The sequence below is a fragment of the Corythoichthys intestinalis genome, chromosome 1 (genome assembly GCF_030265065.1).
Source record: "Corythoichthys intestinalis isolate RoL2023-P3 chromosome 1, ASM3026506v1, whole genome shotgun sequence".
Classification (NCBI taxonomy): Eukaryota; Metazoa; Chordata; class Actinopteri; order Syngnathiformes; family Syngnathidae; genus Corythoichthys; species Corythoichthys intestinalis.
Window position 1 is genome coordinate 30,106,710 of NC_080395.1, and position 288,358 is coordinate 30,395,067.

The 288,358-nt window shown below is 38.8% G+C and overlaps 1 protein-coding gene across 3 annotated transcripts; it reads right to left on the reverse strand.

Moving 5' to 3' along the window:
- Positions 1-24,701: 24,701 nt before the first annotated feature.
- On the reverse strand, positions 24,702-167,900 carry insyn1 (inhibitory synaptic factor 1). Of its 3 annotated transcripts, XM_057819296.1 has the most exons (4): positions 167,435-167,900; positions 166,528-167,092; positions 165,659-166,106; positions 24,702-27,350 (listed from the first exon to the last, which is right to left on the reverse strand). In XM_057819296.1, exons 3-4 carry the CDS (start codon positions 165,800-165,802, stop codon positions 26,544-26,546), a joined length of 951 nt encoding a protein of 316 aa, XP_057675279.1. In that variant the 5' UTR covers positions 165,803-166,106; positions 166,528-167,092; positions 167,435-167,900; the 3' UTR covers positions 24,702-26,543. The 3 variants fall into 3 exon arrangements, with proteins under 3 accessions (XP_057675279.1, XP_057675142.1, XP_057675215.1); XM_057819159.1 differs by having other exon boundaries at positions 165,659-167,092; positions 167,435-167,898; XM_057819232.1 differs by lacking the exon at positions 167,435-167,900 and adding an exon at positions 167,254-167,415 and having other exon boundaries at positions 165,659-167,092.
- Between the last annotated feature and the right edge of the window lie 120,458 nt (positions 167,901-288,358).

Below are 288,358 nucleotides of genomic sequence, written 5' to 3' on the forward strand. Positions count from 1 at the left end.
TTATGATGGCTTTTTCACCACAACCTGTCTTCTGGGCTTGAAAGTGACAACAGGCCTGCTAGAATAACACCAGTTTACCCTTCCCCCATCAGCCAAGGCACCCCTGCCCTGCAAACACTCAAGATGCTAATTGGAGCAATCCAACCCAGTGGTTTTGCGAGTGTGAATGGGAATGACTGATGAGGACCATAGTGCTCACAAAAAATATGCTGATTAGGGTCAGATGATCCTTCTCTGGTTACAAAAGTTATTTGTATCAACAGATCCACCCTTGGTAGTTTTAGTGTTAAACCAAGAACCGGGACTGTTTTACTTCCATATATAACAAGAATTCAGTGATTTAAGCACTTATTCACATGAATTTTCAACGTAAAAATCTCTTTGTCTGTGTTTCCATTCGATCAGCTTTGACGGCCACGCCAACAATGCTGGCTACTACACCAGCCTTCAGCTCCCCAAGGGCACCTTGTCCAACCCCTACGCGGACAGCAATAAGCAGATCTTTGTCTACTTTGACCCCGTGAAACTTTTGGAAGAACATCTACAGCAGCTTCCACAACAACGGCTGTATGGTGCTGCCCAGGTGTACTGGGGCTGAAGTAAGTGGCCAGCATTATTCACTTTATAAAAAAGTCCTTGAATCAAAACACCTATCTTTCTCAAACAAACATGTTTTTTAGGAGCCTGAGAGGATGAGGCAGGTCCGATTCTCTAGCCTGAAGGTGCTGGCCAGGTGGGAGAACTACAAAGTCAGAAAGGAGACGGCGAGGGTACATGTAGGAAGCTGACCAGAAAACGCAAGGAATAGAATGAGGCTACGTGATTGTTGAAAGACGAGAATTGCATCGAGAGGTGACGAGATGAGATGCTCCACAATTTCATTCTAAAGCTGCATAATGACAATAAAGGGCTATTATATTCTATAATAAGTTGTGATAGTATATACAATTTATTAATAATCTATTCATATATTATTTATAATTGATTCTGCATGTTTTCCTCAAGTATTTTCTGATGTGAAAATTGAGGGATTTATTAGCTGCTCAAAACTTGCAGTAAATAAAAAAAATTAAGTTGCTATTTAGTGCAAAAACTTATATGATATATATATATGATATGTTAAATATTGCTATTAATCCTGAAAATATACGTGATTATCTGTGCATTTGGTGATTTTTGTGCATCTAGTGTAAAATCTGAGAATTTTACAGCTATTTTAAGTTTTGTCATACTTATATAAAAAATAATTAATCGGGATTTTATAGGGAACGACTTTGAATTTTTTGATGCCGCATGCTCATATATGGCTAAGGTAGGTGACTGTTTTGGTTTTAGGTCAGTAGCAGCTTTGGTTTTGAAAATATTTTAATTTCATATTTTTGAAAATAGACCTCCTACGGATCGCCCTGCGCTCCGTGTCATGCCAATTATTATTAAGTCTATACATTACCATTAAAATGAATTGTGTTAATGTTATGGCACGCGATAATCTCTAAAGTTGATTATTTATTTATAATTATATATTATTTAATAACACTAGATTCAAGTCATTGCATGCGTTTGATAGGTAGAGACATCCAATTAATTTAAACTTGGAAGACTGAATGTGACTTCTCATTTTTCAGTGCGAATGATGGCTGCCAGCCTCTCCCAGTCAAAAAGGATTGGACGACTAGCGCTGTCAATGGGAGCCAATGACTTAAATGAGTGCCCTATGAAGGGTTAAACATTGAGGACATATCAAAGATGGAAAAGAGACACGGCTTTTTGTTGTTCCTCCAAATCTTTTGAGTGAAATAAAACCAAATCTAACATTGAACTGGACCTTGTTTTTCATACACGTATACAGTATATTATTTTTTTCCTGAAGGGGAATGTTTTAAATGACAAAGGATAGAAGCCAGAAGAGAAATTAATTGTGTTAATGGTCCGAGGGTCCAACTGACATAAGAAAGCCATCCTCTTTGATCGGCCCGCTCACTTGTGAAACGCCTGAAAGTGACAGTGGTCCTCATTAGGTTGAATTACAGCTTGCCAAGTGCTTCGTACCAGGTAGTGTTTTTGTTCTAGGAAGAAAGAACCAACCCCCACAGTCACAGACGCACTGAGCCCGTCCTTCATCACCTAGTGAAGGTCTCATCTTATCTGCGGCTGCTGCTTGCCTCTTCATTAATCACTCCCGGGCCCAATCCAATGGTGACTGATGGCTGACGCGGCCTTGTCCGGGCCATCCCTCAGCTACTGGGAGTTGTGGGGGACGCGGGGTACAACAAAAAGAAGGAGGAATGGATCGTGAAGGTGACGGTTTGTGTGCGTGTATGTGTGCTGGTAGAAAAGAAGGTGTGGCATGTACGGGTTCTTTTAAGGCAGCAGCATTAACAAATTCCGACAACTAGATGTATTGTTACCGTTTGGAAAAACAGTGGACCCTGGGTACAAAACAAGGGATGGTAGGGACAAAACGCTACCAACTTTTCAGAAAGGCCAAATTGTCCCCACCAACCTTTAAACAATCTTATTTGCAATATATAATGACATCAGTTATATTGGTCATTTAGATTGTCTTTCAATATGTTGTATGGATAGAATTGACCTTACCATTGTTAAGTGATTTATTCTCATTATTTTCAGACTTACATTTACCCCTTTTTCTTCCTGAATGTGTCAGTCCATTTTTTCCACCCCCAAACGCATGTTTGATTGGCAAATGACTAGACCCCCCCCCCCCCCCCCCCCAACAAAAACGCACACACACAACCTCGACAGAAATACATGCCGCCACTTCCATCCCCATCGAAGAGGAGGGATATTAGAAGTCCTTTTTCGGGCACCACCAGCAGCGGCAGCCACTGTAAGTAATGTAAAAAGACGTAAGTCAATGTTGTGGACGGTGGTGAACATGCCATTAATTTTTCTCCTGACAATCCGACCTGCATCCGAGGTAGCATAGCATTGAATTGTGTGAACTTGTTAACCTGCAAAACTCAAGTACACTGCAAAAATACACCTCCTTAAAATAAGTTGAATTCCCTTGTTTTCAGTGTAAATCTACTAGAAATAAATGAAATTATCTGCCATAGCTTCAAGTTCATAAAATAAGAAAAATAGCTGAAAGTACGATTGACAGACTTATTTATGGTCTAATTATAAATTTGCAGTGTGTTTTCTACTGGTATCGTTAATTGAACTGTAAGAAATGTCGTGAACTCTGCTGGAAACTATAGAACAAGCAAAATGTGAGCAAGAAACTGCTTATTGAGAGAGGTCCCAGGAAACAGTCTGTGTTTCACAGGAAAGTGTTGACAGTCAAAAAAAACACATGCTGCTTCTTTTCTTCTTGTAAACGGTCTGGTTTAGAAGAAAAGTAGGCGAGAGCATGTTGTGATTTTGCACTTTTGAAACCATACAGCATGCCTAATAGTGCATTAATTCATTAATTAAAATGAATTCATTTATTTTCTACACTATTTATTCAAAAATATTCTTATTTGCAGTTTATGCAGACATTATTTTCAGATAATCACACATTAATCATAATCTAGATTTAAGTTTAATACTGATTGACAATTTTTTTTCCCATAATTGCTTAACCCACTGATGCACTTTAGAGATGAATATAAGGGAAAAGAATATGAAAGAGACAACCAATTGAAGCAAAGTATTACTATTGTGGTGGTGGACAATGTAGGCTAACATGTAGTTCCATGTATAGGTTAAGTTGTATCTCCCCCCGCAGCACCCGCATCCCAACAACCAAAAAACAACAAGTGTAAATTTCCTTTATATGAAGCAAGGGAGAATTTCTCTATTTTGAAAAATGACTTTCTCCCATGAAAATAATAATTTTAACTTTTTTTTCATTTTTACGTAGGAAACACATCAGTATATTCGTGGGAAATGTAGCCCTGACCCCTGTTCACCTAATCTGTCTGGTCCTTGGTTCAAAAGCTTTAATTATTCCGAACTAAAGCTCGAGCTAAAGTTGAAAATACAGTACAATAGGTTTTGATCACTTGATCCGTATTTGTTCGTCAAACATGCTGGAGGTTGATATGAGATGGATAAGATAGACATGAAACTAAAAGACTAGAAATTCACTTTGTTTACACTAATAAATATACCTATTAAAAAATATGAGCACATGATGTCACAACAAATCTATAGAAACACGTGTGAGTAAAAACAACAACATGGTGTGTTCGCCATCAAATCACGTCTTCGTTTTCAAAACAGAGGCTATATAGTTAGCTATTGCGTTAAAATAACACAATAACTACTTAGTTTTTTTGCTAATTCATCAACACCAACAGCAACTTTTCCCATGCTTTATATAGCTTGTAATAAGAAAAAAATATATGTATAAATACGTGAAAAAATGGTGTGTTCGCTATCAAATCACGTTTCAGCTTTCAAAATAAAAAGGGTGTACAGTATGCTAGTTAGCTATGTGTGCAAACACATTGAGCACTTTTTTTATTTATCAACACCAACAATCACTTTCCTATCCTTTTTTTTGCAAAGTTGTCAGATAATCACTTTTTTATTTTTAACCGATATCCAAATCCAACAATACGATACCAAACCGAGACCGTTATATGCGGTCATGGACTTGAAATATTATGGCTAATTGTATTGTGATGCCCCACTGGATGTTTTAATGATTATAATGCTCACATAAAAAATCCTAAGCGTCTTAGTTTGAAGACATCTAATGGACAATAAGCATAACTGCTATGCTAAGCTGTGACCAGCCCTTGTATAAAGGCAGAAGGATTCTACATTCAATTTGATGGCAAAATGCATATTGGCTCAAAACCGATAATGAAAAACCGATGTTGAAAACGTCTGATATTATAAAATGCTTCTATTGGCCGATTTTATCGGCTACCCAAAAATATTGGACGACTCTACTTTTTATAGTTGAAGCTCTTTGCTTTGTTAGAACAGCACCATCGACTGGTTTTACTGCCTAATGAATGATATAATTAGAGACAACTGTTTTTGCAATGAAATGGGAAAAACAACCACTATTACCATGATCTATGTTTGGTCCTTTTATGTCAATAGTAATTCATTACATCTAACACTAGCAATCAGGTTTGATATTCTTTAGAGTCATAATGAGTGCTTCACACAACAAGCAAGTGACGTTTACAAGAAAAAAAGCAATGTTTCCCTGAACGTTTTGTGTGAATTAAGGCTCTCTTTTTTTATAATTCAATATGAGAATCTAATAATGAATGCAAATCAGTAGCAGCGGGAGGTAGTAAATGGAATTGTTTTGTCTCATAGAAGTAGGATATAAACGGCCCCCCAAAAAGATGAAACAAATCAAGCTGAGGGAGCAAGCCGATCCATAGTAATCACTGGAACTGCGCTGAGCTCACCGCTTCATGGAGCTTCACCAATCAGCAGTGCAGAAACACATTTGTTCTACTAACACCACGACACACACACCCACACGCACAAAAAGTAATGGAGGCAATGTGAGTGAAGTGTGGTAATTACATATAAAGGGTTAGCAAGGAGCTATTTTTGTGTCACTCACCTTTTGATATCGGCGCTTCCGAGTGATTGGCCATGAACATCGCAATTATTTCACAAATCAAGCAGGTCAAAGTCCTTCCTTATGGATGTGTGTACACCTGCACAAGATAATGAGTTCCAGTGCAAGAGCAATATCAAAATTTTACATGATCGCTTGCTCATGGTTAACGCTCTCAGCTCAAGTGACTATTTTTGGTAATCAAAGTTAAAAAGATAAATAAAATAACCCCATAAATACTTAGCTCCTGCATACATGGATGGCCAACACATGACCCAAAATGTTATCTGGTCTGAAATTTTCATCGTGGGTGCATATCCACTGTGATAAACTTAAAAGAAAAATCCAGAAATCACAATATATGATTTTTTTTACGATTTATTTGTGTGATACAGCTGCAAACAAGTATTTGAACACCTGAGAAAACAAATGTTAATATTTGGTACAGTAGCCTTTTTCTTTTTGCAATTACAGAGGTCAAACGTTTCCTGTAGTTTTTCACCAGGTCTGCACACACTGCAGTAGGGATCTTGGCCCACCCATCAGTCAGGTTCCTGGGCTGTCGCTAGGAAACATGGAGTTTGAGCTCCCACCAAAGGTTTTCGATTGGGTTTAGGTCTGGAGACTGGCTAGGCCATGCTAAAACCTTGGTATGCTTCTTATGGAGCCACTTCTTGGTTTTCCTGGCTGTGTTCTTCGGGTCATTGTCATGCTGGAAGACCATGGCACGACCCATCTTCAACGTTTTGACTGAAGGAAGGAGGTTGTTCCCCAAAATGTCATAATATAGGGCCCCAGTCATCTTCTCTTTAATACAGTGCACTTGTCCCGTCCCATGAGCAGAAAAATACCCTCAAAGCATGATGCTACCACCCCCATGCTTCATAGTAGGGATGGTGTTTTTGAGATAGTACTCATCATTGTTCTTCCTCCAAACACGGTGATGCGGGAAAATATTACATTATGCTTTTGTGATGTATGATTGCTTCTGTGACATAGATTGTAACAACTTCTATTGTTTTTCACCGTGTTCCCATAGTTAGGAGACGCGCTTGAGAATCTCACAAGATAATTTGTTTTGCACCATAGTATTGTTTTACTACACGCCTGGGTCCCATAGAGATAACTTGTTTGGCACCCATAATATTTACCATTTTTGGCATCTGTTGCAGCACAACTCATTTTTCCCATGTGAAGAGCCCTTTTTCAAGGGGGCTGAACCAAAAGTAGCATAAATGTTTGTGATTGGACGGGGCCGCGCCGCTCGGGGGCGGACGTTGGCCTCTCCGCCTCCGAGGGGTGCGTCCTTACAAAACCGGACATTTCCGGGCGACCCGTGAGTGGAATTATGACCAAAAAGTTCTATTTTTCTCTCATCTGACCACATAACTTGCTCCCATGATTACTCTGCATCATCCAGATGGTCAAAGGCAAACTTAAGACTGGGGCATGACATGTGCTGGTTTAAGCAGGGGAACCTTCCGTGCTATGCATGATGATTTCAAACCATGACATCTAGTGTATTACCAACAGTAAGGAACAGTGTTCACAGCTCTTTTCAGGTCATTGACCAACTCTTGTCGTGTAGTTCTGGGCTTATTCCTCACCTTTCTTAGGATTATTAAGACCCCACAAGATGATATCTTACATGGGGCTCCACTCCGATTGAGATCGACCGTCATGCTTAGCTTCTTCCATTTTCTAATGATTGCTCCAACAGTGGACCTTTTTTCACCAAGCTGCTTGGCAATTGCTACGTGGCCCTTTCCAGCTTTGTGCAGGTGAACGTCTCTGGTGTCTTTGGACAGCTCTATGGTCTTGACCATCATACAAGTTTGAGTCTTACGGATTGTATGGGGTGGACAGGTGTCTTCATGTTGCCATTAACCTCAAACAGGTGCATCTCATTCAAGATAATAGATGGAGTGGAGCTGGACTTTTAATAGGCGAACTAACATGTCTTTTAGGGTCAGAATTCTAGCTGATAGACAGGTGTTCAAATACTTATTTGCAGCTGCATCACACAAATAAATTGTTAAAAAAATAATGCATTGTGATTTCTAGTTTTTACTTTTTAGATTATCTTTCTCACAGTGGACATGCACCTACGATGAAAATTTCAGACTCCTCCATGATTTCTACGAGGGAGAACTTGCAAAATAGCAGTGTGTTCAAATACTTATTTTCTTCACTGTATGTGGACACATGGTCTGAAATTATAATTTTAGTATCACATTATTAATATTACATATTATTTATATATATATATTTTATAAATGAATACATGAGTAAATTAATAAAATGCTTGTGAAACAAAATTATACGATTTAAAAAAAATGCTAACAAAATTTAAATGAATAAAAATAGAATAGCACCCTAATTATAGCCCCCCTAATAACACTCAAAAGCAGATTTTTTTTTCTCCATTGTATTTACTCACTAGCCGCCATTGACAATGGTGGATGTCATTTACTAAAAATGGATGGACAGGCTGTGAATACTCATCTTTCAGTGCCATTGACAGCGCTAGATGTCCAATGCATTTTGGGAGGGCTAGTAGCGCTTCTTGTTGGTTACAAAAAATGTAAACATTCATGACTACAAAATATTTGGAGGTCTCCTTTTCACCAGAGATGGATAGCAACGCGTTACATGTACTCCGTTAAATTTACTCGAGTAACTTTTTGAGAAAAATGTAGTTCTAAGAGTAGTTTTACCAAGCCATACTTTTTGAGTAGATTTGTGAATAAAAAACGCCACTCTAACTCCGCTACTTTGGGCAACACAAGAGTCGTTACATTTTTCCGCTTTATTCTACTATTAGATTTATAAATTTTTTGCCAGTGATGCCAAAAGTAGCTCTACCAATTTCACCAATGAGATGACACAATCACATGACTCCATTACACCAATCAGACGCGAACTTGCCGTTCTATGATCGCGTGGCGTCTTTAAAGCACCGTAATGAATGAAGTATTTCACATAGAGCGCTGCCCTCAACATGACCCGAAAGCACGGATTTAAACTCCTCTCTGTTTTTATTTTGCACCAATTGACCACGGAAAACGATTGTTTTAATTTCATAAAAGTAAATATGAAGGAACTATTCACTATTCAAACTCAGAACTATTTTCTCCACTAGAGGGCACTTCTGCTCTTTGGACGAATAATGCTTCATTTTTGTCTTTTTTGTTTCTCTCGCTGGAATTCTATATACTAGTATATATATATATATTTTTTTTTTTGTATTTCTGTATTGGATTATTGTACAGTATAATTATAACAACAGTTCAAATAAATACGTTTGTGCAGAGAGAAACAAATACCATTGTTTAAAAACAAAAATAAGAAATTACTCAAAATGTTACTCATTACTTTAGTATTCTTTTCACTGGATAGTTTTTTACTTGTACTTGAGTACATTTTTTGGACGACTACTTTTACTTGAGTAATATTATTTTGAAGTAGCGCTACTCTTACTTGGGTAAATTTTTTTGGCTTCTCTACCCACCTCTGCTTTTCACTAAGATTAAAATGTGGTGATTTGTGTTTTTAATGATTAAACCATTTAAAGATACAGCATTTAAGTCGCAAACATTAATGTTAAGGTTCCGTGGGTTCTTTTTATCCTGGCCCCTGTCTATTTTATTCTGTCTTGTTTTGTCTGATTGCCCAATAATTTTACTTTGTATGTGGATGCTCCTTGTGTGTCTACCAATCAGTTTCCCTCTTCTTGTATAATCAAGTCAGTCTCGTCAAAAGTCTTGAAATAAATTATTTTCGTTGTTGTTTTGAGATATGTTTTGAGCAATATGTGTTTTTCTCTGGTCTCAACTTTTATGATATACTTTTAATTTGCCACAAATTTAGAGCTTTGCTATTCAACGGTCATGAATTTTGTAAACACGTGTTTCATTGCTCACAAAACATCACCATGTATATCGCCGTTATAAGGACAGATGTTTCCACTGCATGTCGTTTGATTGTGGTGTTCAGGTGTATCTAATTGGGCACCCAGAGAGTGTACTTAAGCTTTTCAGTATAAAAAAATATAGTCAGAAAACAAACATGAGGCATCTGCTTTACAGTATGTGCATTGCAGTATTGCTGATGGCAGGCTGTCGATGCAGATTGACTGCATTGAGATGTGAAGTGAGGACAGCGCTCCTTTCGTAATGGAAATGAATAATGAGCCATTTGGCGAAAGAGACAGTGCTTTGCCCAAACATTTCAAATCTGCCGGTTATATTTGTGATTCATAGCCCAGATGACTTTTAAAATCTTAAAAAGAAAAAAAAATGCAGACAGGCCTCTGGCAGAGTGGCGTCTGGAGGCTGTTTGGGCATCACAATGAGAGCTTAGTTTGTTTTTGCAGTAATTGATGCTTTGCTCGTGTGGAGGCCCGGCATTGTTTGTTTATGCTAATGACTGCGATGACCTCTTTGCTCCACAATCTGGCTGCAAAATGGCAGCCGCTGCTGTGGTGAGGAAGCAGCCATTGCCTTCAATTCAGTGTGTACTTGCTTGATGTCTTCACAGGTCAAGAAGAACCGATCAACAGCTTAACAAGATAAAAGATAATCGTAATCGCTGTAAAGAAGGCTAAGCAGGAACAGTTAAAAATAGAGTGAGGCATTTATAAATCATTGGCTGCTGTTGACGGTGAAACACGGCCAATCATGAGGATCTTTTATTCTTTCCGCTGTGAATTTCCGAGTTTATCACTCGTAGACGTCCAATCCATTTCCAATGGGAGGACTAGCAGCGAATGAACGAATATTGGATGTCGATCCCTGTCCAGGTTAAGCTCCTTGCCAGATTCGGATGTAATCTTACTTCTGATCTATGCCACGCCCGAGCACGAGATGCTAAACAAGCCAATTACTAGTGTTGCACCGATACCATTTTTTGGCCCCGATACCGATACCTGGCTGTGCAGTATCGGCCGATACCGATACCATACCGATACCACCCCGATTATATATATATACATTTTTTTTTCTTTTTTTTTTTTCTCAAAGAGCTACATAATTGGATGTGAAATCATTGCTGTCAAGGCTTTGTCAGGCTGTTGCTTACCTTTGCAAAATAGGAAAAAGACAAGTACAAAGTATAATACTAGCCCAACATTAAGAAAGTAAAAATAAGTTCATAATAATAAACTCTAAATGAACTGAGTAAACATTTTTTTAAACCTCTCAAAGGCCAAACAGTGCAACTTTCATGAAATTATTGTCACATTCTGCTGCTGGTTAGATTGTGTTTTGTTGCTGGGCTGTTAGTGGGGGCATTCCTGACGTCGCACCTGAATCCAATGCGGGCTCATCAACGCAGCATTTAAGCACGGGTGAGCTCAGAGAAGGCAGCCGAGATATTTGCTTTGCTGATCGCCATTTGACATCTCGCACTATAGTCTCGCTACATTTGCTTGTTACGCCCCTGCATTGGGTTTTTTCTGTTAGTGTGCTGCACTCGTTTGTAACCTCTACCCTGTGCAGGTATTTGAGTGTTTTTATTTTGGCTTTTTGGCTCGCTGCCTATCGTCTTAGTTAATCTTCGAGTTTTTAGTATTGAGCTCCATCAACCTGCTGTCACGGACTCCTTTTGTTATTTCTACTATCCCGCGATCGCGTGTTATTTTTTGTTTGCAATCATTAAACCCTTGTACTTATCCCCCGCTTGTTGTCCGCTTCGAGGTCCAACCTTGTTTGTTGCATTTGCGGACGCTCACAATTATAAGTAATAATAATTGACCACAGCATCCAGTCTCTCTATTAGCCTCGTTTTTTCGGGAGGGGATGGGTCCCTTATTTCTATTTCTGAAAGGTGGCAACCCTACTTTGGAAACACTTCCCAAATTACTGTGGCATTTCTTTCATTAAAAGACAGTAAAAGTAAAGTAGACGAAGTGAACTGACCAGAGATAGTTGCTCCGGTCCAGCGCCCTGCTTCCTCTGGATAGCAGTCCTGCTCTTGCAGGCTCAAACTCGTTGTGTTCGTTCGCATTTCGTCTTCAAATGTTTTATCAGGTTCGAGGTATTGAAACTGGCCGATTTAACTCCACATCTCGAAACTTTCAGGCCACAAATCTTGCATGCAGCCATTGATTTTAATTGACGGGATTTCTATTTTGAAATATTTCCCGACCGCCGCCATGCCGCCATGTCGGCCATGTCGCCATGTCGGCCATGTCATTGGTCAGAAGTGGCTATTGGCCCGTTCTCATTGGTCTGGAGCAGGCCAATAGCGATAGCTGTTTGGTGTTCACGTGTCATCACACAACACAGAGACAAAGTGTAGTGAGCGCCAGGAGAAAAAAAAAAAGGCTGCGGTCAAATGTTATAATAATGGACCGGTAAATGGTATCGGCGCCGTCTTTGTTGGTACTCGCCGATACCGATACCACCATTTTGGGCCGGATCGGCGCCCCCTGCCGATACTACTATCGGTACCGGTGCATCTTTACCAATTACATCTTCTTCTTTTTATATTTTAAATTTCTTTTTATTATAATAATAATAATAATAATAATAATAATAATTATTATTATTATTATTATTTTTATTCTATTCGTGATTAAAATAATAAATAAAATACATTTTTATGTATAAATTTATTTTCTATTTTGATTGTATTTGTTTTTACGTTCTATTTATTTTAATGTGATTTTTATGATCTTCATGTGATGTAAATCACTTTGAATTGCCTTGTGTTGAATTGTGCTATATAAATAAATTTGCCTTAACTTGCCTAGCCTTACATTCACATTTTATTGTCGCATCCTTGAATCATATATTATTTTCATGGCATAAAATGACACTTTTTTTTTTTTTTTTTTTTTAAATTAACTGCGCAGTTCATGCCGTCTGAAGGTCTGTTATACTTCCTCTTAACAAGTGCCAGTCAACCTTCCACTGAGCAAACCGATTTCTCCTAATGGATAGAGGGCTAGCATTTGAAGGAAATGGAATAAAGCCTGTAAATTACGGGCAAACCAGTCAATAACCTGGTCTAAAACGCTACTTTGCCAAGATTTAGTCAGCATACAAAATAGGGCTCTACATTTCTAAACCTTCAGGCTTACTCATTAGTGTTGTTTTTGGTAGCCATTTTAATTTTCATCTTAGTCTTTTGGACAAAAAAGTTTTAGTCCACGAATAAATAAATAAATAAAAGATTTTCAACAATTTCACATGAACATGACAGACGAGCACATAAATGTAGAGCCCACAAGGATATCACCACTTTCATGATGATAACACACACTCAGCAGGAAAACAGCACATTATTTCATTGATTTAACTCACTTGGACACCACGAACCGTATGTAATTTTTTTCCAAGAGTTTAATAAGACATTGAGTCACCGCGCTAAATGCTAATGCTAACACGAACACTATGCTAATGTGAATGCTATGCTAATGGTACAAGTTAGTTTAGTGCAGTGCTTCTCAATTATTTTCTGTTACACCCCCCCCATAGGAAGACGTAAACGTTCCGCGCCCCCCCAACTCTCTGCCGCCACTGTAAATATACCGTAGTATCATATGTCTACAAAATTCTTATTATTATAAGTACACTTTGTAACATTGTGTCCTTTTTAAAGAAAAAAAAATAAAGTGTTAAAAAAAACCACATCCATACTGTAAAAATACACTCAAGATACACTTTTTTGACCGTTTGATGCTGAAAAAAAAAAGAAAAAAAATAATAATCATAAAGTCAAATTGATTAGCAACATTAACTCAAGAGGACAATATGCCAAACCATTAGACTGAAAAAACAAAAATTAATAGAACAAAAACAACAGTGTCATTGGACAGAGAGTTTTTATTTTTGCTGGAGGACGTATCAGCTCCTTTGCTGTGGTGTTGGGTTATTTTGCATTATGTGATGCTGACAGTGCTTGCTGGTTTTCTGATGTAACAATGACAAAGCGGGATGATTGTTGGAAATATTCGGCACCTTTTAGCTGAAAAAAAAATTCCTGCTGTCCGCTGCAAACATTTTTAGACAAAGTAAACAGACTGGTCTTTCCTTGTCTCCCACTGCACTAAAAGTCAAAAGCCAAATGCTACATACGCTTTATCATATTTCTTTGTCTAAGCTTTTCATATCTCCAGTGCTCTTTGCTGTGTGCTCTTGTTTGGTTCAAAAATACTGAGCACATGCTAAAAATGAGAGCGCCACTGCCACCCACTCAGCAGATGTGCAATTACACTTTATTCTAGTTCAGCAAAAACAGTATGTTCCCCCAGGTCACATGCGCCACCTCCAGCATCACTCTGCGGCCCCCTGGGGGGGCCCGCCCCACTATTTGAGAAGTACTGGTTTAGTGTGTGATGATCACTCAGCACAGACCTTTAAAGGCTAAAGCAACATGGCATATCGAGCCAAGATAAGAAAGCAAAACTTAAAAAAAAATCAAGCAGCACCTGACACATATGTTTCAGTGGTGGAGTGGTCGGGCGGGATGCGTATGGTGTTAAATCAAGGCCAAAAGTTTTGAAACTGAAAAAAAAAAAAGATCTGAAAGCGAAAAAAATATTTGAAAGTGAAAAAAAGATTTGAATATGAAAAAAAAAAGTTTGAAACTGAAAAAAATCAATCTGAAAGTGAAAAACAAAATTGAAACTGAGAAAATAAGATCTGAAAGTGAAAAAAAAAATCTTTGAACCTGAAAATATCAAATTTGTAACTGGAAAAAATAAAACGTTTTTTTTTCGCTTTTGAAAGATTATAGAAGAAAACTTAAACATTCAGTTTCAAAATGTTTTTTTCAATCGTTTCTTTTTTTCAGATTACAAAACTTTTGGCCTTGATTTAACACCATAGATGCGCTGCACGTCATATGAGTGACATGACCAAAAGCTGCTAAATGCGTGCTAACTACACATACAATAAAAAAATATCACACATTGTGAATTTATGACGGAAACTATGACACATTTTCATCTCGTTCTCGTGTCGTCAGACGACAACTGGCATCCATCTCGTTATGTTTTAGTCTCCCAAGACACGTTTTCAGCATGTCATCGTGAAAAAAAGTTTTTTTTGATGAAATATTTTCATTATCGTCATCGTTGACGAAATCAACACTTTTACTCACCGAACCCTTTGGGTTTGATCAAACCCCAGTTAAAAACCACTGTTCTAGAATATTTCAAAATGCCAAACAATTGCGATGAACAAGTGAAACATTGAAAAGAAACACGTTTCTAGTTACATGATATCATAAAGGACAGCAAAAGTAAATCGTAACAACACAATAAAGTGACCCAAGAGAACATTCCCTGATGCTGATTGCTGAATATTCCTGTGACGAAAAAAAAAAAAAAAATCCAAAGCATAATCAACATGGCTGATTTGGCATGATTACGATAATAACTGCAAATCGTAATGGTTAAAAAACAAACACTGGCGGCATGGTGCCTGTTCTGCTCTTCATTCATGCAAATGACAGCGGGCGCATTAATGACTATTGAACAACTGTCTCCTACTGCTGACACGCATTTGATTTACTTCATCGAAACCATCCGATTAAATGTCACATTTGGACGACATCATTCGCATCTAAATAAACACGACAGTACAGTGCGGCAAATAAGTATTTAGTCAACCACTAATTGTGCAAGTTCTCCCACTTGAAAATATTAGAGAGGCCTGTAATTGTCAACATGGGTAAACCTCAACCATGAGAGACAGACTGTGGAAAAAATAAACCAGAAAATCGCATTGTTTGATTTTTAAAGAATTTATTTGCAAATTACAGTGTTAAATAAGTATTTGGTCAATACCAAAAGTACATCTCAATACTTTGTTATGTACCCTTTGAGGCCAAACGTTTTCTGTAACTCTTCACAAGCTTTTCACACACTGTTGCTGGTATTTTGGCCCATTCCTCCATGCAGATCTCCTCTAGAGAAGTGATGTTTTGGGGCTGTCGTTGGGCAACACGGACTTTCTACTCCCGCCACAGATTTTCTATGGGGTTGAGATCTGGAGACTGGCTAGGCCACTCCAGGACCTTGAAATGCTTCTTACGAAGCCACTCCTTTGTTGTCCTGGCTGTGTGTTTGGGATCATTTTCATGCTGAAAGACCCAGCCATGTCTCATCTTCAATGCCCTTGCTGATGGAAGGAGATTTTCACTCAAAATCTCTCAATACATGGCCCAATTCATTCTTTCCTTTACACAGATCAGTCGTCCTGGTCCCTTTGCAGAAAAACAGCCCCAAAGCATGATGTTTCCACCCCCATGCCTCACAGTGGGTATGGTGTTCTTCGGATGCAATTCAGTATTCTTTCTCCTCCAAACACGAGAACCTGTGTTTCGACCAAAATATTCTATTTTGGTTTCATCTGACCATAGCACATTCTCCCAGTCCTGTTCTGGATCATCCAAATGCTCTCTAGCGAACTGCAGACGGGCCTGGACGTGTACTTTCTTCAGTAGAGGGACATGTCTGGCAGTGCAGGATTTGAGTCCCTGGCGGCACATTGTGTTACTGTAGCCTTTGTTACTGTTACTTATTTGCCCCATTGTATGTATATAATTTTCAAATAAAAGTCCAGGGCTTCTAAAACTGATCACTTGCTAAGTTCAAACCCCAGCAATAGCGCTAAATGTAATTAAATATTATTTAATCTTAGCCTTACTATTCATGTCAGGAATATGTAGGGTTAAAACATTTGACATATATATAATTCGCATGACATTTAGGGGTACACATGGTAATTGTGTTTATTTGGGGTTAGGAATTTACGGCTGGGCCCGAGGGAAAAATCTCTCCACAGTAGTCAGGAGTACTGATTTTTGCTCTTAAAAAGTACAAACACCACAGTGTAAGGCACAAAAAGGTCAGCTTAGCAGGTGTTGGCGAACTTTTCCACAATCCACAATATTTTTCACATGGTCTTTTTAAACTCAACAGGAAATTGGGACGACGCTACCGTGTTGCCGAGCGTGTAGCAGGTGAACAAAGCCGATCCACAGGGTGGATTATTGCCTGCGGACAGAAAAAAAAAAAAAATCTTTCAACAGTAACATTCTCTCTTCAACGTCAACTCTTGAAAGATTACTTTTTGCAAATGTCACTTCTATATAGGCCTTTAGTGCTTTTTAGAATCAGTAAATGTGTCCGACTGTGAGTTTTTGTCCGCTTTTCCTCCGGCACCACCCTCCCTTGAAGATATTGATCCAGAATGGCTATTGGCATTAGGACTCTGAATAAACACTCTCCTACCGACTGCTATTCTCCACTGGGCCACTCAATAGAGACAAAATCCTTAGTGGCTTTTTTCTTCACCATTTAACTCTAAGATGACAGGTTTAATGACACCGCCGGTAAGTGCACAGGAGAGGGAAAAATGGAAATGTCATGTGTTGTTTAAGGGTATTACATCTGCTTCTGTTGACGGCAGACTGTAAAGTGTAATAGCTTCATCGTTGTTGAACTGGGAATATCATGCTGTGTTAAAATGCACAAGTCAGAAGGAGACATGCAAACTGACAAAAATGAAGCTTTTGGCAAAAAAAGAAAAACACTAGTTCAGAGCTAAGGCACAGCAACAAGGTACAATGGTTTTGACATGCATTTATCTTTGTCATTAATATTATTTAAAAAAAAAAAAAAAAAAAAGAGATGGCACGCTTTTCATGAGCGACTAACCATTATTCATTTTCATATATATATATGTATATATTAGGGCTGTCAAAATATCGCGTTAACGCGCGGTAATTATTTTTTTAAATTAATCACGTTAAAATATTTGACGCAATTAACGCAAATGTCCTGCTCAGACAGTATTCTGCCTTTTGGTATGTTTTACAGCAAGGTTTTTTGTGCTGTCTAACAGCGAACTCTTGTGGTCGCTTTGCGACATGGTTTATTGCTTTCTTGCCAGTTCAACATGGCTGCACGACGTCTCGGGCTGACGCCTACGTTGTAATGTTGTGCTTATATGATCCTTGGACAAGATTTGTCCGTAAGTATGGTTGTTGTAAAGAATGTCCATATTATGTTAGTAAGCGAAATGTTATATTTTTTGTATGAGACACTTTTTGTTTATGTTTAGTGAACCCGTATAGCATGCTAAGGTAACGTTGTTGCTAATGCAATGCTTGTGTACTTTTTTTTGTAGTTTTACTACGGTCTAAAGAGGACAACGTTTTGAGGCCATTTTATTAATAAATCAGATGAAAAAGGAAGAAGTCTGATTATTACTAGCTGTCTAGCTTTGGAAAAAGTAGACGCTTCGGAGTGAGGACAGCATAGACAGATTTAAATGACAGTAGAGTGAAATGCCCACTACAGTCCTTATGTACCGTATGTTGAATGTATATATCCATCTTGTGTCTTATCTTTCCATTCCAACAATTTATTTTACACAATATATATATATAATTTACAGAAAAAATATGGCATATTTTATAGATGGTTTGAATTGCGATTAATTGCGATTAATTAATTTTTAATCTGTAATTAACTCGATTAAAAATTTTAATCGTTTGACAGCCCAAATATATATATATATATGTATATATATATATATATACCCTAATTTTCGGAATAAAAGCCGCTACTTTTTTCCCTCATTTTGAATCCTGCGGCTTATAGTCAAGTGCGGCTTATTTGATAATTTATTTGGGTTAATAGGTAAAACTTTATTTGACAGCAGCAGCATCATAAGACTGTCATAAGAACGTCATAATTATGACATGACACTATCATGGGCATTACTGAATGCTTATGACAGATGTCAATATGTGTCATGTGGCATTTTATGTCACTAACTCCATTTATGTCCAGCTCAGATCTTTTACGTCCATTCAAAAGTAAGATAATTTGCTGGATGACACTAACCGACATCTATTATAAGCATTCAATAATGCTTATGACAGTATTATGGCACCACTATCCAAGAAAATGTTACCAAATACAATAGCTTGCAATTAATGAAACAACTGGAACAGTAACTGAATAAATAATTAGCACAGAACATGAATTTTGATTGTTATTTACATTTGTAGTGCCGCAATGCATGCTAGGAGGAATGTTGGATGACAACAATGTTGACAGCAGGTGGCAGCAGCAGAGGTTGACTGTCTCCCCCAAGGGAGCAGTGATGGCCAAATGAAAATTTTTGAAACAATAAGGCTTTGCAGCCAATTGGTTCAAAGCTTCATGGTGGTTCATTTGGTTTCATGACAGTCTTATAATGCCTTTGTCAAATAAAGTGTTACCAGTTAATATCTTTTGGTGTAAATATCCCACAATACAATGAGGACAACTGCGGCTTATAGTCCAGTGCGGCTTATAGTCCAGAAATTACAGTATATTTTATATATATATATACATATATATATATATATATATATATATATATATATATATATATATATATATATAAATGATACATAAATGATATATAAATGATATATAAATGATATACAGTGCCTTGCAAAAGTATTCGGCCCCCTTGAATCTTGCAACCTTTCGCCACATTTCAGGCTACAAACATAAAGATATGAAATTTAATTTTTTGTCAAGAATCAACAAGTGGGACACAATCGTGATTTTTTAACAAATAAAAAACTGAAAAGTGGGGCGTGCAATATTATTCGCCCCCTTTACTTTCAGTGCATTAAACTCACTCCAGAAGTTCAGTGAGGATCTCTGAATGATCCAATGTTGTCCTAAATGACCGATGATGATAAATAGAATCCACCTGTGCGTAATCAAGTCTTCGTATAAATGCACCTGCTCTGTGATAGTCTCAGGGTTCTGTTTAAAGTGCAGAGAGCATTATGAAAACCAAGGAACACACCAGGCAGGTCCGAGATACTGTTGTGGAGAAGTTTAAAGCCGGATTTGGATACAAAAAGATTTCCCAAGCTTTAAACATCTCAAGGAGCACTGTGCAAGCCATCACATTGAAATGGAAGGAGCATCAGACCACTGCAAATCTACCAAGACCCGGCCGTCCTTCCAAACTTTCTTCTCAAACAAGGAGAAAACTGATCAGAGATGCAGCCAAGAGGCCCATGATCACTCTGGATGAACTGCAGAGATCTACAGCTGAGGTGGGAGAGTCTGTCCATAGGACAACAATCAGTCGTATACTGCACAAATCTGGCCTTTATGGAAGAGTGGCAAGAAGAAAGCCATTTCTCAAAGATATCCATAAAAAGTCTCGTTTAAAGTTTGCCACAAGCCACCTGGGAGACACACCAAACATGTGGAAGAAGGTGCTCTGGTCAGATGAAACTAAAATTGAACTTTTTGGCCACAAAACGATATGTTTGGCGTAAAAGCAACACAGCTCATCACCCTGAACACACCATCCCTACTGTCAAACATGGTGGTGGCAGCATCATGGTTTGGGCCTGCTTTTTTTCAGCAGGGACAGGGAAGATGGTTAAAATTGACGGGAAGATGGATGCAGCCAAATACAGGAACATTCTGGAAGAAAACCTGTTGGTATCTGCACAAGACCTGAGACTGGGACGGAGATTTATCTTCCAACAGGACAATGATCCAAAACATAAAGCCAAATCTACAATAGAATGGTTAAAAAATAAATGTATCCAGGTGTTAGAATGGCCAAGTCAAAGTCCAGACCTGAATCTAATCGAGAATCTGTGGAAAGAGCTGAAGACTGCTGTTCACAAACACTCTCCATCCAACCTCACTGAGCTCGAGCTGTTTTTCAAGGAAGAATGGGCAAGAATGTCAGTCTCTCGATGTGCAAAACTGATAGAAACATACCCCAAGCGACTTGCAGCTGTAATTGGAGCAAAAGGTGGCGCTACAATGGTCCAAGGAGCTATGTTGACTGGGGCTTTAAGCCCCTGGCAGGGTCACCCATGACAAATAGGTCCGAGGTGAGGTTCCACACAAAGCATGACTCACAAGACCCCTTATGATGAATAATATTAATGGACTCAGGTTTCCCTTTCCCGGATGCGGGTTACCGGGGCCCCCCTCTGGAGCCAGGCCTCGGGGTGGGGCTCAAAGGCGAGCGTCTGGTGGCCGGGCCTGTTCCCATGTGGCCTGGCCGAGCAAAGCCTGAAAAGGCAACGTGGGTCCACCTTCCCATGGGGCTCACCACCTGTGGAAAGGGCCAAAGGGGTCGGGTGCGTAGTGATTTGGGCGGCAGCCAAAGGCAGGGGCCTTGGCGGTCCGATCCCCCGCTACAGAAGCAAACATTTGGGACATGGAATATCAACTCTTTGGCGGGGAAAGAGCATGAGCTAGAGTGTGAGGCAGAGAAGTTCCGACTAGATTTAGTCGGAGTCGCCTCCACACACCGTTTGGGTTCTGGTACTAGTCCTCCCGAGAGGGGTTGGACTCTTCCACTTTGGAGTTGTCCATGGTGAGAGGCGCCAAGCAGGTGTGCGCCTGTACGTTGGGGTTTACTCCAGTAGACGAGAGGGTAGCCTCCCTCCGCCTTTGGGTGGGGGGACTCCTGTTTGTGCTTACGCACCAAACAGCAGCTCAGTTTGTTGGAGAGCGCGCCCTCTGGAGACTCCCTCATTCTGCTGGGGGACTTCAAAGCTCACGTGGGCAATGACAGTGAGACCTGGAGGGGTGTGATTGTGTTCTGTTATTGGACTTCTGTGCTCGTCACGGATTGTCCATAACAAACACCATGTTCAAACATAGGGGTGTCCGAATGTGCACCTGGCATCAGGACACCCTCGGCCGCAGTTCGATGATCTACTTTTTAGTCGTGTCATCGGACTTGTAGCCGCATGTTTTGGACACTTGGGGGAAGAGAGGGGAAGAGCTGTCAACTGATCACCACCTGGTGGTGTTTTGGCTCATATGGTGGGGGAAGATGCTGGCCAGACCTGGCAGGCCTAAATGAATTGTGAGGGTCTGCTGGGAACGCCGGAAGAATCCCCTGTCAGAAAAGGCTTCAGCACCCACCTCCGGCAGAACTTCTCCCTTATCCCCGGGGCATGTGGCGGACATTGAGTCCGAGTGGGCCATGTTCCGCACCTCTATTTTTGAGGCGGCCGATCGGAGATGTGGTAGTTGGTGCCTGTTGTTTATTTCACAACTTGTGCAACACAACATGCCGACTGTCCGCCGCAACTGGACAAAGTGAAAGTAACATGTCCTCTCTCACTCTGTCAAGTCAGCCATGCGGTTCATTCAGGTACACCACACAAAACCCAACCGCCACATTAGAACCCGATTCGTTACATTATTTCAGGTATTATTATTATTATTACTATTATTATATCATCATTCCAATTTTTATTCATAATTTATTTGTTTTGCTCTGTGAAATTGCTATTTGCAAAAGTACCAGCAGCATTTATTAAGGATTTAGTGAAGGTTTTCGGGCTGTGGAATGAATTAATGGAATTATAATGAATTCTTATGAGTAAATCCTGCTCGACATACAACCATTTCGACTTACAAACAAGGTCCCGGAATGAATTAACTTCGTATGTAGAGGTACCTCTGTGTATATATATATATATATATATATATATATATATATATTTACATTTAAAAAGAAAAAGATTTTTGTGCCTTTGAACGGATAGTTTCTGTTGGTGAAATTTCAGTGAATGACTATTGCTAACAGCCTTACTATCTCTTTCCTTCACTTAGGCTAGGTTCATACCATAGGTCTTAATGTACGAATCCAATTTTTTCATGTTTTTCTGACTCGAGTGAGGCATTAACTTGAATTCATTCGGAATTCATTGTGTGTGCGCGTCATGTCATAGTCATTTGTTTTGACGCTCCTGCGCATGCAGGTCAGTTTGCTTAGCGCGTCTCGGACTGCGAATTATTGCGCATGTCTGATACTTGAACGGGCTCAATGCAAAAAGGCAGTCTTAACGGGCACGCCAAAACATCTATTATGACAAAAAAATCGGGAATTGTGCATTGTGAGCTGCTGTATGAACCTAGCCTTAGTGTCCATTAATCTCTCTCTCTCTTTATTCGTTAAATCCAAGATGTGGAGGCTCAAATCTCTAATGCAAGATCAGTTTTCCTGTTTTATCGGGTTTGGTGCTAAATTGCTTAGGTTACATTCACACTTCTGGTCATTTTACGTCCATATCTAACACATTTCCGATTTCTTTCATGCAATGTGAACAGTCCTATTCAGATTTTTTTTCAAATCTAACCTGGGCTAATTTGTATGTGGATAAAAATAGAATGGCTATCCAACACCTATGAAGTTTGAATGCATATCTGTATGAATCTGACCCATACCACAACGTGAACGAGCAATGGTCGACAAGGATGCAGAAAATACTTGTTCCATCTTGATACCGCATGTGAAGCTATAAGACTGAAGAAAATGTTGGCTCCGTTAGGGTTATGCCGTGTTGTTCGTTGGCCAAAAGAGAATAAACTGCAGTGTCCGGAGCCAAACTTAGCAAAACAGGACAAGACCAGACTTTGTCCTATAATAACAAAATCCCTTTGAAAGGTGACCATTAGAAAGACATCCTGAAATGACTTAAAGGTTATTGTGCCAGACATTGACAACTGTTATCATCACCAAATGCAAAGTAGATAAAGAACACTCATTTTGAATCAAAAAGTGGTACATTATGTCATGACCAATCTAGCTGGCTAATGTTTATTGTGTGTGAAAACTTGCATCAATACTGTGACTCACCTCCAGCTCATTTTTTTCTCAGCTTTTTTTCTCCTTCAGAACCCTACCAGTAGAGGCAGATGACAACCTCTCACTGTGTCTTGGTCTGGTTCCAACTCTTTCCGTGCAGTAGGGCTTTTTCACAAGGGATTCAGTTAGTTTTTCGTAATTTGTAAGGAGCGTTGTCCTCGACCTCAAGTACCAAGAGATGCCTTCTATTGTGAATTAGAGCTTCAGTACATAAATAAATTTGACTTGCACCACAATGGCAAGTGTGGAATTTTGTTCTCACTGTTGCCATGACAACACTCTGAAGTAGAAAAACACTGTTAATGCAATGATGCTGTTAGGATAAGTGGTTAATATAAGATCTTGAGGTAATAAGAATTAGTGATTAGATTGTGAGCTAGGGATTGTAGGTTTGACAGATTTATTTTAATATTAAAGCCCAAACATAGTATTAGGGATCAGGGATAGGATAAGAATGTATGGTTTTTGTGTAGAGCTAAGCTTTTGAGATAAGGGTTAAATTGCAGTGTATCACAAAACTGAGTACACACCCCGCATTTCTGCAGATATTTAAGTATATCTTTTCATTGTACAACACTGACAAAATGACACTTTGACACAATGAAAAATAGTCTGTGTGTGGCTTATATAATAGTTTTATTTATTTTCCCCTCAAAATAACTCAAAATATAGCCATTAATATCTAAAACCCTGGCAACAAATGTGAGTACACTGCATGGGAACTACATACATCCCTAAATGTCCAAATTGAGTACTGCTTGTCATTTTCCCTCCAAAATGTCATGTGACTCATTACAGGAGTGCTGTCAGCATTGCTGCACAGAAGAGGTGGTGGTGGTGGGGGGTCATTCCCACAACCATGCTTGACTGTAGGCATGACACACTTATCTTTGTACTCCTCACCTGGTCGCCGCCACACATGCTTGAGACCATCGGAGCCAAACAAATTAATCTTCGTCTCATCAGACCATAGGACATTGTTCCAGTAATACATGTGCTTTGTTGACATGTCTTCAGCAAACTGTTTGCGAGCTGTCTTCTGTACCGTCTTCAGAAGAGGCTTCCCCCGGGGTGACAGCCATGCACACCAATTTGATGTAGAGTACGGCGTATGGTCTGAGCACTAACAGGTTGACCTCCCACCGCTTCAATCTCTGCAGCAATGCTGACAGCACTCCTGTAACGAGTCACGTGAAATTTTGGAGGGAAAATGACAAGCAGTACTCTATTTGGACATTTAGGGATGTACGTAGTTCCCATGTGGTGTACTCACTTTTGTTGAAGGGGTTTAGATATTAATGCCTATAATTTGAGTTATTTTGAGGGGAAAATAAATTAACTCTATTATATAAGCTGCACACAGACTATTTTTCATTATGCCAAAGTGTCATTTTGTCAGTGTTGTCCCATGAAAAGATATACTTAAATATCTGCAGAAATGCGAGGGGTGTACTCACTTTTGTGATGCACTGTGTATTTTTTATGTCAGGGTTGATGTTAAGTCTTTTTCACACCACAACTCACAATGGGCGGTATGGCAAACACATTCAGTGTATATGTGGTGAGGAGGCAGTGTCTGCATAGCTGGGCGTCGTATTGATGGCACGGCACAGCTAGAGTAAGTTTGCACTAAGAGAAGAGTCCACACATTGAACTTTGTTCTATTTGAGAGCGGTGCTGTTGCGACGTCAGACCATGCCTCAAATAAAAAGGGGGCTGGCGGAGGGTTTGGTAGCTGTATTTACAAATAATGTCATTTGGACAATGAAAACAAGCTTTATGAATATGCTTTGACTTTTTTAAGCTCCGGGACAATAGAGAGAGTCTTTCAAACTACTCTCTCCCTGCTCAACCTGAATTATATTGATCTCAAAGTGATTGGGTGGAACTGTAACTCACAAGATTAATCTTTCCACGTTTCCACTGGAACTACTTGAGGCCTTTTCCCTGGTCTATAATCCCTCCTTCCTCCTTAAAATGAGCCAAGCCGTGGCTTTCTTTAGCAAAACAATGAAAAATACTTTCCGTTGCTGACTACTTCTCATTTGTTTACCTAGTACAGTGGTACCTGGACATACGATCGCATCGACATACTGTTTTGACATCTAGTGACTCGTCATTAGTCTCGACATATGACGAGAGGCTGGAAATACGACGATTTATGAGAGTGTTGCAATTTTATTGTTTTCATGTAAGACGGGCGCACGGTGGATTTTCTTGTGAGAGAAATCAACATCGGTCCCAAGAAGTTTAGTGCAGGTGGTGAAAAAAAAGGATAAAGGTGATGCTTCCCATTGAAATTAAGAAGGAAAGTATAGCAAAATAAGAATGTACTGTAGTGTGCGTGTGAGTGAAATGGCTCGATAATTTGGCCAGAATATGTCTACGATCCCGACACTCCTCAAGCAGATGTATCCTCCTCCGTCTCATCTGACTTTTGCTCGCCAGTCTTTCTAAATTAAAGGCATAATAAAACATTTTTTTAAATCTTCGATTTATTATTATCATTATTGTAACATCGGTAAGGAAGTCGCCAGCATCGTCTTTTTTAAAATCATTTATTTCAGAACTTGTGCAGCACAACACGTCTGCTGTCCGCCGCAGTCGACGTCAACAACAAGAGAACATGAAAAGAGGAAGTACAAACTTCCCACTCTTCCGCACCGCTCTTACTCTTTCGTCAGTCGCACGGTATGTTCAGGAACAGCATGGAAAACACAACCGGCACATTAGAACCCGATTCGTTATATTTATTATTATAATTATTCCGATTTGTATTTATAATTTATTTGTCTTGCTATGTGCAATTGCTTTTTGCAATTGTACCTGCAGTATCTGGGCTGAGGAACAAATTAATCGAATTATAATGTATTCTTATGGGACAGTCCCGCTCGAGGTTCGACCGTTTCGACTTACAAACCAGGTCCTGGAACGAATTAAATTCGCATGTAGAGGTACCACTGTATGCTGCTACATCAGCACTTCTAAATGTGGGTACGCTGGCACCTGTCGTCATTTTCATGCACCGTGACTGCTGGATCTTTGCCACTACAATGCAAAAGTGTGAAAAGGCCTTCAAGAGCTAGGGTTTTGGTTTAATATGATGATTAACAAGGAGGTTTGAATCAGGGTTATGTTCAGAGTACGAGTTAAGCCTAAAGTAGCAGTTTTGGAATGAATTTAGGGAGCCCAGTGATTTTTTGTTCCATATATCATTTCTTTATTTAGTAATTGATTTATTTGTGTATTAATCTATTAGCTATGTATTTATTATTAAATAATGCACAGTCTTTGTGGTGAGCTGTATGATAAACAGAGATGTTCCAGCTGGCTCAGTGCTCCTTTGTTTTCTGTTTGCTTGGAATATAGGGCAGTACAGTTTGGGTGCTCTTATCCGACACAGTTTGCGTGCTGCTGTTTCGGAGCAGTTTTTTGCGGCAACCGGGGTTCAGGAGGCCTTTCCTCGGTAACGTGTGCGCTCCCGTCATGCTTCTTGCAGACGGGGGTATGTAAGAAGGGTCGAGGCAGTTGTGGAGGAGCGAGTGCTCGGAGGAAGAACGCTTGGGAGCGAGTGGCTCAGCCAGAAGGCTTGGCTCGCTGTCACTGTCTGGTGTGCCGCGGTTGCTCTTGTCGTCTGGTAGGTCCTCCTGTTCTTCTTCATCGTCGTCGTCGCAGCACAAGGCGTGGTATAGGATCTTGTCACTGAATCGGACCCTCTCTCTCGTTTTGTGGCTGTGCGTAGAGCTGCTGGCCTCCTCGCTGGATGAATCTGGAGTGATGATACGTGGCCCGTTGGGGATGGGCAGACCACCGTTCATCTGCGAGTAAACAGAGGCGGTGGCGGCAGGAGGCAGAGTGGGAGTCTGAGTGGGTATGGTCCCCCGACCTGGGGGTGCTCGGGGGAAGAACCCCATTGGCGTATCGCTAGGCGTGCGGGCGCAAGCCCCGCTGGCTGACTCCAGGTAGCCGCAGAACTCCCAGCTGTCGGACAGCACATCAGCGTTGAGGAAATCAAGACGGAAGGCTTCTCCGAGACCACGCTCGCTGCTGGACGTGCTGCTTGCTGTCGCTACCGTCCAGTCATCTGGATCCAGGTCAAAGTCAAAGTCTGACGTTAGTTTATCAATCTGGCCCACCACCTGAAAGGAAAAAGAACAGAGATCGTTGTAAGTCAATTGCAAGTCTTAGTAAATTTGATTCTCAACGGTCAAGCAAGTTCCATGTTATTATTGCAAAAATGAACACAGCCAAGTCCCTACCAGAAGACTGAAAGCCATTACTTAAGTAATGCAAATCATCATCAAGTTATACAATCTTGCTAAATCACAACACATATTTGACCATTAGCCACTTAGCACTCTGTATTCATAATGTGCATGTATTAGCTTTATTAAAACCCACTGAAGCAGAGCGAGTAAATGCGAACTCAGCAAACCAAGGCCTGAGCCAACATTTGAACCCCATACCATGAGGGTCAATGTGTTGCCTGAAATATCGGTTGGATATCATCCCAGCTTACTTCAAGTGGCAGATGGGTCACACCTTGGACTAAAGTCCCATAAGTTATAGGGCTCATACAGTACACAGAAATAAAACAATGCACTGAGTAGAAACTGAACCTCCATTGCCTCCACAGAAGTAAAGCAAAAATAAAAATCCATGACACTGTCAAAGATCATACAGCAAATTAACATTATGTCGTGCTCTTGTTCCACTAGGGTTGTTCCGATCATGTTTTTTCGCTCCCGATCCGATCCCGATCGTTTTAGTTTGAGTATCTGCCGATCCCGATATTTCCCGATCTGACTGCTTTTTTTTTTGTTTTTTTTGCTCCCGATTCAATTCCACTCATTCCTGATAATTTTTCCCAATCATATACATTTTGGCAATGCATTAAGAAAAAAAATGAATAAAACTCGGACAAATATACACATTCAACAAACAGTACATAAGTACTGTATTTGTTTATTATGACAATAAATCCTCAAGATGGCATTTACATTATTAACATTCTTTCTGTGAGAGGGATCCACGGATAGAAAGACTTGTAATTCTTAAAGGATAACTGTGACTTTGTATATCGTGACTAAATATTGCCATCTAGTGTATTTGTTGAGCTTTCAGTAAATGATACTGCAGCCATTCAACCCAAATGCATGATGGGAAGTGCAACCATGACTGTGCGTAGGGGCACCAAATGATATATCTGCTCTGCGTTGGGAAAGAACATAGGGTGTTAAAAAAATGATCAACTATCACCTTTCTTCCTCACATTGCCTCCCACGTTAATTTTAATTGCTGAGAGAGGGAATGTAAAGCTTTAGCCAAAGAGAAAAAGGCTCCAAATGCTGTCAAAGTTCTCTCAACTCGTTATACGCTGCGTTTAGCTCTATATATTGGTGAAACGGCGCCTTCATAGATCGAATGCGACAATGCGTGAGTGAGTCGTGCAGTGCATGCATTAATTATTTAACGTGTTGAATTAAGAAAAAATAATTACCGCCGTTAACGCAATAAATTTGATAGCCCTACTTTAAGCCAAAACTACTCTGGACGAGTGTAAGACATTTTGTCTGTAACGTTATGTACAATTAGAAAACGATAAAAAAAAAAAAAAAAATATATATATATATATGTATAAAGGCATGTCCGATATTTTTTTGCCGATTCCGATACTTTGAAAATGACGTGATCGGCATCCCGATCGATCGACATCCCGATCGATCGACATCTTTAGTTACCACGATACCTGCCGTACTGTACATGGCGGTTTACCCTGGGTACAAAAATGATGACACTTTTTTGTAATGGCTTAGCTGACATGCATGGCCGATTCTAGTTGCCTCTTTTACATTTTCTATTCCGCTTATTCTGTTTAGGGACACTGTAAACTGTACAGAAAGTGAACTATGATAGAGTCATTCATATACATAGACAGGGAGAATACCATTTACACTTACACCATCAGTGACTATACTACCACACTGCACTTGGATTCAAAACACTTGCTATTTATAGATTGGAAGATAAACATACATTAGCAGGACCTGCAGAAAAAAAAAATTGTCTTGTATTTTATGGTACCACAGAGTAGCTTTCCAATTTCGTTGTTTCGTTGTGAGGAATTGAATTTGAATTGAACATATATATATATTATATACTGTACATCTCTAAAATATGCCATATTTTTCTGTAAATTATTGTTGGAATGGAAAGATAAGACAAGACGGATATATACATTCAACATACTGTACATAAGTACTGTATTTGTTTATTATAACAATAAATCCACAAGATGGCATTAACATTATTAACATTCTTTCTGTGAAAGGGATCCATGGATAGAAAGACTTGTAATTCTTAAAAGATAAATGTGAGTTTGTATATTGTGACTAAATATTGCCATCTAGTGTATTTGTTGAGCTAAACGAAATGTTTGAATAGAGTTTGACCAAAGTCTGAGTTTTATTTTACATAGCTATTTTGATTGGGAATGCCAGTTCTCTTTGTATTGAGCGATGTTCTTTTTGTGAACATTACTTTTTTTGAGAGAAAGGAATATTATTTTTCTTGTGCTTTCAGTAAATGATACAGTAGCAACTTAATTGTTCTGCTCAAATGCATGAAGGGAAGTTGACCAACCATGACTGTCAGTGGTGGCTGCAAATGGTATATCTTCTCTGTGTTGTGTTAAATACAGGGTGTTAAGAAAAAGATCATTGCCTATCGTCCTTCCCCACGTCACTCGCCAAAATAGATGTAATTGTTGTGGAAGAGATGCCAAAGCTTTTGCCAATAAATAGTGCGGCCCCAATGAATGCCTGTGTCCACTGCACTCGCTTGTCTCTGCCTCTTAGCTCTCAATATACATTAAACGGCGCCATTGTAGTCCGTTTGCGGCAATGCGTGAGTGGGTCATTCCGCGCATGCTTTAAATGCGTTTAATATTTTAACGTGATTAATTAAAAAACTTAATTACTGCCCGTTAACGCGATAAATTTGATGGCCCTAATATACTGTATATATACAGTATGAACATATATTCTTCTCATTCACTTAAATTACTGTTTCAGTAGTCATTGACACATACAAGACTCATTGAGCACATCAGTTAGAAGGCACACTAACAAAAAATAAGTGACCATAATAATCATACCACAGAAGTCAAGTGGACTGTGGTGTATATTTCAGCAAAACCAGGGCTAATGCACAGAAGATATGTTTTTGCTAACCAATTCAGAATGAAATTTCATATAGACAACAAATAATTAGGACATTTATTTTGCTTAAGTATTTTAAGTAGGGTCAATTTTTTTTTTTATTGTCTGTGTTGATGTAGCCGCCATGCTCGAGCCCATGCTGTGGTCAGTCTGTGTTTCCCCCCACACGACTTCACAGCTTGGCCCACCAGAAATCTGGTGTGCTAAAAGTATGCTACTTACGTAAATCTACAATGATTTATTCCCACTCTAATGTCCTAGCACATTTTCAAATAGCATGAATAGAGGACTCAATTGGAGTGGTGGTGAACAGAAACAGATCCCTACTCGTGATAAATAAATCATGATAGCAGGTGGAGCCGAATATTAGAGAGAAGCACTCTTGTAATGACGGCCCGTGTGGAATCCATTTCCTAAATCACCGCTTGGACTGGGCTGGAGAAGCTCTCTGGAGACTTTTTACATTACTGACCATCGCTCCACGTCATGCCGTCATGTCAGAGACGAGGCAGTTGCGAGTGGCCTCTTTCATTCTGACCCTCAATTACACAGCCCAATCATCTCTGACAGGTGTCGAGGTACAGTAATAAACCCTTGGCTGACGCTGCCTGGCCTGCCTCTCCATTAAAGCGACTCTGTCGTGGCGGAGTGACCTGACTTTCAGTTGATCAGGTACTGTGACCACAGTTGATACTTGACTGCTTGCAGTGGATGGAAAAAAAACAAACTGGGGAAATCACAGTGTTTTTCTTTACATTGGATGTATTTGATGCTATGGCAGCTCTTCCATCTTTAAAGAATTCTGGTGATAATTACGGTTATTATCATCATTCTCTGCAACTTCCGCAAAGATGTCATTTACAGCAAAAAGAAAGCCATAAAAGATTATTGACTACCATCCTTTTGCGATATTGCTTAACTGTGTTGCAAATGAAGTCTCTTCAGTCACCAGGAAATGCTGTCAATGGTTCATAAACTTTATAGAGTGACAGCTTCATAAAGTCGACAGGGAATATACACCAATCGCTAACCTCCAGCTGCATGTCACGGATTTAGCATTGGGAGGTAAACAAAACGAATGACAGTCTACTTGGCTGTAGGAGACATTTTAACCACTCACCACTCCTTCGGTAGTCTCTTGTTTGACTAGAGATTTGATTAAGAATGCTGCACAGGATGTGCTTGCTTTATCAGCTATGGATAGGGTGACCACCTGTCCGTTTTTAGGACGGAGTGTCCTTTTCAGTGATGTGTCCGGCATCCAGCACAACTAATTAGACGGACATCTACCAATGGTGGATTTGACACCCTAAGTACTACCGTGCACGTTCAGCTTAGTTTTTTTTTAAATGCATACAAAAAAAATGCCTTAAGGAAATACTTAAATGTAATAATATTAAATAAGGGTGGTTTAAATATACTACGTGACTGAAGTGGTCAACAGATAAACACAGCTTTAAAGCTACCACAAGAAAACACAATGTTTAAAAGCTATTAGACAAAAACACGCCAAAAAAGACTCAATAAAAACTAAAATAATAAGTACTCGCTGCTTTTAACTGATCAGCGCATGAGTGCGCAAGCGCACCAGACATTGGTGGGACGTTTCACCGTGAAAACATATAAATTGTCATAAAAAGTATGACCTTTAATTGGTTTATTTTTTTACTATTCGGTTACACAAATATGATCTATAATCCGTGCAAATGAATATACACCGCAAGTCTGAAATATTATATATTTTTAAAAAATATGTCAACGTATTTGGCCTTTTGGAAGTGGTCATCCCATACACTCAAAAAATGAAACATGCAAGAACCTTATTTCAAGTGGTTTCACACAACTGCTTTAAGTTACTATCAAGCTGTGTAGTTAAATGAAAAATGCCTAAATAAGACTAAGACTAAGACTTAATAAAGTACTTGAACAAGTTAAGCAATTCCTATTCAAACCTTTTACATGCAAAATGTGTAACCACGTTTTGTTTTCTTACAATAGGAGTATTAATTTTAAATATTAATTGTGATGTTGTTAATATTCTGGATGAGTGGGGGACCCTAATGCAGAACATTAGCCTAACTGGCAATTGTACCCTACTGTTGTACTTGCGAGAAGTAACAGAGGGACTTTGGATCCCCTTGGGCGTTATTGTATTTTGACTAAAATCTTGTAATTTTGTCTAATGTATGGCTTTTCCTTTAAGTGTGATAACTAAGTCATTTCTGAATATTTTTTCCCTTTCAACCACTCAAAATGTTTTTAAAAAAATTTTTTTTATGCCCCCTATGGACAATAGTAGCAGTATTATTCTACTAGCAAAACAAAATATGCTGTATACATATATAATATAAAAGTCTAATTTGAATATTTCATATGACTTGAGGCTTGAATAAGTCCTTAAGTCATCACAAACTAAATTCTTGTGATTTTGTCCAAAGTATAGCTTTTCCTTTGAAGTGTGATAACTAAGTCATTTCTGAATATTTTTGTTTCCCTTTCAAACACTCAAAAATATTCAGTGGCATCAGATCTATCTACATGTATATAGTTTTTGTTTTTTTAAATGCCCCCTATGGACATTAATAGCAGTATTATTCTAATAGCAAAACTAACTAACTATATATATATATATATGTATATATATATATATATATATATATATATATATATATGTATATAAAATAAACGTCTAATTTGAATATTTCGTATGACATAGTTAGAGGCCCAAATAAGTCCATAAGTCATAACAACAGAATTTCTTCGCAAGCAAATTCATGTATTGGCCTATGGCGCCCCCTAGTGACTTTTGGGTGTTAAGACTCTCAACACACAAATTCCTCTATTTCCATGTTTTTGACTCGCCAAAGAAGCGATTGCATCAGTAGTCACGGAAAATGCATAATAACACATCAGGTTTGCAGCATATCAAAAATTATGATTTATAATGGGAGTCAATGAGCCAGAACATGGCACTATTACAAGAATTTCGTTTGAATCTCCCCAACCCGTTTGCAATAAGTTAGAAATTGCAGCATGGTGCCAATTTGATCTTTACATGTTTTTACTATCCTGGGGAAATATTAGCTCCTTAGTGTAATTTTCCAATGTTTTTCTTTAATTCAACACACAAATAAAAACTTAAAAAAAAAAAAAAAAAAAAAAAAAAAGCCAGAGTATGGACAACTAACACTGACGGGTTGTAAGCACAGAAGTCTGGCTCACCGTAATGTGTTGTTTCAACCGAACACACTCCATCTATTTACAGACAGCACGACTTACAGTAGTGGTGTCACTTTACCCACAAGTCTTTGCACCTGCTTTGTTTTCCGACACGTGCACTTAAACTGGGTGTGGCTGATTAACTCTACTAGTGCATGTAAATCTGTCAGGGGTGTCTGTGTTCAACACACTTATTTTGCACTGCGCCAATAGCGATCTTAACACTGCTAGTGTGAAAACAACATCCAAATCAACACCAATCAACTCAAAAATAATTTACACCAAAAAATTATCCCCACAGATTTTACTTTGTACGGCAACCTCAGAGGGACAAAAGTCATATAATTTGTGCAATCACGTTACCATATTAAGCAATGCTTTTTCCATCAGTGTGTTAATTGACTTTCTTGATAAATACAACAATGGTTCGGTAATTTTTAAAAACACAAAACTATTGTGTATATACAATAAAATGCACCTAATTAAAAGTTAAAATAGTGCATGTGCATTATTTTGAGTGTAGCTACAGATGTCATATGCAGGTATGCTCTGGACATGCTCTGGTTGTGACCACCGATCATCAATGTCATATTATTATTCTGCTGTTTTGGATGGCATTGACATTTGGCTCACCACGTGTAAATGGTAGACTTTGTTTGTCTATTTAATATTAAACTTATTTTGCTAGTTTAGGGCAAAAAATGAAAAATGTTTTTTGCCCCCAAAAATGAAATATGTTACATGTCATGCCAGAAAACCTTTTTCTGTTTGATTCCATTCCCATTAGAAAGTAGACACGCTGTGCAACACTTTATTGTTCACGGACCTTGCACTTTAAGTGCTTTAATTGTTATTTAGAGATGACAACTATATGGGTGCTGAGCTTTCATTTACCAATGGATTTTCATCGAGGGTGGAAGATGCTGCTTGAAGGTGCCAAAATGTCAAGTGGGTGTTGTGGCAAAGCGGTGTGATTCCAGCGGAAGTGCTCTATCGCGCTTAAATATCCAACTGATACTGATGACAAAGGCAGAGGGTAAATCTTATGTGAAATGCTTTGCTATTATACGCTTCCCACAGAGCAGTCAAGCTATGGACCTGCGACACTACAAGGGGGAACGGTCTAATACAGTTTTTGTTCTGTGGTAGAAGTTGTCTATTTGTTTAATTAACTACTAACTATACGAATAGAACATTTATCAGCTGGGGTCTGTTTCTTTCCCTTTCAAGAGCTTACATTTTCTCAAATCCTTTTAAACAACTCCTCATGTGACATATTAAAGAGTTCCCACAAAAAAAAAAGACATTTAGGATTCGTGGATTCAAAGTGGTGTGATAGAAAAGCAAACGAAGATCTATTAGCAGCTGTGAAAAAGCAAATCTTTGCTTTTGTTAAAGCCTGCCTTAGGTGTAAGAAGCACCAGATAATAAGCATATGGAAATGTGATCATTTATAAAACTGCATATTTCTTTGAACACCATCGAGGGGAAAAGGTTTATTATTGTGTATTGGTGAATCTGAAAGTGTTCTACCAGTGGTCTTAGTGATAATAGTGTAACAATATGTTTTACTAGTAAAATATTTGCCTTGTTTTTTATGAAGATTTGGGGCTACAATACAGCTGTGTTATAATATTGGTTAAAATGCTTCTAGTTTAAGAACCACCTATAGTGTGGGTTTGGTTTTTTGTTTTTTTTGGGGAATTTCTGTTATATATTCAGTTTATGCCTGAAAAAAAGATGCAGTATGCGGGAAACACTGGATACAGTAGTTTTCGGACTATAAGTCGCAGTTTTTTTTCATAGTTTGGCTGGGGGTGCGACTTATACTCTAGAGTGACTTATGTGTGGAATTATGAACACATTATTATATCATTTCATATGTTATTTTGGTGTTTTGGAGAGACACTGATGGTTTGGTAAACTTGTTAGCTTGTTCTTTATGCTACAGTTATTTGAATAACTCTTAAAAGCTATATTACGTTAACGTACCGGCAGTCTTGTTAATAACGGTGTTACAATATAACAGCGTTACTAATGGCGTTATTCTTTTCAGTAGTGAGTAATCTAATTAATTACTTTTCTCATCTTGGCAACGCCGTTACCGTTACTGAGGATGGGACGGCGTGCTGTTACTATGCGTGACTATATTGTTTGAATGACGTGAGAAAAGTCTGAGGGAGACGGACTCACCGAGATGACAGAGCAGAGCAGGAGTGGGGAGGAGGCAAGAAAGGTGTGATGCCGAGGAAAGCGATGCTAGGTGGCTCCAATCCAGAGGTTGCGCTAGACTTTTTTGTTGTCTGTCATTTTGACTGACAGGGTCATAAAAATCCGGTCATAATCTATTTTTACCCGTCACTTAAATTTTTAAAAATGATAAAAATGACATATTAATTAGCAGTGTTGGTCAAAAGTGGTGCGTTACTTACTCAACTCTGAATAAATTGAAGAAACTACCAGCCATGTTGTGTCTACTCTCTGCTCTGTTGATTTGTCATCCAAGACTCGGGGTGCGTTCAGGTTTGAGAATACCGCACGTACTTCTGACACCAAGCTGTTTGTCCCTGCTCATTCAATTAGGCTACGTTCATACTACAGCTCTTAATGCACAAATCCGATTTTTTTGTCGTATCCGTTTTTTTGGCGTGCCCGTTCAGACTGCCTTTGTCCATTGAGACCATTCAAGTATTACGCATGCGCTCTAATTCGCAGTCCGACACGCGCCGGTGCGCAGAAGCATCAAAACAAATGACAAGTCATCCGTCATTCCAGGGCTATCATATTTTGCTTTTCAAAAGGAGCACACAAATAACAGACATAAATAATCCCCGTTGTTTAGGCTTATATTCACAGTTTATATGGATCGATAGCATGCACGCACTGTCCGTGCATGTCACACACACATACGGGCAGACACACACATACCTGACTCTCCAAGACGGGCTGCAGCCAGACCCCTCTCCCGACTCTCGGCCGTGTAGGAAATGTTGAAATATAGCTCACATAGAGCAGAGAGAAAACCGATCATTCTCATGCTTATCCTCAACCCATTTTAATTTTTTTATGACTGTTGTCAAGCCCGGCCCTTCCCCAAAAGCCGTGTTCACTGCAAGCTAGGCGCTAATAACGCACAACTGAAATCGGATTTGGGACACTGGACGGTACAGACCGCCGCGACAGTCTGGAAAAATGTGGCCCAGATCGGATTTGAACCACATAAAAAAGGCTACGTTCATACTACAGGTCTTAATGCACAAATCCGATTTTTTGTCATATCTGTTTTTTTGGCATGCCTGTTCAGACTGCCTTTGTCCATTGAGACCATTCAAGTATTACGCATGCATTACACGTGCTTAAAAGCAGAGTTCAAGCTAGGCGCTAATGCCTGCATCGCTGCCGTCCTTCGTGCCTCTTGCTGTTTGCTGACGTAATTAGTGCATGAATTCCGATTCCGGAGACTGGACAGTACAGACCGCTGCGACAGTCTGGAAAAATGTGGCCCAGATCGGATTTGAACCACATACGAAAGTGACCCAGATCGGATTTGAAATGGTCCAGTTCTATGCAACTTGTCACGTTCAGACCGTCAAGTTAATGCCTCACTCGAGTTGGAAAAACACGAAAAAATCGGATTCGTGCATTAAGACCTGTAGTATGAACGTAGCCAAAATGACCCAGATCGGATTTGAAATGGTCCACCTCTATGCGACTTGTCTCGTTCAGACCGTCAAGTTAATGCCTGACTCGAGTCGGAAAAACACGAAAAAATTGGATTCGTGCATTAAGACCTGTAGAATGAACGTAGCCTTAGACAATGCTCTCCAAAGCTTCCTAACGTTTCCGTGTTTGCTACACCTGAATGCTAGTTCGGACATTTTTCCGAGCAAGGCCAGCGACGTCATGCATCAAGAGAGACAATAGCTTATTAATATTGTAGCGTTTGCTAAGCGGAAGTTTGGCCGCGAAAACAACACACGAGCCTTTTTCCTCTTTTCCTTTATTAACTTCCCGCCACCTCACCAAGGCAAAAACAACAACAACTATATACACTGACGCAATCTAGTCCACCAATCGGAGCGTCACGCTGGTGCACCAGCACACCAATGACAGCCCCGCGTTGGTGCATAAATTAACCCATTGATGACAGCCCCGGCGACGCTATAATATGCTCACTCGCCATCCTGTGGTCTGGGGTGTGAATTGCAACCTGTCAAAATGACGGATGGACTTCAGTTTTTTCCGTCACCGTTTTAAAAAACCAGTCAACGACGGAAAATATTCGGTTAACGCGACCCCTGCTCCAATCATACCTGACTGTAGCCGATAGCCTACAAACTACGCTCACATGATATGGTGGCTATGGTGGACATGGTAGGTATCACATAACTAGATGCGAAATGACAGACACGGCGGCGTTAGCAACATGTTTAGGAACTAGATGCGTTAGTAAACAGCCGCCATCTTAAAGCAGTAGACTTCTTAGGGAGGCTTTGTTGTACAGAACCTTCCTAGCGAACCTAAGTAACTTTTTATCTAAAATTATTTTTTAAAGTATGATTAACAACACTTCGTACCGGCCACGTTCGCATTTCGTTGTTCATGCATCATGCAACATTATCAAACTGTGCGTATTCAGCATGTTGTTCTCTATTGTATTTTTATTTTAAATCGCCATTCAAGATGACATATCTGTTCTATGTCTTGGATTTTATCAAGTACAAAAATGCGACTTATACTCCGGTGCGACTTATATATGTTTTTTTTCCTCTTGGTTGGGCATTTTATGGCTGGTGCCACTTATACTCAGGTGCGACTTATAGTCCGAAAAATACGGTACGTTTAAAATCCAGCCCGTATTTGGGTTAAGGTCAATATCTTAATAGCCTGTTTACAAGGTAAAATATTTGGTTTAGAAAAAGATATCCCCATGGGGAGCATTTGGGTTTTTTAAGAAGTAGAATATGAGCATACTGATAGTTTTTGAACATGTTAGCATGGCCTGCATAACCGGGTTTGTGCCTAAAACCTGATTTTGGGAGTTACTTTCGTTGCTTGTAAACATAGTCTCCGGGTGGCATATATATTTCGCAGGTTTTCATTGGCCACAAAAAGCGGTTTAGGCTCTTGGGGTTGAGACCCTTACACCAGTGGGGAAAGCCTTGATAAATGAATGAAAACTCAGTTAGAGCCCACAGGCTAACCCCAAGCAAGGCAAATTTCCACTAAAACACATGCACATTGATTTCTTTTGCCTTTTAAACAGGCACAGCATGTTTAGTTTGAATATTAATGTTTTGTTTCCCTGGTCACCTTATTGCTTGTATCCCCGCTATGAAAAAAAAAAAGAAAAGAAAATAAATAGAAATAAACATGCTGTTGACTATCCTAGTGTGGAGAATATTACATTTTCCAAGCTAGGTCTTAGTGTTTACTTGAGTATTTATCAGTGAATTAAGTAGACTCTAACAAAGTGTGGTTGTACATGCGTACATAAATCAAGTGTGAGTTGCGGAATAAATGAAACGTAAACACCTTCAGTGAATGCCTCTTTAAAAAAAAAAAAAAAAAAAAAAAACACCATAGGAATGAACTTCATTATTGCATTCAAGTGGCCCCGCGCCATCTGTTCGAGCACCACACGTCGTTTTCACAGAATTCTGCAGCGTTTGCTTGTTAATTATAAAGCATCCCGTGTCTAGTGCCTCCTTTGTTTGGTTCCTGGGGAAGAAAATACGGGGAAAATCATGTTTTGCTGGTGGCCATTCGAAAGCATCTCATTTTCTTTCTGCACCTGTATTGGTTGCAGCTTATCTTCACTCTGATGGCATACACTTGTAAAAATAGATTATTTGCCAATACATTAATCCAATGCCACAAAATATGTTTCCTGGGTGAAAACAAGAAATTGTGGAGTATGGTGAAACCATCCTGGGCTGTAATAGTATGGAGCCAGCACATACCTGTTAAAGTTTTGGCCTAGAATAGTCAGTTGGCCAGCCATCAGTCAGCCATTTTCACCGGAGCAACCCCCTTCACTCTCGGCCGTTTTACTAAATTTTGACTGATTTTGCAAGGCCCACAGAAAATTCTGTTCTATTGCTATATAAACATGGAACCCACCAAAAGAAAGATTAGACTCTCTTCTTTCAGGAGGAAAAAAAGTAAGTTCATATCGTTTTCATTCTTTAGATATCAGCATTGGAAAATAGCTTAGTTTGAGCAATTTTCCAATTTCTGATGAACAAACAGAAATTGAGCTTTTGTAAAAGCATACATTTCAAACATAGCTTTGACTTTAACACATCTATTTTTTCTTTTGTGACATCCCAAACATCTGAATAATGTTTTCCTTCTACAAAATTACATAAACAACAAGACCAAAAGAGCTTTTGATAGCAAAGTAACAATTTATTTACACATAACTAAACTATTGAACTGAGAGATGACGCTTGTGGCCGCGGCTGTATCAGCACACAGGGTAATTTTTTCCCTGTCTGTTTCATCAAGATAGATTTTTTTTAATCTTTCTTTTGTAGTGACCACTACCTCATAACAGAATTCACCTAAGGAACTTGTGTGGGGCATGCGCCTTGTGTTTACATCGTTCTCCACATTTTTCTCACGCTTCTTACTTCTTCCAACTACCGTTTCCTATTTCTCTTTATTCATTTCCTTTCATGGTCCGATATGAGTTCTTACCAAATGTGCAACTGCCCTCCAGTGGCCAGTTTTATTGCTTTAAAATGGATTTTGAGCGTTGTGCTTTGGAGCGAACTCACATCAGAACCTAGAGATGTCTCTTGTGAAAAAAAACTTAAAAGACATATAAATACGTTTTTGGGACACTGAAACAATTAAAAATAGAACTTATTTATACGTTTATGGGAGCAAATGACTTATTTGCATTAAGAATTTAGCTTCTTTTGATTTTTTTATTTTCCATTTGAGTGCTTTTAGTTATTTATTTTATTAGGATTGTTGTTGAGAGGGCAGTGCAATCTTGCCCAACCTACAATATGTTTTCATGTATATACGGTATGCCCCCCAAGCCCCTCCTCTGTAATGGAATAAGAGTCCAATGTTCAGATTCGTAAAACAATGCAGTGTTAGCTATTCAAAGGATTTAGTCACTTTTTAAAAACACACAGCTGTATTCTTAACACAACCCTAGGTCTTGGCTATCCTCATTCACATTCTTAACATGTGAATAGAGCACTCACATAGTGCTGTTGTGATTTATCTCATTCCTCTGCAGCTCATTTATCATCCCCGACTTGTTCACCACAAAAAACAAAACACAAAAGTCCACTCTCTTGAACACCTTTCCTTCCATTTTGTAAGCATTTTGAGTGACAGATGATGTCGTTGGATCTTATTAAAGTTTCTTCTTTTAAACAAAACAAAATAGAAACGCACTGAAGGAAAAGATACATTAGTCTGTCCCTGTTTTTCAATTGCTAACCAAAACACAGAAAATACCGAGTGTCACTTTATTTCTGCTCAATGCAGTATGTCTACAATACTTTATATTGTAAATTAACTTCTGTTAAATGATCACCATTTAATATAAAAACCAGAGAAAGCTGTTCTTTTTTATTCTGGACTTAACTCCCTACTGTATAGAAACTGATCTTTTATCAGAAATCGAAAAGAGGTCTTAAAAATTATGTATTATTGTGTTGATTTAAATTTTATGTCTCCAAGGCAGGGGTGAAAGTGGCCGAAAAGGTCCGGTACGCCGTTACGATAAAAGATTCAGGGCCGGAACGGTGATTTGATCCTGAAAATCTGATGGAAATTGTCAAAAACCCATGCTGAAAAACCTGCCCAGCTGCCAGACATGCATCTCCAAGAAGAAAACAACCAACTAACATCAGATTTACATACATATATTTGAGCTCGCTAACACTGTTCTTCAGTGGTCTTATTTACATGATAGGGATTTCTTTGTGTCCTTGTGCCATCAGTCAGAATGAAACCAAATTCACATGTGGGGTTCCTCAAGGGTCCATTCTTCGACCACTTTTATTTAATATCTATATGCTTGCCCTAGCTCAGATCATGGAACAGTAGGACATCTCCTATCACACATATGCCGATGATACACTATAAATTTCAGTGTCCCCACATGATTACAGTTCCTTGGTCTCCCTGAGTAAATGCATTCATCAAATCAATGAATGGATGTGCCAGAATTTTTCCAGATAAATGTGGGGAAGACAGAAGTGATTATTTTTAGGCCAAAGAAGGAAAGGTCAAAGATAGCACGCACCTTGGCACAATGTCTCTTACAGCTACAAACCAAGTCAGGAATCTTGACTCAGACCTAAAATTTTATAGCCATCTAAATTTCGTCACTAAATTTATAAATAAAAATGCTTTTGTTTATCACAGCATATTTAGAACTGTCTATATATTTCAAATTTCAAGCTATTTGCTTTTTATTCATTTCCAATTTCTGATTTCAATTATAAATATAATTTAATTCTATTTGTGATTTAATGTGATTTTTATGTATAATTTTATTTCCTGTTTCAAATGTCTTTGTTTCACTGTAAATTTCTTTGATTTAATGTGATCTTTACGAATCCTTTTATCTCTGCTCGTGCATAGACTTCATAACCATTGACAGGGCGCGGGGCCGATTAATAGGGGGCCTGCATTGTTGGCGTGGCTGTCAAAGCTGACCGAGTGGAATCACAGACAAAGAGCTTTTTCCTTTGAAAATTCTTGTGAATAAATGCTTTTATCCCCGAATTCTTTATAGATGTAAACGTAAAACAGTCTCGATTCTTTGTTAAAAGAGAAAAAAAAAAACGGGTAGTTTGCATTTATTTTATGTAACTATTTTGAAGAATGATGCTAGTCTGTTAGTCAATGTGGCGGCCGCCATTTGTAAACAGAGCTTTTCCGGTGAAAATTCTTGTGAATAAATGCTTAAATCCCCAAATTCTTTATAGATTTGAACGTAAAACAGTCTCAATTTTTGGTAAAAGAGCATAAAACCTGGCAGTTACTCATTTATTTTACGGAAATATGTCGAAGTATGAGGGTAGTCTTTTAGTCAAAGCGGCGGCCGCCATTTGTAAACAGAGCTTATTCGGTTAAAATTCTTGTGAATAAATGCTTAAATCCCCGAATTCTTTATAGCTATGAATGTAAAACAGTCTCGATTCTTTGTTAAAAGAGCAAAACAAACGGGCAGTTACGCATTTATTTTACGTAAATATGTCAAAGTATGAGGCTAGTCTGTTAGTCGATGCGGCGGCCATCATTTGTAAACAGAGCTTTTCCGGTGAAAATTCTTGTGACTAAATGCTTAAATCCCTGAATTCTTAATAGATATGAACCTAAAACGGTCTCGATTCTTTGTTAAAAGTGCAAAAAAACCGGGCAGTTACGTATTTATTTTACGTAAATATGTCAAAGTACGAGGCTAGTCTGTTAGTCAATTCGGCGGCCGCCATTTTTTAAACAGAGCCTTTTCTGTTGAAAATTCATGTAAATAAATACTTTAAATCCCCAAATTCTTAATAGATATGAACGTAAAACAGTCTCGATTCTTTGTTTAAAGAGCAAAAAACAGTGCAGTTATGCATCTATTTTATGTAAATATGTCGAATAATGACGCCAATGCCGTATCGGTTCCCATTCTCTCATTGATTTTTTTCCACAACGTTTCAAAATGCATGCATGGTACGAAAACTATAATAATTACCTTGAACTCTCCAACAAATCACTCCTGACACAATCCTTCCTGTTTGTATGCAGTACAGCTTTTATACTTTTTAAATCCGGCGTGTTAAAATCCTGCACGTTTTTACTCAGTGACCAACTGGGAATATCTGAAGCGGAATTCAGGGCAGCCCCCTCCTTAAAGGCGTTGCACGGTGAAGGATGATTCTGACCTGTCAATAATGAAGTCTATGACTCATGGATCGTCATGTGATGTAAAGCACTTTGAATTGCCCGGTGTTAAATTGTGCTATACTAATACATTTGCCTTGCCTTCCTTTGCCCTGCCTATTTGAAACATTTTTATTATGTCTAAATTTGAGTCAAATATCTATTTGGCAATAGCAGAATTACTTAAGGTGACATTTTAGAGGCTCCTTTTCTTTTCATCTTCCACCTATGCAATGATAACATTGATAAACTTTGACAATTTTCACCCATACATACAGCACACATGGTTGAAATTTGGTCTTACAGCCAATTATTTGTAATTTCCTTATTTACTTCAAGAAACACAACTGGTGGAAGTCAGGAATCAAATCTCTTGCTACCTTTAGCTATAAAGCCTGTAGCGTGATTTCGGTCACATGGATGGGTGCGATGCAGACGAAGGGTGATGGCACGCGGACGAGGTGTCCCTTTGAAGTACTGAAGGCCATAATGATCCTGTCATGAGTGTCTTTTATAAGCCTTAAACTTCATTAAGACATGCACTTGCTGCCCTTTTCATCTCTAAAAAGCTTGTCTTGGGCTCAAAGTGTTAAACTGCGCTGTGTTGCCCGTGAGGACAAGTCACTGATCAAAAGCATCATTAGGGAATCTCACCCGCTTAATGGGACTCGTATATCCCTCTGGGGGCTTTATAGGAATGGAAGGTGGGCTTCTGGAGTCATTAAAGTTGCAACTTTTTAATAGCTTTTTTTGCTGAGAGGTTACATGTTACAGCAATCATAGAGGGAATAGACTTGGGTCTTTCGAATGCAAGCTGATCATTTATTGAGGTTCAGCTTTATTGCTTCTATCTGAGAATGACAAGAAAGGGAAAAAAAATGATGATAATGTCACGCTAGAGGGACGCTTTCTCCACATAGGCATTAGATTACATCTGACTCTTGTAAGGTCACATGCCGGGAGAAAAAGCACTGATCTTATTGGCCTCGCTGAAGCTCCTTTAACAACAGGGTGTTGTCCTATATAGCCGGCTGAGCCTGAAATCATGGCGGAGAATGTGCCGGTGATTATGTGCATTGGATGAAGACTGCTGACCTGCATGGGGAAGAATATTTCAGAAAGGACAACAATGAATGTACAAAATGTCCTCAATTTACAATGGAGTTGTGTTTCGTAGTATTCTAATCTAACCAAAAATATTTATTTGAAAAATATTCCCTGGATGAAAACATACCCAGACCTTTCCAAAAGAAGGTGCCGCACCAATTCTGTAACCCATTAACATCATCCAACTTGTGAATCCAAGTACATCTGGAAACTTAACTCCTGTAATTTTCAAGCAAAAGATGAGACCCACCCAATCAAAAAAAAAAAAAAAATAGCTACTGGAAGATGCAGTGTTAAAACCATTGCAAAATAAGTCCCATAAATTCTATGTTTGATCAGAAAAAAACTGTGAAAGTCTAAGCCCCTAGACAGCACAAATAAATGAAACAGAAATTGGGACACAGGTTGGAATAGGGCATACACCGTAATTAACTCAAACTAACAGAGTAGTACGGTCATAAATACACAAAATAACGGCATGAAAAACACTTCTAGGCCTGATACTTTATGAAAAACAATCAAATAAGCATGCTTTCTAGACCTTCTTAGACCCCACAACTTTTGCACAGTTCATAACCCTTGAAACAGTGCATCTCAAAACAAAAACTAAAGATCTTCTGTACCAGCATTACTGCGTAATACATATATTACACCGTAGGTAATGTACAAAAACAAGAAAAATGCCCAGAAAATTAAAGCCCCCAGGTAGACAATAACAAAAACAAGGATGAAGTGAACACTGAAAAGGGAGCTACATTTAGTTTCATGTGAAGAATCTCCTTCCAGGCAAAAACAGTTTTTCTTTTTTAATGTTTGTCGTCCCATCCGTCTGTCCATGTTCTCTATCTCTTCAGGGTTGGGAGGAGCTGAAACCTATTTCAGTTGACTACAGCGTGGACTGGTTGCCAAAGATTGAGTGTTATCCATAACTCTGCAAAAAAATCCCTAAAACATTGCTGGATTTGTTGTGTTTTGGAACCCGTTTTCCTATTAGCTTAACCAGCAAATGCTAGATGTCTGAGCAGGGTAGCAACTACTGTAGCATAAACTTCACTATCAGTTGACGGGATATGGGGCTCAGGGCCGATCCGTTAGGGGCCTATTTTAAAAACTTAAAATTAAAATATTTTCAAATCCAAAGCCGCTAGTGACCTAAAACCAAAACCAAAACAGGCCCTTAGGCATATATGAGTCTCCATGAGAAGTGATATTAAAAATTCAAAGCTATTCCCTAATAAAATCCAAATTAAATTATTTCATACAAGTATAACAAAACTTAAAATGGCTATAAAATTCTAAAATTTTACGCTAGGTACCCAAATATCGCCAAATGCAAAAATAATCAACTATATTTTCAGTATCATTAGCAATATCTCACAAATCATATCATTTTTTGCCCAAAATAGCTATGGATTTTTTAAAATTTAGTGTTAAGCTTTCAACAGCTAAGAAATCACTCAATTTTCACGTCAGTAACTTTAATACTTGATGAAAGCATGCAGAATCATCTTAATTTACTCAACAAATGAAACATTTGCATTTTTCTATTTACAATCACAACTTATTTAGGTTGAATTCTGATGTTACTATTGGCTCAGCACGGTGGCACGTCTTGACAGCTATCTGGCCCTTGTCATTTTTAGATTGATATCAAATAAAACACCTAAAAGGCAAATATGTTTTTGTATGGACGCAGAAATATCTAAATTACTAAATTTGCCAAAAAATGGGCAGTTGGACGAAGATTACCTCATCATTTCAATGTAAATTTACGCTACTGTGTATGGATGCAACATGGCAGCCATCACAAAACAAAGAGTTTTTTTAAGTTGAAAATTCTTGTAAATAAATGCAGACATACCGCAATTTCTATAGATTTGAACATAGAAAAGCCTAGGTTCTTGGTAAAAAGCAAAAAAAAAAAAAAAAAAAAAAACTGGCAGTTATCGTTCATTTTACATATATATTTTGAGTTAACATTATGCTATTATGTAAAACCAACGTGGCGGCCATAAAAAAAAACTGAGCTTTTTAAGTTAAAAAATTCTTGTAAATAAATGTGTGCATCCCTGAATTTCTATAGATATGAACACAGAATAGTCTAGATTCTTGGTTTAAAACAAAAAAACAGGCAGTTATCAATCATTTTGCAGAAATATTTCAAGCTAAAGTTACTCTAATTTTTTTCCTTGCATTCTTTTGCCACATTTTAAACTGCATTCATGGGGCTTTTTTGCAGAATAATTACCTTGAATCTGAATCCTCGACTAAATCACTCTTGAGACACTACTGCCTTTTTGTATTTAGTAAAACTTTCGTCCTCTCTCGACCTAAATCCGGGCTTTGAGTTTATCACAGTGAAAGGCAAATGCTCGGCCTGGGTCGGCCCCCAACAGGAACACGCGGCGCACCATTTGTGGGAGCTGTCTTGTCAACAGATGGTGAAGTCTATGACTGTAGGTAGGCAACTACTAACGAGCCTACTATTTTAATGTTAGTGGTGAGCACCTCGTGACAGAAAGTGGAAAAAGAAAAGTTACTGGTCATATGGAGTTTATGGCTAACATTGACAGATGAGTTCAATTGCCATTACTTTCCTGTTGAATCGGAAGTCCTTTGACGCAGTGCAATGAAGGGTTTCACTGAGCCGGGAAAACCATTTTGTTTATCAGCAGCATGAGCTATTTAGTCAGTTTGGGAAAGCCCGCAGTAAGTGAAACATTAGTGCGAGTTGGCTAGCTGACTCGACAGAGACCAGATAACGTGTGTGCGCTTCCAGGTCGTCACTAAAGGTCGAGTGATTTAGTGGCATAGTAAAGCTGCTTTCATTACACCCAGGTCTGCTGAGGGTGACTGATTGTTTGCCACGCAGCCCGAAAGACACCGATAACACTAGCAACATTCATTCTGTCTTTTGTGTCTATGTGTGTGTTTGTGTGTGCAATGACCCACAATAGGAAAGAAAAACATTTTGTTTATTTCTACTTTTTTGGGAAGGGGCTGCCATTTAATCCCAATATCACACACACGTGCATGCTTGGTCCTCATTAATGTCCCAGCCGTGATGCACGACTGGCATGAAAGTAAGGCGGGAAAAGGAAGGACATCCTTGAGGGATTGTGCTAGTCCCACACTTATAACCATATAAATTAAAAAAGAATAACGATTACTTTTTAATACAGTCAAATGTTCAGCCTGCTTAGTAAAAAACAACAGCAACACTATTTTACACAGTTGCTTGGGGTACAGCTACAAATTTGCCTCAATAACTCATACCTGAAAAAGATATAGGACGTCTGCCATTTTGGCCTGAAGGAGCCAAAAACAACAGTAGATAATTTTGTCAGAACACGGGACATGTATATTAGATTGGTGATGGACCTTAAATTATAAAAATTCTAAGTTATAACTATCGTGAGTGTTTCGAAAGGTATTGTGTAATAAAAACAAACAAGTACCGGTAGATAAAAATAAATTAATCTGGCTTTGTAAAAATGCTGATGTCAAATGATGTTTGTTCACTATTGTCATAACCAAATATTTACCTCATAATGGAATTATACACTGAACAGTAAACTGATTCAACAGCACCCTCTATTACACTTTGAAAAGTATTCCATAACATCAATAGGCACTTCTTTAGTGAAAAGAGCCTCAAAAGTCTTAAAAGCCTGTGCTAAATTGCTAAAAGTTCATTTTTATTATTGTGTGTGATGAACATGAAAATGATTACATTTGAGTGTCACCTCAGCCCTCTCGGTCAAAATGAACTGGATGTCTAGCACCGTCACTGGCACTCAATGAGCCCTTCAAAGGGTTAAGACTGGACAATCAAATCAATAGATTAAAATATTAGTGTAATTATCATAATACAGTAATACCTCTACTTACAAAATTAATTGGTTCGGGAAGTAGTCTCGTAACCAGAAAACTCTGTAAGTTGAGACGCGTTTTCCATGTAAATGCTCTAATCCGTTCCAAGTAGTACTACTGAAACGTCACTTTAAATTTTATATTCAGGGTATAACCAGAATAAAAAAAACGGCCAAAACACATTTGAATCATTCTATATACCAAAAAAAAAAAAAAACACTTTGTGAGACAAAAACGCGAGGAGACTTGTGCTCTTTTGGTGAAGACGTCGAGCCTGCCAAAACAACAAAAACATCGCCGCACCAGTAGACGTCATCATACTGCGTCACCCTAATTGAAAGGTCATCAAAAATAGGCCAATAGAAGAGCAAAATAGAATTACTGAAGCATGATAAGAATGCTTTTCTACAATAGAGCAGAAGGACCCTATGGCGCAACATTTGAAAGCAGGAAGTGCATCATATCTTTTACAGTACTGTACTATATTTTTGCCTCTCATATCCTGAAATTTCTTCGTAAGAAGATGCAATATTTTCCCGTTGAGGCGTGTCATAACTTGAAAATTCAGTTTGTATAGACCAGTGTTGTCAATCTTTAAAAAAGTAATTAATTACAGTTACAGTAACTGTAATTAATTACTTTTTTAAAGATTGACAACACTTACAGTTACAGTAACTGTAATTAATTACTTTTTTAAAGATTGACAACACTGGTCTATACAAACTGAATTTTCAAGTTATGACACGCCTCAACGGGAAAATATTGCATCTTCTTACAAAGAAATTTCAGGATATTAGAGGCAAAAATATCTCCCAAAAAGTAATTGAGTTAGCAACTCAGTTACCTGAATTGAAGAGTAATTAGTCACTTGGCAGAGTAACTGGTGTTACCTTTCATGTTTGTTTTTTCTCAAGATGAGAAGTGTAATTAATTAGATTACTCACTACTGAAAAAAATAATGCCGTTAGTAATGCCGTTATACTCTAACGCCATTATTACCAACACTGGTAGGGACGTTCGAAAGTACAGGTACAACTGTACGACTCAGAGGCCGTTTACATTGTGACGATCTGACAAAAACAACAGAACACGACTCATTTCATATCAGCATTTACATGGTCCTGTCGCGGTTCCTTTGGAGGACCAGGAGTGCAAAAATTAAATAGATAAATACACAATTAAATAAATTATTAAATATGTCATTAAAATGCTTCAATGTCAATATTATTTATTTTATTTCAATATTTATTTATTTCAATTTTTATTTAATTATTTCAACATTTTTTCCATTTTTATTTATTTATTTCAACGTTTATTTTGTAATCTATTTATTTTAGGGCTGTCAAAATTATCTCGTTAACGGGCGGTAATTATTTTTTGTAATTAATCACGTTAAAATATTTGACGCAATTAACGCACTTGCCCAGCTCAAACAGATTAAAATGACAGCACAGTGCAATGCCAACTGGTTACTTGTGTTTTTTGGAGTTTTGTCGCCCTCTGCTGGTGCTTGGGTGCGACTGAGTTTATGGGCTTAAGCACCCATGAGCATTGTGTAATGTTATTAAAACGAAAACATTAAGAGGGGTTTTAATATAAAATTTCTATGACTTGTACTAACATTTCTCTTTTAAGAACTACAAGTCTTTCTATCCATGGATCGCTTTAACAGAATGTTAATAATGTTAATGCCATCTTGTTGATTTATTCTTATAATAAACAAATACAGTACTTATGTACCGTATGTTGAATGTATATATCCATCTTGTGTCTTATCTTTCCATTCCAACAATAATTTGCAGAAAAATATGACATATTTTATAGATGGTTTGGATTGAGATTAATTACGATTAATTTTTAAGCTGTAATTAACTCGATTAAAAATTTTAATCGTTTGACAGCCCTAATTTATTTATTTCAACATTTCTATATTTATTTCAATTTTTATGTATTTATTTCATTATTTATTTATTCATTTATTTCACATTATTTATTTCATTCTTGCACTCTTGTTCCCTTTGTACCACATGAATTAATTTTACCTGTCATTGGCTCATCAAACTCGGTGGGCGGGTGTGAACTAGGCGGGGTTTGAGTTAAGCTACATGGCTCGGGAGTGAAGCTAGTGCATCTTCTATCTCCGTTAAAACGATGTCACCATTCCACGTGAAGACGATATAGCATTCATGCCAGGCCCTAGGGGCCAGTGTAGTTTTACAAGGTGACATTCAATGACGCACTTCCTTGACAACAACCTCCTCAGACTGGAAGAAAACATAGCCACCCACTCAAAGCAATGGCATCCACACGTTTTTTTCTTCTGCTTCAAAAGACGCAAACATTATCGAAAATGTTATAAATACAGTCAATTAAAGCTGACGTTCCACCATGTTTGCTGTTTTGAATGTTTAGTACCAGCGATTGCGCATGCCCAAAGTGATGTGTGCAAATGCTGACGTCATTGGAGCGAGAGCGTTCCATTCATTTGGTTGCGGAGCAAGGCGCGCAATCGAATCGTTCCACTCTCGAGGCTGCAATCAAAAGTTTACGTCTTTGACTTACATTTTCGCAATCAAAGGCAAGGCCTTTCCGCAACACAATCGTTGTGTCTTGGTGTTGTCACTAGGAGTAGGAACCTCTTGGTACCTCACGATACGATACGATTTGCGATACAAAGCTCACGATAACGATGATCTGACGATATGACGATACTACGATTATCGATACACGGGTCAGGATATCATTCTAGGATATTCTACAAACAACTAATAAACAGAAAAACAAGCTTCTGCTGTTAATTGGACTATCCCTAGTAGACGTCCAATCCATTTGAACTGGGAGGGTGGCAGCGAATGAACATTCAGAACATTCGTTCATTCGCTGCCATCCCTCCCACTTCAAACGGATTGAATGTTTATGGCCGTCAGTGGCAGCCAATGCCAGGCAATGGGGTAATTTTGGGACATCTGAGGTCATTTACCTGTTGATTTTCAGTTACCTCTGGTTGATTTTGGGGTAATTTATGGGTCACTTCCTGTTTATTTTGCATTACAGAACAGGAAGTGACCTGGGAAATCACCCAAATGAATAGGCAATGACTCAAACTATACAGGAAATGACCTGTCAATGCCCTAAAATGAAGCACAAGTGACCTGTAAATGCCCTGAAAATCAGACAGAATGACTGTGAATGCTCTGGTTTCAAACAAACAAACGTTCCCAGTCTAAATGGATTGGGCGTCGTGCGCCGTCAATGCAGCCTTAGAGTTAACCGAGACACAATTATGGTGGAAGATTTTGGTAGCAACTTGTTGGTTTCTTTTGGTTTATTTATTTTTTTAGACATTGACACCTTTTTAAAATGATATTTTGATTCTTGGCAGGGCCATATCGATAACCTTTTGGGATACAAAGTATCACGATACATCACTTTTTCGATATTTTGTCACACCCCTCGGTGTCACCATGGAAACAACCATTCACATTGAAGGGAGAATACCATGTTGGTTTGAAGGGGCTAGTTTTAGGGTCTTGTCCTCAAACTTTCTCGACTGTGATTCTCATCTCGCATCACGTGTAGATAGCCACAACATGGCAGGTAAGTTTGATGATGCAATAATTCGGTCCCAACTTGGCATACACGCATCGACTCCTCTGTCCGGCCTGTACGTCGCTGCTTGCAGCTTTAATTTGAATTTTTTTTTCCCCAGAGGGGAGGATTATGTGCAGATAGCGAGAAGGAGGTAGACAGCCCGGGCAGAGGGCGAGATTGGCGGCAACTTTTATGACTGAGGAAGGAACTGCAAAACTCAGCAAAATATTTCCATTAGCCCGCCCCTCTCCAGCCAAAAGCCAAAAAGAGTTCTATTTATAGACATTATCCGTGGCTACAGTTACCATAGAGAAGCTTTCTTTTTTACCCTTTTTTGAATCATTAATCCAGATTTGAGCCATGACTTATATTAGCGTCCATCCTCGGCTGAAGTCATGCTACTTCCATGCCGCACCCTGTCATTCCAAACTGTTTTTCGGAAGATAAATGACAGAATGAGGCATGAATGTGGCCATTTACTCTCATGGGACAGATGCCCTGAAGCTGATGGGGTAATAATGAGAAAAAGGGGAGGACCAGAGGAGGTCAAATTCCAAATAGTTTTGAATCTAATTTGGTAATTTAACCATGACTAAATGTTATGACTATGGAGGCTATCAATAAAAATTGTCTGCAAAGATGCACAAGTTTAGACATTGAACCACCATGAATGAAATTAACCCTCGCACTCATTAAACTCGCTGTCTTGATGCCGCTAGATGTCCCATATATTTCAACTGGGAAAGGTTGGCACCGAATTATTGCTGTCAAACCTTCCAGTCAAAATGAATTGGATGCCTAGCGCTTTAAATGGGACTGACTGGTGAACATTCAGTTTAAAGCAATAATAAACACTAAGCAGAGGTGGGTAGAGTAGCCAAAGTTTTTACTCAAATAAGACTAGCGTTACTTCAAAATAATATTACTTAACTCTTTCACTCCCAGCCATTTTCACTGGTGTAACCACCTACAGTCCCGGCCGTTTTACTAGATTTTGACTGATTTTTCAAGGCTCACAGAAAATTTTGTTCTATTGCTATATAAACCCACCAAAAAACAGATTAGACTCTCTTCTTTCAGCTGGAAAAAAAATAGTTCACATCTTTTTCCGTTCTTTAGAAATAAGCATTAGATAATAGCTTATTTTGAGCAATTTTCCCATTTCTGATGAAAAAACAGTGAAATTGAGCTTTTTGTAAATGCATACATTTCAAACATAACTATGACTTTAACACAGCTATTTTTGCTTTTGTGACGTCCCAAACATCTGAATAATTTTTTCCTTCTACAAAATAACATAAACAACAAGACAAATAGAGCTTTTGTTGGCAAAGTAAACATTTATTTACACATAACTAAAGTATTGAACTGAGGGATGACGCTGTTGTGGCCGCGACAGCCGGGACCAACTTTTCCTTCATCGCTATAATATATTGATAGGATGATCTATGTCATCCTAGATTGATTGTTTTCGCGTGCGGCGCAGATAAAAAAACATGCTACACGGTGTTCACCCACAACGGCCTGGTCATTCTAATATTTATAAGTGTAACAAATACACAACAATCGTTGCCTGTCTCATCAAGATGGAGTCTTTCTTTTGAGTCTTTCTTTTGTGGTGACCACTGCCTTGTGGCGGAGTTCGCCTGGTGAACTTGTGTGGGGCATGTTGTGTTTCTGGGGGGGAACTGGTTTGGCCGTGCGCGTTTCCGTGGAAGTCGTGGGACACTGGAGGGTAGCGGGAGACGTGAGCGGCCGAGCACGGCGGCGCGGGCTCTGCTCGGCGAGCAGCACGGACTCAGTGGCATCGTCCCCTGCACTGGTGGTCCCGGTCCTCCTGCTCCGGCGTCCTGGTCGTCCATTCGGTCGTCTTCCGCTGGCGTCCCGGCCATGCGGCCTGGCCATTCGTTCCTTTGAATTGGGTTGCGGGTCTTACAAAATGCGCTACTGCGGTTCAGTGGCCAGTTTTAGTGCTTTAAAATGGATTTTCAGCATTGCGCTTTGGAGCTAAGTTGCATCAGAACCTAGAGATGTCTCTTGTGGAAAAAAAAAAAAAAAAAAAGACTTATAAATACGTCTTTGGGACACTAAAACAACTAAAAATAGAATGTACTTATATGTTTTTGGGAGCAAATGAGTTAAGTAAAAATAGCCATCCAAAAACAGTACTCAAGTACATGTAAAAAAGTATTTGGCAAAAAGAATTCCCAAGTAATGAGTAACATTGTGAGTAACTGCTTACGATGTTTGTTGTTTTTATTCTCAGCACTTTATCAAGTTATCTATATGAACTGTTATTATCATACTGTACGATAGCCTATTATACAACCAAATTAAATCAAACAAATAGAAAAAGAAATGATTGAACTCCGGCGAAAAAAAATACAGAAATGAAGCATCCTTCGTCCAACTAGCACGAGTGCCCTCTCGTGGAGAAAACACTTTTAATTATGATATTAAAAAGATCATATTTCCAGTTTTCCGTGGTCAAACGGTACTAAATAAAAACCAGGAGAGAGTTTGAAATCCGCGCTTTCGAGTCATGTTGACGGCATCACTGTATGTGAAATACTTATTTTTTTACAGTGCTTTAAAGACACCGCGTGGTTAAATAGGCTGGCGTGATCATAGAACGGCAAGTTTGAGTCTGATTGGTGTAATGGAGTCATGTGAGTGTTTTTGCGATGTCTCATTGGTGAAACTGGTATAGCCATTGTTGGCATCATCTCTGGCAAAAAAAGTAAAATCTAATATGTCGAATTAAAAGGAAAAATGTAATGACTAGTGAAGCCCAAAGTAGCGGAGTAAGAGTAGCGTTTTTTCTTCACAGATCTACTCAAGTAAAAGTAAAAAGTATGTCTTGGTAAACTACTCTTAGAAGTACATTTTTCTCACAAAGTTAGCAGTAGATATAATGTGTTACTACCCACCTCTGACACAAAGGCCAGGTTCATATTGCATATCTTAATGTATAATTCCGATTTTTTGTCATATGTTTTTTTTTTACGTGCCTGTCCAGACGGCCTCTGTCCATTGAGCCCATTTAAGTATTATGCATGCGCACTAATTCGCAATCCGACACGCGCTGAGCAAACTGACGCGCATGCGCAGAAGCATCAAAACAAATAATTATGATCTACAGACTTATATTTGTGTGTCAGTTTGCCCTGACTCGGCCATGTAGGCAATACTGAAATATTGCTCATTTGGCGCACAAAAGGAAACCAAGCATTATTAGGATTATCCTTCTTTTCATTTTATTTTCTTTGACTGTGGTCAAGCCCATCTCCTGCGTAGTAAAAGCCTGGTTCAAGCTAGGCGCTAATGCTAATGAACAGCTACATCACTGCCGTATTGCCTGCTGCCCTTGCTCTTTGCTGACGTCATTGCTGCAGGTACAGATCAGATTTAAACCACATACGAAAGTGACCCAGATCGGATTTGAAATGGTCCACTTCAAGGCAAGGCAAGGCAAGGCAAATTCATTTATATAGCACAATTCAACACAAGGCAATTCAAAGTGCTTTACATCACATGAAGACCATAAAAATCACATTTAAATCAACACAACGTAAAAACCAAGACAAAAGATTGCATTTAATCAGAGATTAAAAATAAATAAATAAAAATAAAACAAAAATAAAAATAAAGCAAAAACTACTACTACTAATAATCATTGAAATCAGCAATAGAGATAAGCACAAGAGGAATAGAAGGCAGGTAGATTGAAATATATAGACAGTTATGGATATGCAGTGCTAAACAAAAGCGTTTTTAGCCCTGATTTAAAGGAGCTAACAGTTTGAGCATACTTCAGACGTTCGGGTAACTTGTTCCAGAGGTGAGGAGCATAATAACTAAATGCTGCCTCACCCTGCTTGGTTCTTGTTCTTGGAACATGCAGAAGACCCGTTCCAGACGACCTTAGGGGTCTAGATGTCTCATAGGAATCTAACAAGTCAAACATGTATTTTGGTCCAAGGCCATTAAGTGTTTTGTAGACGAGCAGTAGTATTTTTCAGACTTTCATTCTTCAGACTGTTAAGTTCATGCCTCACTCAATTCGTGCCTAATTTATTTAAAAGCTGATAGCACTCGAAAGATGTATAAAGTAACCAAGAAAATAGGCACGCATTCTTTATAGTTTATGTACCCTTTCAATATGTTGCTCTTTTTCCCCTTTATCTGTCTGAGACTTAGACAGTTGCTTCACTTACTGGTTCCATAATGTTGTTTCTCTAATAGCTGCATATACTACAATGGGCAGCCAATCAGTGACGAATTGGCAGGACAATATACTCACATTTGATTGGCTAAAATAGTCCCAAGATTTAAATAATGCTGACATCACACCTGTCATGAATATGAATAAGGGCTTAAGACTGATGTCATTATGTGTTATTTAGTTAATTATGTCACTTTTGATGCAATATTGAGATTTTTTTTCAAATGGGTAGGAATTAAGAGTTCAAATGTCCTAACACAGTACCTAATGAGATCTGTCATAAGCATTCGTTAACGTCCATGACAGTTTCATGCAAGGGCGTAGGTCTGGTCTCAACATTGGTCGGGATGTTATAACAGCATAACCTGCATGTAGACTTTTTGCCGGGCACGGAACATAATGAGACCAAACAGCTTGGGTGAACCGGGGTTAGGGCTACATTTCTCACGAATATGAACTTAATAAATTGATAGGTTAAATGATCAATGCAAAATACTGTAAATCTGCATTGACTTATACTAACTTTCACATGTATTGTAGGAGTGGGAACCTCTTGGTACCTCATGGTACGATATGATTTGCGATACAAAGCTCACGATAACGATGATATGGCGATACAATGACTATCGATACATTGGTGGGGAAATCATTCTAGGATATTTCACAAAAAACTAATACACAGATAATCAAGCTTCTGCTCTGAATTGCAATGAGTTCATTCGCTGCCATCCCTCCCACTTCAAACGGATTGAACGTCTATGGTTGTCAGTGGCAGTCAATGAGGTAACTTTGGGCCAATTAAGGTCATTTACCTGTTTATAGATCGGTTGCTTCCTGTTAATTTGGGGTATTTTATGGGTCATTTCCTGTTTATTTTGAGTTAAAGAACAGGAAGTGACCTGGAAATCACCCAAATGAATAGGCAGTAACTCCAACCCAACAGGAAATGGCCCGTAAATGAACAACAAGTGACTTGTAAATGCCCCGAAAATCGGACAGAATGACTGCGAATACTCTGGTTTCGAATGAACAAACATTCCCAGTCTAAATAGATTGGGCGTCGAGCACCGTCAATGGCAGCCTTAGAGTTAATTGAGACACTATTACGGTGGAAGAATTTGGTAGTTTTTTTAAACATTGACACCTTTTTAAAGCGATATCTCGATTCTTGGCAGGAGCAAATCGATAACCTTTGGGGATACAAAGTATCACGATATATCACCATTTCTATATTTTGTCACACCCCTAATGTATTGCTTCAGGTGATACACCGTTCGATTCAAACCTTTGTTTTCAAAAACTACTAAAGATACATTTTGAAAACTTCCAGAATAAAAACTGTTTTTGTCCACAAGCACAGCCATACTCAACAAAAAAATGAAAACTTTTTACCTCGATTATGATTAATGTATGATTATCTGAAAAAGCTGCAAAGGCTGCAAATAACAGTTTTGAAATAATGTAGAACATAAATTATTACATTTTAAATAAACGCAAGTCATCAGCCAATCAACCTGCATTTGAGGGGAAAAAATGGACTGGCACATTCAGCAAGTGAAAAGGGTTCAAAAGTCTAAACATAATCAAAGTACTGTAATTCACTTAACAACGGTCTGGTCTATTGTATCCTTACAACATATGGAAAGACAATCTAAATTACCTATATAACTGAACTCATTATATAATGCATCTAAGATCGCTTAAAAGTTGGTAGGGACAATTTCAGCATCCTGAAAGTTGGTAGTGTTATGTCCCTACCGTCCCAATGCAAACCCACGCCCTTGGTTTCATGTCATAATTGTTAGGGTCTTATGACACAGAGTTCAAATAAAGTGCTACCCAATGCTTGGCCCCAACAACCCAGTACAAGTTGTGTGCCCGGCAACGCAGCATTACTACCATAATTTTCTCACTATAAGGCGCACCTGACTATAAGCCGCCACCCACCAAATTTGACACGAAAACAACATTTGTTCATATATAAGCCGCACTGGACTATAAGCCGCAGCTGTCCTAACTATATTATGGGATATTTACACCAAAAGATATTAACCGGTAACACTTTATTTGACAGCGGCATCATAAGACTGTCGTAAGACCAAATGAACCACCATGAAGCTTTGAACCAGTTGGATGCAAACCTTCATTGCTTCAAGAAGCTTAATTTGGTCATTATTGGTCCCTTGGGGAAGACAGTCAACCTCTGCTGCCACCTGCTGTCAACACTGATGTTGTCCAACATGCCTCCTAGCATGCATTGCAGCACTACAGATGTAAATAACAACCAAATTCATGTTCTGTGCTAATTATTCCTTCAGTTACTGTTCAAGTTGTTTCATTGATTACTAGTTATGGTATTTGGTACCACTTTATTTGAGAGTGGAACCATAAGACAGTCATTAGACAATCATAATTATGACATGACACTGTCATGAGCATTAATGAATGCCTATAACAGATGTCATTTATTGTTATCCGGCAAATTAGCTCACTTTTGAATGGATGTAAAATAACCGAACTGGACATAAAATGAGTTAGTGACATAATTTGCCGAGTGACACCTAATGACATCTGTCATAAGCATTCAGTAAGGCCAAGGATAGTGTCATGTCACAACGATGACGGTCTTATGATGTCGCTGTCAAATTAAGTGTGACCTATTAACCCAAATAAATCAACAAATATGCCGCATAGGACTATATGCCGCAGGATTCAAAGTGAAGGAAAAAAGTAGCGGCTTATAGTCTGAAAATTACGGGTATTTGAAATAGCATTAACGCCATTAGAAGAGTAGGAACATTATTGATCTATTTCCTTAGTTCCAGTGTTGTAAATTGTAAGTAGCCAGTTACTGTGCAGTCAATGTAAAATCAGCTCATTTTTAGAGCAATACTCATTCGTCTATCACTATCTGTGGCAGCAAATTAGTTCATTAAAATAATAATAAATAATAATTAGAATTGAGCTGATGTTCACATATGTGGACGTCAGGTCTTTATGTGGTTATGTATTTATTATTACTATTTTTTTTAAAGAAAACAAATAATGATTTGCCCTTTAAATGTTTTTTTAATCTGACTATTTGTGAGAATGGCTGGTGAAATAGTTTAAATTTCTTTAACATTTGTTCCTTTTTCTAAAGAGCTTCTTTTCTCAACATAAACCAATTCACGAAACAACTGGTGCAGACATCTGGCGTGTCCGATTCAGATGTGAAAAAAGGTCTTAAACTCCAGGATGCAATTGGAAGAGCAACTTGGCCAAAGTAGTTATCGCTCCCTCCCTTGCAGTAACTCATAGTTGATGATGCTAATTAACCAATATTGATGGCACGGTGTGATGACTGAGCAGTAGTTAAAGTTAATAAATAATCACTGCACCTGCTCCTGTGGTGTGCAGATTGGGAGGGCTTCTCGTGCTACCTGGCAACGTTCACTTACAATTTCACAGCAATCCACTGAAAATTGACTCTAACTTTCTTTTAATTTTTCTTCACTCAGGGCTTAGTTTTCATTAGGATCGGTGCTGGGCCGTGACTTTGGGATAAGAAGTCCAGGTTGGGAGAGCAGCGGCTGGCCCCTTTCTATTAATACAGGCCACGCAATCAATATGCCACTGGCATTTCTGGGCTTCCTCTGGGCTGTGGTGCTTATCTTAATGGTAGTGTGCTCCAATTTTCTTTTCTTGTGTGGACCCATATATCATTGCTTACAAAAAATATATAACCTGTTTTTAAATGAATCGGTGATATTGTGGTGGCAGTCTGAAAGATAAACATTTTTTCTTTTACCACTGAGTAGGACTGCAACTCTAGCTTATCTCAGGACCATCTTTTTTCAAGGTATCTGAACCATTATAGGGTACTTTTCATTGCTTGTACACATATTTGGGTTTTGGAGTGCCTGTCCACCTATCAAGTGTGAAGTAATGCAAAACAACATTTTTTACAAGCTGTTGTGTTAGGATTTGTTTATTCAAGCACAATGTTCAACTTTGAGCTTTTTGTTTCATCAAAAATGGTCTAATGTAACCCTATAGAGGGAACTAATTCAACTATTGATGAATAATCAATGCAAGCCCTCCCATTCAAAATGGATTGGACATCCAGTGGCGGCAATATAACTTACAGACGGGCATTCATAGCTAGTCATTCCAGTTTAAATTAACTAGACGTCTATTGTTGTTAATGGCAGCAATGAGGCAAACACTATGAAATTTAGAAAGAAAAACAACTTAGTGTGTTATTGCGGGCATAACCAGTGTTATTAATCATCTTAACTTTATCAATTTTGTTTTTAAAACCCATTTAGTACATTTCATCTAATTCATTTATTTTCCAAGCCGCTTATCGCCACGAAGGTTACAGGGGTGCTGGAGCAAATACCAGCTAACTATGGGCAGTAGGCAGGGTACACCCTGAATCGGTTGCCAGCCAATCGCAGGGCACAAGGAGACGAACAACAATTAGCGCACACACTCATATCTAGGGACAATTTACAGTGTTCAATCAGCCTACCATTGTCATTTTTTGTATTTATAAATAAATAATAGAAAAATACAATAATGATTATTAATTGAAATATTATATCATTGAGATCTGCGTCTTTCTTTGTGAACACATTTTGAGTCATGTAGGCCACACTTGCACACCTCATGTTACGCATCTTTCGCGTTTGCTGAAAAGCACCTCATACCTACTGTGAAGTATGGGGGTGGGTCTCATCTGACCAAAGCACATGGTCCCAGGCTTCAACTGCGACCGTGTGCTTTGGTCAGATGAGACCAAGATTGAGGTTTTTGGAACCAAACACTCTAAGTGGGTCTGGCGTGCCACGAAAGATGCGCATGCTGAAAAGCACCTCATACCCACTGTGAAGTATGGGGGTGGGTTAGTGATGCTGTGGGGCTGTTTCGCTTCCAAAAGCCCTGGGAACCTTGTCAGGGTGCATGGCATCATGAATGCTTTGAAATACCAGGACATTTTAAATCAAAATCTGTTGCCCTCTGCCTGAAAGCTAAAGATGGGTCGTCACTGGGTCTTTCAGCAAGACAATGACCCAAACATATGGCCAAATCTACACATAAATGGTTCACCAGACACAAAAGCAAGCTCCTCCCATGGCCATCTCAGTCCCCAGACCTTGTTTTGTTGGCAAAAGGGGTTTTTCCAAAGTATTAACACCAGGGGTGCTAATAATTTTGACACACATTATTTGATGTCAAATAATTATTTCTTTATGTGGGATTTTTTTCCCCACTGAATAAATGCACTTGTATTGAAGGTTGGATTTTTCTTTTTTTTTTTCCATTAAGGTCCCATATTATTTTAATTAAAAAAAATATTAGAAGCTAAAAAACACATCTTAACCAGGGGTGCCAATAATTATGGAGGGCACTGTATTTTGGTTTCATCTGACCATAACACATTCTCTCAGTCCTCTTCTGATTCATCAAAATGCTCTCTAGCGAACCGCAGACGGGCCTGGACGTGTACTGGCTTCAGCAGGGGGACACGTCTGGCAGTGCAGGATTTGAGTCCCCGGCGGCGCATTGTGTTACTGATAGTAGCCTTTGTAATTGTGGTCCCAGCTCTCTGTAGGTCATTCAGTAGCCCTCCCCCCGTGTGCTTCTGGGATTTTTGCTTATCGTTCTTGTTATTATTTTGATGCCACAGAGTGAGGTCTTGCATGGACCCCCAGATCGAGGGAGATTAACAGTGGTCTTGTATGTCTTCCATTTTCTAATAATTGCTCCCACAGTTGATTTCTTTACACCAAGCGTTTTACCTATTCCAGATTCAGTCTTCCCAGTCTGGTGCAGGTCTACAATTTTGTCTCTGGTATCCTTCGACTGCTCTTTGGTCTTGGCCATAGTGGAGTTTGGAGTGTGACTGATTGAGATTGTGGACAGGTGTCTTTTATACCGATAAAGAGTTAAAACAGGTGCCATTAATACAGGTAACGAGTGAAGCCTTGTTAGACCTCGTTAGAAGACGTTAGACCTCTAATAAATTCTTTAAAAATCAAACAATGTGATTTCCTGTTCAACATTCTGTCTCTCATGGTTGAGGTTTACCCATGTTGACAATTACAGGCCTTGCACAATTCATGGTTGACTAAATACTTATTTGCCCCACTGTAGTTTTGTTTGCATTTGCAGTAAAATGTGGTTACATTATTTCATTGCTGCTTGTAAGCTGTACTACCATTTGCCTTTCAAATTGACACCTAGTTTATACTTTGATTTATTTGTGACTTTATTTAATATTTTTTACACAATGTTTTAATGTTTTTAGTTTTACAAAAAAGTATCAGTGCTCTTGTCAAGAGAAAAATGACAACAGTAAAGGAAATTCAATTTTACTCCAGCATCTGACTTCTCTTTAGAGCCTGATTTGTTCGCCATCTGTTGATTTGTGTACCCAAACACACACTGAGGACAGAATAAGTGCCTAATTGGCAATTTGCACTTACACTTGAGCAAAAAAAAAAAAAAACAATAAACTTATGTTTGCATTGTTTTGATTTCAACAATAAATATATCGGTACAATATAGGGACCTTTTCCATACTGTAAGTTGAGTTTAAGTTGTTCTCTTATTTTTCACAGAATTTTTATTTTATTGGGAAAATATAGTTGTTACATTATTAAAGCATCCGGTGGGGCATCGCAATACGATTAGTCATAATATGTTAAGTCCACGACCGCATATATCGCTATCGGTTTGATATCGGTATTTTTTGAGTTGGACAGTATCGGGATATCGGTTATCGGGTGAAAAGTTATTATGGGATAACGCTAGTTAATACTCAGTGCCATATTTTTTGTGTCCACATCTATTCTATACCAGCGTAAGTCTCCGCAATGCAAAGTTCCGTTTTAGATGAGGTTTTAATAATTTCTTGGACGGATGCATGCATGAGATTTGAAAACACAGATAATTTTATAGGTTGTAGGGTTGACCACTGCCAACTATCATACACAAATAAGCAATGTTCTTTACGTTCCCTATAACAGTGGAACATTATTTTGGTTCCTCCTCTATATAATACATGCTTAGTCCAATCAAGGACAAAGAGACCTACTGTACAAATTATATAAATTTGGCCAGGGTGATCTGCATAGTGAGATGAGCACTTGTATAATAATAATAAAAAAAAAAATTAAAAACAAAATATATATATATATATATATATTAATGTAATCGATTCTACATTGATTCAGGTTTGGTAAAAGCCTTTCATGTATTTATGCCATCACAACAGCGCAGCTGCATATTTGTCTGCCAACATCTCATGCGTAAGACAAGCTGTCTACCTTTTGCAAAAACTAAGACCTCAGCTTCAGAAGGGTTGTAAAAGCAAGGGCGTAGGTTTGGTCTCAAAATTGGTAGGGACGATATAACAGCATAACCTGCATGGACACTTTTTTGCTGAGGACAGGACATTAATAAGACCAAACAGATGTTGTGAAAGGGGGTCAGGCCTACATCTGACATGAATATCAACCTAATTTATAAGCTATATGATCAATGCAAAATAAATCTGTGTTGATTGAAATCACTTTCAGAATGCAAATTTATAACATCTTAATCTGATAATTTTTCTTAAATCTAGTCGAATAATTTTCTCCTTCTTGTTTTGAGTCTTCAAGTCTAGTTAACAGATTAATGGGTGAGATTATTCCATTTACTTTAAATAAATATTACCAATTGTTCTTATTAAGCCCATACATCTGAAAGTCGGTCATTTTTCACCTAGATCAAGAAAAAAATGCTTTCAAATATTGTTTTGAACAATATTTATTCTTGAATTAAGAACATTCCTGATTTTTTAAAAATGAAATATGCTAACTTTTTGCTAAAATAAGTGTGTTAAGATTATTTTCAGCTAGCCATTTTTCTTATTTCAAGAAGTCTGAGTAAAATTTACTTGAAGCACTGGCAGATCATTTCACTTATTTCTAGTAGATTTACAGTGAAAACAAGGGAATTTAACTAGTTTTAAGGAGGTGTGTTTTTTAAGTGTATTGGTTCAGGTGATATACCATTTGATTCAAACATTTTTTTTTTTTTTTTAAAGCTTTTTCCTCGAGTTCGAGAAACACAAATTAATATTATGCTGACTCTGATGCAGGTCGGACTTTCAGTAGCAAAATTAGTGGCGTGTTCACCACCTCCATAGCACTGACATCTTTTTAAAGGACTTGCAGTGGCTGCTGCTGGCAGAAAATAATTTCTAAAATTCCCTCTCATTCGAAGGGAGCGGAGGAGACTGTATGCAGTTTTTCTGTTACGGCTGTGACTCCGTCTGTGTGCGTGTGTGTGTGTGTGTGTGGGGGGGGGGTTCAAGTCATCAGTCAAGCAAACGTGATTTTGAGGGAAAAAATCGGACTGCCACTTTCAGCAACTGAAAAGGGGTCAGGGTAAGTATGAAGCTAATGGAAGCAATTCACTTTAAAATGGTAGGGTCAATTCTATCCTTACAACATATGGGAAGACAATCTAAATGACTTATTTAACTGAAATCATTATTTAATGAAAATAAGGTTGCTTAAAAGTTGGTGGGGACAATTTGAGCATCCTGAAAAGTTGGTAGTGTTATGTCCCTACCGTCCCTGTGCAAACCTACGCCCTTGCTTACAACATATGGGACGACAATCTTAAATGACCTATACGACTGAAGTCATTATATAATGCAAATAAGGTTGCGTAAAATTGGTGGGGACAATTTGAGCATCCTGAGAGTTGGTAGTGTCATGTCCCTACCGTCCCTATGCAAACCTAAGCCCACGAGTAAAAGTATGCCTTCCAGCCACACTTGTATACACTGCAGCACACGGACACAATCTTCTAAGACTGGGCATTTATGTTAAAGTTTGACATTTAACTTAAACACAGCAATGGCCTTTAACAACAGCACAATTCAGCAACACAAACAAGAGATTGGCAAATGACAGGCATAATAATAGGCCTTTCTTTTGAATGTAACATAATTTCAAATATTCTAACAAGTATTAGCTTAAGGATGGCAAAAAAAATCACAATAAAAGTCATCTGCCTTTTACTTTCTCTCCTCCTTATACCTCAATTTACAAAAAATGCCAAATTATTCGTATTCAATCTTGGTCCTAAACTTAAAAAAAAAATCAAAAAAAAAAAAAAAAACAAAGCGATACAAACAAACAAACAAAAAAAAAAAAACCTAAAATGATACTAAAACGGAGAAGAGATGTTTTTGTTGTTGCTAATATTAGTATACTACGCATGCTGCATTGCATGCAGTGATTTAGTGCAGTGATTGCATGTTTGTGTGAATGTCATTTTTCCTCTAAATAATTAAAACGAATCTATTGCATTTTGGAAAAGTGTTCTTGCTGTTTTTCATGTTGTCACATAGGCAAGTTCAAACAAATTATCCTAGCTGCATTTGATGCGCTAACTAAATGCTATCATGTCACATTACATCATGTGTTGCATTCGGAAAAACATATTTTACATAAGCAGAAACACACTAACCATCATTACCACAGAGGTAGAGTCATATTTATAGCAAATACTTTTGGGAAAAACACATAGGTCCTAAATATTTTCCAACACAGTCCAATGAAAAATTCCAAGCAAGGCAGTAACCAAGCATGCTTTCCAATTTAGTTACATAAACTAGCTCACTAAAACCTTAATTTCTGGGAACCCCCCATAACTGAAGACACGATCGCTCTATAGTTACCGTATATTTCAGACTATAAATTGCAGTTTTTTTTCATAGTTTTACTCTGGCGCGACTTATGTGTGAAATTATAAACAAATTAGTTTATCATTTCACATGTTATTTTCACACTGAACCCCAAGAGGACGCATGTGTTTTAGCAATGGCGGTAACAGAACTTATTAGCATGTTCTTTATGCGATAGTTATCTGAATAACTCAATAACTTAATAGCTATGTTACGTTAACATATTGAGCACGTTCTCAGTTCGTTTTTTATACTTCATGTAATGTTAGCATACCATACACACATTTAGCCTGTTCTCTATTCAATTTTTTTATTTTAAATTGCTTTTCAAGATGAAAAGTCTGTTTTGGTGTTGGATTTCATCAAATAAATGAACACCCAAAATATGACTAATACTCCGGTGTGAATTATATATATATTTTTCACCTTCATTCCTCTTTCTTGGCTGGTGTGACTTATACTCAGGTGCGACTTGTTGTCCGAAAAATCGGTACATCACAGAAAACCTAAGTTATTTCTTTCATTAGTGCTTAATTTAAGTCCTTAAACTACGAGAAAGAGTAAAATGTCAGCGTTTTTTGCCATCATGGACACCCTGTTGCTCTTTCACATCTTCTGTGACTGGTGGCTGAAATTATGTTTTCAGCAGTGTTAATCTTCATGAAGCATAGCATAGGCAGGAGATGACGGGACGCATTTTAAGGTGAGGCCTGGCGATGTGGGCAGCGACACAGATTCATGTGGACAGATTTCTTAAAATGATATGCGGCGCACGGCGGGCTCAAAGACAAAAGCAGCGGTGCGTCCGCTCGGCTACGGTGATTCCGTGATGCCTTTTGGCATTTCAAATAAAAGTACGCCTAGCGCTGGCCCGCAGTGTTTGCAGAATAACAACGCTCACTGTCATGGCATTAGACACACTTGCAGGATCTGCGGAGATCAAATATAAAGGAGAATTGGATTCTGACAAGTAAACCCGAAGCCAGCATGGTTTACTGCTGTTGTCAAGACTTGCAAAGTTGCTGCACCAAGCACGTACTTGTGACTTTGTTCTCCTACATCTTGTCATCAAGACCATTTTAAACTCGACGCAAAAGAGATGTGCTGTTTATGATGATTTCACAAAAAAACTGAAGTGTTTATCACTAAAGCCTGTAGAGGGGTTAAACACAGGCTAAATATAAGAACCCTTTCACCAATTATTGATACCACCTCTCACAAGCTGCTATCACAGAGTCTCGACGCAGCTAAATTACTATTAAAGGAAGCTATTATTATGATCACCTACGCATGATAAACCAGGTAAACCATTTGCTTACTGCAAGAGATTTGCAGTATTCAAGAAACAACATAGCTTGCTGCAAAGTTCTTAAAGCTGAATCAGTACTTTTTTAAAAAAATAAACGGACAGACCAGTACATTGCAACATATATCCTGCGAGACTGCAGATTTAATAACAAAAACTCATTGGTCTGTACAGCAGAGCTTTATGACTGAGACCCAACAAAGAGAAAATGAATGTTTGTTCCTGATAGCATAATTATTTAGTGATGTTTAGGTTGTAAAGGAATGTGTCAATGCAGTTATACTGTGAAGTTAATCGAAAATAAACACAATCTTTTTTTTTTTACTTGTGAGTTAAGCTTAATTAGCATTTCCAGTCTTACTTGAATTTTGGCCTAAGGCGGTTGTGCTGCTTGACTTCAAATTGGTTGCCAGCCCTTTATTTTCTGAGTTGTAGGAATCAAAAGTGAGGAGAATTTATCCTGAAATGTATGCCTGACGTGTTTGTGATAGAGCACTGGGTATTTTAAGTTAGTGGTGTTCTTTGTATCCACCAAAATGTGAGTTATTTTATGGGTTTTGGTATGCATTTAAAAACACTTTGCATCTATATGTTTTTGGACATTTATCATTATTTATTTATGTGCCTGAATTCAAGGGCGTAGGTTTGCATGGGGACGTTAAGGACACGACACTACCAACTTTTCAGGATGTTCAAATTGTCCCCATCAACTTTTAAGCAACCTTATTTGCATTTTATAATGAGTTCAGTTATATAGGTCATTTAGATTGCCTTCCCATATGTTGTAAGGATACAACTGACCCTACCATTATTAAATGAATTATTTTCATTATGTTCAGACTTATATTTACCCCTTTTTCACTTGCTGAATGTGCTAGTCCATTTTCCCCCCTCAAACTCACGTTTGATTGGCAGATGACTTGACCCTCCCACCCCCTCCCAACACGCACACACACATGCACTGACCCGACGAAAATACAAGTCGCCAACATGCCGCCTCATCCGCCCCCTTCAAAGAGGAAGGATATTAGATGTTTTTTTTTTCAACCAGCAGCAGCCACTGTAAGTAATGTAAAAAACGTCAATGTTATAGAGGTGGGGAACACACAACTAATTTTGCTACTGAAATTTTACTAGAACCTGCATCAGAGTTTGCATAACATTAAACTGTGTGAATTTGCTAACCTGCAAAACTCGAGTAGGAAGCTGCTTAGAGAGATGTGTCCTCCACTTTTGTATGTATTTTCTGCTGTTAACCTTAATTAAACTGTGAGAAATACAGTGACCCGAGGTTTACCCCCTTCTACCCAATTTTCATTTTTGTTTTGTTTATGGGGTCTTAAAGTAACACTTGGAAACTTTTCCGTTTTGGTTGATTTTAGAGACGCTGGTGGACTAAAGCGGTAGTTTTTTTAAGACTGCGTGTCCCACAAGGACCAGCGCATGAGCGCATAGTGTCTTCCTATGAGGGGTGTAACAGAAAATAATTGAGAAGCACTGGTATAACTCAATACAGATTTATTTTGCAATGATCAGTTAGCCTATCAATTAATTAGGTTCATATTCGTGAAGAATGTAGCCTTGACCCCCGTTTACCCAATCTGTTTGGTCTTATAAATGTCCCGTGCCCAGCAAAAAGTGTACATGCATGTTATGCTGTTATATCGTCCCCACCAATGAGCCCAAACCTACACCCTTGCCTGTTTCGTTTCCCTTTAGTGCAGGGGTGTCCAAACTTTTTGCAAAGGGGGCCAGATTTGGTTTGGTAAAAGTTTGGGGGGGCCGACCTTGGCTGACGTCCTTTATGTCGAACAATATATTTAAGCAAATTTTAGCAATCCATTCTGTGTGTCACATTTGCTTTATTATTTTTTAAATTAATAATTTCAACAATCTCGCAACTAACTTTTGTGGCATTCTCTTTCGACTCTCGGGCTCTTGCAAAATACTGCTGCTGTGAAATTAAACTAGCTTAAAGTTGCTTCTATTTTTTGCCACGGATCTTCCCTGTAATCTTGTCGTACATGTCAGCGTATCTTGTTTGATAATATCGCCTCACATTGAACTCTTTAAAAACAGCAACTCTCTTTTTGCAAATGAGGCAGACAGTTGTTGCATATTTTAGTGACGAAACAGTCCAATTTCCACCTATCTTTCAAGTGTCGGCCGTCGCAGTCAACGTTCTTTTTTTTGTTGTTGATTGTCGCCATTTTAGAAAATTGGGAGTAAAGGCCACATGGGGTAATGTTGCTTAGAGTGCTGCTGCCTTTTCGTGGGTAAATGAGGAGCAGCATTTAGTGTGTAAGATACTTCATATGCTGGTAGCTGTACTGCTGACCAATTTATTAAGTCTGTGTGTGGGCCAGACGTTATTAATTGTATGACAGATGCTGGGGGCCGGATGAAATTTGTCCACGGGCCGCATTTGGCCCCTGGGCCGGACTTTGGACATGTCTGCTTTAGTGGGATCAACATACGTAGAATCAGTAATTGTACAGACAGGTATTAGTTTGAAGCAGAACATTGCATTTAAAAGACACACAAACAAATATTTTGTTAATAAGAAGGTTTCAGAGGTACTTCCACTCTACCTCCACGTTTCTGCTCGCGACTTCCGTTTTCCACGATCTCTAACCAAAACAACAACGGAGCCTGAGTGGAATCACTCATCAAAATCCCTAAAAAAAGACAATTTATAAGTACCAAATTTTAAACAAAATGTTGCCAAATTCCATAACTATCAAGTAATCAAACAACTAGAACTGTAACCGAGGAAATGATTAGCACAAAACATGAATTTTGGTGGTTATTTACACCTGTAGCGCTACAATGCATGCTATGATGCATGTTGGACAACAAGTGTTGACAGCAGGTGCCAGCAGAGGTTGATTGTCTCCCCCAAGGGAGCAGTGATGGCCAAATGAAGCTTCTTGAAGCAATGAAGCTTTTCAGCCAATTGGTTCAAATCTTTATGGTGGTTGATTTGGTCTTTTGATGCCACTGTCAAATAAAGTGTTACTGCTTAATATCTTTTTGTGTAAATATTCCATAATACAGTGAGGAAAGCTGCGGCTTGTAGTGCAGTGTGGCTTATCTATGGGGTTGCCACCTTTCCAAATAGAAATACTGGACGCCCCCCCTCGCGGCCAAAGCTCTGCAGGCAGATAAAAAGGGACATCCACAAAACTCCTAAAATGCATAGAAATGTATCTATTCATATATATTCGGTATTGGTTCAATACGGAACGCAACATTTAATTCCCAATTACCGATTGTTCCTTATTTCAAGGGACGGGGGGCAACCCTAATTATCTATGAAGAAATGCCGTTTTCATGTTTTCAAGTTTAATGGGTGGCGGCTTATAGTCAGCGGCGCCTTAAAGAGCGAAAATTACAGTACAACTACTGTACTGCTGTGGCTGCAACACATGCCATCTGCTTCTAGCCTGTTGCTGCTAATCAGTACGTGTAGGATGGCACAATTATTTTCAATTTGACTACAATTCTGTGTTTTGCGTCACAGCTGAGGCATCATTAGCTTGGCTAAATCAAGTTATACAACGATATAGAAATGGAAAACAAACACTCATCTACTACAAGTTATACATGGTTTTCTTACCCTAAATGCATAAATGCAAGTGTTACAAGTTTTTGATTGATTTTTTAAAGGTAGAAAACACTGTTAGGCAAGGGAAGACAACTTGATGTGCCTCACAGCAACACTTACTATATGTTGATGGACATAAATCGAGACTACGTACATTGTACTTTGAGGATGGAAGACTCAGCTTATGCTCCACCTTCGTTATAATAATATAATAACTTTATAAATTGTGGTGTATTGACCTGTTTTGCACATGCACCAATCATTTTAAATAAAACAACAAATGGAATCATGTTGTCCAAAGGTTTTATTGTGATCAATAAACAATAAAAATGAATGACACACAATTTGTTTATATGTACATGTGTGATGAGCTCATAATACTAAAACTATAATCTAACCAGCTGAAAAATACCTTGTCGTATTTTCTTGTAACAACAAAATCCGTGTCAGACCATCTGCATTCAGCAAATTGTACATACTTTTCAATCCATTATATGTGTAAATGTGTGTGCACGCTATGGTTACACGCTTTGAATCTCATGACACTTTGTGTAATGACAATGAAGGCGTTCTATTCTATTCTATTCTATTCTATTCTATTCTATTCTATTCTATTCTAAAGTGGCCGAGTATCAACCTACACCTCATGTCAACACAGGCTGCACAGATTGTTAGAATTTTGTCCACGAACAAGCCATGAAGTATTACGAACAAACGCACAGCACAGAAAGTCCCGATGTCTCATCTACGTCGTGCTGAATCCATTTTTGGAGATTCCGTGGGTTCCTCTGGTTTGATTTTGCAGTTTTAACTTTGTCTATACACTGCTTGCTTCTACCGCACTTCATGTTGTTCTGTCTAAACCGGAAGTCCGTAGCAGAAAATGTCAAAGATGGTGCCGCCCATGTTTCACTCATGAAACTTGTTTATGGGCCAAGTTGCATATTGTCACCGATGCTACAACACGTGTACCAGCATAGCCACAACATGGGCCTATAGTATACAAATGGCTGGCCAAGTAACTCATCCAAATCAGTGTCATGCATATCAAAAACTCCTTGTTTTGGGGAAATTGACCAGGTGGCTAGAAAGTACAATATTACATCCTCTGCAGAGCTCGAGCAGAGATATTGGCAAGTCTCTCTCCTCCCGCTTTCTCCTTCCCCAAACAATTTGTCATTGCTTCTGCTGTTTCTATCTGTGACAACCTGTAGGCCGCTTGCCTCAGTGAGTGACAAAACCTGTCACCCTGTGTCAGTTTCACTCTCTTCCCAGCTGGCGTTTGGACATCCCAGCGCCGTCTCCCCATAAGTCAACACTAGGACAGCAGGCGAGTCGGACGGAGACATGCCGGGCTGCATTTTTCTTAACGGAGAGACCTATTTGCAAACAAAATCACCAGGAGACATTCCCCCACAAGGCACCATCTGGCTGCCGCATGCATGTACCTGCCTCCATCACCAGCGTTTCTATTTATAGACACTCTCTTGTCCACCACCCCCAAGCTGCATCTTGTAAAAAACAGAAACCAAAATTTACCTGAAGAATTCACTGATGGGCGATCCATCAACGCATCATCTGATAATATTCTTATAAAGTAGTTGAAACCTTGTTTGTAGCTGTGATAGACTGGGGACTGCCTGTAACTGGAAGACAACGCTGACAACAAACCTAATTGGTTTTGACAGCCTGATTCACTTTTTTTCTCCTTCTCCATTTTCTTTTAAATATAACTTATCCTCTTGACCATTAGTTTACACTGGTGGGAAACATCTACTGCATTTTGACAATGCAACCGAAGGGAACAAAGCCCCACCCCTTCACATTTGGTACCGTATAATGCTAGAATGACAGCGCTAATTTTTCTCTATAGACCACAAAAATAGTTGATTTAGTTGTACTTAGTGGGTGTGAGATATTCAGGTTTGTGATTTTGGTAACACTTTACAATAAGCGTCCCTTGATTAACATTAGTTAATGCATTTTTAGACAATAACTCATGTTTAAGTAACAACAATAATTCATTTAATCCCTTATCTAACATTTATTAATATATTAATCAACATGAGTTAATGCATTAGTTAATGCATTTTAAGACAATAACTAATGTTTAAGTAACATTACAATAATTAATATAATTGCTTATCTAACATTAATTAATATATTTATTAACATGAGTTAATGCATTAGTTAATGCATAAGTATTTATAATTTCTTCTTTAGGGGCCCCTGTGCTACACTTTACAATAAGGGTCCAAAACACATTCAGTAATGGTTAATAAAGGTTAAGGAGGGGGTAACTTACGCATTTATAATTTTTTAGTTAAGGGACACATGTGCTACACTTTACAATAAGGGTCTAAAAAGCATTCAGTAATGGTTAATATAGGTTAAGAGGGGGGAACTTAAGCATTTATAATTTCTTAGTTAAGGGATACGTGTGCTACACTTTACAATAAGGGTCCAAAAAACATTCAGTAATGGTTAATTATGGTTAAGTAATACTTATGAGGTACATTCACGGGAAATAATACAACACTTAAGGTTAGGTTATAATATATAATATATATAATACATTACTTAACATTAATTCATACATACGTTAGTGCATTAATAAATAGTTATTAATGTATACTGGTAAAATGAGAAACATTGCTCTGTGAGTCCTTGGGTGCCGCTAACCTAACCTGAGGTATGGTATTATTTCACGTGAACGTACCTCCTAAGTATTACTTAACCTTAATTACCCATTACTGAATGATTTTTGGACACATATTGTAAAGTGTAGCACGTGTCCCTTAACTAAGAAATTATAAATGCTAAGTTAACAAACCCTAACCCTAAACCCTAACCCTATATGGCCTATATATATTTTTAATTTTACCAAGCCATTAGTTACTGTCTGGTTATGCATTAACTAATGCATTACCTAATGCATTAGCTAATGCATTAACTCATGTTAAATAATGTATTAATAAATGTTAGAGAAGTAATTATATTAATTATTGTAATGTTACTTAAACATTAGTTATGGTCTAAAAAATGCATTAACTAATGTTAATTAAGGGACCCTTATTGTAAAGTGTTACCGTGATTTTTTCCCCCTCACATTCACATCTTTTGCCACAATTAATGAATAGCTTGCGTCTGATCGCTGCCAGCCCACAGTCAGATTGGATTGGAAATCCGTTGCCATCAATAGCAGTGGAACATCATCACTCTCAATGTTCTGTCAATGACATTAAATGAGTTATCAGTGTATTATTAATTCGTTCCATATCTGTTTTAGGATTCAAAATCAGAAAATGGATAACGATTTGTTATTTCATTTCTTGTTTTTAAATAAAAGAAATCAGAAAACAAATAAAGTTAGTCCCCGGGTAATGAAAGAGTTCTGTTCCGACGCTGGTGACATAACTCAAATGTCCAAATAAATTCGAATTAACCCTTTATTACCCCTTCAATGTCAAAATAACGATCTAAAAACATGTATTATACGTCATATTAATAAAATAAAGTAAAAAATAAGATACTGCACTTACCATCAATGCTGTTACGTGACTAAAAAACAAAAACAAAAAAAAATGATTGAAGACTAAAGCCCCTTTCAGACTTATATCCCGCTAAATTCCCATGTAATGTGATGTGGGATTTACCCATCTCATGGCTTTTAGACACAGGGATACTGGCAATTACCCAGTTTGGACACTTTCGAACTTCTCTGATAGGATTTTATAACCCGGACATTGTGTCATTTTTTTTGTCGGCATCGGTAACAAAACAAACCACACTATTCCAAAGATGGACAATGAAATGTCTCTTCCACGGCTCTAAGACCCAGTAGCAATTTAATTTTGTTAGTTTTCAGTTTAATTTAGCCATCTTTTCAGTACCATGTTGATAATTGCGGTGTTTGTTTACCGCTTCTTGTCTTACTGCGAAGAAAGAGGAAATGACGCCATGATAATTATTTCATCAGCCTTCGCGCTGTGACCCGGGAATTAATCGGCTGCTTTCATACATGCGGCGTCCCCGTTAGGTCCCGGATATTATAACAGGATGGGACCTGGATAAAGTCTGTGTCATCTCCGTGTCAGTCGACCCGGGCTAAAATGGCGGACGAGACTTCGTTGTCGTAAAGTCAAAATCACGTAGGTCGGGTACGTCGTAACCTGGGGACTACCTGTATCGCCTATTTTTTTGCTATTTTGAGTTTGTTTTGAAATTAAAAATAGAATATGATAGAATGGAATTATCATGGTATATATATTTTTTGTTTATATCATTTTCGATGTGGTGTGAAACGGAAGTTGTTGACTTTTTATTTTCTCCGGAAGGGCAGTCAGTCTCTACCGGGTGACTCAGTTGATAAGTGAATCGAGCAGCATGACAGTTGACGTTTTACATTTAATATTACTTCACGTTTTTGTCAAGGATGGCGGACATGCACGTGCTCTAGAGGGGAAGCGTGTGCCTCCTGTGCCTCCAAAAATTAAATACAATATCATAATAAAGACGTGAGGTTAGATGATGGAAGTCAGAAATATACTGTACATGCTCCTAGTTGGCTTAAGGACAAAGTAAAAAAACAAAACACAAATAGTGTTGGAAATAAATACAGTAAACAAAAACTGACAACTTAAATCATTGGATTGCTGGTTTGAGCAAAAAAAAAACGTCATGTATAAAACCATTTCGTTGAGTCTAGTTGGGTTTTGCATTAATTGACATCAATCCTTCATTTGGATATTCATCGCAGTATGTTTCATAGTGTATATTGTAAAAACAAAATCAATCAATATCCAAATCTACCTGAACAATCCACTGAGTGATGAGCAACTCATTTTTGGACAACCAGAATGGGGAAGAATATCACCAAAAATAGCCCAGCAATGACGTTATTTGTCATCATTTTGAGCTTGGCCATAAAACACACACGCAAAAAAAAAAACCTGACTTGTTGGCTCATGAGCACGGCATTATTTTTGCACATTTCACCTCGATCCCCCACAGAATGTGAGCTGATGTCAGCCGTGAACTGCGACTACCGGGGTTATCAATAAAGTGATTAGAGTCTCATCTCAGAGAGGTGCCGACTGAATACTCATCACTCGTATTATGCTATTGAACGAGCATTCCCCAGCCGGGGGGAATGATATTGAGAGGCCCTAATGGAGACGTGCACTTGCAAGCTTGTTAGGCATTTGTTGAATTTTGATAAGGTCCACAGCGGCTCTATACGCCTTGCTTCTGAAACAACTCTTGACATCCAACTTGTACATAAAATTAAGTTAGATTTAATCTGTAAAAATAAATGAATATAGTATAATGGAAAATCATTAGTAATAATTGATTTTCACAATGAATAGGTCATTTAGCATCAGGGGTCTATTAATGTCTCATGAAAGTAGTTGACAACAAGTCTAGTCTTAGAATGTTGCTTGAAAATTTGCCTGCACTGTTAATGAAGGCTGTAAGATTTCAAGGAATATTCAATTTATAATTAATCTACCGGGAAATTTTGTCTAGAACTATTCCAATTGTTTTTGAAAGCCCCATTTCATTTCTTTCCTCATTTTTGTCTTACTCTTTTACAAAATAATTTTGCGCCAAGTTACTATAGTGAAATATCTCGACACAAATTTCCATGGAGACCATTTACACCAGTCTTGGTGCTGTGGTATTCTTAATTGACATTTGAAGTTAGTTTTCTTCATCTCAGTGGAGTCAATGTACATCTATGTGCAGTGAGCTTGTGAATGTTGACTTTGAGGGGTCTTCCAATGCACTTTTCTTAATTAGATGTCAGACATGCCTTCTGAGTTGTCTGGAATGCACCATAACTGTTGGCCCACTGCCCTAAAGAGCAAAACACTGTCTGAGATCAGAAATTCCCAACTTCCCAATTATCTGGAAAGCACCATTGGTGTCAATCCTCTAAAATGCCAAAGAAAAAGATAAATGTCCTTAGCAGGCAGAGGTTTGTGACTTCTCAGTTGTCTGCAATGCACTATAACTGTACTTTACCTCACCATCACTACTAAAGTCAAAACACTGCAGGAGGTCGGTAATGACCAACTATCCAGTTGTCTAAGATGCGCAGTAAATGTTTAATGTTAAGAAAACAAAGTCACAAAAACACCGGAATTCGACTTCATAATTGTTTGAATGTAAAATATTGTAAGTTGAAGGAGATAGTACATTTTCTCGTAGGCACCGTCAAACTGTTTGTGGATGTAGTATGACAGTCCGTCCAAATGAAGTGATGACCTCCATGGCCCTGATGCTTGTGTGTGGACGAGCATTGTCATGCTAGAGGAGCACATTTGCCATGTCCAAGTTGGGCCGAACACGTCAAATTCTTGCTTTGAGCTTCCTAAGAGTGTCATTGTATACCTCAGGGTTAATGGTTTCCCCCTTCGGCAAAAAATCCACAAGGACTACACCTTGAGAATCCCAAAAAACGGTGGCCATAATTTTGCCAGCTGACTTTTGGGCCTTGAGCTTTTTGACGAGCTTCAAGAAGGGCAGCCATTTTGGAAGCTCGTTTTAGCTTTAAAAATCTGAAAATAAGAAAACTCATATAAAAATTGCAAAAAGGTGTGTCCTACCATATTTGTGCCAAATATAAACAAGATTGGTAAAATCCTGTACGAGCAATGGACTTGAGTGCATTACTTTTTGAATGCCCCTCGTAATCAATAAGGGAATAGTATCGTTTCTCGTATTTATTGTTTGACTGTTTGTATTACTCTAACACACCCAATATAAAATAAATAAGACTTAGGCCCTATACCATAGTTTAAGGAAAACAAGCAGAATATTGGGCATAAGAGATAGACAACGTCTTCTTATCACAGAAGCCCAGTGTGTGTGTCATACTAACCAAGCAAGATTGACGCTGACAAGCCCACGGCTGCATCACCAAGTCTCGCAATCAGTTCTCCCAGACAGTGCAGGACAAATGGCCGGATGGTCTGTCTTAACACAAGGAACACAGGAGAACGCCCGATATCCAACCGCTAACACGACTGACAAGACTCCAAGAGCCCCTTTGACCTTGAGGTGGCAAAATCCACAACTCTCGTTGCCCTGAAAACAGTAACTCCCGAATCCTCCTGTCCAATCCACAAACAGACAATAATTCCAAACACACCTTTCTTCCTGCCCACGGCCCGCCCCGCAAGAGCCTTCAAAAGACTGAATGTTTAACTAATTATTATCATTTTTCTAGGGAACCTTTTGTTGACTTCTGATAAAGTGACCTTGGAACGAGCTTGCCCCCCCGCCAGATTGTTTCTGTATCGCCTTGCCGTTTTGATCTCTGTCGACCTGAATAAATTGTCAACTTGTTTTCAGTGAGCCTTCTTTAAACCTTTCCAAATGGAATCAATACAAAGGGTTAAGATCAGTGTTGTTAATCTTACTTTTAAAAAAGTAATTAATTACAGTTACAAATTACTTCTCCCAAAAAGTAATTGCGTTAGTAACTCAGTTACCTGAATGTAAGAGTAATTAGTTACTTGGCAAAGTAACGTGATAATTTTCATGTTTTTTTTTTTTTCCCCTCGGAAAAAAAAAAAAAAAAAAAAAAAAAAAAAAAACAGGTCACACAGTGTGAAGTTTAAAGGGTTTTTAGGACAATTGGCTTTTGCCCAATTATTTACCCTAAACTTAACTAGACACAACGGTTGTGAATCACCCGTTAAAGTTGTTAAAATTGCTCCCGTTATTGCATTAGTTCTCTTCTGTCTTCTTTTGACATGTGTAAGTTTTAAAACTATTTAATCATTTAAAGATAGATTTTCCGTAATTTCCCGAATATAAGGCGCACCCGTATATAACGCGCACCCTAATTTTAGCACCAATAAATATGAGTCTCGTGTCTCGAACTTTTATAAAGTGCACGGTTGCAGCATTTTTTAATCCTTTTGTCAAAAAAAAAAAAAAAAAAAAAATAAAAATAAAATAAAATATATATATATATATATATATATATATATATATATATTTTTTTTTAAATAGAATATTAATTTTCTGTGGTAAAATTGCTCACAGTATACGATAATAAGTTTCACAAAGTAAGGAGTTGTAGCGAGTTTTAACAGAATTCACCAGCGGAACTAATGTTGGCAAGTTGTGTAGTTCCCGGGGGGAACAGCCGGAAGTAAACAAATGTCCCGCGATTTGCGTGCAAGACGTACGTTGTTACTTTGTGAGTTTCAATGTAAATAAAACAACGCGGCTTGGCTCAGTGGTTCGACACTCTTCCTCAGACTCCTGTCCTAGCTCGCCACACGGTCAACATTTATACGAAATGGATCGCCGTACACGTTCTCTTCAAGACAACATCGCCGTGTGCCGGCCGGCATGTTGCAATGCAAAGGTTAGAAAAATGTACTGGTAAATAATAAACGAATAGTACAAAAAAACATTTTAATTTTATTAGATGTGAAAAATATCATGAAAACAATTATTTACCACATGAAACTTGATTATTACGTATATCACTGTCGTTCGGATTAGGTAATATTGTGCTGGTCCATGCTTACAATGGAACATGAATAGTGATGAATTTTTTCTGTCTCCGTCCCTGTACCCGTGAATTACGCGCACCCATGATTTCACGAGTAAATTTGGGGGAAAAAAAGTGCGCGTTATATTCGGGAAATTGCGGTAAGTCAAGATTTTGCCGATTTAGGGGCATTTTACATAAAAAGTTAGTTAAGTTCGCTAGGAAGGTTCTCCACAACAGCGCCTTCCTGAGAAATATACTGCTTTAAGATGGCGGCTGTTTACTAACGCATCTAGTTCTTTATTATACATGTTTCTAATGCAGCCGTGTCTGTCATTTATATCTAGTTCTGTATATATGAGATATCTACCGAAGCGTCATGTGGGCGTACTTTGTAGGCTATCAGCTACAGTCAGGTATTATTGGAGCCACCTAGCATAGTAGCATGGCGTTTGCAACGGCGTCACCCTCCCTTGCCTCATCCCCACTCCTGCTTTGCTCTTTCATCTCCGTGAGTCCGTCTTTCTCAGACTTTCTCGCATCAGTATACCAACATAGTAACGCACGCTTTTCCCGCCTCAGTAACCGTAATGGCGTTGCCAAGATGAGAAAGTAATTAATTAGATTACTCACTATGAAGTAAGTAACGCCGTTATATTCTAACGCCATTATTAACAACACTGGTTAAGACTAAGGTGAACGTGCGGAGTTTGGCCTTCTGGACGGATTTCTGTGTCCTGCTGGCCCTGGCCGTTGGAGCTGCGGCAGGGCGGGTTCGGCAGTTCAGCTGGCGCGATTCCGGCGGTCTGGCTAGAAGGTCAGGTTCCTTCAAAGTATAACGTGCCCAAAAGTTGAATAAAAAAATAAAATTGTTTAAGATTAGAAACCAATGAAACATTAAAACGCAAATCCTTCTAGAATCAAATTCAAAATAAATATGTAATAATGTTGTGCAACTGTACAGCTTTATTTTAATATTTTGTTCCTTCCCAAATTAGGAATTTCATAGCTTCAGTGATTTTAGTTTTCACCATTAAGTGAATTAGTTCAAGATAACGGGTACAATTGGGATCTATCATTGTCTTTGTTGGTTGAAGAATAAACTATAGTTCGTCATGAATGTGAGCATTTTAGAAGAGGCCCGTTTTACACTCAAATGAAAAAAATTTACCTTGGAAATGACAGTCAGACATGTGATCTCAAAAGGGCCGTTTTATCTTGACACGACAGAATTATCACTTCCCAACAAAGTACATAACCAGCACAACAAACCACATCTTGAAGCAGGTCCTTTTAAAAACAAATCCTCCAACACAGTGGCCATGGCTGATGTCACTGATTCCTTAAAGAATAATAGTTTTGAAAATGCAACCAAGTATTTGATTCCTTTTATAAGCATGCCAAGGTTTTATCATATTCAAAAATACAGCTTTTGATGAAATGAAATCATCAGCAAGCAGATGTGCTGGCACACTTCTCTATTGAGGCAGTATGAAAGCCTCTCTCTCTTTTAGGATGGATTTCACCAGTCATACCAACAGAGGAACGATTAGTCAATGTGCATGGATCAGCATCTAAATAATTACATATTGAGTTATTACTCAAAAGCTCAAAGATATTGATTGTTTGCATATTCCCTGAAATATGCAGAATATACATATTCCCTTTTGAAATAAGCAGAGCGTTTTCGTTCATGACAAATCTCGCCAAAGGGATCAACATTTTATCTAAAAGCAAGTTAGTTCCCCACACTGCTACACCAGAACCGAAGACATCTATTAGCATGCCAAAATGGTGGGCAGGTGTGTTATTAACATGCTGTTTCTATGCCTGGTTAACAGTTATATAGACGTACAGACTGTATATACACACCACCCACTTGTCCAGAATTATCAGCAGTTTTAGTTGAGTAGGATAAAGAGTTTCCCTTATGGGCTTAGAGCAAAAATACATTCAAAATGTAAAATCTCACTGGCAAAAGCAGAAATGGTTTCTTATCTCTTGTTGTTTTTACATTTTTACAGACTGTAAGATTGTCAAGTCGCCACTCAAGTTGTTGTTGTTCTTCTTGTGGACACTAATATTGAAGTCCCACTCTTCCGTCATCCGTCAACTGATCGTCTGAAACTTGGTTGCTATGTAGCATGGGCCAGTATCTATAGACAATTGTGGAAGAACAATGGGCTATAAAAGATGGGCTTGCCACTCCAGTCAGCATCGATGAAAACTTAAAATTATCATTTATTGCCATCAATTAAGGTGTGATGTCAGTGAGTATCCTTATGATAATGAAATTAAAAAGTATAACATATGGTATACAGTGGGGCAAGTAAGTATTTAGTCAACCACTAATTGTGCATGTTCTCCCACTTGAAAATATTAGAGAGGCCTGTAATTGTCAACATGGTTATACCTTAACCATGAGAGATGAAAAAAAAAAAAGGAAAATTGTTTGATTTTTAAATAATTTATTTGCAAATCAGGGTGGAAAATAAGTATTTGGTCAATACCAAAAGTTTATCTCAATACTTTGTTATGTACCCTTTGTTGGCAATAACGGAGGCCAAACATTTTCTGTAACTCTTCACAAACTTTTCACACAGTTACTGGTATTTTGGCCCATTTTTCCATGCAAATCTCCTGTAGAGCAATGATGTTTTCGGGCTGTCGTTGGGCAAAACAGACTTTCAATTCCCTCCGCAAATTTTCTATGGGGTTGAGACCTGGAGACTGGCTAGGCCACTCCAGGACCTTGAATTGCTTCTTATGAAGCCACTCCTTTGTTGCCCTGGCTGTGTGTTTGGGATCATTGTCATGCTGAAAGACCCAGCCACGTCTCATCTTCAATGCCTTGCTGATGGAAGGAGATTTTCACTCAAAATCTCTCGATACATGGCCCCATTCATTCTTTCCTTTACACAGATTAGTCATCCTGGTCCCTTTGCAAAAAAACAGCCCCAAAGCATGATAATCCCACCCCCATGCTTCACAGTGGGTATGGTTCAATTCAGTATTCTTTTTCCTCAAAACAAGAGAACCTGTGTTTCTACCAAAAAGTTCTATTTTGGGTTCATCTGACCATAACACATTCTCCCAGTCCTCTTCTGTATTATCCAAATGCTCTCTAGCGAGCCACAGACGAGCCTAGATGTGTACTTCCTTAAGCAGGGGGACACGTCTGGTAGTGCAGGATTTGAGTCCCTGGCGGCGCATTGTGTTACTGATAGCCTTTGTTACTGTGGTTCCAGCTCTCTGCAGGTCATTCACTAGGTCACCCCGTGTGGTTCTGGGATTTTTGCTCCCCGTTCTTGTTATTATTTTGACGCCACGGGGTGAGGAGGGAGTTGAAAGACTGTGTTGTCCAACGACAGCCCCAAAACATCACTGCTCTAGAGGAGATCTGCATGGAAGAATGGGCCAAAATACCACCAACAGTGTGTGAAAAGCTTGTGAAGAGTTACAGAAAACGTTTGGCCTCCGTTATTGGCCACAAAGGGTACATAACAAAGTACTGAGATGAACTTTTGGTATAGACCAAATACTTATTTTCCACCATGATTTGCAAACAAATTCTTTAAAAATCAAACAATGTGATTTTCTGTTTTTTTTTCCACATCCTGTCTCTCATGGTTGAGGTTTACTTATGTTGACAATTACAGGCCTCTCTAATATTTTCAAGTGGGAGAACATGCTCAATTAGTGGTTGACTAAATACTTATTTGCCCCACTGTATATATATATATATATATTTTTTTTTTAATAAGTATAGTATAATAGTATGAATATATGGCGGAAAACACAGTCAAGGCTGAAAAAGCAGTTTTTTCTCTTGCACCCCACTTTAAAAGAAACTGCTGTATTTTAAGCCAAAACAACTGTTGTGTTTGATAGAACAATATGTCTATATGCTGCCATAGCAGATTCATGCCGCAATAAGCCCCCGAACAATTTTTAATTTGTCCGTTTTACCCTGGAAATCCCTGTGTACAGACATCGTGCAACCGCTTTTGTTTCAACCTAGCCGTAAAAAGAAGGTAAGTAATCGTATTTATTATTCAAAATGTCTGTCATTTTTAGCTTAGAATCATGAATTGATGTTTAAAAAAAACGATTTAAAAAAATTATTCTTTCGCATATTCTAAACTTTTAAACAAATTACGTCACAATGAAAAAATTGGCATCCGTAAAAATGTCACGGATATCTACCTCATAACTATCGCTTGATTGTATTTTTTTTTACTGTCGCATTTTCCCCGATATGTTAGGTGATAAATATTCGATCCAAACAAAGAAAAATTGAAAAATAACGTTTAAAAGGGAAAAGAAAATCTCGACCACCCCTTGTTGTCTGCGATTTCTGCATTGCGACCCTTGTTATATCACCATGTTTCATCCATAAAATCCCCCAAAATCCGGCTGTGGCCATTCACAGCTGTGTCTTGACACTCACTAAATGGATGCTGATGATGATTATGGATCATAAAAATATGCAGACTGTTTAAACATTGAGAAAACTTGCAGTTTTCTTTTTGCCAACTCGAGGAGATTAAAATAAATGTCAAATCCACTAATCGCCTGTTAGAGCAGACACGCAAATATAAAAGATATAGATGTTTATTGAATAGCCATCTTACAGTCTTGTTTAACTGGGAGAATTCGTTACAAAAGTCAGGCTTTAATTTGTCATCATTATGCGTATATGCAGCGGCATCGTCACAAACATGATCACACAAAACGCAACCACACATCGCATCCCCGCATTTCCTCCTTCCCCGAGTCCTCACAAATAAAACATAAAATTTAGTCTTTTTCAGGCTCGTGCCTACAAAATAAAACTAGGGCTGTCAAACGATTAAAAATTTTAATCGAGTTAATTACAGCTTAAAAATTAATTAATCGTAATTAATCGCAATTCAAACCATCTATAAATATGCCATATTTTTCTGTAAATATTGTTGGAATGAAAAGATAAGACACAAGACGGATATATACATTCAACATACTGTACATAAGTACTGTATTTGTTTATTATAACAATAAATAAACAAGATGACATTAACATTATTAACATTCTGTTAAAGCAGGGGCGGGCAAACTATTCCACAAAGGGCCGCAGTGGGTGCGGGTTTTTGTTCATACCCATCATGAGGACAGCCTTTCACCAATCCGGTTTCTTACAAGTCCAATCAGTAGATTTCAGTCAGGTGCTTCTTGTTTCCACTGATACCTCATTGGCCAAACTGTCTGTGCTGAATATGTTTGAACAAAGACCAGGACCCACTGCGGCCCTCGAGGACCGGTTTGCTCACCCCTGCGTTAAAGCGATCCATGCATAGAAAGACTTGTAGTTCTTAAAAGATAAATGTTAGTACAAGTTATAGAAATTTTATATTAAAACCCCTCTTAATGTTTTCGTTTTAGTACAATTTGTAAAATTTTCAATCAAAAATAAACTAGTAGCCCGCCATTGTTGATGTCAATAATTACACAATGCTCATGGGTGCTGAAGCCCATAAAATCAGTCGCAGCCAAGCGCCAGCAGAGGGCAACAAAACTCCAAAAAACACAAGTAACAAGTGGACATTGCACTGTGCTGTCATTTTAATCTGTTTGAGCAGGGCATGTGCGTTAATCATGTTAAAATATGAGACGCAATTAATTTAAGAAATTAATTACCGCCCGTTAACACGATAATTTTAACAGCCCTAAAATAAAAAACAAAATTTCGGCAAGCATTCAAGTTAATTGATCGGGCTCAGGCCGGTTGGGTTGGATTTTTAGGCCCGATCTAACGCCTAGTGTCATGGAATGTTAGCATATTGTACACTTATTCAGCCTGTTGTTCTGTATCGTCTTTTAAATTGCCTTTCAAGATGACATATCTATTCTTTGTGCTGGATTCTACCAAATAAATTTCCCCCAAAAAATATGACTCATACTCCGGTGCAACTTATACATGTTTTTTTTCTCCTTTTCATTGCACATTTTTTGGCTTGTGCGACTTATACTCAGGTGCGACATATAGTCCGAAAAATACAGTAATAAACCTTTACTAAGATCACGGTTCAAAAACCTCCCATTATCAACATTCTGCTCAACTGCCTTGTTCCACACTAAACAATGAGGTTCTCAACCTACTTCCTCTATGAGAATTAAAAGGTCCAATTACTGCAGACAAATGAGCACTCCATAGTGAACGCCAGCAACAAGACATTTTTTCTGGTTATATCTACGCTAGCTCCATCCACATACTCCCTGGCTCCTAAATCATCGGTGGTTAAACTGGGGGCAAAATGAATGGTGTCGTTGATACAATAGAAGCGGCTGATCAATGAGGACGTATGGTTCTATGTAAAGCATATTTATCTTTGAGATAAAATGTAACATTAGGAGATGAAGTACTGTGGGTATGAGTTTGAAAGCTTTCCATCAGAGATATAAGGATTCTCTGTCAACTAACAACAGCAGTGTTTTCAGTCCTTACACTGAAGATTTCCCTTGGGAATACAAGAGGTTTTCGTTCTGCAATGGTATTTACAAGGTTTTGAGGATACAAGCTGAATGGAACTAAGCCTTAAATTCCCTGTGCCATAAATTTGCGTATCAGTTTTCTATAGTGCTTGTCCTCATTAGGCTCCCAGGTGAGCTGGAGCAAGTCATCATTTTCGTGAATTTGCCTTTTCTTCATTTGCAGGTCAGAGAGGAGTTAAGTTTAGCCAAGGTTATTAATGGAAGTAAGAAAAGCCACATGTGCACTTTGGGGGGCATGCCACTGAATCGATAATGTTGTGCAATGTTAAAAAATAAGTGCAAAACAATATTAAGGTGGTTTGGAATCATAGTTATTTTTTCTTTCTCTATATGCGCCGTACATTTTCCACCCCTACACCAATATTCTTAACAATGTTAATGCAAAAAAGTGCATCCAATACCAGATTTTGTTGCTCGTCGGATATTAGTCTTCATGTGCTCAGCCTGCCAACAAATCACTTCCTCTGTCCTGATGATGCAATGTTTACAGAGGGAGCCGCTGCACTTTTCCTGGAAACATTTGAACAGGCACCGCATTAATAATCCATGCGATCCGTGTTCACGCGTAAATGTGGTGCCGAGCCGTAAGTGCGTGTCCTCAGCCGGTCACTGTTTTTTCTTTTTCCCCAAGATCTTTTTTCGCGGTGCTAAGCTGTGATTGATGACAGAAGGGAGATAACGGGCCAGAGCCGAGAGAGTTCTGCTGTGAGCCTGGAGGAAGAAAGCGAGGAAGGACAGTGTTGGGTAATATAACAGTCAGTATATTTATATGGTGTGAGAGAAGATTGAATTACTGGGCTAGTCCTACTGAAACGGGTCTGTTATGATTCTTATAAACATGTTGTGCAACTAAACTTGTTTCACTGTTGGTCATTTAGAGCAATGTGTGTTATGGTTGATTGTTTACAACTGCGTTCGAGGATTGTCTTTGGAGAACATCCAATAACTTCAGAACATTCTTATTGCTCGAAAGAGTGACAACTTCTTTTGTCCATTGAAATGAAAGACTTTTGGGCAAGATCTACTTTTCCTGAATTTTAAATTAACTACTGCTCGAGCGTAGGTATTCTCTGGTAGGTGGTTCGAGTATATAACGGCGATAAGGAAGCCTTGTAGTTGGCTAGGGTACACATCCCCATCTTCATGTATAGAAGACAAACACATCACAGCGGGCTAATGTCGTTTCATTTTAGACAAGCGACACTGCCAACAGTCAGGAGCAATGTGAGCGAAAACCCGTGGCAGGGCCTCGCCGTTGGCGCTCCATCAAATCAATCCGATGTGGGAGGCTCGTGCAAACAAACCGCGCGCTCCGTGCATACACCCACAGCAATCACCCATGGACGCACACACGCTCTGTCTCTGCAATCTCATATCATCTGGCTACTACTCACTTAGCCCACGCATGCATCAATCACTTGCTCTTTTTTTTTTTTTTTTTTTTTTTTTTTTTACTCCTCCCCCCACTCAAATATAAACAAAGTATACACACAACACTGGAATATCCTCAAGATAGTCACATCTAAGCTTTTCCTCAGACAGCACATCTGTTAGTTTCCGGTCAGCGGGAAGAAACGTCATTCTGTCACAACAGAGGAGGCGCATGGTGGACCCAAATGCAGGGAAAATAAAGGCAAGTCAGGGTGTCGAGGAAATTAACAAAAATTCAAAGTCCAAAAAGACCAGGGGATCAAACAAAAGGTATCAAAACTTATTTATAAACTCAGGAACATGAACATGAGGGCTTTGACGCAGGAATAGACAACAAATCAACAATGATGCTACAAGGACTGAACAGAAACTGGGAGCTTTAAATACACAGATAGGGTTGTTCTGATCATGCTTTTATGCTCCCGATCCGATCCTGATCGTTTTAGTTTGAGTATCTGCCGATCCTGATATTTCCCGATTCGATTGTTTTTTTTTTTTTTTGCTCGCAATTCAATTCCAATCATTCCCGATAATTTTTCCGGATCATATACATTTTGGCAATGCATTAAGAAAAAAATGAATAAAACTCAGACGAAAATATACATTCAACATACAGTACATAAGTACTGTTTTTGTTTATTATGACAATAAATCCTCAAGATGGCATTTACATTATTAACAATCTTTATGTTTGAGGGATCCACAGATAGGAAGACTTGTGACTTTGTATATTGTGACAAAATATTGCCATCTAGTGTATTTGTTGAGCTTTCAGTAAATGATACTGCACCCATGCCCCATTGCATGATGGGAAGTGGAACCATGATGGGAAGTGGAACCATGACTGTGTGTCTTGCTACCAATGGATATACCTTCTCTGCTTTGGGAAATAACTTAAGGTGCTAAGACAAAGATCAAATTGCCACCTTGCTTCCCCCACATTGCTTCCCATGATATTTCTAGTCATAGGGAAAGGGATTGCGAGGCTTTAGCCAATTGAAGAAAGGCTCCAAAGGCTGCCAAAATTCACTCTTTTCACTCATTTACCGATGCCTTTTATCTCTCTATATAGGTAAAACGGCGTCTTTACAGCTTGAGCGTGACAATGAGTGAGAGGGTCGTGCAGCGAATACATTAATTGCATTAATTATTTTAACGTGACACATTTTTTAATAAATTAATTGCCGCCGTTATCGGGATATTTTTGATAACCCTACCTTAAACCTAAACTAAAGACTCTGGATGAGTGTAACATATTATGTCTGTAACTTTAAATACAATTAGAAAACGATTTAATTAAAATATATACAATATATATATTTAAAAAAAGCCATGGCCAATATTTGTTTGCCGATTCCGATACTTTGAAAATGACGTATCGATCGGGACATCTCTATACACAGACAAGGGGGTAACGAGACAATGAGGCACAGGTGGGTGACACAAGAGGCAGCGGATTGGTCAACACACAAAGAGCAGGCACAAAAGGTGAAATCAATGGGTAATCACGGGGACAAGCCACATTAGGGATACATCTACACTAGGACAGATAATTTTTTTACAGAGTATTTTGCCGACTATTTTTATACACGTCCACACTTACGTTTAAGGTGCATTGAAGTCCCCCCTGCTACTGCAAGGTACGCCTACATTTGCGCAAAATATGCATGCTTAGAAAGGAGCAGCCTCATATGTTACATCATTGCCTGCGCGGTTTATTTCTGAACCGGAAACTCATTACTCGCCTGCAACAAATTTCAAAATTACTACACCTTCTAGACTGTCATTATTTTGTGATCAGTGTTTTTTTCGTGCTCACAATTGAACGCATCACGCAGCAACGAGAGTGAAGGGAGTGCACGCTCGGCTTTTACGGGCAGTCGCCGAGTTGGGATTGAAATAAGCCTGACATCGTTACTTGGGATGTTACAATCCATGCTCAGTTGCGCTCTCACCACTTGTAAAATAACAAATAGAAGCATATGGTGTGGCGCTGCGTATATGTCCCGGAAGCCGCAACCAGGAGTGCTTGTGCATAACAGTGGCAATCTTGGAAGTGGAGGCAGTTTTGACAGGCAGAAATATCATAGAAAAAAACTAATTGCGCGCCTCTTTGACCGGGGGTACCAGGCAGGTCACTTTTCGGGGTTTAATTTTCCTCTACTCATGCTCGGTCGGCATTGAGTTGGGAGGGGCCTCCATTGTATACGATGCCATCATGCCGCACTAAATATGGCGACGGCATGACGTCACTTCCGTAGTATCCAATTGTTGTACGGAGACAGCAGTCCATATTAAGCGGCGTGTAATATTACCCGCTTACATTATCCGTCTAACAACTTATCCGGATAACAGGCGTACGAGTGTAGTTGTAGAGAACCAACATACACATGGACGCTGGTGTTTCAACTTAGGTGAAAATTCAATTTAATAAAAGTCACAAAAGAAACAGTTTAACAAAATATCTTGGGCTCAACATAAAAGACACCAACATAACAAAAGGCTTCAACCAAACTGACCTCCAGGCACATCTCTGTGGCCGTTTAAATCAGAGTGGACTCTACTAACGACCACCTGAAGGAGGGATGAACAATTAACCAAACACTGACAACTTAAGAAAACAACAACATGTGGAAAATACACATATATTCAAACAATAATTAACTAATGTGCATTTAAACAAACAGTGAAAACCTTACTCCAAATAGTCATAATTAAATCAACTTAAATATCCCCCCTTCAGAATGGTAGGTGCCAGATCTTACACAGCTGTGGTCGTTACCTCATATTGGCAAATAAAATCCAGTAAGTATTCAGACAAATATTATCTAAAGTGTGCACCCATTACAAAATACATGTCCAAAAAAATATCACATAGATAATTAACTAAATCTTGAAACACTACATTGTGGTGGTAGTGGTAGCCACCACATTAGCCGACATGCCAAGTTGAACTAATTACACGTTTAAGGCCATTATCCATCCTAGTGTAGACGTACCCTAGGAGGAAGCAAATCCTAAAAGATATCTTTATAAATGTGGGCAGTATACACAGACATACAATTAACTATGGACAATTCTGGTTACATTGGATTTGATGCGAAGTACAGTCGTCGTGTCATCCAAAGAATCAGTATATTTGACATACATGCTTGGAGTTGGGCTTTGAGTTTTTTCTTGAAAATGGAGATGGAATGTGACATTTTAAGCGTTTCATCATGTTTGTTTAATCTGTGGTCCTATGCACACAATGCTGAAGCTTTAGCCTTCTTTTTTTCCCCAGTGATTTGATTTTGTTTCCCCAATTGGTAGTATAGGTGTGCCGAGGAGTACAGATTGGTACGAGGTCACCTAATTTATGGCTTAGTTTATGGATCATCGGATACATTACGCAAGCATTGGGAAATTGTGCTCTTTAAGCCTCAAAAAGTGGCGGCTGTAAAAAATCAGTATTAGGAGGAGCATTAAACTCAGACCATATTAGGGTGCATATAACTTTTTTCTGGGTATTTAAAGCTTTTTTTAGATAAATTGGAAATGTGTTACAACATACCACCAGCTACCATCAGCTTGACACCCCTTGCTCTACATTGACATCCCGCCTCCGACCGTGACCTGGATGACTAAACATATGAGAAAATTGAGTTTTAAGCTTGGTCGTGGAACACTTAAGCTCCAAAGTCAAGATACAATTGCATTCGGCCATATATTACATTTAACACAAAACATTATCAGCAAAGCTTCCATCTCATGATCTTTAACACTATGTACAGTATGTGACTGTATTGGACACTCATAATGGGGGTAGGGTGTTTGGTGCACTCTCTCTATCTCAGTTCTGACAGATCCGACCTGGCTGGCTCCTACCGCTAGGTGACACATTCTTTATTTATTTCTGTTCTCCTCCGCTTTGCTATTTACTCCATAGCGCTCTTGACCCTCCAGCTATTGTCAGTTCTACTCGCCTCCCATGTTCGAAAAAGAAGAAAAAAGAAAAATCTCAAATGGATTTATACAAGGTTTACCATCAAGCGAACCTCGTTTTTCATTCCAACGTGAGCCATTCGTCTATGCTGACCCGGTGACTTTTCCAATGGCTTCTCTCTGTCAAGTCCTTCGCAGAGGATACTGCAACGCATTTTGAGTGTGTTCGTTATCATTCCACTGAAGTCATAGAACTTTTAGCGAGTTTGTACATGAGGTACAAAATGCTCCTTTTAAACTTTTGGTCTACAGTTCTTTAAGGCATTACAGTTATATCTGTTTGAGTCAGGAACAAGTGAATGCATTTGACATTATTTCCTTTGTGAAGTTGGATGTCAACTAACCCACCAGAACGGATGGTTCTCCTTGTCAGAGGTTCTGAAGTAAAACGATTCTATTAGGTTGGATAGTATGCAATTGATAATCATACACATAACCTAATGCTCAAACCTCAGAGCACAATCGTAAGGTGGCAGTCCCGCTCTTGTGCCTGAAAGTAAAATTGGTGTTCTTTGACAAGCTCTAAAATTAGCTTTGTGTAACACTGCTCAACATCACTGCGCTCAATTCTGCATTCAGCAGACTTCATGCAACTGCGTGATTGACACGTTGGTATCCATTCCGATGAGATACCTTCTCGCTCCATGCACAATTAATTTGATACAAGTGCTCGATCTCCCGCCCAACATAAATCCTGGATGATTATGCTGTGTTCAGGACAAAAGGCTTTCTGTTACTATTTCCATCTTTCCCGGATTGGAGGGTAAAAAAAAAAAAAAAAAAAGAAGGGGAAATTAGTTTTGTTGTATTATGCAGATGTGACGCATTCTGCAGCATATACAGTGAATGGGTCATGGTTATCACAATAAAAGAAAAATCCTTGTCCTCCTCTGTTTCCTTCATAAAACCTCTATAAATACGGACAAGACTGAATGACATTTGTATCAGTCAACCTGTTTTTGTCAGACTTTCACCAATTTAAACTTTTATAAGGCACTCATTTAACTCTTGGACTGCCACTGTTGGTGCTATAGATGTCTAAGCCATTTTGATTTGAAAGGGATCCAAGGATAGAAAGACTAGTAGTTCTTAAAAGATAAACGTGATTATGAGTTAAAATAATTTGATACTGAAATCTCTTTTGATGTTTTTGTTTTTATACAATTTGAAAAATTAACTAGTAAGTTGCCATTGTTGTTGACGTCGCAGGGCGGTGACGTTACATAATGATCTTAAAAAGTATATTAACCCTTTATTACCAAATGTATTACATTTGATACACCTAAAATTTTATGATTTTGAGACTAATTCAGAATTTTGACATTTATTTTTGAAAAATAAAATGATGGATGCAAGTCAACACATGCATCTGCAGGTTCCATGAGGAAAAAAAAAAACAGGATTTAGCAAAGGTTATAGATATTAAAGCACATTAAAACACAGCTTATTACACATATTCATTTTGACTTTTCGTTTTACAAATTTGAAAGAAAGGTTTCATTAGGACCGTATTTTTCAAATTTTAGGATTCTCTGATAATTGCTTCATGTTGCAGGTATTCAAGGGTTAAAAATAAATAAATAAAAAAAATAATTAGAGATGTCCCGATCGGGTCCGATCACGTCATTTTCAAAGTATCGGAATCGGCAAAAAAATATGGGACATGCCTTTTTTTAATATATATATATATATATTTTTAATTAATTTCGTTTTCTAATTGTATTTAACGTTACAGACATAATATGTTATACTCATCCAGAGTCTTTAGCTTAGGCTTAAGGTAGGGTTATCAAATTTATCCCGTTAATGGCGGTAATTAATTTTTATTAAAATCTATCATGTTAAAATATTTAAAGCAATTATCGCATGCGCTGCACGACCCACTCACGCATTGTCGCGTTCAACCTGTAATTGTGCTGTTTTACCTATATATAGAGCTAGAAGGCAGCGTAAAACGAGTAGAGTGAATTCTGGCAGCCTTTGGAGCATTTGTTTAATTGCCTAAAGCCTTACATTCCCTTTCCCTACGATTAGAAATATCGTGGGAAGCAATGTGGGGAAGAAAGGTAGTAATTGATCTTTTTCTTAACACCCTATGTTATTTCTGAACGCAGAGAAGATATATCAATTGGTACCACTACGCACAGTCATGGGTGCACTTCCCATCATGCATTTGGGCAGAACAGTTAAATGGCTACAGTATCATTTACTGAAAGCTCAACAAATACACTAGATGGCAATATTTAGTCACAATATACAAAGTCACATTTATTCTTTAAGAATTACAAGTCTTTCTATCCGTGGATCCCTCTCACAGAAAGAATGTTAATAATGTAAATGCCATCTTGAGGATTTATTGTCATAATAAACAAATACAGTACTAATGTACTGTATGTTGAATGTATATATTCGTCCGAGTTTTATTCATTTTTTTCTTAATGCATTGCCAAAATGTATATGATCGGGAAAAATTATCGGGAATGATTGGAATTGAATCGGGAGCAAAAAAAAAAGCAATCGGATCGGGAAATATCGGGATTGGCAGATACTCAAACTAAAATGATCGGGATCGGATCGGGAGCAAAAAAACATGATCGGAACAACCCTGATAATAATTATGTTGGCCATACTTGACCTACATGACCCAAAATGTGATGTCCACCTTTGTAGATGCCAGGTCTATATAAGGTCAAGTGGTTTTTTTTTTGTTTATTTTTCAAAACAAAAATAGTCACTTGCCCTATAAAGTGTTGAAAAATAACACACATTTGAAAACCACTAATATCAACAACTACCTACAGCAACTGTCCTCATTAAAATTTTCGAGTGAGCTGGAGCCTTTCCCAGGTGACTTTGGCCAAGAGGCAGTTTACACACTGTCAATCCTCTCTGACTATGCTGACACTATATAACTTTACAAACATTGGGAATTAAGTACTTGGTCACCACTTGGGTCTTTACTAATTTGATGCATTCATCAACAAATGGGTGACACACAACAAACACAGAGTGAACTATTCAATGGTGCTGACGTGACACATTTATAAGGCAATTAAGACAGGTTTTAAAAACATTTGATGTCAGGATTTCTACATTATTACCATCTTTATGATTATAAGTTGTCATCTGGGGGTCTCACGAGGAATGATTTAATGCATAAATAATCAAAATGTAAATGTAATTGTGGAAAATCTCCTCCCTTCCTGTTCCCCCATCCTCGTAAGAAGAACACAATTAAAAGCCCGGTAGAAGGGTCTGGAAAGCAGCCAGATGCTGCGGGTTAATAGATGGGGTTTGGCCAGACGTCTGCGAGGTGACCGCTAGGCTGGCAGCCGGCTGGGATAAGGTTGCACATCGTAAGTGGACATGCACTTCGCTTTCGCGGGTTGTGTAGTTGTCACGGGAGATGATAAAGCACCTTGACTCTCCCCTCCCTTCTTCTTTATCCTAACCTTCCCCGCCATCGACCAAGGCCAAAACAAGTACAGTGCTGACACGAGGTGGTGGTGGGGGGAAGACTTGGCAGACTCGAGAGCCCCCGAGTTGAAGCGTCTCTATTGACTCAGGGGGAATCCGGCTATCGTGGACAGGAGCTCCATCTCTGGCAAAAAGATGAGGCTGTGTCTACCATGAAGCTTGACTTCTATTTGAATCACTGCAGGCACAGATATGACCCCGACCTGGAATGACTTAGCACACTAAAACACATACACAGCACGTTGCTCTAAATATTCGCGGAGAGTGGCCCACTTGCAGCTTCTTATTTTAGACTTGGCCTTCAATTGGTGTCTGTCCCGCTTTTTAGAAAAGACAGTGACCCCCAGTCATAGAAATGAAAAAAAGAAGGAATATGATGGACTCTCAATTTAAATTGGCCACCAAAAAGCCAACCAGTCAGATTTGTATGCTAGACACAAAATTTTATACTAAGAAAGTGGAAGCCGTGTATGTCGGCATTGTTGTAAACGAGGACCCATCCTTAGCTCAGACCGAGATGTAAAATATACACTGCAAATTTATAATGTCTTAATCAAATTATTTGTCTTAAATCTAGTCAAAAAATTTTGTCCATCTTGTGTGTGCATCTTGAGTGCTAAAGACTAGTTAACAGATTATTGCATCAGATTATTCCACTTTAAATCAATATTACCATTTCTTCTTATTTAGCCCATACAGTATATCTAAAAGTTGGTAATTTTTCACCTAAATAAAGAAAAAATAGCTTTCAAAAAATGTTTTCAACAATAACTATTTTTGAAATAAGAACATTTCTGACAAAGAAAATTTTTTAAGAATAAATAAAATAATTTATTGTTTAAAATACCGTGATTTCTGGACTATAAGAAGCGCCTGACTATAAGCCGCCACCCACCAAATTTGACACGAAAACAGCATTTGTTCATAGATAAGCCGCACTGGACAATAAGCCACAGCTGTCCTCACTGTATTATGGAATATTTACACCAAAATATATTAACCGGTAACACTTTATTTGACAGCGCCATCATAAGACTGTCATAAGACCAAATGAGCCACCATAGCTTTGAACCAATTGGCTGCAAAGCTTCATTGCTTCTAGAAGCTTCATTTGGCCATCACTGCTCCCTTGGTGGAGACAGTCAACCTCTGGTACCACCTGCTGTCAACACTGTTGTCGTCCAACGTGCCTCCTAGCATGCATTGTAGCGCTACAAATATTAAATAATAATAAAAATTCATGTTCTGTGCCAATTATTTCTTCAGTTACTTTTCCAGTTGTTTCAAAAATTGCTAGCTCTGGTATTTGGCAAAACTTTATTTGACAGTGGCACCATAAAACTGTCATAAGACCATCATAATTATGACATGACACTGCCATGAGCATTAATGACATCATGACAGATGTCATTTTGTGTCATCCGGCAAATTATCTCACTTTTGAATAGATGCAAAAGATTCGAGCTCGACATACTGTATATGGAGTGTTGGTGACATAATTTGCCAGATGATACTTAATGACATCTGTCATAAGCATTCATTAACGGCCATGATAGTGTCATAATCATGTCATGATTATGACGGTCTTATGGCAGTCTTATGACACCATTGTGAAAGTGTTACCTATTAACCCAAATAAATCAACAAATAAGCCGCACTGGACTATAAGCCGCAGGAGTCAAAATGAGGGGAAAATGTAGCGTCTTATAGTCTGGAAATTACGGTAAGTTTCTCTGCTAGCTATTTTTCTTATTTCAAGAAATCTTCATGGAAAAAATTTACTTAAAGCAATGGCAGATAATTATTTTCATTATGTTCAGACTTAAATTTACCCATTTTCAGTGGCTGAATGTGCCGGTGCCTTTTTCCCCCTCAAACGCACATTTGATTGGCTGATGACGTGAAACCCTGCCCCTTCCTGCCACAGACACACACTCATACAGCCCCAACAGATTCATGTCAACAACATGCCGCCTCCTCCACCCACTCCGAAGAGGAGGGATTTTAGAAGATTTTTTTCGGCCAGCAGCAGCCACTGTAAGTAATGTAAAAAAAAAAAAAGTCAATGTTGTGGTGGTGGGGGAAACAACACTAATTTTGCTACTGAAAGTCTGACCTACATCAGAGTTAGTATAACATTAAACTGTGTGAACTCGCTAACCTGCAAAACTACTGTGGTCAGGCCAGCCTCCTCAAGGAACAACAAAGTCAAGCTAGCCGTCCCTCATTTGGATCATTGTTTGCTTTATGTGCATTACATTAATGCAACGTGGTGGCTTCAGAGTGCAAGTCTCTTTATTAAAAAAAAAAAAAAAAATGGGTCCACTTCAGGGGACACTGATATGAACATGAACATGACATGACTTGAAAAAAAATAATCTGTGAAATGAAATCACACATCAGAATTTCTTGAGAGTATTTTGGTTCAAATCTATGGGTAGTCTCGTATGCCTCAGATGTAGATCGGTCCTTGGATATCTCAGATTTTTTTTCATTATTTCTTTCCCCAAATCACTATTATATTAAAATACTTTAATTTTGAATCTAGAGGTGCTCTAGTGTCCCCCCAGAAGTGGACCCATTCTAGGATAGCTCTTCATTTTTTTTTTTTTTTTTAATAAACAGAGTTGCAGAGTTTCAATATGTTTAAGTATTTCTACTTTTTTTTTTTTAAACATATCACATGAACCAATACACATGAAAGTTAGTATAAGTCAATACAGATGTATTTTGCATTGATCATTTAGCCTATCAAATAATTAGTTTCATATTTGTAGAAATGTAGCCCTGACTCCCGTTCAATAATCTGTTTGCTAAAAAAATGTGTATGTGCAGGTTATGCTGTTTTATCGTCCCTACCTATGTTTCTCGCTGCGTATCATTCCTGTAATCTTGTCGTACATGTCAGCGTTTCTTGTTTGGTAATATCGCCTCACATTGAACTCTTTAAAAACAGCAACTCTCTCTTTGAGACAGACACAGTTGTTGCCTATTTTAATGAAGAAATAGTCCAGTTTCCACCTATCCTTGAAGCGTCGGTCGTCGCAGTCATCTTTCTTTGTTGATAGTCGCCATTTTAAAAAATTGGAAGTAAGGGGTCACATGGGGTAATGTTGCTTAGAGTGCTGCTGCATTTTAATTGGTAAATGAGGAGCAGCATTTAGTGTGTAAGCTACTTCATATGCTGGTAGCAGTACAGCCGATCAATTTCTTAAGTCTGTGTGCGGGCCAGACGTTACTGATTTTGTTACAGAGAATGGGGGCCGGATGAAATTTGACCATGGGCCGCATTTGGCCCCCGGGCCGGACTTTGGACGTGTCTGGCCTAGGTAGCAGCCCAGGTTCAATTCACACTTGGACTATCTAATTACAATATATATGGCGGAAAACACTGAGGTGACTTGAAGTTCCACTCTGAGACCCCCAATTTGTCCAAACTTCAAAACTGTCCGATTTGAACGTGTGATACATCATTGGAAAGCTTAAAAGGTCAATTTTCTGGGGGAAGAAAAAATTTGAACAGGAGGGTATTTAAAAAAAAACAAAAACATTTTTCAACAGCAAAACCCTAACTGGAGGTAAGAGCAGGCAAGAGCAGAATTAAAGACGCCATGATTTTATCGGGATATTATCACATACTTACTCTGTTTCGATCCAAAAACTCCATATAGCATGTATCATCGAGTGTTAAGACACAGATGTGAATGGCCACAGCTGGATTTTTTTTAGATTTTATGGGTCAAACATGTTAATATAACAAGGGTCACAATGCAGAAATCGTAGACGTCAAGGAGTAATCGAGATTTTCCTTTTCATATACTTACCCTTTTAAACTTTTTTTTTTCAATTTTTCTTTGTTTGGATCGATTATTTATCATCTAAAATATTGGGGAAAATGTGACAGTAACGAAAAAAAAATACAAAAAGTTATGAGGTAGATATCGGTGACTTTTTAATTTTTTCATTGTGACGTAATTTGTTTAAAACTTTAAAATATGAGAGTAAATAATTTTTTTAAGTCTTTTTTTTTCCAACTACATATTAGACAGTAATTAATGATTCCAAGCTAAAAATGACAGACATTTCGAATAATAAATATGCTTACTTTTCTTCTTTTTACGGCCAGGTTGAAAAAAAAGCGGTCGCGCGACGTCTGTCAACGGGGCTTTTCAGGGTAAAACGGACAAATTAAAAATAGTTCGGGGGCTTAATGCATCATGAATCTGCTATGGCAGCATATAGACAGATTGTTCTATCAAACACAACAATTATTTTGGCTTAAAATATAGCAGTTTCTTTTAAAGAGGAGTGCAAGAGCAGAAACTGCTTTTTTAGTCTTGTCTGTGTTTTCTGCCATATATATTTTTCAAACTGAAGTACAGTTTCCTTAAAAATGTTGAGTTTTGAGGTAGGCAGGTATGAAAATATTAACGAGGTTTGGTAATTGTACTTGATGGATCGGCAGGTACTCCAGAGACCCAAATAGTAATGAACTCAATTTACCATAATGTTTCCATTAACACCAGAGTCGATGAACTGATATGAAGCAATTGCAATGCAAGCTATTTTCTTCCTGGGGGGACTACCATTATATTAAAGGGAAAATATCATTTTGCCATAAAAGCAAAGAAAGACTCCTGTAACAGCGTTGTTCTACTTTACTGAAATATTTACTAATATGCTGCTTACTCATTCCGTAAGGTTCTTCTACATGAGCAATCTTTATAAATAATGACTCAAAATGTTCCCGAATGTGATTGATTGAGAGACACAAAATGCTGATTTTCCATCTGAAAGGCAAAAAGTGCTTAATTATGTATGTGAACAGTGCCTCCGCTCAATAATTTACTGTATGTAGCCAAACAAATGATGGATTGGGCCTCAAATGTATTCCCCCTTTACAATGTAGAATGTAGGGAAGTGTGAGAAGGTAAAGCAGAGCAATGAATTATAATACTTGCAGAGCCTAAAGTTAAAAGGCAATGCATGCTGTATTAATTTACTGGTCACGCTCGGTGAAAACCTGCATGGCATTAACGGACTTCAATCTGTCACAAAATGCCTTGGGTGTGTAAAACGTGGCTTAGAATGGCAGGAGAAGTTCCGGACGCTGTAATGTGGTAGAATGAGGAGGGGGGCAGGAGAAAGTCTCTTGCAAAACAAGCTTCGCACTGGCCTGATTAATATTCTATTTACAGCTCAGAGAGGACGCTGGTTTAAATTTATCCAGCAGATGGGGGAGAGAAAAGAGGGTCACCCTTCCAACTCAGAAACAGAGTGGACCGGACCCAAACTGCTCTTTTCTTGTCGGGGGACTGAAATATGCAGCTTTTCATTTTCGCCGTAGGCCTTGATTCTGGCACTTGAGTCTAAGTCTTGCGTACTGGCTTCTAATGACGTGCCACGGAGCGGCTGGCAAAGACGCAGTTCTTGGATGCCACATGAGTGATACTTTTAACGCGTGCGTGGTGTTGCAGCGGCACTTTAATCAGGCGTATGAATAAACATGGAAACAAACACAGATCTCAAGAGCCCTTGTACGGAGAGTTGAAAATGTCTCTGTCGTTAGCTGTGCAATTAGTTGTCCACTTATGTCCGGATGAATAGATCAGTGGTCAACGAGTGTAGTAACAAGTTTTTTTTTTCCATTTACAAACAAAGTTGGACAAATTAATTATACTCTGCTCAGTGGGAGGGTATGTTTGTTGATGTGTTTATTGCATGCGCCACATGTACAGTTCGCTGCACAATATAGATAATTTAACGTTGTCGTCCCAATGCTGAGACATCCATTTAATTACTGCATATTTCCATACACATACAATGACACCCCGCAATTTGCAGCTCAGCATTTACAGCTTTATAAAGTCATTAATATATACAGCATATTTTTATCAGATACAGTGGCACCTTGAGATAAAAAAGTTTCAGTATATTAAAAACTAATTTTATGAAAATTTTTCCAAAGCCTTTTTCAGTTCATATTACGAAAAATGATCCAGCATACAAAAGATAATATGTACTGTGATAGCAAGGGCATAAGTTTGCATAGGGACGGTAGGGACATAACACTAGCAACTTTTCAGGATGCACAAATTGTTCCCACCAACTTTTAAGCAACCTTATTTGAATTATATAATGACTTCAGTTATATCAGTAATTTAGATTGTCTCCCCATTGTTGTAAGTATATAATTGACCCTACTATTATTAATAATTTTCATTATGTTCAGACATTTACCCCTTTTCACTGCTGAGTGTGCCAGTCCATTCATTTCCCCTCAAATGCACGTTTGATTGGCTGATGACTTGGACCCCCATGCCCCTACACACGCACTCACAGCCCCAGCCCCATGCCGCCTCTTCCGCCCCCTTTTGAAGTGAATGGATATTAGAAGGTTGTTGTTTTCGACCAGCTGCAGCCACTGTGTGTAATGTAAAAAGACGTCAATGTTGTGAAGGTGGGGAACACACCACTATTTTCGCGACTGAAAATCCGACCTGTATCGGCGTTAGCATAACATTAGAATGTGTGAATTTGCTAACCTGCAAAAGGAAGGAGGAAGCTGCTTGGAAAGAAGTGTCCTCCTGTATGTATTTTCTACTGTTAACGTTAAACTGTGAGAAATGTAGTGAACCGAGGTTTATCCCTTTTACCCCAATTTTCATTTTTATTTTATTTATGTGGTTTTAAAGCAGCCCAAAGAAGCTTTCATTTTTTTTTGTTGAGTTTGGCTGTGCTTGTGGACAAAAGTAGTAGTGTCTTACCTGAAGGAAGGCTGAATTTTTATTTATTTTAGTTTATCCCTGACTAAGAGGTTAATTCTTAAGTGATTTTTTATATATCATATATATGTTATATTAATTTCTCAAAAATGTTGAATGGTCTTAAGACAAAGGTTTATTTTTTGCATTCCTGGATTGTTAAGAGATTATTAACAAGTTTGTTTTTATTGTGTATTTTAATATATTTTGAGTTATGTTAAATATTGAAATATAACTTTGCTAATTAAATGAAGACATTCATCCTGGAAGTTTTCAAACTGTTTCTTTAGTAGTTTTTGAAAACAGAGGTTTGAATGGAACAGTGTATCACCTGAACCAACACATATGAAAGTATAAGTCAATACAGATGTATTTTGCATTGATTATTTAGCCTATCAATAAATTAGGTTTATATTTGTGAGTAATGTAGTCCTGACCCCCATTCACCCCATCTGTTTGGTCTTATTAATGTCCTGTCCGCAGCAAAAAGTGCACATGCAGGTTATGCTGTTATATCGTCCCTACCAATGTTGAGACCAAACCTACGTCCTTGTGTGATAGATAAATCATGCACACAGAAAAGTTTAAAAGTCACTTCATAAGATCATGCTGCCCTATTGGTCAGAATCTTTCTTATTATGCTCAATACCATTTTCCTGCTTTCCTATTGGCATATGGTTGGTGTTGCATTCAATTTGGGTGTTGCAGTGCGAGGGAAAAGTGTTAAATGTTCTTGTTGTGGTGGCAACAAAAGAGGGTTGAAGTCTTGGTCAAAAGGAGCACAAGTCTTCTCTCATTTTTGTCTCATGAAGAGTGTTTTCACGCCTACACATTGTCAGCTACACATCAGTTTTGCTTCCAGATATCGCCTCACTTAAATGTAATGTTCCACTTTTTTTTTTGTTTTTTTTTGTTTTGTTTTTTTGCATTATGCTCCATTGGCTATTTACAAGTTAAGCATATTGAATGATTCAAATATATTTTGCTCTTATTTCAATCTTGTTTTACCCTTATAAAATTTCATGTGGCATTTTTGTAGAGCTCGGAACGAATTAAAAGATTGACATGTAAAACGTGATTCATTATAGGACAAACATCATGCTACGAAAGCCACTCCGACACATATGAATTTCATACCTTGAGGTATCACTGTAGTTAATGTCTTTATTCCCAGCCCAAACCAACAAAAATATTTCTTTGGCACCAGTTTGCTGTAGGCTTTTATTCTCTGTGTATTCAAACAAAAGCTTATCACATACAATTTTTGTTAAGATCCCTGGGAACTGTTTAAAACCAAAAGAAATCCCTGAATACCTTTATACACAGGTGCAGTCCTGTATCTGTTTAGGATGCTCTGTGGATATTGCCTGTGAAGCCAAAACATGGCAAAAATTGAATTCTTGCTCAAATTCTGTGTGTTTATTCAGAACAGCGACAATCCTTTTACAGGCAGTGATAAAGGGGCTGAGGAGAAACGATCACTCAATAGTAGGGAGAAAAATGAGTTCTCTCTTTCACGATGACAAAATATCTTGCAAAGTTTGGCGGAAACATTGTGATGAGGAATGACAACATGAACATGATATGCCATCTTCCGAATTCATCATGTATTGGATCATCCGGGAAAATGGTATCCGTGCTTCAATATTGATAGAAAAATTCCAAAATGTGAAGCTTTGTGACCTTAAGGAATTTAGCCATCAGGGGGCAAGATTGTTGTCATGATATGAAACATTAATCCCTGGAATTCTGGGGAAGATTGGTTGAAAATTGTGACCGGGGAAGGGTTGAAGCAAGAGCAATTTTCTCATGTGACCCTTGGTCTCAGCTATCAAGGTGTCAGATAAAGTTACAAATGTATAAAGCCCTGCACCCATCAAGCTGTAGACTTGTTTGACTCGTTCTCTCAAAAGCTGTAAACCGTACTAAAATAACTGAATCATGCAATGTGTATCACCATAGCACATATACACACAGGGTCATTGAAAGCGTTGCTATCACCACACCTTTTGATTGAAAATAACCGCTAGTCATCGGCTGGCTGGTTATCAGTGAGAACAAGGAACAAATTTAGCAGTCTACATCTTCACTGAATGCTTATTTTTGTCGTGCAGCGCAAATAGAATGACTCATACGGACAACACAAGTCTCAGAAGATCCAAATGTTCACAAAAAGCAGATCAATACTGGTTCAGAATTACGTGAAAGCTACGTCACATTGAAACCATGTTTTTACAACCCTTTTCGAGGTAGACTTGTCGTTAGCCAATCGCAGAGCCCATAGGCTATAGACAAACAACCATTGATTGATTTTCAAAACAATTTAGAATTTGACAGTATGTTTCTTGTATGTGAGTGAACCTACTTGGGAAAAAAACATGCAAAGAGTGAGTACATTCAGACGACAAACGGTTAGGCTGATTTACTAATATGGCACGTACAGTGTATTTTAGAATTAAAAAGGAACACTAACAAATGCAAAATGTCACCAAACACCATAACACAAACTTTTGAAGGTGTTCATGTGTAAAAATTTCCATATAACCGTTGGTTGAGGCAAGCTTGGTCACAAAACAAATTGAACTAGACCTGCAAGCAGGACTGAACGGTCTGTCGATTTTGGCACAACTCGGATGTCACGTAACTAGGACGGCACGCAGCTCAGGGTGGTGGCAGTGTGCTCGAAACTCGCGTCTTTTTTGTGTTGAACATCTTTTGAGTTGATGTAAGATGAGACATACATTCACACACCTAAGTGAAAAAAACGCTACTAAAGAGGGTCCTACAAAATGGAGGCGCTACTGAGCTGTGCAGCCAGGCCCTTATTCAAAACCAGAATTAATCTTCTAATTTAGCCAATTCGACCAAGTGTGCCAAATTTTGTGGCTCTACAAACTGCCCAAATCCCTGAAGAAATCTACTTCCTTTTAATGGTGAACAAAGGGTCGTCATAGCAACAGACAGAGACATGTGCACAATGGCGTTAAAATGTAGCATACAAAAGGCCTTGTAACTACACTCACCAACCTGAAAGGAAGTGGACATGTATAAGTAAAATGTGTGACTTTCTGTTGCCACTAGTTGGTGCTGTAGGGTTGATGTAAATAACTCCTACACCTACAGGACACTTCAGTGTACTACTCTCAACAAACACGTGAAGATTGGCGCAAATATGTTGTATATCTGCCAAGTTATGACTCTTCAAAATTTGTGCACATGTCTTAAGGCTCAGGTTTGAGGTCAATTTTTATTTTTTTTTCCCTTGGAGGAGGAGCCTGTCCACTAAGAAAGTGTGTTTCCTTTTCCGAGCAGGGGGCGCCAGGCCTAATGGGTAATTTTTAATGCAGCTGTGTTCAAGCTGAAATACCTCTCATACATGCTAGATATGAAAAAGATTGGATCAGGGAGTTATTAATCATTTGCTTGATTTGTCCTGTTGCCGAAAAAAAAAGCCGACTTTGGCACACTGCCTAAGTCAGGCCCGTAAATGAAAACTCACCATTTTGATAACTTTAGATCACATATGTGTCATTAACAGTCTCACCAATTTTGAGAAAGCTCCAACCAACTCCCTAGGCACCCATGTCTCAAATGTGCACCGTGTAAATCGACTAAAATTGTACATTTAATCCAAAATACCTGATTTCCTGTTGAGTTTACCATATGGGTCCAAGATACTTTTTGGAGCAGTTTTGCACAAGGTATCGACTCCCCAATTTATATCGCTCTATGTTGAAAAAAAAAAAAAAAAACTAATACAGTAGGAGAGGCCTTTTTGAAAAATTCAAGGGGATGACGTTGAGCCATTTTGTTACAGTTTTTCACAAGATTGCAAAATTATCGAAATTTATGCCAAGCCTCATATCTGCAAATTTTAGTATCCACACTTGGATACTAAATGTTGTTATTTCGGCCTACATGTCTCAAAATGCGATGTCAACGAATGTGGATGCTAGATATTTATGGGTTAACACTTGACTTATTTTTTATTCAATATAATTTAATTCATTACATGCTATTTAAAATAATGGATACCCAATTCCTTAGAAGTGAAAGGACTGACTGTGAATGATAAAGTTTCAGGCCCATTGACGTCCAGTCCATTCTGACTGGGAGGGCAATCAGTGATCATTTGCTGTCAGCCCCCCCAATCAAAATGGATTGGACGACTAGCATCATTAATGGCAGCCAATAAGGTAAATAAGTGCCCTAGAATTGGTTTTCAAGATTATCATCCTCCTGTCACAATATTATAATTCACTGGCATAGATAAGAGTAAATGAAGAAAGATTTATTATTTTTAGTTAAAAAAATAACTTGTCCTCTATGCTGCCCAATTTAAACAGACTCCAAACTTTAAGGGAGATGGAAAAACTTCCAAATGTCATTGCAATGACACTAGAGGCATGTGTGGTTTATTAACAGAATCCGAGAGTGTATTTCTCCTCTGTTGCCGCAAATCATCACTAAATATGACAATAGTAGATGAAGGAAAGAGAAATCCAATGACGTTTCGAATGAATGAAAAATACTGCCAGTGGCTGTCACCAAAAGTTCACAGCAAGTTTATTATGAGAACATTTTCTCTCCTGCTCCAAAATGGAGTCGCACTATCAAGGGCAGTTTAGGCTCACTGTGGAGCAGCGCACTCGGCGGGCGGCTCGCCGGAGTGCTTTTCCGTCAAGTAAATGAGATTTCTAAATTAAACGGCTATGCCAAATTGTTTCTTTCTGTGGTTCCCTAATACTGTGAGCACACGCCACCTCACACAAAGTCCGTCAATTATTTCGCCAGTTTCCAAGGCGTGCAGTAGCAGGCCACTTATTTTGACAATGTACCGTGAAAGGGAAGTCTACAGTATGTGAGCCGCTCAATATAATATCTTACTTTCCCATACTTAAAGAGACTTTTTGGTTATAATTGTCGAACCAAAATGTATGCTCAAAACATGTATGGATGTAGATCTACTTCTACTTCCTATCGACCATTCTCTGCAGTTATTTAGACAGAAAAATATTGAACAAGTCTCTCAATCAGGCTACACATTCATTTCAAGTGACAACTTTTAACAATCAAGTTTCCTCCAACCACAACACTTTCATGCACGAATTATATATATATATATATATATAAATAACCCGACCCGTGCGACCCCTCTCTGTACACTGCGATGCTCTGCGTTGTGTATTTTTATTGGATCGGTGATGACTGGGTGTATGGCAGAAAGGACGAGTGGGCACGGGCATTCTGATTTGCAGATTGGACCACGCCGTTTATTGGCACAAGCAACTCGGCAACTTCTTCTTCACCAACCTTCATGAAATACAATGGGGCATCATTGTCATATACAGTATTGCAAATAAAACAAAAATAATATTCACATGTTCGAAAAATAATGTTAGGAAAAGAAAAGTGCTTCAGTCTGCATAATATAAGACAATATATTCACAGCTGAACAACCGTGTAAAGTAAACTGGCATTCACAAATTCACAGTCAAAATAAACATTCAAAATGCACATTAAACTCGACTAAACTTTGCTCAAACTCTTTGTAAACATGTTAGCAGCCCGTTTAGCTTAACAAAAAGACTGGATGGCAATATTTCGTCACTATAGACCCTACCCACGTGACGTCACAACTCCTTCCTCCTGACTGGTGCCGCCCAATTGTCCGTCAACACATCATGTTTACCTGTTACGGCTTTTACATTCCTCCTATTTACGACGTGTTTTTCTGCTCGTTAACATTAATAATCAAAATGGTGAAGGCGTGTGTGGCGGTCGGTTGCAATAACAGAGAAGATAGACGGAGAAGACGGAGAGACTTGAAGTTCTACCGGATTCCGAGAGACCCGGAGAGAAGAGAGCGAGATGGGCTGCTGCAATTCGACGAGAAAACTGGGCTCCAAACGATTACCACAGATTATGTAGTAGTCATTTTATATCTGGTAAGATGCATTTAATATATATTTAGAGGGTTTTGGGCTGACAACCACAATTAAGATCATTGCTAGGCTAATCGCCGACAACATACACGTATGTATGTAGTGAGAGTGCTATCGCTAAACCATATAAACATTAAAAGCCCTAACTCCATTGACAAACGACATGAAATACATTAGACTTGACAGTGGATGTTAGCAATAACAAAAGATTTTGAATTGAAAATTTCGTAACTCACCTTTCCAAGCACACGTTTTCGTGGACGAGGACCTGTTTCACCCAACCAGCAACGACGTATTTATAAGCCTCCAAGCTCTTAAAGTTTTTCAAACTTTCGTGAGAATAGGCTGATTTTGTGTGGACAAGATAGTTGTACATATCAGGCTAGCTAGCAGATGTCAGGCAAATACGGCGGAGACAGCGGGTCGAAAAACATCGATTTAGGCATCAAATATGGATCTGGCGAATGGATAAACTGAAGCTTTTCCACATAACGTCTTTTATGCAACACATCAAGTGAGTTTACGGCATCCGAAAGCACCGGGTCTTCCATGAAATGCATTATAAATTGCTCGCTCAATTGAGACCATTGATAATACAGACACAAAATGACGGACACGGGGGCAGAACCATACAGCGAGCACGTGATTTTGTGACGTCGGTGGGTAGGGTCTATATACCAACTTTGATGCTGGGAGCCATTAACAAACGTCTTACCTTCATGAAATACAATGGGGCATAAGGCCCAATGACGCCAGCACTGGAAGGCAGAGGAAGCTACGGCGTCAGTGAAGGGTCAAAATACACAAATTGTCTTTATCTCCCAGTTAATCAAAAACTCGCCAATGACATCTGGTGGCGCATTTAAATCACTAGCCTACATCTATATACATATACATATATATATATATATATACATATATATATATATATATATATATATATATATATATATATATATATATATATATATATATATACACGTAAGGGCTGTCAAAATTATCGCGTTAACGGGCAGTAATTAAGTTTTTTAATTAATCTCGTTAAAATATTCGACGCAATTAACGCACAAGGCCCGCTCAGACAGATTTAAATGACAGTACAGTCAAATGCCCACTTGTTAATTGTGTTTTATGGAGTTTTACCGCCCTCTGCTGGCGCTTGGGTGCGACTGATTTTATAGGCCTCAGCACCCATGAGCATTGTGTAAGTAATTATTGACACCAACAATGGCAGGCTACTAGTTTATTTTTTGATTGAAAATTTTACAAATTTTATTAAAACGAATACATTAAGAGGGGTTTTAATATAAAATTTCTATAACTTGTACTAACATTTATCTTTTAAGAACTACAAGTCTTTCTATCCATGGATCACTTTAACAGAATGTTAATGTTACTGCCATCTTGTTGATTTATTGTTATAATAAACAAATACAGTCCTTATGTACCGCATGTTGAATGTATATATCCATCTTGTGTCTTATCTTTCCATTCCAACAATAATTTACAGAAACATATGGCATCTTTTCTAGATGGTTTGAATTGCGATTAATTACGATTAATTAATTTTTAAGCTGTAATTACCTCGGTTAAAAATTTTAAACGTTTGACAGCCCTATATATATATAATATATATATATATACATATATATATATATATATATATATATATATATGTGTGTGTGTGTATATATATATATTTTTTAATTAAATGTGCGAGAAATGAATGGATGGCTGGATGGATCTTCTTATTACATTTATATAGGACAGAGGTCTCAAACTTGTGGCCCAGGGGCCAATTGCAGAGTACGTCCCAATATTTTGTGGCCCCCATTTGGCATCCAATTGTAGTATTAGTGTTGCCCACACTGTGAATTAAAAAATATACGAAAATATACAGTATTTTTCAGATTATAAATGGCACTTAAAAATAAGTCGCACCAGCCAAAACATGCGCAATGAAGAGGAAACAAACATGTATAAGTCGCACCAAAGTATAAGTCACATTTTGGGGGGAAATTCATTTGATAAAATCCAACACTAAGAACAGACATTTATCTAGAAAGGCTTAAATAAAAGTAGAATAAACAACAACAGGTTGAATAAGTGTACGGTATGCTAACGTTACATGACGTATAAACAATGAACTGAAAACATGCCTGGTATGTTAGTGTAACATAGCTATTAAGAGTTATTCAGATGACTATAGCATAAAGAACATGCTAACAAATTTATCAAACCATCAGTGTCACTCCAAATGACTAAATCCTATTAAAGGGCAGGTGAAGACTTCAATTCATGAGCGTTTTATTCGGTTGAATTGCATTGAATGCATCATTCGCTGTCTCAAAACTCAAATTACCATTTTTTTTTTTTAATTGACCGCGTAGTTTTTGAGTTACTGCCATAGCAACACCATAGCAACGAGGGACGCGCCTTGCTGCTACCTGATGATGCAATTTCCCGAAGACCTCGCCAGCACTCCAATATGACAGTATAGCACCACGCTATCCTGCCATATATTACATTTTCTGGGTTTTACTCGCGAGATTCATCATGCCATCTCGATGTGTAGTGATGAATTGCTCACACCAAGGCTCGAGACTCTATGAGGGCCCAAAAAAACTTCTTCTGCAAGGATTCGGACATCTTTTATAGGAGTCAAGCAGAAGAACTTCTCCCCGGCTCCTTATCGCGTCTTTGTTTTCAATATTTCAGTGATGACAGTTTTGAAAGCCTAGGAGAAGACAACCTTGGTTTTTCAAAGACGTAAATAGACCCTTACTGGCTTTTCTAATTCTAAAATTTGATGCCGCTCTGTTAATATAGGAGGGCAAAACCAACTGCCTGTTCATTGAAGTGCGGTCTGTTTTATTTTTTTGTTTTGTTGTGGTTGCTTGCCTATCATAAGACAGCTGAAAGGTTGTCTATTCATGTCAATTTGAAAAATGTATTACTAGATCTATAAACCGTATTTTTTGGACTATAAGTCGCAGTTTTTTTTTTCATAGTTTGGCTGGGAGTGCGACTTATACTCAGGAGCGACTTATGTGTAAAATTATTAACATATTATAATATGAAGTCACATGTTATTTTGGTGTTTTGGAGTGACAATGACGCTTGGTAAACTTGTTAGCATGTTCTTTATGCTATAGTTTTTTGAATAACTCTTAATAGCTATGGCCACGTTCGCGTTCTGCCTTTGGCAATGTGTGTTCAATTGAATTATTGACTTTTTTAAATTGAAATGCATGCTTTTAGTTTGTGGCGCTCTCACACCCATGTGGGGGCGCACTCGCACTTGTGTACGCGAAGAAGAGCGCTCACACGCCAGAAGAAGACGGACAGCTACGCAGCCTCTGAGCGAGTGGGCGAGAGAGGGAGAGAGAAACGCGGCTGCGAACCTACGCTCGTTGTTTATGCTTGTAAAATATCTCTACAGAGGCAACGCCTGTGTGTATCATCTTTTCTGTTGTTGTTGAGCATTTTCCACCCGCGATTGGACACTTAGAGCCAGTTGTGTGGTTGTTTGAACGATGTGCTAATGCTAGTGAACACATGCTAACCGTTTGTGTCATTGCTGTAATAGCACCTAATTATCATTCATTTACATTGATGCGAACCTGTTTGGTATCGAGGACGAAATTGATTCCGCAAATTACACAGACGTCCAGCATCGTCATTTGGGAGTTTAGCTCGCTGTATAGTCAGGACCGAGCCGTATCGTCCAGGTGAGGACAGTACATTCGCATTTCGTTGTTCATGCATCATGTAACATCATACTGTACACTTATTCAGCATGTTGTTCTCTATTGTATTTTTATTAGGGGTGTCAAACAATTAAAATTTTTAATCGAGTTAATTACAGCTTAGAAATTAATTAATCACAATTAATCGCAATTCAAACCATCTATAAAATATGCCATATTTTTCTGTAAATTATTGTTGGAATAGAAAGATAAGACACAAGACGGACATAAACATTCAACATATGGTACATAGTACTGTATTTCTTTATTATAACAATAAATCAACAAGATGGCATTACCATTATTAACATTCTGTTAAAGCAATCCATGGATAGAAAGACTTGTAGTTCTTAAAAGATAAATGTTAGTACAAGTTATAGAAATTTTATATTAAAACTCATCTTCATGTTTTCGTTTTAACAAAATTTGTAAAATTTTCAATCAAAAATAAACTAGTAGCCCGCCATTGTTGATGTCAATAATTACTTACACAGTGCTCATAGGTGCTGAAGCCTATAAAATCAGTCACAACCAAGCGCCAGCAGAGGGCGCCAAAACTCCAAAAAACGCAAGTACACATTTCACTGTGCTGTCATTTTAATCTGTTTGAGCGGGGCATTTGTGCGTTAATTGCGTCAAATATTTTAACGTGATTAATTTTAAAAAATTATTTACTGCCCGTTAACGCAATAATTTTGACAGCCCTAATTTTTATATCAAATTGGCTTTTAAGATCACATATCTGTTCTATGTGTTGGATTTTATCAAGTAAATTTCCCCCCAAAATGTGACATTCTCTTGTACGACTTCTATATGTTTTTTTTCCCGTCTTCGTTGGGCATATTATGGCTGGTGCGACTTACACTCAGGTGCGACATATAGTCCCAAAAATACGGTAACTACTCGTCTGTTTTTGCAATTACTGATAATTATATCACACAATGACGAAGGAAAGAAATGTTCAGAGAGATATCACAATGCTTGTCATAGGCCATGCCACTCTTCCTTTCGTGAAGTGTCGAGCTGCCAGCCGACGTCATGACTAACGTCTGCTGTGCTGAGTAAATCGTCGTCATCTGACGCCTAAATTTCAAACGTGTCAGGATTAATTGTGAATAATCTTTCCTGGGAGCCGATTCTATCGTTAACTTCCCGAAAGAGCGATCCTGAATGGTTACTTTCAGTGGAAATATCACTGATATCGTTGCTACTGCTATGCTTGCTGTGGATAGTCTTATGTTGCGTTCGGGAAATTACGTGGGTTTAGGAATGCGGTTTTTCTAAAAAACTTTAAAAATGCTAATCATCCTCGCAGTTACCCGTAACTAAACCATCTAACTAACCAAAGTTTATACCCGTAAAATTACACCAAAATCCGGAAAGCTCTTCACCTGTTCTTTAAATCTTCCTCCTCGGTGTCCCTTTTAAACAACTCAGCCAACTCCAACATGTGAAATGATATACTAATAATGTGTTCATAATTTCACACATAAGTCGCTCCAGAGTGTAAGTCGGACCATTACCAAATGATGAAAAAAAATGCGGCTTATAATCAGAAAAATACGCAAAATAATTTTCAATAACAATAAAATAAATCCAATTGAAAGATCTAATTTTGGATAGAAAAACAATATTCAAAAAAATAATTTAGAAAGTAATAAAATTAAAAAGAGCCATGAACAATGAAAACTACAATTGTAATTAAAATTAATTTAATTAAAACAAAAAATACAAACTTAAAAAAAATGAAATAAATGTGACTAAATCAAAAATTTAAAAAAAGAAGACGGACATTAATTCAAATAAGTGTGGCCCTTGTGTATTTTGCACTGGGAATTTTAATATTCTGGGTGACTCAAAAAGAATGTGCCAAAATCATCACGCATTTATTCATTTTAAAATAATTGAAATAGACTGAATTAGTGGTCATTTGACATAGGAATTATCCTTGTTTAACTGGACAAAGACAAAGTTTTTGTTCCACGTTGCCAAATATCAATGACTTGAAAGATTGAATAACAGCTGCAATCAACACAGTGGACGAGGATATCCTGAAGCACGTTTGGAAGGAATTTTCATATTGGCTTGATGTTGTCTGTGTTGCTGGTGTTGGTCACATTGAGCACTTGCAAAGCATGAAATAAAAACTTAGTCATATACGATACTTGTATCCAGCTAGTTATTAATTAATTATTATTATTTCTTTTTAAATGTACCGCAGGGGTTTTGGGAAGTTCTTTTTAATCATCCTATTTTTTTGTTTGTTTTATAACTCTTGTGACCCCACATAGTGTCACTATTTGACTGCCATTGAAAACAATTGACGTCCAATCCATTTCAACTGGGAGGGGCTGGAAGCGATCTTCAAGATTCATTTCCCTCTTTTACGAACTACCGCATTACATAATGTGTGACCCTGACTGTCAGTGAATGAGTAAGCTAATGATAATGGTAACACTTTATTTGACAGTGTCATGTCATCATTATGACTGTCTTAAGACAGTCTTATGACACCACTGTCATATAAAGTGTTACCATTATAATTTTTCAATAGTTGTCCAGTGTAGTTACCACTTACCCTGAGAGGGCTAAAAAAAATTCTAAAACTATTTTAAATATACTGTACACTGTATACATGCACACAAAAACATATATAGCAAATACATATGTATACATATACATACAATACATACATAAATATATACATATACACTCTATAAATATATGCGTATATACAGTTCATATACTGTTATACTATTTTATCATTGTACTTTTTTCAAAAAGTTTACATACAAACAAAATTCATGTTTTTTTAATTTTTTTTATTTTTTATAAGGCCTAAGATGGGACAATAATTGGCAGTAACATTGATTTGATCATATTATTTGAAAAAGAAAGACCTACCGTATGTCTTAGATTAATAAGAAAAACTGGTCCAAATGATATATATATATATATATATATATATATATATATATATATATATATATATATATATATATATATATATATATATATATATATATATATATATATATATATATATATATATATATATATATATATATATATATTAGGGCTGTCAAAATTATCGCGTTAACGGCCGTTAATTAATTTTTTAAATTAATCACGTTAAAATATTTGACGCAATTAACGCACTAGGCCCGCTCAGACAGATTTAAATGTCAGTACAGTGAAAGGCCAACTTGTTAATTGTGTTTTATGGAGTTTTTCCGCCCTCTGCTGGCGCTTGGGTGTGACTTGCATATGATATGTGGCGTAATGTCGCCCTCTGCTGGCGATTCAGTGCAGCTGATTATTTGGGTTTCGGCGCGCTTTTCTGACGTGATTATATGTCGACGCGAAGTCACACTAATAGACAGTGCTATTCAGACCAGCTAACGTCCGCATCCAGTATTCAGTGCCAGTTCTCATAGCCCCATCACACTGTTTGTGTCTAATACATGCATCGCGTGTGAGTTATATTCCTGAGCATTAGATAGTTATTGATGATGTGTATTTGAATTTGTTCACATATATGGTGAAATGCAGTTACATTGTTAGATGCTTGTGAGCTAATTGGCTAGTGCTACTGCTCAAATGGACACGTGTGGGTACATTTTATGTTATTTTGTGATTTATGCAAGTTATTGACACATTGCCTTGTTATTTTCAGTTTTACAAAAATACAAGAAACGTGCTCCTGTCAAAAAGAGATGACTTCAGTAAAGCCCATGCAACTTTGCCACACCGTCTGATTTCTTTTTGGAACTTATGTTCGCTATCTGTCAATTTGTGTACTCACACACATTGAGGACAGAATAGGGCTACTAGTTTATTTTTTGATTGAAAATTTTACAAATTTTATTAAAGCGAAAACATTAAGAGGCATTTTAATATAACATTTCTATAACTTGTACTAATATTCATCTTTTAAGAACTACAAGTCTTTCTATCCATGGATCACTTTAACAGAATGTTAATAATGTTAATGCCATTTTGTTGATATATTGTTATAATAAACAAATACAGTCCTTATGTACCGTATGTTGAATGTATATATCCATCTTGTCTTATCTTTCCATTCCAACAATAATTTACAGAAAAATATGGCATATTTTATAGATGGTTTGAATTGCGATTAATTGAGATTAATTACGATTAATTAATTTTTAAGCTGTAATTAACTCGATTAAAAATTTTAATCGTTTGACAGCCCTAATACATACATATATATATATATATATATATATATATATAAATATAAATATATATATATATATATATATATATATATATATATATATATATATATATATATATATATATATATATATATATATATATATATATATAGTTCTATATAAACCTAAATGAACAATGTGCACCTATAATATAGTTTTCTGGTTATTTTTGGCACAATTATTGCCTACATACCTGCCTACCACATGCACCAAGGGTGTAGATTTGGTCTCAAATTGTTAGGGACAGTATAACAGCATAACCTGCATGTACACTTTTTGCTGGGGATTGGACATGAATAAGACCTAACAGATTATTGAACGGCGTCATGGCTACATTTATCATCAATATGAACCTAATTAATTGATAGGTTGAATGATCAATGCAAAATACATCTGCATTGACTTATACTAACTTGTGTGCTGGTTCAGGTGATATATCGTTTTCAAAATCTACTAAAGAAACATTTTGAAGTGCAAGTTCCTATATCAAAAAAATAAATAAAATAAAATAAAAAATGGGGAGCTATCCAAGAATGGGTCCACTTCTGGAGGACACTATACTCAAACTAAAGTATGGTAACATAAAAAGTAATTTGGGAAAAAAAATAATGAAGACAAAATATGAGATATCCAAGGACCGATCTACATCTGAGGCATACTAGCCAAAGTACTTTCATTAAATTCTGATGTGTGATTTTTTTTCACGTCAGTTCATGTTCATGTTCATATCAGTGTCCCCTTGAAGTGGACCCATTCTTGGATAGCTACCCGCTTTTTTTAAAGGGACTTGCACTCTTAAGCCACCGCGTTGCATTACCGTAATGCACATGATAAAAAAAATGCTCCAAATGAGGAACAATTAGCTTGACTCTGTGTTCCTTGTGGAGGCTGGCCTGACCGCAGTAGTTTTGCAGGTTAGCAAAGTTTACACATTTTAACGTTAGTCTAACTCTGATGCTCCAAATGAGGGACGATTAGCTTGACTTTGTTGTTCCTTGTGGAGTCTGGCCTGACCGCAGTAGTTTTGCAGGTTAGCAAAGTTTACACAGTTTAATGTCATGCTAACTCTGATGCAGGTCGGACTTTCAGTAGCAAAATTAGTGGCATTTCCCCCACCTCCACAACGTTGCTGTTTTTTTTTTTTTTTCCCCACCTCCACAATGTTGCTGTTTTTTGCATTACTTACAGTGGCTGCTGCTGGCCGGAAAAACAAAACAAAAAAAAAAAAAAAAAAAAAACAACGTTCTAATATCACTCCTCTTTGAAGGGGGCGGAGGAGGCGACATTAATTTGTCTGGGCTGTGTAAGTGTGTAAGTATCTTGTTGCAGGGGCGGGGTCAACCAAGCGTGCCTTTCAGGGAAAAATTGGACGTTCTGCAAGTGAATAGGGATAAATCTATGTCTGAACATAATTAAAATAATTCACTTATAGGGTCTATTCTATCCTGACAACATATGGGAAGACAATCTAAATTACCCATACAGCTGGACTTATTATATAATGCAAATAAGGTTGCTTAAAAGTTGGTTGGGCCAATTTGAGCATCCTGAAAAGTTGGTAGTGTTATGTCCCTACCGTCCCTATGCAAACCTACGCTCTTAATTACAGGTTTGTGTGCACACGACAATGATCTCCGTTCAAATGATGCCACAATTCCGCACGGAAACAATGTTGTATTTATGCCGTTCAGTAGAGGGCAACCCTTGACATACACGAAAAAGCATTAAATACTGTTTAAAATGAACTGCAACTTAGGGACATACAGCTATGGTAACCTGTCCCCCAGTCGAACAAACCCCCTGAGGGCAACAGGCTGTGCTACCAAGCCAATAAACTTGAGAACTAATGAGGGCAATTAATACAGTATGTGACGTGTTAGTTTAAGGGCACATTAGCTGGCAAATCATGTAAAATGGCCTGTATCCATTGTAATTCATTACAATACCCAAAAAGAAAAATAGCTTCTGCAGGCTTTCGGCTGTTTGTGCTTCAGCAGCCCTAAACAGCATGACACTGCATTTGTACTGCGTATGAGGCCAGACCACCAGCAGTCACACTGAAGTTAGACTTTCTGAAAACTCAGTTATTTTGGACATTTTCTAAATGTTAAAAATGATATCAAACTTTTCCCCCCTCCCTGTTTGTATGCAGTATGTTTACAGGCAAGATTGACGCTTTACTGAATTTATGTGTACAATCTCGCCATGGGGCCGTTAATTATCTCACTACTTATACCATTACTATGTTTGAACTTAACCAGAGTTTGACAGCTTTGACAGTCTTTTTGGCCACTGAAGAAAATAGCAGTTGCGAGATGATAATTTGCCGGTTTACTTATGAAAAATGTGTCCTCCCACTTCTGAAATAAGGGCTAGGACCCCGGAGGAAGGCCAGACTTGATATGAATATCTAAGCAACACAAGTTCGGATTTCATGTAGTTCAGCTGGAAACTAAACATCATATTGACCGCATCAGGTTTAAAGTGTAGTGCTAACAAACAACAACAATGGAGGAGATGGAAGGTCTCCTTTCTTCACCTTTCTAAGATGACAAATTGTATCCAAGAGGAAACTGAGCACCGCCGCTGAAAGTGGAGACTGTTGTGGTTCAATACTGCAGTCATTCTTCAAACTTGTAATGGTCTGAAGCTAAGGTTTTGCTGATTATGTTAAAGTCAAGAACAGAAAACAGAGTTTTTAATCCAAGTGTCACCATGTTGATTAATGACAATCCCCATATGAAAACATCAATTTAGCAGACTTCTGGAAAGAGTAACAAACGCAAAGAGTTAATTCATATTATTACACTCCCATTGACACTTGTATGGATTTCAAAACATTTGATGAGCAAATTTAGGCTTGGATTGGATTATTCTTTTTTTCTTTAATTTTTCTCTGGAATCAAACTGCTCCATTATAATGGACACTCACAGGTGCATACAACGCACTGTGGGACTTGAGCTACAAAGAGGGAGGGCATCCTCATCAGGGGAAAAAGCTTTTAATAGGTTTTCACTTATGTGACACATGTCCAGAAATATATTCACAGGCTCTGAGATTTTACCATGTCGCAACATTTGAATAATGGGCATAAGAGGCGTAAATGTCAGCCCCATAGACGTCTGTTCGTATTCACAGTGCATGTTCTTTTATAACTAGTCAGAGCCTTATTGAGGCGGTGCAATAATGTAAAAGTTTAAATGAATATGAAAGAAAATGCATTATGGTGGATGGTGCTTTTTGCTGACGGGCTGCATTAAATTTATGATAGTGTATTGACAACGTGGAAAATAAAATCCCATTTGTGTGTTTATCAAGATTGTTTTTACGTAGGGAAATATGCTTCATTTAAAAAAAATACATTAAGTATTAAAAATATTTTACAATACGTTCCCTTCCAAAATTAATTCATCAAATATATTCAAGAATGTAATGTAAGGTATACATGAAAACAAAATTATAGTTGGAAAGGGCTAAACATATGATGTATCTTATAAATCCAGTGGTAGATCGACATACGATTTTTTTCAACATTGTCATTTGTCTCAACATATGACGACATGCTCAAAATACGATGAAGTATGACAGTCACAATTTCATTGTTTTCCTGCAAGACAGACAAACGGCGGATTTTCTTGTAAGAAAAATCAGCATGGGTCCAAATAAAGAAAATGTGATGCTGACCATTGAAATTAAAAAAGAAATGATAGAAAAATATGAGCATGGTGAACTGGCTCAACAATACGGCCGGAATACGTCTACAACCTCGAGGACCACTCTCATTATTATTATTCAAGGAAGTCGCCAGCTTGGTCAAGTTTTTAATCATTTATTTCAGAACTTGTGCAACAAAACACGGCTACTGTCCGCCGTAGCCGATGCCAACAACAACAGAATATGAAAAGAAAAAGTAAAAACTTAGATAATAAAAACATTGTTCCGCACCTCTCTTACTCTTGTCAGTCACAAAGTGCGTTCAGAAACAGCATGCAAAACACAACCCCCACATTAGAACCCGCTTTGTTACATTATTATTATTATATTATTATGATTCCAATTTGTATTTATAATTTATTTGTTTTGCTATGTGTAATTGCTATTTGTAATTGTGCCAGCAGTATCAATTAAGGATTTAGAGTAAGTTTTTGGGCTGTGGAATGTATTATCGAATTATAATGTATTCTTATGGGAAAATTGCGCTCAACATACGACCATTTCGACTTACAATCCAAGTCCTAGAACGAATTAAATTCCGATGTAGAGGTACCACTGTACTGTCCAAAATGTTTAAAAATGCAAAATAACAATATAACAAATAAACAAGTCTTATTATTGGTTATTATTACGGTTGTTCCGATCATGTTTTTTTGCTCCCGATCCGATCGTTTTAGTTTGAGTATCTGCCGATCCCGATATTTCCCGATCCGATTGCTTTTTTTTTTTTTTTGGTCCCGATTCAATTCTAATCATTCCCGATAATTTTTCCCGACCATATGCATTTTGGCAATGCATTAAGAAAAAAATGAATAAATCTCGGACGAATATATACATTCAACATACAGTACATAAGTACTGTATTTGTTTATTATGACAATAAATCCCCAAGATGGCATTTACATTATTAACATTCTTTCTGTGAGAGGGATCCACGGATAGAAAGACTTGTGACTTTTTATATCGTGACTAAATATTGCCATCGAGTGTATTTGTTGAGCTTTCAGTAAATGATACTGTAGCCATGCCCAAATGCATGATGGGAAGTGGAACCATAACTGTGCGTAGTGCTACCAATTGATATATCTTCTCTGCGTTGGGAAATAACATAAGGTGTTAAGAAAAAAATCAATTGCGACCTTGCTTCCCCACATTGCTTCTCATGATATTTCTAATCGTAGGGAGAGGGATTGCAATGCTTTAGCCAATTATAAAAAGGCCCCAAAGGATGCCAAAATTCACTCTACTCATTTAACGCTGCCTTTTATCTCTCTACAGTATATAGGTAAAACGGCGCCATTACAGATTGAGCGCGACAATAAGTGAGTGGGTCGTGCAGCGCATGCATTAATTGCATTAAATGTTTTAATGTGATACATTTTTTAAAAAATTAATTACCGCCATTATCGGGATAAATTTGACAACCCAACCTTAAGCCTAAACTAAAGACTGGATGAGTGTAACATGTTATGTCTGTAACGTTAAATACAATTAGAAAATGATTGGCATGGCTGATATTTTTTGCCGATTCCGATACTTTGAAAATTACGTGATCGGACCCGATCGATTGGCATCCCGAGCGATCGGGACATCTGTAGTTATTATACTGTTTTAAGTCCATGGAATGAATTAGAGATTTACATTCATGTAAATTAATTAATGATATAAGAAACTACTCTAATATATGTTATGTCTATGTTATGTTAAAACATTCTAATGTAAAAAATCTGAATACTGTTTCAGTACCAGGAATTCTGTACCTAATTTCTTTCACCTTCTGTTTATAATACAATATATTATTGCACGTCTTTTAGGCATTCAGTATACATATAATAAAAATATTTGGTGGTCAAGTTCTGCAATTGGGCTCTTCCCATTACATAAGACACTCCAGCCTTGTGCTTAGTATTTGCCATCAACGAAAACCATTACATTACTTAAAGTGACAGCCCAGTTAACGAGGCTTCAGATGAGGCTGTACTGAGTGTCATCTGCGACAATCTGAGCAAAACTCTTTCTTTTTACTGATATAAATGACTCTGCAAAGCAACATTGACACAGGACAGATGAACATGCCCCTTCAGGGCAAAGGATGCAGATTGTAAAATAAATAAAAACACATGAACAAGTGCGCGCAGATGGACGAAAGGGGCCTGGACCCTAACCCTCATGTACGGTCTGGCGAGCGGGACCGCTCTCATCAGCCTCCCCTACACAAATGCCGAAGTGACAGGTGGTAAATAGCTGGACGCGCTTCTGGACCGCCGTACATCTGCGGCCGAGTCACAGCGACGAAGAATGACAGGGATGAACTGTTGACCCCATGGCTCACTCACCCCGAAAAGAAGCGTGCTTCCCTCGGGCACTGTGCACTCAGGGGGCCCCAGACCCTGAAAAACAACGTTGTCTGCAAGCCAGCTGATAAGTACTCTTTTTCCTTCTGTTGTTTATGTTCTATTTCCTTCCCTGCAGAGGAGCACGTAGTCCAGTCCAAATGAGCGTAAAAGTCGTCTGTTCCGACCCTCAGAGACGATATCAAGCATTGCCGTTATGAACAAGTATTGCGAAAATAATTTGATTATACGCCTTGGACATTCTGGGGTAAAGGTAGAGTTTCTTAGAGGAAGAAAAACTCTAAAATAATTCAGTATAGGATAATCCCAACATGGAAAAAACATGTCATATGCCTCATGAAAGTATGCAGTTATCATTTTCCAGTCTGTTTTTCCCTGAGCATTCAACGAAGCTTCTCAACCCACGTCATCTTATTTACTTGAAAGACAGTGCTGAAGAAGTAGTGATATATGTTACAACACTGCTCTTGCCTGAGCACAAACGCGTAGATTTTCCAGGCAATTACAGGGGATAGTTTAAAAACTACCTGCAGCAAGGGCATTCATACAGGGGAATACATATAGAATGGCATTTCAACGGTACGGAAAGAGTGCATTATTATTGGAAAAGGATTCAGTTCAAAACACGTCACTGCCACACTTCACTTTTTTATGAATTCATATATTACATTTTTCTTCTCTGCAACCTATCGTCCGTATTCAATAAAACCCAACCAGGATGTGACAAGATGGTGCCAAAAACCTGTCTAAAATTGGAACTGGGCATCATGCCCTGTGGTGAGAACGTAACCTAAAAGACAATATAAGGCTAAGTTAATAGTTAATTTATGTTTATAGGTCATTTTCAGGAAGGATAAAACTTTACTGTGGACGCCAAAATTGACCATGGCTATGAAAAACAAATTCTAAAAGATGCATACAGTGGTACCTCGACATACGACCACTTCTACACACGATCTTTTCGACATCCGACGTAAAATTTGTCTCGCCATTTGTTTCTACATCCGACAACATTCTTGAAATACGATGATTTATGACTGTGTCACAATTTTATTGTTTTGGTGGTGCGTCCCCTTTTGCCATCCCTGAAGGCCGGTTGATGGGTGCGCGGGGGGCCTGGGGGACCACCCTGGATCACGGGGGGGGGACGATGGCTCCTTTGCTGGGCTGCGAGAAGAGGGATGGGCTGCGCTTAAACCCCCCGCCTGCCCTCCCTCCCCGCGCTGACTGGGTGGGAGCCGTGGCCCTGGGTTGGTGCCCGCGTGGCGTCTGCGTGGCTGTTGCGCGCCTGTTGGGGCTTGCGTGCGGCTGGATGTAATAGGGTGCGCTCGGGTGGGGGGTCCCGGTGCTGGAATTGGCGATGGGGCGGCGTAGGGTCGGTCGTCAACAGGCTTACAATCACAAAGGATTCACCCGATTACTGGGTTCTAGATCACAGAGCTGATTTGTGTACACTCTACCCCTTTCAATCACTTAGCTTATAGACTCCCCCACCCCCATTCCCCTCTTTCCCTGGTCAACAGGCCCCCCCCACATGGTGTCAACCGGAAATACGTCTAGCTGACGATAGCACCAACATATTAGTAGTTAGTGTAGACGTTCAATGTATTTCTTGTTGTAGTTTGTGTTTGTTTCTTCTCTTGTGTTTCATTTTTCTGTTCCCACATAACCCCTTCCTGTTCGCTGCTTTGTCATAATAAACGAGGTATGTTGAATGATCACAATGGGAGTATGTCAGACTCTCAATGTGAAACATTAAAATTGTTCAGACCATCCGGGGACTTAGACTTCCATTCTCTGTGTCAAACAGATGAACAGGACAGGTTAAAAAAAATAAAAATAAAATAAATAAAAAAAAGAGTTAGTGTAGGTTTTCAGGCTGTGGAACGAATTAATGGAATTATAATGTATTCTTATGGGAAAATCCTGCTCGACATACGACCATTTCAACTTACAAACAAGCTCCTGGAACGAATTAACTTCGGATGTAGCGGTACCACGGTATTTCCTTTTATAGCTCATATGAGAGCTGCAGCATTTTTCATTTGACTTTTGAGCAAGAAACCTTGGACTGATTTCCAGTGGTCCAATGATGTGCCCTTTACAACATTAAGGCCTACTGGACTGATCACACATGTTCACTCTTGCAAAAGTGAGTTATAAGTTGATGTTCAGGACAACGCTCTATACTGTAGAAAATGGATGGATGGATAATCAGATTTGTATTTACTGCCTCCCAAAAGCCATTTGTGAATGTCGTCGCTGAACTGAGTCGGTACCCAACCTTCTATCCTATTTGCTTTTATGCTGACTAAAGCAGCCCCCTTGCAAACCTGACAGTGAATGACCGGGCAAGCTTCATCCTTGCCTGCCTCTCAAAGTCATGACAGTGTGCAGAGCATTCCATCACGCTGGCCCCCGTGCCTCCGCCAAGAAGAAGAGCTGATTCAAGGACTCGTGATTGTGATAACTTTAAAAAGCAATCAGGGGGTCAACAGTGCAGCTACAAACAGCCTGGTTCTTCCCTTTTTCTAATCCATGTCAGTGGCAACAAAGCCAAACAAGGACACAGCAGATAAATGGCAATGTATTGTAGTTGGCCTCATGGCAAACCGCAGATGTACTCAGAATTGGTAATAAAGTCCAAAGTGCATCCTGGCCCGCTATGATTTATGCTGCCGGGCCACACAACAGAGTCAAGTTCAGTTTTGGTCATTACAGTCATGATAAACTTGTGAGTCTCAGTTCCTAACACAGTCTAGCACTTATTTCCTTTTTAAAATATTGATCTGCACATTACTCATTGAACTCTGGGACTGAAATTTTCTCTAAGATTTCTTGTATGCATAAGTTAGATTTGTTAAAAATGTTCCCTTGCCACTATTTAGCCATAACTTTACGTACTACACAGTTTCAGTGTCAACTTAAAACACATCACATGGTCAAGATGAGCACATAAATATATCACACAATTAATCAACAATTAACAGCTGATATGAGAAGTGGTGTACATGTTTTAGCGTTATTTTGTGATGGTATATGTCCTTTGTACTTCCAGGCAGCCCTAAAAACAAACAAACAAAACCCAGCTAAAATGCAATTTTCACCGGATTAATTGCATGCTAAATGCATGAATAAGTTCTTCAATTACAAAAATGCATAGATTGAGATGTGGCTGCATCATCCCCTGAATGCCTGTCGTTCTCTCGGTTTTTAATATAGTGTACTTCTCACAGTTATTGTCGGCACCTTAATGTTGTATGCGTGGAGGTTGAAATAGAGGCACATAAAACGAGCTGCTAAGAGGCCGGCGGTTATTCGTCAGCCGCGAGCAATTTTAGGCCCTCCATCAAATCCATTTTTTAATACCTGTACATTCATCTGGCGAGAGGAACAACTTGACGCAGACCTCCCACATGCATTCGCTTTGGTCCGTGCTCAACCCTAAACTTGTAGCCATTAATCGTGGACATGATTTGCCCGCAGACACTATTACTGTATATATGGAACACAGTATTTATGCAAATAGTAGCCAGGGGTGTTTGGAGAAGTCCGATTAAAGCGGGGTTGGGCAGGGGGGTGGTGGTGGGGTTTATTCATAAAGTTTTGTAAAGGATGTAGGGAACAATATTAGATAGTGTTAAAATTAATGACAAGAGAAAGTGAAGTTTAAAAAGAAATATAAGATAAAAATGCAGCAAAATGGCAAGACTAGGATGAAGAAAAACACCGCTTCATGTATAAAGAAAGGGTACTCGAACGCAAATCAAAAGAATCAAGTTATGATTCCACACTCTTGCATTAACACCTCTAACCAGGGATGCCATGTATATATATATATATATATATATATATATATATATATATATATATATATATATATATATATATATGTATATATTAGAAACAAAATAATCCAGGAATACAACGGGATTGCCAAAAATATATAAGTTTTATACTCCGCAACAGTCCCTCGGAAAAGAGGAAGTAGTGTAAACAGCCCCAATGGGAGAACGTTCTGGAAGCTAATGCAGAAACTTAATGGGTAGCTGCTAGAGTGGCAATGTCTGCTGTGTGGCTATATTTTACCATCGAACGGGATGATAGTGCGACTTACAATGTGTGCAAAGTGGGCATTTTGCGTGGTGGAAAGGATAGAAATCCTTTCAGGGCATTGTATATATACAGTGGGGCAAATAAGTATTTAGTCAACCACCAAGTTCTCCTGCTTGAAAAGATTAGAGAGGCCTGTAATTGTCAACATGGGTAAACCTCAACCATGGGACAAAGAATGTGGAAAAAAAAAACAGAACATCACATTGTTTGATTTTTAAAGAATTTATTTCCAAATTAGAGTGGAAAATAAGTATCTGTTCACCTACAAACAAGTTTTCTGGCTGTCAAAGAGGTCTAACTTCTCTTAACGAGGTCTAACGAGGCTTCACTCGTTACCTGTATTAATGGTACCTGTTTTAACTCATTATCGGTATAAAAGACACCTGTCCACAACTCAGTCAGTCACACGACAAACTCCACTATGGCCAAGACCAAAGAGCTTTTGAAGGACACCAGAGACAAAATTGTAGACCTGCACCAGGCTGGGAAGATTGAATCTGCAATAGGTAAAACGCTTGGTGTAAAGAAATCAACTGTGGGAGCAATTATTAGAAAATGGAAGACGTACAAGACCACTGATAATCTCCCTCGATCTGGGTTAGATCTCACTCCGTGGCGTCAAGATGATAACAAGAACGATGAGCGTCCGTGTTGCCCAACGACAGCCCCAAAACATCACCGCTCTGGAGGAGATCTGCATGGAGGGTTGGGCCAAAATACCAACAGTGTGTGAAAAGCCTGTGAAGAGTTACAGAAAACGTTTGGCCTCTGTTATTGCCAACAAAGGGTACATAACAAAGTATTGAGATGAACTTTTGATATTTACCAAATACTTATTTTCTACCATGATTTGCAAATAAATTCTTTAAAAATCAAACAATGGGATTTTCTGTTTTTTTCTCCACATTCTGTCTCTCGTGGTTGAGGTTTACCCATGTTGACAATTACAGGCCTCTCTAATATTTTCAAGTGGGAGAACTTGCACAATTAGTGGTTGACTAAATACTTATTTGCCCCACTGTATGCAATTTGGACATCCCGGCTTCTAACTTCGTATCATTGAGAATTTTGAAACTAGTTAGAAATGTCCATGTCCTCACTGTTACGATCCGCGAACGCGGAAAACAAGATTGGACCAAAGAGCAGACAAGAAACAGAGGGAATAGTAAAAGGGGGTTTTAATACAACTAAAAAACTCGCGATCGCGGAAAAGGGGAGAATAACAAAAGGAGTCCGTGACAAGAGGTCGACGGGGATCAAATAACACTAAACTAAGCGGTGGGCAGCGAGCCAACAAGATAACACAAATAATCACACTCAATACCTGCACAAGGTAGAGGAATCACCGAACGAAAAAACAGCTGACGCATAAACTAGCAAATCCAACGAGCCTCGAAAGTACTGGTGTCAAATGGCGAACAGCAAGCAAATATCTCGGCAACGTATGCTTGGATCGCCGGCATTATATACAAATGTTGAGTGCTGGAATTAGCCGCAGGTGTGATGATGGGAACGCCCACACCGCCGGCTCTGTAATGGAAAACAAAATCTAACCAACAACAGAATGTGACACTCACAATGGTGTCTAATTAAGGGGGCACAACAACCATGACCACTGAAAATGCCTTCTATATTCAAAATATTTCATTACAAATTTATTAAAACCCATAAAATCATGTATTGATATTTTGCTAGAAATCCCAGGAAAACATTGGTATACGTTATAATGTATTATAATGTATTATATTGTGTGTGGCTATGTTTCCACACAATGTTATTATGTCTTCATTCATAAACTTTACACATTCACACAGTCACCTTCATTTATGAAGCCCTTAATCACCAAAAAAAAATGTCTTACTTTGCTCAAAAAGAATGGTTCAATATTTTCTTCTCAAATGAGGCACATTTATGAGACATTATTGGTTGTCATGGCAACAGCAAATAATATTTATTTCCATAACAAAATGTTTTGTTTCTTTGAGGTGTATGTACCTACAGAATATCAACAAAAACTACTGTACTTTACATCAGGAGTAAGCAATTTTCATGGTAACCATCACATGCTTGCATCTGCTTGCCATGGTAACCACATACAAAAGAATACATTAAAATAGATACAGTTATATTGCTGATGTCTCGAGCAATATGTTCACGGATGGTTTATATAGTTGAAATAATTTATTTATGCATAAAAATGAAATAAATGTGGTATTGTTATCATTTTTAATGTTCCTCGGTGCTGTGCCCACTCAAGGCAGGTATGTTATTTTTCAAAAATGGAACAAAAAATTACTAAAAGGTTAACCATCAAAGCAACTGAAGTAAAATGCACAAAATTATTGGCAGAACACGAGTCAAGATAGTCCATGAGAATTAATAATTTTGCAAATGCGCTAATGCATGCTGATAAGTAAAGCATTTTTTTCAGTCTCCTCTTTGCATAATCATCTACTGAATTCATTTTCTCCACACTAATCAGAACTTGCTGAATATACCATGAATTGCTGCAACCCACATCAACCTTGAATGCCATTCACTGTTAATATCCTTGAGAAAAACCCACAAAAATAGTCTACTTACATTTTCAATTGTTTGGATCTTGTACTAGAATCTATTTTGCAGGCACATCTTGACCATTATTTTTATGACCATAAAGTGCAAAGGTGATGACGGGGGGATATGTTAATCACCAAATATTTGGGTGACACAGAGTCTCCTTATCTGCTTTCAGCCTGAGAGTAGTAATAACAATTATCCTGCTATTCATCGCTCTGAACCAGCCTTCCATTAGATGCTGTGCTTTTTAGTGACTGGTGCAAAGTGCACATGCACACTGGATAAATACCCAAAAAAGGGTAAAAATCAGGCAGAGGAACCTTTATGATTATTTTATTGTAAAGACACGGAGTGGATGCATTAACAGTGAAATCGGCTTAGTAAAAAAAAAAAAAAACATCAAGAATGTAGATATTTTTCAGTTTAACCTTGTAAGGCCTTGGCATGCATCTCAAAAGAGCTAGCATCTTTTAAAATATACACGACTTTCTTCTGAATACAAAAAGCCAACTCTGATTTTAACTGTCAAGTGTGAAGTGATGATGACAGCTGTACTGCTGTCATTGCAACAGTTATATTGTATTGTGGTGACATTTGTTCATTAAAAGACAAATATAGAATGACAGGTAACGCTTTCACTCTTGAGTCCTGACTATCTTCAAAATGACACGTTTGTCAGGCAAAGGCTGTGAAGCTTACTCGTTGATCTGTTTGGCCCCTAACAGATGAGACATTTAAAGCCTTTATCCAATCACGGAGCGACATTTCTTTCAAGTTTTTATTGGTTCTTTTCGCTATAAATTAATGAAACAATTCATAAGGTGTCAAAGCGTGGAAAAATCAACTGAATCAATCGTCATAAACACTATTTAATCACATGCTTTCACCAACATGAAAAGAAAGTGTTTGGACTATATAATATATGGTTATTAAACTTTATCTGTAAAACATAAGTATTGATTTTGTCTGGCATTCTCAAACCCATTTAAGAACAATAACAATATCGAATGCAATTTCCTTAGAATTTGCTTGTGAATACTGATCGATTGCTGAACTGAAATGTCGTAGAATGAAGTATGAAGTAGAAAGAAGATGTAGAATGCTGGCTTTGACACGTTATTCTTTTTTTTACTTCTTACTGTATTGAGCTGGAACGGTGGCTGAGTGGTTAGCACGTCTGCCTCACAGTTCTGAGATCAAGGGTTCTATCCCGGGCTTCGGCCTTCCTGTGTGGAGTTTGCATGTTCTCCCCGTGCCTGCGTGGGTTTCCTCCGGGAACTCCGGTTTCCTCCCCAAAAGCATGCATGGTAGGCTGATTGAACACTCTAAAGTGTCCGTAGGTATGAGTGTGCACGTGAGTGGCTGTATGTCTCCTTGTGCCCTGTGATTGGCTGGCAACCAGTTCAGGGTGTCCCCTGCTTACTGCCCGAAGTTAGCTGGGATAGGCTCCAGCACCTCCGCGACCCTCGTGAGGAAAAGCGGCATGGAAAATGAATGATTGAATGTATTGAGCTTAAAAGCTAACATGCTAACAGCAGACCAACATGGCTTTATTGTTTTCAATTTGATGAGAAATGGGGAGCTTCTAATTTGTCTGTTATAATTTTAGTATTTTGTTTTTGAAATTGTTGATTGCATAAAAAAAAAAAAAAAAAAAAAAACCTCTTTGGGGGGCCTTTTCTAGTAGGAGGTGTTTAAATGGGTAAATAAATGTTGGAATTTTGTAAATATAAAAAGCACTGTCCAATGTCATGAAGAGCTCAAAATGGGCATATGTGCTTCCCAAGTTCTAAGCGGTATATCCTAGCTTGTTTGGTGACATTGACAAATAAAACAGTTTTGTTTCCCAAAAGGTGTGTGTGTGTGACTACTTTGAAACTCTATTTTCCATTTTCTTTACTGTTGTACTTTCTAATAATATATACTGTGTATATAAAAATATGGCGGAAAACACTCAGGTGACCTGAAGTTCCGCTCTGAGACCCCCAATTTGGCCAAATTTTAAAATTGTCCGATATGCACGTGTGATACATCACTAAAAAGCTTAAAATTTCAATTTTATGGGGGAGGAAAAATTTTAAACAGGAAGGCATTTAAAAAAATAAACTGGAGGTGAGAGCACGCGAGAGCAGAATTAAAGACGCCATGATTTCAATGAGATATTATCGCGTACTTACCTCGTTTCGATCAAAAAACTCCATGTAGCATGTATCATCGAGTGTCAAGACACAGATGTGAATGGCCACAGCCGGATTTTTGGGGGATTTTATGGGTGAAACATGGTAATATAACAAGGGTCGCGATGCAGAAATCGCAGACATCAAAGAGTGGTCGAGATGTTCTTTTTCATATATTCACCCTTTAAAACATTTTTTTTTTTTCAATTTTTGTTTGTTTGGATCGATTAGGCCTATTTGTCTTCGAACATATCGGGGAAAATGCGACAGTAACAAACAAATAAATAAAATTAAGCGATAGTTATGAGGTAGATATCCGTGACCTATTTACAGACACCAGTTTGTCCTATATGCATGTGTGATACATCATTAGAAAGCTTAAAATCCCAATTTTCTGGGCAAAAAAAAAAAAATTAATGGGAGTGCATTTAAAAAAATAAATAGATAAAATTAAATCCCTAAACCCTAACTCGAGGTGAGAGCATGAGAGAGCATAATTAAAGACACCATGATTTGAATGAGCTATGGCAGACTTAGCTTATTTCGATCTAAAAACTCCGTGTATCATGTATCACCGAGTGTCAAGACACAGCTATGAATGGCCACACTTTTTGGGGATTTAATGGGTGAAACACGGTAAAATATAAGGGTCGCGATGAAGAAATCGTAGACATCAGTGAGTGGTCGAGATTTTCTTTTTCAAATATTTACACTTTTTTTTTTTCTTTGTTTGGATCAATTATTTATCATCTAAAATATCGGGGAAAATGCGACAGTAACAAAAAAAAAAAAAATGCTGTGATAGTTATGAGGTAGATATCCGTGACCTATTTGCAGACACTATTTCATTGTGACGTAATTTGTTTAAAAGTTTCAAATACATGAGTGAGTAGTTTTTTTAATATCTTTTTTTTTTTTTTTTTTTTTTTTTAAACTACCGGTAAATATTAGACATCAATTAATGATTCTAAACTAAAAATGATAGACATTTAGAATGGTAAATATAATTTCTTACCTTCTTTTTATGGCTGGGTTGAAACAAAAGCCATTGCACGGTGTCTGTATACGGGGGTCTCCAAGGTAAAACGGACAAATTAAAAATACTTTGGGGGATTAATGCGTCCTTTATAACACAACAGTTCTTTTGGCTTAAAATACAGCAGTTTATATTAAAGAGGGGTGCAAGAGCAGAATCTGCTTTTTCAGCCTTGTCTGTGTTTTCCACAATAAATTTAAAAAAAAAAAAAAAAATAATAATAATAATAATAATATGAATGTACATTTTCCTCCTTATTTTATAGACTTAGACATGAAGAATTGACATTTAACATAAATATTTTTCTACATAACTGGGATGCAAAACTGAAAATGTATAATAGAGCCTATAATTTTAGCAAAACCACATTTTTACCTTTTTAGTGGAACTTTTTCATTTAGTTTGAACCCAAGCAAAATGATACATGATTATTAGCCAGGAAAATAATTTTTCTCTGTAACATTGTGTAATTGACAAATTTGAAAAGGTTGAGTTCATTTTTTATATAACAATAATAGGAATTTATTAATTTAACCCATTCTTGCACTACTTTTTTTTTTTAAACCCTCACTCATTCAACTCATTGACTGCCATTGACGGCGCTATACGTCCAGTACTTTTTGACTGGGGGGGGTCAATGATCGTTCGTTCGTTCATTCGCGCCTCCCAGTCAAAATGAGATTGGACATCTAGCGCCGTGATTGTCGCTGAAACATGAGCATTCTCAGTTTTTCCAGTTTTAATAAATTGGATGTCTACTGCCATCCAAAGAGTTGAATACCACGAAAAAAAAAAATCAACTATAGAGTTCTTTAACCAGTCTTTATTCTTTAAATCAAATTTTGTTAATTCGTCTGTTATCAATATTATATTAATACAAGCATTAATTTATAATAAAAAGTAATCAAAAATATAATAATATTAATTAAAAATAATAATTTCTATTTTTTAAGTTTTTTTTTTTTTTTTTAATAGCCAAAAATAGTCACTTCATTGGAGAAAAAGACCCTCTATTCAGGATGTAACATTTTTTTATTCAGCAGATGGCAAGTTATATACTAATATTTTCCTTCCGTTGTCACTTTGAGTTGTAGCTTTCATTCAGGGAAGTTACTGTAATGTCACACACTTCTTTATTTCTGAAATTAAAAATGAACGCTTTTAATTTAAGGTGAAGCAATAATTTATTCAAGTGGGGAAACACATTTTCGCTTTTGTTATTGAATAGAAAAATTAAGGGATACTCAGCCGGGCTCAGAGTTTTTGTATTCTATCAGATGTGAAGAATCCAATCAATGAAAGCATGTCCAATCATTTTCCACAATAATTGTGTGTCCTCGCTTTTGAGGATTTAATCCACAGTTATGGCAAACATCCCATCATGGAAAATTCAAACTATTGTTGTGACCGACATGGCGCCCAACCTTGAAAGAGGAAAAAAAGGGTGGAATCAATCATCGCATTTGTGTTACTATTTTCATTGTAAAATGCTCACATATAAACACACGCAAAGCCAAATTTCATATTATTACAAAAAAACAAATCACCTTTGCTTATATTTAAAACAACAAGTGAAAGCAAAACTTAAATATCAATTCAATAATACAGGAGCATGATGATTAGCCTTGAACCATCACAAACACCCAGCTCAGATATTCAGCCTTAAAGGCTCCTCATAGAGGAAAGTAATGAATGACATTTAAATGTTAAATAAATCTCTGTCTTATTGGCATTAATTAGGCGGATTAGAGGCAAATATCAGGAGGAGAATCCAATGTTTTTGGCATTTCTAGAGGTCTCGCAAATCATAGCGAGGTGCATTAGTCCTGCATTAGCCCATTACTCTTGACACACAAGCGTAATCTCTTCAGTCACAATAATGGGATAATTGCAAATTTGACACCCCGAATAACTGTCCCCGTGTTTGCCAGGGCGCATAAATGCTGCCGCTTGCACTATTTGATGCATTTTGTGAGCCGCTGCCACCATAATGCTGGCCTAAATGCCTTTAAAAAAATCTATTGGGCTATTTCGAGCCAGTTTATTTAGTCGTTCCTAAAGCTCGATCCATTCAAAGTAGAAAAGTGCTCTCCACGCTAGTTTAGCGTATACACTTGGAGGCTTGTATTCGATACAACTGCAGGCCCCTTTATGGCCCACTTATTTTTCAAGTAATGTCGAACAATGTTACAACTGCTTATTATTTCATGAAAGTGAAGCTTAAAACAAAATAAAAGGGCTTTTTACAGAAAAACTAGACATATCAAATTTTAGACAAACACTTAGAAACCTATTTTTGTACGATGTCTAAATCTACACCAGTGAGACTTTGTGTCAAGCAAAGGGACATTTTACTACACAAGGTTTTGATAAGTTGGTGGACAGGAGCAAGCTTGCACTATGAAAAATAGGAAGGATGTACCGTATTTTTTGGACTATAAGGCACCTTTTTTTTTCATTGTTTGGCTGGGGGTGCGACTTATACTCAGGAGTGACTTATGTGTGAAATTATTAACACATTATGATATCATTTCACATGTTATTTTGGTGTTTTGGAGTGACACTGATGGTTTGGTAAACTTGTTAGCATCTTCTTTATGCTATAGCTATCTGAATAACTCTTAATAACTATGGCCACGTTCGCGTTTTGCCTTTGGCAATGTGTGTTCAATTGTATTATTGACTTTTTTATATTGAAATGCATGGTTTTAGTTTGTGGCGCTTTCGCGCCCAAGTGGGGGCGCACTCGCACTTGTTTACGCGAACAAGAGCACTCACACGCCAGAAGAAGACGGACAGCTACGCAGCGTCTCTGAGCGAGTGGGCGAGAGAGAGAGAGAGAGAGAGAGAGAGAGAGAGAGAGAGAGAGAGAGAGAGAGAGAGACGGCTGCGAACCTACGTTCATTGTTTACGCTTGTAAAATATCTCTAAACAGGCAACACCTTTGTGTGGTTGTTTGAACGATGTGCTAATGCTAGCGAATGTATGCTAACCGTTTGTGTCATTGCTGTAATAGCACTTAATTATCATTTATTTACTTTGATGCGAACCTGTTTGGTGTCGTGGATGAAATTGATTCATCAAATTATACGGACGTCCAGCATCGTCATTTGGGAGTTTAGCTCGCTGTATAGCCAGGACGGAGTCGTCGCGTCCTCGTGAGGACAGTATATTTGCATTTCGTTGTTCATGCATCATGTAACATCATATTGTACACCTATTCAGCATGTTGTTCTCTATTGTATTTTTATATTAAATTGCCTTTCAAGATGACATATCTGTTGTATGTGTTGGATTTTATCAAGTAAATTTCCCCAAAAAACGCAACTTATACTCCGGTGCGACTTATATGTTTTTTTTCCTTTTTCGTTGTGCATTTTATGGCTGGTGCGACTTATACTCAGGTGCGACTTATAGTCCGAAAAATACGGTACACGGGCGACTCTTTCACAACACTCAGCATGCTTCTTTTAATTCCCTTTAAGGACAAGTGTTTGTTGGTGCAGCTCATCCTTGACCAGATAGAAGAATAGACTGATGATGCACTCTTGGAATAAAAAAGTACAAGCAGACCATATGAGCAGATTAGAATTTGCAATTGGCATGGGAAATCTAGGCTACAAAATGCACACTTTTAGACCTTCTTCCACTTTACTGTAGTCCAACTGATTGTTGACCCTCCATTTGCTTGAAACATGGCCACTGTTTGAATAAAAACAATTTTGTACATGCAGAATTTGAAATGACTGGCTTTCCTTGGGGAACTTTTCTAAATACTTTTGAGATACAAGAAGAGGCGCATTTATCCTGACAGCTGAACGCGTGGATGCAGAGCACAAGCACATTTAATGAGTTGATTCAATCCTCTTGTTTGAATTAAGAAGTAAATTCTTTTGCAGAGAGCATCTGTCACAAATTGATACTATACAGAGACTTCAATAACATTGCAGCTGTTCTGATGTTTGATCTCAAAATACATCATTTATAAGCTTTTAAACATCGCTAGCCTTCGCTGGTATGCCCAACTTTCCAGCCCTGTTGTTGAAAATAAAACAAAGCCCTGATAGCCATTTAAAGTACTGAAATGATTCATAGAGCAGACCTTGCATCACTTGAATTTCAATGACTGCTCAGTTTTAATTGCCACGTTTTTTTCTGCCGGATCACCAACACAATCAATAACCTGAGACTTAATGAAGACCTGAGCAGATGTGCCAAAATTGATTATGCTCTTAAAAAAATGACTTTTCTGTGGCAATTCGTCTTTTTTGTGTGTTGATTTGCAACTAAAGTATACTCGGAAAGACGGGGAGGGTGGTAGACTCATTACCAGACGGAGAGCTAATCTATACTCCTGACAACTTCTTTAAAGAATCATTGTGTATTTACCTTTACCGAGATAAGATCAGCGTAAATCATCAAACATCAGGCAATAGTCTTACTTCATTATGAAAATGGCCAAATGCTCAGTGACTTAGAAAACACAATTACTGCCATTTTTGTTGTTTATCTGGCTCCCCTCACACTCTTTAACATTAGTATGCTCCAGGCGTATACTCCAAAGTAAACCTAAACCTTGTTTTTATGGGAGTTTAACTTCATTAAAAACAATTATATCCAATGTCAGTCACTAAAAGTATAGCTTAGAAGGTTTACATGTATTTTTTGATTTCATTGAACCTTTTCCACGTAGGGCAGAAACTATCTGTGTCGTGGTAGAGACACTTACACATAACACATGTTGGTGTCACTCAACGTTAAGGTAATTACAGCCCCCTTAGGGGCATCACCTGTATTTGAGGTGTGCCGTTTATTTATTCTGGTGGATGCGAGATTTTTCTTTTTTTCCTGAGAGGAAGAAAGAGGTATCTTTGAGGAATGAAACAATGGGAAAAAAGGACACGTCTATTTGAGGTGTGGAAATTATTCCAAGTGAATGACACACTTTTATTGTGGTTTCTGAAGGGAGAAGGGAGACATAGATTTCAGGTTTGGCATTTATTTTGACTAGTGGATGAAACACTATTGCTTATTCCCTGAGAAGAAAAGGGAGGTGTCATTTTAAAGTGCAGCTTTTAATTCAAGTGGATGAAACCCACTATGCTATTGTTTTATTCGTTTGTTTGTTTTAGGTGTGGCACTGTCAATTCATTCTGTTTTAAAGGGGAAATTTTGAGCTATCTATTCAAAGTGTGGTATGCTTGAGTTCAAATGTTCTGGCTTGTATGCAAATGCAAAATTACTAACGCCTAATCAGAAAGTCTATTGATAGTGTGTGGAATTTTCCTCCGAGTTTTTGGTTTCGGGAAACGTATGAAGAAAAAATCCTTCACATGTCGTGATGTCTAGAGTCGTTTCTACAAGTTCCATAGCAGCACTGTTTGACTGGCATGTTCTTTTTTGAAAGATGACTGGAGAAAATAAGCAGAAATAACATGGATTATATGCGAAGGCGTGTCTTTAATGACCCTCTTCCACGTTAAGATGGCAACGTCGCGGTCTGAAAATAGCATTCATGCGGTACGCTATTGGTTAAGCCTTCTTTTCTGAAGTGAGGGAGAATTAGATAATGTTGTTTCTAGAGTAGTCCTGAACGATATACCGCTTGAACATTTTTTTTCAACACTTAAACTTGTTTTTCTGCTTCATGATCGTTCAGCGCCACAACCTCTCACCCTCCCTCCTGCTATGCAGTGCGACCATACTGTTTTTCTTGGTCACCAGTACAGCTGGCGGTTGGTACTTAAAGTTAACGATGATTGACATGTTTGTGCTTTGATCTGGCCAGAGACGATTCGGTAGCTCTAAGATTCAAGGCACAAGTGTGATAATTATCATCTTGTTATACACTAGTGGTAGCCCAGTCTGAAGTGTTCTGTAGCAACTCATTCATTGTGTAAGTGAGAGGCTGTTCTTGGCAGCGTGCGCGTCAAAGCATGAGTGAATTTGAGTGGACTCACTCATATGGATGTTATGGAGGCGCACCAGTGCAGCCACTGCAAAAAGTAAGTGTGGAGCCCTGGTAACATTTACTCCAATATTCTTTTTTCCAATATCGTACAAGTCTATTCCAAACAGAACTATTCAGGTTACAGGTGAAAATTCTTCTAGTTAAAATATCACAATATCGCAAACCCCTAAAAAAATCGCAATGATAGTGTTTTTTCCAATATTGTTCAGGCCTATTCTAGAGTATGTTAAATAGTAATGCTGATTGATTGAATGATTTTCGTGTTAAACATTTTTCTTCAACAAAGTGATTAAAATTATTTTTCCATAATTGTATCCTTACTTGCACACAGTATGATTAAATGCGAAATGTTAGAAACTTTACTTGCAAATATGTTTTTACCGCCACAAGCAGGATAAGCTACATATTGTCTTGTTGACCAAAACAAACACATACAAAGGCAGCAGCGACACTTGCCCCTGAGGGTTACATGTGGCCTCTTCTCGGCGCCTGTATGGATAAATCCTAGAACCACCACTGTGGAAAATACATCCTAGTATACTGACTCAATAATGACGTTTTAAATGGAGACTATTTTGAACTAAGTCAGTGCTTACCAGTTATTTTCAGCTATGCCACCATGCTGAAGAGGAAAGTATTTTACTCCTACCCAAGGCCTTGCCACTACTTTGAATGGCTTCATTTGTATATAAAATTGTCTATGAGATTTTTAGCATTATTTGACGTTTTCGGTTTAAAAAAAAAAAAAAAAAAAAAAAAATCAAGTGTGATCTTGGTGTAATATAAGTGACCAGAGTTATGCGAAATATCCGATTCTTAGATTATTCGCGATTCGGCTGTGGAAAATTCGAGAACGATTCAAAAACATCCAAATTCAGATTATTGAAATATGTCAAGTAAAGCGGAACTAAAACAAAGTTAGCGCGGTCTTCGGGACGCAATGAGGAATGGACCGAGAGTAAACATCATGCTTGTCATTAGCCGGGTAATGACAATACTCAACTCACGGCTCTGGCTCAACTAATGCCGCTAGATAAAAAAACAATAATACCTGACTGCTGCTGACAGCCGCTACAAACTACATCCACATGATGCTACGGTAGATATCACATGTATAAAGAACTAGATGCGAAATGACAGACTCGGCAGCGTTAGCAACATATGTATAGAAAATTAGATGCAAAATGACAGACTTGCCGGTGTTGGTAAACAGCCGTCATCTTAAAGCAGTAGACTTCCCTGGAAGACTGTTGTAGCGAACTTTCCTAGCGATCCTAATGAACTTTTCATCTAAAATACTTCTAAATCGGGAAATCTTGACTTAAAGCTATCTTTAAACAGTTTTAAAACTTTCACATGTCAAAAGTGGACAGAAGGGAAATTATGGAACAACGGGAGCAATTTTAACAACTTTAAAGGGTACCTTGGACAGAAAGACATGTAGTTCTTAAAAGACAAATGTTAGTACGAGTTACAATAGTTTGATATTAAAACCCCTCTTAATGTTTTCGTTTTAATAAAATTTGTAAAATTTTAAATAAAAAAATTAACTAGTAGCTCGCCATTGTTGTTGACGTCGCATGGCGGTGACGTCACAGGGTCACGCTGCCGTACATTACAGTGTCACTCTAAAAGAAAACCGTGTCACTCTTTAATTATGTAAGGTAGTGATTTAGTGAACCCTAACCCTAACACCACAAGGTGTCAATGGCGAGTTTTAAATTAATAACAGCTCAAAACAATGATTGCGTTTTGTCCCTCGACTGATGCCGTAGTAGTCAGTCACAACAAACAGGACTTCTGATAATGGCTCCCAGCATCATAGTCTGTATATTGTGACTAAATATTGCCATCCAGTGTATTTGTTGAGCTAAACCAGTTGTTAAAATGTTTAAATAGAAGCTGACCGAACTCTGAGTAAGTTTTATGTGTATTAAGCATATATTTTTGATTGTGAATTTGTGAATGCCACTTCTCTTTGCATTGTTGTTTAACTGTATGAGAATAGGGCCTCCTTAATACAGATTGAAGCACTTTTCTTTTTGTGAACATTATTTTTTTTTAGATATGAATATTATTTTTGTTGTATTTTCACTAAATAATACTTATGTTTTTTGTAAAGGAGTTGCTAAAGCTTATGTCAGTAAACGGGGCGGTCCAAGCTACGAATCTGAATGCGTGTCCACTCTCTTTCTGCCTTATACCCGTCATTGTGCATTAAAGGAAAAACAAAACGCAGTCAATGGCTTAATACCTAATTAATTTAAAACTCGCCATTGACACCCTGTGGCGTATCTAAATCACTACCTTACATAATTAAAGAGTGACACGTTTTTTTTTTTTTTAGAGTGACACTAAGGTACGGCAGCGTGGCCGAGCGACGTCAACAACAATGGCGACCTACCAGTTAAAATAATTTTACATCTATTATTGAAACGAAAATATTAAGAGGGGTTTTAATATCAAATTATTATAACTTGTGCTAACATTTGTCTTTTAAGAACTACATGTCTTTCTATCCAAGGTACCCTTTAACGGTTGATTCACAACATTAAATTAATTGAATGTAGTTTAAAGCTGCTGATGCAGAATCCATGCAGAATGGGGACTGGAGTATTTTATTTACTGTTTTGAACTGTTAACTTGATACTGAAATAGTCATTTATTTATTTTTGTACAATTTTTATAACTAAGGTACGAAACATTACAAGTAGCTAATAGCTTTGCATCAATAACCGATTCATAATCGAATTGTAGCCTCTGAATCATAATCGTAATCAAATCGTTATGTGCCCAAATATTCCCACATCTATAAGTGACACCGTCATTTATTCATGTCTGATGCAAAATTTTTAGACGGTGAAAACATAGTTCTTGTATCATAGACCACCATAGTCACACTGAAGCCAAGTTCTAAATTTTCCATCATATTTTATAGTCTTAGCTTTTGGGAAACTTCATCTAATTATCTTGCTGTCTTCCTTTTTATCCCTGTTGCACATTTTTCAATGTTATCTCTTGAGAATTTGTTTACTATTTAAGATGGACTGCATGAAGTAGACAGCCCTACGAGTCGTGGATTATAATGCAAACTGCTTAATGTTACTTTTCCTCTTTTCCTACGTGTGCTCATCTGCATTCTGTACTTGTGCAAGTAAAATGTCTCTAACCCTTTTCCATAATGGGGTTGATTTATGAGGCATTGAAGACTGAGGCTAAAAATAAAAGAAAGGACAGGGGAAAAAGCCCGAAGATGATCCTTCAGAATGAGTCAGATGAAGATTGTTACATGATTAAGCTTCCCCACTAGAGAGCCATTGTGCCCCGTGTTGCTCTGAGCGCTGCTCTGTGCTTAGGAAACATCACAAATCAGATCACATTTGTATTTGTAATTGCACAAGCGACCATCCTGCACCTGCTTATAGTGTTTGACAGCAGTTAATGGAGAGCCCACCATTCTTCCACGTATATTATGTTTTGACACAATGAAAATGATGTAACTATTCTCAGAAGCTTTCTTGTGCACTTTGACAGGTGTCATTTTTCACACCATTAACTACTGCCTACTAGTTTTATTCACAGCACAGAGATAGACCCAAACACAATCTGCAGAACGCCCACAAACCAACCCAATTGCAACAATTGATCTTGCCCAGCCTGGGAAAAGCTTCTATTTCTTTCATTCTCACAGAAAGTAACAAAACATGCATACGATGATAGGGAAATTCATTCGTGAGGTTAGCCTTATGACAGGTTTGTCACAGCCATCTTTTCAAAACATCTTTAGAGTCTCTTTCAAATTGAGAAAACATGTTTTGCTCAAAGCCCCAATAAGCGTGACAGTGGTTTACACTAAGCTAATGTAAATGAACACAACATGTTGAAAATCGTAGTCAGCCATCAATAATTGTTTACTAGGCATTTATGTGCATATAAAACCCTTACATGTATACAAGTACCCTTATTGGTGCAGAACATCTTATCTATAACAAGCCCAATAATCAAGACAAGCACTATGGAGTTTTTTTTTTTTTTTTTCGGAGAAGGGAGTGTTTACCTCAGCAGAGGTCGAAAGCAGAAGCCTCATTACAGTCTATGCTGAGTGCACGGTTCCTGGAGGGAGGCCCACTGGGTCTTACAAGCATGATGGGCTGGTCAATATGCTGGGGCCACATCCCAAAAGAAGCTTGGAGCAAGAGTCTCAGGGGATTGCATCACACTTTTACTTTCTGCACAGTTCTCAAGGTTAGCCAACCCTATATTGTAGTTTCTGTTTGAACTGATTATTTAGTTTTCAAACTATTAAGGTCGAGTTATGCTTCCGCGTCAGACCCGCACCATCAAGGAAGACCCGATTTAGGACCCTCTGCAGTAGCCCGACGTGCACCTCCAGAATTGTGTGACTTCTCGTCATGTCGACGCATATGACGTGGCAGAAATGGACTGTGATTGGTCCGCTCAGACTGTTGTTTACGGTTCAGCGCGAAATCACCGCCATTGTCAAACATGATTTTGCTACACACACAAAGCCAACGAGAGTATCAACAAAGATCAAGTACGGCAACTTTTACAATGTCTCGTCAAGACATTATGAAGATTGCCAAATGGCAAGCAATTCGTGGGAGGAGATTGATGAAAATACAGGGCTGGAGGTCAGCCAGTTGAATAAAAAAAGATGGAAGAACCACCGAGACAAGTATGTGTGTGTTCAGAATCGAATGGTCACATGAAGCGGCGACCCAGTCGGCCAAAAACTGCCAGCTTTTTATCACTTCATATCATATTTTTGATTGGTGTACTTCATCATTTATTATGTACTAATGTTTGCTGTGAATCTGTGACTTATTTACGTGTCACAGTTCAGGTATATGAAAAATAAAGCACAGGTTTGGTTTCAACAACAGAGTTCACACTCAATAAATACATCATCACTGATTGAGATTGCCTCGGTGCTTTTATGATAACGTTAACATCAAGGCTTCCAACGCAGTTTGGGAAGTTCCATAGCAGCCAGACATCTGCTATGGCCTCCCATTGGCTGGTTGTAGGACACGGCAAACAAATCGGGCTTTGCAGACCTCGGATAAAATGCTGGACGCAGTGCTCGACTCCAGTTTGAAGCTAGCCACCACAGCTTGCTGGTTTCCACCCGAAGCTAGAACTCTGTGCGGCATCAAAAGTCGGACAGATCGCCTGGAAACCGTCTTCTGTGTTGTCTGTGCCTCAACATTTGTATGATGAACATTTATTCAATGTTGATGAGTTGAAGATCCACATTCAATTGTTCTATCTTGCATTGTTTATTTTTTTCTACCCTAACCCTAAACTATAGGAAGTCGATAAGTGTGCCCCAAAACCATACAAACAAAACACCACACCCCTCTAGAGGCTTGGTGGTGAATTACAGAGCAACGTGTTCCCTCACTGCAGAACTATCGAATGCTCATTGACGCTGTAGTCACTTCACCTCACCGCAACGCAGGAGCATAACTCAGGCTTTAGAGATGATACTGCACGAATTTGTATCAAATGTCTGCACACTGAGGGCGAAGTGTATATGTATACATTCATTTATGGTGGCGGGAAGTGTCAAAAAATTTGTAAATTCCAAACGCTTTGCAAAAGAAAACAGTCAGAATGCCAAAAGATGAGACATGGACTCAAATAGCCACAACATGAACACAAAATCACCCTGATGGAAGTAGTAAACTTACAACAGAAGCAGAGTTACGTACTTCAGTAGAGCGACATTAGTAGCTGGATTTGTGACCATCTTTGCTCAAACTGTCAACCAATTTTTGTATGGCATCAGCTGCTAACTACATAGCTACAATGATCTCTACTGGAAGATGACATAAGCAGCTAACGTCATGCAACATTGTTTACTGGATGAAGGTGTATCTAACATTGTAAGTCTGCTTCTGTTGTAAGTCTATTTGTCATGAAATTTGAAAATTGCCTGACACTTTTTGGCCACAATATTATCTACTCATCTAGCTCTTCGCCATAATGTATTTGCACTGGAAAAGAAGCTGTGTCCATCAATTGGCAATAAGCGGGAAACATTAAGCATAGATAATGGCTTTAAATGTATTGTTAGATAACAGTGATTCCCCATAAAATTGTGTTAAGCACTTATTAACTCCGTCAGACCTGAGCATGCTGCTGAAGGACATGACGCGTTCGCATCTCTAAACAAATAAATACATTGAATTTAGTTGCTATTGCCACTTCTGGGAGATGATTGGATGAAATTTTACCCATCGAAATCAAACCATGAGGTTTGGCACGCCCTCTTTGCAATTCTTGGCTCTTCGAAAATGGCTGACCAAACGCAACTTCAAAAAGGATAACGTAAAGTGCTCATTTCTCATTAAAAATACATTAACATAAACACTAAAAGTAAAGCCATGAAATATCCCCGACCAAAAAATTGGACTTTGTTCTAGTGTTTGAGTAGAGTAAAAATCAACGCAGATTTTTTTTTGCCGAGCAGAAAAAACGCGAGTCTGAAGGGGTTTTCAGCCTCACAACAAATGTTATAATTATTGTACGTTTCAAATATATATTGTCATGGCTTGAGTTAAGTTCTGCTCAGTTTGTGCCCTAGTGTTTCTTGTCCATGTGATTACCCATTGATTTCACCTGTTGTGGCCTGCTCTTTATGTCTTGACCAATCCGCTGCTGCCTCTTGTATCAACCACCTGTGTCTCATTGTCTCGTTACCCATGTCTGTATTTAAGTTCCCCATGTGCTCCATGTTCTTGCTCAGTCAATGTTACTCCAAGTGTCTACCCTACTGTATGTCAATATCCTGTCCAAGCCCTCTGCTATGATTAAGTAAGTTTTGATCCACAGTTTTCGTTAGTGCCGTATTTTTCAGACTATAAGTCGAACCTGAGTATAAGTCGCACCAGCCCAAAAATGTGCAATGAAGAGGGAAAAAAAAAAAACATATAAGTCACACCGGAGTATAAGTCGCATTTTTGGGGAAATTTACTTGATAAAATCCAACACATGGAACAGATATGTCATCTTGAAAGGAAAATTAAAATACAAATACAATAGAGAACAACATGCTGAATAAGTGTACAGTATGATAATGTTACATGATGCATGAACAACGAAATGCGAACGTGGCCGGTATGTTTAACATTACATAGCTATTAAGAGTTATTCAGATAACTATAGACCCCAATCACCAACGTCACACAATCACGTGATCGCTGTATTGTGCCGCCATATTGTCCGTCATTGTGTGTCCGTATTGTCATTGATCGTAGTTTCTAAAGGTGGATTCACTTGCAAATTATCGAAGCCCCGGTGCTTTCAGACGCTGTAAACTCATTGGATGAGTTGCATAAAAGCCGTTACAGTGATACCTCAGCTCACGAACATAATCGGTTCCCAGAAAGTGTGTGTAAGGCGAAAAGTTCGTCTTCCAAACATTTATTTCCCATAAGAAACCATTAAAATGAGAATAATCCGTTCCCAGGTCCCCATAAAACATAATTTTCTACTAAATAAGCCTTAAAACTACACAAAAATATACCTTAATTTATGTATAATGAATGTGCTATTGTATTATAATTAAAGAAATAAACTGTACTGTATAATAAAGTCGTTTTATTTACCTTTGTGATGGTAGTTGATGGCTTGATGGAATGGAGTGGGAGGAGGAGGGAGGGAGTTACTGTTTGGAAGGAGAGTGTTACCGGCAAAGTGCGCAGTTAGCGTAGACTCCACTGCTGTGCCCCCCACATGCTTTTGGTTGTTAATAAAAGTGCCCACAAAAAGCCATCCGACGCCTCTGGGTGTTTGTATGCACGCCGCCTCCTTTCTGGAGAGGAAATCGGGCGAACCGAAGACAACCGACGACAACGAGCCAACGTGACTCGCCGGTCCACTTCTCACTGCGGTGGGAAGCTGAAAGCACCGCCAATTACCAGTCGAGGGCGAATTGGTAACACGAGTCACCTTCCATAAGGACTGTAGGTAACTCTTTTTCGGTCCCATAATAGCAAAAGTACACTCAATATGGTCCAAAATGTCTATCAAACACAAACCACGTCCGCACTCAACGAAAGTGAGGGGACGAACTGGGACGCCGTGAGCGTGCGTCAGCTTCTCGTGGCGCTTTTCGACCGCGTGAATTGGTTCGTCCGCCGAAAACTAGTTCGTCAGCAGAGACTATATATATATGCTCGCGAATTTAATGTTCTTGAGGCGAAAAGTTCGTGAGCTTAAGCGTTCGTGAGCTGAGGTATCACTGTATTTGGAAAAGCTTCGGTCGATCCAGTCGCCAGATCCATATTTGATGCCCAAACCGATGTTTCCTCCCGTCCGGTCTCGTCCCGTGCGTCAGAGCTCGTCCTGAGACCACAAAATTTCCAATCATACTCCAGTTTATGTCACGACGAGGAGTCGGTTACCCAAAATCGTCACCGGCCCGAATATAAACCAACATTTACGATTGTAAAATGAAACTTGATCGACAACGGGCCGGTGTGTGCCGAAAAATAGCTGCCCTGCGTGAAATGTCCCCCCTGACGGGAGCGCTTATTTATAATGCTTTATTGACGTGAAAACATCAAATGTTTTCATGGATGCATTACAGTAATGGATTTACCACTGTAAGATCGGTTTTAAATAATTACACAAAATACTAGTACTGTATTTTAGTGGACTGGGCCACATAACCATCTTTGAAAAGACAACGTATTAGTCTACAGGTTTTCACGACCATATCCCAATGACAATCACACAGGTATGACATTTATTAGTTCAAGCAGAGTAAAATAATACATATTCACGGTACAAGAAAGTCGTTTCCGTGTGGGCGCTCCCGTCAGGGGGGACATTTCACGCAGGGCGGCTATTTATCGGCACAACACCTGTTGTTGTGCTCACCTTCTTGCTGCGTGACCGTGGCAACGAGCTTCGTAGTCTCCGCCTGATGATGTCTGCGATAGTGTTGGCATCATATTGATGTTTTCGCCGCTGTCTAACGGCTGTCGACACAAACGCATCATGGACCGAGATAAATAAACTGTGCTGCTTTCGAGATTTGCCCTTTTAACAATGGGCACACAGCAACTACTAAAATGACCGTTTATCTTCTCTGTTACTGCAACCAACCGCCACACATGCCTTCACCATTTTGATTAATCAATGCTAACGATTGTCAGGAAGGTTTTTGGGTTCGTTTACAAGGCGGTGATTCCTTCAACAAGCAGAAAAACACGCAGTAATAGGAGGAATGTACGTAGCGGTAATATGTAAACACGATGAGCTGACGGACAATATGGCGGCACCAGTCAGGGGGGCGGAGTTGTGACGTCACGTGATTGGGGTCTATAGCATAAAGAAAATGCTAACAAGTTTACCAAACCATCAGTGTCACTCCAAAACACCAAAATAACATGTGATATGATACAATAATGTGTTAATAATTTCACACATAAGTCGCTCCTGAGTATAAGTTGCACCCCCAGCCAAAATATGAAAAAACAGCGACTTATAGTCCGAAAACTTCGGTACTCCTGATTTTTGTTTGAACTTTGACTTTTGATTCCCATTCTTTTTGTTTGTATTTGGTGTTTTTGTTTGTTGCGATTATAAAAAAACATTTTTTGAGTTGATCAGCACCTTGCCTCACCTCCCAGTTTCCCATCATCTGGGTCCTCCATGCCATGCCGCCTCCAAGTGACATATATTTATGAGTAAATAAATTATACATTAATGAATTGTTAATAAAAAGTGTAATAGGATGAGAAAAAGAGATAGACTCTAATTACGGCCACCAATAACACTGAAAAAAAATCTTAGTATTTAACTCATTGCCTGCTATTGACAAAGATAGACATTCAAATCATTGACTGTAAATGCTTAATTTAACTCATCGGCTGTCATTGACTGTTGGACGTCCAATCCATTTTGATTGGAAGGGCTAGCAGCTATCTCAAGAGTTCAAACGTGTGTAGTTGTTGGGACGATAAAGGATTTTTTAATTTTTTTTTTCCAAATTTGGGGGCAGTTCTGACTTTGATGAACTCGGGGACATTCAACTATGGTTATTTCTAATAATTCTGTTGGCACAAAAACAGGAAAAAATGAAGCAAAAATAACTTTCTTTCAGGTAATGACTTCAACCACTAGGTAGTTTGAATTAAATCTTAAACAGAGTATGTGATTCAGTGCTGACGAGATGGCACGATTGTTTCGTATTCATCTCAAAGCATTTAAGGCTTAAGGTGCCTTGTTCTTGTTGTCTTTTTTTCTGTGTAGAAAAGACAACTGAGCTGGAGGCGCGACACCGAGCTTTAATTTAGGGATTTAATTTCCATACGCAAAATGGGGTCACACGACAAGGAGCAAATTGACAAGACACAGCACGCAGGTACTTGTCATTTCTTCTGAAATTGTTTTTTAATGAGAAGCACCCCTTTGGCCTAGTTTTTGTGTTTTGGCGAAGAAGGCTCTTTGATCAGTGCGTTTCCGCATTCCAGTGTCGACCCTCTCTCGAAGTCCTTGGAGGCCTATGCGATCTAAACACCACGGCAAAAAAACGTAGCACAACTCATAAAAGATGGTAGCAAATTAGAAAGTAGGCAAAATAACACAGCCATGGGAAGCATTAATGTTTCTCATCAAATGTGTGAGAGCACTGGTTTACTCTGAACGAACTAACAAACAATCCTCCAGATAGTCATTGTAGTGAAAAGTGTTTATGCAGTGGATCCTCCATAAAGCCTTAAGGCTGATAAAATGTGCTTCTCAACCTAAAAATATGAATTGATGCTCTCTGATGAGCTGACGATTGACCAACCCAAATGTCCCAGAAAATGAATGAATGTACACATTTTGAATTTCTGTCACCACCCATTATTAGGCCTCATTTCAGATAGACTAGAAGTTTTTATGTAGTGTTTTAGAAGAACTTTTTTTTGAACAAGGACAGTTGTAAGAAGAACATGTGAATAATATCTGCCAATCTGCCTAACAAAACATTCCAGATTGGAATATCTGGTATGGAGTTGAAGATTATGGTGGCAAGGATAAATTAGATTAAAAATAGGGCTGCAGCTATTGATTATTTTAGTAGTCAATCTATTAAGTAGTTGGTTCGAATATTAAAGTAATCGCGTTAGGAATATTTACTGCGTTGCAGAATCGGTTTTAGCACATGTAAAACCAAGGCCTGCTAAGATTGCACTTTCAAAAGAGCATTAAATGCGAATACAAAATAAAAATTCTCGAGTGTTTTTTCAAAGTATGCAGAATTGCACTTTCATTCAAAAATAAATGAAAATACCTGAGCTTAAAATAAATAAATGAGGATATACTGTAAGTACAACAAAATAACAATTGGCAAACTTGCAGAGCAAAAGTCCGCTATCTTAAATACTATAAAATGCTTGCCTGGCACGGCCAGACAGTTTTCACTGTGTTTTTCAAACACTGAGAGTATAGTCTGGGACCCAGCCCATTAACGGCCTCTCGAGCAAGTACAAAATCAATCGACAAATCAGATTCGTTTATTCGCGTGACGTGTTCTTAACGAGCAACATCACTCTTCCGCGTCTGAAGTCGTCTGTCTCCACAAAGACACAGATGGCGAACAGGAGAGCCGAGAATATGTTCCAATCCACGGTAAAATCAGTTTTAAATTACCAAAACAAATCGACACAAGGCATTGACAACAGTCTGTCTCGCGCTAGCCATGTTGAATAAACTCCGCTCTCCTCGTATGTTTACTTCCGCGCGCAAGTCCCTCGTCCCGCCCGTCGCTGATTGGTCCACCCGCTGTCTGTTTGCAGTGGCTTGCTCTGCCCTGGAAATTTTATCCCCTTAATAGTGGCCAGACTCAATAGCTGGAACAGCGGTAAGTCTAGAGTACCAGGCTAATAAAATGCTACCGTTTTTTGACAATGCTATTGACAAATCACTCAAACACATAATCCCCCTAAGAAACAGATAAATATACGTATAAACTACCGTATTTTTCGGACTATAAGTCTCACCTGAGTATAAGTCGCACCAGCCATAATATGCCCAACGAAGAGGAAAAAAACATAAGTTGCACCGGAGTATAAGTCTCATTTTAGGGGGAAATTTACTTGATCAAATCCAACACATAGAACAGATATGTCATCTTGAAAGGCAATTTAAAATAAAAATACAATAGAGAAGAATATGCTGAATAAGTGTACAGTATGACAATGTTACATGATCCCGGAACAACCAAATGCAAACGTGGCTGGTATGTTAACGTAACATAGCTAGTAAGAGTTATTCTGATAACCTTAGCATAATGAACATGCTTACAAGTTTACCAAACCATCAGTGTCACTCCAAAACACCAAAATAACATGTGAACTGATATAATAACACATAAGTCGCTCCTGAGTATAAGTCGCACCCCCAGCCAAACTATGAAAAAAATTGCGACTTATAGTCTGAAAAATACGGTAAATTACGGATGCATAAAAGAACATTAGCTCAAACAAAAACTTACCTTACGTTAGTCTTAACAAGGAGCAGCTGGATTCAGACATGTTAAATAAGTTATGTAATATTCACTGTTCCCACTAAAGGGCAGTGTATCCACCCAAATCAATAAAACTAAATGCAAATAGCTTCAAAACAAACCATTACGTCACTAATTAAACGAATTTCTCGAAGCAGCAATATTTGACTCGAAGCTTTTTTTAAATGTAATTACTTGAGTTAATCGATTAATAATTACAGCACGAATTTAAAAATAATGATAAAAAAAATCTAATCCATATCCACCATATTGGGGTGCATGTAAGAATTGGTGTCCTAGTGGTTAGCACATCTGCCACACATTTATGTCTTTGAATCTCTGTGTTAACACTGTGTCTAGATTGCTTGTTCACCATCTTTGCGTGATTGATTTAAGGTTCCACCAAAACGTAAACATTTTAGATTCACTGAATACTTTATGTGAAGGGTCTTGAAACTATTCCACATCGAGCCGTAATGGGTACACGATTTCATTTAAACCAAACAAGGCGACTCATTTTCAGCAATCGGGTGTCTTCCTAGTGTAATCATTTTATTGTAGTCAGGTGCTGCTTGTTTTAGCTGAAACCTCATTGGTTAAAGTGTCTATGCTGGATCGGGTGGAGCAAAGACCAGGATCCACAGCGGCCCTTCGGGAGCGGTTTGGGAACCCCTGCTCTCGTTTATCTATCGGCGTGAGAAACTTGTTTGTATGTGATTGGCTGGTAAGCAATATTGGTAAGTGCTAACAAATAACATGCTAATGCCAGATTTTGGTTCCTGTCATAATAAAACAACAGATGAAGAAGAAGATGGTGGCGACTGTTGGCATATAGTTTTGAGTGGCAAAACGCGATTCCAAGTGCTTACCATTTTTGATGTAACCAGTAGTAATAGATGTGAAATAAATGGTAAATGGAGAGTACTTATATAGCATATTTATCTACAGTACGTTTACCATGCCCAAAGTGCTTTACATATACATACTCTATATAGTATCTGCCTGATCTCAGAGTCTTTTTACCACCAGGTTGTTTTGTTGTAAACATGCCTGACGTCAGTGATGTCTAGTTTATCTGATGGAGAATCAAGTGAGGCAAAGCTATCAGGAGTTTAGCTTACATATGTGGACGATGAGAATAGTCTTTCTTTCTTCAATAAAAATCATTTCAATCCTTCAGTTACATAATTTGATGTACACTACAAAAAAATAGCTATTTTGTTTATTTGTTCAAACTTCGTGGCATCGGTACCTAATGCCCTTGGAAAATGCTACACAGTCGTGTATCGGAATCTGTATTGGAATGCCACAAAATGTTATCGGGACAACACTATAAAACAATCAGGACTGTACGCTATAAAGTAAGGGAACTGACCCATTGGTTTAGAAACCTGTCTTTCAGGAGCATAATACCCTTTAAAATTGTACTGTTTATGGTATTGATTGTTTAATATTACATAATGATATTCAGTAGAATTATGACTGTACTACTGCATAAGCGTAGGTTAGTGAATGACAGTGTTTTCCAACTTTGAGTTGCCATAGAAATGAAACTCTGAAGCTGTGGCCTTCCTTGTACAGCCCTTAGCTACATTCCCAAAAGCCGTGCTCAAGTGTACCGCCCCAAGCAGCTGCCTTAAACAAACTTGCAAGGCTATGTTTGACTGTGAGTGCATATGGCATCTAAGCATTTATATGCGTGCAGTTAATGATCTCTGACCTATATTCTCTTGAGTTTTAATGGGGGGGAAATGGAACAGTACTCAAGTCATGGTACGTTCTACACTCGCGAGAGATTGATTCTCCAGAAAAAATTTCAGCTGTGACAGTCTCAGTTTCCCAGTCGCATGTTGTGAGTGCTGAATGTAAATAGACTGTAAATTGATTTGGGTTTATCCTTCATTTTGCGCTAAGGACGTTAAGGTTCGTTACTTTTTCATAATGGTTGTGGACACCATAACAATTTCATTTTACTCTGATGTGTTGCCAACAGTACAGTATATAGCAGGGGTTCCCAACCTATTCCACTAAGGCACACTGTGGGTGCAGGATTTCATTCTTACCAAACAAGATGACAACACTTTTTCCCCAATCTGGTGTTTTACAAGTGCAATCAGTTGATTGCAGTCAGGTGTGGCTTGTTTTAGCAGAAGCCTCATTGGTTCAACTGTCTCTGCTGGATCGGCTGGAACAAAAACCAGGACCCACAGTGTGCCTTGAGGACTGGGTTGAAAACCCCTGGACTATATAGTATTGTCTCTATTCTAACTATGAAGAAAATTGCACAAACCAAGATCCTGATTAGATCCCAGTATTTTTGTAAATGAATTTGTTAGCATTAATATGTAAAAACTAATGCATAGGACCAGAGAGAAACTGTACTACATGGACCTGGCAAATTAACTGGCATACTAGAATATAAAATATGCTAAACAAATACTGTGATTTGCGTTGCTGCATTTTATATTTTATATTATTGAAGAATGGTCTTTTAATAGTATGATCTAGCATTAGGCAGATCACAAATATCATTCAAATATCCTGTCAAAATGTGAAAGTGGGATATCATTACATGACTAGTGTTGTATCGGTCGTGAACGATTTGTTCTTTTTGAACGAATTGTTTGGGTGAACGAGACCGAACTAATCATCCTCTGCACTGATTAGTTCTAGGAAGCTTGCGCTTGCTTGCTGCGTGGGAGGGCGTTGAGCAAGCGGCAGAGTCTTGACATCGCAAACGACCAATCAGACGCCAGCCTCATCGCGGGCAGGGGAAGGAGCGGAAACGGGATCAGAGCGTCTGTCACTTACTTTCACGTGTGGCCAATAAGCAGCCAACGTGCAGGCAGGGGGCATGACTGAGTTATGTCACTTCCCGTTCACTTACTCGGTCCTCCGGGTCCTGACCGAGCTTGCTGCTAACTTGACTTTCCAGTCACGCGGTGAACGAGTCGAAAAATGAAAGGAAAAGACTTTGTCACATATTTGTTAATGTGGAGCCTATCATATGCTGCTCAAACAGACAAAAACACCACACAAACCTAGCGAGCATGGCTTAGTGTATTACTTTTCTCAACAGACTCGGGACTACATATGACGACATACTATCAAATTTACAGTAGTTTAAAACACTTTCGCAGGTAGCTACGAGGGAAGCAAAAGCTGAGCTGAGGTCACGTGACGGCAGTGCAGGGGGGGAGAGAACTGTCACTGATTGGAGGCTTCATGGCAGCGATATTTACCTCATACAGTGCCCTCCATAATTATTGGCACCCCTGAAAAAGATATGTTTTTTAGCTTTTAATATATATATTTTTTATTCAAATAATATGGGACCTTAATGGAAAAAATCTGACACACGGTCCCAGTTGAAGGCTGGGACCGTGTGTATTTTTGTGTGAGACCAAGATTGAGCTTTTTGGCAACAAACACTCCAAGTGGGTCTGCCGTGCCACGAAAGATACGCATGCTGAAAAGCACCTCATACCCACTGTGAAGTATGGAGGTGGGTCAGTGATGCTGTGGGGCTGTTTCGCTTCCAAAGGCCCTGGGAACCTTGTTAGGCTGCATAGCATCATGAATGCTTTGAAATACCAGGACATTTTAAATCAAAATCTGTTGCCCTCTGCCCGAAAGCTGAAGATGGGTCGTCACTGGGTCTTTCAGCAAGACAATGACCCTAAACATACGGCCAAATCTACACAGAAATGGTTCACCAGACACAAAATCAAGCTCCTCCCATGGCCATCTCAGTCCCCAGACCTTGTTTTGTTGCAAAAGGGGGTTGTACAAAGTATTAACACCAGGGGTGCTAATATTTGTGACACACATTATTTGATGTCAAATAATTTTTTTCTTTATGTGGGATTTTTCCCCACTGAATGAATGCACTTGTATTGAAGGTTGGACTCTTTTTTTCCATTAAGGTCCCATATTATTTGAATAAAAAAAAAATATTAGAAGCTAAAAAACACATCTTTTTCAGGGGTGCCAATAATTATGGAGGGCACTGAATGTGCACAGGAAAATTAATATTTAGTATGATCACCATAATATTGATTTGCAATGAAACGGTATACACAGTACATGTCAATTTTTTCCGAGTGTTTTATTTACTTTTTTCGTGTCAGAGCGTGTCGGGTGTTGGTTGGTTTGACAAATTAATGTCCACCCGTCCATCATATGCTACTCAAGTGCCCAAAAACAACACACGTGGGCACGGAAGATGTAGCAATATGTCTTTATTTTTCTAAACAGACTAATGAGAGTGGAAAGGCGACATTGTAAAGAGCATACTGTAGCGGATGATGTTGTTGAGTTTCGTAGCTCGCTGAGTAGACGTGTTGCAATTATTAAACAATTATTTCTTGTCAGCATTTGACAATCTGAGATAGGGGATAACGAAGGAGCTGACTCGATTATTTATTAATACCAGTGCAAAAATGGTATTTCAATACAATCATCTTAATAATGAATGCAATGAAACTGTTTTGTATCAAAATGTAGTACTGTTTTCATTTCAGAGCAATCCATTTGACAACCAGCTATTTACGCTTTAGTTTTAACGATAGTTACCAAAAATAATAGTGAGGAGCATAAAAACCAAAACACAACAGAGCGTTAGGTAAATATAATGTGTTGGTCGTTCCATATTTAGAAATTAAACTTTCGATTTCTCTTTTTATTTGCGTGACAGCAAGCGTCTCATGTAGGCTGGTAGCGGCAGTATTGTATATGTGATCAAGATCATGCTAGAGAAAGTCCGTTCGCCCCCGAGCCCAAATCCACAAAAGGAAAATGTTTAACAGTATTCTAAATCAAAATGCAACCACGAGCCATGACTTTGAGCCCATAGAAAAACGACAGACGACGCGGAAGTTCTCCTTCAATGGCGGGGTAGAGACGAGGCTGTTAAAACATAATGATATTGTCTGTCACTCACTTTTGAATCTACGAAGAGCGGCTAATGAGGAGCCTGTGTGCAAGAGGAGGAGGGACCAAGCAATGTCACTTCCCGTTCAGTTATATTGCTAAGCCTTCTTTGAAGTTTCGTTCGGCAACGTCACTTCCCGTTCACTAACCGAACGATTCATTTGGGTGGGTGGGGGGATGATGTCAGCGAACGATTCGGTGAACGATTTGTTTGAACGAGTATTTTTACTGAACGAACTGGAATGGATCATTTCCTCAAGTGAACGACATATCCCGTCACTATACATTACTTAGTAACATTTTTATGTGTAATCCCAATAAATGCGTTTTTCATATAGCAGTACCAATCTCAAGCCACTGTGTCCTTTTGCCAAGTTGGTAAGCATAGCCAGAAAACTTCCAGATATGACAAATTACATGACGGGGCATTTTTTTCATTGTCCTTATTAATAACGTTGAATATAGCCACAAGAATGGCCCTTACAGTGAGTCAGTGTTCAGCTCTGCCCTGCTCATCAGGGAAGGAGCAGGAGTGGGGGCTGACTGAGTAGGATGAGGGGTTAGGAAGAAGAAGAAGGGATCCCTGAAGAAAGAAAATGGCTCTTTGATTTTGGTCTTCCTTGGGCTATTTCTGAGTTTGGAACAAATTTGGTTTAGGGCCCAGCGTGTTTGTTACAGCAAGGCTCTGATAAACATGGAAACGTCTGGTAAACGGTGTCAGTCTCAAACAGGAGGTGCGAGCTGGGTGGGAAAGATTACAACTGATCCTGGGCCAGAGGATTGAAACAGTGTAAAAGCCGGGCTTCAAACAGTACTGGCATTTAACGTACCGTACGCTCGTACCGCAGATCAGTTCATGGAATAAGTAACCTTTTTTTTTTTTTTTTTCAGGAAAAATCTATTGTGTTACACTAACAGTCTGTTGACGTTAGCAATATATTTATTTTGCTAAAATAAGACCAGTCTCAGCAAGGGGTTGAAAGAAATATTTTAGTGCATACTGGAGATGATGTAGAGCATTTACTGAATAGCTGCTTTGGTGAGCTAGGATATATATACGTTGACGGTGTAGTGTTACATTTGCCTGACTTCAGCGTAGGCCGTGTGTGATCGATTCCCACTCAGTGGTGTAATTGTGAGTGCGAATGGTTGTCTGTCTCTGTGTTTGCCCTACGACTGACTGGTGACCAGTTTAGGGTGTAGTCCACCTATCGCCCGAAGTGCGCTTGCAGACTGTAGCTACCATCAAGTCAGAATAAATAAATAAATAATTGATTATAAATATTCAGCCAAAATATTGAGTTCATTAATAACACTTCTCTTAATAGTTCAATCATTTAAACTTTAAAGTAATGTGTAATATATTGAAAGTATTTCTTTGTTTGATTTGAGGTTGGAACAAAAGTTAGTTACAGTGAGTTGACAGTGGCCGCTATTAAGAGTTGCCTTTGATTTTTGGATGATGAACACTACTAGCTTGCAGACAACTCGTCAATACCTCTGATTAAGATCAACAAGAAAAAAAGGTTAACATCTAAGATGCATCGTGCATCGGAGAATTGAAGCTGAACTAATTACCTCTGGAGTAAAAGCAGCCAATGAGGAGTTTAGTTTTATTTGACTTACTAAATCTGTTAGTGAGTTTGTGTTAGTGTAGCGATGTAGTCATGTTGTCTTATGTCTCTGTGTGAAAAAATTTTGACTTGATGTATATTTTATCTGTGTTGTTCAGTTCTCACGGCAAACCAAAGTCAATCATGTTCTGTGATTAAAGCCTGTAAAATACAAACGACTTGGTTCGTGATTTCGACTCGAGAGGAAATTACGCAGATGTTATAAAGATACCGATTCCATTCACTACCAATTAAAACAGATTATCTTATCCACTTGTAATGGCGTTCCCTCACATGTCACATGAAGACCTCTCTTCGTGACAGAGAATATACCGTATTGGCCCTAATATAAAACGGTGTTTTTTGCATTGAAATAAGACTGAAAAAGAGTGGGTCGTCTTATATTCGCGGTCCAGACATTATCCCCATTCACAACGCTAGATGGCGCCAGATGTCATTGAAGCGATGTTCTGTCATGACAGATCTCAGCTACTCTCCCCATTCACAACGCTACATGGCGCCAGATATCATTAGTTATTGCAATTTTGTTGTTTTATCACAATAGATTTGGTTTATTTACATTTCAAAAACCGGAAGCCATTCATTAACGAATGTGATTGCACTTTAGTTTACATATTTAAATGTTCAGATATTAAACTTTGAATGAGGCAAAATAACATGCTTTTTCTCTCAAATATATTGTTATAATCATTTGTTTCCGGATGTACTGTAATTATTTTCTGTATAAAAATGAATTTGGTGTTCAAAACGTCTTTTTTCAAACTTGAGTCTTGAAAAAGAGGGGGTCATCTTCTAATCAGGGCGGTAATCAAGAATTCTAAAGAAGCTGGTGATAAAATGAAAACTTAGACATGTTCACGGCCCTAAGAGTATAAATTATATCCTAACGCTATATCTGCCTGTCGCTCAAAAGTTAGTTTGGATTAGCTCAAGAACAATCACAACTCAAAAAAACCTCTACAAAATACAAGACTAATAGAAAATAGATCAATGAAAAACATGATTTGGATGCACACCTATTCAAATGTCTACCAGAGTCTTAAATGAATTCTGTTGAAACTTTTCAGCTCCATTGTAAAATGAACGGATTATAATTCTAGAATACGGGGGGTGGGTGAAATGACTGCAATGACTGCCACTCGTAAATGAATAATGATGGCTAGTTTTTGATTCACGACACACTACCAAAGATTAATTAAATAATCCCCACCCTCCACGGTGGCCACTCTCATTAATAAAGCAGCAGGGTCTAGCGTAATGACGACTATTGAGAAAACTAGCCTCAATCTATCCTGAGGCCTCCTGTCAGGGGGCAATGTCCTCCAATGTGCCGCATTCAGCCAGTGATAATTGCTCTTTCTTTATCGTCTTTTGACCTCATCTCATTCGGAGCTTTATTGTATTTGAGGAGTCCTGATTGCCTGCCCCGTGTTCATTTGTCTTGCGCCGAACACAGATGTGCTTCTGCATAATGGCCGTCATAACACTCCATCATCCCTGCTTCCTTGCCTACATTTTTTATTCTTTTTAAAAAAAGATTCATCTTGCTATCTTGACTTTCTCACCCCCACTTGGTGCTTTATTGCATTATTTCAATTTGCCAAGTCTGGGAGTGTCTGATAAAGAGTATTGTCTTCCATCAGATGCCATGTATTCTGCCAAAGTTAGTTGGAGCAAACAATTGAATGTCACATAACGTTCCTTGTTTATCCTCTGTCCAAGGTTGATGGCGCAACTCAATGAATGATTTTTCCGGAAGAGTCGCCACTCCTGCCAGTGTGATTATTACAAATGGAGTGCTTTATCAGCGGGTATTACTGTCCAATGTCCTTCCCTTATGTCCTTCTCATTGGACTCGTCACAAAGAGTGTCATGCGATTCACGAGTACAAGGGAGTCATATGTCACCCTAATCGACTTTAAATGACAGTAACGTCGAAAAAAACCTTTCACGGGGCGTGAGATTTCCTTATGCAGTGGAAGGGATATTACAGCGCATAATAGTGAATGTTAATGCAGGCATACAGTTACAAGAGACATAACCATTTCTGTGTTTTACCCCCTCTTACTCCATAGACAATGATGATCACTTCAAAAAATTTCATAAATCGCAAATAGTGAAAATCCAGAACGAAGTGATGCCATAGATTTGTATGTGATTAAAGCTATATTTTGATAACCTTAAACCCACTTTTAACCACCCTACAGCGGAACCTCCAATTTCACCTATCCATCCATTTCCTCTACCGCTAATCCTTTTCAGGGTCACGGTGAGCTGGAGTGTATCCCAGCTGACTTCAGGCAAAAGGACAAATTACTTTCTAGACTGGTCACCACCAGTTACAGGTTGTATGGAGGAACTGACAACTAATCACACCGTTACTGTACGAGAACTAAAGGAAAGGAACTGGTCCTTTATACCATGTGTGTGTGAAACTACAAATTCAGCGGCCTGATTTGTTTTTTAATATTGCCTTTCGTAGAGATGGCTTTTTATAATGTTACATTTCACTCAGGAAATCTTTGGTTGCCAAGAGCTTGGGTTGTAGATTTCAACAGCCACCTAATTCAATAGGGAAGACAGAATTGTACTGCCAGTCACTGTTTTTTGGTCTTTGTGAGCCCTGCATTCTGTTGGATTCTATTCAACAAGAGGCTATTGTGTTATTTATTGGTTTGTATATGCTGTCTTTTCGCAGAAAAGATTCAGCTGTCAAGCCCCAGACATACATTGCAGTTGCACTATCATATTAGGATTCAAATGAATGCTTGTAAGTGTTCTGCAATGAAATGCATTCACATTTTGTTGTTGAAAACCCTTGTTGCATGTGTAGAAATTCAACAGAGGCCCATTAAAGGAAGTGAGCCAAGGATGTTGTGGATACGTGGCACACTTCCCATCGACGGGCTTCTGGGGCGCACAAATGATTAATGGTTCATAGCAGATATTTCCGTAGGGTCGTTACAGAGTGCCACTCGTAAGAGAATTAAGCTCCAAGGTTTGAACTTTGGAGGAATTTAGGGAGCATGCGTTTGGCATGGGTTGTTTATTAATGAGGTCGATGAATTCTGGCAAACAAGAAAGCAAGACACTCTCCCTGACCTCCTTTCAGACTATGAGGAGAGCAACCCCTAAAGGGAGAAGAACGGGGTGAGGTCAAGGTCCGGCTAAAAGGAAAATGATGGAATTAAAATGGCATCGTTTTTTCCTCATGTGAAAGACAGCCAGAAGTTAGTTTTCAAGCAAAAATCGACTCCGATTGGCTGTTGAACAATCCAGGTTGTGTCTTGCCCAAGTCAATTGGGATAGGTTCAAGCTCTCCTGTGACCATAATGGATTTTTTATACCATGCTATAGAAATTGGATGGATGGTAACGTTACTGTTAGTGCAAACTCGCAATTTCAATGCGCCAAAATTTCAAATAATAACCTCATCATCAAAATGATTTACTTTACGTTTCATTTTTGGGGAGCTTTTGGTGACGGAAACAGAAAATGATTATTGTTTGAATGATTCATCTTAAGTAAAAATCAGCTCAACTCAGTAAGCAAATGATAGCAAATTAACACATTTCCTCAATACCAATCAGGCACACAATGCGGATGGTACATGGTGTTGTTATCATATATCCATTTTATATAGTGCATGTCCAGAAATCGCAAGACAAATTGTCAAGTCAAGGTTATTTCTGTAGCCATAATCATCAGAAAGGATGTTTCTGAGTCCTCTTTGCATGTGTATGTCCTGTATGTGTCCTAAATACAGTGTATCACAAAAGTGAGTACGCCCCTCGCATTTCTGCAGATATTTAAGTACATCTTTTCATGGGACAACACTGACAAAACGACACTGTGACACAATGAAAAGTAGTCTGTGTGCAGTTTTTATAGTAGAGTTAATTTATTTTCCCCTCAAAATGTCTCACTATAGCCATTAATATATAAACCCCTGGCAACAAAAGTGAGGACACCCCTATGAAAAAACATACATCCCTAAATGTCCAAATTGAGTACTGCTTGTCATTTTTACTCCAACATGTCACGTGACTCTTTACAGGAGTGCTGTCAGCATTGCTGCAGAGATTGAAGAGGTAGGGGGTCAGCCTGTTGGTGCTCAGACCATACGCTGCACTCTACATCAAATTGGTGTGCATGGCTGTCACCCCAGGAGGAAGCCTCTTCTGAAGACGTTACACAAGAAAGCCCGTCCTTCTCATCAGACCATAGGACATGGTTCCAGTAATCCATGTGGTTTGTTGACCTGTCATCAGCAAACTGTTTGCGTGATTTCTTGTGTACCGTATTCAGAAGAGGCTTCCTCCTGGGGTGACAGCCATGCACACCAATTTGATGTAGAGTGCAGCGTATGGTCTGAGCACTAACAGGCTGACCCCCACCTCTTCGATCTCTGCAGCAATGCTGACAGCACTCCTGCAACGAGTCAAATGACATTTTGGAGGGAAAATGACAAGCAGTACTCAATTTGGACATTTAGGGATGTAGGTTTTTTCATAGGAGTGTACTCACTTTTGTTGCCAGGGGTTTAGATATTAATGGCTTTATTTTGAGTTATTTTGAGGGGAAAATAAATTAACTCTGTCATATAAGCTGCACACAGACTACTTTTCATTGTGTCAAAGTGTCATTTTGTCATTGTTGTCCAATTAAAAGACATACTTAAATAGCTGCAGAAATGTGAGGGGTGTACTCACTTTTGTAATACACTGTATATAAAAACCGATTACATCAACAATGCCCCTCAAAGTAGTCAAATTATTTTTTGAACAACGCAGAAGTACACCAGCATCAAGAAAAGGTTGTTGCTAAGAGTTTCTTGAAACTAAAAATACGGGCAGGATTATTATATTTTAATTAGAAACTTTACAAAGGATTTCTTTGTCTATTGTATATGAGCCTTTACCTCCACCTAAAGTTACAAGGTACTGTCCCTGTTCACATGTCATGTGGTGACCTTTCTGGTAGAGCCAAGTTCCTGGCATTTTCATATTGCGCTACCTTTGTTTTTCTTTGAATAGTGTTTGATTAATTCATGACACACATTGAGACATGGCAGAGTGCCATCATATGATTTGTTTGCCTCCAGAAATGCTTGTGTTCATTCGTGAACCACCGTTTTTCCTCTTTAGAAGGCTACAGCAGACATTTTCTCTGTGAAGTTCTGTGATGGCCCATGTTATGTTAAAAAGTGAAATAAAAATGGTCTGAACTTTGCTAAACCTTGAAATCCAATAAAAGCAATGTACATCTGGAATTGCCTCTTAAATAGCTGAAGAACATTTTGATTTCTCAGTCGATGGGCAAGGCTATTACAGGTACAAGTTGTAAAAAAATAAAAAATCGAAACCTCATATTTTTTCACATTGAGACTCTGTCTAAATGGTTTGATTGAAGGCTGGAAAAAGAAATGAGTGCACACTGATAAAACTAGAAACAATCAAACTATGTTATGCAAGCAGATTGCTTTGCTGGACGGAATATTAATGTTGCTAGAATGAAGAGGGGTTTTTTTTTTGGGGGGGGGGGGGGGGGGGGGGATCTGCTTTACTTCTCATCAAATTTCGCGAGCCAGGAAGGCAAAAAAGAAAAATAGAAAAGTCCACATTTCCGTCGCACAGGTATATGACCAGGAAAGCCATGTTTTGCCTCCCGACATTACTGCAGTTCCACTAGGTCTCTAAAGACCTTGTGTGTGATAATCATTCATTACTGATGCTCGTCGAGGTATTTATTTTGTCGCATTCACATGGCAATTAATCATTTATTTATGTGACAGTTATCTATTTTGGTTCTTGGTATTTTGTTCTTCTCACATGGACGAAAATGGGAGATTTTATGCAACATTAGCCATCTACACATCTGACTGTGACTTTTGAGTTTCCTTGGACAATCGCACGGTCGGTTAATTGCAAGATATTGATTTGATAACAGCTTGTCATGGTAAGATATGCACATTTTTCATTTTACTAATGAAGCCAATATTAGCAATATACAGCAATTTGCGATAGCTGATAATGAAAAAAAAAATACCATCAGCTATGCATTTAGGCATCTACTGTAAGCAACTAAAAAACGTAAGAATTTTCTTCAAGCGCGTAACACGTTCAACTGGTGTACTGTCAAGCTAATGTACCAAATGTGTGTCAATACTAGAAATGTCACTCTCATCACTGTACGTTGTACCATGAATGATAAGTACTGACGAGGATTTCATAGAGGAAAAAACGATAAGTGAATGCAGGATGCCCTCAGTTTGTATTTATGTTTTCAAGATGGGGAATCGATGAATGTGGTTTTTTTTACGCAGTCGTGTAATAGTACATCGAATGCAGCAATATAGTTTTATGTTTCAATGAGGATTGTGTTTTCATTGGCCTTTAATACTATAATGGAAGGTTTGTGATATATTACATTTTTCCAACTTGCATTCAAATTCAGGTTATGTTGGTGCATCAGTAATAGAACTTTGTTGGAAACTTACACTCTCTTCACAAGTTTAAAATAATCATTAACTCATTTGCTCCCAAAAACGTATAAATACGTTCTATTTTAATTGTTTCACTGTCCCAAAGACGTATTTATACGTTTTTTTTGTTTGTTTGTTTTTTGGGTTTTTTTTTTCAAAAGAGACATCACTGGGTTGTGATTCAATTTAGCTCCAAAGCACAAAACTGAAAATCCATTTTAAAGCAATAAAACTGGCCACTGGAAGGCAGTAGCGCATTTGATAAGACCCGCAACCCTATTCAACGGCAACGAACGGCCAAGCCACAAAGCCGGGGCGCAGGCGGAAGACGATCGAATGGATTACAGGCGGCGGACAACCGAGCAGAACAACCGGTAGGACGCCCGGGATGCCAGGCGCTGGACGACCGAGCAGAACGACCGGACCACTAGATGCCATTGAGTCCGTGTTGCTCGCGAGCAGAGCCCACAGAGACTAAAAAAAAGTTTATCTTTTTGAAACGGGTGGTGATGAGGGAAAAGTTTAACCGGCTGTCACAGCCACAATAGCGTCATCTTTCAGTTAGTTATGTGTAAATAAATTGTTACTTTGCTATCAAAAACTCCATCTGTCTTGTTGTTTCTGTTATTTTGTAAAAGGAGAACATTATTCAGATGTTTGGGATGTAACTAAACCAAAAAATAGCTGTGTTAAATTCAAAGTTATGTTTGAAATTTATGCTTTCACAAAAAGCTCAATTTCTCCGTTTTTTCATCAGAAATTGGAAAAATTCTCAAACTAAGCTATTTTCTAATGCCGATTTTTAAAGAATGGAAAAGATATGAACTTATTTTTTTCTGCTGAAAGAAGAGAGTCAAATCTTTCTTTTGGTGGGTTCCATGTTTATGTAGCAATAGAACCGAATTTTCTGTGGGCCTTGCAAAATCAGTCAAAATCCAGTAAAACGGTCAGGAGCGAAGGGCCTTGCTCCAGTGAAAATGGCTGGGAGTGAATGAGTAAAGTGTGCGTACTTTGACATTGGTCAGTATTAAAATCAATCTTGGAGACATTGGGCAGGAAAGTATGAAAACAATACTTCACTCTGAAGTAAAAACATTCACCAAATAGAACAAGAGTCAAACAACAAATATAGATAGCGTATTAATATTTTTTAAGCAATGCAGCAATGGTCTTTTAGGAAATTCAATACCTGAATTGACTGTAATTTGTGGAAATGATTTACATAGAACGGACAGTGCCCCTCACACTTTCCATTTGTGCTACTAAGTTAGCTTTGGGGAGATTGACGAAAAGTAGAGCATAAATGAGGCTTCAGAGAAAATGATAAAATACATTGGGAAATTCTTCCCTACCACAAGAGGCGAATATGAAGCCCAGCTGTCTACGTGAGATTGAGACATTCCTCCAAACTTATGTGAGAGTCATCGTGCTCCCTTAATGGTAATAGGCGTCCGGGGCTGGCAACGGCACAAGGCGCGTGTTTGTTCATAAATATCTCGGGGCCGGCATTACTCCACTTGCTGTAGCACCATAATCGTCAATCATGGTCTCTCCGTCCCACTTTAGAGGAGGCTTGCTGTGAGCCATGCCCTTGCCCCTCTGAGTACATAAGAGGTGGGAGTCTAAAAGAATATGTGCAAAGGAATTGTGATGTGATGGCCTGGCAGCTTCGAAACGTCTATTTAAAACCTCCCCTTCCTGTCTTTTGGACATTACATGCACCAACATAGACCTTTACAGCATGTTCAAAGCATGTTTCTCTTTCTCTGCCTTTGCCTCTTTGGAAAGAGGTGGGAGGTTAATAACTGGAAGGACACGGGATGGGTTTAGCGACGCTCCCATTCGTCTCTGTCTCCCAGGCTGCTGTTATCTCACTCTTTAGGAGGAGCTGAGCAAGACAAGCTCATAGCTGGGGAAAGATCCCAAAGAGATGACGGGGGCAATTGTGTACTCTCGGACTCAGATTATCAGTGAAAAACACATTTTTTTTTTCGTATTTCAAGTCAAATACGCAATAAATGCTACACAATCTCTCTTTTGCCGAGTCCCTTTCAAACATCCTTGACACGCTGCGGTTGCAAAACTACAGGAATCTCGTTGATCCTGAACAAAATGCTTACATAACTGTTGCGGTGCGAAGTGCTGGATCTTATCTAAACCCTTTCCTCTTACAGCGAAGCTTTACTGCGTCTCATTGGGTCTTTGCACCAAGTTTACCGCCCCCCTTAAGTTGAAGACATGAGCAGTGTTAGCAATTGTCTCATCTTTGATGGAGGGGTAAAAAAGCACTCTCACTGAGGTACTAATCAACAATATCCTCATGCCGCACAACAGAAAAACTCGGCTCTCACATTCAAATCTTAATCACAATCTCCACACTGTGAGGAGAATGTTACGCTTAATTAAATGAACTCTTCCTTGGTAGCACACCCACTTAGAAACCACTTTTCCCTCCCGCAACCCTTCAAAGCCCTGCAGCGGAATGTACTGTTTGTAATTTTCAAGCTCACCTCCCGAAGTTCCTTGGCCACGTCTTTGAGCTCTCTGAGAATTCCTTCCAGCTGGTCAATCACCATCTTCATGTGACTGCGGATGCGTTCTCTCGGGCTGGGGGTCTCAGAGGTGTCCCGGGCCGGAGCTCTGCTGAGGGACATCCTTCACAAGGTGACGTGGGGCCAGTGGCCAACAGGCTGAGGGCGTGGGGGAGCCGAGTCGGGGTCCATGTCTTTGGCTACCAGGAGCCTCAGTGCTACTGATCCGAACAGGGGCTCCGGCCACGTACGGAGACCTCAACATCTTAAAAGCACCTGGGCGACCAAAACACCTTTCCTCGCCCGCACACTTGGCACAGGGTCACTCTCTGGCAGCCATGGCGTCCGTCCAAAAATGGGGAGAAAGTGAGCGCAGGAAAAGTCGAACACAATAAATCCATGGAAAAAAAGAAGAGGCAAAAAAAGGCTGGAATAAAAAAAAAAAAATCTTACATAATCTCACTAAACCAACTCATCTCATGTGTCAGTGTGTACAGCTGTAAAGGTTCTAGAGGAGATGCTATTTAAAACGCTGTTCTATGCTTGGCAAGGTGCTTTTCCCTCTCACACTTGAAAAACATAGCAACATTGCGTCATGCTACGATTATAAAAGTCGATAAATATCCATTCTCCTAGAAATAGAAAAATACAACTCCCCAGATAATACTCTTCTTTTATGAAATTTTTGAGGGAGCTTAAAAAATAATAGATATTCCTTTTCTCCCCAATTGAAAATTAAGAGACGTCAAGAGTTCATGTCAAAATAAACTTCAGATTTCCATGTCAGTGCAAATCATAACTTAATAATGACGTCTTTCAGTTGTTGACGGAGCGGAGGATTGGTGTACCTTGGAGCTGTTTTCCTAGAGAATCCAATCTTCCTTCCCAAAAGAAGGATTTATTCCAGGTGGCGTAGGATCAGGATGAATTAATTCCTAGGCCTATGAAATGTGACTCTTGGAAGTAAGTGGTCAAAAAGAATAAAAAGAAATCATGGTGGATGAGACACAGTCACAGGGTTCTCTGAGGCAAAGCAGTGACTTTCCCTAGAATCTGTGTGGCGCTTGATGCCCAGAGCAGTCCATTGGGGTGTGCCCCCATATAAAAATCCCCCAAAAGAGCAGAATGAGAAAATGACTCTTCTATCTCCCTCAGTTGTTGCTAAGGGAACCGGGTCTGCCTACCCGTGCCGTGATTGGATAATTATTGTACTTCTGATCCGTTCAGTGTGTGGTTTCCTATGCGGACTCTTCTTTCAGCGAGGCACTAAGCTCACCGCCATGAAGCAGGATATGATAAATCCCAGAAAAGATTCCTGGCGGAGCCTCGGAGAAAGAGCAAAGGGGAGTGCTTCCCGCCAGATTCGGTGCAACGCTGCTTCCACGGTGCACGTTGGCCAGCCTCACATGGCACCTGGAAAGATGGGGATAGAGGGTAGGAAGGAAAGCATTCTCTTATTTCCATAATCTTTCAAAGCACCTTCAACATGCAATAGAGTGAACAGGATGGACAGCGAAAGGGATTAACTAGGAGCTCGTGTCAGAAAGCATCACCATGCACACACACAGACTTACCTTTTCTGTGCATCACATTAGTGTTGTCCAGAGCAAACTGTCCATGCACATCCTTGGCATTCTCGGCGACAGACAACCTTTCGCTTTTCTGTGTTCAACAACACTTTTTCTACCGTACACTTTCACCGTTACACACACACACACACACACACACGCACAGTTCCCTCACTCCCCTACTTACTGTCTTGACAGAGAGAAGCTTCTATCAGCAGGGGTCTTTCACTCTCAGGCTCATCAAGAAGAAGAAGATGCGTCTGCGTGGAGGATGAGCAGGAGGAGGCAAGAGAGCAATTGGCAGTGTTGAGGGAGCCCAAAGTGGCCAAAGAAGACACCGCCGCCTCCGATCCTGTCAGCACCGCTGCGAGCGTCACTCCAATAACCGGGCCGCTGAAAATGAGCCACCCGTCATCCACCGCTGGCATTCGCCTGCCTTCACGAGGCAGTCGACAGACGGGCAGAGCAGTGAAATAGGGGAGCTGCGAGCAGATGACAGTTTCTCCTCGCTTGTCTGTCTGCCTTGTCTCATCGCTTTGACCACCGAGCCCCCCTTCTCCGATACCCCTCCTCTCTCCTTCTCACTCTCTCCCCACCTTCTGTCACGCTTGCTCTTTCTACAGTCTCTGCCCCCTGCACCCTAGTTGTGTCTTCCCTGACTGCCGGATGAAGGCGAGCTGATGCCAGAGTTTATCATGTGGCTCAGACTCCTGCCAGCATCACTTGGCTCTTTGCTTCCACTCGGTGGAGGAGGAGTCTGGTGCTTTTAAAGGCGCAGCTCCTCCATCCTCACATCTCTACCTGGCTTCTCATCTTAGCCGCGCTCGCTATTTCTCCAGGGAGTTCTATTGGAAGTGTTGTCTTTTTAATACATCCGGATGAAGGGAAAATCACCAGCCAAGGTGGTCTGAAGGCATAGGGGGCTCAAGATCACCACTATAAAAGGCAGGTTAGGATTTGATTAATTAATATGCTTAGGGGAAAACTCTCTAGCACTCTAAAGTAGTGAAAGTTCTGTAGCATGACTTATCAGTTATCTAGACTTAAGCCATTGATCGTCAAAACAATTGATATATGAAGCAGGATGATGTTTGAATTTATGGCGGACAGAAAAAAATCTCTTGATTATGATTAGTGGTTTCCGCAGGGAATTTTGTTTTGGGTAAACATGATCATCCCGTGCTTACCTTTTTAGTCAGGTAATATGGTTTCCTGTTAGTCACGGGATCTGTCGTTCACTTGAGTAAACGAAACCATTCCGGTTCGTTCAGTAAAAAGATTCGTTCAAACAAATCATTCAACGAATCGTTCGCCCCCCTCATCTCCCTCCCCGCCCAAATGAATCGTTCGGTGAAAGGGAAGTGACGTTGGCAAATTTCAGAAATGAGTGACAGGCGATATCATTCTGCTTTCACAGACAGCCTCGTCTCCCTCCCGCTGCTGCAAAAGCGAGGGAGAACTTCCGCGTCGTCTGTCCTAGTTCAATGGGATCAAAGTCATGGCTCGTGCTTGCATTTTGATTTAGGACACTGTTTAACATTTTCCTTTTGTGGGGGAAGTAGGGGTTTGGGGTCGAGGGCGCACGGACTTTCTTTAGCATGATCTTGATCACATATACAATGCTGCTGCTACCAGCCAACACGGCATGCTTGCTGTCACGAAAATAAAAATAAATCGAAAGTTTAATTTCTCAATATGGAACGACCAACACATCATATTTACCTCTCGCTCTGTTGTATTTTAGTTTTTATGCTCATCACTATTATTTTTGGTCACTATTATTAAAACTAAAGTGTTAATAGCGAGTTGTCAAATGTGCTGCTCTGAAATAAAAACAATACTACATTTTGATATTTGACAGTTTAATTGCAAATCAGTATTAAGATGATCGTATTGAATTTTTGCACTGGTATTAACAAATAAAATAATCCGGTCAGCTCCCCTGTCGTCCCCTCATCTCAGATCGTCAAATGCTGATGAGAAATAATTGTTTGCTCTTTACGATGTCGCCTTTCTACTCTCATTAGTCTGTTAAGAAAAATGTAGACATATTGCGACATCTCCCGTGCCCACGTGCGTTGTTTTTGAGCGCTTGAGTAGCACATGATGGATGGATGGACATAATTTGTCAAACCAACCAACACCCGACACGCTCTGACACGAAAAAAATAAATAAAACACTCGGGAAAAATGGACATGTATATACAGTTTCATTGCAAATCGGTATTATGGTGATCATACTATTCTTTTTTCTGTGCACATATGAGGTAAATATCGCTACCATGAAGCCTCCATACAATGACAGTTCTCTCCCCCCCGCACTGCCGTCACGCGACCGCAGCGCAGCTTTTGCTTGCCTTGTAGCTACCCGCGAAAGTGTTTTAAACTACTGTAAATTTGATAGTATGTCATCATATGTAGTCCCGAGTCTGTTGAGAAAAGTAGTACACTAAACCATGCTCGCTAGGTTTGTGTGGTGTTTTTGTCTGTTTGAGCAGCATATGATAGGCTCCGGATCAACAAATATGTGACAAAGTCATTTCCTTTCATTTTTTGACTCGTTCACCGCATGACTGGAAAGTCAAGTTAGCAACAAGCTCGGTCAGGGGCCAGAGGACCGAGTAAGTGAACGGGAAGTGACCTAACTCAGTCTTGCCCCCTTGCATATACGCTGGCTGCTTATTGGCCACACATGAAAATGAGTGACAGACACCCTGATTCTGTTTCCGCTCCCTCCCCTGCCCGCGATGAGGCTGACGTCTGATTGGTCGTGTGCGATGTCAGAAGACGCTGCCGCTTGCTCAACGACCTCCCACGCAGCTAACAAGTCCCAACTTCATAGAACGAACCAGTGCAGAAGATGATTAGTTCGGTCTCGTTCACCCAAACAATTCGTTCAAAAAGAACGAATCGTTCACGACTGATACAACACTACTTCCTATACGGTCAGGATCAGCAGTCTCAAGCCATGGATCGTCAAAACAATTGATATATGAAGTAGGATGGTGTTTGAATTTATGGTGGACAGAAAAAAATCTCTTGATTATGATTAGTGGTTTCCGCAGGGAATTTTGTTTTGGGTAAACATGCTCTTCTACAGGAATCCAACACTACCTCACTTGCTGCCTAGCATAAATCCTCCCTCTAGGTCAGCGGTCAGCAACCCATGGCTCTAGAGCCACATGAGCTCTTTAGCGCTGCCCTAGTGGCTCTCTTGAGCTTCTTCAAAAATGTTTGAAAATTGAAAAAGATCGTTAAGGGAAATAATTTTTTTGTTTTAATAATAGTTTCTGTAAGAGGACAAACATGACAAAAACATTCTTCTAATGCAATAATATTGTAATGAAGTTAAACTTGAGGCGGCATCATACAACAGAGTAATCACGTGGTGCGTCATTCTCTATAGGATGCACTGCAGGGAAAATAAACATTTACCTTATTTTCTGCACTATAAGACGCATCGGGGTAAAAGGTGCACCTTCAATGAATGGCCTATTTTAAAACCGTTTTCATGTACTGTATAGTAGTAGTAGTAGTAGTAGTAGTGGGTGGCATTGAGTTATGCATGCACAAGATGGATTCATGCCATGATTAACTAATATTGGTCCATATAAATGGCACATCGGATTATAAGGCAGACTGTGGGCTTTTAAGAAAATTGAAGGCTTTCAGGTGCGCCTTATAGTGCGGACAATACGAACACAAATAACAGACATGAATAATCCCTGTTTAGGCTTATATTCAAAGTTTATATGGATCGATAGCATGCACGCACTGTCCGTGCATGTCACACACACACACGGGCAGTTTGCCCCGACTCTCGGCCGCGTTGAAATATTGCTCATATAGAGCAGAGAGAAAACCGATTATTCTCAGGCTTATCCTCAACCCATTTTAATTTTTTTATGACTGTTGTCAAGCCTGGCCCTTCCCCAAAAGCTGTGTTCAATGCAACCTCGGCGCTAATAATGCACAGCTGCACCGCTACCGTAGCGTCTCTTTCGCTCGTTGATAACGTAACCAACCACTGCATGAATTCCAATTTGGGAGACTTGACAGTACAGACCGCCGCGACATTCTGGAAAAATGTGGCCCAGATCGGATTTGAACCACATACGAAAGAGACCCAGATCGGATTTGAAATGGTCCAGTTCTATGCGACTTGTCACGTTCAGGCCGTCAAGTTAATGCCTCACTCGAGTCGGAAAAACACGAAAACATCGGATTCATGCATTAAGACCTGTAGTATGAACGTAGCATAAGGAGACAAACTTTAATCATAGTACTGGTTTGGAAAAATGAACGCGTCATATTGCTCGTTACTGAAGGAAAGTAATCAGATGACAATAATGTGTTACTTAGGAACACATTACTGACAAGACTGCTTCCGACACGGGCAGGTACAGCGTTCTAAAAGCGCAAGATATTCAAAATCCTCACCATCAAGGGCAGATTGGTGTTGGATTTCATCTTTTGGTACACAGACAATGTCCACTTCACGGGGAAGTTTCAGTCCTGCCAACACTCAATGGCTCCCTATCTGAAGTAGAGGTTCTAAGGATTCCGTCCCCCGCAAAATTAGATATGAAGACTATTAATTCTGTCACTGAAATGCAGTGTTGTTAACCTTACTTTAAAAAAAAGTAATTAATTAAAGTTACAAATTACTTCTCCCAAAAATTAATTGAGTTTGTAACTCAGGTCAGGAATGTAAGAGTAATTAGTTACTTGGCAAAGTAACTGGTTTTACTTTTCATAGGTCATAGGTCACACAATATGAAGTTCAAAGGGTTTTTGGGACAGTCGCCCTATCCCAATTCTTTACCCTAAATTTAACTAGACACAGGGGTATCATGGATAGTGCAATAATTAGATAGTAACCTTTGCTATGTTTGGAAGTTAATGTTTGAATCAACCGTTAAAGTTGTTAAAAATGCTCCCGTTACTGCATTAGTTCCCTTCTGTCTACTTTCTACACGTGAAAGTTTTAAAACTGTTTCATCATTTAAAGATAAAGTCAAGATTTTGCCGATTTAGGAGTATTTAGGATAAAAAGTTACTTAGGTTCGCTAGGAAGGTTCTCTACAACAGAGCCTCTCTGAGAAGTCTACTGCTTTAAGATGGCGGCTGTTTAATAACGCCGGCAAGTGTATCATTTCGCATCTACTTCTCTATACATTTGCTAACACCGCCGAGTCTGTCATTTCGCATCTAGTTCAAATAAATGTGATATCTAGCGTAGCATCATGTGGGCGTAATTTGTAGGCTGTTGACAACAGTCAAGTACTATTGGAGCCACCTGGCCTAGCATCGCGTTTGCAACGGCGTCACAACTCCATCCTTCCCACTCCCGCTCTTCTCTCTCCGTATGTCGCAGACTTTTCTCGCATCATTCAACCAACGTACTAACGCAAAGTAACGCACGCCTTTACATCCTCAGTAACGGTAACGGCGTTGCAAAGATTTGAAAAGTAATTAATTCGATTACTCACTACTGAAAAATAAGAAGGCCGTTAGTAACGCCGTTTTACTCTAACGCCCTTATTAACAACACTGTTGATATGGCGGTTTCACTAATGCTCAAAATGATTAATATACAAGACAGGTTGGTGTTTGCTCATGATGGAAAAGTCTTGTTGCCTCTTGAATTGGAAATTTCTCAATCTAGCACAATTCTGAGATTGTGTTTTTTAAAACTAGATTGAGTTGTCGATGCAATACAACAGGTACTCCAATTTTGGAGGCTCACTAGTTTGTTGCATAGACCGTCTTATCGTCTGTTCTGTACCTGTAAGTGTAGGAAGATAGACCTCATTCATGTGACGTCACAACATCGCCCCCTGACTTGTGCCGCCACATTGTCTGTCAGCTGATCGTGTTTACAAGTTACCACTACGTACATTCCTCATATTACTGCATGTTTTCCTGCTTGTCTAAGGAATAACCGCTTAGTAAACGAACCCAAAAACCTTGTTTTGTTTTTCAGTTTTGCTAAACGCACAAGTGCACTTTTTATCGTCGCTTTTGGTTACGTAACAACTGGCCGAACTGACTTATGACGTACGTGAGTGTAAAGAGGTGTCCCAATTCGTAGGGCTGACCTTTCAAGCCCTACTCCTTATTGCTTCGTTTGAAGGGCCAAGGGGTGGGGGAAGACAAATAGAAATGGGATGCGGCCGGCGGTGCATAAGTAATGGCCCCATTTGCAAAACAAAGGCTAGGCTTGGCTTGGGGGCGGATCCCAAGGTGTCCCAAAATTGGACACCCTTGGGGATGATCCCAGGATATCCCAAAAGGGGACACCCATGGTACAAGTGCTAAGGTGACATGGAAGAAGAAAAAAAGATGGAGAGGAAAAAAAAAAGTTGACGTTTAAAAAACAAACAAAAAAAACTGTGCCCCTAAAGGGACACGGAAGATTTCTTTTATGTCAACACACACACAAAAAAAAATCGAGGTTGAAGGCAAAAAGTGTTTTGAATCAAGTAGGGCTGTCAAACGATTAAAATTTTTAATCGAGTTAATTACAGCTTAAAAATTAAATAATCGTAATTAATCGCAATTCAAACCATCTATAAAAAATGCAGTTTTTTTCTGTAAATTATTGTTGTAATGGAAAGATAAGACAAGATAGATATATACATTCAACATACGGTACATAAGTACTGTATTTGTTTATTATAACAATAAATCAACAAGATGGCATTAACATTATTAACATTCTCTTAAAGCGAACCATGGATAGAAAGACTTGTAGTTCTTAAAAGATAAATGTTAGTACAAGTAATGGAAATTTTATATTAAAACCCCTCTTAATGTTTTCGTTTTATTAAAATTTGTAAAATTTTCAGTAAAATAAACTAGTTGCTCGCCATTGTTCATTGTCAATAATTACACCATGCTCTCTCATTGTGCTTAAACCCATAAAATGATTTGGACCCAAGCGCCAGCAGAGGGCACCAAAAAACAAGTAACAAGTGGACATTACACTGCTGTCGTTTTAATCTGTTTGAGCGGGGCATGTGCGTTAATTGCGTCAAATATTTTAACGTGATTAATTTAAAAAAATATTTACTGCCCGTTAACGCGAAAAATTTGACTAGCCCTTTTATTTACTATGAGCCAGGTTTGTCTTTGTTGTAAAGCACTTTGGGGACCTTTCGGGTTTTGTAAAGGGCTATCCGGATATCCGGGTAGGAGATGTCAGGCAGAGACGGCGAAGACAGTGGGTCGAAAAACATCGATACGGGCATCAAATATGGATCTAAAGGGCTATCTGGATATCCGGGTAGGAGATGTCAGGCAGAGACTGCGAAGACAACGGGTCGAAAAACATCGATTCGGGCATCAAATATGGATCTGGCGACTGGATCGACCGAAGCCTTTCCAAATAACGTTTACAGCGTCTGAAAGCACCGGGGCTTCCATAATTCGCAAGTAAATCCACCTTTAGAAACTACGATCATTGGCAATACGGACAAACAATGACGGACAATATGGCGGCACAATAAAGCGATCACGTGATTGTGTGACGTAGGTGAATGGGGTCTATAGCAGTATCAAACAGTAGGGTGCTTCAAATATGTGGAATTAAAGGCGGGTTTGTGTAGAGTCCTCTTGATAAGGATGTTTTCACTCAGCATGGCTGCATAATGTTAAAAATAATTTCCAATGGCAACTTACATAGGAGCTGGTGCACTTTCAATCGATCCATTGAGCAAATGGGAGAAAAAGAAATACATGATTATACTCCCCATGGCGAAAGGTGGTGTAGTACGTTGTGTACAATGAACTGCACTTGATAAATGTACTGATGTGGATTTAAAAAAAATGTTTAAGGCAATAAACATTCAACTCAGTGAGTCTTTTGCAGACCACTAGAGGGACTGCATACCACCGGTGATACTCGTACTTCACTTTGAGAATCACTGTCCAAAAGCATACTAACTACTTTCCAGCTCTCTTTTTTGGTTTGTTTGTTAGATAATTGAGCAGAACAGCCTGAGGCTTTGTGCATTTCTTAGCATAATTGCAAAGTGGGATTCAGGTTACGTGGATTTTCCATGCAGATTAGTTTGATCTGGCGGTCTGGAATTGCAGATTTTATTCTGATGCTGTAAGGCTAATTAGGTTGGGTGGGTTTAATTGTTTTGCAGCCGTCATCAAAAAATAAAACACTTGTATTTACGTATGTTATTTGTCGAATACATAACAGCGTGTGATTCCCCTCACTCCCACATATGTAATGCAACATTTCAGATAGGCTGTTCATGTGAGTCTGCAAGAAACAGGTGTCCTTGAGCATTTTTCCGAAGCACCTTGACAGCATCAAACAAGGAGGCTCCGCTCTTACACGCTTTTATGCAGTCGTTTTCTTTTTGCTCAACATTGCACAACCTTTTTCTTTTTTTTTTTTTTTGCAAGGTTTATTTCATAGACCAATGCCTAATAGAAGGGGTTCATGACTAAATGGCATCCCCTTGGAAAAGGACCAGGTGCACAGTGCAGATAGCTTCATGCCAGTGATGGGGGAAGGAAATGGATTATTTTCCTCACATAAAATATTTTTCTTTTATGTTATGGTCATACTGTTTGGTGTGTTGCAATCTGGAGAGGGTCCGGAATAGTAGGACTTGCACTTAATATTTCTTTGTAACGATTGTGCCATGCCATTTTATGAAATGTAATATTTTTTATAGTAAGGGGTGCGACTCATACACAAGTATGAACATGTCAAAAAATGACAAAAGTGCACAAACAGTGAATACTTGGATGGATTGCCAAACACGGCAATCGGAAACTAGATTGCACCCACATTTCAACTAATGCACAATCACAATACAAATTCAGCAACATGAACAGGGAACAATTTCATTCAATCAATGCACAAATAATTGGCAATCAACATACAGTCCGTCTATAATAAACACTGTCGCCCGGGAAGTCTAGAGGAGCACATTCATTCTGCAGAACAGATCTGAGGTGTGCATTTTTAAGCAGCAGTTGTTGAGAGTGCCTGGTTGATTGTTACGTTTCAAAATTATTTTCTGGGCTATGTGTGGCTTTTTATTACTTCTCTATACTGAATGTGATTAAAAGTATCCACTGAAGCTTTGGCCAATGACTCCTGTGGGCACAGCATGTTATATAGCAGAGTTTGATGTCAACTGATTTCTTTTTTAATTTGATATTTTCTCTGATTCAACCAAAACAACAGCATTCATCTTTTCTTTTAAGAATAGATTTTAGATGTCTCTAGTTCACAAAAATGTTGCACCGTTTCTGTTTTTGGAAAAAAAAAAACTCTTTTATACCCTGTCATATCAACGTTTGTCAGAGCTGTCACCAGTTTTTGGTTACTTGTCTAGAAACAGCTGACCGCGTCATGAAACCTTCAAAATGTTGCACATGTGGGCATAGGCGGAGTTTGACTTTTGGGGCAGGGGTGGTACAACATGATGAAGACCCCGAAATACAGTGTCAGCAATTAAATTAACTTACAAGAATATTTATAATAATGAGTTCAAAATGAACATTTTTTTTGTTTCCCATTATTCTTGAGGGGAATTCTAAATCAGGCTGCTTAGGACAGCTGAACTTTTCGCCAAGATCGTCATCAATTGAATATAGTACGCCCGCATCTTGCTAATGTTGTTACCCTCGTCAAAAAGCCACTGCGCTGTACTGATTTTCTTGATTTCCATGTTTTGGTGATGTAGTTACGAAGTTTTAAAACATGGCCCATCCATCAAAAAATAACTTTTTTTTTCTTCTGTCGTATAACGCAACATACGTACTGAACATAAAAAAAGGCAATGTTTTACTGTTTTACTCATAGGATGACCTATAAGTGTTATTACTGTATTTCAAGTCCTGTATAGAGTTTCTCCAGTTTAATAAACATCGATATATAAAATATATAAAATATATAACTGTGGTTCTTTTCTGGCTTCAATTCATTGTTAAAGTCGACATAACTATTGTGTGTGCTTGCGTGTTTCCCCGGCCAGGGCATACAATCTTTGACGGGGGTAACTACATTGGCAAGACACCGGTGGTGGCTTTGTTGTACAATTAGCATCTTTAGTAGGGACAAATTGAAACTCCGCTCATCATTTTGGCAGTGCTCTCTGCCGGTTCATGGTCCACATTTTCAATCCTTGGTTCTTGTTCAGTAGTTGTTGATGCTTTTGTAAGCTTAGGTTTAAAGAAAATACGTATATCCATCTTGCCTCTTCGGTCCTCGGGTGGTTTTGGCTAAGCAAAGCAAATCTAAGGTATAAGGTGCAAGTCACATGATCAGTTCGAAAAATAGTTTTGTGATGATTCAATTCAATTCAATTTTATTTGTATAGCCTTGGATCACAACAACGTTGTCTCAAAGGGCTTTGCAGAGGCAATATGATACACAATCAGAAACAGCAAATGAAGCAACAAAGATGAATAAATAAATTCAAGTCCTGGGTATCCCCCATCCTTAGACCCTCCATGTCGGCAAGGAAAAACTTCAAAAACTACAGAGTCTTTGGGAGAAAATGAGAAACCTTGGGGAGTACCACAGTCAGGAGAGATCCACTCCCAGGACGGATAGACAGGAAGCCCCAGGACCGCTAATGGGAATTAGCAGGCGAAGTTACAGTCCGTAAAGATGCAGTGGAGTAAAGGAACAAGAAGAGGTCCATCTAGCCAGATGAGACGGGGGTAGCAACGAGGACGTCCAGCTTGGGGTCCGGACTGTCAGAAGCTGCAGCTGAAAAATAGCCCCTCCCCAGAGGGGAGGGGGGGAAAGGGGACACCGGGTGACTAGTGATGAAGAGACTAGACAACTAGATATTAAAATTGGAAAATAGAAATAAAGTCAGATAAGTGGTAGGTAGAGTGAGAAAAAGGAGATAGAACTCAGTGGCTGTACTTCCCCCCACTAAACTTTGAGTCTACTCCGACTTCAACTAGCCTGACCATAAGCTTTGTTGAATAGGAATATTTTTAATTTAATCTTAAATATGCAGACTGTCTCGGCTTCTTTAATATTAGCTGGAAGCTGATTCCATAAAACGGGCTTGGTGGCTAAAGGCTCTAGCTCCGACAGTACTTTTAGAAACCCTGGGAACTACCAGTAGACCTGCATTCTGAGAGCGGAGTGTTCTGTTGGGGCGGTATGGAACCAGAGCATTGGTGAGATAAGATGGCCCCAACCCATTAATGGTCTTAAATGTAAGAAGGAGGGTTTTAAATTTAATTCTAAACTCGACTGGAAGCCAGTGAAGGGCCTGGAGCACAGGTGTGATGTGCTCTCTTCTATTGGTTCCTGTTAAAAGTCTTGCTGCTGCATTCTGGACAAGCTGAAGACCTTTTAGAGAACTTTTAGGACAAGCTGCAAGTAGGGAGTTACAGTAATCCAATCTCGATGTAACGAACGTGTGAATTAATTTTTCTGCATCACTTTTAGATAAAATATTTCTAATTTTGGCTATGTTGCGCAGGTGAAAGAAGGCAGTTCTGCAGGTTTGTTTAATGTGATGATGTGCGTCCAATGCAGTTCAAGAAGTGATGCATACACAGCCAGTCAATTTCTGTTATCCAATAGTTTATTTAGCGGCGTGTTGTAACGTAACTCAAATGCTCTTTATCCAAATAAAAGTAATAAACCAAAAGAGTTAAAAACATATTCACAATGGAACAAACACAATGTACCCAACACGGTCAAAAATAGTTTTGCCCTCCTAACTACCAACCCCTGTGTCATGATTAGCTGTCATTTTAAGTTTAGGGGCTGACTCCAAGTCACTGGAAAGAAACGTTTGACAGCCCCTAGTGGCAAGGAGCAAAATTACAATAATAACACAAATCAGGAATATACCTCATATAAATTTTGACCCATTATAAAAATATCTTTTTTTGTTCATTTCATTCATTTTTGTTGTTTGTTTTATTGCTTTACAAGTTTTACATACAATATTTTACTGGAAAACTCTTTAATTTTAAAATCATATATAGGAAAGTCAATTACATTCAATAACACTTTTTGGCCAACAGGGGGGAACTGGCCCCCCTTAAACTCCGCTTATTCATGTGGGTCACTATTCCTCGGAGCATGGTGTGGTATATTTTGTTGTTGTTCTTCCAAGCATTGGTGTCAGTTTAGACAGAAAATGAAAGGGTGATTCATTACAACAGCAAAAAAATTATCGGATATGACACACAATCACATTTGTGCATTATGACCCGCAGTCTGAATGTAGCACGCTACTGGTTGGGAGTCGAGTGTGCTGACTGCTGAGTTAAAACTCGAACTGGCGCCTTTGGTGTCAGTACTCTTTTTTAACGTTACAAGGAATGAGTATTTCTTTTATTGTTGCGCTGTACACTCTTAAGACATTTTTTCATTGTATTCTGAAGCCAGACCTTTCAAAGACATTTTTAAATCAAGCCTTCTTGACATTAATGGCAAGACAAGAATCATGTTTCAAGTTTAGGAAAAAAAATCAGAGGCTTAGGGCATATGCATAGCTAGAGTGCATGATACCTCAACTTTTAATCAAGAATTTAGAAACCTCTATGAGTGATCTACTTTTTTTTTTTAAGCCTTCACTTAAGTTAGTGATTTGGCAGCCGCTGTTACAAAATGTCCACATGATTTATTTTGTTTTATAATGGAGACAGAGAGAGTGTGTGCCAGCAATCAATACAGATGTTCTTCTTCCAACATTCAGCCTTTGATTACATGGGCAGAGAGAAATCAAGTCCATGGTCTCTATCAACAAATAAAAAAATATGTGCGAGTGGACCATTTCTTTGATGTGCTATTATTTTGTTGTTTTCGAGGTAGGACTGTATAATACTGGAAGCTCTGAGGTGCAACTTAATATGATCCAGGATGCTGTTCATTTGATGTTTGTGTATGATTTTAACATAGCATTAATTCAAGTGTAAAAAATAGGCTAATCACAGATAATATAAAGGAATATTAAAATGAATAATAAATTATACATATTAGAGATGTCCCGATCTATCGGCGTCCCGATCGATCGGGTCCGATCACGTCATTTTCAAAGTATCGGAATCGGCAAAAAAATATCGGACATGCCATTTTTTAATATATACATATTTTTTAATTAAATCGTTTTCTAATTGTACTTAACGTTACAGACATAATGTGTTACACTCTTCCAGAGTCTTTAGTTTAAGCTTAAGGTAGGGTTATCAAATTTATTGCGTTAACGGCGAGAATTAATATTTATATTTATCACGTTACAAAGTTTAACGCAATTAACGCATGCGCTGCACGACCCACTCACGCATTGTTGCGTTCAATCTATAATTGTGCCGTTTTACCCATACAGTATAAAGAGCTAAAAGGCAGCATATAATATGGTAGAGTGAATTTTGGCAGCCTTTGGAGCCTTTTTTTTAAATGGCTAAAGCCTTAAAATCCCTCTCCCAATGATTAGAATAATCGTGGGAAGCAATGTGGGGAAGAAAAGTAGTAGTTGATCTTTTTCTTAACACCCTAAGTTATTTCCCAACGCAGAGAAGATATATCAATTGGTACCACGACGCACAGTCATGGTTGCACTTCCCATCGTGCATTTGGGTAGAAGTTAAATGGTTACAGTATCATTTACTGAAAGCTCAACAAATACACTAGATGGCAATATTTAGTCACGATACACAAAGTCACATTTATCCTTTGGATTTATTTATCCTTCGTGGGGTGGCGTGGCTCAGTGGTAGAGTAATTGACCCCAACCCAGGGGTTGTGGGTTCAATTCTCCGCCCTGATGAACTCGTCTAAGTGTCCTTGAGCAAGACACTGAACCCCACTTTGCTCCTGGTGCTGCATCACCAGTAGGTGGATGGTGAGATAGTGTAAAGTGCTTTGAGCGCCTTGAAAGGTGGAAAAGCACTAAATAAGTGTAACACCATTTACCATTTAAGAATTACAAGTCTTTCTATCCATGGATCCCTCTCACAGAAAGAATGTTAATAATGTAAATGCCATCTTGAGGATTTCTTGTCATAATAAACAAATACAGTACTTATATACTGTATGTTGAATGTATATATTCGTCCGAGTTTTATTCATTTTTTTCTTAATGAACTGCCAAAATGTATATGATCGGGAAAAATTATCGGGAATGATTGGAAATGAATCGGGAGCAAAAAAAAAAAAAAGCAATCGGATCGGAAATATCGGGATCAGCAGATACACAAACTAAAATGATCAGGATCGGATCGGGAGCAAAAAAACATGATCGGAACAATCCTAATAAATATTAAATACTCCTCAATCGTATGCAATTTTCAGGCCGGAAGCGAAACCGGTGCGTTGCCCACTTCTGAACCCTAATGCTCAAAACTACACCGACACAACTCACCCACACCTCGACCTACCAAATTATTAAATTTTTTGCCAGTCACATGTTTAATAATGGTTATTATTTGATAGATAGCATAGTCTAGAGCTGGGGTCTCCAAGCTATTCCACATAGGGATGCAATGGGTGCGCGATTTCATTCCTAAAAAACAAGATGATACCCTCTCACCAATCTGGTGTCTTACAAGTATAATCAGTTGATTGCTTCTTGTTTTAGCAGAAAGTATTGGTTAAACTCTGTGCTCAATCAGTAGGAACAAAAACTAGGACCCACACAGCGGCCCTTGAGGACTGGTTCGGAGACCCCTGGTCTAGAATATGAAACAGGTGGTAAACCCAACACCATTTTTGTTTTGCCAAATTATTAGAGACACACCAGTAGCTATTATTTATTAATTTTAAGTAACTCATATTCAAATGTTCAATGAGTGAAATTGAGAAACATACAGGTATCATACTAAATGACTCTTAAAAAACTTTTGGAGTGCCCGTTGCAGGATTTGACTTGATGCAATAGCACCTGTTGCTACCTTCGTAAAACCAGCCCAGCTAATTGTTAACAAATAACAAATGTACAGTACAATGTAAGGGTGAATAGTGTCCCATTTGAAAAGTGTTATCCTTATTAGTTAAGAGCACTAACTGACATAAAACAAAAAACTAACAAAAATCATAACAGGGTCTTAAAGTGCCCCACGTGCCCACAGTTAATAACAAGTGATGACATCTAAACTAGGGGTGCACGATATCCATTTTTTGAAACCGATACTGATAACTTCCTGCTCCTCAAAGCCGATACCGATAACCGATAATAAATACATAATTTTTAAATATACACTACCGTTTAAAAGTTTGGGGTCGCTTTGACACCAAACTTTTGAAGCGGTTTGTACATAATGAAAAATGATATGATACACTACGGTTCAAAAGTTTCAAACTTTTGAACGGTATGTATATTCACAGTTTTTTAACCCCTAGATGTTAAAAAAAACCTAGTGGTGGATTCAACATAGATTTGCCTTTGACCTAACCAGATTTTTCATGATGACATGAACATTATCATAATAAACAAAACAAAGACAAGAACAGTCTCGACTTCAAATAGTACCAATATTCATTTATTTATTTTTTAAATATAATTTGAGTCAATCACAATCAATTACCGGTGGTCAATGTCATTGAAGAGGTGTTCCCTGAACAATGAGCACTGAACTAAAACATAAACCCAACTGGTATTGTGCTTTGTTATCAGATAAAAATATTTGGTGCTAGAGGAGAAGAGACTGTTGAGGTCTTGGGCCATTAAACAACTTAACCTGGCAATTTTGGGACAGCAAGCCTATCAGTACCAAAAGGCCTCTCAATAACTTGTAAAAATAACACTTTAAAATGCAAACATTTGCTAATTGCCATAGTAAGGTTCATCACTCAATGATAGAAAAATAAGGCCTCTAGAACAGTAACAAAACTTTGCATAAGCCAAGGCTGGGATTCAAGTAAAGAAATATTTACAGGTAAATGTTGATAAATTTAACTAAAACAAAAAGTGCATTAATGCTCTTCACTGTATCCAAAAGTAAATAACTATGACACTGAAACAAGCTACAGATTTAGTGAAAGTGCATTCCTCATTATCAAATATGGTTGAACAAAAAGAATTAATGGCTTGCCTTATAATAATCCATATAAACGGCACTGAGTGAACCCATTTTCAATGAAGCATGAGGTTTTGTCTCTGTACAGTACGAAATCCTTATCCAGCCACTGCGCCGTCAGACCAAGCATGCTGACAGGACTAACATTACACGTCCATATCTCTGTGGTGAAATTTATGTGCCATGCATGGTTGCCGATCAAAGTATGGAGGAGTGTGGCAATCTCATTATAATTTGCCAGTAAACATTCATCTGAAAAGTGGCGGTGGCTTGGAATGATGAACCTGGGATGAGCAGCTTCATTCGCTGCTCGCACGTCCTCATACTCTTTTAAAACACTATTAAAGCGATTGTGATCTTTTACGTGGTTCATTAAGATGTGTTGTAGCTCGACAACTTTTCCCCTCCTCGTAGAAATTCGGCTTTGCATGTGTTACAAATTGCAAGTGAGGCGTTTTCCACTGGCAAATCCCACACTACCGACGCCATGCTAGTTGTTTTGTTAGCCAGCCGTGCTGCACAGTACTGCTTTCAGTTGAGCGTTACGTCACAGAAAGGGAGCGCTTGATTTGTTGTAAAACTCCCTCTTCCCAAACCACACACAGTCACTGATACGTTGTACTGGCAAAACAGGAGTGGAAAGAAACGCACACACCCCAATCTGCCAACGCTGTGCCAAAAATATTATACGTACGTATATTATCAGTCCTATTGATAATGTTATTGGATTTACTGGGATGACGTCATTATCCCTATTATCGGACCAATAATTATCGTGTACCTGTAATCTAAACCCACAAATATTTTGAGTGAGTTCCCAATCGTGCAACCTCAAAGGTTCCACTGATTTGTATTCATGTATTCACAGGCTAAGACCTCTTTAAACAGTACAGATGGATTTATATGCATTGAGCTTTAAGAATGTAAGATCCTTGCATCATCATACATACAGTAAAGGCTGGTACAATGACTTTGAAACCAAACCAAAAAAGGAGACGGCTTTGGAATGTTAAGTATCTCAGTTCATGAGAATGTGATTGAGGATGAGATTGTGGTTGCTTTAATTCACACGGACTGAAATGGTGTGAATTAGTACTGGTTGCTGTCAATGTGCCCCGAGGCAAAGTGCTGCAACGTACCTCAGAAGCTTGGGATGCGCCTTTGTGTTCAGCCTCCTTGCATTGGCATCCTCCCTTAGTTCTTTTCATTCAAAGACTCCCCATTGTGCATGTGTGTATTTGTGTTCATGTGTTCGATATTGTAGCGATTTCTAGGCACAAGTGAATTACGTTACTGAAAAGGTTTGGTATTTGCACTTTTTCACACTTTTTTGTGGATGTTCTCTTCACGCTTGTATTGGTTTTTCCGTGGGAAATTCAGTTTCCACCTACATTTTAAAGACATGCAAGCTTGATTCATTGATGGCACAAAAGCATCCATATGTGTTAACGTGAAAGTGCAGGAATGTCTAGTATTAACTGAATATGTTATGTAGTATTCATATCTATTTGTTATAGAATATATCACGGCATTTTGTTAAGTCATCGGGGTTGTCAGCCAAAATGATTGATTAAAAAAGTACACGATAAATGAGTCTTCAATATCAGTGTGGCTATTAATATACTGTGTATGGCTATGAAAATGGTTTTAGCCTCAATTTTAGAGATTAGTTCTTCAATGTTCAGTTATTAAATTCCATCTAAAACTATACTGAATCTAGACAGTTACTGTAATCTGGTCTGATTAAAAAAAAAAAAAAAAAAAAAAAAAAAAAAACTTCTCCGCTCAATAGAAATGTTGTTTGAAGCTTGATCTACCATCTGCTGCTGCTGCACTACCTGGATACTTATATATAAACACATTACTATATTATTTTTATCTTCTAAATCCATGCGCAATACAATACAGGTTATATAAAACTACATTAAGCACATCTCGCCGATTTTTAATTTATTTGTGTATTTTTAAGCCTTTTACTTTGTATATTTTTAAGCCTCCTTTTTAACTTATTACGTTTGCTCTGTAAAGGAGAAGCTCCCCCCAATCTCGCAGTACATTTGTATGATGACAATAAAGCTATTCTGATTCTTATTCACAGTGGGAATGTTGATTTAAGCAACCATAAAACCATGACCAAAATTCAAAGTCTCTGATCATCCGTCAACTCCGACTCAAGGATACAGTATTTGCAATCTGTTTTATTAACGCAAGAGGAAAACTCGAGTTTGCTTACATGCTTGCTAAACAGACTGTAGCTGGTACGATAATGGAATTTAAAGTTCAATGAAAATGGCTTAATTGCCCATAAAGTGTTACTGTGATGCTGCATGTTCATTTGTCAATATGCAACTGACTGGCTGCCAATTCTGGAAAGGCTACTGTATTACAGTGACCATATTTTGATTTCCAAAAAAGAAAACACTCGCCCGGCCTCGAGACACTTAAATTTTACTCGAAGTGCACTCAAATATGGCTATATCACTTTAACATAATTAAAGTGTTCCTCCTCTGTCTGGATAGAAAAAAAATTAGTTTTATGTAAAACAATATACAGTATATTGCCATATAGGATATAACCAAAGACAATTCAAATTCTCAGAGGTTACTCAACAGGCTTTATTATTCCTAAAAAAAATAATTAAACGTAGTCCAGTAAATACACACACACACAGTAGGCTATATGCCTACTATGCCTACCTATATATTAATAATTACTATTACAACAATTGCGATGACAAATTGTTATTCCCATTCAATTGTTATTCTCATTCAATGTTCTAGATTGCACACAAACAAAAACTGAAATAAGCTGACAAACGAGTCAACCAAAATGTTTCGAAACACAGCTGTTCAAAACTACATTTCCCATAATGCCTAGCGTGGCTTAGCTCTGTTATGCCTTGGGTTGTTAGGTTTTTGCCCTAGTGTGTCTTGTCATGTGATTTACCCCCGATTTCACCTGTTGTGGCCTCTTCTACGGTGGCCGAGAGGTGTCAGGCGAAATGCGAAGTCCAAACACTTTGCAAATAGAAAAAAAGCATAAACCCCAATTGCAAACGCTTTGCAAAAGAAAAAAGCATGAATGCAAACTGCCACAACTCGATCCCCAATTCCAAAATCATGATTGCAAATTGGCAAAAGCATGAACCCCAATTGCCACGACACGAAAGCAAATGGCTCGCGGCACGAATGCAAAAGGCTCGCAGCACAACCACAAAATAATGCACCACAACAGCAAAATCACACAGCACGACGGCAAGAGGATGACCCGGAAGTTTAAAAAAAAACATCAGACGGAAATATATGGCGGAAAACAGACAAGGCTGAAAAAGCAGTTTCTGCTCTTGCAAGCCTCTTTATAATAAACTGCTGTATTTTAAGGCAAAAGAACTGTTGTGTTTGATACAACAATATGTCTATATGCTGTCATAGCAGATTCATGGCGCATTAAGTCACCAAACTATTTTTATTTTGTCCGTGTCACCCTGGAAACCCCCGCTTACAGACGTCGCGCAACCGCTTTTGTTTCAACCCAGCCATAAAAAGAAGTTCAGTAATTATATTTATTATTCAAAATGTCTGTCATTTTTAGCTTAGAATCATTAATTGATGTCAAATATTTAGTTAAAAAAAAAAAAAAAAAAACATTTTAAAAAAGTATTCACTTGCATTATTTAAGCTTTTAAACAAATGACGTCACAATGAAAAAATGGTGTCTGTAAAAAAGTCACGGATATACCTCATAACTATCGCTTAATTGTATTTATGTTGTTACTGTTGCATTTTCTCCGATATGTTAGATGATAAATAATTGATCCAAACAAAGAAATATTGAAAAAAAAATGTTTAAAAGGGTAAATATATGCAAAATATAATTTCGACCACTCCTTGTTGTCTGCGATTTCTCCATCGCGACCATTGTTATATTACCATGTTTCACCCATAAAATCCCCCCAAAATCCAGCTGTGGCAATTCACAGCTGTGTCTTGACACTCGGTGATACAGTGGGGCAAATAAGTATTTAGTCAACCACTAATTGTGCAATTGTCCGTGTTGCCCAACGACAGCCCCAAAACATCATTGCTTTAGAGGAGATCTGCATGAAGGAATGGGCCAACATACCAGCATCAGTGTGTGAAAAGCTTGTGAAGAGTTACAGAAAACGTTTGGCCTCCGTTATTGCCAACAAAGGGTACATAACAAAGTACTGAGATGAACTTTTGGTACTGACCAAATACTTATTTTCCACCATGATTTGCAAATAAATTCTTTAAAAATTAAACAATGTGATTTTCTTTTTTTTTTTTCCACATTCTGTCTCTCATGGTTGAGGTTTACCCATGTTGACAATTACAGGCCTCTCTAATATTTTCAAGTGGGAGAACTTGCACAATTAGTGGCTGACTAAATACTTATTTGCCCACTGTACATGCTACATGGATTTTTTGGAGCGAAACAACGTAAGTACGCGATAATATCTCGTTAAAGTCATGGCGTCTGTAATTCTGCTCTCGCGTGCTCTCACCTCCAGATAGGATTTGCTGTTTAATTTTTTTTTTTTTTTTAAATGCCCTCCTGTTCAAAAATGTTCTTCCCCCAGAAAATTGAGATTTTAAGCTTTCCAATGATGTATCACACATGCATATCGGACAATTTTGAAATTTGGCTAAATTGGGGGTCTCAGAGTGGAACTTGAAGTCATCTGAGTGTTTTCCACCATATGTAAAAATGATGTCAATCGTTTTTGCTGTAAAAGTTTTGTTTGTGCTGCTTTTGTTTTGGAGATATTTACAATTCTTTTATATGTATATTTGAGGTCAGCTTGGTTTTGTAGATACAGTATTATGCTTTTATTAAGATATTAATTTCGAGTGGGGACGTCACTTGTTTAGCTCCTGCGGCTAATTGAGCATACCAACTCTCTCAATAACAAAGGGGTGTCCTAACAACTAGCACGGAAGTAGCACAAACGAATGGCAACACTTTGGGAACATTTTGCAGTAAATGAGGCGCTTAGAGAGATGTCATCACTCAAAATTAATATATCAAGCCCCCCAAATTACTTAAAAATGGACCTGAATTCGTTAGTGTTATGATCGTGCTAGTTGTTAGGACACTCCTCTGTTATTGACCGATTTGCTACACACCATTAGCCGCGGGAGCTAAGCTACGGAAAAGCTACGAGTGACGAACACCACTCGAAATTAATAAAAGAATTATAAATATCTCTGAAAGCAACACAAACAAAACTTTTACAGCACTAACGATGGACATATTTTTAAATAAATTTGCGTCTGATCAGGGGGGGGGGGGGGGGGGGCAACTTCACGAGGTCCGTAAAGATGGTCACAAAGCACATATAGCAATATACAAATTGTCGTCTTTTTTTTTTTTTTTTTTTAACTTCTGGATCATCCTCTTGCTGTCAAGCTGCGGGATTTTGCTGTTGTGTTGCGTGATTTTGCTGTTGTGCTGTGAGCCTTTTGCATTCATGCTGCGAGCTATTTGCTGTCGTGCTGCGAGCCATTTGCTGTCATGTTGTTGCAACTGGGAGCTTTTGCCAATTTGTAATCGTGCTTTAGGAATAGGGAATCGTGTTGTGGCAGTCTGCATTCGTGCTTTTTTTTTTTGCAAAGCGTTTGCAATTGGGCTTCGTGCTTTTTTCTATTTGCAAAGTGTTTGGACTTTGCATTTCGCCTGACACCTCTCGGCCACCGTACTCTTGCTTCTGCCTTGACCAATCCGCTGCCTCTTGTATCAACCGTCTCATTGTCTCATTACCCCATGTCTGTATTTTAAGTACCCCATGTGCTGTCAGTGTTTATTGCGTCATTGTTGAATTCTTGTCGATTCCCGCGCCATAGCCCTCGTGTTCAAGTTCATGAATTTCCCCGTAATTTTTCATATCTTTTATTTGATCATCTGGTCTTTTGTTAGAACTCTTTTTAAAGCATTTTTGAGTAGATAACCACCCTGCCTTGCCTCCCTTTTGTTTTCCCTGCATTTCAGCTACCCTATTAAAACGAGCTCCAGTAGCCGAGGCAAAATCAAACATTGCTATAAAAGTTTACAATCATTGGCAGCGCAATGGTGCGATGCCAAATAGGAAAGCCAAAAAGTAAGTTTAGCAAGTGCACATACTGATAGCCTGTGAGCTCGTGTCGTGATGAAGGTTTGTTTGTGAATGAGAATTGACAGTTAACGCCATGATAAAGCCAGTCTGTGCCTGCGCACGCATGCGCAAATTTGTATCCAAGGTAGAATAAAGGTATTTTCTACGTAATTACTCTATGGGTACATGAGCATTTGATTATATATGTATTAATCATTATAAAAGTCTTAACAACTGGGCAGGCTCTCTGGTAACACGTCACAGGCAGCAAAGTCCCATAGAATTCTGTGGAAAGCGTCAGTCAATTTTCAACACACACTAATTGGTCCCTTGAAAAATAATGAAAGTCGGACATTTCCGGACAAAAGAGGACGTTTAGTTACAATTAGGGCTGTCAAACGATTAAAATTTTTAATCGAGTTAATTACAGCTTAAAAATTAATTAAACATAAGTAATCGCAATTCAAACCATCTATAAAATATGCCTCATTTTTCTGTAAATTATTGTTGGAATGGAAAGATAAGACACAAAACAGATATATACATTCAACATACGGTACATAAGTACTGTATTTGTTTATTATAACAATAAATCAACAAGATGGCATTAACATTATTAACATTCTCTTAAAGCGATCCATGGATAGAAAGACTTGTAGTTCTTAAAAGATAAATGTTAGTACACGTTATAGAAATTTTATATTAAAACCCCTCTTAATGTTTTCATTTCATTAAAATTTGTAAAATTTTCAATCAAAAAATAAACTAGCAGCTCGTCATTGTTGATGTCAATAATTACACCATGCTCACTCATGGTACTAACCCATAAAATCAGTTGGACCCAAACGCCAGCAGAGGGCGCAAAACACCAAAAAACAAGTAACAAGCGGACATTACACTGTCCTGTCATTTTAGTCTGTTTGAGCGGGGCATGTGCGTTAATTGCGTCAAATATTTTAACGTGATTAATTTAAAAAATTAATTACCGCCCGTTAACGTGATAATTTTGACAGCCCTAGTTACAATATATATATTTTTTTAATTTAGGACAAATGTCACAGAAATGGATGAATAGACCGATAGTTTAACTTCATTTTATACTTTATACAAAAACAAACCAAAATAATCGCAACGTTAGGTGGTGATTAAATGGTCTGTTCGTGTGACTGTTGTACCCTCCAGTTGTGTGGTAACCATCTTAAGGTACCGCTTTTGCCCAAAATCATCTGGGATAGGCTTCAGCTCACCCACGACCATTTTTTGGGCAATGGCTATAGAGAATAGATGAAGGGATGTTCCTTGGCATTCAAACAGAGTTCAGAAATGTTTATTGTGACAAGCCTACTGTTTGAAGAACCCCCAAGATAACACGATAAATGATCAAAGAAGGAATCATTTCCATTTTGAATGCATTTGCAGTTCGTGACTAAATGTGCCTAATTTCCACTGAGATTACACTCACAATGACAGTTTTATTCTCATTGTCATGGTAATCCATATTTTTTCGGATTTTGGCTCACTGAGTGGTGAACTCCATGTTGCACAGCCAGACGTAGCTACTATGTCTCACATGGGCAAATGGGAAAGGACGGGTTGATCATTAATGACACCTATTGCTTCTGCGCTGACCTTTCAATATTTCAGACAGAAGTCCCGCACGTTTGCTTTTTTTGGCACGCGAGGTGCCTCCAACCGTATCCGACCCCCTTGATGGATCAGCTCTCTTACACAATGAAATGAGGCTTAAGTGTTTGATTGATTTCTCATTTACTTTTCCTTTCCGACGGTGGCAAATGATGGTCCCGGCGGCTGCATGTGTTCATGGCCTGAAGGGTCAGCGGTCTCATCATGTAGAGTGGGGGGTTTGAGTCAGATTTTCCCTGCTGAAATCACTTGATGGTTTACCTGTCTGAATGTGGATCAATGCGGGCTCCTGTAATTTATTATAGTATTCCAATAAAAGTGACTGGTCTTATGCAAGGTACACATAATGATTTTTAACATTTTAATTGATTTATGTTGGGGGGAAAAAAAGAGAATTTAATATATAAAAGGATTAGAAGAGGAATAACAGTAAACGATGATTTCTGTCGTAGTTTCAAGACTGAACTGAGGGTAGTTTACTATGGGGCATGCGGAAATTACAGAAGAGAGGGTAAGATATAAGAAATAAATGAATTTAGGCTAAATTTTAGCTTAACTATATTGCATTTGGAAATTTTTCTGTCATTGTATTCTACGGAACAACTGCTGAGACATTTCACAAACACTAGGCATGACTAGTCGCCACTCTGTCCGTGCAAGTTTCAAGTTTCTTCTTAATTGGCTTTCGTTCCGTTTCATATCACAATTACGGAGTCTGTGAAGCTCAGCCCAACTCATCAACACACATATTGATATGCGATAGCAAATATTGAACAGGTTTAGCTTTTACCACGGTTGGTGGGTGCAGTCTATTGTTAAATCATGGAGAAAATTCACTCAAGGTCATTCTTTACAATAACTTTTCAGAAATCCAGGAAACGGGATTTTGATTATTTTGATCAGAAGGGAAGAAAACATACAGTTAACGTATTTTTTGGACTGTAAGTCGTTTTTTTTTTTTTTTTTTTTTTTTTTTTTTTTCATAGTTTGGCAGAGGGTGTGTCATACTCTGGAGCGATTTATATATGATTATTTATGGTCAGGTCGGGCAGACTTTTTTAAAATAAATATATATTCATATATTTATACTAAATAAAATGTTAAATAAAATAAATAATTTGGATAAAACAGAGAAGGCGCTGTGCATGCCTGTGCACGTAAACGCAGTGGCCCCGCTCTCTTTTCAATCTTCCCCTTCGCGAGCATCCTGGTATTTCCTTTTCGATATGGAGCAGCTACGTATAGGAGTGAAAAACAAACTAAAGACGGGAAATAAAAAGCAAACAACTGTGGTGGGAGTGGGATATGGAAAGGATTCAAATTGATTGTTGAAGGTACGGAAACCTGTGTCGGCTTCGCTGAATGTAAACGAATGTGGCGCTTTAGTCTCATACGAGAAATATATTTAACAAACTTTTCCTGTGGTTTTTTGTTGTGTAAATACATTTATAATGATCATAAAAATATTTAAACTATTTAAACGTTGAGAAAACCTGCACTTTTTTTCTGCCAACTCGAGGAAATTAAAATAAATGTCAAATCCACTATCCGCCTGTTAGAAAAGACACAAATATAAAAGACATAGATGTTCATTGAATATCCATCTTACAGTCTTGTTTAACTGGGAGAATTTGTTACAAAAGACAGGCTTTAAATTGTTATCATTATGCATATGTGCACCTGCATCGTCACAAACGTGATCACAAAAAATGCAACCACACATCGCATCCCCGCACTTCCTCCTTCTCCTGAGTCCTCACAAATAAAATATAAAATTTTGGGGTTTTTTTGGGCTCGTGCCTACAAATGAAACATAAAATTTCGGGTTTTTTCGGGCTCGGGCAAGCAAATCAAATAAATTGATCGGGCAGGTCGGGTCGGGCTTGATTTTTTTTTAGGCCCTAACTTCTAGCGTCATGTAATGTTAGCATACTGTACACCTATTCAACCTGTTGTTCTCTATTGTAATTTAAATTGCCTTTTCTTGGTTATGGATTCTTTCAAATAAATGCTGAAGATAAATCTAAAAGAACTAAAACAACAAACTTGCCAGAGTCTGTTGCCAAAAGTAAATCATTTGATACTCTTAAAAGTGCCGACTCAGTGCTGTGGAGGGACTTAAAACCTGGACTGGAATGGTTCCGAAATCTGGTTTTCGTCAAGGAATGGTAGCAGCTGACTATAGATAACCTTTTGTACAGGACGCTCAACAACAGAAGGCTTTCTAGCGCGTTGCCCTTTGTGATTCAGTCTTTTATCTCCAAAGGATATTTTCACTTTTCATACAAGTCCATCCTTGCCGTTGAAATTTTGCTTTCAAATGATGTTTTGAACAATATCTATTCTTGAATTTCTGCCAAACAAGCTTATTTTAAGATTATATATACCAACCGTTTGCTCAAAATAAAGTCTGTTAAGAAAAATAGCTAGCCGAAAATAGGCTTATTTCAGGATATCAATCAGTCTAATTTGGCTGATAATTTCATATATTTCAGGTTGTATTTACACTGAAAACAAGGGAATTTAACTAGTTCTAAGGAGGTGTGTTTTTGCATTGTAGCTGCTCAAACACTGAGAATATGAATCTTGGTTGTCCTTATTGTCTAAACAGTTTTAATGTGTGAGTTTGTTATACTGTACTCCCATTGTGGTTGTTCATTAGTATCACCCAGGCCAAAGCAGGATTCTTCCTATGGTTAAAGCAGGACTCTCACATATAAAATAGTACACATCTCATGACCAATGAAATGTTTGTCTTTTTCTTTTGTATGTGGGCCCAATCAATTATATTAAAAGTAAACTAATTAAAATTGCTGCTGTAGTTTCATTCTTTTAATAAGCCATGTTACTTGCTATGATCCAGGGTTTTGAACAGATGTGATAATAAACTGATGTCTGGCCCAAGGGTACACATCTGATGTTGTTCACTGTGTTCCGCAGTGTGCTCAGAGAGCTTGTGTGTCTGCTCAGACACATGAAAAATTAGAGGGAACATTGCAGATGACCCATGCAACCTATAGTGTTGGCTATGTTTTCAGTATGAAGCTATCAAAACTAACCATGGCATGTCAATAACTAGTATGAACAGCAACATTTGTAATCCAGCGGCTCTGTAGGTAACAGGCTGCAGAGCGGAATGATAATTTTTCCACCGGTGTGTTTATGTCATATCCAGCAGCAGGTATTCACAGTTTGCATTGTTCTTCGTTCTTCATAAGGAATTTGTGAAAATTCTCATTTGCCCATTTCATCGGTCTGTTTCCACAGCCTCTAAATGCACATTTCACTATGTTGCTATTCTTGAGTCAAGACTCCGTAGACTAATGCTGCATTCAAGGAAGGTGGGAAATTTGAGTCTTCCAACCTCCGACCAGGAAAAATTTCATTGGAATACCACTCGAACTGGGAGGCTCTTGTCGTGACGTCAGAAAATAAGTACCCCGACTTCACGAGTTGCTTCAATCAGACGTCAATCGACAACGCGGCCCGTTGAAAAGCAGACCGTCAATAGTAAAACTAAATAAGGCACTTTACAGTGTGGTCTATTCACCTTAGCCCTCGTTTTTCCTCCACTATTTGATTGCTTATGAGAAGCCAGGTTTGCTGGAGGTCAACATGTCTTTTTCAAAGCTTGGAATCCTTTGAAGTTGCAACTAGTACCATCCGAGTGGGATAAGTCCAACTTCCAACCTTCTTCGAATGCAGCATGAGAGAAAGTGGCCGAAGCACTCCTCTCTATTGTGGTCATATTTACGCGTCTAAAAAAAATAGTCCCACAGAAATAAATAAATACGTCAGTTTGGTGTGACTGTGTTTTGGCTGAATGGGTATTTTGAACAATGATCTGCATTTTGAATTTATTGACTATGTTAGATCTGTAATATTGTTTTTTATTGGCATGCTAGGAAGGGACCACTGACTCGCGCTAGCTTAGCCACTCCGGAGCCCTGAAATTAATAAATGACCAACAAACTGCACGGAATTTGTTGAAAAAAAAATTAACAGACTAATTTAACCCTCGCTAACTCGGAGATTAAGCCTTAAGGCCGAGTCAGACCTGCAGCGTCAAGGAAGACCCGATTTACGACCCTGCGCCGTAGCCTGACGCGGTCCTATTGGTTTCTCAAACCCTAGTGTCACATCAACGCATATGACGAGGCGGAAATGGACTGTGATTGGTTCGCTCAGACTGTTGTTTTCGGTTCAGCGCGAAATCACCGCCATTGTAAAACATTATTTTTTTAGACGCAAAATTGGACCAAGCCGACGGGAGTATCATCAAAGAGCAAGGTTTGTCAAGACATCATAAAGTTTGCCAAATGGCAAGGTCATTTGAATAAAAAAAAAATTGTGTGTGTTCGGAATCGAGTGGCCACACGAAGTGGTGATCCAGTCGGCCAAAAACTGCCAGCTTTTTATCACTTTGTCGTATTTTTGGTTGGTGCACTTCATCATTTATTGTGTACATATGTTTGCTCTGAGTCTGTGACTTATTTATGTGTCACACTTCAAGTATATGAAGAATAAAGCACAGGTTTGGTGTCAAAAGAATTGTTTTGATCTTTAATTTTCAATAACAGACAGTTCACACACGATACATCATCACTAATTGAGAGTGCCTCGGTGCTTTTTATGATAACGTTAACATCAAGGCACTCCAACGCAGTTTGGGAAGTTCCATAACAGCCAGAAATCTGCTATGGCTTCCCACTGGCTGGTTGTAGGACACGGCAAACAAATCGGGCTGGAGGGCTTTCAAGACCTCGGACAAAACGCTGGACGCAGTGCTCGACGCCAGTTTGAAGCTAGCCGCTACAGCTAGCTGGTTTTCACCCGAGGCTAGAAGAACTCTTTGTGGCATCAAAAGTTGGACAGACCGCCTCGAAACAGTCTCCTGCGTCGCCTGCGCCTCAACATTTGTATGATCAACATTTATTCAATGTTGAGGAGCTGAAGATCCACATTCAAGCGTTTCATCTTGCATTGTTTATTTTTTTCTCCACTAAACTAGACAAGAGGAAGTCAACAAGCATGCCCCAAAACCGTACAAACATAACACAACACCCCTCTAGTAGCTTGGCGGTGAATTACAGAGCAACGCGTCACCTGACCGGAGAACCATCGAATGTCTAATGACGCCGTAGTCACTTCGGCGTTACCGTAATGCGGAAGCTTAACTCGGGCTTTATGTCAAAAATTCTGAACTTCCACTTTTAGTCACCACTCAAGTGAAATCTACAGAAAAAGACAGTCTTCTACACATTTTGAACTTTTCATTTCAAAAGAGTCAAAAACACAATTATCAAACAAAAACACTTGCAGGAAGCAGCTATGGACTGCTTGATATGGCATGCAAGTCATTGGATAGTCTCTGGCTTCTTAGGCTTCTTTAAAATTTTAAAAAGTTACACTAAACTTAAGACTTACTGAAGAAAAAGTCAAGAGGTTGAGGCCCCTCCAAAAGTGCCTGACAAATCACACTGTCTCCGCTGGGAGAATGTCACCGCGTATAACGAAAGGGCACTAATGGGGGCCCTTCCCGAATTCTAATTGCAGTGAGGGGTCATTGAGAGTGTTCTTGCGGCCATTTTCGTATTGACCTGCCTGAGATAACTTGGGAGGATGGACAACACAATGTATTTTTGATGAGGTGTGCACAAACCGGTCATTACCCAAACCGATCGCTCATTGGCAGTGATGAAAAAAGCAATGAGTGCGCTGACATTTAACCTTGGGTCAGATTTCTTTTAATATGGTGTAGTTTGGATGCGGAACAAGCCTAAAGATGACTTGGCGATAATGTGACAAATAGAATACTCAGACATTTTTTGGGGATATCATTTAAAATAAGTGTTTTTGTGGTAAAAGTACAAGTGTATTCCTTGGCGTACATACTGCATATTCACCGACTATAAAATATCATATCAAAATGGCTCAAAAATGAAGGGTAATGAAATGAATACAGGCCTCAATGACTAATGTCCTACTCAACACTGAAGGCTATAGGGTCCCTATCTCATATGGTCATGTGATACTCTATATCAGGGGTTTTCAACCCAGTCCTCAAGGCACACTGTGGGTCCTGGTTTTTGTTCCAGCCGATCCAGCAGAGACAGTTGAACCAATGAGGCTTCTGCTAAAACAAGCCACACCTGACTGCAATCAACTGATTGCACTTGTAAAACACCAGATTGGGGAAAAAGTGTTGTCATCTTGTTTGGTAGGAATGAAATCCTGCACCCACAGTGTGCCTTAGTGGAATAGGTTGGGGACCCCTGCTCTATATCACCACAACCAATCCCCTACTGAATTGCTCCATCTGTACTTATTCATTTGAAAGCCGTGGTGGTGGCTCAATAAACGTGCATCATGTGAAAACCACTCACAGTACATGTTGCTACACTTCCATGGGATTCACCATGAAGCTCCTGAATCCGTCGGAGCGGATAAGCGTCTCGTTGCTTGATGAGGATTTTAATGTGGGGTTCTTTACTGTGATGTCAACATTGTGCTTTTGAAATTTGGGAGGGTCATACATGGGTCAGCAGATTTGATATAATGACATCTTTGAAGTTAAAGCCTTTAACTGAACCAAAATGGGTTTTAAAAGAAAAGTCACTCAAATATATGTATAGAATATGAGACACCCTTCAGAATGCCACACTTGAAATTATGTGTAAGGATTAATACAGTATATTCCAGTTTGGGATACACTGTGAAGTAAAGGGAAGTGATAAGAGAATGGGTTAGATGTTTTGACATGTTAATGTTTAAATTAAGTTGGTGGTGGATTTGGTTTAACACTTTGTTTTTTTTTCTTCAGCAATTTCATGTAACCCAAGCTAATATGCTGTGGCGTTCCCAGCCCACATAGTCCCCTGGGCACCATGACGCTTTGTCTACCCCCCTCCAAAAAAAACTACAACAACAAAAAAACTCAAAAATAATCGCAATAATTGGCTGGCAACCAGTTCGGGGTGTCCCCTGCCTACTGCCCGTAGTTACCTGGGATAGGCTCCAGCACCTCCGCGACCCTCGTGAGGAAAAAAAAGCGGCATGGAAAATGAATGAATGAATGAATAATCGCAATAAACCAACAACAGTTTGCCCACAAAATACAGCGCATGAAGTACACTTAGCACAACCCAACTACCAAAATACAGTATTTGCCAAGAATGTTACATTTATTAACGCTATCAAACCCGTTGAAAGCACACAACAGTATGTGCAAGAGAATATCAAGTTAACATCACTAACATTAATCAAATATTGTAGAAATGTGGAAGATTGTACTTGTCACTAGTTGGCTCAGATGTGTTGACCACTACAGGGGCTCAGGTGAGAGAGCATAGGAGATTAAATCAAATACTTTTCTGGGCTCATGTGCAGGTGTGCATACATGGACAGACATTTAGTATCTGGTGAATAACATACTGACAAATAGTCAACATTCACAGACATCCTAATTTGTTTAGCTTATTAAACATTAAACCTCATCATTTTAATATGAACCAAATTTTATGAACATTTGCATGCCATCTCCCTTCAAATCAATGCATTCACTGCTCACAATAATTATTTTGATATGAACAGCCGTAGCCATTAAAAAACAAGCTAACGACGATGAGATCACGAATGGGAATGATAAAAAAAAAAAAAAAAAAACAGACACAAAAACACATTTAACAACTATTCCTCCACCTAGCATTGTGAGGAATGTTCACGATCTATGTGCAGCACCTTTAATTCACTTTACAATGCAGACTCACATCATCATTGAAGGATGAATGCATGAACCAGGAAGCATAAGTGGAAGTAAAAGCACGAGCAGTTTCCCAAATAGAAGTGCCGCTCTAAATAAAAAGTACATTAATTAAACGGCTTAACTATTAAATGAATTATTTCTTAACAAAAAGAATACATATACATGATACAACTAGGTGAAATATTCAAGTAAAAAAAAAAACATTCTTTGCACATTAAGAATCAAAGTCAACCCTATGTGAGTTAACTAATCAAATTACCCCCACCTCCTTCTCCTTTTGGGTTTGCGTGCAGTCACTGAGGTCTGCAGTAGCGGACCGGTATCAGTCCGCGGCCTGGTACCGGTCCGTGGCGCATTTGCCACCGGGCCGCACAGAAATAATAATTTATTAACGACCGCATTCTGGCCAAATCAACCCTGTGCCCCTGCTTAACACACCAATTTCCCTGTCTACTCTAGATATAATACTACAGGATAGATTAGAATGTCGTCATAGAAATCAATTGATTGGACTGCTAGCAGTACATCTTGTTTTGTGTATATAATATATCTATGTGTGCTTGTCCTCGATAATAACGTATTACTAGGCCGCGGGCGCAGCACATTTGTTCCCGGAAATAATTAGCCCCCACACGAGCGAAGATGACTGGAAAACAGACGTCTTTGGAGATATTTTTACGGCGAAAAGGGCACCTGATGAGCCAGAAGATGAGCCTACAACCTCAAAGATCCACAAACTGCGAAGGAGTGGATTCGTGACCCGTTTGTGAATAAACTGAGTGATTCGAGCATGTCTGTGCAACAGGAGGATCAGCTTGGAGAGATCGCAAATGACGGCGACCTTAAACATACATTTGCGACAACAACTCTACTGAAGTTCTTGATTAAAGTAATTCCGGAATATCCTGACATCGCAACGAGAGCATTGAAAACCTTGCTACAATTTCCAACATCGTATCTTTGTGAAGCGGGCTTCTTAATTAATGCTTTACGACAAGGCAAAGTCGTTATTGGTGAGAGAGCAGTGTGCAGTTGTTGTGTGCAGCTAACATGGCAGGATGTATCTGAGGAGAACTTTCTACATGTCCTTCCATGATCAAACGTAAGTTAATATTCCTTTCTTTAAAGAAAGTTTGTAGTGTTTACTTTGGAATCGCTGCCTTTGCGGCCATGTTTAACGTTACGCGCATGTGCAGAACCGCATCGTTGCAATTTTTGATGGGTTGCAAAATTAGTCAGAACACCGGTCCGTGAAAAAAAGACCCAAATAATACCGGTCCGTGGTGCAAAAAAGGTTGGGGACCCCTGGATTATTAGATTCATTGAAATTCAACACATGGCGATTCGGTAACAATTCATAAATGTTTTTCCCTAATAACTGCTAGTAGCGGAATGAAATTCAAGACACATTTGCCACCCGGACACCTTAAGGGACGCACAAGGTGAGGATGGCAGTAGCAGAAGTTACTGAGTAAGAGATTTACACCTGGACAAAAGACTCGAAAATAAATTTGTGTATGAGAGAAGCAAGCTCCGGGTGGTTGCGCTTTGGGTCCTCTTCTATGCGTAAGTTATTTTTTAACGTGAGAGGGGAAGAAAGATTGTTCACTGCTCATTGCCTTTCAGTTGTTCAGCAGTAGTTTTAAGTCATGTTAATTAATAAAAATGTCCTGAGTGTGTTGCTTAGTCCTGCGTGCGTCTATAAAAGGTGAGGAAACGGAGCCTCTTGTACTTTTTAGCCTTTATTGTTCTTGTTTTTGAGATGTTAACAGTTAGCACGGAGCACTAATCCAATTATTAAATTCGCTAACATGTATTTCCATGTCTATTTGTACGTTGTTTGTTGGTGTACAAAAGTTACTCCATATGCAGAACGTGTAAAACCAGAATTATGTACAGCGGTAACACTACAAAAATACGAAATAGTTGAGAAATCTGTGAAAACAAAGTATATTGGTTAAAAGAAGTCTTTTTTTCTAAAGGCACTTTTGTCTTTTCCAGAAAAAGTGGAATTTATTCCACCAGTGTAAATTTTATTGTATTGCTGAGAGAAATAAGTACTGCCTTTGAAACAGCAAATGTTTTTGCACATTCTTGTGAAAAAGAGCAGCTTAAAGGGCCTGTGACAGCATAAAAAAAAACTTAAATCACATTATTATGAGAGTTAGAATCATATTTTGAAAGGATTCGACTATATATCACAATTTGGCAAAGCGCAGATGATGAGAAATTAGTCTTTTAATCATCCGTTTCGCTCCGCCTGTCGTTATAGCGCTCTAGCATCCCCTGCTGGAAGATGACGTCAGCTGGGTCACGATTTTATCTGATTTAGAAGTAAGCCCATTGAGGGAGAATTATTCAGAACGCGGAAAATCCGATGAAGAGAGCAGCAAAATGTCATTGTTTCAATCCCTCTACTCCAATATTTTTACAGGATATTCTTTTTATCTAAGTATTTTTCCCCAATTGCTTAATAAATGGTATGGGCATGAGAAATAACAGTCTTGTGCTAAATGGAATACAAAATATAAAAATGCATTTATTCAATACGACATGGCAAAATGACTCCATATTGGTCAAAACCGTCGACTTTTTGCACCTCCCGATCGATATTTTATGCCACCGGAGTTAGTCCGGCTTTTTTTCTCATTTCCCTGCCCCGGCTTCGGCGAGTGTAAACAAACCAGGAGGCGTGACAGCTAGCCGACATGCTAACCCGATCCGAGCGGCGTTTCCAAGTCTTATTCTCGCCTTTTGAAGCAAAAAATCACACAAAACTACCCCGGATCATGTCACACAGCGGCAGGGTTCTCAATTGTCCTCACCGATCGGCGACCCCCTGCAGCGAGCAAGTTACAGCTCGTCGTTCCCCTGCTGCGGACAGTAGAGTTCGATTGCTGAGGAAGCAGTTGGGGAATGACCGTCGGACAAACTGGCCGACTTCGGAGGAGCGCGTAGCTGCCCAAGCCCAACCTGAATATAGTCGTCTGTTGCCGGGCACATGAAGAGGGCAGAGGGGGCTGAAAGTCTGAACGATATGGAGGACCACACAAGCATAAGCCAAGGATAGCGCTCTACTGGCGGGCACGCGAAGAGGACCGAGGGTGGTGTGCGACAAGTCGTCGGTCGTCGGCCGAGTGGCCTTCTCGGTGGACAAGGAGCATTGTCAGCCAGAAAATGCAAGCCACCTCCATATTAAAACGTGTGCCAGGATACCAGTATTTGACAAAATACAAAACACGATGTTTACTCACTTCCTCGTAAGTCCAATAGTCAAATAGTTGTCTGACTTGTTTTGGCCAATCTCCGTGGTGAATGGGAACTTTTTGAAAGCCAAAAAGGCTCATTCCTCTCCCCGGTGCACCAACAAAACACTGAATCACATTTGGCTGGCGTGATGCGAAAAATAAACAAATTAATCCGTAAACTCATACTGTATATGCTGTATGATATGCTATATGCTGTATTGTGAGATGCTGACCCGGGTGACGTCACATTCGCATTCCTCCTCAATCCAGGAAGTCACTCATTTTCACGGCGCGGGATTAAAAAAATTGAATATACTGTATAAATCGATCACTTCCATTCACGTCCAGGTGGTCCATTTCATTCAGGAGCATGAAATAATGCGCGAAATATGAAATAAACATGCTTTTTGCCATCATAGGCACTTTAAGGTCAGCTTTGTTTTTTATAGGTATGTTTCCATTGTTCTTGCTGGATCATTAGATGTTTACAAATAAAAAGTAATGGACATAAATTTGTTTGGCTGCTTTAATTAATGAATACCGGCAAATACAGTATACCTTGCTTAAAATTATGAAATAGCCACAAAGTAAGAAAAAAGAAATCCTGAAATGTAGGGGGGAAAGATGTATCGAAAACCGTGATCATCGTTAATACCGTGAAGATAATCGTTCAGTCATCAAATCGTAGCACCATGAATCGTGATCAAATCGAATCGTGGGGTGCCTTAGATGGCACACCCTTAGGTCAGCAGGGGGTGTCAATGCAACTCTAGGGGCACCAATAGTAGACAATCACCTGAGTGCACCTCGCGTGCATGGGCCCCTAGCAATTTGCCGCCCCGGGCAACCCCCCAACCCGACTGTGCCAGGAACCACCATTCCTAATATGAAAGGAAACTAATCCCAATGAAATAAATCTAAATGGCAATGTTTTTTTTAACCTACAAAGAGAACCTAAGACAAAGAGCATCACATAATAGATTTGTATTTATTATTTGAGGTTGCACTATAATAACATAGCAAATGGGAAGTGTCGCTGCATCAACATACTCCCATTAATCCACTGACTAGTGCTGTTCATTTGTTTTGTTATTTCAAAGGGCCCTGAAAATCCATGTTTGTGTTCTGTTTAATTCAAACTCTTCTTGGCAGATTTATTTTGTTGAATTTATTGAGTCATTAGCCTTGATTATACTTCTGCAATGAGCCACAGAGAACTGAGGAAAGCAGATCATGGCGTCATTTTGAAATATAGGCCACAATAATGTATGATATGTGCTGTCACAGCTTTTGATAGGAGGGAATCGCCGAGAAATTCCTATATGGAAATACTGTACATTCAATTGAAGGAAATTCATGTGTATAAATTATTCAGCGGTTGGCTAATGAATTAAAATTGGGCTAGCTTTGTTGTTGTCCTGCAGTAAACACAATTTTCTCCCAGTGACAAAGTGATTGGTCGTTTCAGAATTCCCTTTTTACAGGTCGTAGAATCAGTGATAAACATCCGCATTTACAGCAAATCACTTGGCATCCTTGGTGAATCCAGCAGTGGAATAACATCTGAAAACATCCAAAGCAATTACATTTGAACACATCGCAAGTGGTAAACATTTCAGAATTTCCATAGGGGGTGGCAAGGTGCATATCTGTTAAAACTGCAAAATGTATCTTTGGGGGGAAGGGGTTCAATATTAACCCAAGCCACGACTAGAGGAGCTGAAAGAATGCTGATTAAGCCTATTAGTTCTTCCAACATCCTGCTGTATTTCCAATATGTGTCTTTTATAGTTCTTTAAACTTCACACCCAGCATTAGCATCACACAACCAGAGACACTTTTGTAAACCATAGGTGCAGTCAAGCTTACTTTTACAGCAATTGCAAAGTCACAGTCATAGATTGTTTTTGTGTGTAAATCCTTTCAAATTTTGTGAGGGTTAAAACTCCGGGACAGATTATAAAACATAATCCATCACAACATTTAATCCAATGGTGTTTTTGTACTGTTATCATGCACTTGTAGTTTGACAGTCATCCCGGTTTAATCTCCGACTTTCAATCTCTTCTCACTTTCCCTTCATCTTCACTTTGCTCAGGATGTTTTCTAAATGGTTGAACCATGGCAGCCAACAGCATCACCCATTGTCTTCCCTCCAGCAGAGCACTAACAAGCACAGCAGCATCTTTGTGAATGCATCACAATTTGCACCAATATGGAGTCATCTTCTACAGCGTCCTAACAAACCTCTTTTTTGTTGTTTTATTTTCATATTTTTTATGTTTTACACAACATTTTATTGCTTAGCAACTACAGAGACTTCAGGATGATAATTAAAGATGAAACCAGAAAAAAAAAAGTCTACAGCTGATGATTTACAGGGAAAATAGAGTTTGATGTGAAGCTTCTCTGACAGTACAATTCGTTAGTCTGTTATAATAGGAACATAACATACTAGTAATTATATAGTCCAGTATTAACAAGATCATGAAATTTAAATCCAGACCTAACTAACATGAGCAATTTAAAGCAAACTCACAAAGTGTTTGTTCATTTGTATGTATTTTCCTTGTATATTTTACTCAGCTTTTTTTAAAAATACGTTATTCAATGAAGCCCCCTTCACACACGCCGAAACACCATGAAAATCGCGGGATTTAAACGGGCAGCCATTGTATGTGAAAGCAGTTTCTTGGGTCGACTGACATGGCGATTATGTGGACATTTCAAGGGTCGCATCTCAGTATAATTCTTGTGAAAGTCCCGAGACGAGGCATAAGACGTAAATATCATGGCGGTCCGGTCCGATCGTCACTTCCTTTTTCTTCGCAGTAAGACGAAAAGCGCTTAACAAACATCACAATTATCAACATAGCAAGCTGGAAATAGCTGAATTAAACTGAAAATATAACCAAATTAAATTGTAACTGAATCATTGAGTCGAGGAAGAGAATCCATCGCCCATCGTAAATGTGCGTTTTTTTTGTTGTTGCCGATGTTAGGGTGCGCAAATGCTGAAACAGGTGGTACCTCAAAGCAAAAAACAACAGAGGGAGGCGCTCAAGGGTTTATTAAATACTAAAAATGGGTCCGTGACAGTAGGTCAACGGAGATCAATAATACTGACCTAAGCAGTAGGCAGAGAGCTGATAAGACAACAAAACAAATACAGATTTCAAAACAAGAGCGGCAGAGGTGTCCAATGGCACCCAGCAAGTTAATATCTCGGCACCCTTCTCTTGAATTGCCCGGTCTTAAATACAGTGTTGATGAGCTTGATGTGGCTACAGTTACGATGACGGGAACGCTACTACACCCGGCTCTGGAACAAAACACTATTTGACCAACATTGTGACAGCCGATGCCGACCAAAACTCATGAAATCGCGCCAGCAGCCCTACCCGCATAAAGAGCGTCAATGGGCAGCATGAGACAAGTCTGTGAAAGTGTTCAACCCGTGTCATTCTCGGGACATCTCTACATGCGTGAAAGCAATGACGTGTGTAAATGCCGCGTCACACAGGAATTTACAGGGATATGAAGATATGACAGGGGCTTAAAAGTGCGTACGACACGAGAAAAAAGTCTTAAACAGGATTATTATGTGAATTAGAATCATATTTTGAGATGATTCGACTATATACAACAATTTAGCAAAGCGCAGATGACGAGAAATTAGTCTTTTAATCTGCGACTCCGACTATTATAGGGCTCTAGCGTCCTCAACAGGTGGATGACGTCAGCAGAGTCACGATTTCATCTGATTTAGCATGCCGCCTATTGAGGGGGAATTATTCATAACGAGGAAAACGTGACGAAGAGCGCCGCAAAATGTCATTGTTTCAGTCTCTCTACTCCAGTATTTTTATAGGGATATTCTTTTTATCCAAGTATTTTTTCCCCATTGGCTAAATAAATGGCTTGAGAAGGACCAGTCAACCTGTTGAGGGGGAATTATTCAGAACAAGGAAAAGGTGACTAAGAGAGCCGCGAAATATCATTTTTTCAGTCTCTCTACTCCAATATTTTTACAGGATATTATTTTCTATCCAAGTATTTTTCCCCAATAGCTAAATAAATGGCATGGTCATGACAAATAACAGTCTTGTGCTAAATGGAATATGAAATAATAAAAATGCATTTATTCAAGACGACACGGCAAAATTACTCAATAATGGTCAAAACTGTCGACTTCACCTTTACTGTCGCACCTCCCGAACGATATTTTATGCCACCTAAATCGGGCTTATGTCATATTCCCTTCCCTGGCTTCGGAGAATGTAAACAAACCGAGAGGCGTGACAGCTAGCCGACATGCTAACCCGAACCGGGTGATGTTTCAAAGTCTTCGAAGTGGAAAAATCACACATAATTAGCCTGGATCATTTCACATAACGACTGGGTTGTCGATTGTCTTCGCCGATCAGCAAACCGCCCGGCGAAGATCAGTTTACAGCTCGTTCCCCTGCTACTACGGACAGGAGAGCTCGCCGGGGAAGCAGCTTGACAATGACCGCTGAACATCTACATGCCAGTCCATGATCAACCGTAAGTAGTCCTTTATTTAAAGAAAGTTTGTAGTGTTTACTTTGTAATCGCTGTATTCGCGGGTATTTTTAACTCAAAGTTGCAATTTCTGATCGGTCGAAAAATTTGACAGAACACCGAGTACTTGAAGAGGGGAACGGTCGCGGGCCGAGGGGACAAGGAGCATGTCACAAAATACAAGCCACCTACATGATCCCAGTACAATGATCCCAGTATTTGACATGATACAAAACACGATGTTTACTCACTTCCTCGTAAGTTCAATGGTCCCACAGTAGTAGGGCTTGTTCTGGCCAATATCCACCGGTGTATGGGAACCTTTTGAAACCCCAAAAAGGCGCACACGCCTCCCCCTCCTACAGCAAGATTTTTCTGCAGCCGGATGGCTGGCGTGATACGAAAAATAAACGTATTAATCCGCAAAAACAGCTGAATCCTTAGTCCTTCTCATACAACAGTACGGCTGTATAGTGAAGAGGACTCCTTCCTCCGTACACGTCACAGCGCCCTCTTTCTCAACTCGAGACTGTTGCCGGAAGTCACTCATTTTCATGGCGCGGGATTCAAAAAACTAAATAAATATAATGATCGCTTCCACACACATCCAATGGGTCCATTTCATTCAGGAGCATAAAATACCGCGTGTATTATGAAATAAACATGCTTTTTTGTGTCACAGGCACTGTAATCATCTTCTGATTTTTGTGACAAAGTCTGAAATCACATCTAGTTCCCTTTTTGCTTGAGTCGCCATTTATGTTACTTTGGTTTTTCCATTAATGTTAACAACAAATCTGGCCTCAGTGGTTCAGATTTTTATTGCCAGCTGTTCTTTTGCCTTTACGCCCTTCCAATGCAATGTGATGGTTAGCACAAGGTCATTCTATCTGGTCCCAATTGCGAGCTTTAGGACATTTAAGTTTTCAAGTTGAAGTTTTTTAAGCATTTAAGTCCACTGCATTTAAGTCAAAATTTAAGTGTCTCTGAGTCCAACTGACTAAAGACTTTTTAGCGCTTGTGACAACTCTGCCTCATTGTTATCCCCTTGACACCGTATTGTCTGCAACTAGTTAAAAAGTCACTTCCATTCAGAATGTGCTTAAGATATCATGCATATTGGTGAAATGTAAATTCAGACATCAAGTGGGTAAAACTCCCCTAATTCCATCAACAAAAGTGACTAACTCACAATTTAATTCGTCAATGGACAGCTTTTACTAAGGCTTTTTAGAGAAGATCCCTGACCACAGAAGAGGGACTGATGCTGGCATTCAAAAGCCTGTGGCAGACGGCATCTTAATGTCCATTATGCAACTAGTGCATGCTGCCAATTAATTTAAAACATGGCGTCAAGTAGACAGGAGGGGCTGTCAGTGCATTTGCATGTTTTTTAATCATGACTTACCACCCATTGAGATTACATTATTGTACATTTGTTGTACGTGAAGAGATGAAAAATCGTTACATTTAAATGGTTTGTTGATCGCAATGACACGGAGAAAATTTATTTAATCAGATCAGCGTTCGGATTAAAGTTATGATCAAATGTATTGTCTTTGCAGACACTAAAAGTACTGATCTGATTAGGTCTTGCGTGTTCATGCATCAGAACGTTAGTTGAAAAACATTATTTTGAGGTGCTCGGATTCATGCTGCTAAATGATTAAGCTACATTTTCAAAGTAGATTTTCCGTTAATTAGCACATTTTTTTAATGACATAGTGTACACATTTATAAAATTCTTATTTTTGAACCAAGTGTTCGCTAAAATGTTCAGTTACAAACTAAAACTTATCTTGACAGTGGGTCAACTACGGTATCCTGATAAAATGAGGTTTCCATTTATAAACTTCAAGAAACAGATTAATAAACTGAGGGGACACATTCATGGATTAAGTACAGTTTTGACTGATTAAAATTACAAAAAAAGAAATAAACATTTAATTATGCAGATGATCCTAGTTATAATCAGAGTGTACAAAAGGAAACAAACCAGGCATATTTTCCAAATCAAACTAATATATGCATCATATATATACTGTATGTATCAAAAAATAAAGCTAAATATGATAACAATTAGAATTTTAATTAATTTAATCACTCAGAAAAACAAGGAGTGGACAGCTGCGTAGGTGAAGATGGTGTTACATTTCTACTCTGTTCGCCTTTTTAATCAAGTATAATTAAAAAATCCCACAATAACACTCTTGTAGTGCTTATATGCTTTGTGTGCATATAAATACTACATGTAGGCGCTATAACCACATTATCATGAATAACTTATGCTTGCCATGCATGATAGCAAGGCATTTAAAATGTGCCTCTGGATAAAATACTGTACACTTGTTTATAGTCGCATGATGTAACAGAATACTTGTTTTGCTTTCTTTTACCTTGCAACCACAAAAAAGATTGGTAGAGAGGATAAACGTAATTGCAACCATATAATTTACCATGGAAGTTATGGTGGCATTAGTAGATCCCCCACCGCCCCTGTAAGGAATCAATAGCAATCTGTATTTACAGCATTTTGTATTTTTTGGCCTGTGTGTCATGTTAGTAAAAATAAAATACATCTCCGCATTTTCTGTTTTGCTCTGCCGGCTTTGGTGACAGCATGGCGGACAGCCTATTGTGATTGTTGAAGCTTGATGCGGGAACAGTGAAGTGGCTGTGTTGGCAGGCATAACAAAACAAAACGCACGTTTACAGTGCGTCGTTCAAACAACAGCATCATAGAAGACGGGTGAGAAGTCAGCAGGGGAATTGGTGACATGAATGGGAAGTCAAATATTGGTTCATTTACATAGCCAGAAAGTTACACAAAGGTTGTTGTAGATGCCTTTAACACACTTTGAAGAAATGCATGGCTGGCAGTTTTTATGAAAGCAAGCTTTCATTCCATTCTTTGCAGTCAGCCTGACATCTGCTATGTCTCGCTCTCTCTTCGTCACAGGGAGACACAGCAAACAAGCTCAGCGGGTAGCCTAGAGTGCCTCACGGTTCGTGTTGTCTTTTTGGATGTGGTGTGTACACTACCTGAACGCACAAAGCAGACATGAGGGTCTTCCTGCTTGGTGCTAATGAGGGCGTAAATAATGCAAAGAGAAAGGAACATGTAAGGAAAAAACATGCTGACTACATAGCATTAGCTGAAATGTATTCTTGGATTGGAACGTGGATGGGATTTGGTTTTAAGTTGGTGTCAGAAGGTAAGACATTTGGGGGGAGGCCTTCACATTATCATACCGCAGTGCTTCTCAATTATAATATTTCGCGCCCCCCCAAAATCTGCCGCCATTGTAAATAGTATCATTTGTCTATAATATTACTATTATAAGTACTCCACTGCCTCACATTGTGTCCTTTTTTCTATTAAAGAAAATAACAGATCAACTTATAAAGTATAACTTTATTAACATTGTTTTGTTCGAAACAGAAAAGACTTAACACGCATCAATTTGCCTGAATTTAAAAAAAAAAAAAAGTCACATCCAAACTGTAAAAATACACTCAAGGTACATTTTTGACCATTCGATACTGAAAAATAAAATCAGTAAATAATAACAAATTCAAATTGATTAGAAAAATGAACTCATGAGGACAATATGCCAAAAAAATTGACCGAAAAAACAAAACTGAATAGAAGAAAAAAAAAAGAGTGTCTTTGGACAGAAGGACAGTTTATATTTTCGCTGCTCACAGTATCACTTCCAGTTTGCAATGGTGTAGGGTTATTTGACACTGAGAATGCTAACACTGCTCACTGGTTTACTGATATAACACTGACAAAGCGGGACGATTGTTGGCAATATTCGGCACGTTTCCGCTGAAAAACAACCAAGCGGCTTATCAATGAGATTGGTGTCTAATGTCTTTAAGTGGATTCTTAATGGATTTGGCTTCCGGCTGTTCGCTATAATCATTTTTAGACACAGTAAACAGTGGTCTTCCCTCATCTACCACTGTATTAAATGTCAAAGCCAAAAGGCAAACGGCCCGAAAAAAGCGCATTCTCGGCAGCCGAGGGAGAACCGTAGGTGAGGGCGGTCGTCGTGACAATTCCAAGCCGAAAATGGCACTTCTCGGGCGGATACGTGACAGCAGGAGAAGACAGCGGGTCGCTGCGTGAGTTCGGCTGGAAAACGGCTTTCGAAAACGGCGCACAGCTCTTCATATCTCTCTTCTGTGTGCTCTTGCTTACCTCAAAAATACTGCGCGCACTTTGAAAATGAGAGCGCCACTGCCACCAGCTGAGTGGATGTGCAAGTACACTTTATTCTAGTACGGCCACAAAAAAAAAAAAAAAAAAAAAAAAAAGCATGTTCTCCGAGGTCACATGCGCCACCCCTGGTATCTCTCTGCGCCCCCCTAGGGGGGCGCGCCCCACTATTTGAGAAGTACTGTCATACCGTAATTTTCGGACAATAAGATGCTCCATTTTTCCCTCATTTTGAATCCTGCAGCTTATCGTCCAGTGCGGTTTGTTTGTTGATTTATTTGGGTAAATAAGCATCATTTTATTTGACAGCAGTGTCGTAACACTGCCATAAGACCGTCTAAATTATGACATGACACTATCATGAGCATAAATGAATGCTTATACCAGATGTCATCCGGAAAATTATGTCACTAACGCCATTTATGTCCAGCGCGGATTATTGAAATCCATTAAAAAGTGAGATAATTTGCCGGCTGACACAAAATGACATCTATTATAAGCATTCAATTATGCAAAAGTCTTATGGCACCACTGTCAAATAAAGTGTTACTAAATATCATAACTAGCTATTAATGAAACAATTGGAACAGTAACTAAAAAAAAAAAATTAGAATATAACATGAATTTTGATTGTTATTTACATCTGGAGTGCTGCAATGCATGCTAGGAGGCATGTTCGATGACAGTGTTGACAGCAGAGGTTGACTGTCTCCCCAAGGGAGCTGTTATGGCCAAATGAAGCTTCTTGAAGCAATGAATCATGGTGGTTCATTTGTTCTTATGATGCCGCTGTCAAATAAAGTGTTATCGGTTAATATCTTTTGGTGTAACTAACCCATAATACAGTATATTCCAGCGCAGGTTATCGAATAACAAATGCCGTTTTCGTGTCAAATTTGGTGGGAGGCGGCTTACAGTCAGCTGTGCCTTATAGTCCGAAAATTACAGTATGTTTTGTGTAATAATAGATCACATACTACACATTACATGTGTTGAAATATGGGATACATTTAGATACATTTCATAATAACGAAAAGTATTTGCGCCCTTCTGAAAAAAACATTTGCAATCTTGCCGGTTTAAAATTTAAAACCAATAAATAACAATGTCACACAAATATACATTTTTTGAGAAGGTAATCAAGAGGAGAAAATCATTCAAAACCACCAAGCTGAGAAAAAGAAGTTGCCCATGATGGTAAATCATTAATTTGGCTATGGCTATTTACATTTTCTTTTTAGAAAGTTGAAGTCGTTTTTACTGACTAATGTCTAATGACTTAACTGAGTCAAGTTACATGGAAGAGTAAAAAAAAACAAATAAATACAATAAAAAGTCAGTCAGTCATAACCAGGTGCCCAGGTTCAAAATTGATTTTTTTTTTTTTTTTTTTTGTGCTGCATCCTTCTGCACAACTTTGTGTGCACTTCTGTGACTGAAGTTTGCATTTTTAAATGCAGCACAAACATCAAGAAACACTCAGAGAAAAAGAAGAAGAGGAGGAAAGAGAGAGGACTGAAGTGGTACAGAGTTCCATTATGCATGGTTGCTGCAGGCAGCCCGAGATGACTTGGAAGTGCATGAAGGCCACAGCTGCGAGGAATATCAATAGGGAGACAACAGTGTGATTGTTTGACAGTGGGTGCCGTTTTTTATGTGGGAGGCTGTCGTGGAGAAGTTGGTTCCTAAAGCTGATTGCGCATCGGTACACTGCAACACCTACATTCGTGATACTATACAACCCAAACTCATTCCTCACATTCAAGCCTCTAGTTGCCAAATCCCCGCTGTAAAAAAAATAACCTTCCCAACACCAATATTCACCATCGTCTGTCACTCAGTCCAAACCTGTTGCATTGCTCAAACGCTGCCCCTACAACCCAACCCACCACCCACGCCTCCTGCCCAGCTGTCTCACTGAATGGCCAATGATGAGATGTGACAGCCAAGGACAGCCCAGTGCTCTAACAGCCTTAGAATTGAGTCACCATGCAAAGTGGCTGCAAAACCACAAGAAAATAGACAACTCTATCATTGTCTATACAGCGTTGCGCAATGCAATGAAAGTACATCCATAGCAAAATCTGTATCCTGATTATGCATACAGTAGATACAGTATATCGCAAAAGTGAGTATACGTCTCGCATTTCTGCAGATATTTAAGTATATCTTTTCATTGGACAACACTGACAAAAAGACACTTTGACACAATGAAAAGTAGTCTTTGTGTAGCTTATATAATAGTTAATTTATTTCCCTTTAAAATAACTCAAAATATAGCCATTAATATCCAAACCACTGGCAACAAAAGTGAGTACACTGCATGGGAACTACGTACATCCCTAAATGTCCAAATTGAGTACTGCTTGTCATTTTCCCTCAAAAATCCACTCCTCGTTACAGGAGTGGTGTCAGCATTGCTACAGAGATGACAGCGTATGGTCTGAACACTAACAGGCTGACACCATAAGTGAATTTTAGGGGGGGGGGGGCCCTGGTGGCTGAACAGTGTCACTGCATGTAATTGTCTTTCCTATATAGATATAAAAGTTGTAAAGCAATAAAACCGCAACAAAAATGAATGAAATTAACAAATATATTTTTATAATGGTTCAAAATTATTTTTCGAAAAGATCATGTGACTAGCAACTTAGACAGTCATTTGCTTTGCCTATAATTTTTGAAGAAAAAAAATTGTAGGGCAATTTTATTTTTTCAAATGAAAAATAAAACAAAAATGAAAAAGCAACTTTTTGGGGGATTGAATGATTTAGACACAAATGTCCTACCCATAGTATGGCCCAAACACAAAAAGGATTTCTACAATCAAAGGCAACTTTTTCAATGAAATATTAAGTGTTCAAATGCAAATTTTTCAATCTCAAATATTTTTTTGCATTTAAAAACTTGTTTTATGATTGAAATTTTTCCTTTTTGATTGAAGTGATTTTCTTTTTGAAAACACTTTTTTTGAAGCAACTAATTTTTTGATTGAATAAAATGTCCTAGCCAAAATGTGGCACAAATCACAAATCAACATTACTTCAATCAAAAAAGTTGCTTCAATCAAAAAAATGCTTGACTTCTATCAAAAAACAAAAAACCCCCAAAAAACAAAAAAACAATAACAAAAAATAAAAAAAATCAAAGAAAAACAGCTTTCACATGCATTTCGTTTTTTGAGTTTCAAATTTATTTCTGCATTCAAACACTTTTTTTTTTTTTTTTTTTTTTTTTTTTTATTGAAGGAAATTTTTTGGGGGTTGAAAATGTATATTTTGATTGAAGCAACTTTTTTTTGATTGAATAATAAAAACACAAATGTACCTCCATATTGCTCCGCCCAGGGGGTCATCAACATGTTGTGCCCCCCCGCCCCAAAAGTCAAACTCCGCCTATGGCTGACACCCCACGTGTTCAATCTCTGCTGCAATGCTGACAGCACTCCTGTAACGAGGAGTGGATTTTGGAGGGAAAATGACAAGCAGTACTCAATTTGGACATTCAGGGATGTACTTAGTTCCCATGCGGTGTACTCACTTTTGTTGCCAGGGGTTTAGATATTAATGGCTATATTTTGAGTTATTTTGAGGGGAAAATAAATTAACTCTATTATATAAGCTGCACACAGACTACTTTTCATTGTGTCAAAGTGTCATTTTGTCAGTGTTGTCCCATGAAAAGATGTACTTAAATATCTCCAGAAATGCATGGGGTGTGCTCGTTTTTGTGATACACTGTATGCCTTTATGTAAAATACATTTACCTAAGTTTTCTACTTTAGTATATAAACTGCTAAAAAAATATAATAAACTGAATACTAAAGTAACACATTATGAATATATATGAATGAAAATGAAAAAAAAAAAAAATGAAAGTACATTGTAATTTCCATAGTTGAATGTGCTGACAACAAAATCAGACACACATTTTCAATGCAAATCAAATGTATCAACCAATGGAGGTCTGGATTTTGGAGTTATACTCATAATTAAACACACTACAGGCTGATCCCGGGTGGTCATACAGGCATGCGGAGGCCACACACACTACTGAACCTCATTTTGACTTGTTTAAAGGACATTACATCAAAGTTCGATCAGACTGCAATGTGTTTTCCACTTTAATTTTGAGTATAACTCCAAAACCGGACCTCCATATGTTGATACATTTTATTTTCATTCATAATTTTTGTGTGATTTTGTTGTCAGCACATTCAACCAAGGAACGAATGAAGAATTTAATACAAATATTTCATTCATTCAGATCTAGAACGTGTTACTTTAGTGTTCCCTTTATTTTTTTGAGCAGTGTATTTTGATTCCTGGTACTTTACTTAAATACACACTGTATCTAAAGTGGTCATTATTTTAATTCCAAAAAAGATGAATATTTTACTTTTATAAAAACTATAATAAACAAATTGATACAGTACTAATTCTTCTTTTCTTGTAATAATACTTATTATTTATATTATTCAGCTTCCTCTGGCAAACATGCAGCCAATTTAAAAAAAAAAAAAAAATCATACTGAAATTGCCTCTGAAAAATATTACGTACTGTTATTATAAATATATTTAGAAAAGCATAAAAATCACTTGTCCATCATTGAAGTCTCTGAAATAAGACATAGGTTAAAATGACAATAATATTGAAGGGAAGTCACGTTCCCAATTATGAGTGCCCTCAGTCCTTCTTCGTAACATCTGTCGATAATGCATCCAGAAAAGATCAATGAAGCCTGAACCTCTATAAGGACTGCTAGTATGTACAGTGAATGAAAAATTATCTGTACCTTTTGGAATTTCTCACATTTCTGCATAAAATCACCATCAAATGTAATCTGATCTTTGTCAAAATCACACAGGTGAAAAAACAGTGTCTGCTTTAACTGAAACCACCCAAACAATTATAGGTTTTCATATTTTAATGAGGATAGTATGCAAACAATGACAGAAGAGGGAAAAATAAGTAAGTGAACCATCACATTTAATATTTTGTGCTCCCCCCCTTTGGCAGCAATAATTTCAAACCAGACACTTCCTGTAGCTGCAGATCAGTCTGGCACATTGATCAGGACTTGGCCCATTCTTCTCTACAAAACTACTTAAATTTAGTCAGATTCCTGGGATGTCAGGCATGAATCGCTGTCTTTAGGTCATGCCACAGCATCGGAATGGGGTTCAAGCCTGAACTTTGACTTGGCCAATCCAGAACGTGTATTTTGTTCTTCTGAAACCATTCTAAAGTTGATTTACTTCTGTTTATTTGCATCATTGTCTTGTTGCAGCATCCATCCTCTTTTTGGCTTCAACTGTCCGACAGGCAGCCTCAGGTTTTCCTGCAAAACATCCTGCTAAACCTTTGAATTCATTCTTCCATTAATGATTGCAAGTTGTCCAGGCCCTAAGGCAGCAAAACAGCCCCAAATCATGATGCTCCCTCTACCATGCTTCAAACTGGGGATGAGATGTTGATGTTGGTGAACTGTTCCATTTTTCATCCACACATGACGTTGTGTGTTACTCCCAAACAATTCAACTTTGGTTTCATCAGTCCACAAAATAGTTTGCCAAAACTTCTGTGGAGTGTCCAAGCTCCTTTTTGCAAACATTAAACAAGCAACAATGTGTTTTTTAGACAACAATGACTTACTCCGTGGAGTCCTCCCATGAACACCATTCTTAGCCATAGTTTTACATATACAGTAGTTGATATATGCACAGAGATATTGGATTGGACCAGTGATTTCTGTAAGTCTTTAGCAGACACTCTAGGGTTCTTTTTTACCTCTCTGAGTATTCTGCTCTGAACTCTTGGCGTCTTCTTTGGTGGACGGCCACTCCTTGGGAGAGAAGCAACAGTGTCACATTATCTCCATTTTTAGACAACTTCTCTGACAGCCGATTGATGAACATCCAGACTTTTATAGATGATTTTGTATCCTTTCCAAGCTTCATACAAATCAACAATCCTTGATCGCAGGTCTTCAGGCAGCTTTTTTGATCAAGCCATGATGCACAACAGACAATGCTTATCATCAAGACAATTCTTACCAGGTGTGTGTTTTATAGTGGGCAGGGCAGCTTTAAACCACTGGCTGGGCACACACCTGACTTAAATTGTTTGGTAGTCTCCTTAGGTAGAGGGTTCACTTACTTCTTTTTCCACATTATGTCATTGTTTACATGCTATCCTTATTAAAATATGAAAACATAAATGTTTGGTGGTTTTAGTTAAAGCAGACACTGTTTTTACATCAGTGTGATTTTGACAAAGATCAGATCACATTTGATGATGATTTTATGCAGAAATGTGAGAAATTCCAAAACGTTCAGATACTTTTTCATACCATTGTATTTTACTTTGGAAATTTTTCATTCGCGTTGAAAGAGCTCACCAACGCAAGTCGGTCAAACAAAAATATTGACTAATTCACATCGACAAAATTGTAGCAACACAGTCAATTGTGAGTTATAATGGTTTTCTGTCTCTGTGTGTGCCCCTACGACAGACTGGCGACCCGTTCAGACTGTAGTCAGCCTTTCGTCCAAGGTCCGCTGAGATCCCAGAGCACCCAGCGACCCTGACAAGGATAAGCAATGTTGAAACGGATTGGTGGAAATTTTTAGCAAGGACTCCCTCCTTTCTCACTTTGACAATCAAACTCAGACATTGGCATTGATGGCTATGAACTCCCATCAAAAGTTAAGAGAGACTCCTAACCTGTTCGACTCAGGGATTTGCACTGAGTTTGCAGCCGCATAAATGTTATGTACATTCATCAGATACTTAATCAATTTAGAGCTCTGCCAATGCTAAAACATGATGGATTGGTGAAAAGATTAATCTTGCACTTGCATTTAAAAACGAAAAACAACAGGTCACAAATGTAATCAAGTAGAAAAGCAAACCTCCAACTGGGACAATTAAATGTGAGTGCCCAATAGGAGGTGACATAACAGACAATCTGAGAGGGAGAACACAGAATATTAAGTGGATAAGGACGTAGATGTTTGTTTGTTTCCCTGCGTCCTAATGGGATTTGGCATTGAATTTGCACTTGCTCAATATAGTGAGATTGTGTTACTTTTAAGCCAGTGTGCACTGGGATACAGGGGAATTGATGATTCAGAGTTAAATGGCAGGCAACAATCCGCAAACATTTGCATATGCTTTCAGGACAATTTAAGCTGAGATTTTATGCGACACTTAATTGGAGCCAAGTGAAATTTAAAGCAAAAAGGGTAGAAATGAGCAGGGATAGAGTGGTCGGAATAGAGAAGGGTGGTGGCAGAGTAAATGTTAAACAGCCTCAGGTGCATAGGCGGAGTTTGACTTTTGGAGCGGGGGGGCACAACATGTTGATGACCCCGAAAAGCAGTGTCAGCAATAAAGTTAATTTACAAGAATATTTATAATAATAAGTTGACAATGAGCGTTTTAGGTTTCCCATCATTCTTGAGGGGAATTCTACATCAGGCTGCTGAGGCAATACGTTTCAGCAAGATCGTCAACCAATGAATATGGTAAGCCCGCCGGTGTCGTGCCAATGTAGTTACCCCAGGCAAAAATGGTATCCCCTGGGCGGAGCCATACGAAGGTAGATTTGTGTCTTTATTATTCAATCAAAAAAAGTTGCTTCAATTAAAAAACAATTGTTTGAGTGCAAAAATAAATTTGAAAGTAAAAAAAAAAATGCATGAGAAAGCTATTTTTCTTTGAAATTTTTTGGGGGATTGAACCAACTTTTTTGATTGAAGTAATGTGGATTTGTGTTCGGGCCGTATTTTGGCTAGGAAGCTTTTGTCTTCATTATTCAATCAAAAAATAAGTTGCTTCAAAAAATATATATTTTCAAAAAGAAAAATCACTTCAATCAAAAAAAAGAAACATTTTAACCATAGAAAAGTTTTTTAAATGCGAAAAATGAAAACATTTGAACGCTTACTTTTTCATTGAAAAAGTTTCATTCTATTGAAGCAATCTTTTTTGTGTTTGGGCCATATTATGGGTAAGCCATTTGTGTCTAAATCATTCAATCCCCCAAAAAGTTGCTTCAATCAAAAAAAAAATATATATATTTTTAATCATAGAAAAAAATCATTTGAAATATAAAATTGCTCTCCGCTATTTTTTTTTTTTTTAATTTTATGCAAAGTTAATGACCGTCTAAGGTGCTAGTCACATGATCTGCTCGAAAAATAATTTTGACCCATTATAAAAATATATTTTTTTATTCATTTTATTCATTTTTGTTGCAGTTTTATTGCTTTACAATTTTTATATACAGTATATAGGAAAGTCAGTTTCATGCAATGACACTTTTTGGCCACCACCTGGCCCCCCCTTAAAATCCGCTTATGCTCAGGTGGTCCCATAGAGGGCTATGCGAACATATCTCTGAGACTGGGATACTTCCAGACATGTTGCATGTTTGGTAGGACTTCAAAATCTTTGTTGAGCACCCCGCAGTTGCAATTCCCAAAGGCGGAAAAACATAAGCATAAAGGTACGAGCAACTTGGCCCTGGTCAAAGCACTGAGACCTTAAGGGCTAAAACATCAAGCAGCAGACAATGATGATCTTTACCTTTCGCATTTCTCAAAGCTGATTATAAGGAAGGCCTAGGAGGAATAACTATATCATCCCTGTCCATGTGGAGACAGATTTTCTCCGCTGGACTTCCAAACACAAAGTGACAGAGCTCAAAGGCATGCTGCTAAAATTGCACCAGGTGCAACACACTTTCGACAACTTTGCAGATATAAAGAGTGGTTAACCTTCGAGGCGCCGGTGTTGAGGGGATTGCTTTATTGCCTCGATCAATCAGTCCACATATTGACATGTAAAAATGGTTCCCAACAAAAGCATGTGTATTTTCGGTTTTGGGTCAAATTGTCGTCAGGAAACGGCAAGTTATTTAAGCCCTTGTCAGACAAAATGACAAATGTGCACAATCAAGAGAATCGCAACTGAGGTAATAGCTAAGTTTTATATTTGAGTGGGATGAACTCATTTTTCACTGACACCTCCACTTGACTGTCACTCACGGATATAGCCGTCCTCAAACAAAGGTAGATGTGAAATTGCCCACGAATTCTCTCAGGCTATTTATCTTGCCCACCTAGCTGTAGCTTCTTGTGAGCGAATCTGTCTAACTGATTGTCTTGCTGTCTGTTTGTTTATCTCATTTGTCTGTTCAATGTACAGCATCTATCTTGGGGGTAAAAATTGTGAAATTTGAAAGGTGAGGCATGTGAAATCCTTGTATTTTGTCTTTTTAAACACCTCTGTTTATATCAAAATAGCTCATGTCCTTCCACATTTCCAGTGTGCGGGAGTGAATGTTATGCAATAAATAAATCAGAAATAAGGGGAAAAAATACATTTCTTGGGAATAAATATGGTAATGCTGGAATACACATTCATAAATTCAAAAGGAGAACAATATCAGAGGACGTCAGTGTTCTAGGTGATTGTCGAAAACCATGGAATGTATGTGGTAATTATATTTCCAAATCAAATAGATTTTGACAGCACTTTCAGTAAGTCAAACACTAAACATGTAATTTCCATTGGTGCACATTTTGAAAGAGAGATGAGCTGAAACTACTGAAAGTACTGAAAGTATTCCAGTTTTTGGTTCTAAGGGTTTCTTTCACTAAACTTTCACCAACTTTGGGCACCTTAGAAAATATTATTGTGCTAATGCTAATGTTAATCAAGTAGGTCATATAAATGACTCGTTGTTACTCGTCTGCAACCACTGTTGAATAAGGATACCTATACAGAAATAAATCTTGGGACTTCTCCAGTTAAAATTTTAGGGCTCTTTTGCTACTTCCGATTGGCCTGAAGAAGTAATCAAAACTAACAAATTAAAACCTAAACAGCCATACTAAACCAGTGACACAAAACCACTTGCGTACAATTTGCTGCACTCTGAGCAAGTGCAAAATGTAGAATACTAGTTACCGTAATTTCCGGACTACAAGACTACTTTTATCCTTCATTTTGAATCTTGTAGAATACTAGTTACCGTAATTTCCAGACTATAAGACACTATTTTTCTCCTTCATTTTTTGAATTCCACGGCTTATAGTCCAGTGCGGCGTATTTGTTGATTTGCATTAATTGGTAACACTTTATTTGACAGCGGGTTCATAGGATTGTCATAAGACCGTCATAATTATGACAGGACACTATCATGGGAATTACTGAATGCTTATGACAGAAGTCATTAAGTGTCATCCGGCAAATTATGTCACTTTCTGCATTTATGTCCAGCTGTGAATTTTTTCATCCATTTAAAAACGAAATAATTTGCCAGATAACACTAAATGACATCTGTTATAAGCATTCATTAATGCTCTTGACAGTGTCTTGTCATAATTATGACTGTCTAATGACAGTCTTATGACGCCACTGTCAATAAAGTGTCACCAAATACCATAACTAGCAAATGATGAGACAACTGGGACAGTAACTGACAAATAATTAGCACAGAACATCAATTTTGATTGTTATTTACATCTGCAGCGCTGCAATGCATGCAAGAAGGCATGTTGGACAACAACAGTCTTGACAGCAGGTGGAAACAGAGGTTGACTGTCTCCCTCATGGGAGCAGTGATGGCCAAATGAAGCCTCTTGAAGCAATGAAGCTTTGCAGCCAACTGGTTCAAAGCTTCATGGTGGTTTGTTTGGTCTTATGACAGTCGTGTGCTGACGCTGTCAAATAAAGTGTTACCGGTTAAGATATTTTGGTGTAAATATCCCATAATACAGTGAGGAAATTGGCGGCTCATAGTTCAGTATGGCTTATCTACACTGCTGGCCAAAAGTATTGGCACCCCTGCAATTCTGTCAGATAATACTCAATTTCTCCCAAAAAATAATTGCAATTACAAATGCATTGGTAGTAACATCTTCATTTATTTTGCTTGCAATGAAAATAACATAAAAGATAATGGAGAAAAAAAAAATAACATTTTCATTTTACACAAAACTCAAAAAATGGGCCGGACAAAAGTATTGGCACCCTTTGAATAATCATGTGATGCTTCTATAATTTGTGTAATTAACAGCACATGTTACTTACTTGTGGCACATAACAGGTGGTGGCAATAACTAAATCACACTTGCAGCCAGTTAAAATGGATTAAAATTGACTCAACCTCTGTACTGTGTCCTTGCGTGTACCACATTGAGCATGGAGAAAAGAAAAAAGACCAAAGAACTGTCTGAGGACTTGATAAGCAAAATTGTGAGGGTGCATGGGCAATCTCAAGGCTACAAGTCCATCTCCAAAGACCTGAATGTTCCTGTGTCTACCGTGCGCAGAGTCATAAATAAGTGTAAAGCCCATGGCTCTGTGGCTTACCTCTTTATACAGTATGTGCATGGACAAGAAAAATTGACGAGAGATTTCAACAAAAGATCTGCGGACAATGAATAAAGAACCTTGACTAACATCCAAACAAGTTCAAGCTGTCCTGCAGTCCAAGAGTACAACAGTGTCAACCCGTACTATCTGTCAGCGTCTGAATGAGAAGGGACTATATGGAAGGATACCCAGGTAGACCCCATTTCTGACCCAGAGACATACAAAAGCCAGGTTGGAGCTTAACAAAACAAAACCTGAGAAAGCCAAAAACATTTTGGAAGAATGTTCTCTGGTCAGATGAGACAAAAGTAGAGCTTTTTGGGACAAGGCATTAACATTGAGTTTACAGGATAAAAAAAAAAACGACGCCTTCAAAGAAAAGAACACGGTCCCCAAAGTCAAACATGGCGGAGCTTCCCTGATGTTTTGGGGTTGCTTTGTTGCCTCTGGCACTGGACTGCTTGACGGTGTGCATGGCATTATGAAGTCTGAAGACTACCAACAAATTTTGCAGCATAATATAAGGTCCACTATGAGTAAACTGGGTCTCCCTCAGAGGTCGTGGTTCTTCCAGCAGGACAATGACCCAAAACACACTTCAAAAAGCACTACAAAATGGTTTGAGAGAAAGCACTAGAGATGGATGGATACCGGAAGTGGTTCTTCGCAGTTATTTTGTCTAAAGGTTGTGCTACCCAGTATTAGGCTGAGAGTGCACAATTTTGTCCATCCCATTTTTGGAGTTTTGTGTAAAATTGTAATGTTTTTTTTTTTTTTTTTTCCATTCTCTTTTGCGTTTTTTTCATTGCAAGCAAAATAAATGAAAATATTACTACCAAAGCATTTGTAATTACAATCATTTTCTGGGAGAAATTGAGCATTATCTGACAGAATTGCAGGGTTGCCAATACTTTTGGCCAGCAGTGTATGAACAAATGACGTTTTTGTGTCAAATTTAGTGGGTGGCGGCTAATAGTCAAGTGCGCCTTATAGTGCGAAAATTACGGTAAACGACCTAACAATCTGGCATTATACTGAATGTGCTTGAAAACGCACCCATGTAGTTAGGTGTGGATGATTTGTTTTAATTTTATTCTAAAAACAAGATGGTGTGTATGTTGTTAATGTTTTTTCCGTCTAGATGGATGGGGTATAATCACTTTTACAAAAACTCTGCTACTGTATGTGTGCACAAGGCCTCTGTGGCTGGCTGAAGAATGGTGGGCACACCTGACAGTTATTATTATCAGCAGCTTTTAAAGACAGGTATGGCTGAGTTCCAGTGTAAGTTTCTTTCTTTGATTACCCCCATATGCTCAGGAATAGTTTGACCTCGTTTCTGTTTTACCTGTGTTTTGTTCTCAATGTGCTTCCTGTATTTTGTCTATGACATTTTCTGTTTTGCAGTAATTGTATTTGTGATTGTTTTGTCCAGTTTCATTTACAAGCAATGTTGTTGCACCTATAACTTGTCATGATACCGTGCACATAAGATTATGTTTTGGTATTTTTTTCTGTTTTGAACTGACTTTTTTTTTTACGTTACCTTTTGTTTCCACTTCTTACCCTTGTGTTGTGCATATGTTTTTGTTGTTGCTTCACGGCCAATGTGCTCTCTTGTTTAATACATATTCTCAATTTTAACCTGTTGATTTGAATCTGCTAGATGATCTGCTGAGCCATTCATGACTTCTTTGTCACTTATTTTTCAAATATTTAACATTTATAATTTGAAGATGTGCTGAATTTGTTAAAAAGAAAAGACTTAATGAAGTCTGTGTTTAAAAAAGATACTGTCAGTTGCAAGTTTGGACTCGACAGTGGTAGGGACGATAGAACAGTATAATCTACATGTACACTTTTTTGCTGGGGAAGGACATTAATAAGACCAAACTGATTGGGTGAATAAGGGTCAGGGCTACATTTCTCACTAATATCAACCTAATTATTTGAAAGGCTAAATGATCAATGCAAAAGAAGTCTGTATTGACTTATGCTAACTTTCTTATGTATTGGTTCAGGTGATAAACCGTTCGATTCAAACCTTTGTTTTCAAAAACTACTAAAGAAACATTTTGAAAACATTAATGTCTAATTTGAATTGCAATATTTGAATATAACTTAAATTACATTAACATACACAATAAATACAAACTTGTTAATAATCTTTTAACTATCCAGGAATGCAAAAAAAAAAAAAAAAACTAAACATTTGTCTTAAGACCAGTCAACATTGGCTGTCTAAATAATTAATCAAACATAAGTGAAAAAACTCCTTAGTCAGGGAATAACAAAAATAGATAAAAATGGAGCCTTCCTTCAGATAAAACACTACTGCTTTTGTCCACAAGCACAGCCAAACTCAACAGAACATTCAGCTCCTTTGGGCTGCTTTAAGGCCACATGAATAAAATAAAAATTACAAATGGGGAGAAGGGAGTAAACCTCGGTTCATGACATTTCTAACAGTTTAACGAGAAAACACATACAGAAGGACACTTCTCTCTAAGCAACTTCCTACTCGAGTTTTGCAGGTTAGCAAATTCACAGTTAAATGTTAAGCTAACTCAGGTCGGATTTTCAGTAACAAAATGTGTGGTGTGTTCCCCACCTTCACAACGTTGATGTCTTTTTTTACATTACTTACAGTGGCTGCTGGTGCTGTTGGCTAAAAAAAAAAAAAAAATTCTAATATCCCTCCTCTTTGAAGGGGGCAGATGGGGCGGCATGTTGTTAACACGTTGTAAAAGTTATCAACCAATCAAACATGCGTTTCACGGGAAAAATGGACTGGCACATTCAGCAAGTAAAAAGGGGTAAATATAAATCTGAACTTTCATTCATTTTCCATGCGGCTTATCTTCACGAGGGTCAATGAAAATAATTCACTTAATAATAGTAGCGTCAATTCTATCCTTACGGCATATCAGAATATAATCTAAATTACCTATATTACTGAAGTCATTATATAATGCAAATATGGTTGATCAAAAATTGGTGGGGACAATTTGATCATCATAAAAAGTTGGTAGTGTTATGTCCCTAGTGTCCCTATGCAAACCTACGCCCTTGATCAGTCGCATTATAGTCAATTGTGCAGTTTCAGCAGGAAAAAAAGGGCAATCTCTTCAGCCATAAGGGTGATGATACGGACATTGTATTGTATTTGGACTGCAGAAAATAAAAGGAAACTAGACTTTTATGTGAAACCAATTCAACAAATGTAATTTCCTTAAAGAAAACTAGCCTCAACTTTGACATAATGTTATCCCAAATACCTTCTAGCCATATTTCAACGCTGTGTAAGGCACAAACAGGAATCATACACAGTCCATAAATTCTTACTGTAGGTCATACTGTAATCCAACCTTATGTTATAGTGACTTGTGTCCAGGTGCTGAAAGAAGTTTCAAAGCTAATCAGAACAGATAAAAAGGCATCCCTCACCTGACTGACTGGTAGCTGCTGTACAGGAAAATTCTCTTTACAATGAATCAAATATGTGTCAAAGGTCCTATTAAAGTCAACATGTGTGAAATGATATTGACCTGCCTACCCACATATGACTTCACCTACAATAACCCTTGTGTTTGCCTTATACTGCATCTAGTTTTTGGTGGTCTACTTGTGGTGCTTTCGTCTCGTTTGAAATGACAGTCCTTTTTATTTTGCTGGAAAGTAATACTACTGGTTCATATTCATCATTTTAAATTAGAGTTCCATTACATTAGTCGACATGAATCCTTTCACTGCACTGCAAGTTGTTTTTCTATTAATATCTAGTCTCGACTCCACTGTTTTTGGATTAAGACACAAATGATAGATTTTTCAAATAACAGATGATTGACAAAATTTGTAAAAATCTGAATACGATTAATGATTCATGACATGACATGACAGACCACTGCATTAGAATTGCATCATACATTGAGTATTTGGGCCTGTGTACCTTTTCTTAAGTTCTATAGCTGTAAACAACAAATGTTGTCTTTTTTTTTCTTTTCTTTAAAGTAGTCTAATGCTGTTTTGTTGTGGTGCCAACGATTACCCATTCAGCTGCGCATTATGCTAATCATCTTATTACGGTTAGAGTTTTAAAGCCTTGGGAAATAATACATGTAATGAGTGAAGTGCATGGTCAACAAAAGGGAAAGAAGCTATTCAGGCAAGCTTTTTAAAAAGCATAGCTGAGGTACCTCGGGGCCTTGGAACTGGGCATTATCTTCAACGCAGGAATCCATGTGGCAGAGACATAGCAGAAAGAGCAACCTCTATATCAAGTCCATTGAGATTGAGTGTATTTCTAGTCAGTCATTCTTATTTCAAATCCTAGTTGACCAATGTATGTCAAGGAATTTCCTTTTCTACTAAAAATTGACTTTTCTCAGGAGATTTCTATTGCCAAATGTGGGGGATGCAGCCATCGCAGCCTCTGCCGGAGGAAGGCATTTAAATGAAGCGGACACATCTGTGTTTGCTTGGACACGGGGAGTTGATCTCGCCACGAGCCATGGAGCCCAAGGCCGGATGATGAGCTTGTGAGGTCTGTGTTCAGCTCGGCCGCTTCCTCGACGACTTCAATCAGATTCTCAGTTGGAGGAAAACAATTTGCATCTCACGCCCCACCGGTCAAGTCTTCTATTTTCTTACAGCTTTTTCAGGCAGGGTTGCCCTTACTGGTAGGATGGCCACCTTGGTATTCATAATCTTTAAAATGGACTCCATCTTCAACTTGTTAAATTTAATAGATTATTGACATATTTTCTTTTCATGGTTTAGTTAGTTGATGGAGTTAGAATTTTGGGCAATGATTTAATAGAGATTTTCAATGTACAAGATGGTTTGTACAGCTGAATTAATAAGTTTAAACTTGTTTAATGCACGTTCGAAGTGAATCTGTCACTTTGCTCTTCTTCAGAGCACAAACTAAGCAAGATTAAGACTGACTGAACAACGCTACTTCTGTTTTTTCTCTAAAAGTGCACCATGGGTAAATACACAGTTGTAGGAAAGGGGCATAAGCCAGAGGTTTAACTGCTGAGCCGTCAATAGTATCAGTTAGCCTAACTGAAAGGGTAAAGTAAATGAAATGGCTTTTGAATAGGTACTGAAAACGTAAGCATGGATTATTCTTGCAACTCGATACAAAATCCTTCCGACTTATGCAAACAGGTCTGTGCACCAATCTGTTTATGAGAAAGGTTTAAACCAAAGTCCCTGCTCTAGCCTCCATCAACATCATCCCCCCAGCCTCCTTTTATGCCTTCATGAAGTGCTCATCAAGTGATGTACCAAGAGGCAAGTGCTGGGTGAGAGGCTAATTTCTTCTGTGTCCATTAGTTTGGAATAACTGCTGCTGATGCTTTAGGGCTAAGGTCCAGTCAGCCGGAGACAACTGAACATAACACAGCTGTCTCACGGGCTTACCAGCTCCATTATAGGAAGGATTCATTGGTGTAAGGCTATACAAAGAGTCACGGCGCCCTAATGTTGAACGGTCAAATTTTTACAGGTCTTGATGAATATGAAACAAGTCATTTATGCTGAGATGCATATAACATGGGACCTTCTGTGAATAGTTTAATTAATGTTGTATTCGAAGATAGTATCACCTCACATACAAGGAAAAAACAAACCTCTACAAAAAAAAAAAAAAAAAAAATAGTAGGGGTGAGTATTGCCTCATATCTGGCGATACGATTCGTATCACGATTCACAGGTCACGATTCCATTCAATCCCGATTAATCCGATACTACACTTGAAGACGATTATTGTGATATTTGTATATCACTTTAGAAAATAAACAAATCTAAATGGACATAAAACCATATGCAGATTTTTACTTTGTGTGTGTGTGTGTGTGTCTGGGGGGGGGGGCATGAAACAAATACCAAATATCCATCTTGCCTCCTTAGATGTTGTTTTGTCTAAGTCAAGCAAAGATCCGTGTCTAAGGGTCCATTATGAAATACTTAGTAGGATTCTTGTTCATTTGTCATATAAGACATACCATGGGGTCTTTGTTTTAAAGTCATTCTTTAAAATTATATCAGCCTATATTAAGGAAAGTCCATTACATGCAATGACATTTTTCAACCACTGGGTGGGAGTTTCCCCGCCCCCAATCTCCGCATCTGCAAAAAAGTACATTTATATCAGTTTATTCCTGAAAGTAAATAGTAAAAAGTAAAGTAAATGAGCCCAAATTTCAGACATATGCGATGCCCCGAAGTACCTTTTATATCTCCATCACTGTTGACTAATTCGAGCAAAACGACTGGAGGTACTACGGCCGCCATTGCTGAAGTGTGCCACCTGCAGCACACTGCCAACAGAAGCTGACATTACTGTTTACATTGACTGATGCTGGGCTGTGAAGGAGTACCTTTTCTGGTAGGCACCGTCCAACTGTTTGCACTACTCTAACACACTTAATATAATTAATCAGGGAATAGTATTGTTTCTCGTATTTACTGTTTGACTGTTTGTATTATTTTAACACACCCAATATGAAATAAATGGCACTTATACCATAGTTTAAGGAATACAAGTAGAATATAGGTCATAAAAGATACACAACGCCTTCTTATCACGGAAGCCCAATATGTGCGTCATGAGCAAGATTGACGCACCAACTCTCGCAATCAGTTCTCTCGGACAGTCCAGAACAAATGGCGGGACGCTCTGTCCCTACACAAGGAGCACCGGAGAACACCCGATATCCAACTGATAACATGACTGACAAGACTCCAACAGCCCCTTTGACGCTGAGGTGGCAAAATCCACAACCCTCATTGCCCGGACAACAGTAACTCCCAAATTCTCCTGTGCAATCCCAAACACATCCTTCTTCCTGCCCACGGCCCGCCCCGCGGGAGCCTTCAAAAGACTGAATAACTAAACATTGTCATTTTTTTCTCAGAAACCTTTCGTTGACTTCTGATATGGTGAACTTGGAACAAGCTTGCCTCCCCGCCTGAGTGTTTCTGTTTCGCCTTGTCGTTTTGATCGCTGTCGACCTGAATAAACTGTCAACTTGTTTTCGGTAAGCCTTCTTTAAGCCTTTCAAAATGGAGACAGTACAAAGGGTTAAGATTAGGTGAACGCACAGTTTGGCCCTCAGGCTGGATTGCCGGGATCCCGCCGGCCTGGTTCGTTGGATCTGCGCCAGCGCAAGTGCCGCGGTTCGTCTGATGCGATTCCTGCAGTCTGGCTAGAAAGTCAGATTCCTTCAGCAAACACCCCAATAATGGTGGACAACAACTAGAGGGCGACATACACAAATCTTTACACCGATTAGTCAACAGCAGACTGCAAGGCAATGCTGCCGCACACTGCCAGCGAGTGGATGGAAGTAGAAGTGCAGCCACTGAATTGTTTATTTCCACCAAAAACACAAGTGTTAGGATCGATACAGATGGATTTTGAATCAATACGAGAATCACATGGCGTAATATCACAATACATCTCAGAATCCATTTTTTAACTCCCCAAATAACTAATATTATGTAACCGGTCTACATGGAACCATGATGGGATCCGTGTCCTTCATCTTGGGCAGGATTCAAACCCACACCGCTTGGGCAAATCCAACACGACAGGAGAGCACGCGAACCATAATGTTAAAAGCCCAGGCTAGCACATCTGGCTGCCAGCACCCTCTGGTGAAGGCATTGGGAGGGAGGTTTCCCATGCAACGTAGACAGTGGACTTGCGTGCACCCATTATAGTATAGTATGCCCTAAAACATCTATTAAAGTAATTTTGCCGACCATTTTAGATTTGAGGGATTCACATGCAATCTATCAACCATTATTATATGACATACAGTAAGCCTATTTTGTGGACATGAACAAAATGTTTAAGTTTGCTCTTGAGGCACAAACATTTGGATTGTGGGTCCAGGCCAATTTTGTTTATTTATATAAATAAAAAAATAATTTAATCTTAACTTCTATCCCAATTTAAATCATACATGGCACATTTGCTGCTGAAATATTAACTTTGTTTCAGCAATTTTGTTGTTTGAAAACTGACTGCTCTATTTGTCTTGTGGTCAAAACCTTACTTGTGGTATTAGTGAAAGCTAATTCCCAGATACACACACACGCACATGCATACATGCACTTGACTGATCATTGAGAGCTGTGAACTACATAAAAACAACAGGCGGTGATGTGAGAATAATGGCTATATTTTCTGCTCCGAGCTTATTATGGCAGAAACATTACAAAATCATTAGCCTCACATACAATTTTACCCCGAAAAGGCAACAAAAGTATAACATTGGCCTCGACACCTCATTTTGTGTGGCACCCCTCATTAAAATGACAAAAGACATTCAGTGCTGAAATGAGATCAGGGTCAGTTAATTATTAAAAAAAGACAGAAAAAAAGAGCCTGGTACTAAACATAAACACAACAACAAATCACTTGCTGAACATTATTACGAGACTTTGCTAGAAATGTTGTGACCATAGCACCACATTATTATGGTCATCAATCCTGACAAACAACAACAGTATCACTTGAATCCGCTGTTTTCTGCCTCCGATCATGAGGTTAGCCAGGTCACCTTTGCCCGCTGTGGCTAGTTGTCCCAGTCTCCTATTCAGATCGCCAGTTCCTGCACATTTACCTGCCTGTTACCTATAGCTGCTTGGATTCAGCTAGTATAAGACAATGAACTGTAGGTTTGCTGCCTTGTTCTTTTTTTACATTTTGGATTAAGACGGCAAGTGTCAGCTTCTCCTTGCATGTTAAATGTGGTTTCCAGAATTGAACAAGACCTCAGCCCAAATTCCTCAATCTGCTCGCTATCCTGGGTTTAAAGAAACTGTCATATCTGATATCAAAGTCATTTATGATTTTTAAGATATATTGATTCATTTGGTTTCAGTGTGTGTGTGTGATTGTGTGTTTGTGTATATAGTAAGGGTAGGACTATAATCAATTGACACATTACTCCTAACAACACTCACAGGCGTCTGCTCTTTGTACACGGCCTAAAATGTTATCAACTCTTTAAAAATATATTGGGCGGAAATCACAGACAAGGCTGAAAAAGCAGTTTCTGGTCTCGCACCCCTCTATAAAATGAACTGCTGTATTTTAAGTCAAAAGAACTGTTGTGTCTGATAGAACAATATGTCTATATGCTGCCATAGCAGATTCATGGCGCATTACAATGTTGCATTTAATTTGTCCGTTTTACCCTGAAAACCTACATTTACAGACATCACGCAACCGCTTTTGTTTCAACCCAGCCGTAAAAAGAAGGTAAGTAATTATATTTATTATTAAAAAATTCTGTCATTTTTAGCTTAGAATCATTAATTGATGTCTAATATTCCGTTTGGAAAAAAAAAAAAAAAAAAGACTTCAAAACAATTATTTACTCGCATATTTTAAAGTTTCAAACAAATTACGTCACAATGAAAAAATTGGCGTCTGTAAAAATGTCACGGATATCTACCTCATAACTATCACTTAGATGTATTTTTTTCGTTACTGTCGCATTTTCCCAATTATTTTAAATGACAAATAATTGATCCAGACAAAGAAAAATTAAAAAAAAAAAAAAAAAAAAAAACGTTTAAAAGGGTGAATAATGAAAATTAAAATCTCGATTACTCCTTGATGTCTGCCATTTCTGCATCACAACCCTTGTTATATGACCATGTTTCACCCATAAAATCCCGAAAAAATCCAGCTGTGGCCATTCTCATCTGTGTCTTGACACTTGATGATACATGCTATATGGAGTTTTTGGATCGAAACAAGGTAAGTACGCAATCTCGTTAAAATCATGGCGTCTTTAATTCTGCTCTCGTGTACTCTCACCTCCAGTTAGGGTTTTGCTGTTTAAAAAATGTATATATATTTTTTAAAATGCCCTCCAGTTCAAAAATTTTGTTCCCCCAGAAAATTGTGATTTTAAGCTTTCGAATGATGTATCACACATCCAAATCGGACAATTTTGAAATTTGGACAAATTGGGGGTCTCAGGGTGGAACTTCAAGTCACCTTAGTGTTTTCCGCCATATACAGGGAATCTTCGTTTACCAGGTCCTCGGCCTACTATGTTTCGACTTTGCGACGTCCGTGCCTCATCCGCCTTTTAGTCCCCAGCGCCAGTGTTTCTGCTTAGCGAGTATTTTTGCCTTTTTCATCGTGCTCTATTCACGTGATGACACCAAAGAAGAAAGCTGGGTCTTCAAAAACAAATGACCATGGAAACTAAGCAAAACATTGTAAAAAGATGAGAGAAAGCAGAGACACCGACAAACATCAGTAAAATCTTAAACTTTAGTCCAGTGGTGTCCAAACTATTCCACATAGGGGCGCAGTGGGTGCTGGATTTCATTCCAACCTTACCAGACGACACCTTTTCACCAATCTGGTGTTTTACAAGTGTAATCTGTTGATTGCAGTCAGGCACTGCTTGTTTTAGCAGGAACTTCATAGGATAAACTGTCTGTGTGCGATTGGTATGAACAAAAACCAGGAGCCACCGCGGCCCGTGAGGACAGGTTTGGACATCCCTACTTTAGTCGGTTGACTATGGCTTCTACTATTTAGGACAAAGCCTGTATTTTAGCCCAAGTGAATGGTTTCGCCGCTCCTTCACATACCTATTAAATCTCCCGATTTGGTCAGGCATTTCCCGATTATTTACAAATTTTCCTTCCAACCGATTTACCAGTACAATCTCCCGATTTAAAAATAAATAAATAAATTACTGTAGTTCTCAACTTAATCTGTCAATTTTTTGGGCGAAGATTCTATTCACAAACTGGAAAAACTGTCCAAGAGTGAAAGATCTGTTCGTGAGACATGCATGCTCCCATGTGACTTCATTTATTGTGGAATTAGCAGACGAGCAAGATGGCTAATGAGAAGCTATGAAAAAAGAAGAGAAAATCAAAATATCAAGCAGCTTGGCAGAATTACTACTCTTGGATAAGTAATAGTGATAGAGGAGTGACATTTGCTTTGTGCTCACTGTGGTGTGTGCTTATATCGGTTAGTAGTGGAGGAAAAAACAATGTGACGAAGCATGCAAAAACATCACAGCACATGGATAGTTCAAGAGTTCGGTCAGCAAATAAAAGTATTGTAGGTAAGTACCAGCTACCGATCAGATCTGTCAAATGAAAGTGACTGTGCTCTACTGGCCACAAAGTTCAACATAGACCATGACTTATAATTAGAAAATTTGTGAATTGGCTCAGAAGGCAAAGACAGCCACATGGAACTATGATAAAGAACATAACTAGTAAGAAAGATGTAAGATTATCTAAGAACGATTATGTTAAAGAACATAACAAGTAAAGATTATGTAAGAACGATTATGATGCATGATTATTTTTTTTTAATAATCATTTACTGTGCTCATTCTATTCATATGAAGGTTCAATACACAATAAATTGTAAAATTACAAAATAAAATGTAAAATTATAATCCGATATGCATGTTTTATCTGTGCCGCAATGTTGGGCGCGGAAAAAAAAATCTCCCTATTTTGACTTTCATCCATCCATCCATCCATTATCTTCCGCTTGTTCCGGGGTCGGGTCGCGGGGGCAGCAGCTTTAACAGGGAAGCCCAGACTTCCCTCTCCCCAGCCACTTCAACCAGCTCCTCCGGCGGGATCCCAAGGCGTTCCCAGGCCAGCCGAGAGACATAGTCTCTCCAGCGTGTCCTGGGTCGTCCCCGGGGCCTCCCGCCGGTGGGACATGCCCGGAACACCTCTCCAGGGAGGCGTCCGGGAGGCATCCGAACCAGATGCCCGAGCCACCTCAGCTGGCTCCTCTCTACGCGGAGGAGTAGCGGCTCGACGCCGAGTCCCTCCCGGATGACCGAGCTTCTCACCCTATGTCTAAGGGAGAGCCCGGACACCCTGCGGAGGAAACTCATTTCGGCCGCTTGTATCCGGGATCTTGTTCTTTCGGTCACGACCCAAAGCTCGTGACCATAGGTGAGGGCAGGAACGTAGATCGACTGGTAAATCGAGAGCTTTGCCTTTCGGCTCAGCTCCTTCTTCACCACTACGGACCGGTGCAGCGTCCGCATTACTGCAGACGCCGCACCGATTCGCCTGTCGATCTCCCGCTCCCTCCTACCGTCACTCGTGAACAAGACCCCAAGATACTTGAACTCCTCCACTTGGGGCAGGATCTCATCCCCGACCCGGAGAGGGCACTCCACCCTTTTCCGACTGAGGACCATGGTCTCGGATTTGGAGGTGCTGATCTTCATCCCAACCGCTTCACACTCAGCTGCGAACCGCTCCAGTGAGAGTTGGAGGTCACGGCTTGATGAAGCCAACAGCACTAAATCATCTGCAAAAAGCAGAGATTCAATGCTGAGGTCACCAAACCGGACCCCCTCAAGACTATTTTGACTTTCCACAACTTAATAGGTATGCCTTCTTCTCCATCCACCTCTCAGCCGTAATGTTAATGTTACCACCCTTCACTTTGGCTTGTGGCGTGATTAGCAGAAGACACGGACCACACAAAAACACACTTAACAAGTGGCTTTATTGCAGCGAACACAAACACAAGTGGCTTCCTCTAACCTCGCCATTCACACACACATGCACACGCATATGAACCTCCGCTTGCCTGTATTCTACTGGTGCCCGATAATTATTGGTCAAAAAATTATCGGTCCGATAATAGGAATGAAGACGTCATCCCGATAAATCCAATAACGTTATTAATAGGACCGATAATATGTACTGAGCTTTACAGTGTACACAATAGTATGGGAAATCAGTTGACCATTTGCGGAGCATTGCTGCCACCTGCTGGTCAGAATAATTTGCTGCATCTATTTTTTGTTACAGTAGTTTGATTCATTCACTTACATATTGCGGTGTATAGCGGAAGCATTGACAATCGTGAATGCTTTTTGTTACGTTTCCCCCTCGGAAATATTTGTAAGTATTTTATGTTTACTATAACATATGGATTTGCAATATATGTTTACTTCTGTGGTGAAGGGTCATATGTACAGAACTTCATAAGTTGTTGTGTTATAGAAGCCAGCCAATGCTTTAGTAGCTCAAGCTAGTGTGCTATGCTATACATATAATAGTTGTGTACATAAGTGTATTGTGCAGTTTGTTGTATATTGAGTAGTGAATATGTGTATTTTTCTGTTGTACTTTCACAATATTGAGACGAGTGTCTTCCCATAAAAGCAAGGAAAGACCAAGCCTTGTGGTTAATAAAGTGCATTCATTCTTAGCTGTCTCTCGGGCAGTGCAGAAGTGAAACACAGTTTTGTCCATGTCATTATGAAAAATCTGGTGAGATCAAAGGCAAATCTATGTTGAATACACCACTATTTTTTTTCACCCTCCAGGTGTTCAAAAACTCAGGTCATACATTTAAAAAAATTATATTTTTATTATCGGTTATCGGTATCGGCTTTGAGGAGCAGGAAGTTATCGGTATTGGTTTCAAAAAATGGATATCGTGCACCCCTACTGTATTCCTATATTTTTCCGTGCATGCGCACTTCGCATTTCCGAACACATGGAGACTGTCAGCTTTTGAGGAAGTAGTCGCAACAGTAAGTACAACATCTTATTTTTTTGGTATGGAAAATTTTAAATACATTAAACTAAGTACTTTGACATACATTTAGACTTTAACGTTGAAAGCCGACTTCTGCGAAAATTCTGGTTACGTCTCCAGCGTAGGAATGGAACTTGATGATACCATGTATGCTTTTTTTTTTTTTTTTTTTTTTTTTTTTTTTTTTTTTTTTTTTGATAAATTTGTCTCCATGTTTAGATATCTGGCAGAATAACCAGTCTTACCAGGAAATGTGCAAGCACTGGCAAAGATTCTGCGTTGCTTGGAACTGCACAACTTCTCAATATTTTTTCATGCGTTTTTGTAACTAATTAGAAATACTTAACAGTTTAAAGTCCTGCCATTAGTACGTAAACATCTTATGTTCTGTTGTGTGTAGTATATTTCATTCAGCATCACTCTCAAATCTGATAGACATTCAGCATAATCCCTTGATGGATCGAATGCTTCTGGGTCATGATGCTGCAATGCGTCTGTCTGTTACAGAATGATTGCACGCTTGTGTGTCGGGTGCGTGTGTGTGAGTTGTGCATGTGGACATCAGAGAGTGATGAGCCATAGAACGTATTAGACATGTAATCAGTGATGCTCTTCATATCTCCATTTGGGTGAGTGAAATCCCTTGGGGCAAGTGTAGGCTGCGGATGATCCCCCTCCCCGTTGGTCAAGAGTGCCGAAGCATCTCATGCCAGTTTCTGCAGAGCCTGGTAATACTCAAGGCCCAAAAAAGAAAGAGGGTCTGATGAAAAAAGGATGTCCCCCACAGTGGAGAGTCGCTGTCAAATCTCTCTTCTCACTCCATGTGTTCTGGGCTGCAATCTTCTGCAGTCTTTTTCACTTTTGCTCTAGTGCCTCTTCACTTTTAACTGTTTTCACACTAGCTTATTTTATTCTGCTTTACTCTTGAACTGAATTCAGTTTATCACCTGTCCTGATTCAGTTTAGTCAGGTGTGAATCCACTTGTGTCCTGGGAACACCACGGGATCACCCTGAATGAGCTGGACGATGTGGGTTGGGAGAAGAGAGTATCGGCTTCCATGCCAAAAACCGAACTCAGAAAAGCAGAAGATGATGTATGGCCTGCGGTGGGTAGAGTAGACAAAAGTTTTAGTCAAGTAAGAGTAGAGTTACTTCAAAATAATACTACTCAGGTAAAACTGAAATAGTCCTCCAAAAAAAAAAAATAAAATAAAATGTTCTCAAGTACAAGTAAAAAAGTATTTGGTGAAAAGAATACTTAAGTAATGAGTAACATTGTGAGTAACTGCTTACATTTTTGTTTGATTTTTTTTTTTAAACAATGGTATTTTTTTTTCTCAGCACAAAGTTATCTATATGAACTGTTGTTATAATGACACTGTACAATAACCCATTACATAACCACATTAACCCAAAGAAATACAAAAAAAAAAATAAAAATTGAATTCTGGCAAGAGGAAAAAAATGACAGAAATGAAGCATTATTCATCCAAAGAGCATGACTGCCTTCTAGTGGAGAAAATAGTAACTACTTTGAATAGTGATTAGTTCCTTCATAGTTACTATTATGAAATTAAAGGGATCATATCTCCGGTTTTCCATGGTCAATCGGCGCCAAATAAGAACTGGCAGAGTTTAAGGAGGTTAAATCCGTACTTTCGAGTCTTGTTGATCATGTTGTTGTTAATTACAAAAAAGTCAAATACTTCATTTTGTACGGTGCATTTAAAGATGCCATGTGATTAAACAGGCTGGCTTGATCATAGAACAGCTAGCTTGCGTCTGATTTGTATAATGGAATCATGATTATGTTTGCGACGTTTCATTGGTGAAATTCTTAGCGCAACTATTGGCATCGCTTGCAAAAAAGTAAAATAAATAAATCTAATACAGTGGTAACTCGACATAGGAACGCTTCAACACACGATATTTTCGACATCCGATGTAAAATTTGACAACATTTGTTTCTACAACCGACGAAATGCTCAGAATACGACGATTCATAACAGCGTTGCAATTTCATCGTTTTCCTGCAAGACTGACCCAGGTTCCGAGTGTTAAATCAGGTGGTCAAAAAAGAAAAAAGGTGAGGCTTACTATTGAAATGAAGATTAATGAATGATAGAAAAATATGAGCGTGGGCTGCGCGTCCATGAACTGCTTGACAATACTCCTCCGACCTCTGTTCGCCAGTCTTTATAAGTTGGCAATTATTATTCTAGTACCATCGCCAAAGAGATCGCCAGGATCGTCATGTTTTTAATCATTTATTTCAAAACTTGTGCAACACAACACACCAACTGATAGCAACAACAGGACATGAAAAGAGAAAGTCATCTGCACTCTCGCTCACTCTGCCGTCAGCCCCGCGGTGCGTTCAGGTACACCACGCAAACTACACCCGCCACATTAGAACCCGATTTGTTACATTATTACAGGTATTATTATAATTATTATGTTTTATTGTATTATTTTTCCGATTTTTACTCATAATGTATTTGTTTTGCTCTTTGTAATTGATTTTTGCAATAGTAACAGTAACAGCAGTATTAAGTATTTTGTAAAATAGCGCTAGGCTGGTGTGACTAGAAGAATGGATACCACTGCAGATAGTCCGGTTAGAACAATAATGATGCCCATTCCGAATTAATCAGACCAAAACTTTCTTTTCCTCAACGTGTTGCTTTTTTATTTTTTTTCTATGAGAACGTAGATCTTAGCATGCTTTAGGTGGCCAAAATATGCCTGATCAGAAAAACAACAAACTGCAACTCGCCACCAGGGGGATCCAAAACACGTAACATGCAAACAACCTGGCATTTTTAACAGATTTAGTGTAGCTTTTCGGGCTTCAGAATGAATTCATGGAATTATAATCCTATTAAATCCTGCTCAACACACGACCATTTCGACTTAAAAACAAGGTCTTGGAACGAATTAACTTCCTATGTAGAGGTACCATTGTATGTCGAGTAAAGAGGAAAAATGTAACTACTCTTGTGTAACCCAACGTAAAGGAGTAGCGTTTTTTTTCTTCACAAATACAGTGGGGCAAATAAGTATTTAGTCAACCACCAATTGTGCAAGTTCTCCTACTTGAAAAGTTTAGAGAGGCCTGTAATTGTCCACATGGGTAAACCTCAACCATAAGAGACAGAATGTGGAAAAAAAAACAGAAAATCACATTGTTTGATTTTTAAAGAATTTATTTCCAAATTAGAGAGGAAAATAAGTATTTGTTCACCTACAAACAAGCAAGATTTCTGGCTGTCAAAGAGGTCTAATTTCTTCTAACGAGGTCTAACGAGGCTCCACTCGTTACCTGTGTTAATGGCACTTGTTTTAATTCATTATCGGTATAATCAGTCACACAGTCAGTCACACTCCAAATACCACTATGGCCAAGACCAAGGAGCTGTCGAAGGACACCAGAGACAAAATTGTAGACCTGCACCAGGCTGGGAAGACTGAATCTGCAACAGGTAAAACGCTTGGTGTAAAGAAATCAACCGTGGGAGCAGTTATTAGAAAATGGAAGACATACAAGACCACTGATAATCTCCCTCGATCTGGGGCTCCATGCAAGATCTCAACCCGTGGCGTCAAAATGATAACAAGAACAGTGAGCAAAAATCCCAGAACCACACGGTTGGACTGATCTGTGTAAAGGAAAGAATGAATAGGGCCATGTATCGTGTGAAAATCTCCTTCCATCAGCAAGGGCATTGAAGATGAGATGTGGCTGGGTCTTTCAGCATGAGAATGATCCCAAACACACAGCCAGGGCAACAAAGGAGTGGCTTCGTAAGAAGCATTTCAACGTCCTGGAGTGGCCTAGCCAGTCTCCAGATCGCAACCCCATAGAAAATCTGTGGAGGTAGTTGAAAGTGTGTTGCCCACCGACAGCCCCAAAACATTACTGCTCTAGAGGAGATCTACATGGAGGAATAGGCCAAAATATCAGCAACAGTCTGTGAAAAGCTTGTGAAGAATTACAGAAAACGTTTGGCCTCCGTTATTGCCAACAAAGGGTGCATAACAAAGTATTGTGATGAACTTTTGGTATTGACCAAATACTTATTTTCCACCATGATTTGCAAATAAATTCTTTAAAAATCAAACAGTGTGATTTTCTGTTTTTTTTTTTTTTCCACATTCTGTCTCTCATGGTTGAGGTTTACCCATGTTGACAATTACAAGCCTCTCTAATATTTTCAAGTGAGAGAACTTGCACATTTAGTGGTTGACTAAATACTTATTTGCCCCACTGTATACTCAAGTAATAGTAAAGAGTATGGCTTAGTAAAACTCCTCTTAGGAGTACATTTTTCTCAAAAACTTACTCAAGTAAATGGGTGTAACGTGTTACTACCCACCTCTGTGTATGGCATTTAAAAACTGCCAAAAACGATCATGAAGTATTGTGATAAAATCTCAAAAAGCAATAACTGTAACCAGAGACACACAAAAAAGCAGGAATTTTAGCAACAGAGTAAAATTGCAAATGATTATGAAACCCATTGATAGTCTAGACCAAACGGAAACAGACTCAACACACTTACTCTTATGTGTTTAAACAGGCTTAGTGATCTTTATGGCTTTCCATTGAACCATTTCATTGATCTCGTTGAATATACAGCAATCATTTGTGGTTAAGCAGTTGCTTTGCAATAAAATGAAAACCTGACCTCATCTTGCAGAGATCACAAGCAATAACCACCTGACAACAGGGCGGGCTTCAATATCTAATCTCAGTTGGTCTAATGTTAGCAAGGTCACCTCGAGTCCTCCCTCCCGGTGGTCACTTCCTGCCATTTTTATTTCTGCCAACCCTGCCTCCCCTAAGCGAACCATTGGATTTATATTGATACTGACCTTTCGCCGAAATTAAGCATGCTGATCCCCGAGCGGTGAGAGCAAAGTTTAAACCAATTAATGAGCACTTCACCAATCAGCAGGGTGAGGCTCGTGTCGAAATAAAAATTATTTGCACTGCATCAAAAGCCGCTCACGGGGCAAAGCGTGTCAAAGTAATCTTAATAGGTGAGCCGTATGAAAAGAGCACAGAAGCTCCTCAGGCTTCTAAATAATATAATAGGAAAGACAATAAAGACACAAATGGTCCTTTTCGCTGACCTATACGACTAGAAAATGGTGACGGTGTTGGCGTCAATGACAAATATGAGAATGACTGCATGCGTTATTGACTTCCTGTTGTTTAATCAAAGCGAGGACTCACTGACATTTAAATTGTGAGACGCAACACCAAAACAAAGTGATAAAACAACTATGAAATGTCCCAAGAAACAATAACTAGTGTAGTCATAGCTGACCCACCCAAGTGGATGACATTATTGGCGGACATCTTCTTTGGCCAACTTAATAACCAAAGGGATTCTTCCCTTTTCTTGCTGACAAAGTCATAGCTTTGACACGCAAAGGAGATGCAACTTTGGGCATTAGGGCCGCTTGGCTGTGATTATGTGCTCATCGCCGACGATGCTGCAGACATATTGGTGGCGTGAGAGGTCTGGAGACTGTCACAGGCCATTTGCATGAAGGGGCATCACTCTATTGCTGGGAAAACTGGCCTTTGGATAAGCTTGTGTTCGCCTAAAATCTCAGTGTGTATTTTACACTGCGAACAACATTACCAACATTACTGAATCAATTAGTTTTTAGTGAACAACAGAAGACAGGTTCAAACACGGGAATCATTCATGTATAATTTCTGTTTGGGTGGTAGTTTACTGTGTTACAATATACAGCCATAAAACAATGCTTCATTGTGGTATATACTACTAGAACATGATAGTGCAACCCCATTGCAATATAACTTTTTCTGGATACTAACTACAACATAGTAGGCTACTATCACCGAAAGAAAATCCTACTGTCACTTACAGTGCCCTCCATAATTATTGGCACCCCTGAAAAAGATGCGTTTTTTAGCTTCTAATAATTTCTCACACAAAAATACACACGGTCCCAGGCTTCAACTGGGACCGTGTGCTTTGGTCAGATGAGACCAAGATTGAGCTTTTTGGAACCAAACACTCTAAGTGGGTCTGGCGTGCCACGAAAGATGCGCATGCTGAAAAGCACCTCATACCCACTGTGAAGTATGGGGGTGGGTTAGTGATGCTGTGGGGCTGTTTCGCTTCCAAAAGCCCTGGGAACCTTGTCAGGGTGCATGGCATCATGAATGCTTTGAAAGACCAGGACATTTTAAATCAAAATCTGTTGCCCTCTGCCCGAAAGCTAAAGATGGGTCGTCACTGGGTCTTTCAGCAAGACAATGACCCAAACATATGGCCAAATCTACACATAAATGGTTCACCAGACACAAAATCAAGCTCCTCCCATGGCCATCTCAGTCCCCAGACCTTGTTTTGTTGGCAAAAGGGGGTTGTCCAAAGTATTAACACCAGGGGTGCTAATAATTTTGACACACATTATTTGATGTCAAATAATTATTTCTTTATGTGGGATTTTTTCCCCCACTGAATAAATGCACTTGTATTGAAGGTTGGATTTTTCTTTCTTTTTTTCCCATTAAGGTCCCATATTATTTGAATTTTAAAAAATTATTAGAAGCTAAAAAACACATCTTAACCAGGGGTGCCAATAATTATGGAGGGCACTGTATTTTGGTTTCATCTGACCATAACACATTCTCTCAGTCCTCTTCTGATTCATCAAAATGCTCTCTAGCGAATCGCAGACGGGCCTGGACGTGCACTGGCTTCAGCAGGGGGACACGTCTGGCAGTGCAGGATTTGAGTCCCCGGCGGCGCATTGTGTTACTGATAGTAGCCTTTGTAGGTCATTCACTAGGTCCCCCCGTGTGGTTCTGGGATTTTTGCTCACCGTTCTTGTTATCATTTTGACGGCACGGGGTGAGGTCTTGCATGGAGCCCCAGATTGAGGGAGATTATCAGTGGTCTTGTATGTCTTCCATTTTCTAATAATTGCTCCCACAGTTGATTTCTTTACACCAAGCGTTTTACCTATTCCAGATTCAGTCTTCCCAGTCTGGTGCAGGTCTACAATTTTGTCTCTGGTATCCTTCGACAGCTCTTTGGTCTTGGCCATAGTGGAGTTTGGAGTGTGACTGATTGAGATTGTGGACAGGTGTCATTTATACCGATAAAGAGTTAAAACAGGTGTCATTAATACAGGTAACGAGTGAAGCCTTGTTAGACCTCGTTAGAAGACGTTAGACCTCTAATAAATTCTTTAAAAATCAAACAATGTGATTTTCTGTTCAACATTCTGTCTCTCATGGTTGAGGTTTACCCATGTTGACAATTACAGGCCTCTCTAATCTTTTCAAGTCGGAGAACTTGCACAATTCATGGTTGACTAAATACTTATTTGCCCCACTGTAGTTTTGTTTGCATTTGCAGTAAAATGTGGTTACATTATTTCATTGCTGCTTGTAAGCTGTACTACCATCTGCCTTTCAAATTGACACCTAGTTTATACTTTGATTTATTTGTGACTTTATTTAATATTTTTTACACAATGTTTTGATGTTTTTAGTTTTACAAAAAAGTATCAGTGCTCTTGTCAAGAGAAAAATGACAACAGTAAAGGAAATTCAATTTTACTCCAGCATCTGACTTCTCTTTAGAGCCTGATTTGTTCGCCATCTGTTGATTTGTGTACCCAAACACACACTGAGGACAGAATAAGTGCCTAATTGGCAATTTGCACTTACACTTGAGCAAAAAAAAAAAAAAAACAATAAACTTATGTTTGCATTGTTTTGATTTCAACAATAAGTGGGTCTGGCGTGCCACCAAAGATGCGCATGCTGAAAAGCACCTCATACCCACTGTGAAGTATGGGGGTGGGTCAGTGATGTTGTGGGGCTGTTTCGCTTCCAAAGGCCCTGGGAACCTTGTTAGGGTGCATGGCATCATGAATGCTTTGAAATACCAGGACATTTTAAATCAAAATCTGTTGCCCTCAGCCCGAAAGCTGAAGATGGGTCGTCACTGGGTCTTTCAGCAAGACAATGACCCTAAACATATGGCCAAATCTACACAGAAATGGTTCACCAGACACAAAGCTCCTCCCATGGCCATCTCAGTCCCCAGACCTTATTTTGTTGGCAAAAGGGGGTTGTACAAAGTATTAACACAAGGGATGCTAATAATTGTGACACACATTATTTGATGTCAAATAATTTTTTCTTTATGTGGGATTTTTTCCCCACTGAATGAATGCACTTGTATTGAAGGTTGGATTTTTCTCTTTTTTTCCATTAAGGTCCCATATTATTTGAATTAAAAGAAATTGTTAGAAGCTAAAAAAAACACATCTTTTTCAGGGGTACCAATAATTATGGAGGGCACTTTATATATTAGGGGTGTAAATCACCTATTTCATGATATTTGGTGACATTACAATGATTTGATACAAGGGTCTTAAATAGATTTAATACGATATTTAGTACATATTTTATTCTATCAGTTCTATTTCATCTAAGGCACATAAAAATACAAAACAATATTGCAGTTTTTGAAATATTGCTGATGCATTTGAAAATAAACTAGGGCTGTCCCAAACGACTATTTTTCTCCTGATTATCAGCAAACATTTTTAACGATTAGTCAAATATTACAATATTTTTTTTCCTTATTTATTTATTTATTTATTTATTTTTAATGTATTAATCTAGCTTTTTTTTTTTTTTTTGATGCTTATTAATTCACAAAAAAAACATTTTGGAACACTGAAATTCAAATTTTAAGTACAAATAAGCACATAAAAAAACAATAAGAAATCACAAATGAACAATGAAATAAAATGCTTATGGCATTATCTAGTGCAAAAGAATGGAAAATAAACAGATTCAGAATGTTGTGACTTCATCTTTCAACGTGATTCAAAACAATTCTTAAAAAGAAAAACAAAAAAACAACAACATATTAATGATATGTACAATGTAGCATTAATATTATAGTATACTACTATATGCATATGCCGGAAAACACTCAGGTAGCTTGAAGTTCTGCTCTGTGAGCCCCAATTTGGCTAGATTTCAAAATTGTCCTATTTGCTTGTCTGATAGATCAATGGAAAGCATAGAGTCACAATTTTCTAGTGGAAGAGAAATTTTGAACAGGAGGGCATTTTTAATGAAAAATAATTTTAAACAGCAAAACCCTAATTCGAGTTGAGTGCATGAAAGAGCAAAATTAAAGACGCCATAATCTTAATGAGATATTATTGCGTACTTTAGATCCCTAACCTCCATATAGCATGTATCACTGAGTGTCAAGACACAGCTGTGAATGGCCACAGCCGGATTTTTAGGGGATTTTATGGGTGAAACATGGTAATGTAACAAGGGTCGCGTTTTCTGTTTTTATTTTATTATTTAATGATTCTAAGCTAAAAATGACAGACATTTCAAATAATAAATATAATTTCTTACCTTCTTTTTATGGCTGGGTTGATACAAAAGCCATTGCGTGACGTCTGTAAATGGGGATCTCCAGGGTAAAACTGACAAATTAAAAATAGTTCAGGGGCTTAATGCGCCATGAATCTGCTATGGCAGCATATAGACATATTGTGCTATCAAACACTATAGTTCTTAAGGCGAGTGGATGGCGAAGTGTATAAAAACACGTGAACGCATCGGATGGCTTTTTCAGTAGAGACTTTTATCAACAAAACAAAACTGGCAGGGGACACTCAGCCACTCAACATGGCGCTCTCGCGCAACTCCTTCGAGCACCTGCTCCTCTCTCTCATTTGCTATGCCCAATTTCTTCTTCTGTGCTATATTTGTAATGCCGGTCATATTGAAAAATGACAGCGGCCCAGGGCTCCGATCTCGCGTCGCCCAGCGGCGGCTCCTCAGCGTTCTCCTGCTTCCGCCTTCCCCTCTCTTCTCTGCCTGGGTATCCGCCCTGCGCTCCGTCACAGGTCGCTGGCCGGACACCAGTGTATTGGCTAAGTGTTGTCTGCTCCGGCGTGGGACCCTGCCCTGGGCTTGGTGGGCCGTTGGGGGTCCCATGGCGTGTTGTGATGATTGGGGGGCTGCGGCTGTGGCTCATAGACCGGATGGGCAGATGAGGTTGGGCACAGGGTTGGTGGTGCGTCCCCTCTTCCCATCCCTGAAGGCCGCTTGATGGTGGCGCGGGTGGCCCGGGGGACCACCATGGATCCCGGGGGGGTTACAATGGCTCCTTTGCTGGGCTGCGAGATGGGCTGCGCTGCCCCAAGCCACCCGCCCGCCCCGGGCTGGCTGGGTGGGGACCGTGGCCCTGAGGTGGCGCCCGCACAACGTCTCCACTCGTCTGTGTGGCTGTCGCGTGTTTAGTGGGGCTCACGCGCGGCTGAATGTGATTGGGCGCACTTGGGTGGGGGGCCCCTGTGCCGGGATTGGCGATCGGGCAGCGTAGGGTCAGTTGCCGACAGGCTTACACTCACAAGGGATTTACACGATGACTGGTTTCTAGATCACAGAGCTGATATGTGTACACTCCACCCTACCAATCACTTAGCTTATAGAGCCCCCCCCCCCTTTTCCTGGTCAACAGGCCCCCCCGCATGGTGTCAACAGGAAATACATCTAGCTGACGATAGCACCAACATGTTCATAGTTAGTTTAGGCGTTCAATGTATTTCTTGTTGTTGTTTGTGTTTCTTTTCTTTCTTGTGTTTTTTTTCCATTTGTTCTGTTCCCCCATAACCCCTTCCTGTTTGCTGTTTTGTCATAATAAACGAGGTATGTTGAATGATGACAATGGGAGTATGTTTTTCTCTCAATGTGAAACATTAAAATTGTTCAGACCAACCGGACACTTAGACTTCCATTCTCCGTGTCAAACAGCTGAACAGGACAGGTTTAAAGAATTAAAAAAAATAAAAATAAAAAAAATAAACACATTTTTAAAAAAAAAAAAGGCCCCTTGGGGATGCCGTACTGTGCACAGATTACACACAGATTACAGAGATTGTGGGACCTTAACCCTTCATTAACCGTCAATGGGATGATGTGCTCATCAACGCATTCACGTCATCGATGACGTCGACTGTGTCGACAAGTCGGGACAGGTCTAAAATAAGCCATTTTTTTTTTCTTAACACAACAGAATACCTAAAAGATTACCATATTAATTGATGTTTTGCGTTTTCAATTCGATCGTGCTTAACATATCTATATATTGATTCAGATCGATTGTTACACTCCTACTATACATTACCACATACTATCACAAACACAGTCGTATATACTCTCATAGCACTATCACCATAATGTAATACTATTTAGTATATAGTTGACACTATTTAGGTATATTAGTTGTTATTATTTCGATTAGTACTACAGAGTACTGCTACTAAAAGATGATTGTACTGTATGTTACCTTTGCAATAGGCCATTAGTACATACATTAGTGCTCGGAAAGTGGTTTATTTAATTTTTTTCAAAAAGAATGAGTACTGTATAATTAACTTATGAAAACCGTTCCTGGGTTTACTTAACTAAAAATAATAATATTAACGAACATTCTTCACCTTGTTTTATAGTATAGTTAGTTTTATAGTTTTTCCTCGGGTAGTGGTATTGCATGCCACTTAATCAGTTTTGAAAATGACACATTTGCTTCTACTGCCAATGTTCAACGCCGAGTCCGACTTCTAAGAAATCAACATAGTTTTTGATACAATAGTTTGATTGCCTCACCGCTTCGTGTCGTTATTAATGTATCATTTGATATAGCCTTTGACATTAACAAAACAAGGTGGTAAGCATAAAGCCAGAATATGATTAACCATTCTACAAACAGAAGCAGTGATTTCACGAGAATTAACAGCAAAGAAATTGTCAAACTTTCAATATGCTGTAAACAACAGGACACATTTGATGTTAGAAAAGGAAGCAGGTGAAGAACTGATGGAACACAAGAAAAATATTCTTTCTGTAGTGCACATCAAATGAAGCAGATCAAAGTTAAATACTAAGAACAAAAATTCATCTCTTGAAGTTTTTCCCCTCCTGGCAGCGTGTGTGTATCAACTGTCTTTCTCCCAGTGAGTATCTTTATTTGCTGGCTGATAATGGCAACAAAACGTGACAAAGAAATGAATGTTTCTTGAAGATGTTATTCCTGTCACATCAAAGTGCCCTCCTCGATTAGTTATAGCCAGGTTTCAATTTTTGACTTTCAAAATATAACACTTTTCTGAATTAGATCAAATGGTAAATTTTCTTCTTCCAGTTCAGCCACCACAAGCCTGAGTATAGAAAATACAGTACATAAAAGATAAAATAGGGCCATAGTTCTATAGGTCACCACCATTAAAGGAAATGATGTTGTTCTTTTTTCTTTTAAAGAGGATGTACTTAACATGTAACAATTCATTCAATACTTTGGTGTATTTATATGTATGTATTGTTTGTGAATGCTCTTTAAGTATTCCAGACAATGAGCTAAGCTAGTTTTATAAGGTCAATCATTTGTATTTTGTTGCTTCTTAAAATAGCCCATTGGATTTAAGCACGGCATACTTCATATGGAGTCGTTTGTGTGTTTAAATTCATTTTACTTAGCTTCTTTTTCCAGTCAGCTGATAATGTTGCAGTAGTCTGCTCAAAAAGTTTTTGTATTCACTTTATCTATTTCTTTACTACGGTGGTCATAGTCCAAACACTTTGCATACAGAAAAAAGCACGAACCCAAGTGCAAACACTTAGCAAAAGAAAAAGAAAATAAAGCATGAATGCAAGCTGCACAACACGACTCTTCCTTGCTAACGCATGACTGCAAGTTAGCAAAAGCACAAACCCCGATTGCCACAACATGAATGCAAATGGCTCGCAACACGAATGTAAAACAAAAACGCACAAATACAAACTACCACAACACGATCCCCAATGGCTTACAGCACGCTCCACATCACTTCCGCTCTTTAATATTCATGACGTTAGCAATTGTTGCTAAGGGGGGACACGCTGCCGTTTGTTCCCAATAGTAAATGAATGGAAATAGTGTACGGAGATGTTTACAGAGTCACCCTAAACCAGTGGTTTCCAAACTATTCCACATAGGGCTGTAGTGAGTGCTGGATTTCATTCCTACACAACAAGATGACATCTTTTCACCAATCTGGTGTCTCACTAGTGTAATCAGTTGATTGCAGTCAGGTGCTGCTTGTTTTAGCACAAACTTCATTGGTTAAACTGCCTGGGCTTGATTGGTGGGAACAAAAAACCAGGACCCACAGCCGCCCTTGAGGACAGGTTTGGACACCCATGCCCTAAACCTATCAATTCTGTACGAAAATGAAGTCCCTGGTGCCAAATTCACTGGTAAAGATGTAGAAGAACATACAAATGTTCAGTTAAAGAGATGGCTTGAGTGCCGAGGGCTGAAAAAGAGCCGAGCTGATCCACACCTTTTTCCTTACGCCACTGACAATGACGTTCTCCTTTTTCGACAAGCTATCTTTTATCCCCATATGCCCTGTCTTTATTATATATTATATCCTCTGGTTGTCTTATGTCTCTGACTGTTCTTGGGGGTAATTTATATTGTTAGTTTTGTGTAGCGATTGCAAATGCTATTCGGTGACAGCCAACAAACACCTTTAATTTTTTCATCAATAACAAATCTTAATTCTATTCATTAATATCCATTATTTTCTAAACCCCTGGCAACAAAAGTGAGGACAACTCTATGAAAAAACGTACATCCCTTAATGTCCAAATTGAGTACTGCTTGTCATTTTACCTCCAAAATGTCATGTGATTCGTTACAGGAATGCTGTCAGCATTGCTGCAGAGATTGGAAAGGTGGGGGGTCAGCCTGTTAGTGCTCACACCATATGCCACACTCTACATCAAATTGGTGTGCATGGCTGTCACCCTGGGATGAAGCCTCTTCTGAAGACGGTAGACAAGAGAGCCCGCAAACAGTTTGCTGAAGACATGTCAACCAAGCACATGGATTATTGGAACCATGTCCTATGGTCTGATGAGACGGGCGGGCTTTCTTGTGTACCATCTTCGGAAGAGGCTTCCTCCTGGGCTGACAGCCATGCACACCAATTTGATTTAGAGTTTGGCGTATGGTCTGAGCACTAACAGGCTGACCCCCCACCTCTTCAATCTCTGCAGCAATGCTGGCGGCACTCCTGTAACGAGTCACATGACATTTTGGAGGGAAAATGACAAGCAGAACTCAGTTTGGACATTTGGGGATGTATGTAGTTCCCAACTTTCCATGCGGTTTACTCACTTTTGTTGCCAGGGGTTCGGATATTAATGGCTATATTTTGAGTTATTTTGAGGGGAAAATAAATTAAATCTATCATATAAGTGGCACACAGAATACTTTTGATTGTGTCAAAGTCATTTTGTCAGTGTTGTCCCATGAAAAGATATACTTAAATATCTGCAGAAATGCAACGGGTGTACTCACTTTTGTGATACACTGTAGCAATATACAAAGTGTCATCCTTTTTTAATTTTTTTATTTTTTATTACTTCCATGTTTTCCTCTTGCCGTCATGCTGTGGCTTTTTGCAGTTGTACTGTGGCTTTTTGCATTCGTCTTGCTAGCCATTTGCAGTCGTGTTGCAAGCCATTTGCATTTGTGTGGTGGCAATTGGGGTTCGTGCTTTTGGCAATTTGCAACCGCGCTTTAAGAATTGGGGATCGTGTTGTGGCAGTTTGTATTCGTGCGTTTTTCTTTTGCATTCGTGTTGGGAGCCAATTGCATTTGTGTTGTGACAATTGCAAGTGGAAGTCGTGTTGTGCCGGCTTGCATTTGTGCTTTTTTTCTTTTGCAAAGCGTTTACAGTTGGCATTCGTGCTTTTTCTATTTGCAAAGTATTTGGACTTCGCATTTCGCCTGACACCTCTCGGCCACTGTACTTTACTAATCAGATCCCTCCAGCCAATTGTGTTGACCAGATGTGCCCACTTGTATCGTCAATTTGTTTGAATTTAGTTCTGTGACTTCTGTCAAGCTGTCAGATCATTTTGTTGCTATCATATGTCAATTTTGTCATGTCATGTCGCCTGTGGTGGCGAGTGTCGTTGTTTCTTTGTACCTGTGACTGTGAGTTTATTTATTTATTATTTTTTTAATATATCTTTTTTCCAGTAAATGTTTTTTGAAGGTTATGCCCTTGCTTGCCAGCACCATCCATCTGTATTTTTCTTTTTTTGCAATTCAAATGTCAACAAACAACACTTTGTAGGTGTTGTTTTGCAAAATAGCAAAGCTGCAATGGGGGTGGAGGAATCATTTGGGTGTTTACAACCTTCTCGTATGAGATTGATTGACGCAGCATGGTGGCACAGGAGGCTTAGCGCAAGCTCTGTATGAGCTGTACTGGAAAGCGCCTGACCTTCTATTGACAGTCTTTACACAGGGTGTCACCTTGTGGATCAATTCTCTCTTGGCTATGGAAAAACTGAGTGCGATTCCACCAATAGTAGGGCCAACTTGTAAGGCACAAGTCAAAATTCCATATGGATGATGAGGTGGGGGTGGAAACGAATCGAATAAATCTGCCCGCAAAGCATTCTTTCAATCAGAAACATAATCTCCTAAATGTTTGTATTCATCAAGCCTGTCACCTCTGCTAATCCATGTCTTTCTTGCTTACATCTTATTGGACATAAATGGTTCTTTCCCCGCGCAAAATAAAAGAAAAAGTCATGAATATTTATCACTTGCGCTGACTCAAAGGAGAGTAACACTGGTGCCGAAATCAAACAAAAGATTCCCTTTTTCCCCATGTAAATATTACATACACAATTACAAATCAACAACAGTTTTTTTTTTGTTTGTTTGTTTTCTCTACACCAGTCATGACTTGCAAACCTAATCCAACCTCTCAGTCGATTTGTCCTCCCACTAAAAGAGATTGAAAATTTGACGTGTCTCGAGTAGCCATACTCTATTCAAATAGTGTCATTTATTATTCCTGGCTCCATGACAAATCGGTTTTAATATGATATGACTAATGTGCAACAGTCTAATGTGTATGCCATATTAATATGCTAAACGTTGCCTGCATGTATATGTATGTTCTCGTGGTACATTTAGATCAAGGGCAAACAGTGAAATGCACCTCATCATATATTCCTGTATTTGAAGTACTGCCCAGGTCTAGCTGTCGTCAATCAGGGTGTCATTTGTAAATGTTACAGATTTTTCTTGGCCGTTTTGTCTTTTTTCATGTTTGGAAAACATTCATCCATTTGTCCTTATGGGGTCACGGGAAAGCTGGAGCTTATCCCAGCTAATTTTAAGCAAGAGGGGAACTATGCCTGTCTTGCCCGCCAATCAAATGGCACATAAACAGCACTCAAGATAACACCCAAAAGCATCCCTTAAAGACATTCAGAGCCTTCGCTGCTGGCCTAAACATTATTAGAAGCCCTGGGGGCTCTGACAGTCAATTATCATGACTTCGTAGCATGAGTTCTCTTTGGGTTTCCAGTTTCCACTCATTTCTTTTTTGCCCGATCAGAGCCTTCAGAATCTTGAGTGACGACTCTTGCCACTGAAGGAATTCGCCCCCCCCCCCCCGGCCAAGCCACGGAAACAGCGACAGCCGAACGAAATGGGTGTTCCGCTGGCACCGCTCCCGCAAGTAGGCCGGAAGGACCAAAATTCCACGCGTTCACTCCAGTATTAACCCTTTGTACTGACTCCATGTTCCAAAAGTTTGAAGAAGGCTCACCGAAAACAGGTTGACACTTTATTCGTCGACAATGGTCAAAACCAAGGCAAAAACAGACGACAGAGAGACAATGCTGGATCCAGGGTCGGCAAAACAACAGCAACAGAAATGTTCCTGAGAAGCGACCGTGTTATCTAAATGTTGAGTTCTTTTTGAAAGCTCTGGTGGAGTGGGCCGGGCTCTGGGAGGATCATGGAGGATTTGGGATCATCCCTCTGCAGCAGGTCAGGTTCGTGCGTCATCCTTCGTGGCTGGGACGTGGTTGCCACGGCGACCGACGCAGGTCTTGACGTCCAAGGCGCCTGCGCTATCATCTTGTTATCCTGGTTGGGCGAGGGTGTTCTCCGATGCTACTTGTTTTGGGACTGAGCACCCTGTTCTTTGTCCTGCAGCGCACGGGATAACTGATTGCAAGAGTTGGTGCGTCAATCTTGCTGATAACGCGTTGGGCTTCTGTGATAAGATGGTGTTGTGTATCTTTTATGCCCTCTATTCTACTTCTTTTCTTTAAACAATGGTGTAATTGCTATTTATTTTATAATGGGTGTGTTAGAGTATTACAAACACTCCTACAGTAAATATGACAAATGATACTATTCCCTGATTGATTATATTAGGTGTGTTAGATTAATGCAAACAGTTAGACAGTGCCTACGAGAAATGGTACCATCTCCTTTACCACATAATCATTGTAAAAATTCAAAGCTCTTTTTTAACCAATCAGATTTCAGAATCACCACTCAGAGCATTCGCAGAGGCCCCCACTCTCCTCCAAGGAGGAAATTACTATATTTTCTAGAGTTGTCCGATAATATCGACAGATAAAAGCCTTTAAAAATGATATCGGATAATATCAACATCGGTTTTTGATTATTGCATTGTAAATGTGGAACCCTTCTGTCAGGCCGTGATGATGAAGCAGGCTCAGCTGCGGAGTTTCAGGCAAAAACTTTTATTGAGAAAACAGAGGTTCTTCCGCTAGCATGCGGGGATGAGGAAAAATACCAACAAAAAGCGCTCCTAACGGAGGAATGAGTCAGGACAATCTCGATCAAAAACTCAAACAAAAGGCACTCCAAAGGAGGAAAATTACAAACATAAAACACTCCAACTGGAGGAAATAGCCAGGATAACTATGATCAAAAGTAAAATCTAGACAACTATGATTGCTGTGAAACCAGGCTGACGTGACTAACATGGGTAGTAAGACAATTTGGCACCAGACAGGGGAGATGCAGACCATTTATACACAAGAGGTAATGGGCAACAGGTGGAAACAATAGGTGATTAGGTGACAAGAGGAAGGGCAAGTGTACAGACACAAGGAGGGTGAAGCCTTCAAAATAAAACAGGAAATGACGTGACACAACTCCATGACGTGACACCTTCTGTCTATGTACAAGGCCTGGTCATAGCTTAGCAAAGCAGTTATGCTGATTGACTATTATAAGTCTCCAAACTAAAATGCTTGGGATTTGTTATGTGGGCATCATCATTATTAAAGCACCCAGTGGGGCAGTACAATACAATTAGCCATAATATGTTAAGTCTACAACTGCAGATAACGGCCTTGGTTTTGTAGCGGTTTGTTGGAGTTAGAAAGTAATTATCGGACAACTCTAATATTTTCCTATTGTTTGATTGGTTGAGGTGTGCTAAATAGTCTTTGATCGAGCTCCCACAGTGCTTCAATTGCAACAAACAACAGTGATTCAAAGGGAATACACATTGATGTCGCAAATGAAAAATTCATTTTTCAAAACGTATTTTTCAATCCAAACTGTAAAAGTGTTGCTGGCTGGCTTCAAGCCGCAATAAATGATTTATTTGACACTTCGAAACCAACACCAACACCACCAAATAGCTCTACTAGCTACTGACCACACCTAAAGACGAACCAAAAGACGATAGCTTTTGGTGTTAAAATAATTAGCGAGCCTGATGAGTACCATGTATTTTATTTTTAAGATTTTATGTTTTCACCCTGTTACTAGATTATTAATGGTTGTGAACTGCTGTACTTAAATGGAGAGAATGTTGTTATGAATGAAATTATGCTGTTTTTCGTCATTAGGTTGTGACTACCGTAATTTTTGGACTATAAGCCGCTACTTTTTACCCTCATTTTGAATCCTGCGGCTTATAGTCCACTGCAACTTATTTGTTGAATTATTTGGGTTAGTAGGTAACACTTTATTAGAGAGCGGCATCATAAGACTGCCATAAGACCGAATAATTATGACATCATGGACATTAATGAATGCTTATGACAAACGTCATTAAGTGTCATCCGGCAAATTATGTCACTGACTCCATTTATGTCCAGCTCGGATATTTTACATCTGTTCAAAAGGGAGATAATTTGCCGGATGACACAAAATGACACCTGTCTTAAGCATTCATTAATGTTCATGGCAGTGTCATGTGATAATTATGATGGGCTTAAGACAGTCTTATGGCACCACTGTCAAATCAAGTGTTGCCAAATTCCATTACTAGCAATGAATGAAACAACTAGACGAGTAACTGAAGACAGCACAGAACATGAATTTCTATTTCTTATTTACATCTGTAGTGCTGCAATACATGCTAGGAGGCATGTTGGTCAACAACCGTGTTGACTAGCAGGTGGCAGCAGAGGTTGACTGTCTCCCCCAAGAGAACAGTGATGGCCAAATTAAGGCTTCTGGAAGCAAAGAATGTTTTCGGTGAGCCAAATGGTTCAAAGCTTCATGGTGGTTCATTTGGTCCTATGATAGTCTTATGATGCCGCTGTCAAATAAAGTGTTACCGGCTGATGTCTTTTGGTGGAAATATCTCATAATACAGTGAGGACAGCAGTGCCACTTATCTATAAACAAATGCCATTTTTGTGTCAAATTTGGTGGGTGGCTAAAAGTCAGGTGTGCCTTATAGTGTGAAAATTATGGTACTTGTTTCCATCTTTTTTTTCTCCAAATAGTCACAATTAGGTTGCTTTTTCATTTTTCCCAATTGAAAGACATGGCTCATTTGTAAATATATCTATAAAAATACATTTGTAAAATCTTAAATCTATAGCTAATTTTTAAAAGGTCATATTAACTGATAGTTATAAGCATATAGTTGTTTTTAATTACAAACTTCTCATTTCCAGTAAGATTGCACAATTTTTACTTAGAACAAATACTTTATAGGATACTGACAAGAACAGATGAAAAAGGTTTTTTATTATTTTCGTTTCTATACACAAATAAATCAGAATTGTGTTCACCTTGTAAGTTCCAATGTACTGCCTTTTTATGTGCACTGCTCTCACACCACCTCCATCCGCCTATCCACGTACACATTTTGGCAAAAGGGCAAAAGTTTTAAAGGCACAACCACTGGAGCGCTGCGTTGCCCACGGGAAGTGACTTTTGCAGCTTAAGGGGAAAGGTGACAGAGTGAGGCCAGGCTGAACCATCTAGCCGTGGCCTCTGTTCATTATCTATAAGTGAGCCTCACTCCAGTCTCTGCACTGGAGAGGCCCTGGAGGATGGTTGGATGATGGATGACCACGAGCGTTTTTAGCACATTGTCATATGGCGAGTGACATCATACAGTCGTAAAGGACCCTTATGGTGGATATTAATTGAAAATGTCAGTGAAATATTTGTGTCATGCAAAAAGCTAATGCAATGCTATTACAAACAGGGTTCCTACTATTGTCCATCAGTAAACATACAATGAAGGCAATACTGAACAAGATACCATCGATGGTAAATGGAGTATACTCATATAGCGTATTTATCTACATTGTTATGATGCCCAAAGCGCTTTACATTAGCACTGATTTACCCTTTCACGCACACAATCACACACCAATGGGGCTGCTGCCATGCAAGGCGCTGCCAACCCATTGGGGGCAAATTAGGGTTCAGTGCCTTGCCCAAGGGCACTTTGACATTGGGCAGTCATAGCCATGAACCGCTGATCCTTCGGTCCCAGGACAACTAGAGCGACCAAATGTGCCACAGCCACCCCACTCTATACAGCATATACGTATGTTTCATATTAAAGCAATGGAAGATTATGTTTAATGTCATCTTGATTATTATTGATTGTTTAATGTCATATGCAGTGTTGGGCACGTAATTTAAAAAAAGTAATTAGTTATAGTTACTCACTACTTCTTCCAAAAAGTAACTGAGTTAGTAACTGTATTACTCTATAGTAAAAGTAAATAGTTACCAGGGAAAGTAACTATTTCCGTTACTTTAAAAAGAAGTTTTATGTCAAAGAATTTGAATTTTTCTGAGCAGTATTCGAGTCAGTTGAATAGAGAAGAACAGACAGGTAGTTGTGTTATAGAACCTTGTAATATTTATTGCACCTCACCAGCAACAGATTTATCCTACACTTGAAGTGCAACAAAAATAAACAGATTTGAATTGCTTACCACAGATGTCGACAAAAGCTTTGCCCCGGGACATAAATTACACTTAACGTGCACGTTCTTTCCTTTAATTTCGACCAACTTGAAATAGTGTTTATATCTCCACCTCGTAAAGGACAAAGTTTCCTCTGAATGCTCTGCCATCATATCCCTCTGCATCTGTTTTGCGTGTGTGTGTTTGCCGCATGCGCTGTTCCGGTTTGTGTGTGAAAACATCGGCTCTGAAGTTTGTTTAAAAAAAAAAACTTTATTAACAACAAATACACATATACAAACATAGGGCGAGACAATTCACATATAAACAACCGGCTCTAAAGTACGCGCTATTAGGCTGGAGGCTGGGGGATCACGTGAGATTTGACAACAACGCAGCCATATTGGAAGCAGGTCTGGCTCGCGGGACATTAAACTTTAACTTACCAGTTCGATAAAGAGACAAACTCGTTACTAAGGCGAAGAAAAGATATTTGATCAAACTTATGGATGTGAACAATGTTGACCCTTACGAGCAAGCTGAAGACAAATGGAGTAAAGATGTTGACGGGCTTCCACAATTACGTGAAATGGACATTCTGCTGTATTTATTGTTTGGTGTATGTTACTAAACTCATCAGCGATTCCGAAATTACAAATCGCTACAAAGCTACGAACAGTTTTGCTGCGGAAGGGTGCAGGACCTGCACATTATGACCGTATCAAACGGCAACTCCATCGTTCTTGCAAAGGTAGGCTATGTGTGTTTACTATTTTCATTGCCATGAACCTGAAGGCACCTCAAGTCCTGGCTGACAAATAAACAGAACAGAGTAAACTCGCTATGGCTGGTAGTTTCATCAATTCAAAGTAAGTAACGCACCGCTTTTGACCGTCAGTAATGGTAACGGCGTTGTAACGGCGGAAAAAATAATTAGTTCAATTACCCCGTTACTGAAAAAAATAACGCTGTTATGTAACGGCATTATTCCCAACACTGGTCATATGACATGTTTTGATTCATTCATGCTTGCATTCTCTACATCAGGGTTTTCCAAATGTAGCTATTATGTTTTGCCACAAAAAATAAACTTAATCATCTTATCTTGGCCTTGTTCTTTAAGTGCTCTAAAGTTTCTTCAATATTTTCCTTCGTTATCTTGGATCTGGACCTAAGCATACCAGCCTGCAAAAATGAAAGGCAGGGACAAATGTTCCCTCTCCATCTTCTTCTATTGTGGATGTCTCATCGTGCGACCAGACAAATGCCAAGTGCGGTTCACACGCTCGTCCTCTAAATTGGGACACTGGGTCATTCAATAAAACGTAGAGATTGAGGTTTTCTCCAACTAACTTTGATTGGCAGAGCAGCTCATTCCGTCCTGCCCCTCCCTCTTTTCTCTTTTACCTGTCACAGCTCTGTTCATCCCCCTGACATCCCATCAACTCTCCTTCCTCGGATCAACGGGATTAAGTCTGAAAGGACAGCAATTGCTCTGCTCTACCTGGGCTTTAATACAGAAAATAACACACATGTAGACTAGATACTGTACTGAATGCTGATGATAGCAAAAGGCAGATTGGTTTATGGCTGAGTGCTTTACTTTGATGAATAGCTTTGCTAACCTTACTCTGCTTTGGTGTGTATTCAAACATACAGTTAAAAAGGGAACATTATGGAAAATATACTTTAATTGTTTGGCGACCAATAGTTGTCTCTTTAGTGCCCGCCATCTACCGTAATTTCCCGAATATAAGGCGCACCCGTGTATATTGCGCACCCCAAATTTACTTTTAAAATCTAGGGAAAATTATTGTACCCGTTTATAACGCGCACCCTAATTTTGGCAACAAAAAATAGAAGAATACAAGAAAACAGAGCTCATGTACAGATACAGAAATGTCATTTTACTGACTGGTGAAACACAGCACAAGCATAGCATATTGGTAGTTCAAAACATTACCATAAACTGACAATATTTACGGTAATAATATGATTTGACAACTTCTCCAACTTACCAGAATCTAGGAGAAAACAAAACAGATGTGACTTTTCTTTTAAAGGCTGCTGTATAACTTGCTCCTTTCATCATGATGAATAAAATGTTTCTTCCATGGATTGATACTGTAAAATGAAAATGAGAACGTAAGTCGGAAATCCATGAGAGCTCATCGCTGTCAACACGACAGTAACAATAGGAACTATTGTTATTTGGGTTTGAGTTTCCCGAGGGACAGATATAGTTGACGGACACAGAAAGTTTGTTTGCTTACGTTTGTTATGGTCCGAGTTGCAGAGCTGCAATAAATGTTGACTCAAATGAGTTCAAGAAACTAAATTCTGTGCTTTATGAAGAGTGAAAAAAGCTGAATTGAACACAGACGAAATAATTCGGCCAATTAGAGTGAAGTATTACCGAAACAAAATGGTGACGTCACGTACCGTAATGGTCGGCAATAGAGATGTCCCGATCCATCGGGTCCGATCACGTCATTTTCAAAGTATCGGAATCGGCACAAAAATATCAGACATACCTTTTTTTAATATATATATATATTTTTTAAATAAATCGTTTTCTTATTGTATTTAATGTTACAGACATAATATGTTACACTCATCCAGAGTCTTTAGTTTAGGCTTAAGGTAGGGTTATCAAATTTATCCCGTTAACGGCGGTAATTTTTTTTTTTTTTAATTAATCACGTTAAGTAATTAACGCATGCGCTGCACGACCCATTCACGCATTGTCACGTTCAGTCTATAAAGACGCCGTTTTACCTATAGATAGCGCTGAAAGGCAGCGTATAATGAGTAGAGAGAATTTTGATAGCCTTTGGAGCCATTTTTTATGTGGCTAAAGCCTTACAATACTTCTCTCAGCAATTAAAAATAACGTGGGAAGCAATGTGGGAAAGAAATGTAGTAGTTGATCATTTTCTTAACACCCTATGTTTTCTTTCCCAACGCAGAGAATATATATCAATTGGTGCCCCTACGCACAGTCATGGTTGCACTTCCCATCATGCATTTGAGCAGAAGTTAAATGGCTGCAGTATCCTTTACTGAAAGCTCAACAAATACACTAGATGGCAATATTTAGTCACAATATACAAAGTCACATTTATCCTTTAAGAGTTACAAGTCTTTCTATCCGTGGATCCCTCTCACAGAAAGAATGTTAATAATGTAAATGCCATCTTGAGGATTTATTGTCATAATAAACAAATACAGTACTTATGTAATGTATGTTGAATATATATATTCGTCCGAGTTTTATTCATATTTTTCTTAATGCATTGCCAAAATGTATATGATCGAGAAAAATTATTGGGAATGATTGGAATTGAATCGGGAGCAAAAAAAAAAAAAAAAGCAATCGGATCAGGAAATATCGGGATCGGCAGATACTCAAACTAAAACGATTGGGATCGAATCGGGAGCAAAAAAACATGATCGGAACAACCCTAGTCGGCAACGGGTTGCATCATACGTTTCTTCAACACAACGTGGCCGTGTCAATTTAAAAAATCGTTTTATATATATATATATATATATATATATATATATATATATATATATATATATATATATATATATATATATATATATATATATATATATATATATATATATATATATATATATATATATATATATGTGTGTGTGTGTGTGTGTAATATATATATATATTTCTGTCTCCATTCATGTACCCGTTTATAATGCGCACAATGATTTTACAAGTTGATTTTGGGGAAAAGAAGTGCGTTATATTCTGGAAGTTACGGTAATCAAAAGTGGGCACGGCGGCACGGATGGAACATTTTCCGCGCCTCAGGACCCAAGGCGGTCCCCCAACTCATCAACCAGCCTTCGGGACCTGGACGAAGAGATGCACAATCCCCCACACCAACAGAGAGCAACATTTCTACCTCCCACTGGAGCGAACAGCATGGGCATCGTCGCCAGGGCCTAGGGAGGACACCCGCGTTGAGAGGAAGAGGAAAAAAGGGATGAGAAGAAAACAGGAAGCAACAGCAGGACAGAGGCAGGAAAATATCTCCTTTATTTGAAAAAAATGCTGCGATTGAACTGTTTTTAAGAAAAGTAATATAACTTGGAACTCATGAAGTCTCCTGGTAAAAAAATCCTACGGGAAAGGAATTTGAATGATTGCTCGAGAAAGTCCGAAAAGCACTTTTAATGGAAGCCTAATGCATTACTCATTCTGAACAGATGGTGTTTTTACGTACGAACGATGCTTTTTTTTAAAATACACAGTCATCTTGGCATCAGTTTAGGGTGCTCGTTTTTCCACAGCAAAACAGCTCAGTGGGAGTCTGCGTAATACACAGTGAATCATGCAAAACTGGGACATTCTTCCAAACACTGGAGGACAAGTAGAATCTCCTGGAGTTACATGTCAGTTTGTAATCAAGCGAAGATTAGGGTCAGCAAGAAAAGTACAACATAGAATCAAGAACTAAGGCGCAAAAAAGGATACACACATTTTAGCATAGGCATTCTTTTAACCGTTTACATGGTGAAGCTGCGACATCATGACGCAACGAGTGAGTTGCAGATTGGTCTCACCTTTACATGTGGAGGAAAAGAGTGAAGGTGGCAAGAATTTCTCGCTGGACATAAATGTAGGCACGGAGCTTGATTTTTTTTTTCTTTCTGGTCCAAACCTCCTAAAACCACTGAAAGCAAAAACTGCTTTTGGCCCATTTATACATACAGTATAACACACAATTAAACACCACAGGATTTACACATGCATTAGGCTACTACATTCACTGAAAAAAAGGCATGAATGAGAAACTGATTTTCATTTGAAACTGTATTTATTCACTGATTTGCAAAATTCCGTCTAAAACTCCACCTAATTTTAATTTTCTCTCATTTTCTCAAATATGAATGTAAAACCTCAATTTTTGAAATTGAAGATAATGTAAACATTGATTTATCTTTTTTGAAATAATTTATATGTAACATACATTCACAAAAATAAGGCTTATGCACAGTGAAATGGAATATATTTTGAAGATAACGCAAGCATGGATTTTTTTCTTTTTTTCTATTTTTTATATATAAGGAAATAAATAAGTAACCTAACATCAATGAACAAAAATAAGTCGAGCGTGCACATTAACCCTTTAGCACCTGAGCCTATTTTGTCCGAATTTGCATGCCTTTGATGTTGCCTCTGTATTCAAAGAAAAAATTGTTCACAATGGCCTGATTGGGTCCCTTTTTTCAGAACACTATTATCTTCATGTCAAAACTGTTGTTTTCTTCACTGACCAATTATAAACAACATTTTGGACTCAAAAAGACAAAAAAAAAAAAAAAAAAACCCAAAGTTTGTTGTCAAAATTTGTAATATTGAGGTCCCATTGACAACCAAACACATTTTGAAACTTGATAATATTTATTCAACTTGCTAGGATAAACATTCAACAGAAAGACACGAGACTGAATAGTTTCATATTTGATAATTCAAAACCGCAGGTATGGTCATCAGCGTTTTTGTTCTTTCTACATTCTATGGTCAAAACAGGTTATACAGTGCTGCTCAAAAGTTTGTGAACCCCCTCAACATTTTGGAATTTTCTATTATTTCAACCTGATTTCCTAATCAATCAATTCAGTAGTTTTTTTTTTTGTTTTTTTTAACAGTTGTGTTGTCGAGACTAAATTAAAAAGAGTTTTCATCAACTGATGTAGGTGCAAAATTGAACTGTTTGGTCACAACCAAAACCGCCATGTCTGGCGAAAATTCAACACTGCATACCACCAAAAGAACCTTCTCCCAACAGTGAAGCATGGAGGTGGGAATGTCAAGATCTGGGCTTGCTTTTCATCCTCAGGACCTGGACAACTCCACATAGTCCAGGGAATCATGAATTCTGAGGAATATTGTCAAATCCTAGAACATAACCTGACGCCATCTGTTTTGAAGTTAAAGCTTGGCAGAAGGTGGATCATGCAACATGATAATGATCTAAAGCATTCCAGCAATACAACCAAGGAATGGCTGAAAAAGAAGAAGATTCGTGTTCTGGACTGGCCCAGTCAAAGTCCTGACCTAAATCCCATTGAAATGCTGTGGCGGGACCTGAAGCGAGCAGTTCATGCCAGACGCCCATCAAACCTCTCTCAACTGACTGCGTTCTGCAAGGAAGAATGGGCAAAAATCCCCCAAAGTAGATGTGAGAGGCTGATTAGTCACTACAGAAACCGTTTGGTTGAGGTAATCTCTGCAAAAGGAGGCGCAATATCCTATTAACTGAAGGGGTTCACATACTTTTGCACACATGATATCTGAGTTTTTCTTAAATCAACCACTTTTGTTAAATAAAGAATGACAATATAACTATTTCTTTTGTTTCAGTCCATTATTTGGAATGTCAGTATTGTGGATTTGGGTATAACTTAACATTTAATAAGGTTATTTTAGTTTTTTTTACAAAAAATCTGACCATCGCTGTGGGGTTCACAAACTTTCGAGCAGCACTGTATACAGTAGACCAACTGTGTAAAATACAACACAAAAAGGTTTTGGAGGATATCTCTTTGTGAGGTTAGGTATTGCACTAATCACCTTATCAAAAATTATATATACAGTGGGGCAAATAAGTATTTAGTCAACCACTAATTGTGTAAGTTCTCCCACTTGAAAATATTAGAGAGGCCTGTAACTGTGAACGTGGGTAAACCTCAACCATGAGAGACGAAATGTGGAAAAAAATCCCAGAAAATCATATTGTTTGATTTTTAAAGAATTTATTTGCTAATCATGGTGGAAAATAAGTATTTGGACAATACCAAAAGTTCATCTCAATACTTTGTTATGTACCCTTTGTTGGCAATAACGGAAGCCAAACATTTTTTGTAACTCTTCTCAAGCTTTTCACTACAGGTATTTTTTGCCCATTCTTCCATGCAGATCTCCTCTAGAGCAGTGATGTTTTGGGGCTGTCGTTGGACAACACGGACTTTAAACTCCCTTCACAGATTTTATATGGGGTTGAGATCTGGAGACTGGCTACGCCACTCCAGGACCTTGAAATGCTTCTTACGAAGCCACTCCTTTGTTGCCCTGGCTGTGTGTTTGGGATCATTGTCATGCTGAAAGACCCAGCCCCGTCTCATCTTCAATGCCCTTGCTGATGGAAGGAGATTTTCACTCAAAATATCTCGATACATGGCCCCATTCATTCTTTCCTTTACACAGATCAGTCGTCCTGGTCCCTTTGCAGAAAAACAGCCCCAAAGCATGATGTTTCCACCCCCATGCTTCACAGTGTGCATGGTGTTCTTCGGATGCAATTCAGTATTCTTTCTCCTCCAAACACGAGAACCTGTGTTTCTACCAAACAGTTCTATTTTGGTTTCATCTGACCATAACACGTTCTCCCAGTCCTCTTCTGGATCATCCAAATGCTCTCTGGCGAACCGCAGACGGGCCTGGACATGTACTTTCTTCAGCAGGGGGACACGTCTGGCAGTGCAGGATTTGAGTCCCTAGCGGCGCATTGTGTTACTTTGTTACTGTGGTCCCAGCTCTCTGTAGGTCATTCACTAGGTCCCCCCGTGTGGTTCTGGGATTTTTGCTCACCGTTCTTTTTATCATTTTGTTGCCACGGGGTAAGATCTTGCATGGACCCCCAGATCGAGGGAGATTATCAGTGGTCTTGTATGTCTTCCATTTTCTAATAATTGCTCCTACAGTTGATTTCTTTACACCAAGCATTTTACCTATTGCAGATTCAGTTTTCCCAGCCAGGTGCAGGTCTACAATTTGGTCTCTGGTGTCCTTCGACAGCTCTTTGGTCTTGGCCATAGTGGAGTTTGGAGTGTGACTGACTGGCATTGTTGACATGTGTCTTTTATACCGATAATGAGTTAAAACAGGTACCATTAATACAGGTAACGAGTGGAGCCTCATTATACCTCAGTAGAAGAAGTTAGACCTCTTTGACAGCCAGAAATCTTGCTTGTTTGTAGGTGACCAAATACTTATTTTCCACTCTAATTTGGAAATAAATTCTTTAAAAATCAAACAATGTGATTTTCGTTTTTTTTTTTTCCACATTCTGTCTCTCATGGTTGAGGTTGGTTTACCCATGGTGACAATTATAGGCCTCTCTAATCTTTTCAAGTAGGAGAACTTGCACAATTGGTGGTTGACTAAATACTTATTTGCCCCACTGTATGTTGTCTTCCGGGCTGAGGAGGTTGTTGTCAAGGAAGTGCATCATTGGCTGTCACCTTGTAAAACTGCACTGCCTCCTAGGGCCTGGCAAGAATTGTACAGTATTTTCACGTGGAACTGCTACAGTGTTCGAATGGATACGAAACCATATAAATGCAAACTTTGTCGTATTCTTGGAGAATCATCATGTAAACGCCCCTTAGATTTTCTCTTTCACTTATACAGTATAATATGAACTGGACATTCTTGAACCCACAGCATAGCATTAAAGCAGTTAATAAAGCAAACTACTCAATAGCTGAGCCGAAAAGGTACCATTCTGTGGAAAAAACACATGAAATCCGGTGAGGCAAGAATGTCTTGTGGAGTTTTGTTGAAAGATGACCACTTTGAAACATATTTGCTCCCCCACTAATGAAATCTTGTCAAGTTCCTAGTCACAATGATCAATGAACTATTTTACTAATGGGTTCATTTTTCTCATTAATGCTTGTATCGTATGTAAATGCATTCTGCTAAATCCTTCTTTGTTGAAGTAATCACAAAGCAAAGATATGTTTCGATGACATATTTTGAGTTCTATCTCATTAGTATGTGACATACAAATGCAAGTTAAAGAAAATGATAATTCATGACAAGATACAATCTCAGCCGGAATGAAAACGTTCCAGGAGGGATACCATTAATCTTGTTTTCCACAGTCATTGAACCATGCATACATTTCACCATGCTCAGGAAATCATATTTGCATATTGCTGAATTGTGCCATCAAAGACTGTAAATCGGAACCGCTTCATCCGTGCCACCTTTGATGGTCAACAATAACCAATTTGCTGCCATGGATGACGATGGACGTCCAATGTACAGATTTGAACTGGGAGGACTGGTGGTTGTCTATTGCTGCTGATGATAGGCAATGAGGATTAAAAAAAAGAAGAAATAATTTCAACGCAACCTCACATAGCTAGCTTGGGGAAAAAATCTTGCTTATGCTTGCTTAAACATTTTAATATACTGTAGTTGCTATACTAAATACAAAAACTGAAAGAAGAATAGAGGTTTCTCGTCCTACAAAAGTTGTGAGTCAGACTTCAAATAGCAAAAGCTGGGACACATATCACAAGATGATGATGTTCTGTATGTTAATAGAAGAGTCAGTAATATGAAGCAACAATATTCATTTCCAAACTTTGAAAACATTTTCTGAAAATGTGAGTCACTGCCTGAGGGAATTGAACGGCTGCCAATCTGTTGTTTATTCTTCCTGATTATGCTATTGCTTTTATATATATATTTATATAATTTTTTTGCTATTCATTTTTTATTTTGTCTACCCTCCTGACTTGTAACCAAAGACTAGGTTTAAACAATTTACTGATATATATTCATGTATCCCTGGATGATGAGCGATGTTGAAGATGAGTGGATGGATTTAAAAAATGTACTTAACCATGTAAAGCATAATGCTGTGTTTCATTTTTTGATGATTAACTTACACACGGGGGAAAAAACTGTTCGTAACCTTCAATTTGAGCAGGGGTCTCAAACTCTTTTGTCATGCGCCATATTGTAGTAATGGATTCCTTTGGAGGGCCCACTGAGGCAGACACAATTAATTGACTTATTGGCAAAAATTGATGATCAAATGATTTGAGAAGCATGAGACATTGCTGAATTTAAAATACAAACAAAAAGAGGGAAAAACAGTAATTATTCAATTTTTATTTTTGCTGCAGTTTATTATTATTTTTTTTAACCTGTCCTGTTCAGCTGCTTGACAGGGAGAATAGAAAACTCAGTGTCCAATTGGTCTGAACAGTTTTAATGTATCACATGAGAGGATGACATACTCCCATTGTGATCATTCGACGGGCCTTGTTTATTAGGAGAAAGCACCGAACAGGAAGGGGTTATGGGGGGACAGAAGAAAAGAAGGAGAGGGAGACAGAAGCAGCACACAAAACAAGAACTACATTAAACATCTACACTATAACTATGAATATTTTGGTGCTATCATTAGCTAGTTGTATTTCCTGTTGACACCATGTGGGGGGCCTAATGCTCAAGGAGAAAGGAGGAGACGGGAGTCAGAAAGATAAGTGATTGGAAAGAGTGGAGTAGTGTGAGGTGTAGAACCCTGTATTTCTGTGTGTCTATTCTATGCTGTCTGATCGCTAATCCTGACACCGCGATTTTCTACTTACCGTAATTTCCTGAATATAACGTGACCTTTTTTTCCCCAAAATCAACTTGTAAAATCATGGTGCGCATTATAGACGGGTACAATGATGGAGACAGAAATTATATATATAATATATAATAACCAATTTTTTTTTTCCTGACACGTCCATGCTGTGTTGAAGAAACAAACGTATGCGGCGATCCGTTGACGGCCATTACGGTACGTGACGTCACCATTTTGTTTCGGTAATATTTCACTCTGATCGGCCAAATGATTTCGTCTGTGTTCAATTCTGCTTTTTTCACTCTTCATAAAGCACAGAATTTAGTTTCTTGAACTCATTTGAGTCAACGTTTATTGCAGCTCCGCAACTCAGTGAAATGACATTTCAGTATCAGTACACGAGCTCTGTTTTCTTGTATTCTTCTATTTATTGGTGCTAAAATTAGGGTGCGCGTTATAAACGGGTACAATAATTTCCCCTAGATTTTACAAGTAAATTTGGGTTGCGCATTATACACGGGTGCGCCTTATATTCGGGAAATTACGGTAAGTGTGTCTAATTGCACGCGTCATGCGTGAATCCCATCAGACGTGATAGTATGCAGACAGGTGGAAATGCCGCGCAGGAGCCGCCCTAGGGCCACAGCCCTGCCCCAGCCAATTGGGGGGTGAGCCAGCGCAGCCCATCCCTGCTCCTGCAGCCCAGCAAGAGGGCCGCTGTCATCCCCCCGGGATCCAGGGTGGTCCTCCGGGGCATCCGCGCCCCCATCAACCGGCCTTCAGGGATGAGCCACCACCCACTACGCCCGCCCCCACCCGCCGTTCCGTCCCACGAGCCACCAACGCAGTTATTTGTTGTCTTTATTTATTGATTAATTTATTTATACCTAAATCAAGTGGCAGCAAAAGAAAAATGCATGTAGCTCGAATAATGACACCATTGCGGGTTGATGTCATTTTCGAGCAGATACAGAAAATAATAATAATGAATAATACCGTATTGGCCCGAATATAAGCTCGCCTTGATTATAAGACGACACCAAATTAATTTTTATACAGAAAATATTTACAGTACATCCGAAACAAATGATTATAACAATATATTTGAGAGAAAAAGCATGTTGTTTGCCTCATACAAATCTTAATAGCTGAACATTTAAATATGTAAACTAAAGCGCAATCACATTCGTAAATGAATGGCTTCTGGTTTTTGAAATGTAAACCAATCTATTGTGATAAAACAACAAAATTGCAATAACTGCATTAACAATCAAAGTGAAGTCTAACTAACTGTAGTCTTGAAACAAATCTGAATAAGGAAAAACATTGCAATAAAATAATGCAAACTTGAGAGTAGCTGAGATGTCATGACAGAACATCGCTTCAATGATATCTGGTGCCATCTAGCGTCGTGAATGGGTATAATGTCTAGACTGCTGAGATCTGTCAAGACAGAACATCGCTTTAATGATATCTAGCCCCACCTAGCGTCGTGAATGGGAATAATGTCTAGACCGCGAATATAAGAAGTCCCCTTCTTTTTCAATCTTATTTCAGTGCAAAAAACACCGTCTTATACTTGGGCCAATACGGTAATAATTACAAAAACATTGGAGAAAACAATAACTATTCTCTGTTTCTTTCTTTTTTTTTTTGTTTATGTATTAGAAAAGACAAAACTGGAAACATTCTTTTTTTATTCATTAAATTTTTAAAACAAAATATTTTTTAAGGGGAAAAAAACAGTAAATATAGTATGAGGTCACTGCACGATTGCCTTTTATGGGTCATACCAAATGACGCGGCGGGATAGATCTGGCTGCAAGTTTGACATATGTAATTCAGAACAGTCACTGAAATAACTTGAAACTGATGAGATACCAATTTGGCAAAATGCATGCAGACAAGCTGCAAAGAGTTCAAGAGAATGACAATTTGATTATTGAGTCGAAATCAGTGCTTTATGGAACTAGCAAGTACTGTACATAATCTCGAAGCTTGAAGACACAAAAATATAACCCCATATAAAACATGATAGGATGTTGAATTATGTTTAATGGTCTATCTTTATGTGGTACAATCGAATTGCTAAGACTTTAAAGGCATTCTGGAGTAATATGTCTCTCCCCTTGCCAGCAAGCTTATAGTCCACTAGTCCTCCAAAAAGATCAGAATCCAAAACAAAGCTTGACTTTGGACCTCCGGAATACATGACCTCTAAATCACCTTAATATGATCATCTCTTTTTTTCACAGAATACCGGTAGTTCTAAAACATCCTTATTTAGACTGTACATTACAATTATGTCAGCTACATTTTCTATTTAAATGTTATTTCTCATGATGTCAAGCTAATGTGTCATCAGCAAAGCGGCAAACACTGTTGTTGCTGTTGTGTATTATAGTATTAGGATCATTGTGATAGTTCCAGCGTTGCATTAACACACACAGGGGAGCATGAGCAGTTCCGCTATGTTGAAACAGAGCAAGGCTTCATTCATTGCCTTAGGTGCGGAAGTATGGTGGTGCATTTGCATTTTCTTCGTATCCGTATTTGAAAAACTATGCATGGCTCTGTGAAATATGCAAAAGAGGTGTTTGAATAACCACGGTAGGGTTAAAAACTTCATTTATACTGTAATCTTGGTCTGGATTTGTCAAAATGTTGCGTTTGCGTTTAGAAAAGTAATGGGAATCTGTCATGAGGGGTCACATGATGAGAGATGACTAAAGATTGAATAAATGTTTTTTTTTTTTTTTTCCCCCCTCCATGTAAGTCATGATTGATTTGCTACGCTATGATCGGTTGGGAAGTTTCAGGCAATTTTAGGGGATGCTGACTCAGTGAGTATAGTTTGCAGCTCTGATGCGTGACCTAGTTATGTGTGAAATTCATCTGGATTTACAGTCGCAACCAGCACGGTGTGGTATTTATGATTTGACGCTCCACAACTACATTTCAACCAATGTGATAAGAATTTTTGGGAAAGGATGTCTTTCCTTTAAGAAGTTTTTGAGTCAGGTGAACCCTTTATAGGGAACACATTTAGCTAACTGGCTACTACTGACGGAGCTCGACGTCCAATCCATGAAAGTGAAATTCAAATGGATTTGACGTCTAGCCATCAATTAATGCAAATTTTGAATGGATTGGTTGTCTAGTTCCTTTAATGGCACTAATAGATGACCATTCACAGCCAGTCCTCCCAGTTTTAAATGAATTGGACATCCATCATTTTCAATGGCAGGACATGTGTTTTTTCCCCCCATTGTACACATTTAACTCAATTTTAGAGTGTTATTGGTGGCTATGATCAGAATATTTTTAAGTCATTATAATGATATTAAATTTGTTTTTATTAACTTGAAAAATGTATAAAAACAATGACTAATTATTGAAAAAATATAATTTTAATTGAGAACTTGTGTCTGCATCTAGAGACATCACATTTAGGGTCATGTAGGCCCTACTTGTAACCTGCCAAGCCAGATTCCATATACAGTTGGACAAATAAGTATTTAGTCAACCTCTAATTGTGCAAGTTCTCCCACTTGAAAATATTAGAGAGGCCTGTAATTGTCAACATAGGTAAACCTCAACCATGAAAGACAGAATGTGGAAAAAAAAAAAACATAAAATAATATTGTTTGATTTTTAAAGAATTTATTTGCAAATCATGGTGGAAAATAAGTATTTGGTCAATACCAAAAGTTCATCTCAATACTTTGTTATTTACCCTTTGTTGGCAATAATGGAGGCCAAACGTTTTCTGTTATTCTTTACAAGCTTTTCACACACTGTTTCTGGTATTTTGGCCCATTCCTCCATGCAGATCTCCTCTAGAGCTGCGATGTTTTGCGGCTGTCGTTGGGCAACACGGACTTTCAAATCCCTCCACAGATTTTCATAGGGTTGAGATCTGGAGACTGGCTAGGCCACTCCAGGACTTTGAAATGCTTCTTACGAAGCCACTCCTTTGTTGCCCTGGCTGTGTGTTTGGGATCATTGTCATGCTGAAAGACCCAGCCATGTCTCATCTTCAATGCCCTTGTTGATGAAAGGAGATTTTCACTCAAAATCCCTCAATACATGGCCCCATTCATTCTTTCCTTTACACAGACCAGTGGTCCTGGTCCCTTTGCAGAAAAACAGCCCAAAGCATGAAGTTTCCACCCCTCATGCTTCACAGTGGGTATGGTGTTTTTCAGATGCAATTCAGTATTCTTTCTCCTCCAAACACGAGAACCTGTGTTTCTACCAAAAAGTTCTATTTTGGTTTAATCTGACCATAACACATTCTCCCAGTCCTTTTCTGGATCATCCAAATTCTCTCTAGCGAACCGCAGACGGGCTTGGACGTGTACTTTCTTCAGCAGGGTGACACGTCTGGCAGTGCAGGATTTGAGTCCCTGGCAGCACATTGTGTTACTGATAGTAGCCTTTGTTACTGTGGTCCCAGTTCTCTGTAGGTCATTCACTAGGTCCCCCCGTGTGGTTCTGGGATTTTTGCTTACCGTTCTTGTTATCATTTTTACGCCACGGGGTGAGCTCTTTCATGGAGCCCCAGATCGAGGGAGATTATCAGTGGTCTTGTATGTCTTCCATATTCTAATAATTGCTCCCACAGTTGATTTCTTTACGCCAAGCGTTTTAGCTATTGCAGATTCAGTCTTCCCAGCCTAGTGTAGGTCTACAATTTTGTCTCTGGTGTCCTTCGACAGCTCTTTGGTCTTGGCCACAGTGGAGTTTGGAGTGTGACTGACTGAGATTGTGGAGAGGTGTCTATTATACGCAGTTAAAACAGGTGCCAATAATACAGGTAACGAGTGGAGCCTCGTTAGACCTCGTTAGAAGAAGTTAGACCTCTTTGACAGCCAGAAATCTTGCTTGTTTGTAGGTGACCAAATACTTATTTTCCAATCTAATTTGGAAATAAATTCTTTAAAAATCAAACAATGTGATTTTCTGTTTTTTTCTTCCCTCCACATACTGTCTCTCATGGTTGAGGTTTACCCATGTTGACAATTAGAGGCCTCTCTAATCTTTTCAAGTAGGAGAACTTGCACAATTGGTGGTTGACTAAATACTTATTTGCCCCACATTATCCATGATGTAGAATCCTATCAAGACCTGTTTCATGGGTGGAACCACAAAAAATGCTGATTGAATGATGACTCTTCTCACCACACTCATGAAAATGTCATTCCTTGTCAAAAAAAACAAAAACAAAAAAAAAGCCATACTATTCATGCAGACGGTTGCCTCCTGGTCACATCTGAAGCTGCCGCTTCTGTGCCCTAATTGGCTCGAACATTAGATGACTGGGGACGTGGTTGGACAGTATGATTAATCAATGAATCAGGAAGTACTGTCTTGCTTGCAAGGCTACACCACTTATGCAGAATCCTATGTTAAAATTTGTTATATGATTTAAAATATAATGTCGACAAATGTGGATGCCAAGTCTTTATGACGTTTGTTTTTGTTTTTTATTTTTGTTTTAATTACGAAATACAGTGGTACTTCAACTTACGAACGTCTCTATATACGGAATTTTCAGGTTACAACACGCCTCAACAGGAAAACATCTGTTGTTACAAAAGAAATTTCAGGATACAAAAGGCAAAAATACAGTATGGGCAGCTACTCGCAGCTCAGAGTTTACTGAACGTAACATCCTTACAGCTGCTCTGCCATTGGCTATTGCCTAGCATCTTTGGGGCATCCAATTAGCTAAGAGGGACCTCTACTGTATGTGTGTATCCCAGCATCATCTTCATTCGCCGCCTCAGGGGCCATGAAGTGTTCTGACAGCTTCACATCATGTATTTGCTTTTATTCTTTATTCTTTATTCTGTTTTTTTTTTTTTTTTTTTTAACATTATCCACAGCTCTTATTTCATGTTTATTTTGCAATAATCTAACTGGAACAGGTGCTAGTATGTGTTACATGCTTAGGTGCATTTTTAGGCTTTATAAAATATTTACTGTATGTCTGTATTTTGGGGGCTTGGAACGGATTAGGGCATTTACATGGAAAATGTGTCTCTACTTAAGGAATTTTCAGCTTACAAAACTACTTCCAGAACCAATTAATTTCATAAGTAGCGGTACCAGTGTATAGTGATTTAGTCTAGAAAGGGTTAGTGTTGGGTCCTGAAACACAAGAGACAAAGCGTTGCTCGATGTTAAATTAAAAAAGGAAGGTCTCTTTGTATTTGCATTATTTCACTCTACATGACTCAAAAAGTCAGCCACGACAGTTAACATTTGTTTACGACATGCCTGTTGGGCCTACATTAGGATTCAATTGATAGTCAGAGCTTTAACTGCCAGTTCTGACAATCTATCGATTCACCATTTTTTTTTTTTTTTTTAAATTAGAATTAAGTAACGACAATCACTATCTGAATACGTCAACATACTGTATCTAACAGCAGAAAATGGAAAACCTGTTTCCGAAATTACCATTAACCAAAATTATGACATTTTGATTAGAAGTGTAGTAAACTAGACTAAATCACAATGAACCTGAGCTCCTTCATGAACTAAGCCCATTTCCTTAATGCTTCGTTTTAATGGGCAATTTTGTGAAGACTTCGTTCATTCTGTTTTAGTCTGATGAGCTTGAAAATTCTCTTTGAAATAAATGCATGAATTGATTTTATGGTTTCTATGCATCAGAGACTCTATAACTGCTATCGTTTCACCCGCCCTGTTGAGGGCGAGGGAGAAAAAAAATCCTTAAAAGGAGTCATTTGGCCAAGAGACCTCATCTACTAGCCAATTATCTCATCAATTGAGTTTTAAAAGCAAAAGAGGACTTAATTAAATGAATGTCTATTGTGCTAAGATGCTCTAGTCCAAAGATGTCAAGGCCACAAGTGATGATGCAGTCCAGTGTGCTCTTCAACCTATCCCAGAGGTCTGCATCACCATACTACCCAAATGAAATCCCTCTCCAAAGCCATTGCTGTCCAAACCCTGCTCAACTAAAGGTTCTCTAGCAAAGCTGATGCTGTGCTGGAAATGTATTCAGTATATTCAAAAGAACTTTAACTGGTTATTTCACAGATAGAATACAGGGTACGTCACAGGTCTTTTTTTTTTCTTTTCCAAATTTATTAAAGTATGTTAGATGCAAAAGATGCAGTAGTTGCTGTCCGAAACCTCATACTGTATGTCCACTTTCTTCTGTACGCACTGGAAATAAAGCCAATGTTTGGGAAGACACGTTTCTTGTTGCAGCATGATTCATAGATATACAGCTCATTTGCAAAAAATGGTCTGCACACCGCACTCCCTAACTACACTGTCTCTATTGTCGACAAACATATTTTTGTTTCACTTCCAAGCACTAAGGCTTTGTAGTGTCAATCATTGGGGGTCATTCTTGTGGGTGCCTGTCGGTCTGATCCTTCTGGATGTTGGTACCACAAAAAATGCATAAAATAATAAAACCCAGAGTAACCCTAACCCTCAGCTTCCGTGTTGGGAATAACGCCGTTATAAATAACGCCGTTATTTTTTCAGTAACGGAGTAATCTAACCATTTTTTCCGCCGTTACAACGCCGTTACCGTTACTGACGGTCAAAAGCGGTGCGTTACTTTGAATAAATTGAAGAAACTACCAGCCGTAGCGAGTCTACTCTGCTCTGTTTATTTGTCATCCAAGACTTGGGGTGCGTTCAGGTTCGAGAATAGTGCACGTGTTCTGTTTTGTGCTTTTTCTTAGCAAAGATATACCACACAGGACGTGCTGGAACTCTGTTTCTTTAATAGCACATATAACTTCAACATTAACACAAACATACGGCTCTCGGTAGGCCGTGTCTCTAACTCACTGCCGCATCATGTGAGCAAAAAAATATTGGCGCCGTGTGCACTTTAGGGTGCCTCGGATAATTCTGCATCAGAATATTACAGCACATACTTCTTATGACTCCAGGCTGTTTGTCCCTGCTCATTCAATTAGACAATGCTTTCCAAAGCTTGCTAACGTTTCTGTTTTTGCTCCACCTGAATGCTAGCCTCGTTCCCATCCTCCACTGTCAGCCAGCAAGAATGCTGCTCCCATCTTGAGGACGGCAGACGCTTTGAGGGTGACGGGAGGAGTAGGGGGACGAGGTTACCTGAATGCACCACCTGGATAGATGCGATGGAAGTGATTGTGATTGGCTGAGGGTTAGAGTCATGTGTCATGGTAGGCCAATCAGAGCAGGTGTTTTCACACACAAACCGGAACAGCGCGTGTGGCAAACACACACACGCAATACAGATGCAGAGGGATATGATGGCAGAGCATTCAGAGGAAAATTTGTCCTTTACGAGGTGGAGATATAAACACTATTTCAAATCAAAATAATTGAAGTACAGTAGGCTATGTCAACTTGATCAGTTGTCTCAGGTTGTGACAGATTTAACTGATTCAACTCACTTTATATTGTTTACTGCTGATTGTTATTTTAGTATATTGTTTACTGTTTATTTTTGTTGGACTTCAAGTGTAGGAAATGTTGCTGGTGAGGTGCAATAAATATTACAAGGTTCTGTAACGCAACTACCTGTCTGTTCTTCTCTATTCCACTGACTCGAATACTGCTCAGAAAATTTCAAATTCTTTGACATACAACAACATCTTTTTAAAATAACGGAAATAATTACTTTCCCTGGTAACTAGTTACTTTTACTATAGAGTAATTCAGTAACTAACTCAGTTACTTTTTGGAAGAAGTAGTGAGTAACTATAGCTAATTACTTTTTTAAAGTAACGTGCCCAACACTGCTCAGCTTACACCGGTCATTTGATGTAGCCATGTTGTGCTTGTGGTACCTACTGAAGACAAAATGCCAATCGAAAATCCTCTGTAGAAGGCAACAACTTTTACAAACAATTACGTATCGTATTTTCCAGTCAGCCAGTAATGAATAAAATTGGAAAGTTCTATATTTTAATATTTAAATTCCTCCTGAGTATAAGTTGCAGACCCAGCCAAAGAATGAAAAAAAAGCGTGATTGGGCCTGTGTAAATACAGTGGTACATCTACATACGAAATTAATTCGTTCCAGGACCTTATTTGTAAGTCGAAATGGTCGCGTGTCGAGCAGGATTTTCGCATAAGAATACATTATAATTCCATTAATTTGTTCCACAGCCCGAAAATGCTAAATCCTTAATAAATGCTGATGGTACTATTGAAAATAGCAATTACACGGAGCAAATCTAATAAATTATGAATAAAAATCGGAATAATAATATAATAATAGTAATAATATTAATAAGTGTAATAATGTAACGAATCAGGTTCTAATGTGGCGTGTGTGTTTTGCGTGGTGTACCTGAACGCACCGCGTGGCTGACTTGACAGAGCGAGAGAAACCTTTTTCACTTTGTTCAGCTGCGGCGAACAGTAGGCATGTTGTGTTGTACAAGTTAAATGTAATAATAACGATAATAATAAATAAATGATTAAAAACCTGACGAAGCTGGCGATTTTTTGGCGATGTTACCACAATAGCAATTGTAACTTTTAACTTATATAGACTGGCGAACGGAGCTTGGAGGAGGACCGTCCAGATTTTACACATTCGAAGGCCATATTGTCGAGCCAGTTCATAGACGCGCACACCACGCTCATATGTTTCTATTATTTCCATCTTCATATCAATAGCAAGCCTCACCTTTTTCCTTTTTTTACCAACTGCACTATCATTCTTGGAACCCGTGTTGATTTCTCTCACAAAAAAAGCCACCGTGCGTCCGTCTTGCTGGAAAACAAAGAAACCGCGGTGCTGTAATAAATCGTCGTATTTCGAGCATGCCGTCGGATGTACTATAGAAACAAATGGCGAGTCAAATTTTACGTCGGATGTCGAAAAGATCGTATTTTGAAGCGATCGTATGTCAAAGTACCTAAATCCAGCAAAATCCAATTCAGCTCTGCTTACATTTGACTTTGTGTTTCGGATAGGCAGTGTGACTGTCACTGTCTTGCAGGTGAGAATAGATTTACAGTAGGCCTCTATAGTCTGCAGTCTACCATTCACGATTTCGGTTGAAAACGATTTGTTGAAAAATCACCTATTCGCGGAGTCTGAGAATATTGGGATTTTTTTCAGTAAATCATTAAATGCCGCTAGATGGTGCCAAAAAAAGTGGTAATTCTTGTCAAGGAAGTACTGTATGTTCAAGAGATGCATCTCGAAAGGTCCGAGATACTATATGTAAATTGGAAGGAGTTTAGTCAGATTTGGGATTTTTTTTTAACAGCATTTTTTCGTCAATAATCTGTCCGGCGTTTATTTTCAATGTAATTTTGAAAGATGAGTTTAAATTGACAACAAAAACATTTTGAGATCATAGTTTGTGATATATTAATGGTTAAAACTCAGAACAATGGGAATTATAAACAGTTCTGTGATGGTGTCAATTACTCATTAGGATGAACTGTACTTTCTTCTGTAATCCAATACTTGACAAGTGGGAAGACACTCCAGAGTTGCAAGTATTTCTATACATACAGTTAAAAAGTCAATCTCCCCTTTAATATTGTTTGGCACTTTTACACAGTCTGGAGGTGCCCAAATAACATTTCCAGGGAGCAAGTCATCATGCTGGTGCTCCCTCCGCCTGCCCGCTGCCTTTTACCCTACAAAGTCGCTTCTCAGAATTTTACTCATTGATGCGCAGAGAGGTGAGTCCAGTTCAATCATACTGCTGCTGCTCCATCTTCCGCAGCTCCTGTCGGCAACAACGAGGTAGGGTTCCACATCCCGACAACCAATTTGCCATCTCAGGACTCAGCAGGTCAAAGCCACCCCCCACCGCTTTGCCTTGTGACAACGCACCCAACCCAAATATCTTGCCCTGCAGGAGGTGTAGAAGCGCAGCGTGATGAGCCGTGCTGCTTTTTTATTTTTGGGTGGGGTTGTGCTCGACAGGGCCTTGTGGGTGCCATCAAAGCATTACATGTTTCCCTTTTTAAAAAAAGCCACAGTATCAAAGCATAGACCCTTCAAACTCAAAACCAGTTGCACAATGTCTTATGCCGACCCCACTTTACTAAATGTCCGCCTTTCATCAAATCCTCTCAGAGAAAGGACAGCGGATTCGCTTTCTTCCGCTGCTCAGCCTTTCTGTTTGATCTCAGTAATTCGGCTAATGAGGTTGGGCCTCTGGCAAGCAACTGGCACAGACACTGAAGGCGGCTTCGCTGAGATTGTACTGCGAGATGTCTACCAGCCATCCATTGCCACCGCATCTGACTCAGCAGTCACTTCTGAAACCGTCGGGGGCACTCATGAGCAGTGTTGTTAATAACGGCGCTAGAGTATTACGGCGTTTCAAACGGCATTATTTTTTTCAATAGTAATCCAAGGGGCAGTTTACATGGCGACTCTGCGACACAAAGACGCAATGACTGAGTAGCGGACTAGCCTCGCGTGCATATGGTGTCGGCGAAGATGAGAAATTCTGAATCCTGCCTCCAAAGTGGAAGAATCCGATTGCGGGGGATTGAGGGGGGGCTTCCTCGGCATGCATATCAAAGGCTCCCGCGGCACGAGACCGCGCCGATAACGTCAGCACTCGTACACGTCACATTGGGCGTGCGCAGCGGTGCTATTAAACATTAAAAACAGCAAATACGGTGGAATGTCGGCTTTAATTTACTGTTTGAATAATATTTTTTAATTAAATATGTTGAATGTTTCCATTTTTGTGCCTTTTTGAACAAAAGAAGAATGCCATTGCTTCGAGTGGGCGGGCATATTTTTTTCCGGGCTGAGGGAGCTTGGTGGGGTCAAAGTGCATCATTCTCTATCGCCCTGTAAATCTGCACTGCCCCCTAGGGCCTGGCATGAATACTACATCGTTTTCATGCGGAATTGTGACATTGTTCGAATGGAGACGCAAATGCAAATTTGAAATTTTTCGTATTCTCGGAGAGTCACCATGTAATCGGCCCCGAATTACTTTCGGGCCGATTACATGGTGACTATCTTTGCAACGTCGTTACCGTTACTGAGGATGTGAAGGGGCGTGTGTGTTAACTACAATTTGGTTGAATGAAGCGCAAGTTGTCTTATTTTGTCACACATCCGCCTGGCTGCCTGCCCTGGAAAGTGCAGAGTGGGAGGAGGGAAGGAGGTGGTGACGCCGTTGCAAATATGATGATGTTTGGCTAGGGGGCTCGGAGTGCTGTAATAGCATAGTATTAGTGTTTTTTTTTTTTTTTTTTTTTTTTTTTTTTTTTTACAAACAGTTCGTGGCGTCCAGGTGGGTACAATTAATTGAAATTAATGTAATGTTTTCCTGCTGAGTTGGCTTTGTACTTATAGACGCAACAATAATATATTTTTTTTTTCAAAATTACCAGAAATAGTAATTGTTGCACTTAACTATTGTTGAATGACGTATCCATGAAGCTTGTGCGATGTTTTTTTGTTTTTTAATCAAAACAACTAGAGCAAAGGTAGGCGATTCAGAGCCCCACCTGCATATTGAAAAATATATCTATATTCACTAGGGGTGTGACGATACACACAAGTCACGGTTTGGTGTGGGTTCAGTATGTTGTGTGGTGATCAGGAAATGTCCAGGACCCAATTGCAGAGGTGGTTAAGTGTTTATTAAAAAGCAAATTATCAACAAAAAAATAACCCAAAAGGGGAAAAATGCACTACAAAAGACTATTCATGAAACGTGGTCTTCTCAGGAGAGAGGCCTCTAGCGTTTGTGCTGGAATCTTCTGGCAACTGGTCTGTGCTTGGCCTGCTGGCCAGGGACAGTAAGGACTGAACACTACCAACTTTTCAGGATGCCCAAATTGTCCCCACCAACTTTTAAGCAACCTTACATGAATTATATAATGACTTTGGTTATGTAGATCAGGGGTTCCCAACCTTTTTTGCACCACGGACCGGTGTTATTTGGGTCTTTTTTTTCACGGACCGGTGTTCTGACAAATTTTGCAACCCATCAAAAATTGCAACGATGCGGTTCTGCGCATGCGCGTAACGTTAGACAAAATGCGCAAATGCAGCGATTCCAAAGTAAACATTACAAACTTTCTTGAAAGAAAGGAATATTAACTTACGTTTGATCATGGAAGGACTTGTACAAATGTTCTCCTCAGATCCATCCTGCCATGTAAGCTTCACACAACAGCTGCCATCGCGCTCACCATTAACGACTTCGCCTTGTCGTTAAACATTAATTAAGAAGCTCGCTTCACAAAGATACCATGTTGGAAATTGTAGCAAGGTTTTCAACGCTCTTGTCGCGATGTCAGGATATTCCAGAATGACTTTAATCCAGAACCTCGGTAGAGTTGTTGTCTCAAATGTACGTTTAATAAGGTCGCCGTCATTTGCGATCTCTGTTTATTCACAAACGGGTCACGAATCCACTCCTTCGCAGTTCGTGGGTCTTCGAGGTTGCAGGCTCGTCAGGGGCCCTTTTCGCCGTAAAAATATCATTTTCGCAGTAAAAATATTTCCAAAGACGTCTGTTTTCCTGTTATCTTCGCTCGTGTGGGGGCTAATTATTTCCGGGAACAAATGTGCTGTGCCGCGGCCTAGTAAGCACACATAGATATATTATATACACAAACAAGATGTACTGGTAGCAGTCCTATCAATGGACTTCTATGACAACATTGTAATCCATCCCGTAGTATTATATCTAGAGTAGACAGAGATATTGGTGTGTTAAGCAGGGGAACAGGGTTAATTCGGCCAGAATGCGGTTGTTATTAAATTATTTTTTCTTTGCTCCCCGGTCGCAAATGGGCAGATGGGGACCCCTGATGTAGATCATTTAGATCTTCTTCCCCTATGTTGTAAGGATAGAATTGACCCAACCATTATTCAATGAATTAAAGTACTTTTATTATGTTCAGACTTACATTGATGCCCTTTTCACTTGATGAATGTGCCAGTCCATTTTTTTCTTCAAATACACCTTTGATTGGCTTATGACTTGACCCCCCTCAATCCCATATACACACAATCAAATACTGTACAACAATTCCGCCTCCTACGCCCCCTTCGAAGACGAGGAATACAATAGTCAAAGTTTTTTGTCCGCCAGCATCAGCACTGTAAGTAATGTAAAAATGTTGTGAAGGTGGTGAACACACCACTAATTTTGTTACTGAAAGTCCGACCTGCATCAGAGTTAGCATAACATTAAGCTGTGTGACTTTCCCGAACTTGAGGAGGAATCTGCTTTGAGAGAAATATCCTCCTGTATATGTTTTCTACTGTTAAAATTAATTAAACTGTGAGAAATGCAGCGAACCGAGGTTTAACCTCTCTCCCCAATTTTCATTTTTATTTTATTTATGTGGCTTTAAATCAGTCCAAGAATGAGTTGCTGAGTTTGACTGTGCTTGTGGATAAAGCGGTAGTGTTTTACCTGAAGGAAGGTTTCATCTGATTTAGGATTCAACCGATTGAGGGGGAATTATTCAGTACGAGGAAAATGTGACGAGGAGAGCCACAAAATGTCATTGTTTCAGTCTCTCTACTCCAATATTTGAACAGGATATTCTTTTTATCAAAGTATTTTCCCACAATTGCTAAATAAATGGGATGGTCATGACAAATAACAGTCTTGTGCTAAATGGAATATGAAATAATAAAAATGCATTTATTCAGTACGACATGGCAAAATTACTCCATAATGGTCAAAACTGTCAACTTCACCTTTACTGTCGCACCTCCCGAAAGATGTTTTATGCCACCGTAGTTAGTCTAGCTTTTGTCATTTCCCTGCCCCGGCTTCGGAGAATGTAAACAAACCAAGAGGCGTGACAGCTAGCCGACATGCTAACCCGAACCGAGTGACATCTCAAAGTCTTATTTTCGCTTTTCGAAGCGAAAAATCACACATAACTAGCCCTGATCATATCGCACGGAGGCGGGGTTGTTGATTGTCTTTGTTGATCGGCAACCCCCGTGAGGAAGTTACAACTCGTTCCCCTGCTATGGACAGGAAAGCTCACCGGGGAAGCAGCTGGAGAGTACCGCCGGACAAACCGGCCGACGTCAGAGGAGCACGTAGGTGTCACATGGTCAACACGAATATGGTGTAAAATAATGCTTTACTACACGGCGAAAACAGAGCCAGCGTGCAGTTGTTGTGCAGCTAACATGGTGGGATGTGTCTGAGGAGAACTTTTCTACATGTTCGTCCATGATCAAACGTAAGTAAATAAACCTTTATTTAAAGAATGTTTGTAGTGTTTACTTTGTGATCGCTGTATTCGCGGCCATTTTTCACACATAGTTGCAATTTCTGATGGGGTTGAAAATTTGACAGAGCACCGGGCAGACGAAGAGGGCAATACGCCGAGTATAGCGGTCTACCGGCGGGGCGGTGTGTGACAAGCCGCCGGTCATCGGCCGAGTGGCATTTTCTGTGGACAATCAGCCACAAAATGCAAGCCACCTCCATATTACAACGTGTGCCATGATCACAGTATTTGACGCAATACAGAATACGATGTTTACTCACTCCCTCGTAAGTCCAATGGGCTTGTTTTGGCCAGTATCTGCAGTGAACGGTAACCTTTTGAAACCCAAAAAGGCTCACACGTCGCTCCCTGGTGCAGCAAGAATTTTCTGCAGCCGTTTGGCTGGTGTGTTGTGAAAAATAAACAAATTAATCCGCAAATTCAGCTGAATCCACAGTCCATCTGCATGGTATAAACCAATGGTGTTTTGTGAGAAGCTGACACAGGTGACGTCACATTTGCATTCGTCCTAAACCCGAGACTGGAGCCGGAAGTTACCCATTTTTATGGGGCGGGATTCAAAAATTGAGTATATAAAACGATCACTTCCGCGCACATCCAAGCGGTCCATTTCATTCAGCAGCATAAAACACTGTGTGAAATATGAAATAAACATGCTTTTTGGTGTCATACGCACTTTAATTAATGCAGATAGCGCTTTGTTCTTTTTATAAATTGTGCCATTGACGCTTCCATGAAAAACATTCAAGAGACAACTTTGGTTTCAAATGGACAATGTTGATTAATAGGCAATTTCTAAAACATGTAAACGTAGAAGCCTTTACCGTCGGCCACTGTTTACGTTACATTCCTTTTACAGTTCCATGTTTTTTGTGATAATATTTGTTGACATCACACGTAGTAGTCTAATCGGTTGAATAAAAATACTTTTCCTGACAGTTGGAAATTTCAAATCTCGCAGTGTATGCAGAGTTCAGCGTTAGAGGTTCTGCTGTTTTTTTCCACATCGTTTGAGCAGTGATTCATCTTATTTTGCTACTGAAATAGAGGAGCAGAGGGATTTGTTTTGGTTGATTAAGTCGTGTTGAAACGCTCTGCCATAAAGGAGGATTTTCATGACTTTGAAATTTACTGCACAGTCAATTGTTTCATCGGTCATGCCCCTATTCCCGTTGAGGTGGTTTCCCCATCAATTCAATTTCGGCATACGTCAGCGCAAATGTACATACTCGGTTAAAATGTTTTTTCTTTCTTTTTTTTATCTTTACAGTGTGGAATATGAAATGCGTCAGACAGATTTGTCTCTGCTGGGCTTGGGGAACAACTGAGTCAGCGGTCTCTGAGGCAAATGTGAACCTCTCAAAAAATGCTAATCTTTGATTTCTTCCAGATTAGTGAGACTCAAACTGATCTCGGGATGCAAGAAACACAAGTAGCTGGCGGCCGTCCTATTTCGCCTTAGCGCAAGATGAAAAGGAAACTTGAGGCCGTATACACTTATATTGTTGGATTAAGAAAAATGACAGCCGTGGGCGACGTTGCCAAAGGAAAGCTTTCCCATCTCTTTTTGTAAGACTGTTGGTTTTAGTTTGTATTTACTATGTAGCCTACTGTATAACGTGTATTCAGATAAAAACCTTATATCAGTAATTTAATCGGCAGATTAACATAGTGACATTCTACTGTAAAGATGTGTTCCTAAACGACCTTGTTAGTTTTATCTTTAAAATGAGGGAAGATTCTAAAGATAAAACACGAAGAAAATACTTATGAACACTGCTGGCCAAAAGTATTGGCACTCCTGCAATTCTGTCAGATAATCCTCAATTTCTCCCAGAAAATGATTGCAATTACAAATGCTTTGGTTGTAATATCTTCATTTATCTTGATTGCAATGAGAAAACACAAAACAGAATGGGTAAAAAAATGAATCATTATCATTTTACATGAAACTCCAAAAAATGGGCCAGACAAACGTATTGGCACCTTTTAAAAAACCTTTTGATGCTTCTCCAATTTGTGTAATGCACCTGTTACTTACCTGTGGCACATGACAGGCGGTGGCAATAACTAAATCACACTTGCAGCCAGTTAAAATGGATTACATTTGACTCAACCTCTGTCCTGTGTCCTTGTGCGTACCATATTGAGCATGGGGAAAAGAAAGAAGACCAAAGAACTGTCTGAGGACTTGAGAAGCAAAATTGTGAGGAAGCATTCGCAATCTCAAGGTTACAAGTCCATCTCCAAAGACCTGAATGTTCCTGTGTCTATCGTGCGCAGTGTCATCAATAAGAGTAAAGCCCATGGCACTGTGGCTAACCTCTTTAGGTGTGGACGGAAAAGAAACATTGACGAGAGATTTCAACGAAGGATTGTGCGGATGATGGATAAAGAACCTCGACTAACATCCAAACAAGTTCAGTCAGTCCTGCAGTCCGAGGGTACAACAGTGTCAACACGTACTATCCGTCGTCGTCTCAATGAAAACCAACACTAAGGTAGGATACCCAGGAAGACCCCACTTCTGACCTAGAGAAAAAAAAAGCCAGGCTGAAGTTTGCCATAACTTACCTGAGAGAGCCAAAAACGTTTTGGAAGAATGTTCTCTGGTCAGATGTGGCAAAAGTAGAGCTTTTTTAGAAAAGGGCATCAACATAGAATTAACAGGGGAAAAAATTAGGCCTTCAAAGAAAAGAACACGGTCCCCACAGTCAAACATGGTAGAGATTCCCTAATGTTTTGGGGTTGCTTTTGCTTTGCTGCCTCTGGCACTGGACTGCTTGACCGTGTGCATGGCATTACCAAGTCTGAAGACAACCAACAAATTCTGCAGCATAATGAGAGACTTCTAAAGTGGCCAGCAATGAGTCCAGATCTGAATCCCATAGAACACCTGTGGAGAGATTAGAAAATGTTTGGAGAACGCACCCCTTCAAATCTGAGAGACCTGGAGCAGTTGGCGAAAGAAGAATGATCTAAATTCCAGCAGAGCATTGTAAGAATCTCATTGATGGATACCGGGAGCGGTTGTTCGCAGTTATTTTGTCTAAAGGTTGTGCTACCAAGTATTAGGCTGAGGGTGCCAATACTTTTGTCCAGCCCATTTTTGGAGTTTGGTGTAAAATGGCCATGATTTTTTTTCCCCATTCTCTTTTGTGTTTTTTTCATTGCAAGCAAAATAAATGAAGATATTACCACCATAGCATTGGTAAATGCAATCATTTTCTGGGAAAATTGAGCATTATCTGACAAAATTGGAGGGGTGCCAATACTTTTGGCCAGCACTGTAAAACAATAAACTACCTATGCTGGTAACAGCAGTGGCTGATGAAGTATTCACTTTTTTACTTAAGTAAAATTACAGATACAGGTGCAAAACATATTTAGGTAAAAGTACAAGTACAAAATTATTTGTTATAAAATTTACTTTAACAACTAAAAAGTATTTTCTCCTGATGCAAAAAATGTAATCTGTGTATATATATATATTATATATATATATATATATATTATACTGTAGTTTCTTTCATGAATGGGACACCCCACATCCATGTTACAGCTGGGTCTCCCAAAAAACAAAATTCTCACATTAACCTAATTTCTAAGCAGTGTACTGCTTGATGTCAAAAGTGATAGAGAATAAAATATAGATTCATGAATTTGTAGTTTTATGCATTTATTCTGAAAGTATTTATTGGTTAAACTGTGAAAAATAGAGGAAAACTTTGAGTGTCTATTTAGAGTGTACATCCCTGAATCTCATGCTTGCGCACCTAAAATTTGAAGCTTAGAGCTACTGTAGCCTGGCACTCCAGACTCACCGCTGTTCCAGCTATTGAATCTGGCCACCATTAAGCGGATAAAATTTCCAGGGCGGAGCAAGCCACAGCAAACTGACAGCGGAGTGGACCAATCAGCGACGGGCGGGACGAGGGAGTTTATTCAACATGGCTAGCGCGAGACAGACTGTTGTCAATGACTTGTGTCGAAGTGTTTTTGGTAATTTAAAACTGATTTTACAGTGGATTGGAACATATTCTCGGCTCTCCTGTTCGCCATCTGTGTTGTTGTGGAGACGACTTCCGACGCGGAAGAGTGACGTTTCTCGTCAAGAACACATCACGCAAATAAACGAATCTGATTTGTCGATTGAATTTGTACTTGCTCGAGAGGCTGTTAATGGGCTGGGTCCCAGACTATACTCTCAGTGTTTGAAAAACACAGGGAGAACAGTCTGGCCGTGCCAGGCAAGAGCTACTGTGCTCTGAGTACAAAATGTTAGTCTGGAGCCCTGAACATGAGTCAATAATTATATAAGTGGCGACCGTATCACACATTGCCATGTTCTTTTTCTTCCATTGTATTTTCCCTTAGCAGACCAGCTCGTTACATTACCGCCAACTAATGGATTTTACCATGACAGAGTTTGCAGCAACAAAAACAAAACAAAACAAAAAACCTGCAATGCAACTTGTCGCGCATGCGCGAGTAAATGAAAAAAATTCTCCCACTGGTTCTAATTGTAGTTGAAATATGTGACCATTTGGTCGTAGTCTGGAGCCCTGATGTTTTTGTATAATATTTTTACATGGTTGCATTTTCTGAACTGAACACGAGCAATTACAAAAGGAGTACTGCATATAAAACTCCTTTTTGGCAAATTAAAACTATTTCAGCATTTAAAGACAGATTTTACATTATGTGTGTCCAAACAACAGAACAGAAGAGATGAAATAAAGAAAAGAAAAAGAAAATAAATAATTGGAAAATAATTCAATTGTTATATATGATATTACATATCAATGAAGGTTAATTTTTGGTTTACTTACAATTATAATCATTCTTCTTGAAGGATATTGTACCTTTTCTCATAGGCACCGTCTAACTGTTTATATTATTCTAACAGACTTAATATAATCAATCAGGGAATAGTATCTTTTCTCGTATTTACCATTCGACTGTTTGTATTACTCTAACTCACTTAATATAATCATCAGGGAATAGTATCATTTCTCGTATTTACTGTTCAACTGTTTGTATTACTCTAACACACCGAATATAAAATAAATAGCACTTATACCATAGTTTAAGGAAAACAAGCAGAATATAGGGCATAAGAGATAAATGACGCCTTCTTATCACGGAAGACTGAGTAGGATTGACGCTGACAAGCCCACGTCTGCACCACCAACTCTCGCAATCAGTTCTCCCGGACAGTCCAGAACAAATGGAGGAAAGGCCTGTCCCAACACAAGGCACACCGGAGAACGCCCGATATCCAAATGATAACATGACTGATAAGACTCCAAGAGCCCCTTTGACACTGAGGTGGCAAAATCCACAACTCTCGTTGCCCTGACAACAGTAACTCCCGAAACCTCCTGTCCAATCCACAAACAGACAATAAACCTAAACAACGCCCAAACACACCCATTTGTGTTATGGTGGCAAGACGGTGTGACCCAAAAGCACAGCAAAGAGAAGTTAGAAATCCAAAGTCCAAGATGTGTTTATTAAACAAAGGAAAATTGGTGAGAAGTGGTGGCTCTGCAGTTTTCTTGAATGTGCTGGAAGGCTGGATTGGCTCAGTATTGTTGTTGAGGAAAAATAAGCACAGATGAGTTGCAAGGTGAGCAAAAGGAAGGCCTGTACTTTTACCATGCGTGGTGAGGTGAAGCTCTGGCGCCAAATGTTGTGCAGACCGGTCTCTTATAGTGGCAGGTGGTTGATTGTGGAGTGGAGGCAGGTGTGGTGATTGGTGACAGGTGTGCAGAG

Bases quoted from the DNA above. Each gene is read 5' to 3' on its own strand.
- insyn1 (XM_057819296.1), bottom strand. From the start codon at position 165,802: ATGTCCCTCAGCAGAGCTCCGGCCCGGGACACCTCTGAGACCCCCAGC. The intron at 27,351-165,658 runs GTGAGCTTGAAA...TTTTCCTTTCAG, and splicing joins TGGCCAAGGAACTTCGGGAG to GTGGTGGGCCAGATTGATAA.